The 288358-nt window shown below is 45.3% G+C and overlaps 1 protein-coding gene and 1 non-coding gene across 2 annotated transcripts; both read left to right on the forward strand.

The window, feature by feature from the left end:
* The first annotated feature begins 22609 nt into the window (after nucleotides 1–22609).
* Nucleotides 22610–211209, forward strand: KLHL4 (kelch like family member 4). Its single transcript, XM_029067345.1, has 11 exons — nucleotides 22610–22725; nucleotides 166548–166721; nucleotides 170254–170390; nucleotides 175042–175238; nucleotides 181747–181959; nucleotides 184574–184760; nucleotides 191731–191955; nucleotides 197372–197534; nucleotides 201179–201391; nucleotides 203995–204166; nucleotides 209607–211209. Exons 2-11 carry the CDS (start codon nucleotides 166579–166581, stop codon nucleotides 209664–209666), a joined length of 1710 nt encoding a protein of 569 aa, XP_028923178.1. The 5' UTR covers nucleotides 22610–22725; nucleotides 166548–166578; the 3' UTR covers nucleotides 209667–211209.
* Nucleotides 211210–240286: 29077 nt separating this feature from the next.
* On the forward strand, nucleotides 240287–240424 carry LOC114813026. The gene has a single exon (XR_003760637.1). It is a non-coding gene; the product is annotated as a small nucleolar RNA SNORA7 (small nucleolar RNA).
* Nucleotides 240425–288358: the final 47934 nt, after the last annotated feature.

Raw genomic sequence — 288358 nt, forward strand, 5'->3', positions numbered from 1 at the left:
TTGTTTGGACGACAAACGCACCTTGCTATGGCTTATTGGCTGTGCTCTTTGTTAATAATAAGAAGAAAAATAACAGTGGTATTTAAGTGCTTCCTGTGTCAAACCCTGTTCTAAGCTCTGGGGTAGATACAAGCTAATCAGTTTGAACACAGTCCCTGTCCCCCAGGGAGCTCCCAGTCTCAATCCCCATTTTACAGAGGGGGAAGTGAGGCACAGAGAAGTGAAGCGACTTGGCCGAGGTCACACAGACAAGGGGGCAGAGGCGGGATTGGAACCTAGGTCCTTCTGACTCCCGGGATTGTGCTCCAGCCACTAGGCCACACTTCTTCCCTAAGAAGCCTGTTTTTGTGCTCTTGCCTGCTTTTCACAAAAAAGTGGAAAGATTCTCCACACCCTGAGACACCGTCGGCATCATACTAAGAGATAGATTAGGGAAGGGGGGTGAGGGCACAGTGGCCCATCTGCGTGGAGCTGCTGTTTGGTGACCCGAGACTGTATTTGCTCTCCTTTGCCGGCTACCTAGCAGTGTTTGCTTCCAGACACAGTTGGGGGACTTTGCAAACGAGTGTGGATGGCTCAGTGCAGACCACCACCACTGGGAATCGGTGTTGTCTGATGGAAAGGGCTCAGGCCCGGGACTCAGAGGACGTGGATTCCAATCCCGGCTCTGCCACCTGCCTGCTTTATGACCTCGGACAAGTCACTTAACTTCTCTGTGCCTCTGTTTCCTTGTCTGTAAATTGGGAATTCAATACATGTTCCCGCTCTGACTTAGACTGTGAGCCCCATGGGGATTGGGGGAGGCTGACGATCTGGTATCTAACCCAGCACTTAGCACTTAGAGGAGCCGCGGGGCTCGGTGGAAAGAGCCCGGGCTTGGGAGTCGGAGCTCATGGGTTCGAATCCCAGCTCTGCCACTTGTCAGCTGTGTGACTGTGGGCGAGTCACTTCAATTCTCTGTGCCTCAGTTCCCTCATCTGTAAAATGGGGATTAACTGTAAGCCTCAAGTGGGACAACCTGATTACCCTGAAATAATAATGTTGGTATATGGTGAGCGCTTACTATGTGCGGAGCACTGTTCTAAACGCTGGGGGAGATACAGCGCCATCAGATTGCCCCACGTGAGGCTCACAGCCTTCATCCCCATTTTACAGATGAGGGAACCGAGGCACAGAGAAGTGAAGTGACTCGCCCACAGTCGCACAGCTGACAAGTGGCAGCGTCGGGATTCAAACCCATGACCTCTGACTCCCAAGCCCATGCTCTTTCCATTGAGCCACGCTGCTTCCCCTACATCAATAGACTTTTCAATAAATGGAGTCAATCAATCGTATTTATTGAGTGCTTACTATGTTTAGGACACTATACCAAGAGCTTGGGAGAATTCAGTATCAAAGAACTAGCCCTGCCCACAACGAAAAATTGCCCTCCTGAATTGCCACAGTGAGGACACAGCGTGATTCTGCCCAATGGGGAGTGTGAGTGTGTTGAAGCAGCGTGGCTTAGTGGAAAGAACACAGGCTTGGGTGTCAGAGGTCATGAGTTCTTATCCCAGCTCCTCCACTTGTCAGCTGTGTGACCTTGGGCAAGTCACAACTTCTCCGTGCCTCAGTTTCCTCATCGGTAAAATGGGGATGAAGACTGTGAGCCCTACTTGGGATGACCTGATTACCTTGTATCTACTCCAACTCTTAGAACAGTGCTTGGCACACAGTAAGCACTTAAATACCAACATTACCTCTAAAATAATCATAATAATAATCAGGGTACTTGTTAAGCACTTACTAGGTAATAATAATAATAATAGTATTTGTTAAGCACTTACTATGTGCAGAGCACTGTTCTAAGCACTGGGCTAGATACAGGGTCATCAGGTTGTGCCACGTGAGGCTCACAGTTAATCCCCATTTCACAGATGAGGTAACAGGCACAGAGAAGTGAAGTGACTCGCCCAGTCACACAGCTGACAAGTGGCAGAGCCGGGAGTCGAACCCATGACCTCTGCCTCTGAAGCCCAGGCTCTTTCCACTGAGCCATGCTGCCGAGCACTGTTCTGAACAATGGAGTACATGCAAGTCAATCAGTTTGGACACCATCCCCGACCCACCCGGGGGCTCACACTCTTAATCTCCATTTTTACGGAGGAGATAACTGAGGCCCAGAGAAGTGAAGCGACTCGCCCGAGGTCAGGCAGCAGACATGTGGCGGGGCTGGGATTAGAAACCAGGTCCTTCTGACTTCCAGGCCCGTGCTCCGTCCACTTTAAGGCACACTGCTTCTCTATTCATTCAATAGTATTTATTGAGCGCTTACTATGTGCAGAGCACTGTACTAAGCGCCTGGAACGTACGAATCGGCAACAGATAAAGACAGTCCCTGCCCATTGATGGGCTTACAGTCTAATCGGGGCAAAGCGCACGGCTACCGACTCAGTTGCAGTGCGTTCACCCAAGTGTTAATGTTGGTATTTGTTAAGCGCTTACTATGTGCCGAGCACCGTTCTAAGCGCTGGGGTGGACATAGGGGAATCAGGTTGTCCCACGTGGGGCTCACGGTCTTCATCCCCATTTTACAGATGAGGGAACTGAGGCCCAGAGAAGTTAAGTGACTCGCCCACAGTCACACAGCCGACAAGGGGCAGAGCTGGGATTCCAACTCATGAGCCCTGACTCCAAAGCCCGTGCTCTTTCCACTGAGCCACGCTGCTTCTCCAGTGTTTAGAAGAGTGCTCTGCACACGCTGAATGCTCAATAAATACCAATGCCTGACTGATTCCCTGCTGCAGCTCTGACCCGAATGCCAGGCTGGAAATGCCAAATCAAGGCTGAAATGCCTTTTTTTTTTTTTTCCAATGTGTCATGCTCTCCAAGGGATAACCACTGTACTAATCAGACTCCCAGTTAAATTAATGTTTAATGTTAATGTTGGTATTTGTTAAGCGCTTACTATGGGCCGAGCACTGTTCTAAGCGCTGGGGTAGACATAGGGGAATCAGGTTGTCCCACGTGGGGCTCACGGTCTTCATCCCCATTTTACAGATGAGGGAACTGAGGCCCAGAGAAGTGAAGTGACTCGCCCACAGTCACACAGCCGACAAGTGGCAGAGCTGGGATTCCAACTCATGAGCCCTGACTCCAAAGCCCGTGCTCTTTCCACTGAGCCCCGCTTAAATCAACACCTCAGAGCCACTGTGCCCTTTGGAAAAACCCGTTCTTCTTCCCAGAGCCGGGCCTCCTCTGGACCAGGAAATTCCCCGCAGAGCCTTCCACCGGAGTAGCAGCCATCATCTATCGCCGCCGTCCTTCGTTATGATTAGAGTTCTAATTACCGTGCAAAATAAACGCGCAAGCTGGGAGACTGAAGATATTCTGCAATGGAGGGTGCAGTGAGAGATGGGAAAGAGAGGTTGCAGGCTCGTGCTCTTCTTCCGAGCTGTGTTAATGCCCCAATGAATAGATCTTTCTTAAAAGAGGATCAATTTTGGAAATCATTTTCTCTGTAGGAAAATGTTTTAGCACACTCTAGTGGCATCGTCCGATATTTATCACATCACGTCCGAAAGAAAACATACCTAACGACGCCTCTGGAAGCTTCAAATGAACGACAGTAATAAACCAGCATTCCCGAGAAAGTGACTGTGGAATACGTGCTCCTGATGTTCAACTCCGGCCCCTTACCTGATGATTTGTTAAATCTTCGCTAATCATGGCCGCATGATATCAGCCCTGTAATTGCAATCGGCTGTAATTGTGGTATTTAAGTGCTTAGAATTCATTCAGTAGGATTTCTTGAGTGCTCACTAGGTGCAGAGCGCTGTACTAAGCGCTTGGAATGGACAAATCGGCAACAGATGGAGTCCCTACCCAGGCTCACAGTCTGAGCGGGGATGAGTCGGGTACTATTCGAAGCACCGGGGCAGAGACACGATATTCTGGACGCAGTCTTCATCCCAACAAGGCTCACCATCTAATTAGGGGAGACAGCGTGGCTCAATGGAAAGAGCCCGGGCTTGGGAGTCAGAGGTCATGGGTTCGAATACCAACTCCGCCACTTGTCAGCTGTGTGACTCTGGGCAAGTCACTTAACTTCTCTGGGCCTCAGTAACCTCCTCTGTAAAATGGGGATTGAGACTGCGAGCCCCACGTGGGACAGGGACCGCGTCCAACCCGATCTGCTTGTATCCACCCCAGCGCTTAGTACAGTGCCTGGCACATGGTTAAGCGCTTAACAAATGCCATAATTATTATTATTATTAAATCCCCGTTTTACAGCTGAGGCACAGAGAAATCAAGTGACTTACGCAGCAGACAACCGGCAGAGCCAGGATCAGAAACCTTGTCCTCGGACTTCGAGGCCCATGTTTTTTCCTTTAGGCCACACTGCTTCTTGGATGTGCTTTAATTTGGGAGAGATCTTATCCATATGTTCCTGGGAGGGCTTTGTTCTCAGCTGAAACATTCCAGAGCTTGCTAAGATTGTCCAACTGAACGAAGCCAGTGCATATGGGAGTTTGGATCCTAGAAAAGCGATGCCGGAGGAGTATGAGCATATTCAGACTTAATAATAATAATAATGTTGGTATTTGTTAAGCGCTTACTATGTGCCGAGCACCGTTCTAAGCGCTGGGGTAGACATAGGGGAATCAGGTTGTCCCACGTGGGGCTCACAGTCTTAATCCCCATTTTACAGATGAGGGAACTGAGGCACGGAGAAGTGAAGTGACTCGCCCACAGTCACACAGCCGACAAGTGGCAGAGCTGGGATTCGAACTCATGAGCCCTGACTCCAAAGCCCGTGCTCTTTCCACTGAGCCACGCTGCTTGACTTGGTGATCGTGTAGTTGAGGCTTCAGGAGATTGACCCTTGGAAACACCTGGGAATACAGAGCCCGAAACTGTTGCTCCCCACTCTTCCAACTCTCATGCCAAGAGTGGTTGGAACAGGATCCCACCTTTACTATTACTACTAATAATAAATAAATACAAAATTGTGGTATTTGTTAAACGCTTACTATTTGCAAAGCACTGTTCTAAGCGCTGGGGGATACAAGGTGATCAGGTTGTCCCACGTGGGGCTCACACTTTTAATCCCCATTTTACAGATGAGATAACTGAGGCCTAGAGAAATTGAGTTGCCCAATGCCACACAGCTGGCAAGTGGCAGAGCCGGGATTAGAACCTGTGACCTCTGACTCCCAAGCCCACGCTCTTTCCACTGAGCCACGCTGCTTCTCTACTAATAATAATGTTGGTATTTGTTAAGGGCTTACTATGTGCAGAGCACTGTTCTAAGCGCCGGGGTAGATACAGGGGAATCAGGTTGTCCCACATGAGGCTCACAGTTAATCCCCATTTTCCAGATGAGGTAACTGAGGCACAGAGAAATGAAGTGACTTGCCCACAGTCACCCAGCTGACAAGTGGCAGAGCTGTGATAGTAATAATAATAATTCCAGTATTCAGTTAAGTCCCCTCTCAGGGTCGCACCTGGAGAGTTTCCAGTACTCTAAAGTCTCGCCTATGGGAGGGAGAGTCAAGAAGAGGCCCACCCATTCCTAGCTTGGCCAGTGGCTAGTGAGTGGCAAGCAATCTGGTACAATCAAAACTCACGCATGCTGGTAGCAGCAGAATGGGAGAGGGTCAAGGGAGGAGACTCAAGTTTACTGCACGGAAGGAGACAGCGGTAGATCGCTTTCGTATTTTCATCAAGAAACTCTACGGATATACTCCCAGAACCACTGCAGATGGAAGTGGGCCGTGCTGGAAGAGATGTGACCATGGTGTCGCTATGGGTCAGAGACAACTCAGCAGCACAAGACATTTAAGTACTTACTATGTGCCAGGCACTGTACTAAGCGCCGGGACGAGTACAAGCAAATTGGGTCGGACACAGTTCCTGTCCCACAGGGGGCTCACAGTCTCAATCCTCATTTTGTAGATGAAGTAACTGAGGCCCACATGACTTCTCCAGGGTCACCCAGCAGACAAGTGGTGGAGCTGGGGTTGGAACCCACGACCTTCTGATTCCCAGTCCATGCTCTATCCACTACAGCACAGTGCTTCTTGCAGCAACTCACAGCAACCGCGACTATTAAGGGCTAACGATGGGCCATGTGCTGTACTAAATGTGCGGGGAGACAAAAGAATATAAAATCAGACAGTCACCGTCTGCCGGAGTGCTCACATTGTAAGGGGGAGAGAGAACAGGGATTTCAACCCACTTCAATGAGGAAACTGAAAACCAAGGAGGTTAAATGACTTGCACAAGGTCATACAGCCAACTGGTAGGAGGGCCCAGATTAGATTTCAGATTCCCTGACTCCCAGGGCCTTGATTTGTCAACTGGGTCAACCGCTTCCTACTGAGTCATGTTGCTTCTGTGTGGAGACGGAGTCCCAATCTAGTCTTCGGTGGAATGGGAAGCCTCCTTTAAATGTACCTCAAAACATGGAGGGGTATAAATTCGGATCCCGTTTACAACTGAGGTGAGCAGTTTGTCATACTTACGTCCAGATACCTACCGGAGATTTTTAGTGCATCCAATTGAAGTGGACAGTACTAGGTGTTAGATGTAAGGTATTTTTCTGTAATATTATCCTACTCTATTATCCTGATTCATTTTTTTAGGGGCTATCAGTTGCACCTTTTCTTTCTTCTGCCCCCACTATTGGTAAATACTCTGCATATACTCATCCGCACCATTACATTATACGTCCCTTGAGGACAAGGACATGTATCTTGCATCTATTGCACTCTCCCAAGTACTTGGTTCCTTACCCGAGTAGACCCGCAATAGTGTGATTTACTTGCTAAAATTCTCCCAGTGTTTTGTCATTTTCAACTTTATAATCAATGGTATTTATTGAGCACTTTCTGTGTGCAGAGCTGTTCTAAGCTCTTGGGAGAACACAGAACAACAGAGTTCTTAGAAATGGTCCCGGTCCACTAGGACTTCACGGTCCAGGGGAAAATACAAACAGTAAAATAAGTATAATCCCATTAGGGCTTCTTGCCCCACAAAAAGCAGCCCTGAAAATAGTACACAACCCTGCTCATGTAGACCCTTTTCTTGTCAGATGTTCAGTGGTAGAATTTCCCTGCGGACACTGAGGCTGATGGAGTAGATGAGTTGGCATAGACTACTAAATCACAGGAGAGTTGTACCGATATTTAGATTTCAAAAAGGAATTCAGTTCAAGCATCGCCCTGAGCTTTGATTTATAATCGGGATAGCAGCATGGCCTAGTGGAAAGAGCGTGGTCGTGGAAATCTCAGGAGCTGGGTTCTAATCCCAATGCTGTTTCTGCTCGGCTGGGTGACCTTGGGCAAGTCACTTAACTTCTCTGCTCCTCAGTTCCCTCTGGTGCAAAATGAGGAATCCGTACATGTTCTGCCTCTTACTTTAGACTGTGAGCCCTATGTGGGATCTGATCATCTTTTACCTACCTGCATGCAGTACAGTGCTTAATAATAATAATAATAGTAATGTTGGTATTTGTTAAGCGCTTACTACTTGCAGAGCACTGTTCTAAGCGCTGGGGGAGATACAGGGTAATCAGGTTGTCCCATGTGAGTCTTAATCCCCATTTTACAGATGGGGTCACTGAGGCACAGAGAAGTGAATTGACTTGCCCACAGTCACACAGCTGACAAGTGGCAGGCCCGGGATTCAAACCCATGACCTCTGACTCCCAAGCCCGGGCTCTTTCCACTGAGCCACGCTGCTTGGGCCTGGGTCTCAGAAGGTCATGGGTTCTAATCCAGTCTCCGCCACATGTCTGCTGTGTGACCTCGGGCAAATCACCTCACTTCTCCGTGCCTCAGTTACCTCATCTGTAAAATGGGTTTGAGACTGAGCCCCACGTGAGACAGGGACTGTGTCCAACTCAATTTGCTTGTATTCACCCCAGAGCTTAGTACAGTACTTGGCACATAGTAAGCACTAAACAAATACTATTTTTATTTATGATTATCATTATTATTATCATGCATTTATTCAGGGCCAGGTTCACCAAGGGAAGGGAAGAGTTGTTGGGTTCCAAAAAGTGTTACTCCTTTCCTCCTCAGGAAACCGAAAATAGCTGTCGCTCTCACAAGGACAAATGCGTCTAGTGGAGGAATGGAGGTAGAAAGATTCCATTGCCATAAAAATGGACTCTCACTCTCCGAGGCCCGGAACAGATTACAATCATATGTCTTTTTAGAGATTACACAGTCTTTCACAGCACCCCCATATGAAGCCAAGACAAACAGGCGACAAAGCGTCCGCGAGGAGACCCAACTGTCAAGCTTGCTGGAGGCGGTTAATAAATGTGAAATACCAGCAATAATAATGTTGTGTTCAATTTTATGCCTGGCAAAAGTACTAAATCAGAAATAAGCACTGTACATGAGGCAGAAAGTGATTGTCCTGAAGCTACTTGGATGCTACAAGATGGGAGGAGGGGGAGGGGGGAGAGCAGAACCGGGTCTAAAGCCAATGAATATACTGCAAGGAAGTGGATCTCCAAGAAACCTAAGGATTTTCTTAACAAAGTGTGGTTTCCCTTTGCCCTCAGCCCAGTGTTTGTGCAAAACAGGAGAGGAGAAAACTTTACATCTACACCCTGGGTCCTGCCCATCAGGAAGCGGGAGATTGGACATTTCCTGTTTTCTCAGGGCGCTCTAAAGCCGAGCAGAGGACAGACCCATGGAAGCACACACACCAAGGGAGTCCACATGCAGCTCTGTAGCGGATTTGCACTCACACATATTTCACACAAACCCTGAGGGAGAAACACGCAAGGGAATGCACGGCCTCCCTCTCACACAGGAGGAAAGGTGCACTGGGCGTCAGCTGTTTCCACCATCTTAGACCCAGTGGGAGGTGCTCACACACTCTAGAGCCAAATTCACAACAGCAGCAACACCCACAGCGCTGTCCAATTAGGCAGATTCATTCGTTCAGTCGGATTTATTGAGTGCTTACTGTGTGCTGAGCACTGTACTGAGCGCTTGTGGAAGTCTCAGACAAGTGGGGCTCACACCTGCATCATCCCTGATAGCAAATTTGTTGTGGTATTTAGCATGGTTAGCATGAGAAGCAATGATAGATGCAAGATACAGGTCCTTGCCCTCAAGGAACTTATAATTTAATGGTGTGGATGAGTATACGTAAAGTATTTACAGATAGTGGGGCCAGGAGGAAGAAAAGGTACAACTGATAGCCCCTAAAAAATCCAGAGGTATTAAGTAATAATAATAATGTTCGTATTTAAGCGCTTACTTTGTGCAGAGCACTGTTCTAAGCGCTGGGGGAGATACAGGGTCATCAGGTTGTCCCACGTGAGGCTCACAGTTTTAATCCCCATTTTCCAAATGAGGAAACTGAGGCCCAGAGAAGTGAAGTGACTTGCCCACAGTCACACAGCGGACAGGTTGCAGAGCTGGGATTCGAACCCGTGACCTCTGACTCCCAAGCTCATGCTCAGTCTACTGAGCCACGCTGTTTCTCTAGGAAAAAAGATACTTTTAAAGTAGGATGGTGTAACAGGTGAAAAAATAAATACCTTACATCTAACACCTAGTACTGTTCACTTGACCAATTGATAGCTCATTCCAGAAGCAGTGTGATCTAGTTCATTCATTCAGTAGTATTTATTGAGCGCTTACTATGTGCAGAGCACTGTACTAAGCGCTTGGACAATTCAGTAACGGATAGAGACAGTCCCTGCCCTTTGACGGGTTTACAGTCTAATCTAGTGGATAGAGCATGGCCCTGGGAGTTAAAAAGGATCTGGGTTCTAATCTCAGGGACTTTGGGCAAGTCACTTTACTTCTCTGTGCCTCGGTGACCTCAACTGCGAAACAGGGAGTAGGACTGTGAGCCGCTTGTGGGAGGTGGACTGTGACCAACATGATTAGCCCTTCTCAGCTCACTAGTCACTAATGTTGGTACTTGTTTGCATTTGTTAAGCGCTTACTACGTGCCGAGCACTGTTCTAAGCGCTGGGGTAGATACAGGGTAATCGGGTCGTCCCACGTGAGGCTCACAGTTAATCCCCATTTTACAGATGAGGTAACTGAGGCCCAGAGAAGTGAAGTGACTTGCCCACAGTCACACAACTGACAAGTGGCAGAGCCGGGAGTCGAACCCGTGACCTCTGACTACGAAGCCCAGGCTCTTCCCACTAAGCCACGCTGCTTCCCCACTAAGGGACGATCCAGAAACACATTCCGCATTTCTCTGGACATTCCACGTGCCTTTGTGGGTCTGAAATGCCTGCTTTCTCTCATCAGAGGAAGCAAAACACATCCAGAGCCTTGTGCTATTACACTGCCTTTCTAGGGTACTGATGCCCCGCTACGATAAGACATTGTCTCTGGTCTTAATAAAAGCCCCAAAGGGCCACTCACTTCCCTTAGAATACTAGCCCTCCCCAAAACTTTCAAAATTACAATTTAGAAACTAAGGGGAGGTTTGTGTGTGCATGTAGGCGGAGAAGGATTTGTGCTTTGTGCCACAGGTGTTTAAGGCAAATGATTATTCAGCTTTTACTCAGTTAATTAAATTCCCCTCCTGCCCCAATCCTGCTTCTTTAGCACATTCCAGTGCAAAAACAATTTGATGGTACTGTTTTATCACTCCCACCTCTTCTCCCAAACAGAAGGGGGAAAGTGTTTGCCTGAAAAAGGAAGGAACATCAGCACTTTGCTAGTGGGTGATATGAGAGACAGAGAGTGGAAAAAAAAAAAAAAAGAGAAAGATAGAAAAAGAAAAAATGAGCCCACACAGTTTGGAGACTTATTCCTGCTGTATCTTCACCTATTTTGTCTCTGGAATCAGAATCCTTCCATCTACCAGAGCTCAGGGATCCCCTGTTTTTCAGACTATTGCTCAACGATGGTAAAAATTTCCTTCAGAGAGTTCACAGAGACTCACTTCAAATCATTTTTGAACTTACAAGTGATTTAAATTACAAAGTTAGGGATTTGTCTCAAGTATCCAATAACAATCAGTGTTATTTTGGGTCAGATCAATGATCCTTCTGCCCAGCCTCCATGACCATAGCAACGGCACGCTTGCAACAAATTCCAAATGAACACTGCTTTAACACCTTGCGGCTCTGAAGCCATTATGCATTAATACCCACCTAAAATGAACTCCTCTCCTATCCGTGACAACTTGTGTCCCCCTAGTTTTGTGTTGTTGTTGTTGTTGTTATTTGTTAAGCGCTTACCGTGTGCACAGCACTGTTCTAAGCGCTGGGGTAGATACAGGGTACAGAACAGGTATAGCTTAGTAGCTAGAGCATGGACCTGGGAGTCAAAAGGACCTAGGTTCTAATCCCTGTTCTGCCACCTGCCTGCTATTTCACCTTGGGCAAGACACAATTTCTCCCCACCTCAGTTACCTCATCTGTAAAATTGGGATTGATACTGCGAGCCCCATGTGGGACATAGGTTAGCTCCAATCTGATTATCTTCTATCTACCCGGGTGCTTACGACAGTGCCCGGCACACTGTGCTTAACAGATACCATTAAAAAAAGGTTAATAACGTTTCGGAATCCCAAGCCCTTTGCCAGTATAGATCTCTGTACCCATTTGCTAGTTCATTCATTCAATAGCATTTATTGAGCGCTTACTATGTGCAGAGCCTGTACTAAGCGCTTGGAATGTGCAATTCGGCAACAGATAGAGACAATCCCTGCCCAGTGATGGGCTCACAGTCTAAATGGGGTAGACATATAGCAAAGCAAAACGGAACAATACTAAAACAAGACATCATCAAGATAAGTAGAATCAAGGAGATATACACCTTATTCACAAAATGAGTAGGGTAATAAATAATATATACAAATGAGCACAATGCTGAGGATACGGGAAGGGGGAGCAGAGGGAAAGGGGGCATCAGTCTGGGAAGGCCTCCTGGAGCAGGTGAGCTCGGTAGGGCTTTGAAGAGGGGAAGAGAGTTAGTTTGGCGAATGTGAGGAGGAAGGGCATTCCAGGAGAGCTGGAGGACATGGGCCAGGGGTGGACGGCGGGATAGGCATGAGCGGGGGGGACAGTGAGGAGTTGAGTGGCAGAGGAGCGGAGGGTGCGGGGTGGGCAGTAGAAAGAGAGAAGGGAGGTGAGGTAGGAGGGGGTAAGGGGATGGAGAGCTTTGAAGCCAAGAGTGATGAGTTTTTGTTTCGTGCGGAGGTCGATAGGCAACCACTGGAGGTTTTAAGGAGGGCAGTGACATGCCCAGAGCGTTTCTGGAGGAAGATGATCCGGGCAGCGGAATGAAGAACAGACTTGAGTGGGGAGAGACAGGAGGAAGGGAGATCAGAGAGAAGGCTGACAATAACCCAGTCGGGATATTATGAGAGCTCGCACCAGCATAATAGCCATCTGGATGGAGAGGAAAGGGCAGTTCTTGGCGATAGTGTAAAGGTGAGACCGGCAAGTGTTGGTGACGGATTGGATGTGTGGGGTGAATGAGAGAGCTGAGTCAAGGATGACACCAAGGTTGCGGGCCTGTGAGACGGAAAGGATGGTGGTGCCATCCACGGTGACAGGCAAGTCAGGGAGAGGACAGGGTTTGGGAGGGAAGATAAGGAGCTCAGTTTGCTAATGGAATGTTGCCAGAATAATTGGCACTCTACATCACTGCTGGGTAAAAAGGCGATTCCTTGGTAGACTTAATCCTCCTGAACTTTAGGCTTTCAGTGCTTTAGTCTTCTTCCCCTAGTTCTGAGGACGTGGGTTTGTGAAGAAAAATTCTATGCCTGCCCTGTCCCTAACAGATTATTTCCTAGTCACTTAACTTCTCTGTGTCTCAGTTACCTAATCTGTAAAATGGGGATTAAGAGTGAGAGCCCCATGTAGGACAGGGTGTGTTGTCCAACCCGATTACCTTGCATCTACCCCAGCACTTAGAACAGTGCCTGGCAAATAGTAAGTGATTAACAAATAAATTATTATTATTATTAGCAGCTTCCACTTCTGCCCCACTCACCCTTTATCTTTCTGAAGGACCTGAATCTTTTCAAACTTTCTCAGCAGAAGCTGCTTCAACTCTCTGACCATTTGAGTTGCCTTTCTCTGAATCCTCTCTGATTCTAAGATCAACCCCTCTAAGATGAGGCCATCAGAGTGGTGCATTATATTCCTGAGAGAGGGATGGAGATTTTATTTATTCATCTATGGGTGTCAGTGGCAAAAGGATATGATCTGCACTTCTTCTATCTTGATGGACAGCAGATATTCTGTCTGTGCTATCCTGATATATGCAGATGCTAATTGTTAGCACCATTCAGGCAGGGGAGATGAGGTAGCCACTTAACAGTCATAATCGTAATCATAATTGTGTTATTACTAAAGCACTCGGCGTTGAGCACTGTTCTAAGCATTGGGAAAAATACAAGATAATCTGGTCAGACACAGTTCTTCTCCACAGAGAGTTTACGATCTCAATAGGAGGGAGAACAGGTATTGAATCCCCATTTTATAGATGAGGTAAATGGCACAGAGAAATTAAGTGACTTGTCCAAGGTGACCCAGCAGGCATGAGTGGATCCGGGATTAGAACTCAGACCCCCTGACTCCCAGGCCCATGCTCTTTCCACTAGGCCACGTTTCTTCTACTGGAAAGGAACTAGCATGGGAGGCAGAGGATGCGGGTTCTAATCCCCGATCCTCTACTTGACTGCTGTGTGACCTTGGCCCACTCACTTAACTTCTCCACAGTCTGCTAATCAAGTAACAGATCTTATTCAGAACAACTTTAGTTTCCATTTCCACATTACAAAAAGCAACTCCAAAATCCATTCTCCTGAAGATGAAGAGAGGGGAATAATAAAAAAATAAGTACAAAGCACGTCCTATCCCTTATTTTTTAATTGTATGGTAATTCCAATTCTTCAGTTTACTAATACCCATTTCCTTATCTTTTTAATTATGTTTCAAATCTTTTAGTGTGTCCTATCTATAACTAAATTATTAATTTTAGCATTTGGTTTTGCCAAGAATATTTTTACAAAGTCTTATGTCTGTTTCACACTATGGAGATATTTGATTAGAAGAATGATCTAGTCATCTCAATTCTCTCCCCCCGCCCCAGCCCCCAATTTCAGTTCTAAGCAAGCATAAGCAAAATACAGGCAGAAAAAAGGTCATAAGCAGCTGCCTGAGATGGGGAGTCCCTGACTTTGGGGATGAGACCTTTCAGGTTTGGGGTTTTTAGAATTCTAAGATGAGGGCTAAAATCCAGTTAATCACTAGGAAAATAATCATATTTATTGAGCATTTACTGTGTGCAGAACACTGTTATAAGTTCTTGGGAAAGTAAAATATAACTATATAGCAGACACATTCCCTGCCCACAATGAGCTTACAGTTTTGTGTATATATATAATACAAAATTTACAGGACTGGTACTAAATTAAATGAAAAATAAATTCTGGCCAAATTTACATATTTTAATGAGTAAAAATTAACGTGAAATTTTAATGCCATTCCACTTCATTCAACATATGTTTTTCACAGGAATTATTTTTTTCCCCAAGAGGAAGTAAAAACACTTTATCTTATTAATATTACTCCATTTCTTATCGAAACCATTTTATCTCCACAAACCTTACATTTCTTCCCTGCCTTAATATCCACCATTGCTATTTGAAATGTGAAATTATCCCTCACGTTGCTCATTCCCATTAATTTAGTGTGTTCATAGTTCAGCTGAATTTGGGGGAAATTCATTGTAGAAACCATATTAAAATCAATCCTTTTCGATCTAAGTTAAAAAACAAAATATCTCTTGCATCAGTCGACCGAGTAAGCCAGCAGAGGGAAATGTTGAGTTATAAAACGGTGCTTACAGCAACACCAATCAAATGTCAGGGGTCTATGACTTCGGTGGGCATCAGATGTATAAAAGCGGACAGAGATTTATTCAGCGAAACCCTAAATCTCAGCTATCTGGCGTGCATACAACATATTAGATTGATTCTGGAAAAAAGGTAACTCATACAACTGCATTTCCTTGCACTGCATCTTTTATTTTCCTATTTGCGGACCCACTAGTCAGCATTGAACTAAATATCCAGATAATGCCCCTGACATTAGCCCGCCCCAGTTACCCAAGAGGAACGCAAAACTGAGACCTGAAGTCAAGGCTTAGAGATTCCTCTGGCTTAGGCTCTCTTGCAAGTGCGCGGTCTGGAAATGGAGAGGGGACGGTCCATTTAAGTGCTTACTGTGTGTCAGGCACTATACTGTCTCGAGAAGCAGGGTGGCTTAGTGGAAAAAGTACGGGCTTGGGAGTCAGAGGTCGTGGGTTCTAATCCCTGTTCTGCCATTTGCCAGCTGTACTCCAAGTCACTTAACTTCTCTGTGCCTCATTTCCCTCATCAGTAAAATGGGGATTAAGACTGTGAGCCCCACGTGGGACAACCTGAATACCTTGTATCAACCCCAGCACTTGGGACAGTGCTTGACACATTAGCGCTTAACAAATACCATAATTATTATCATTATTACAGAGTGCTGGGGTAGATACAGGTTAATCAGGTTGGACCTAGTCCTTGCCCACAAAGGGCTCATAGTCCAAACCCCCATTTTACAGATGAGGAAACAGGCACGGAGAATTTAAACCGTTACCTGAAGGTCATGCAGCAAAGTGGCAGAGCTGCGATTAGATCCTTCTGATTTTCAGATTCATGCTCTAGCCACTAGGCAACACCGTTTGTCCCTCCTGAAACCTTTCTACATTCTATCCGACACTTCAGTTGATAGACAACTGGTTAAACCTTGTACAGGACTTTGAAACTCAGATTAAAGCAGTGGTGTACAGCATTTGAGACTTTGACAAGATACATAATGGTTGGTGATATCCAGAGGAAAGTCAAATCTCTGTAAGTAAGCAAACAATTTCTGGGAGAAGCAAGACCCTTAACTTATCTGAAGTAGTAATACCTCTCTGGCCTGTCAATGGAGAAATTATTTTAGCCATTAAAAAGACTTCATGAACTCAAAATGCATTGTTGGCTTTAGGCCGTTTAGCTCTTTCCTCTGCAGATCTTCTCTCCCTGAATTCCTCCAGTTCTGATTTTTCCTCTTACCCACAGCATGTACCTCACGTCCTAATTGAGTCCGTTACCCTTACCTTGATTTTCAGAAACCAGGTTGGCTTTCTGTAAAGTGCCATATACCTAGTGGTCTCCCGGTGCTTAGAACTATGAAGAATGGATCCTATGGACAAATTCTTTGTCACACAGGATTAGGGAGAATCTGATGGATAACTTAATACGTTATACCCAATTTAGCAAACAAATGCATTTTTAGGAAATCTGATGCATCTTGGGCCTTGGATAATCTACATTTTAATCCACACTACATCATTCAGATTTAGAAATGGATTAGAACTATCAATCTATTTACTGAGAGCTTGGGGTGGGCAGAGCACTGTACTGAGTGTTTTGGGGGAGTACAACGTAAAAGAGTCGGTAGAGTTGCCAAGCACGAGCTTATAGTCTAAAAGATATCTTTAAACACAGCAGGAAGCACCTCATTTATGTGCTTCCAAATGCTTAAAACTTGCCCTTTCCCACTTCTATGTCATCCTGGTTTTCTTTCACTTACGATGTCTTTCTTTTCTAGGGACCCCAAGGATTCTCTAATCAAAATCAATCAAGCAATGGTATTTTTTTAAGCCCTTTCCTTGTGCAGAACACTGTACTGAGGGCTTTGGAGACTACAACATAATTAGCAGTCACGTTCCCTGCCCACAGTGAGTTTACTGTTTAAAGAAATAAGGAGAATCCCTTGCTCAAGTCCATAGAGGACAGCAGAAGAAATTCCCTCTCCACAGCTATAGAACTTCTTAAATCAAATTAGTACAGCTTCCCGCTTTCGAGGAAATTTTCAAGGACTCTACTTGGTGGTATGTAAGAAAGGAATGTCTGCCACGGGGACCACGCGTGAGTTATTTCTGCCATTAGCCAGAACCCAACCATTCTCTTGTTATTTTTCCCTCCTGTTTTTTTTTTTATAGTCCAGAAATCACTCTAATTCTTCCCAACACAGTGATACTCTTTCAGCATGGCCCCAGGTAAGTTAGAGAAGCAGTGTGGCCTAGTTTTTAAAAACCTGGGCCTGGAAGTCAGAAGGACAAGAGTTTTAATCCCCGCTCAACCACCTGTCTGCTGTAGGACCTTGGGCAAATCACTTCATTTCTCTGTGCTTCATCTATAAAATGGAGATTAAAACTCGGAACTCGATGTGGGACAGGGACTGTGTCCAACCTCATTCACTGGTATCTTCCCCAGCACTTGGTACAGTGCCTAGCACATAGTAAGCACTTAAACGCCATTTAAAAAAAAAGTATGGTTTTTGCCAACACACCAGGCCAGGGAAGGGATGTGGGGTGGGGCAAGAGGGTGAGGACTGGATCAAAGGAGAAGAAGAGGAGACACAAAGCCGAACAACACAGATTAGCAGCATCTGAACCCACACAACATAGCCACCGTGCCCTGAGATTTGGACGCTCACAGAAGGCAGGGCAACTCCCCATTTTTCTTCAAAACAAAACACCACCACCTCAAATCACAAGACCGACTTTGGGTTTCAAGACTGGAAGGAAGTTAAAAAAAAGTAGCCACAGATCTAAATTACTAAACAGGCTGAAAGGCGTCTATGGTTAATACAGCATGAGAAAGACTTGACAGCATACATCTAAATAAAAGAAAACCACAATCTGAGAAAGGATGCCGATCGAAACAATAAGCTCACTTCAGCACACCGCAATCTAGCCTCTCTATCGCCTTTTCAATCCTGAGGACAGTGGCCTTGGTGGATGCTGAACTCAAGCCCATCAAATGCTGACACAACCACGGAGGTTCGGAAGCAGCCACGGAGAAGCGGAGAGCCTACCTGAGGGATGCAGGTTCTTGCTGGAAGGCGGAGTCCCCCTCTCAGATGAACCCAGGGCTCTGGATTGGATGTTGCTACCTCGGAGCGGAAGCTGGCGGAGGTCCCAGAAACTTCTGTACCTTCCTTCTGTCATCCATCACGCGGGAGGATGTTCCAGAAGGTATCTCAGGTGCTCACCTCATTCTCATCCTAATAACAACAACGATAATTGTGGTATTTGTTAAGCACTTAACATGTGCCAGACACTGTACTAAGCACTGGGGTAGATACAACATAAGCAGGTTGGACACAGTGCCTGTCCCACATAAGGGCGCACAGTCTTAATCTCCATTTTACAGATAACTGAAGCATAGAGACGTTAAGTGACTTGCCTCCGTGAACTCATCTGGAAAAGAGGGATTAATTATCTTTTCTTCCTCCATGTTAGACTAGGAGTTCTAAATGGTAGAGGGATGGGGTGCGATGTGATTCTCCTATTTCTATCCCACTGCTTGGCACAAAGTAAGCACTTCAAAATTGCTTGGGGAAGCAGCGTGACCTAATGGAAAAAACATGGACCCGGAACCAAGAGGATCAGGGTTCTAATTCCGCTGGGTGATCTTGGGCAAGTCATTTAATTTCTCTGTGCCACAGCTACCTCTTCGGCAAGATGAGGATTAATACTGGGAACCCCACATGGGACATGGACTATGTCCCATGTGAAGCAGCATGGCTCAGTGGAAAGAGCACGGGCTTGGGAGTCAGAGGTTATGAGTTCGAATCCCAGCTCAGCCACTTGTCAGCTGTGTGACTGTGGGCGAGTCAGTTAACTTCTCTGTGCCTCAGTTACCTCATCTGTAAAATGGGGATTAACTGTGAGCCTCACGTGGGACGACCTGATTACCCTGTATCTACTCCGGCGCTTAGAACAGTGCTCGGCACATAGTAATCGCTTAACAAATACCAACATTATTATTATTATGTCCAATGTGATTACTTAACCTATTGCTCAATACAGTGTCTGGCACATAGTAAACACTTAAATACTATTATTCGTTCATTCAAATGTATCTATTAAGCACTTACTGTGTGCACAGCACTGTGCTAAATACTTGGGAAAGTACAATACAACAATCAACAGTGACATTCCCTGTCCACAATGAACTAAAAAAAAAAAAAGACTATTATTGCTGACCAATTCCTTAGTATTTGACGAAGACAACCATTATTTGTAGCTTCAGAATAGAAGACATCGAATATGGATGGGGAAATCAATCAATGGTATTTATTGAGTGCTTACTGTGTGCAGAAAACTGGACTAAACACTTAGGAGAGTACAACAGAGCTGGTGGACACGTTCCCTGTCCCCTAATGAGCTAACAGTCTAGCACTGGCAAAATTAATCAATGTAAGCAGCCAATATGTCTATAGAAAGACAAGTGAAATTCTTTGTGCCCTAAAGGTTGAAGGTGGAGGCCTGAATTACCGGATTGAAATTACTCCTTGAAATTCTGAGTATCAATAGCACTGCAACCAAAAGAAGAATATTTTAGTGGAGACAAAAAGCACCGTACAATAACTCTATGATTGCATATTTTGGCAGGCTGTGCAAATCAATTCAATGGACTTTCATCGTCGTCTCTATTTTAAATTATCGCAAATGGAATAATGAGAATAGGAAGGATCTTGAACACTCTTTAGACTTAATCAACCAATCAGTAGTATCTATTGAGCATTTGGGTGAAGATCTTTCCACGTGGGAAAGTACGAACGGAATACAGTGACATGACTCCCTCCCCTCAAGGAGATGTCCTGCTTCCATTGACTTTTTTTTTTCCTTTTAAGGTTACATATATTTCTTTTAAGGACAATGTATAATCTCACCTTGCTCATTTCTGCTCCTGCCCCACATATCTGTTATTTAATTCACAATTGATAAAACAATTGAAATGCAATATTTGGGTTGAAAATTGAAATATTCCTGCATTATATTGGAAGATATAACACAAACAAGCTAAAAATCAATAGGTTATCTTCTCGCCCTGATAAAATAAGGCTATGAAAGTAAGGGCCACAAGGTGCCGTATAATATTGACTAAACAGTCTCTTAAGATAAATTGGCAAGACTTAAAAATAATTCTTGGTGCTTCAGTGGTGAAATTCCCCATCGATCCCTGAAGCATTTTTTGAGTAGAAGCATTTCATGGCCTAAAGTGGAATGTGCCAAGATAGCTTTAAGCTAAGATGCATGTTTCTACTATTGCAAAACCTTCAATATGCACAAGGACTATTTCTAGAATCCAGTCAGTCAGTCACTGTACTGTATGTACTGAGAAATTGCTATGTGCAGAGCAAGCAACTGGGAAATATAAGGCAACAGAATTAGTAAACAAAAGTCCTACCCACAAGGACCCTACAGTCTAACAATTTTAATGGGTTTCTTGTAAAGTGGAAAATGTATTCCCTTACTTGATTTCTTTCTTTCTCCCACTCCTAAATATCCCTGCTCTAACAGAACTAAATGGAAAAATGGAGCAGTTCCAAAATGACACGAAATTAACCTTGGAAAAATCCATGTTTGATTTCCCCCTCAAATTATCTAATGGAATTAAAATCTTAGACAAAATTCATATTAGCCTAATTTGCCATGTGGCACCTACCAAAATAGAGTTCAGTCGATGACCTTCACCCTGGGTCATAAAAGGGACTCTAAAAAATCTTTTGCGGTGTTGGAGACCACAGGTGACAAAAGCACTTGATTACACTGAAGTTTAAGGTGTCAGATAGGCCCTGGCTTCTAATCCGGGCTCCACCACTTCTCTGATCTGAGAACTTGGGCAAGTCACTTCACTTCTCTGGGCTTCAGTTACCTCACCTGTAAAATGGGGATTAAGACTGATGAGCCCCATGTGGGACAAGGACTGCGTCCAACCTGATTATCTTGTATCTAATGGGGTGCTGAGAACACTGGTTGGCACACTAAGTATTTAAATGCCATGAGAAGGTGCTCTGAGGTAGAGGATGACCTCAATTCTAGAGGTTTTGATTTAAGACAATGTTTAACAATATCTGTGATACCTGGACTAAATTCAGTCGTATTTATTGAATGCTTACTGTGTGCAAAGTACTGTACTAGGTGTTTAGTACTGGACTAAATGTTGATTTCAGCTCTGCAACACTAGACTGCTTTATGGCATAAAATAAGTGGTGGGAGAAAGGGGTATGGAGGAGCTACAGGGATGGGAAAACTGTTTAAAACATTGGGGGGGGGAGGCAACATTGGAGGGGAGAATATTTAAAGGAAGAAGGACATAGGAGGCTACGTGACTGCCTAGAGCTACAAAAGCAAGACACAGTACAGTAAGGCCTAGGGGAAGGAGCACGGGCCTGGGAGTAAGAGGACCTGAGTTCTAATTCTGACTCTGCCCTTTGCTGCTGTGTGACCTTGAGCACTTCTCTAGGCCTCCGATTCCTCATCTGTAAAATGGGGAATACCTGTTTTCTCTCCCCTTTAGCCTGTGCACCCCACACGGGACAGTTACCAGGTCTATCTGATCGATATCCACCACACTGGCTAACACACGGTCGCTGCACAGATAACAAGAACTTAATAAATGCCACGTCTTTGTTTTTGTTAATGAAATAGAAGTTGGCTGCCCTACTGTGGAATCCCTCAGGTTCAATTTAAGGACTTAATGAAGCTGTATCGCTCAATTACAAGTGAGTGAGAGAACATTGCGAGTGGAGGAAATAAGAGTGTTTGCTGGCATGGAGAATGTGCAAAAAGAATGAGTAAAATAATTACATTAGAAGAGGAAGAAATGTACAAAGGAGTAAGTGGGAGAGCAGGGGGAGTACGGGAAACGGGTGGGGCAGGGGCGAGGGATTGGGGCTACCGACTCTATTATAATGCCCAGGCCCAAGCATTTAGTACAGTGTTCCGAACAACAATAAGTACTTAGTAACTACCACTGACTGAAGTGGGGGAAACTGGGCCAGGATTGCGAGGGAGGTCTGATTAGCTCCAAAGTGACATTCATTTATTGTTGTGGCTATTAGGAATAATGATAATGATATGTAAGGGTTTATTTTATGTTAAACACTGCTCTAAGCGCTGGGGTAGATACAAGGTAATCAGGTTGTCCCACGTGGAGCTCACAATCTTAGTCCCCATTTTCTAGATAAGGAAATCGAGGCCGCTGACTTCAGTGACTTGCCCAAAGCCTCACAGAAGACACAGTGTAGTGCGGGGATTAGAACCCAGATCTTCTGACTGTCAGGCCCGAGCTAATTCCACTAGGCCATATTGATTTTCTACTAAGGGCTGGGGATGGCTTTTTTGTTTCGTAGAGGAGTGACACTACTTAAAATGTCGGAGGAAGACTATTTTTGGACCAACTCTCGAATTCATTGTGTTTAAGATGGGAAAGTTTCTATATTCCAAACGTTGCAATTTGGGCAGAGTGCACATGATTTAATTTGGGTGGGACCCCTGACGTTCAAAAAGTAGAAAGCAAAGACCTCAGGAAATGATTCTTGGCTTCAGAAATGTTTAAGGTGGGTGCCTAGGGGAATCAAACGGAAAACATCAAGCAGGAATTTCCCTTCAGGAAGGAATTTTTTTTTTTTTTTAGGCAAAATGCAAATATTTGCTCGAGGACAAGCCACAGAGGAGAGGAAGCAGGTTAGCAAGTTCTCTGAAATATCCTGTCCCTGGAAAGTGACAGAAAACACATGTTTATTGGTAGTGCTAAAAGAAAGTAGATTTCTTTCTCCCCCCTTGCAGAAAGAACTTCTGGCTGTTCAGGCCACATATTTGACCATTATCTTCTTTCACTCAAAACACCTTTAAGGTAAGAGAAAATATTCGCTTCACTTCAATATTTTAACTCAGTCCTAAGTCCGTTTCTTCCCGAAATTCCTTGAACAGCTATGAGGCAAAAATGGAATCCTACCATTCACCCAAAATGCTGTCTTCTCTTGGGCTTGGAGTAAATCGAAGTTGTTGGTTTTAGATATTTCCATAAGGTAATTGAAATGAAGATAATTGGGGATAATGAAATGCCAAAAAATCAAATAAATGAACGTGTTGTATTGTTTTTCAAGCAATCTCTGGAATTAAGGCAATCTGGTTTGAGTAATATTAAATATGATTCAGGTGTTTTAATTAAGATGGCATTTTAATTAATTTGGAGGTTCCTCAGGACTTAAATGCTTAAAGTTGATAGCAAATAAATGAAATTTAGGCTGTTTTTAATCATCTTTAGTTCATTATCTATACCCTCATTTTCTTTGTTAAAGTGAAGACCCCTTGACTTTCAGAGCTGAATTTCATATCCCTCATTTTCTGTATTAAAATGCGGACCCCTTAGCTGTTAGAGTTGAATTACATATAGCGTTTGAAATTTCATACTTAATTTGAATTGTTTCTTGTATATGTTGATGTGCCTTAGAAATCTAGTTTTTGGTATTTTGTATTCTCCATTCTCAAGTTGGTAGAAAAAAAAATCAAAGCTTTATTTCTAATACCTTTTTTTGAAGGGTATTTTTTTCTTCTCTCACCCCCAAGCCCCCTTGAAATGACTAAATCCTAATGGGTTTGATTATTTCAAGAAGGTATTTGCACTGGAAAAAAAAAAGTCCTTTAGCTTTTCCACAACCAATGAAGCATGTATCATTATGCTCATGATCAAGATCATTATTGTCATTATCACCATTACTATCATCCTTCTACCCATTCCATCCTCTAGCCTGTAAGCTCATTATGGGCAGGGAACTTGTCTGCTAATTCTGTTGTACTGTCCTTTCCCAACGCTTAGTACAGTGCTCAGTGCTCTGCAATCATTCATTCAATCGTATTTAAGAATGATTATGGCATCTGCTAAGCAGTTTACTATGTGCCGGGCACTGTACTAAGCATTTTCTGTACGCACATTGGGAGAGTACGACATAACAATTAACAGACACAATGAACACTCATATACCATTAAGAGAGCTGTGTCCCCTTTCCTGAATGCAGGAAGACAGTTTGAGGATCGCACCCAACTTTGTGGTGGGATACAGTGTCGGGCAGGATACTGTTTAAAACGAATGGAGCTGAAACAACCCTGGGTTCTGTGATGACTAGGAAGTGGGAAACAGGAAGAGAAAGAAGATGTCCACACTTAAGGCAACAGCACACCGAGAGCTGAAGCAAAGTCAAAAATAAATGCAAAGGAAGACAGATGACAATAAGGGTCATCCAGTCCTCACTCCAGGCAAAGCTCAAAAAGGGGTCAGAAGTGAACTGAACAAAAACTGCGGATTTGCCTCCGAGAACGTCACAGTTTAAAGGGGAAAGGGCTAAAATGACAAGTTTCGATGGGCGTTAAACTGGAACAAGTACCAAAGAAGAAAGTAAGGGCCTACAATTTCTACTTTCAATTATCAAACACTTTTACCCGTGACTACTTTTAATTTTTTTAATGGTGTTTGTTAAGTGCCGTGTGTCATACACTGTACTGAGTACTGGGGTAGATATAAATTAATCCGATTGGATACAGTTCAGTGGGGCTCACAGTCTTAATCTCCATTTTGACAGATGAGGTATCTGAAGCCCAGAGACTAATAACAGTAACTGTGGTATTTGTTAAGCATTTACTATGTGCAGGGCACTGTATTAAGTGCCAGTGTAGATACAAGATAATCTACCCCACATGGGGCTCACAGTCTTAATGCCCATTTTACAGATGGAGAACCTGAGGCACAGAGAAGTTAAGGGATTTAACCAAGGTCATGCAGCAGAATATGGTGGAATAGGGATTAGAATCCAGGTCCTCTGACTGTCAGGCCCATCTTCTTTCCACTAAGACACTCTGCTTCCTACTTAAATCACCCATGATTACAATCCAGTGCATTAACATCCCCAAAGCTCACTCTGTAGCACAGAACAGTGCTAATTTTATAACTGATAACAAAACAGTTGTCAAAGAGCAGAGTAGAATCCTATTTCATTTGGAGGCAATTACTAATAACAACAATAATTATGGTATTTGTTAAGAACTATATGCCAAGCACTTCTATGCGCTGGCATGGATACAGGTTAATCAGGTTGTCCCACATGGGGCTCACACTTTTAATCCCCATTTTACAGATGAGGTAACTGAGGCAGAGAGAAGTGGAGTGACTTGCCCAAAGTTACACAGCAGACAAGTGGCAGAGACAGGATTGGAACCCACATCCTCTGACTCCCAAACCCGTGCTCTTTCCACTAGGCCAGGCTGCTTCTCCTATAAACCAGGAGTCAAATTATAATAGCTATTTAAGACTTATGGTGTTCGGCACGCTAAACAAATAATCCTCAAAAGCCTATAGCCTTTCTAAAAGAGTCATTAACTACTAAGCAAACCTGAAACTCTGCCAGAGAATTAGGCAGATAGCCATGAGATGAGAGAATTACTACATTGAAATATGTAAACTTTTTTCACTGTCATTCATTCAATAGTATTTGAGTGTTTACTGTGTGCAAAGCACTGTACTAAGCACTGTCAGATAGAAAAGGTCCGTGTCAACCTTAACTCATAGGCTTATTGTGAGAAGCACTTACAGCCCTGTGCCAATTATGCTCTGAATGGGGCAGAACCATTTTTCTTTTTTAATATCATTTCCAAAGGTATCCAATTACACCCACTCGAATCACGAACTCTCATCTATTTGCACCAGCGTATCTTGGATTGCCAAGGAAAGGCCAACTTGCAAAGTGGGTGGAAAAAAAATGTTCTGAGGTCATGAGAATCCAGACAGCACAATTTTCTACTTGCCTGAAGCGTTGAGACTCTGGAATTCAGAATCCAACCATTGACACTTTGAAAGAATACATATCTCTCTGTTTTTCCCTGAACTACATCAGCTGGGTCAGGGAAATGAAAGGAATCATTTATCAGTCAATCATATTTATTGAGTGCTTACTGTGAGCAGAGCACTGTTGTAATTGCTTGGGAAAATATGATACAATAATCAACAGATATATTCCCTGCCCACAGTGAGTTTACATTCTACAGTGGGGAAGACATCAATAGAAATTAATTACAGATTTGTACCTAAGTGTTGTGGTAATAATGACAATAATGGTATTTGTAAAGCATTTACTATGTGCCAAGCACTGTTCTACAGTAGGGATTTGGACCCACCAATTAATCTTATAGATTATCAAGTCCCTTGAAGGCAGGGATTAAACCTCATGACACCATGTCTCAATTCAATTGTATTTATTGAGTGCTTACTATGTGCAAGGTACTGCACTAAGCACTTGGGAGAGTACAATACAACAAACAGGCACATTCCCTGCTCATAGTGAGCTTACAGTTAAGAGGGAGGAGACAGACATCGGAAAAAATAAAATTACAGATATGCACTGAAGTGCTGTGGTGCCGGGATCGGGGGTGGGGGGGAACAGCAAAAGGAGCAAGTCAGAGCGATAAGGCTATGAACGGGGGTGGGGAGGAGAAAAATCATTGTGAGATTTGAGGAAGGAGGCTGTTCCAGGCCAGAGGAAGGATGTGGACTAGGGGCGAGTGGCGAGACAGGAGAGATCGAGGCACAGAGAGAAGGTAAGCACTAGAGGAGTGAAGTGCGTAAACTGGGTTGTAAAATAAAAGAAGTGAGATGAGGTAGGAAGGAGCAAGGTGGTGGAGTGCTTTAAAGCCAATGGTGAGGAGTTTTTGTTTGAGGTGGAGGTTGATGGGCAAACACTGGAGTTTCTTGAGGAGTGGGGTGACACGTGCTAAATGTTATTGTAGAAAAATGATCCAGAACACCCAGCCTGGGGCCGTGTGCGCAGCTCTGTTAGGACTTTTAATTCTGATTGGAAATTTTCACGTGCAACCATTCATTAAGACTTTGGATTTGCTTGAAATCAAAAAATGGATCTGCCAGGTGGTAGGCTAAAAATACTTGCTAGGAGGTAAGCCAGTTATAGCATTGCTGGGTCAAGGCCTCTCCAAAAGATAGGACTTTAACAGCAATAATGATAAGGCTACTGATAGCTTTTTTTAAATGATATTTGCTAAGGGTTTATAAAGTGTCAAGTACTGTTCTAAGCACTGGGGCAGATAAAAAGATAATCAAGTCAAACATAGTCCCTATCCCACTTGGGGCTCACAGTCTAAATAGGAGGGAGAACACTCTCTCTCTCCTGTCTCGCCACTGACCCCAAGCCCACATCCTTCCTCTGGCCTGGAACAGCCTCCTTCCTCAAATCTCACAATTATTTTTCTCCTCCCCACCCTCGTTCATAGCCTTATGGCTCTGACTTACTCCCTTTGCTGTTCCCCCCTACCCCCGATCCCGGCACCACAGCACTTAAGTGCATATCTGTAATTTTATTTTTTCTGATGTCTGTCTCCTCCCTCTTAACTGTAAGCTCATTGTGAGCAGGGAATGTGCCTGTTGGTTGTATTGTACTCTCCCAATTGCTTAGTACAGTACTTATTATAAAGTGTTTAATACTGGGGTAACCCCAACATTTTTCAATTCTAACATCTTCCAAAACCTTAAGCTAGAACGTAATCATCCATTTTTTAAGCCTACTTCTGAACTTTGTACTCTTTTGTTTAGGAACAACTGGTAATTGGGTATTTTGTTATCGCACCAAGGATTAAGGACTGATTGCAATGAAACCTCCAATCAGAGTCTATTTGAACTGATCTAAAAAGTGAAGGGGGGGTGATTGGAAAGCAAGGTAATCCCTTTATTCTGATACGTTTTAACCATAAAAGATTCAAAAAGGAAAAAGAGTTCCTGGAATTAGTTAAGCAAGTGAGATTTTGTTCCAGGCTTCACAGAAAGGGCTGTTCACTTCCTTAAAGGAGACAGTCGCATACAGAGTCTGCACAGGAACTAACAGTCAATTGGTACAGTGTTAGTTCATTCATTCGTTCGTTCATATTTATTGAGCCCTGTGTGCAGACCACTGTACTAAGTGCTTGGAGAGTACAATGTAACTGCCAGCTAGTCTGACCATACCAGGCATCTCTGGAAAAATCGAGCCTTGAAACAAACAACTTCACACCTCGCCACAGTCTATATTGAGATCTCCGGTAGGAAACTCCCATTTCTCTTTGTCAGAGGCATAGGAAATGCCAATCAATCCATGCTGTTTATTAAGCACTTACTATGTGCAGAGCACTGTAATAAGTACTTGGGAGAGTTGAATTGGAAGACACGATCCCTGCCCGCAAGGAATTTCCAAGGAAGAATTAACTAGAAGAAATTCTCAATAAATACCACTCTACAGAGGAATACAAAGTATTCCCCAAAGAGATCTCACCCTTCTCTTTCTATGTGATTAAAAAGATTTATGTCAATAAAGCAGGATGTGCAAAGTTGACACTACCTTGCTATCGCAAAGTGCCTATGAAAGCAAGTTCTGCTACTTTCTCTAACGGTGGGGTCTTCTAATGTGGAAGGACAACCAAATGTTTTGGGGGTGTCCACACATCTGCTTCAGTGGTGTCAAAGATGGGAATTTTGAATCTTTTCCAGAAGTAACCCTTGCAGCTTATTTCATTATATGCGAATCACTTCACATTTTTAAGCTATAAAGAGCACAGGATGCCACTAACTCCCCCCAACAACCCCCCTCCCAAAAAACAAACCCCACACCCATGTGATTTAACAAAAACTTGGAAACATTCTCAGCTTTTCATGTTTTGCTCTAAGAGTATTTTCAAGAGATGAAACCACATGGGGTTCCATCTGGTTGAAGGTCTGAAATAGTCTATCTTGGATTCTAATTAATCCAAGGAATCTAAATTGGCACTTCCCCAAGTGACTCTCATATAAAAGAAACAAATGGTGGCTAATTTTAGTAGCAACCAATGGTTACATGGACCAATCAAATGATGATAATAATAATAGAATTTGTTAAGTGCTCATCATGTGCCAAGTGCTGTAGTCACCTCTGGGGTATGCACAAGATAATCAGGTCAGAGTCCCTATCCCACTGTAAGCTCGTTTTGGGCAGGAAATGTATCTGTATATTGTTGTATTAGGGAGAGAGTCGAGGGCGGAGAATCAAGTTTACTGCGTGGAAGGAGGAAATGGTAAACAACTTCCATATTTTTACTAAGAAAATTCTATGGATCCTCTCCATGTTGCCAAATTGTACATTCCAAGCACTTAGTACAGTGCTCTGCACATAGGAAGCTCTCAATAAATGTGACTGAATGGATGAATATCAGAACGATTGCAGGTGGAGGTGGGGCATTCTAGGAGAGAGATGTCCATGGTGTTGCTACGGGTAGGAGATGACAGCATAAGGACAAAACCAAGAGAGGAAATGTTTGGAAACAAGATCCGCTCCAGAGGTGAGGTGGACTTTTATTATTCTGAGCATCTTCTCTAAAACGGCTGACCTCCTAGCAACCTGTCCAAATAGAAACGGCTCTCTAACTAGATTGGCCCACAGCAGCAAATGGTGCAAAACGTTCAGAAGAGGAGAAGTGCTGGTTGAGGAAAAAACATATGAGTTAGCAATCCTTTCCAGCTTTGAGTTTTGAAACGGGTTCATATATTAAAAAAAAAATCAAATCACCAAAAAGAAAGAATCAGCAACTTTCTTTCCTTTCTGTTTTTGAGACAAAAGGTCACTGGAAACATGAAGACTTAGAAAAACAACGTGGGGTTTACCAAGCCAAAATGAAAATGTTTCAGATCTGTGAATGGCGCGTTAAACAAAGATATACTGACACAGGGTCTGTGGTTCAGAATGACCTTTTTAAGTGTCTGTCCCCTGAAATAACAAAGCAATTTGCAGAAGAACAATGGCTGCCCAGGAGAGTTATTGACAGTGGAAACCAAATAGTATCATGAGATTTTCCAGACTGGGGAGCAGTGTTATCTAATGATAGGTTTTCTCACCATTCTTCCAGAGAGGAAACTCCATTCACCTCGATGAGGAGGAGGAGGAAGTAAGAAACAGCAAATCTCAAAGAAAAAAAAAAGAAGGGGGTGGCATTTCAAGCTTCGGGTTGCGATTGAGGGGAGATGACTGAAATATCAAAGTTAGCCATTGATTTGAATTCCTCTTTAAGTAGTGCAATTACTTGATCAACTCGATTATAAGTCATGAATGCACTTGGTTGCCTTTTCCTTTCTAACCAAATCTAATAGCCTCTAGACTGTAAACCTGTGCTGGGTAGGGAACATGTTTACCAACTCTGTTTTATGAACTCTCCCAAGTGCTTAGTACAGTAAGCACTCAGTACTAATGACAGATAATCGATAATAGTAGCGATGGCATTATTTGGGTGCCCATTGAGGGCACTGTAATAATAATAATGTTGGTATTTGTTAAGCGCTTACTATGTGCCGAGCACTGTTCTAAGCGCTGGGGTAGACACAAGGGAATCAGGATGTCCCACGTGGGGCTCACAGTCAATCCCCATTTTACAGATGAGGTAACTGAGGCACCGAGAAGTTAAGTGACTTGCCCAAAGTCACACAGCTGACAGACAGCCGAGCCGGGTTTAAAAAAAAATATGGAACGCTTCACGAATTTGCGTGTCATCCTGTACTGAGCACTTGGTAAAATACACCCAACACACACCAAAAAAAAAAAAAAAAAGACCTCACACTCTGAGATCTGGCCAAATGGAAGATGGTACACAGATAAATAAGACTTATTGGTCATTCCATAATTTAGTTCCAGTTAATAGCTTCATTTTACAAATGAAGAAATTGAGGCCCAGTTGAGCGACTTGTCCCATCACACCAGGTCAGTGACAAAGCTGGGGCTACAGTCCAAGTTAGAAATGCTGTTCTAATCTCCTTAGCACACTCGAAACTCATGGTTGATATAGCTTTCAAAGCATCTTTTACACTAACAAAAAATGGGTCACCCAGTGGCTTAATGCTGCCTTGGATTACTTAAAAATTGTACCCCTTAAAAGGGAGAAAGTGATAAGAACAGCTCTGGATTGTATCTAAAGATATTTTTATTTACCTGTAATCTCAAAATAAGGCATCTAAAACCACTATTATTTAGCATATAAAATCAATTGCTCTCTGCCTTCAGGGAACCTTTTGGCTAGGTGGTCATTTTCTTATTGGGTTATAAAGATATTTTATTGCCCTTATTGCCTGTTTTCCTTCCTGCTTCTTCACTGAACAAAGAGGCATATCTTGATTTCAATAACAGTTTTCTTTTTTTTTCCCTTTTCCTGAGGCAGTTTTGCTGCTTGCTGGGTCTAAGATATCACATTTTCTATATCCTCCTTTAAGACATGGCACATCAAAAACTAAACATGACAAGGGTCAGTCACTGTATGTGTACAATGAAGTTGGGACTCTGGGTCTTGTATTGGCCTTTTCAGAGTCTCTCTCATCTCCACACCCTCTCACTGTGAGTAGCATGGACTCATGCAAAGACCCCAGGGCTGGGAGGCAGAGGCCCTAGGTTCTAATCCTGGCTCTACTTGCCTGCTGTGTGACGTTGTACAAGTCACAACTTCTCTGTGTTTGTTTTCTCAACTGTAAAGTGAGGGCTCAGTGCCTGTTTTCCTTCCTGCTTAGACTGAGTCTCTATCTGACCTGATCAGCTTGTATCTACCCTAGCACTTAGAACAAGGCTTGAAACACAATGAATGCTTAATGATAATATATAACATATATATTAATGTTATATATTAATATAATAATATAACATTAATATAATGTTATATTATTAATATATTAACATATATTGCAGTGCTCTGCACATAAGCACTCAGTTTTGACAGTGATATATATATATATATATATATATATATATATATATGCCCTTTATATTTGAATGCAAATGCATGCAGCATTACTATAGACTATACATGGCCAGTGTATGAAATAGTGTATATAATAATAATAATAATGTTGGTATTTGTTAAGCGCTTACTATGTGCAGAGCACTGTTCTAAGCGCTGGGGTAGACACAGGGGAATCAGGCTGTCCCACGTGGGGCTCACAGTCTTCATCCTCATTTTACAGATGAGGTAACTGAGGCCCAGAGAAGTTAAGTGACTTGCCCACAGTCACACAGCTGACAGGTGGCAGAGCTGGGATTTGAACTCATGAGCTCTGACTCCAAAGCCCAGGCTCTTTCCACTGAGCCACGCTGCTTCTCAATGTGAATATATCTATTCACATGCATAAAAATACATATTCATTCATTTTTATTTATCAAGCACTTATCGTGTGCAGAACACTGTACTAAGTGCTTGGAAAGTACAATTCAGCAAAGAGAGACGATCCTCGTACATACATGTATGGTATATAAAAATACAGTGGACAAGCATCAGATTCTGTCACCAGGCTCTGGACCGGATCTAGAGGCGGACCCAAAGCCTGAGGATTTCTGATTTGGGAACAGCAAAACAAGGAGACTGTTTTTAACCAGATGTTCAGTGTGGTAGACATGAACTACGCATATGGCTCTGTAAACGTTAGGTATTTGATATTCACCCCACCCTCAACCCCACAGCACTTAGAGAACTATCTTTAAATCATATATTATAAATTACGTATTTCTATGAATGTGTCTCCCCCTCTAGACTGCAAGCTCACTGTGGGCAGGGAACATGCCTAACTCTTTTGTATTGTACTCTTCCAAGCACTTAGTAAAAGAGCTCTGCACATAGTGAGCACTCAAATACCATTGATTCATTGAGTGATATACACTGACTGGTGGGGAATCATCCTGAAGAAGTCGATCATGGACTAGAGAAGCAGCATGGCCTAGAGGATAGAGTCTGGGCCTGGGATTCAGAAGGTCATAGGTTCTAATCCCAGCTCATCCACTTGTCTATGTGACGGGTTGGGCCAGTGACTTCACTTCTCTATGCCTCAGTTGCCTCATCTGGAAAATGGGGGTTGAGACTGTTAGCCCCCTGTGGGACAGGGACTATGTTCAAACTAATTTGCTTGTCTCTACTCCAGCATTTAATAAGCACTTAAATACCATAATTATTATTATAGAAGCATCGGCCTCAGCAGCTCAGGAAGAAGCATGTACTGAACACTTTAAGTCTGGCTACCTGCTCCATTTCACACACACACACACACACGCCTTGACAAATCAATGCTTACTGTCATCTTCATATTAGTTTGAATTACAAAAGTAGCATAGCCTAGTGCATAAAGCATAATAATTTTGGATTTGTTAAGCGCTTACTATGTGCCGAGCACTGTCCTAAGCGCTGGGGTAGACAGAGGGGAATCAGGTTATCCCACGTGGAGCTCACAGTCTTAATCCCCATTTTACAGATGAGGTAACTGAGGCACCGAAAAGTTAAGTGACTTGCCCACGGTCACACAGCTGACAAGTGGCCGAGCCGCGATTCGAACCCATGAGCTCTGACTCCAAAGCCCGTTTTCTTTCCACTGAGCCACGCTGCTTCTCTGAGCATGGGAGTGGGGGTCTAAAGGTCCTAGTTCTAAACCCTTATCTGCTTTGTGATCTGGGGCAAGTCACCTAACTTCTCTGTGCCTCAGTTTACTCATCTGTAAAAGGGGATTAAGACTGTGAGCTCGTGTGGGACGTGGATCGTGTCCAACCGATTACCTTGTATCTACCCCAGGGCTTAGAACAGTGCCTGGCCCATAGTAAGGATTTAGCAAATACCATAAAAATGGGAAAAAAAACCCCCTCATTTCAATTAAAAATGGATGGCATCTATTCCGTTGCATAATGAGAAGCTGGAAGATTTTTATATTTCAAATAGCAGTTTCAAAGAAAATGTGAAATGGCTCCGTTTGAGAGATTAGATTTATCTGAGCTACTGGCCTGCTCCAGTGATGCTCCATCTAAGTGTTTGAGGGGCAAGGTCAAACTGAAGAGTAGCCAGTCTAGCCCTCTATGTCTAACCCTTGATGGGTTCCTAGGCTTTATTTGAAGGGGTCACTAAATACAAGTTGAATTAGGAAGAAAATTACCATTTTTGAAAACTTGGTCCTCTTGAAAGCCATTCTGCAGCATCAATTGTACTTCCCAAGTTTACAAAGGCATTTTGGGTCAGGTCATGCAGGAACAACACTACTGGGTGGATTAAATTGCAGGAGAAGCAGCATGGCCTAGTGGATAGAGCATGGGCAAGGGAATCAGGCGGAACTGGGTTTTAGTCCTGGCTCTGCCAATTCTCTGCTATATGACCTTGGGCAAGTCACTTCTCTGTGCATTAGTTGCCTCATCTATCAAATGGGCTGGGAGCCCCATGTGGGACAGGGACTCTGTCCAGCCTGATTAGCTTGTTTCCATCCCAGTACTTAACTGACACATGGCTTAATAAATAACATCGTTATTATTAGCTCTGTTTATGTCATATCTATTTATTTGGTTAATGAGATATACATCCCCTTGATTCTATTTATTGCTATTGTTCTTGTCTGCATGTCTCACTCGATTAGACTGTAAGCCCATCAGTAGGAAGGGATTATCTCTATCTGTTGCTGAATTGTACATGCCAAGCACTTAGTACAGTGCTCTGCACATAGTAAGCGCTCAATAAATACTATTGGATGAATAAATGTCATATATATGGTGGATTTTAAACAGTAGATGACATTTATTGAGAACTTACTGTGGGCAGAGCATTTGGGAAAACACTGTACAGTCGAGTTGGTAGACAGTGCATACCCACAAGGAGTTTATAGGGTACAGGGAAATTATACACATACTAAGGGGGAATTGAATCATTTTGTGATTCTGATTGGATTTCATTATTACAGTATTTATTAAGCCTTCACCATTTGCCTGATGCTAAGTGCTTGGATAGATTCTTTCTGCAGAAATGCTCTGGGCCTGTCACTTCCCTCCTTAAAATCCTCCAGTGGTTGCCTATCAACCTCCGCACAAAACAAAAACTTCTCACTCTGGGCTTCAAGGCTCACCTTTCATCACCTTTCCCCCTCCTACCTCTTCTCCCTTCTCTCTGCTCCTCTGCTGCCCACCTCCTCACCGTCCCCCATTCTCGCCTATCCCGCCTTCGACCCCTGGCCCATGCCCTCCTGCTGTCCCGGAATGTCCTCCCTCCTCACCTCTGCCAAACTAACTCTCCTCCCCTCTTCAAAGCCCTACTGAGAAGCTCACCTCCTCCAAGAGGCCTTCCCACACTGAGCTTCCTCTTTTCCCTCTGCTGCCTCTCTGCCCCCCTTCTCCTCCTCTCAGCTAAGTCCTCTTTCCCCCCTTTCCCTCTGCTCCTCCCCCTCTCCTTTCCCCTCCCCTCAGCACTGTGCTCATTTGTATATATTTTTATTACCCTATTTATTTTGTTAATGAGGTATACATCCCCTTGATTCTATTTATTGCGATTAAGTTGTCTTGTCTTGTCCATCTGTCTCCCTCGATTAGACTGTAAGCCCATCAATGGGCAGGGATTGTCTCTATCTGTTACCAAATTGTACATTCCAAGTGCTTAGTACAGTGCTCTGCACATAGTAAGCGCTCAATAAATACTATTGAATGAATTGAATGATATGGATGGATGCAAGAAAATCAGATCCTCTTTCCTCACAAAACTCACAGTCTAAGACACTGTAAATGATTAACTTTTGCTGCTTAATTAAGCAGCATATTAAGAATTAAGAGAAATTTAATTAAGAGAATTAAGGGAAAGAGAATTAAGATACACCGATTTAGTTGTAGGCTTAATCGTTTTAGGGGGGTGGATATCTGACTGGCTGGGATCATAAGTTGTCCCAGATGAGAAAATTATTCTCTGGGCTTTAAGGTTAACCTCTCAGGGAGGGCATCAGAATACCATTTTGTACCCTAGAAAAAAATAGCCAAATTATGCAGCTCTCTCAACCAAAAGATTTGGTCTAGTGTGTGACAGTTCTTAGAGTGAAATTTCTTGGGCCTTTCCTCCCTGAAGCCGAACCAAATTTCTGCGGATGAGTCTGGAGTGATAGAAAACACCACCACACATCTAAAACAGAATCGGAAGTAGAGAATTGGTGAAGCCGTGTCTACCTGGCCTATTAGAGTGATCCCTTATGGATGCTGCAATGCGTTTAGACTTCCACCCGTATTCAAATTCAGCTGTCATTCTAATAGTGTTTGTTCAGAATCTGAGTCCCTGAACCACTTTAAGTGTGCAGATGGGCCTCATTTGGGCATGGTGCCCTCTTGATTACTTCTCTTGTCATTATGGAGGGGTTGACAAGAGAGCCTTCAGGAGTTATTCTAGGTGAGGCAGCAGAAGCCAGATTTGGTCTGAAGTCATATACATCCGTAACACACCTTTCAGGATACAGACTCTTCAGGGAGACATTGCAAATCCACTGATGGTAGAAAATGGAGAGTTTCTTTTTCATGTAGTCTGCTAAGTGCTTAGCGATAGCAGTAATAGAGTTGAAACATTTATTGAGCATTCAGTGGGTGCAATTCACTGTACTAAGTTCTTCACGAGTACAAAACCAGCAAGTAACCCATTGCCACCCCACAAAGAGCTCTAATGGAGTGTATGTTTGTGCGTATGTTGGGGCGGGGGAAAGAACAGCACAGCTTAGGGTACCCTTAGATTTTCAAATACCACTGATGGGTGATTAACTTATTCAAGGCATTTCAGCACCGCTTGCAATTTGATGAATTGTAAAACTTCAGAGGATCATAAGTGTGTTTTAGTACCACAGTTCTTTCTTGTGTCCTTTATCGTGATTGTGTAAAATATTCTAGATGTAGAATGCCTTTTGGGAGTCCCTAAAAACCACCTACAACGAATTCTTTCTACACCGGAGCCATACCTTAAACTGTGAAATGATGTTCCTGTGGCTGTCAAGATGTAGTGTAAGGATTTGCTTATTTCCCTAGTCAAGAATGAATACAAATAAGTTGGAAACACATAGAAAAGCTATTATCCTCAAAGTGGTATGTTAAAGGGTGAAAGGCTTAGGGATGTGTGAATCATAAAAGAGATAATATTGAATTTGATGAGGGGAAAAATGGAGCGATTGTTGTTGATCAGAGATGTGAACAAATATGTTCCAGGAAATATTCCAACTAAGAAAACTATCATGAAAAATCCTATTGCTAAATTATAGACACAAAAAAATTGCTGTGAAGGATTCTGGGAATTAGATGATCTGTCAAGACGGATCTGGAAGCTCAAGTAATTGACAAGATAAATCATTTGTGTGCAGAACAGGAAACAAAAGGAATGTGAGAAAAATGAATCAAAACAGTAGTCATAAAGATAATACTAAGAGCAGAGGAAAGCTATTAGCAAAAGGAATGAAGAGACTTAAAAAGGGATGAGACCAGTTACGGATTGCAGTGACTAACATAATAAATATTAATTTTACCAATATCCAAGGCAAACCAAATTATCCAGAATTAGGCAATTCATTCATTCAATAGTATTTATTGAGCGCTTACTATGTGCAGAGCACTGTACTAAGCGCTTGGGATGAACAAGTCGGCAACAGATAGAGACGGTCCCTGCCGTTTGACGGGCTTACGGTCTAATCGGGGGAGACGGACAGACAAGAACGATGGCACTAAACAGCGTCAAGGGGAAGAACATCTCGTAAAAACCGATGGCGACTAAATAGAATCGAGGCGGTGTACAATTCATTAACAAAATAAAAAGGGTAACGAAAATATATACAGTCGAGCGGACGAGTACAGTGCTGTGGGGATGGGAAGAGAGAGGTGGAGGAACAGAGGGAAAAGGGGAAAATGAGGCTTTAGCTGCGGAGAGGTAAAGGGGGGATGGCAGAGGGAGTAGAGGGGGAAGAGGAGCTCAGTCTGGGAAGGCCTCTTGGAGGAGGTGATTTTTAAGTAAGGTTTTGAAGAGGGAAAGAGAATCAGTTTGGCGGAGGTGAGGAGGGAGGGCGTTCCAGGACCGCGGGAGGACGTGACCCAGGGGTCGACGGCGGGATAGGCGAGACCGAGGGACGGCGAGGAGGTGGGCGGCGGAGGAGCGGAGCGTGCGGGGTGGGCGGTAGAAAGAGAGAAGGGAGGAGAGGTAGGAAGGGGCGAGGTGACGGAGAGCCTCGAAGCCTAGAGTGAGGAGTTTTTGTTTGGAGCGGAGGTCGACAGGCAACCACTGGAGTTGTTTAAGAAGGGGAGTGACATGCCCAGATCGTTTCTGCGGGAAGATGAGCCGGGCGGCGGAGTGAAGAATAGACCGGAGCGGGGCGAGAGAGGAGGAAGGGAGGTCAGAGAGAAGGCCGACACAGTAGTCTAGCCGGGATATAACGAGAGCCCGTAGCAGTAAGGTAGCCGTCTGGGTGGAGAGGAAAGGGCGGATCTTGGCGATATCGTAGAGGTGAAACCGGCAGGTCTCGGTAACGGATAGGATGTGTGGGGTGAACGAGAGGGACGAGTTGAGGATGACACCGAGATTGCGGGCCCGAGGGACGGGAAGGATGGTCGTGCCATCCACGGTGATAGAGAAGTCTGGGAGAGGACCGGGTTTGGGAGGGAGGATGAGGAGCTCAGTCTTGCTCATGTTGAGTTTTAGGTGGCGGGCCGACAATGAGAGGTAATGAGAGGCAATGAGAAGTAGCGTGACCTAGTGGAAATAACTCAAGCCTGGGAGTCAGAAGATCTGGGTTTTAATCCTGTCTCTGCCACTTCTGCGTGACCTTGGGCAAGTCACTTAAATTCACTATTCCTCAGTTACTTCATCTATAAACTGGGAATCACAACTGTGAGCCCCATGTGGGACATGGACTGTGTCCAACCTGATTAACTTGCATCTATCCCACCACTTAGTATGTTGCTTGGCAAATAGTAAGTACATAAATGCCCTAAAAAATCATTATTCACTTTTATCTTTTCCTGATACAATAGAGGAAATGGAATATTTAATCAGTGGACAAAGCTGTTCTGGATCAATCATTCTGACCTTAATGATTACCCTTTCTTCTACAGGGCATTAATTATCTGGAGAGATATCTCCCGATTTTAATCTTATACTTCAAGCTCAAATTACTGTGATTAAAATGGTTAAATTGCAGTGAAACTTGCAATTTCTCAGCTGTAAAGTTTTATGCAAATATTCTCAGATGAACATCCTTATTTGCATAGTTTCTCTGTCTCAAAGTATGGATAGATTCATATGGCAAAAACATCAATTCAGTTACTCAAGTTCTCTCTGCCTAGAACACCCTCTTCCACTTTAGTTTCCAAAGAACATAATATATATTTGTCCATGCACACACACACACACACACACACACACAATTTATCTTACCACATGAGGGATGGAAACTGTTCAAACAGTTTTTTAGCTAAATTGAAGCCTATAATAAATTACAATTAATAGTTATGAAATAATGTTAGCTAGGTTGGACTTTCTACCGATAAAGAAAGCTCGTTTGAGCTGCTGATGGGTATGAATTGAAAATAGAAATATATTATTCAACTTCCTAGAAGCTGCGGTGAATGCATATTTGTGTGCTTTTGATTTATCATATATAATAATAATAATAATAATGTTGGTATTTGTTAAGCGCTTACTATGTGCCGAGCACTGTTCTAAGCGCTAGGGTAGACATAGGGGAATCAGGTTGTCCCACATGGGGCTCACAGTCTTAATCCCCATTTTACAGATGAGGTAACTGAGGCCCAGAGAAGTTAAGTGACTCGCCCACAGTCACACAGCTGACAAGTGGCCGAGCCGGGATTCGAACTCATGACCTCTGACTCCAAAGCCCGTGCTCTTTCCACTGAGCCACGCTGCTTCTCTATATAGAATACTGACTTTATCAAAGCAAATATGGCTCTGTCATCTGGCTTCTTTGGAATATTCAAAGGTGTGCTTTGAATATTCCTTTAAAAAAAACCCAACAACAAAACCTCTATAAGATAGCTCATGCATGGAATACATTCGGGAATAATCACCTGTCTCCTCCTCCCTCTTTTTTTTTTTTATTTAAACACAATCCTCCCCACTGCCCCCCTCCCCCCAAAAATGGCCTTATTCTCTCCACCTGAGTATTATCTTCAGTAGCTTCCTAATCTAGAACTCTGATCTATAAAATACAGTTTGGTATAAAGTACTTCTCTCATCCCTTTTAACTTGTAATGTCCCATTTTCAGTTTATTATTGGAACAGAGAAATGCCTTTAGCTGACTCCTAACAAATAGTAGTCATAACCAATATACCTCCAGATTTCTCTCCAAGGTGATGACCAACCAAGGTGACTTTTCTGAAACCTAGCAGATCCTAGCTAAAACAATCTACAAGGATATAGGCACTGCCCGATTGCATAAACTCGTACAGAGCTCAGCTTCATTCAGTATTACCACCTCATCATAAGGTGATATACCTGGAGTTAAAGATTCCAAGAAAATATTCCAAGAAAAATAGTCTTAAAAAAAGAAAGGCAACTCTCTGTGGTCAGGAAATGTGTCTATCAACTGTTTTATTTTACTTTGCTGTAGGGTCTCTGCACACAATATGCACTCAATAAATTCTAACGACTGATCAATATTCCCAAGGAGGGGAGCAGGGGGAGGGGGACCGGAGGAAACAAAAGCTTTCAGGTAAAACATTTCCCAGGATGACTGTTGCATTTTCAATAGAAATTACATGGAGCATAAAATAAATCCCCCTCAACAGTCTCGTTTTTCAGAGTCACACACACCACAGTCATCTGACAGTTTTTCAATTTGATTGAATGGAAAACAGCTTGGAGTCACTTTTCACGTGGCATTCAGCATGGTCCCGGGTCACAGTGTTTCCTTAAAATAATTTTCTTTCTTTGTGGGAGTGGGGAAATCAGGAAACTCTCTAATGGAGAGGAGGAGGGGCAGGGGTGAGAATGGAATGAAACTCCTTTCTCATTTCATGTGCTAAAATCTGGCTTCCATTCCCATTTTTCCTTCTGTTTATCCTCATAAATCAATTCTAAACTTTCATTTAGCAAAATGTCACTCTTTTAAATTCAGTTTCTACATGTCAAACTAAGTTGTTTTAAAAAAATAAACAGGAATGAGAAAGACAATTCTCTCCCTAGCTTAATTTAAATGTTCAAAATTTATTTTACATTCTGTAGAATTTAAGAGAAAGAAACCGGCAAACAGAACAAAAACGTGCACACCATGAATAAAACAGTTCCTGCCGTTAATGTCGCACTCCATATGTTTGTTTAGCCCTTTCCTTCAGTACATGATTTTGCTGGTATTTAAGAGAAGCGGCATAGAGTAGTGAAAAGAGCACAGGTCTGGCAGTCGAAAGGTCATGGGTTCTAATCTTGGCTCCACCACATGCCTACTGAGTGACCTTGGGCAAGTCACTTCACTGCTCCGGGCCTCAGTTACCTCATCTGTAAAACGGGGATTGAGACGGTGAGCCCCATACGAGACAGGGACTGTGTCCAACCTGATCTGTTTGTATCCACCCCAGTATTTAGTACAGTGCCTGGCACGTAGTTAAGCATTAAACACCATAATAATTTATTATTATTTTAGTCACAAATTATTCATTGATATTGTGATACTGATCAAGTGTTCTTCTATGACTAAAAAATTAGGACTTTTTTGGTTTATTAAAAAATAAGAGGTTACTGAATTCCAAAGTGTGATGCTATAAATCAAGTCATTTTCTTGTTTCATATACCTTTTAATGATAATCTCTTGCAATGTGAATGGTGCGTTACTAAACAAGGGGGAGGATACAAGCTGTAATGTTGGCCACAGACCATGTGCTAGGTGGAGCTCAGAGTCTTAATCCCCATTTTACAAACGATGAAGCTGAAGCAAAGAGAAGTGAAGCGACTTGCCTAAGGTCACAGAGCAGACAAGTGGCAGAGTCAGGCTGAGAACCCAGATCCTCTGACTCCCAGGTCCACTAGGCCATTCTGCTTCAATACAAACATGTTGAACCCTTTGACAATCAATCAGTGGCTTCTATGGAGGGTGTTCAGACATGGCCTTGTCCTCTAGAGGCTTCTAATCTAGTGTGTGCAGGGGGTGGGGGGTGGGGAAAGGAGGGGCTTAGTGTTTAAGCATTAAGGTTTGTGGGTTATATTTGGCTTCCAGCCCCACTCCACTCTGCTGCGCAATCATTTTTCTAAAAAAATATTCTATGTACATCTCTAATGGTTGCCTATCCATCTCTGCCTCAAACAGAAACTCCATCCCAATCACTTTAAGGCATTCAATCAGCTCTGCCCCTCCTACCTAACCTCATTTCTCTCCTGCTACAACCCAGCCCCCACACAACGCTCTTCTAGCACCAACCTACTTACTGTACCAATTTCACCTCTCTCACGTTCAACCTCCTACCCGTGTCTCTGCTCTTGCTTGAAACTCTCTCGCCCTTCATATCCAGATTCCTGCTCTCCCCATCTTCAAAGCAACATCTCTTCCACGAAGCCTTCCCTGACTAACGTCTTTATCCTCTTTGCATCCTCCCTTCTACACTGCCAAACCACTTCCAGTCCTAACGCCTAGCACTTTGCTATTCAGCCCAACTCCATAGAAGCAGCATAGCCTAGTGTATAGACCTGAGCCTGGAAGTCCAAAGGACCTGAGTTCTAATCCCTGCTCTGCTATTTGTCTGTGATCTGACCTTGGGCAAGTCAGTTCCCCTCTCTGGGTCTCACTTATCTCATCCGCAAAATGGGGATTTAGACTGTGAGCTCTGTGTGGGACAGGGACTGTGTCCAGCCTGATGATCCTGTATTTACCCCAATGCTTAGAACAGTGCCTGACACATAGTAAGTGTTTCACAAATACCATAAAAAATTAGAACTTATGTACTTAATATATTTGGCTGCTTTCCCACTCTGTAGTTCATTTGATGTGTGCCTCTCTCACTAGATCGTAAGCTATTAGAAAGCAGGAATGGGGGCTATCAACGCTATAGTATTGCACTGTCTCAGATGGTTAGTTCAATATTTGCATTCATTAAGCACTCAATAAAATGTTTAGGGGGTAAATAGCTAATTGGATAGTCGACACAGGGGGAAGGCAGGGGAAATTTCCCCATTCCCACCAAGAAAGAAAATTATTTTAAGGAAGCATGGTGACCCAGGGACAGTGTTAGTCAGCAAAGGCTTCTTGGAGGAGATGGGATGGTTTGCAGAGTCAATCACACTCTCTCATTCCCATTCATCAGCTCTCTTCTGGGGCACAGAGTGCCGCTAAGATGACTATTGGATGACCGACTTTCGTTGACAGACTGATTAAAGGACACTCAAAAGCCTAGATTGAAGAGGTTGAAGATTCATTCACCCTCATGCTTTTCAAGTGAGTGATTCATAAATAACCCTTATAATTAAATCTGCAATCCACCATGGAATACAAGAGAGCAATACCAAGAAAAAACGATTTTCAGTAATTGAGATTAAAAGCCACCCAGGAATGAAATCACAGAGTCTGATTCACAAAAGTTAAATATTCCCTTAAGTCCAATCTGCATTTTATGAGAACATCGCCAGCCCATTCCAGCCTTTTGAAGTATTAGGAAATAAGACAAATGGATAGGAAAATCTAAGCATGACTGGGAAAATGGTTCATTAATCACTTGTGTACCTGCCCCTTATTTCATAGTAGTGATTTGTGATAAATGCTACATTTCACCTGGGCAGATTTAGCTCTTTCTAATGACTCCTTTGATATGATCTTGCTTACATCCCATGAGGACTGCCTGCGATTCAAGATCCACCTGATAGACTGTGAGCCCACTGGGTCAGGATTGCCTCTATTTGTTGCCGAACTGTATTTTCCAAGCGCTCAGTAAAGTGCTCTGCACATAGTAAGTGCTCAATAAATAGAATCGAATGAATTCAAGTGCATAAGAGACATAGAAGGGAGAGGGAGCCATGGAAAAGAGGGCTTAGGCGGGGAAGGCCTCTTGGAGGAGTTATGACCTTAATAATATTTTGAAGATAGGGAGAACGGTGGTCTGGTGTATAGGGAGTGGGGAGAATTCCAGGCTAGAAGGAGGAGGTGGAAAAGGGGTTGATGGCAAAAGAGATGAGATCTGGGAACCTGGCACCAGAGGAATGGAGTGTGCGGGCTGAGCTGTAGTAGATGATCAGTGAGGTGATTTAGGAAGGATCGAGCTGATTGAGTGCTGTCAAGCTGTTGGTAAGCATTGTCTGTGGATAGAGATGGGTGGATGGGCGGCCAGTGGAGGTTCTTGAGGAGTGGGAAGACTTGGACTGAACAATTTTTTAGAAAAAGATTCATAAGCAGAGTAAAGCATCAGGCAAGCAGCATTACCCTGCATATGTAATTATCTCATACTACACTTTTTTTCTAATTAAAATTCAAGGTCATATTTGCATACTGTAATTTTTATTGCAGGTAGATATGATGGAGATTAAATTTTTATACAATTGTCCCCACACTGACTGGCTTGCTTATCAAATATTTATCATCAATTAATATTTATTAAATGCCCACTGGGAGTTAGTCTCTGGATGATCTCACAGTGCTAATTACTACAGTCTTGGTAATACAGTGCAGTCTTTGGATCTTTCATCTTTTCGATTTCAACCACCCTAATAAATGAGATCTTGGCCTCCTCATGGCCCATAAGATGAATTCCTGAGGAGATAAGTTCCTAATGAGTGGAAAAAGACAAGGAAAAGTCAGCTTTATCTGTGCATCTCTTGCTTTTCTATCTTGAAGCAGCATGGCATAATGGATAGAGTACGGGCCGGGGACTCGGAAGGTCGTGGGTTTCAATCCCGGCTCTGCCATTTGGCTGCTGGGTGACCTTGGGCAAGTCACGTCACTTCTCTGGGCTTCAGTTACCTCATCTGTAAAAATGAGACTGGGGGCCCCATATGGGACAGAGATTGTGTCCAACCCGATTTGCTTGTATCCACTCCAGCACTTAGTAAGCCTTAACAAATACCATCATTATCGTTATTATCATTCGTTATCTTCGGAGACCCAAGATGGCTCTTCCTGGACCAGGGGTAATTCCCCTGCCGTACTGATTCCCATCCGGCTGTTCTGTGGTCAGCTGTTAACTTCTCCTCTCTTGGCCTCCCTACCTCCAAGGTTCTGTTTTGGCACCAACTTCTCACAACTAGATACTAAGGCTTAGGGGTAAAGAAGTAGAATGGAAGAATCCATGGACCTTAGGCCACTGAATGAACCTCCCCATAGACAATAATAATAATAATTGTGATATTTAAGGTCTTACTATATTCCAGACATCATACTAAGCGTTGGGGTGCATACAAGCAAATCGGGTTGGACACACTCCCTGTCCCTCATGGGACTCACAGTCTTAATCCCCATTTTATGGATGAGGGAACTGAGGCACAGAGAAGCGAAGTGGCTTACTCAAGGTCACACCGCAGACAAGGGGGGGGGAGGCGGGATTAGAACCAGGTCCTTCTGACTTCCAGGCCCGTGCTTTATCCACTAGGCAATACTATTTCTCCACTGACCCTGACCATACTGCCACTTTGACACGGAAAAGGATGCTTGTTAGAGGATGGATCATCTTCAATTTCATCCAGAGAGTAGACGTAAAGAAGTGATTTCTCTGGAAACGTTCACTCTGAACACAGTGAACGTCCACCACCTCAAGCATTGCATTATAACTGTTAGTCAGAGGCTATGTAAGTGTTATAGCTCAATGCTCCCTGTTTCAATGGCGAAAACAAACATCTCCCAATATAGCAGAAAAGCCCACCAAAAAGGCAAATCCAGTATGCAAAAGGACTACATATTTTATTCTCTTCTGAGATGAGTTTTTCCAGTTAAGGCTTGCTAAGGAGCACTACATTACTGAACAGGGATTAACCACACTGCTTGACTGAACTGTCCCAGCAAGAAGTCACCCTCATAAAGTTGCCACCAAAAAAAAAAAAAAGAAATCAAGCTATCCACCCAAATCTACCAAATTTCTACATGGTTTCTTTAAGAGAACTTCAACATCAGATTTCTCACAGATTGCCAAACTCCATCCTCAAGACAGTAAGCTCATCGTGGACAGGGAATGTTCCTTTAAACTCTGTTATATTGTGCTCTTCCAAGTGCTTAGTACTGTGCTTTGCACGCATTGAGTGTTCAGTAAATACATCTGACTGATCAAATAGACCACAATAGATATGGAAAGCACTTCATCAGTAAAAAAACCTGAAAGTATGATAGGGAATTCAGTACAATCAAAACAGTAGTTCAGGACCTTGGATAAGTCAATAGTTCTTTAATGAATCTGATCTTTGAAGCAATCCAAAAAAGAAAAAAAATCATAAGGCAAGTAATTCATTCATCAGCTAGAAAACTATCTTGTTGAAACACACAAAATGCTCTGATATGTCTAAGATGGGATAAGCCTTAACTGAGAGTAAGAGTTTATGGTTACATGCAATGATTCATTTATCTATTTCATTCTACCACATTTGGGCCACTATCTGTTTTAACCTCGTTTTTCCTCCCGCTTCCACGTTTTGTACACAACTTACGTCTTCCTACCTTCGCCCGCTAGAATGTAATTGCTTGGGAGAGTATGATAACAGAGAGGTGGTAGACATGTTCCCTGCCCACAATGAGCCTACAGTCTAGAGGATGGAGTTTGAGGGAGTTTGAAATAGTGTGAGAAATCTGCTTTACTTCTGGTTTACTACCTCAGATACTTAGTACAGTGCTTTTGTACCCATTAGGAGCTTAATGAGACACAGCATGGCCTAGTGGAAAGAACACAGGCCTGGGAGTCAGAGGACCTGGGTTCAAATTCTGAGCTCTGCCGCATACTTGCTGGGTGATCTTGGGCCAGTCATTTAACTTCTTTATGCCTCTGATTCCCTTGTCTGCAAAAATGGGGATGAATATCTGTTCTACCTGCTACTTAGACTTTTTAATCCATGTAGGACCTGATCATCTTAGATCTCCCTCAGTTTACTACAGTGTTTTGCACACAGAAATACACAATTATTAATTAGTTCCATTGATTCATCGATTGCTTCTATACTTGAGAGATGATGTTCATCTTTAGGTAATGCAGAATAGTTTATTTATTTAGAGAGAGAGTATGTACCATCTGGAACTTTTTGGGAGTCAACAAATAAGAGGCCCTAAAGCTATTGACTTCCAATTTCTCAATGCTGGTCTCCGACACCAAGGCTAGCCCAGGGTGGGACAACGTTTTTAACAAAGAAAATCTCTATTTCCCTCATCCTACTCTAATAGTCTCTGTGGTCGTTATCGTTTACTAGACACAGCACTGTGATAGATAAAAGATAATTGAATTGAGCTCAATTCCTCTCCCACCAGGACTCAGACTTTTAGAGGTTGGGAGAGTAGAACCTTTATTTGACAGAAAAGGAAACTAAAGCAGAAGGAGCTTCAGTGACTTGTCTGAGGCCACACAGCAGGCCGGTGACAGAGCAGGGAGTGAATTCCAGGTTGCCTGGCTTCCAGTCCCTCTCTGTTTCCACTAGGTCACCTGTATTTCCTCCTCAGTTCCTCCTTCTGTTGACTTTGGACTTTATTTGCGCATTCCTCTGCTTTACACTTTTCCCACTGACTGAACTGTGTTTTGTGGAGTTCGTTCAGGAAAAAAAAAAAAAACAACCCAGCACACACAGTACTAAATGGGGAAAAAAAAGGCCCATAAACAGAACCATCCCTCTGCAACCATGTTCAGTTTTGACAACTAGATATTACCATGAGTAAACTTTTCTGAAGTTCCCACAGTGGACCAGCATAGTTTTTTTCTGACATAATGTTGATCAGATTTCTAGTAACAAAACACTATTTCATTCTGAAGCATTTCACTTTATGAGAAAAGTGAGAGACAACTAGATGCACCAAAAAAACCTCGAACTAGTCCAGGGTTCTCTCTTCTCTTTCCGAATCATGTATCCACTAGTGATTTGCATTTCCCATGAGTCAGTGCTAGCGGTGACTTTCTTCTAAATCCACTTTGAAGCCCCAAACCTTTGGACAGAAAAACTGGGTTCCATGACAGGTTTGGCACCTTTGGCTCTACCAAAAGGTTATTCGGGAAAAATTCTTCGAGACAATATGTCAAACTGGTGGTTTTAATAGCTACTGATTGATCTGTCTCCGTTTGAATTTCTAGGCCGTCCGATCTTCCGAGTGGGGGGCAGTGTCGGGGAAGAGGGAGGTGGGGTTTTCTCTGAAGATTGGGAGGACAGAACCAAGTCAAACGTAATAATAATAATTTTGGTGTTTGTGAAGCGCTTACTATGTGCCAAGCACTGTTCTAAGGACTGGAGTAGATACAAGGTAATCAGGTTGGGCACAGTCCCTGTCCTACCTAAGGTTCACTATCTTAATCCCCATTTTATAGAGGAAGTAACTGAGTGCAAAGAAGTCAAGTGACTTGCCCAAGGTCACGCAGCAGACAAGTGGCGGAGCCAGGATTAGAACCCAGGTCCTCTTACTCCCAAGCTTGTGATCTTGCCACTAGGCTATGCTGCTTCTCAAACATGAGCTTGTTTTCCTCCGCTGTCCTGGTACCTTTGCCCAGGTGGGTTAGAAGGGGCGATCCGCTGCAGCTTCAGCCCTACTGCTCTGCCTCGGGGAGCACAGACAAATCAGAAGAGTCCAGCACTTAGTACAGTGGGTGGCACCTAGTAAGCGCTTAATAAAGAAATTATTATTCATGCTGCCTGAGGGCCTTCTCCCCACAGGGTGGGTGGAAGAGACAAAATGAAAAGTCTCTTTTTGATTTCATTAAAAAAAGACAAAAATGCAGCATGGCCTAGTGGAGACAGACCATGGGCCTGGGAGTCAGAAGAACCTGGATATAATATCAGCTCGGCCACATGCCTGCTGTGTGACCTTGGGCAAGTCACTTCATTTCTCTGGGCCTCAGTTCATGTGTAAAATGGGGATAAAGACTGTGAGCACCATGCGGGACATCCCCATTTTAGAGGCCGCAACTGAGGCCCAGAGAAGTGAAGTCACTTGCCCAAGGTCTCCCAGCAGCCAAGTGGCAGAGCCGGAATTAGAACCAGTTTGAGAGCCTTCTGACTCCCAGGACTGGGCTCCATAGCTCTAAAACAAGGTCCACATCTCCTTGGGAGATGATTTTGCTTATTTACATGATGTAGCCCTCAACTGCCCAGTACGGTTCCATCTGGCAGCCAGAAAGCACTCTTTGCTGGCTACAACAAATGCACTCTGGGGTGGGAATTTATGGGCCAAGAAGAAGAACCCGACTATGCTGACTCTCGCTCCAGGCCCGATCCTGCATGATATTATGGGTCACGATTCCTGGCAGCTCAGCAGAGGGTTCTGCTGACACTGAAATAGAATTTAGCTATCATTTCCCAGAAAGCAAGCTGATGTCAAAATAGACCACTTCCCTCCCTGGAGATAAGCTTGCAGTTACTTTGGATCCAGGGCAGTGTATGGACTGGAGGTTTCCAAATCACCAAGGGCAGCTTTCTTACCTTTTTCTGCTCACAGAAAAAGGTAAATTGCTGCTCACAGACTAGTTGTGGGTTTTTGGCTTATTCTCCCCCGAGGCCATTACTGTGGACCTTTCTGGGATTTGAACGTGGCTGGCTGTCACCCCTATTTTCCATCCTACACCAAACATTTAGTTTCCACGTAAAAATCACCATCCTCTAGCTCAGAGAGGTTCAAAGATAAAAAGAAGATGCGAGAACCAATTTCTAAGGGCCAGAAAGACAAAAATCTCATACAGATTCACATGACAGACTGTGAGCCCAGTGTCGGGAAGGGATTGTCTCCATCTGTTGCCAAATTGTACTTTCCAAGTGCTTAGTACAGTGCTCTGCACACAGTAAGGGCTCAATAAATATGACTGAATGGGTGAATACTACTAATAATGTTGGTATTTGTTAAGCGCTTACTAGGTGCAGAGCACTGTTTTAAGCGCTGGGGTAGATACAGGGTCATCAGGTTGTCCCATGTGGGGCTCACAGTCTTCATCCCCATTTTACAGATGAGGGAACTGAGGCCCAGAGAACTTAAGTGACTTGCCCACAGTCACACAACTGCCAAGTGACGGAGCGAAGATACGAACCCGTGACCTCCTATTCCCAAGCTCATGCTCTTTCCACTGAGCCACGCTGCTTCTCTTAATAACCAGTGTAGAAGCCACGGCTTACTCATTTTTTTCTTCTTTTTTGACAGTATTTGTTAAGCACTTACTATGTGGCAGGTGCTGTTCTAAGTGCTGGGATCAATACAGATTAATCAGGTTGGACACGGACCCTATCCCAAAGGGGGCTCACACTCTCAATCCCCATTTTTACAGTTGAGGGAACTGAGGCACAGATAAGTGAAGTCACTTGCCCAAGGTTTCAGAGCAGACAAGTTGCAGAGTCAGGCTTAGAATCTATTTTCTTCTAATGCGATGGCCACGCTCTATCCACTTGGCTAGGCTGCTGCTGATTATGTCGGGTTCTTGGATTGCAGTTGGTTGCAAGATAGGGGTACACGGCTTCCCTAAAACACTGGCCAGCCCAACCCTTGGTTGCCCAACATTCAGCTTGCCCCCCCAGTCCCCTCCAAGGAAACAAGGGCAAGTGAAATTGTCTCCAAAACCCTTCTTGCCGACGGCTTCCCTGAACCCTCGATCATCCCGGGTTGCAGAGAGGGGTAGAAGGGCAGTGTCGTCTAAGTTCATCACCGGAAGACAGGCAGTCGCTCGGATATTCACGACGAGTAATCCTGGAGGAGATAATTACGAAGCCCAGTGGGGTGAGCAGATTCTCCTGCACGCAAAATTCGTGCTGTGGCTCAGGCTACACAATCAAATCCTCCTCCCTGGTATTCCAACAATCCAACAACTCCCAAGATTGCCGAAAGGGACGGCAGACACACCTAATCACATGCAATCCGGGCCCATTTCAGGTTTGGAATTTCCTTTCTAAGACATGAAAAGTTCTCCCATTTCAGGGTTCTATCTGTCGCCGCTCTAATAATAATAATAATGTTGGTATTTGTTAAGCGCTTACTATGTGCCGAGCACTGTTCTAAGCGCTGGGGTAGACATAGGGGAATCAGGTTGTCCCACGTGGGGCTCACGGTCTTAATCCCCATTTTACAGATGAGGGAACTGAGGCACAGAGAAGTTAAGTGACTTGGCCACAGTCACACAGCCGACAAGTGGCAGAGCTGGGATTCGAACTCATGAGCCCTGACTCCAAAGCCCGTGCTCTTTCCACTGAGCCACGTAATGACACGCTACTTTCAGGCACCCATTGAAAAATGTTTCATCTCTTTCCTTTGGGATCTATCTAAAGAAGGATTTTTCCTTCAGTCGGAACGAAACGTCTCAACTTCTCCAGTTGAGCAGTCGTAATTGTCGGGTGGGCCTTTAGGATTCGGATGGAATGATTCACTTCAAACCTAAGGGCTTTCCCTCCTCCCACAGTTGTAACGGTACTGCAAGCCTAAATAACGATGAAGCTGGAGAAGTAATGTAGTTTAGTGAAGATAACACAAGGCAGAAACTCAGGAGACCTGGGTTCTAATTCCACCTCCACCACTCGCCTATTGTATGACCATAATATTGATAGTGATTGTGGTACTTGTTGAGCGCTTATGTGCCAAGCACTGTACTGAGCACTGGGGTGGATACAAGCAAATGAGATTGGGCACGGTCCCTGTCCCACATGGGGCTCACAGTCTCAATCCCCATTTTACAGATGAGGTAACCGAGGCCCAGAGAAGTGCCTTGCCCAAGGTCACACAGCAGACAAGTGGCGGGGCAGAAATAATAATGATAATAATAATGTTGGTATTTGTTAAGCGCTTACTCTGTGCAGAGCACTGTTCTAAGCGCTGGGGTAGACACAGGCGAATCCGGTTGTCCCGCGTGGGGCTCACAGTCTTCATCCCCATTTTACAGATGAGGTAACTGAGGCACGGAGAAGTGAAGTGACTTGCCCAAAGTCACACGGCTGACAAGTGGCAGACCCGGGATTCGAGCCCATGACCTCTGACTCCCAAGCCCGTGCTCCTTCCACTGAGCCACGCTGCAGTGCTCAATTAAAACCCATGACCTCCTGACTCCCAGGCTTGTGCTCTATCCACTATATCGTGCTGCTTCTCTAGGCAAATCACTTAACTTCTCTGGGCCTAACTTGCCTCGTCTGTAAGATGGGTATTAAATACATGGTCTCCCTCCCCTTTACACTGGCAGTCTCATGTGGGACAGGGACTGTGTCTCATCTGATTATCTTTAATCTACCCCATCACTTGGCATCGTAAGTGCTTAAAATACCACCATTATTATGTAGAGGGTCATCGTTCTCGGACAGCCAAAAGGGAAAAACAAGGAAAGGACCTTGGGTCTGGAAGTCAGGAGACCTGGGATCTAGTCCCAGCTTTAGCATTTCTTCACTGTGCGATCCTGAGTATGTTGTTATTTCATTCAATAGTATTTATTGAGCACTTACTATATGCAGAGCACTGTATGAAGCGCTTGGAATGTACAATTCAACCTCCCTGGGCCGCATCTGCAAAATGGAGATAAAATAGCTCCGATCTCTCCCTCTTGTACTGAGAGAGCTGTGAGGGCCAGGGACTGTTACTGATCTGAATATCAAGTCTATGCCCTTAACACCGTAGTCATCATCATCTTAATTACTGTTGGTATTTGTTAAGCGCTTACTATGTGCAGAGCACAGTTCTAAGCACTGGGGTAGACACAGGGTCATCAGGTTGTCCCACGTGAGACTCACAGTTAATCCCCATTTTACAGATGAGGTAACTGAGGCACAGAGAAGTTAGGTGACTCGCCCACAGTCCCCCAGCTGACAAGTGGCAGAGCCGAGATTCAAACCAATGACCTCTGACTCCCAAGCCCGGACTCTTTCCACTGAGCCACGCCGCTTCTAATAATAATGTTGGTATTTAAGCGCTTAGTATGTGCAGAGCACTGTTCTAAGCTCAGGGGTAGATACAGAGTCATCAGGTTGTCCCACGTGAGGCTCACACAGTCTTCATCCCCATTTGACAGACAAGGTAACTGAGGCACAGAGTAGTTAAGTGGCTTGCCCACAGTCGCACAGCTGCCAAGTGGCAGAGCAGGGATTCGAACCCATCACCTCTGACTCCCCAGCCCACGCTCTTGCCACTGAGCTATGCTGCTTTTCTATGTACACTAGCATCTTGCAGAATGTAATCAAATACCGCAAAATATTACGCGCCTCAAGGACAGGGATCATTTCTACTAACTCCATTGAATTCCACTTAGCACTTAACCCAGTGGTCTGCACCAAGTAAGCACTCAGATACAAAATAATGGGTGACGGGAAGCGTGAAGTCCCCCCATATGACCACACGTTACATGGATATTTCATCACCTTTTGTGAAGAAACGGGGCCAGAGACATTTCAAGAAGTGCTCAGTAAACATGATGGATTGACTGACATCAGAGCCTGCCTGAGGCTTGTCCACCTAGGGAGGTGGAGGAGAGAGATGGTCACATGGCATAGACGTCCTGCATAGTGTAACGATAATAATAATGTTGGTATTTGTTAAGTGCTTCCTATGTGCCGAGCACTGTTCTAAGCACTGGGGTAGATACAGGGCAATCAGGTTGTCCCACATGAGGTTCAGTCTTAATCCCCATTTAATAGATGAGGTAACTGAGGCACGGAGAAGTCAAGCGACTTGCCCAACGTCACACTGCTGACAGGTGGCAGAGTCGGCATTAGAACCCATGACCTCTGACTCCTAAGGCCGTGCTCTTTCCACTGAGCCACGCTGCTTCTACTTCTGTAAAGGTCTTACAGATTAAATAGGAATGGAAAATAGTGGAGGAAAACAGGTGTGACGACCCATCAAACTGACATTTTGGGTTTGCTTAGACCCTCATACCCACTGTTGCATAAACTGGAATATCACAGTCGTCCCGAAGGGAGGGAACGGCTGTGCTTTTTGGCCCACGTGTGGCTCTCCGGGGGATTTAAGAAACCCCCAGGTCTCCTAGGCCACGAGTTGTATGTTCTTGCAAGCCTCACATGGAAGAAAACTGGCACTGAAACATTGCCCCTTACACTCCCACAGTGCAGACACTTGCATAAGCTCTTTCTTCCACCCTATAGTGACCGATCTGTTGACCGAACAACCTGAGCCTCAACAGGCCCATGTTGCTGGACAACATTCCCTAATTCCCTAACGGGATACCAGCCAAAACACGGGATGAAAACACGCATCAGACGGAGCTGGCGTTACCTTAAACGCATCAGTTCCTCCAGATTGAGGACAACTTGACCCGGTATTTTTATTTCACGGTTACTGATTCTAGTAAGTGGAGCTCCGACAGAGAGACGAAAGGGATTTCAACAATAGGGGTTCCATTCCTATCTCTGCCACTTGCCTGCTGTGTGATCTTAGGTGTGCCACAGATTTTTGGAGCCTCAGTTTCCACATCTGTAAAAGGGGGAAGAAATACCTTCCCCCCTTAAGGTTGTAAGTCCCGTGTGGGACAGGAACTGTCCCCCCATATCTACCCTAGCAAATAGCCCATAGAAAGTGATTAATACTCTCCCATTATTAATAATAATGGCAATAATGGTATTTGCTAAGCACATATGTTCCAAGCACCGTTCTAATAGCCAGGGTAGATACAAGATAATCAGGTCAGACAGTCCAAGTCCCGCAATACATCAGTGATTAATAATACAAAGATTTCTAATTATTAATAACAAAACAGATGCTGGAACAATAGCACATTCTCTAACTTCAAGTAATTCAAAAAACTTAGTGGTGGGGGGGGGGTCAATGTTTTGTGGTAGAGAATCGGGGATTATCAGAGAACAAATAGCATTTGGGAGGTGCAGACTGGAACAGATCCAACCCAAGCTTGGCTGTAACATGAATTCTTAGCATTCTCCCAATAGTTCCTTTAATCCTTCTGAAAGTTTCAATGGAATGCCAACAAATCTGGAAGTTTAGGAGATGGCTGTCAATGGGATTACCTTGGATATATTTCCAGTCTTTATTGGAAGCTGGTTTAAATTTATCTTTATAGTTGAAATTCAGATGAAACCCTACATGCAAATGGTCATCGATCAGCAATTTCTGACCCTTTTTACCCACAGACACTGATGCAGAATAAATTGATAAAGAGAAGAATTTTCCCAGATGAAGAATTTCCATTTAAAAATCTGTTTCCCTCCTTCCTCAGCCAATAAATGATCTGGCCACCGTTCTGCTAAACCTCTGTCTATGAACAACTGTTTCAGGTTCTCAGAGCTTCCCAGGTATTGCAGGTGTGACATGGGTGTCCAATCATTCAGTGGTATTTTTTAAACCCCTGAGTACAAAATGCTGTGTACGTCTTCATGAGGAACACCAGTTCTTTCACCTCTAGGAGCTTCCAGTCCAATGGTCCATGTCATATGATGAATGACTCTCACTGAACAAGTTACTGCAGATAGAAAAACTTCACACTGGAAGACTAAGCCCCCTTTTGGGAGATAATGGTGCCTTTTCTCCTCCAATCAAAATGTTCTTTGCTTTCATGGTTCAGTTTCCCACTGGAAAAAAGGGAGATAACTTTCTCCACTCTATTTCTCCATCACCAGAAGTACACAGGTATTCATCTCCCCCACCCGCAATAAAACATACATATCTTTATACCTCATGCCTTCTCCCATCCCTAATTTCATGTCTGACTTCCCCACAAGCTCCTAAATGGTATGGATATCTCCCACTGGTCCTGTACTCTCGCATGCATTAGTTCAATGTGTGGCACACAGTAAACACTCGGTAAATACGAATGATTGAAGACAAGTATGGACCATGCTTCAGTCACTGGAGTGAGGCTACCTATTTTTTTAATGGCATTTTTAAGTGTTTTACTATGTTCCAGGCACTGTGTTGAGGGCTCTAGTAGATACGAGTTAATCAGGTTGGACACAGACCCTATCCCTCATAATAATAATTATGGTTTTTGTTAAACACTTATCAAGCACTGTTCTTGGCACAAAGCACTCAGGGAGCTCACAGTCTTAATCCTTCTTTTATAGACGAGACAGATGAGGTAAGTGAAGCAGGGAGAAGTGAAGTCACTTGCCCGAGGTCACCCAGCAAGCAAGTGGCCCAGCTGGGATTAGAACCCGGGTCCTTCTGACTCCCAGGTCCATGCTCTATCCAGTAGGCTGTGCTACTTGATGGACTAAGCCAACCCCTTGCTGTCCCACCTCATTTTCCCCCTACAGGAATCAGAGCAAGAGCCCCTGCTTGACTACACGTACATCTCCCTAGCCTTCAAACGCCCCAATTGCTGATTCTCAATATTGTGCTGTTCATAATTCCTCAGCATCTCACTGGGATAAGACCATCTACAGTTCTTTTTTTTTTTTTTAGCATTGTACTCGGTGACGGCATATCTGATAGAGTTGGAATCGGTTATTGCTATCATTAAGTGGGATAAACTAGGAAAATGGCAAACAAACATAGCTTACAGCTAAGCAGCGTAGTGTGAAGAAAAAAAAGTTTCTCATGTCTTTTAAAAGAAATAATGCGAAAAGGTTTGCCTCAGATGGTGAAAAATGTACACCTTCTATTTAGGTCAACTCTCTGTTAACTGCCTCTTGTTACTGGAGAGATTCGTTTATCTTCTCAACTTTCCTAGCTGTCTCAATCTAGCACTTTGTTAATGTACATCTTGTGGCTTCTGATAAATGAAGTTAAGCAATGTTAATTCCATCTTCACGTGGGAGAGAGGACCTGTCTTTATTTCTTTCCTTCCTTGAGTCCGACCTTTCCTTCCTAAACTGGGGATGTTTCCACAATATACAGAGGTTTGTTGCAGGTAAGTCGATCAAACAGTTTATTGAGCACTTTCTGTGTGTAAAGAACAGTGAAGTGATAAGTCACTCATTTCCACATGGGTTCTCCAGATTTGCCACAGTTGCACACTCATTAAGCAGTCAATAAGACCGCTGATTGATTATATCTTTTCTCCTCTTATCGCTAGTCAAACAGTAGGTTTGAATGCCTACTGAGAACAGGACACAGTACTAAACACTCAGTGTTATCCGCCAACAGTTCTCAGTCCCTTCGAATTCCACAAGTTGGATTTAGGCCCAGATTTTTCCCAGTTGAAAGGGAAAGGGGGCTGCAAGAAAATGTATTCCAAAGTGTCAGCAAATGTGCTCTAAAAAAAAAATGAAATCTTGAAAATCTGATCTAAGGTCGATACCGCTCCGGGTATAAATCTTAACTAGGGAGAGATCTAGGGCTGTTTGGATAGGATTTGATGGTAGGCACCAGGCATACAAAAGCAGGGACCTCAGTGCTTTATCTTGCTGCCACAGTGAATTAAGACAACAGATAAAGATGAAGGGGGAAGATGAAAACAGTGCATCCATAAAGCTATTGACAAGAATAGCACTATCAGTTAGTGGAAATCAATGTTAAATAACAAGCCAAAGCCGGCAGTTTCAAAACAAAACCCTCCCTCCTCAACCTCAGAGAGCACAAGCAGACACAGGGTAGAGAATGGGCTGTGATGCCAGTTTGCTAGCTGCTATTGGCAAAGGTTTTGAGCCTTGAGCATTCTGTTCATTTTAGTCATTACATGGAAGGTCTCTGCCACCTCGGCCCCGGGGGTGGTTCACTGTTGTTGGAGGTTGGTGATTCGGCGCTTAGTACAGTGCTTAACAAATATTTTATCATCTGCTTTGACTCTGGAGATCCGAGTGGAGTGGGGTTGAATAGTCTCGGAAGGCCCTTGGTTACGGAGGTGGGATCTGGAGACTGGAAATAATGATAACAATAATAATACTGGCATTTGTTGAGCACTTACTATGTGCCAAGCACTGTTCTAAGTGCCTTAGGTAGATACAAGGTCATCAGGGTGTCCCACGTGGGGCTCACAGACTTAATCCGCATTTTACAGATGAGGTAACTGAGGCACAGAGAAGTGATTTGCCCAAGGTCACCCAGCTGATAAATGGCAGAGCCGGGATTAGAACCCATGACTCGGACTCCCAATACTGTGCTCTTTCCAATAAGCCGTGCTGCTTCTCAATCTAGCAATGCCTACATGCCTGTGGGTGGTTGTAGGCGAAGACAAAGGATGTGTCTGTTATGTTATTTTGTACTCTACCAAGTGCTCAGAACACTGTTTTGCACAAAGTCACTGTTCAAATACGACTGATTGATTAAGGAAAGGTGGGAGATGGGCAGGAGAGGTGAGAGAGGATGGAGAGAGGAGAAAGAGAAGAAGGGCAGGGGGGAAGGAAAAGAAGAAAGCAGACAGAGACAGCGACAGAAGGCAGAGACAGCGACAGAAGGCAGAGACAGCGACAGAAGGCAGAGACAGCGACAGAAGGCAGAGACAGAGACAGAAGGCAGAGACAGAGACAGAAGGCAGAGACAGAGACAGAAGGCAGAGACAGAGACAGAAGGCAGAGACAGAGAGGACGAGCAGAGGAGAGAGACAGAGAGAGGGGATATAGAATTGTATGTTTGGAGAGAGAGAGAAAAGGAGAGAAGCCTGCGATCCACTCTTTCACACAAAAATACAAGTAAAATGGCTCATTCCACTGACCTCTTCTGTCTGTCAGTTTATCATATAATTCTGTAGAGATCCCACTGAGATAAAGAAATCATAACCTACACTTTTTTTTTTAAACAATGCATGTTTGATAAGACCTTCTTGTAAATGTAAAATTAGAGACACGAACTGCTTATGGGTGAACTTGCAGGAAAAAATGAAATAGAAAGATCTTATCAGACATTGGAGTAGCTAGCTCTAGTTAGAGAAAGGCTTGGAAAGCAATAATATTGGGGACAAATCAAAACCACCTGGAAATATCTATCATACCACTCGGGGACAATCAATAACATTTATTGAGCACCTATCTTTCACAGACCCCCCAGGCTAAGTGTTGGCAGAATACAATTCGAGTATAAAACTCATCCCCCACCTCAAGGATCTTATAATTCAATAATAATGATGGTATTTGTTAAGGGCTTACTATGCGCTAAGCACCGTTCTAAGTGCTGGGATAAATAAGGTCATCAGGTTGCCCCACGTGGGGCTCACAGCCTTAATCCCCATTTTACAGATGAGGTAAAGGAGGCACAGAGAAGTTAACACAAAGTCACACAGGGGACAAGTGGTGGAGCTGGGATTAGAACCCACGACTTCTGACTCCCAAGCCCATGCTCTTTCCACTAAGAAGGAGATACATAATGATTTACAGAAAGGAAGTTAAAGAGAATTGGAGAGATTGTCAGATGACTCTTACGTATAATATATAGATATAAGCGGATTGGACACGGTCCCTGCCCAACATGGGGTTCAACCAATCAGTGGTGCTTACTGCGTGCAGAGCACTGAACAGAGCACAATATGACAGAGTCGGTGGGTTAATTCCTTGCCCAGAGTTCACATAATCTATTTTATTCTCATTTTACCAGTGTGGAAACAGGTCCAGAGAAATGGCTTCTCCCAGGTCACACGATAAGTAGGACGGTGGTGGAACTGGAATTAAAAAGACCTCCATCTTCTGCCCAACACCATGTTCTTTCCACCAGCTAAATGAACAACCTCTTGGTTTCAACCTGACTGTGAGGTGAAGTAGTAATAATATTATTGTTACATTCTGACTTAGGCAAGTGGAAGAGGTCAAAAGCATGAATGACACATTCCTGATGCACAGGGAGCTAAGACTTCAATGGGGGATTCAGTCATTTACAACTTGAGTAATCAAAATGAATAATTGACTGTAAAGTTGAATATTTAAATAAGTGCAGAAATGGGTGTACATCAAATATATGCACGGTGGAAGTGGCTAGAGGGTTTGGGTGGTTTGAGGTGTTGGATCTTCCCCTCTGGAATATAAAAGAAGTGGACAGGGATCGTGTCCATTTATTGTTGCATTGTACTCTTACCAGCACTTAGTGTTGTGCACACAGTATGTGCTCAGTAAATAGGATAAACTGACACTCTCCTGAGCACTTAATTCAATGCTCTGGCCGTGGAAGTGCTCAATAAACACCGATTAATAGTGCTAGGTAAAATTACAAGCAAAGGACACATTCCCAGAAAACAGTAAGAGAAATTAATGGCCTTGATGATATATGCAATTTCCGCTGGACAATATCTCCCTTTAGGACGATGGGAGCATTTCAGTCCTGATAACACCCTTCTTAGACCTTTCTGTTGGAGCTTCTCATGCACTTCTCCAAAGCAGTCTTTATAGTTCCTTCAACTGCAGCTCATTCTGGGCAGGGAACTTCTCTAGCGTTGTCATATTGTACCCTCCCAGTGGATTAGAAAGCACCGATAATAATAATAATCATAATGGTATTCATTCAATAGTATTTATTGAGCGCTTACTATGTGCAGAGCACTGTACTAAGTGCTTGGAATGAACAAGTCGGCAACAGATAGAGACAGTCCCTGCCGTTTGACGGACTTACGGTCTAATCGGGGGAGATGGACAGATGAGAACGATGGCAATAAATAGAGTCAAGGGGAAGAACATCTCGTAAAAACAATGGCAACTAATGGTATTGTTAAATGCTTACGGAGAAGCAGCATGGTTTAGTGGACAGAGCATGGACTTGAGAGTCAGAGGACGTGGGTTCTCCTCCCAGCTCCACCACTAGCCTGCTGTGTGACCTTGGGCAAGGCACTTAACTTCTCTGTGCTTCACTTGTAAAATGGGGATTAAGGCTGACGATGGGACAACCTGATTACCGTATATCAACCCCAGTGCTTGGCACATAGTAAGCACTTAAATAACGTTGTTATTATTATTGTGCCAAGCGCTGGGATAGATACAGGGTTATCAGGTTTTCACACGTGAAGCTCACACATTTAACAGATGAGGTAACTGAGGCACAGAGAAGTTAAGTGACTTGCCCAAAGTCACACAGCTGTCTAGTGGTGGAGCTGGTATATAGAATCACTGATGGATTGCTTGATTTACAGGTGATTCATTCCATAGCCCTCACTCTCTCCCTAGCGCACATGCCAGGATACATTTTTGACCTTACAGGGGCATAGTGATTTATAGACCACAGCTCATTTTATGAGATCATAATGCCTCCACACAGACATTTTTCACTACAAATGAAAGCATATTTACTATTTTATGTTAATTCTTGTCAGAGACATTCCGCATCCTCCTGGGGTTTCGGTAATTAAGATACCCGTCGTTTCATCTTTCAAAAATGCAATCTATTCATCTCACTTTCCCGTGGCCTCCTATGAACTGTATTTTGTGTTTCAAAGTTGGTCAGGAAAAAGGGTTGCTATCATTCAGCTTAAAAAGCAATCCCTCTCTATTTCTCTCACCCCTTTTCTCTCTCTCCCCCCCCAAAATTTGCAACCTTTCACAGGCCATGTAGGGAATTGGCCTCTGGCCCAAGCTGGAGCCAGCCCTGGGACAGTTGTCCGTGAGACCTCTGAGTCCAGCCCAATTTATTGTGGTTACAGTGGCTGTTGAGACATCCTTCCTATATGCATCCTGTTAGGTGGAAGAATAACACATTCTCGCAGATCAGTAGCTTCCTGAACAGCAGAGGGGATAACAAGAACTTGGATAAACAGGAAAAGAAGAAACTAAACTCCCTGGGGGTTTCAACTCAGCTACCGTTAGTGACCTCGTGTAGTTCTTAGGAGGGACCCCGTTCTGGGTTTTTCCCATAATCTAGTCATTGCTTGTCACAGGCAGTCAATTGTACTGATCCTTTTCCAACCATCTGGAAGACTACGATATATGTACTGGGGCTGTCAAGGAGGGGTTGATCAGGCACATGCTCTCTCAAGTGCACAAGTACACAGATCTGTGTACAGAGAAGCAGCGTGGCTCAGTGGAAAGAGCCCGGGCTTGGGAATCAGAGGTCATGGGTTTGAATCCCAGCTCTGCCACATAGCAGCTGTGTGACTGTGGGCAAGTCACTTCACTTCTCTGTCCCTCAGTTACCTCATCTATAAATGGGGATTAAGACTGTGAGCCTCATGTGGGACAACCTGATTACCCTGAATCTATCCCAGCGCTTAGAAGAGTGCTCTGCACATACTAAGTGCTTAACAAATACCAACATTATTATTATTATCTGTGATGCAAGAGGGGAACAGCACACACATCCCCTCTCACACACTTGCCCCACACAATGAAGGTACATTACCTGGTTTCTATTATCTGGAAAATGAAAAAAAAAACCCAAAAACAGCCAACAACGTGTCGTTGCTGAGCCAGTTAGTCGAGGCATATGACCAGGACAGAATTCTAAGATTGACTGTCAGGCAGATGTGCAACAGGTTAGCTCACAGTTGGATACGGTTATTCATTGGTTCTGTAACAAGGCGTCCAGTTTTCAGTTGGGTCTGTCCTCTCAGTGGTACCGATTACACTGATCACCTTTAATATCCAATACATTTATTTCAGACTACCCATCTCCCTTTCCTGCAGGTTCTACCAAAATTCTGCTTAGAAGAATGCCCATGTTCTCAGGACACTGGAGAGAGAGAGGGTGAGAAGGAAGGATCCCCTCCCCACTGACAATACACTGTAGGGTCCACAGTTTGCCACAATATACTCCTGATGATGTACTTCCCCTGCTGAATTACAAGCTCCACAAGAGTAGGAATAATATCTAATAAGTCTCTAATGATGGTATTTGCTAAGTGTGCCAGGCCCTGAACTTAAAACTGGAGTGGATTCAAGCAAATCGAGTTGGACACGATCCCTGTCCCATGTGGGGCTTACAGTCTCAAACTCCATCTTACAGATGAGGTAACAGACCCAGAGAAGTGAAGTCACATGCCCAAGGTCACACAGCACACTAGTGGTGAAGTCAGGATTAGAACCCATGACCTCCTGACTCCAGGCCTATGTTCTAGCCACTAGGCCATGTTCCTTTCTTCCAAGTATTGCCTCAAGCTCCTGGTCCAATGCACTGTACAGAGTGACTGCTCAATAAATACTGATTGATTAACTGATGTCATGACATTTCATCATGTTTCTGGTAGAATACAGAAACGTGAATCTGTTACGGGAAGGACAGAAAAGCGATATCGGGTCCACAGGAGTGCTTCTGGTAACTGAGGACTCCTCTCTATAATTCTCCTGAGGGGTTAATAGTCTGACTTTAGCCCGATCAAAGAATTGTATTTATTAATTGCTTTCTGGGGACAGAGCACTGTACAGAGTGCTGGGGAGGGTACGATAGAATAGGTAGTCTTGATCCCTGCCCATAAGGAGCTAACAGTCTAAATGGGGAAACGGACATTAAAAGAGGGAGAACGACAAAGTGTAAGGGTAGTTACGTAAGTGCTGTGGGCAGGCCCAAATACATGAATGAAACAGAAGGGAGACAAATAGGGGAAATGATAATAATGGTGGTATCTGTTAAGAGCTTACTATGTGTCAGGCACTGTTCTATGGGCCGGGGTAGATAGAAGTTAATCAGGTTAGATACAGCCCATATCCCACATGGGGCCTTAATCTCCATTTTACAGATGAGTTGACTGAGTCAAGAGAAGTGAAATGACTTGCTCGAGGACACGTAGCAGACAAGACACGTAGAGGCAGGGGACTGTCTCTGTCACCGATTTGTACATTCCAAGTGCTTAGTACAGTGCTCTGCACATAGTAAGCACTCAGTAAATACTATTGAATGAACAAGTGGTGGAGATAGGTCTAGAATTCAGAACCTCCTGATTCCCAGGCCTGTGCTCTACCCACTATGCCACAGGAAACGTGATTTTAGGAGGGCTTTGAAAGTTGCAAAAGTGGTGCTCTGTGTTGGTTATGAAGGGAGAGGGAGTTCCAGGCCAGAGGGACGTGGTGGGTAAGGGATCAGCAGTAAAAGAAATGAGTTTGAGGTACAAGGAGGTCGGTGTTAGAGGACTGAGGTGTGAGGGTTGGGTTGTAGTATTAAGTGCCTTAAAAGCTGATAAGGAGTTTGATGTGGAGATAAATAAGCACTCATTGGAGGTTTTTGAGGAGTGGGGAAATGTGAACTGAATTTAAAAAAATAAAATAAAAAAGCATAGGAGCCGGGCAGCAGAGTGAAGTTTGGACTGGTGAGGGGAAACAGAAGGCAGGGAGGTCAACAAGGGGTTGATACAGTAGTCAAGCTGGGATATTATAATAACAATATTTAAGTGCTTAGTATGTTCCATGGACTGTATTAAGTGCTGGGACTAGGATCAGCTTGGGAGTAGGATGGATGGAAAGGAACCAATGTGTGAGTGTGTGTGTTGAGGTGGGGGGTGGCAGGAAGCAACAGGAAATTCCATCACGTGCTCCAGTGCCAGTTTGGACAGGAATCATCATTGTGGTATTTAAGTGCTTACTATGTGCCAAGCATAGTAAACCCTGGGATAGAGACAAGATAATCCAGACACAGTTCCTGTCCCACATGGGACTCCCAGTCTAAATGGAGGGAGAATAGGTATTGCAGTCTCATTTTGGGGGCAAGGAAATTGGGTCACAGATGTTACCTGAATCACCACAGTTCCCCAGTAGTCAAGCGGTGGAGCTAGGATTAGAATCCAGGTCTCCCGACACCTAGTCCTGGGGTCTATCCACCAGTCTATGCCGGGAGCATATGGGCCTGTTATTTGTGGGCTTGAGTCTGCTGAGGGGAAGGGAAGATAAGTGGGAGGAAAGGAGGGAAGAATCACAGAGAGTAACAAGGGAAAAACCATGAGTCAAGATGGGACAAAAACAAGCCTCATCCTTGATCCTACATGAATCCCAGGGTACATTCCTTCTCAGCTTCTATCTCCCACTTCTCTGAAGACCTTTCAGGAATGGAGGAGGCCCAGGGGCTGCTAGGTAAGGGGCCAGGGCAGGGGTCACAGGGTAGGAAGAAAGATGCCCGGGCTATGGGGAGGCAGGGGACCACAAGAAATTCCATCAGGTGCCCCCCAAAAATAGCATCCATCAGCTATAGATCAGAAATCTGTGGGTCTAGAGTAATTCATTTATTCCTAACAAAAGCCATGAGTAAGCCCTAATGAAGACTATATTTATGGACTTTTTTAAAAAAATCAAAACACGATAGGCTTTAATAATGATAACAATAATAATGCCGGTATTTGTTAAGCACTTACTATGTTCAGAACACTGTTCTAAGTGCTCGGGTAGAAACAAGGTCATCAGGTTGTCCCATGTGAGGCTCACAGTCTTAATCCCCATTTTACAGATGAGGTAACTGAGACACAGAGAAGTTAAGTGACTTGCCCACAGTCACACAGCTGACAAGTGGCAGATCTGGAATTCGAACCCATGACCTATGACTCCCAAGCCCGGGCTCTTTCCACCGAGCCATGCTGCTTTAATTTCTCACTGCCTGCACGGCTTGAAAAATATGTTAGCCTTCACTCCACAATGAGAAACAATAGTGATGAATAGGTCATTAGAAGAAACTACTCATATAGGACACTTCATAAAAGTGAAGCAGCAGCATGATTTAGCAACTAGAACAAAGACCTGGATTCTAATTCCAGCTCCACCACTTGTCTGATGTTTGCCCTTAGGCAAGTCACTTCACTTCCGTGCCTCCATTACTTAACCTATAAAATGGGGATTCAGATTGTGAGGCCAGAATGGGACCTGATTACCTAATAACCCCAATGCTTTAAACAGTCCCTGGCACACTCTTACCAAATATCATGGAACAAATAAGTCATATTTTCACTAGAACCAACCATTGATATCCTGGAGATATTGCAACCATGGCCTTTTCAAATATTTCAACCAGTAATATAGACAAAACAGTATTTTAAAAAGCATAAGGCTCTCTCTCTGGCTTAAGTCTTTAGGATAGGAAATATTTTTATGCGGGAAATTTTTAGAATTCCAGTGAACCCAAATGTTGCCCAAATCAACTTTATTTAGCACTTACTTTGTGCAGAGCACTATACTAACCACTCACCCCAAAACTCATTATAAGCAGGGAATATGCCTGCTAATTCTGTTGTACTCTCTCAACTGCTTACTTCAGTGCTCTGCCCAGAATAAGCACTCACTAAATGCTATTAATTGATCTCTTCCCTATAAATTCCTTCTTTCTCTTTAAAGGCCCAAAGAATCCAGGTTAAAGAAAGCTGGTCTTAAAGAGGCCCAGAACCACATCACACATCTTGGTTCTTGTGTGTATTTTTTGATTAATCATTTCTTCCTCAAGAAAGCCTTCAGTGGGTAGAATATAACACAGTTTCCAAAGTTATCATTTGACTTCAGCAGCATTTCATTCCACAACTGTTCACTGCTGGATCCTCTCAAGCTTCCACTTGTAAATATAATATGAAATGCATAGAGGCCAAGCTTAAAGTCTTCTCTTGACTACTGATGACCCTTCAAACCTTTTCATAGACTTCCTGGAAAGAGAGTGGAATGTTACATACCAAAAAGCCTTTTGTACTTCCCACACCTTCAGAGGAGCTGAAAAACAATTTAAAATAAAGAGCACACTGAATCCTTACCTTGTTTCCTCTGCTCTCACCTTCGATCTTCTCTTCCCTGCTTCCTTCCTGGTGAGATCTGACCCTTCTAGCTAAGCACATGCAGCTGTTCCACATTTCCTCGATAGGAAAGACTCAAGTGCACTCACCTGGGTGAGATCAGCAATGGCCCCAGAGAACTGACTTTCTCTGGAGGACTCATGACCCCCTCCCCCGGCCAGAGCCTCCACGATAATAAATGCTGCCCCATCTTGCGACGAATGGATGTCCTCTCCCTAAAAGAACCAAGCCTCGGAGGTTTAGCTGTGGGTTCTAATTTTACATTAATCAGATGGGAATATGGAGGGAGGGCTTTACCTTTGGTTGCTATGGTGATTTGCACTGCCCTCTCTCAGGTGGATGTGCAGTAAACAAGACTAGATGACAGGATTTTGTTTTTTCTCCTTAAAATGAAACAACACATAAAAAAGAAAAGACCCATTATTCTTCCTTGGTGTGCATTTCTGAGGGTCAGTGGTGGAAGCTCCAATCAAGGAGCTCCTCAGAATGAGAACAAAAGAGGAGAGATATCCACTCATTCTCCCTATATATTCAACATCCCCCACCGCCACATAATAATAATAATTATGGTGTTGGTTAAGAGCTTACTATGTACCGAACACTGTTGTAAGCACTGGGGGAGATACAAGGTAATCGGGTTGTCCCACCAGGGGCTCACAGTCTTAATCCCCATTTTTACAGATGAGGTCACTGAGGCACAGAGAAATTAAGTGACTTGCCCAAAGTCACACAGCTGAAAAGTGGCAGAGCCAGTATTAGAACCCACGACCTCCGACTCCCAAGCCCACGCTCTTTCCGCTAAGCCATGCCGCTCCCTTAACCCCTGAGACTTGCTTGGAGAAATCTGGTGCTACGAATTTCTTTGGGGAAGGGTCTAGATTTTACATTTTGGCTGACCAAGAAGACATCCAGTAGCTTGTCTCTCTCCCGGTGTAGTCTGCAAACTCCTTGTGGTAGGGATTCACAGGCTTGGGAGTCAGAGATCCTGGGTTCTATTCCTGGCTCCGCCACTTGTCAGCTGTGCGACTTTGGAAAAGTCGCTTAACTTCTCTGTGCCTCAGTTACCTCATCTGCATAATGGGGATTAAGACTGTGAGCCCCATGTGGGTCAACCTACTAACCTTGTTATCTATCCCGGCGCTTAGAACAGTGCTTGGCACATAGTAAGCACTTAACAAATGCCATCCTCATTATTATTACCGACTCTATCATATTGTACTTTTCCAAGCACATTAGACAGAGCTTGGCAAAGAGTAAGCTCTCAATAAATATAAACCCGTCGATTAGACTGTAAGCCCGTCAGAGGGCAAGGACTGTCTCTATCTCTATCAAGAGAAGCAGCGTGGCTCAGTGGAAAGAGCACGGGCTTTGGAGTCAGAGGTCATGGGTTCGAATCCCGGCTCGGCCATTTGTCAGCTGTGTGACTTTGGGCAAGTCACTTAACTTCTCGGTGCCTCAGTTACCTCATCTGTAAAATGGGGATGAAGACCGTGAGCCCCACGTGGGACAACCTGATTCCCCTGTGTCTACCCCAGCGCTTAGAACAGTGCTCGGCACATAGTAAGCGCTTAACAAATACCAACATTATTATTATCTGGTGCCGATTTGTACATTCCAAGCGCTTAGTACAGTGCTCGGCACATAGTAAGCGCTCAATAAATACTATTGAATGAATGAATAAATACCACTGACTGATTAAGACATAGCATAGGAACTGTGGTGGATGACGTCCTCTCCTAATAATAACCCATTGAACCAACAGGGAAAGACAATTTCCTGGAGAGCAGGGAACTGGTCTATCAATTCTGTTATATATTGCACTCTCCCAAATGCTTAGTACAGTGCTTTGTACATGGTAAGCACTCAATAAATGTGACTTATTGAAAAAAGACCATTGTAAAAAGATTTTAGCAACTTCCTTGGGCTTTGCACCCTCCATTTCTGTGGCTCTGTTGGCAGGGGAGAAGCAGCGTGGCCTAAGAGAGAGCTCGCTGGCCTTGGAGTCAGAGGCCCTAGGTTCTAATCCTGACCTCCACTTTTCTGCTGTGTGACCTTGGGCAAGTCTCTTAACTTCTCTGGCCCTCAGTTTCCTCATCTGTAAAATGGGGATTCAATACTTGCTCTCCCCCCTACTTAGAATTACACAGAGACTGTGTCCGATCTGATAAACTTAGATCCATGCCAGTGTTTGGAAAAGTGTTTGACGCAGAGTAAGCGCTTAGACAATACTATGGTGATAATCAACCTGTATTTACCGAGTGCTTACTATTAGTAGAATACTGTACTGTACAGAGAAGCAGCGTGGCTCAGTGGAAAGAGCACGGGCTCTGGAGTCAGAGGTCATGGGTTCGCATCCCAGCTCTGCCACTTGTCAGCTGTGTGACTGTGGGCAAGTCACTTAACTTCTCTGGGCCTCAGTTCCCTCATCTGTAAAATGGGGATTAAGACTGTGAGCCCCACGTGGGACAACCTGATTCCCTTGTGTCTACCCCAGCGCTTAGAACAGTGCTCTGCACATAGTAAGCGCTTAACAAATACCAACATAATTATTATTACTAAGGGCTTGGGACAGTACAATACAACAAAATAAGCCAACATCTTCCCTGCCCATATAAACTGATAAGCTAAGACGGAGTCAGCAGCCATTGAATTGACTGCTTTATGAAAGCCGGCCCCACGGTTAGGGGCAGAGTTCCTGGTGGTTTTTGAGAGTGCGACTGATGTAGCAAATAAACTATGGCTTCTCTGTAGATACACTGATTTTTCCTGTGAGGTGTCACCTTCGGCTGTCAGTACGGCTTAGCCGGAGAATCTTTCAGTGTACCTCTTGGATAATTTTAATGTAGCAGGGATCTAAATTCACTCCAAATAAATTAGTGCCTTACTGCCTAAAGATTCCTTTAAAACATGGAAGGTAAAAAATAACCCAGGGAATATAATGAGGTTATTCCTAGTTATATCCAGAACGGGATAATGAGATGCCAGGTTGTTTTTTAAAGGCCAATGCAGGCTAAGGTACCACTGCCCTTATAGCTGTCTTGGTGACCAGGAGAAATCCAGGGAAGAGGAGAGGTAGGCAGAGGTGGATATGAGGCTCAATAATACCACGATTATTTCGTTAGAAATGGAACCCCATAATAATAACGATACCCATTATATTATTGAGGAATTTATTAATCATTTACTAAGTCCCAAGCCCTGGAGAAGATACAAGAGAATCAGGTTGGACACGGTCCCTGACCACAGTGGGCACGTCTGGAAGGCAAGTAGACATTTTTTCCGCTTAGAGAGAAGTTATATGAGGTTAAGTGACAAGCTCAAGGTCACCCAGCATTCCAGAAGGACATGAGTTCTAATCCAACTCCACCAATTGTTGTGTGACCTTGGGTAAGTCAGTTCACTTCTCTGCATCTCAGTTGCCTCATCTGTAAAATGGCATTAAGTCTGTGAGCCCTACATAGGAAATGAATGGTGTCGAATCTGATCAGCCTGTGTCTACCTCAGTGCTTAGTAGAGTACCTGGCACGGTGTAAGAGCTTAACCAATAACCCCCCCCCCCAAAAAAAAATCTGTGATTAGAATGCGGGTTTCTTATTCTCAGGCCTGTGTTCTATCTGCTACACCTCACTGTATCTAATGGAAAGAGCATGCCCAAAATATTCATCAGTTGATCAATGGCATTTACTGAGCACCTACTGCATGTAGAACACTGTAAATACAACAGTCTTCGGACTTACTTACAGTCTGTTTCTAAAAAGCCATTCTGATTTGGCATAGTAGATAAATCGCAGGCCTGAGAGTCAGAAGGTCATGGGTTCTAATCCCAGCTCTGCCACTTGTCTGCTGTGTGACCTTGGCAAGTAACTTCACTTCTCTGGGCCTCAGTTACCTCACCTGTAAAATGGGGATCAAATCTGTAAGACCAACGTAAGACAGGGACTGTGTCCATTGTGATTTGCTTATATCTACCCCAGAACTTAAAACAGTGCCTGGCACTTAGTAAGCGCTTAACAAATACTGTATTTATTATTATCATTATTATTATTTTGACTCTGGTGTCCAAGCCTTTCTGTTAGAGGCTCTCCCAACTTGGTCCTTACTCGAGGTTGCTCTGCTCCCTGGAAGGATAGACATCCAGGTGGGGAAAGGTAGAAACAGTTTTCAGCCATCTACTCCTGGACCCCCTAACCTCTGAGGAGCTGAGAGGAGGGTGCTGGACAGAAAGTGCCCTCAGCAATTTGTGATTGAAAAGAAGAGAGCAGGGAGGAGAGCAGTGGGCTTGAAACTTTCACCAGGTTCTGTTCCTATTACTGAATGGCTGACAGCTGGTGGTGAAGCCCTGGAGCCATTTTGAGATTAAGCCCGTGGCCCACCAGAGCCCTGATTTAGAAAGCAGACTTCAGCAGGCTTGGGTCAGACACCAGGGACAGAGTAAACCCAAATCCCCCTCAAAATGGAAATCATGAATAATTCAGAGAAAGACCAATCCATTTGCCTTAATAAAGGTTAAAAAAATGAGCCCCAGATGTTCATATATTATTTACATTCGCCCATATTTCAACTGTGTTAAACCCCTCTGGAATCATTCAATTAATAAGGTACATTATCCCCCTTATGTTCTTATAAAGGAGAAACGCACAGAATCAATCCAATTTCATAAACAGTTTTCTGAAAGTTTGGTTTCCTACTGAATCCTAGTCTTATCAAAATTAGCAGTGTCTCATGTGCTAATCTTGTTTTCATCTCAAAGTACACAAAGTAATCACTCAATAAATCATTTTGGGCAGAAAATGTGTGGGTTTAGAATGTACTCTCCTAAGTCCTTAGTACACTGCTTTGCACACAATAAGCACTCAATAAATACAATCCTGTGGCCTTGGGCAAGGCACATCTACTCTGTGCCCCAGTTTCCTCATCTGTAAAATGGGGTTTGAATATTGCTCTCTCTTCCCCCCTTAGACTGTTTGCCTTATGTAGGAGAGTGATTATGCAGCATGGTCTAATGGATAGAGCCTGGGCCTGGGAGTCAGAAGGTCCTGGGTTCTAATCTGTCTCCACCACTTGTCTGTTTTATGACCCAGGGCAACTCACTTCACTTTGCTGGCCCTCAGTTACCTCATCTGTGAAATGGAAATTTAAACTATGAGCCCCATGTGGGACAGGGACTGTATCCAACCTGATTAACTTACATCTTCCCTAGTGCTCAGAAGAGTGCTTGACACATTGTAAGGATTTAACAACTACCACTATTATTATAATTATTACACAGTGATTCACCTGTAGTACACATTTAAATGGGATGACGATGATGATGATAATAATAATGATAATAATATCCCTAGATTTTGCAGCCCACTCAATCTATTTCAACCAGATACCCGCAGGGAGTCAGAGGCAGCGGGAGACATAAATTTTAATCAAGGAGATGGAGGGGCGGGGGTTCTGTTTTTTTCCTGGCTGGTATAGCCCTTCTTTTTAATTTTTAGCAAAGGCAGGTGGCCCTGAGATTGAGGCAACTTTTATAGTCAGATAAGAACTGGATAACAAAGAAATGCCTTCTAGGGCACAGACTGCATCTCACGCTTTTAAACACAGTGGCCAGAGATCTAGCTTTATATATCTAGTTTTATGAGAAGCAGCGTGGCTCAGTGGAAAAAGCCCAGATTTGGGAGTCATAGGTCATGGGTTCGAATCCCGGCTCTGCCGCCGGTCAGCTGTGTGACTGTGGGCAAGTCACTTCACTTCTCTGGGCCTCAGTTACCTCATCTGTAAAATGGGAATTAACTGTGAACCTCACGTGGGACAGCCTGATTACCCTGGATCTCCCCCAGCGCTTAGAACAGTGCTCTGCACACAGTAAGCGCTTGACAAATACCAACATTATTAGACCAGACTGTCTGGTTTCCGCCCAGTCTGGTCCATGACCGCTAATGATATTGTACTGGACAGAGTTCTACCTTATGTTTTGCTTTTCAGCTCGCACCCTCCCTGTGCTCTGGCTCCTGCTGTCAAGTTTGGTGTCTCAGAAGCATCACCCATGTTTAGAGCCCACGTGGCATTTATGAGATGATTGCCTAAGGCTACATACTTGTAACATGTGACATCAAGTGCATCTCCATGGTCGGTTTTTTCACGAGCCCTCAGTGTTCACCCTCCTTCTAAATATTCCCCAAGCATCCAGTGCCACCTTATGCTCACTAAGGAGCTCAATAATCCTGTTGCTACTGATGGATTTACCTACTTAAAAAGAGGTTTTACCTACTTAAACTGAGGTTATACTTGTTACCACTCTCTTCTATTTGTACACTAGAAAGTTATAAAAAAAACCCCTCAAATTTTTAAGGATTAAGAATGAACATTGCTTCTAATCTAAGAGCTAAAAAGGGCATTGTCTGTCTGTCTCCCCCGATTAGAATGTAAGCCCCCCAAATGGCAGGGACTGTCTCTATCTGTTACTGATCTGTACATTCCAAGCGCTTAGTACAGTGCTCTGCACATAGTAAGGGCTCAATAAATACTATTGAATGAAATAAATACTATTGAATGAAAACTGAATTCTTGCAGAGCAACAGAAATGTAAGTGGACTGCTTGTTTTTATAAGATTTTTGTTTGTTTTAGAGAGAGATGTTTCATTGTCCCCAGGACTCGGGAAACCTGGATTCTATTTTCTGCTCTGTGAGCAAGTCACTTAACTTCTCTGTGCCTCAGTTTCTTCATCTGTAAAATGGGGAATAAATACCCTTTCTCCTTTTGCCTTAGTCTGCGAGCCCCAGGTGGGAATGGAATTATCTTGTATCTGCCCCAAATTTAGCACAGTTTTTATAATGGTATTTATTAAGTGCTTACTATATGTGCCAGGCCCTGTTTTAAGTTCTGGGGTAGATACAAGGTAATCTGGCTGAACGCAGTCCCTATCCCACGTGGGGCTCACGGTCTTAATCCCCATTTTACAAATGAAGTAACTGAAGCACAGAGAAGTGAAGTGGCTTGCCTAAAGTCACACAGTAGATAAGTGGCAGAGCCTGGACTAGAACCCAGTTCCTTCTGACTCCCAGGCTCATGCTCTATCCACTAGGCCACACTGTTTCCCTTGACATACAGTTCTTGACATACAGAAAGCTAATACCACTCATTAATTTATTACTAGCACTGTTAATAACATTGCTATTATTTTATTACGAATATATTGACCAGGTTTAGAGACCTGGAAAACTGGGGCAGAAAGCAGTTATGAGATTTGCCTTTTGGAATCAGGCACGTCATTTTTAGTTAAAATGAGTCTTCCAAGTGTTTAATTCTGGGTCTCTCTACTAAATTATTTTTTCTTCCCTTTAAAAAACAAGGACCATCAATAATATTAAAAAAAAATACTGCATTTTACTAAGTTGCCATAGCTATACCACAGACTAACAAATTCCTCAACCATAAACCACTGTCCCACTGAATGAAGATACAGTTTCTGCAACTGCATTCCAGATAAAGTCATTAAGAAATAGATGTCTAGAGTGATTTATGATTGAGAGATTATCTGCAGAGGCCTGGTAGTTGATTTAACAGAATGTTCGGATCAGAGTTGACTAGACCAAGAGTACAATGCTCTACTGTACTCTCTCTGCTCAGTACAGTGCAAAAAACAGCACGGCGTAATGGGTAGAGCACGGGCCTGAGAGTCAGGAAATCATGGGTTCTAATCCCGGCTCCGTCACTTGTTTGCTGCCTGATCTTGGGCAACTCACTAAACTTCTCTGGGCCTCAGTTACCTCATAGTAACCCGCCCACCCCCGAGTCAAAAGCAGGATGTTTGTCCGTCCTCACAGAAGCTTTTTCAGGTGACAGAAAAGCTTCCCAGGGGGTGTGAGTGTTCTGCTTAAAACAGAACACTTGGTCTCTCAGCACAGAGAGGGTGTCTTTTCTGTGAAAAATAATGATCACAGTGGCATTTTTAAGCACTTATTGAACCAAGCACTATATTAAGCAGCGCGGCTCAGTGGAAAAAGCCCGGGCTTGGAGAGTCAGGAGGTCAGGGGTTCGAATCCCGGCTCTGCCACTCGTCGGCTGTGTGACTGAGGGCAAGTCACTTCACTTCTCTGGGCCTCAGTGACCTCATCTGTCACATGGGGATTAACTGTGAGCCTCACGTGGGACAACCCGATTACCCTGTATCTCCCCCAGTGCTTAGAACAGTGCTCGGCACAGAGTAAGCACTTAACAAATACCAACATTATTATTATTAGAACAAGGACCTGGATTCTAATCCCAGCTCCACCACTTGTCTGATGTTTGCCCTTAGGCAAGTCACTTCACTTCGTGCCTCCATTACTTAACCTGTAAAATGGGGATTCAGATTGTGAATTGTCTGCCCGTCTCCCCCAGTTAGACTGTAAGCCCATCAGTGGGAGGGAACTGTCTCTATCTGTTGCCGATTTGTACATTCCAAGTGCTTAGTACAATGCTCTGCACACAGTAAGCGCTCAATAAATACTATTGAATGAATGAATTAATTAATTAATTAAGCACTAGGGTAAGTAGAGGCTAATTCAGACCAGACGCAACCTCAGTTCTACACGGAGGTCCCGGTCTAACAGGGAAGGAGAAGCCCCATTTTACAGGTGAGGAATCTGAGGCACAAAAAGCAGTGGCAGAGCCGGGATTCGAACCCCTGACCTCCTGACTCTCCTAGCCCGGGCTCTTTCCACTGAGCAGCGCTGCTTAATATAGTGCTTGGTTCAATAAGTGCTTAAAAATGCCACTGTGATCATTAGAGAAGCAGCGTGGCTCAGTGGAAAGAGCACGGGCTTTGGAGTCAGAGGTCATGAGTTCGAACCCCAGCTCTGCCACTTGTCAGCTGTGTGACTGTGGGCAAATCACTTCACTTCTCTGGGCCTCAGTTACCTCATCTGTAAAATGGGGATTAAGACTGTGAGCCCCATGTGGGACAACCTGATTCCCCTATGTCTACCCCAGCGCTTAGAACAGTGCTCTGCACATAGTAAGCACTTAACAAATACCAACATTATTATTATTATTATTATTAAAAAAAATAAGTGACTTGCCAAAGGGCACAAAGCAGGCCCAGGTCCTCTGACTTCCAACGTAAGCTATTTCAACTAAGCCACGCTGTTTTTAAAAGGGGAAGTGATTCTTATTTCTGCCGCTCTTTAGAGTGAATCTGTAAATCTGTCTTCCTTTAGGAACTCAGAGCTCATTCTATTCGAAAACAGTGGCCTACTATTTTCACCCTGAACTGAATTTCAGGATGTTTCATTTACCGACTACAATTATCCTTACTTCCTCTAACTTCTACCGATAGCCGTTTCCTCACAAATCATATTGCTTGTATGATGGGGCCAGAAAACAAATAGGGCAGGTTTCGCTCCTCCGAAGACTACCCAGTGATAGATTTCCAATCGTCACTACGTGATTTGCCTTTCACTCTCTTAGACACCTTTCACCTCCCTCTGGATCATGTTTGATATACTGTGAAATTTATTTTCATTTTTTCAATGTCTACAAATGTGAGAGATTCAAAGAGATTGCAGTTCATACATTTCCTATTAGATATTCAAGATAACATCCCTGCTACTATCAAAGGCCACTTTCAAATTCCAGAGACTTTATAAAAAAGTAATCACTTTATTGTGATATCACCCTCTGGTATCAGAGTTTGGTATCAGAGGAATATAGAGGAGGAAGGACCTTCTTAGAGATGTTATCCCAGGGTGGTTCCTAGATAAAGCTGAATTCAAGGATGACATGAAGCCATTCCAGGGCAATTTTTGATTTTATTTTTTATATGGCATTTTGTTAAGCACTTACTATGTGCCAGGCACTGTACGAAGCGCTGGTGCAGATAAAAGATAATCAGGTTGGACAAAATCCCTGTCTCAAATGGGGCTCAGTCTTCATCCCCATTCTACCGATGAGGTAACCGAGGCACAGAGTAGTAAAATGATTTGCCCAAGGTCACACAGCAGATGTGGCAGAGTGAGAATTAGAACTCAGATCATCTTGACTCCCAAACCTGTGCTCTATCCTGTAGGTGATATTGCTCCTCTGCAGTTCATAGAAGAGACGGATATGATGTGATCTTGGTGGGGTGTTTCAACTTTATCCTGGGTTCTCCATTTTCCATAATAATAATAATAATAATAGTAATGTTGGTATCTGTTAAGCGCTTACTATGAGCAGAGCAGTGTTCTAAGTGCTGGGGCAGATACAGGGTAATCAGGTTGTCCCACGTGAGGCTCTCAGTCTTAATCCCCATTTTATAGATGAGGTAACTGAGGCACAGAGAAGTTAAGTGCCTTGCCCACAGTCACACAGCTGACAAGTGGCAGAGGTGGGATCCTTCAACTAATATCTACTTATTTCACGCTTCCTGGAAGCAGCAAGTAGTCTCTTTTATTACCTTTTTAGGGATGGCATATCAATGCTTTTCTCTTGCCTTGCACAACACCAATACTTCCTTTGATTCAGCAGTACCACACAGTTTTGGATTATTTTGGAAAGCTCAGATGGAAGAAAAATTGCTTTAGAGAGATTACATACGTCTCTCTTGATCATGTAATAATAATGTTGGTATTTGTTAAGCGCTTACTATGTGCAGAGCACTGTTCTAAGTGCTGGGGTAGATACAGGGTCATCAGGTTGTCCCACGTGAGGCTCACAGTTAATCCCCATTTTACAGATGAGGGAACTGAGGCACAGAGAAGTGAAGTGACTTGCCCACAGTCACACAGCTGACAAGTGGCAGAGCTGGGAGTCGAACTCATGACCTCTGACTCCAAAGCCCAGGCTCTTTTCCACCAAGCCACGCTGCTTAGTGAAGTGACTTGCCCACAGTCACACAGCTGACGAGCGGCAGAGCCGGGATTCGAACCCATGACCTCTGACTTCCAAGCCCGTGCTCTTTCCACTGAGCCACGCTGCTTCTCTGTTCTTCTTGATCTCAATTCATGATGGTTTTGAGCACTTATCGTATGAAGAACATTGTACTGAACACTTGGGAGACCACAGTAAAATAGAGTTGGTAGACACAGCCGGCTGCTAGTGGGTGAGACAGACATTAAAATAAATTGCACATAGGAGAAGGAACTGGGGACAAAAATACATCCAGCGCTTAGAACAGTGCTTGGCACATAGTAAGCGCTTTAACGAATGCCATCATTATTAGATGTAAATGCTGTGGGGGACGGGGTGTACAGCAAACCTCAGAGTCCTTGAGGGGTAAGGATCGTAAGCCCTTGAGAAGCTTACGATATAACACAATTTAAAATGTGTGACAAATAGCAGGAAAGAAAGAATGGAAAGTTGGTTATATGGGTGAGTAAATGGTTCAATAGGATACTATCAGGCGGTATTTTTTGAGCACTGCTCTGTGAGGGACACTGTACTAAGCACTTGGTAACATACGATGGAATTAGAAGCGGCACGGCTTAGTAGATGGAGAACAGGCCTGGAAGTCAGAAGGTCATGGGTTCTAATCCTTGAGCAAGTCACTTCACTTCAGTTACCTCATCTAGAAAATGGGGATTGAGACTGTGAGCCCCACATGGGGCAGGGGCTGTGTCCAATTTGATTTGCTTGTATTCAACCCAGGGCTTAGTATTGTGCCAGGCACATAATAAGCACTTAACAGTACCATTATTATTATTATCATTATGGATAAGCAGCCACAGTTCCTGCCCCCAAGGAGTTTACAAGTAAATGGACACGATTAAAAATGCCCAAACTATTGGGGGGATTTCATGTACCGAGAGGCGAATGGCAAAATCTTTGGGGCAGACCAGGAACAGGAGGGGGGTGATTCTCATGCCGTCTTGAAGGCAGGACAGGTGCACATCTGTTCAGGCCCCGAGAGTTCCACCCCGAGACCTATCTGTGCTCTGCTGACCTTCCAAGTTCCCAGGAATTGTAATGTTAGTAGATTGATGATCAGTTGCATAAAATATTCATTCTGGGAAATAGTTTTACACCACCTACAGCTGTAATAAAAAAGAGAGCTATTTCAAGAGTGAGATTATTAGAAAGAGAGATGATTATATTACCGGAACAGGCCTAATGAGTGAGGATTAGGAAGTATTCCCAAGACTACGTAAAAATCAACATAATTTGTTTGAGTTGTTCCGTTCCTAAGTGCCGGCTGGCTTTAAGTAAGCTTGTATCAACAGATGAACTACTGCTATAGTTTAAAGAAAGAACTTGATGCAGTCATTTTTTTTTAAAAAAAAGATCTAAACATATATAATCCAGGAATTTTTATGGTATTAGCTAAGTGCTTACTTTTTGCCTACTTAGAATGCGAGTCCATGTGGGATCTGAGGATCTTGTATCTACCCCAGTGCTTAGTACAGTGTTTTGTTCACAGTAAGGGCTTCTCAAATAACAGAATTATTACTATTCTTATTGGAAATGAAGGGTACAAGGTTGAGGAAGAGGCCCTGCTTTCTGATTTCAGGTGAATGTGTAGGTTCTGGGGGAACCAGTGATCTCTGCTGAGGCCTCTGGTTAAGTCTGTGCTTATTTCTTAAATACCAAATTCTCATCCGGTCCTCATTGCTGAGTTTTATCACTGGTTTTTTTCCTGTTGACATCGAGAATGAGCACTGGGGCAGATCTTTTTGCCAGATAGCACCCCTGTGAATTTGAAAATGGCTTCAGCAGGGAAAATAAAAGCCACTCATACCCTGTAATTGAACTTTTGTTGATATTTCAAAAATTGTGGCGCCACCAGGAACGGGAACTATGATTCTTTGTTGTGATTATCACTGTTGAAGACAAGAAGCTGAGCAATATGTAGCGGTGAAGAGAAAGCACAATTTGAATATCTATCGGTTTGCATAGCCCTGCTGTTGGTCTGGTGGAAAGAGCATGGTGTGGGACTTGATAGCCCTGTTATTGGTAAAGTGCTCACTAAGTGCCAGGCACTGTGATAAGTGCTGGGGTAGAAATAAGACAAGCTGCTCAGAAACAGCCCCTATCCTTGAGCGGCTCACAGTCCAAGGGAGAGGGAGAACAGACTTGTAAATCCCCATTTTACAGAGCAGCATGCCTAGTGGCTAGAGCCCGGGCCTGGGAGTCAGAAAGACCTAGGTTCTAATCCCAGTTCCTCCACTTATCTGCTGTGTGATCTTGGGCAAGTAACTTTGCTTCTCTGTGTCTCAGTTTCCTCAACTGTAAAATGGGGATTAAGACTCTGAGCACCATGTGGGACATAGACTGTATCCAACCTGATTATCATATCTCTACCACAGCACTTAGTACAGTGCTGGGCACACAGTAAGCACTAAATGAATACCTTTTTTTTAAGAGAGACAAGAAGGTGCAGGGAAGTGAAGTCACATGCCTAAGGTCTTAAAACAGGCCAACGACAGAGCTGAGATCAGAACCAAGGTCTCCTAACTTCCAGGTCTGGCCACTTTCCACTTAGACCACACTGCTTCCCAAATGAGAAAGTTTAGCCAAAAAAGGAACAGCTCTAGACATTGATCAGGCCAATGGAAGATCTGGGAACTAGAAACCAGTTTTCTCGACTCCCAGATCCAAGGACTTTCCATTAGGCCATGCCACCTCCCTGATAAGGAAATTTGGGGTTTTTTAATATATAAAAAATGTAACCACTTCTCTGAGCCTTTCATTTTTAATGAATAGGAAGGTTATGAATTAGAAAAATAAACACACAAGTGGAATATGCCAGAACTGTATTGGCTGGATCCATTTTCACTGGGGAAAAAAAAAGAGGAGGCTTTTCTAGCTCATTTATTTTTTAGTCTAAAAAAAGATCGATGAGAGTTTGTAAATTGTTCAGGCTATTGACAAGTCTAAATTGTAGGGGCTGAGGCCAAAGGTTGACAATTCTCATTGCACTTTGGCTGTATTCACTCTTCTGACAAGTTTTGTGTCAAAGTCTCTGACGGATATGTTTTCCTGAAACAATGAATCAATCCAAGACCTCAGGTGGAAAATGTCCACCAGCTATTTCTCAGGTTCTACCTCGTTACTTCATGGGCAGGGAATGTGTCTATTATAATGTTATATCATACTCTCCCATGGGCATAGTACAGTGCTCTGCACACAGTAGAAGCGCTCAGTAAATACGATTGAGTGATTCATTCTCCATCACCAGTCCTTGGTGCTAGGAGTTAGAATACACTCTTATGCCTCTCAATCTAGACTCCTACTGCATAATAAATAAGCCTGACTCTAGACTATAAGCTCGTTATGGGCAGGAAATGTGTCTGCTAATTCTGTTGTATTCTTCCAAGTGCTTAGTACAGTGCTCTGCACATAGTGAGAACTCATTAAATACCAGTGATTGGTTGATTGATTGATTGAAGTGCAAACCATGTGTCAAGCACTATACTATTCCATTCCATTGATTCAAGAATTGATTCAAGAAGATTAGATTGATTAGAGAAGCAGCGTGGCTCAGTGGAAAGAGCCCGGGCTTGGGAGTCAGAGGTCATGGGTTCGAATACTGGGTCTGCCACTTGGCAGCCGTGTGGCTGTGGGCAAGTCACTTTACTTCTCTGTGCCTCAGTTACCTCATCTGTAACATGGGGATTAACTGTGAGCCTCACATGGGACAACCCGATCACCCTGTATCTACCCCAGTGCTTAGAACAGTGTTCCGCACATAGTAAGCGCTTAACAAATACCAACATTATTCAATCGTATACTAAGCTCTGGGTAAAGTCGAGATAATCAGGCCCCACATGGTGCTCGCATTCTAAGTAGGAGAGAGAACAGATAGTTTTGCAGATGAGAGAACTGAGATACGGAGAAGTGCAGTGACCTGCCCAAGATCACATAGCAGACAAGTGATGCATCCAAGATTAGAATCCAGGTCCTAGACTTCCAGGCCTGTGCTCTTTCCACTAGTCCACAGTTTTTCTCAGGGAAGATGGTTCACAGGCTAGGGGAAAGATATTTTTACAATAGGATGGAAACATCACTTCAGTCCTGCTTTGTGTTGCTCAGTTCTTTCCCTTTGGATTCAAGAGTAGTCCGCACCAAACCATCCGGCATTTGACTAGTCTTCCCCTGTCCAATATGGACATAGAAAAGCAAGTCAAGAAGTAGGGCCTCTATTGAAGGCCATTTAGTGGGGACAGGTGGGTGGATAGAAAGGTCACTATTTACAGCTCCTGGAGAACAAAGCCCATCAGCCGACCTGGAGGTCTGTCTGATTACTAGACTTTGTGGTTGGGCCAGGATGGCGGATTGGGAAACTCTGAGAAATTTGGTTTAGACTCAGGTTTAGAAGCAGCACGGCCTAGTTGAAAAAAGCATGGGTTTGGGAGTCAGAAGACCTGGGTTCTGAACCTGGCTCTGCCACTTGCCTGTTTATGCAGTAATTGTGAGAGTGTGCCCTCAACCCACGCATCCAATCCGTCAACAGCGCCTGCCGGTCTCACCTTGACAATATCGCCAAGATCCGCCCTTTCCTCTCCATCCAAAGGGCTATCGTGCTGGCTCAAGCTCTCATAATATCCCGGCTGGATTATTGTGTCAGCCTTCTCTCTGATCTCCCTTCCTCCTGTCTCTCCAAATTCCAGTCTATTCTTCATTCTGCTGCGGGGATCATCTTCCTACAGAAACGCTCTGGGCATGTCACTCCCCTCCTTAAAAACCTCCAGTGGTTGCCTATCAACCTCTGCACAAAACAAAAACTCCTCACTCTTGGCTTCAAGGCTCTCCATCCCCTTGCCCCCTCCTACCTCAACCCCCTTCTCTCTTTCTACTGCCCACCCCGCACGCTCCGCTCCTCTGCCGCCCACCTCCTCACCGTTCCCCGTTCTCCCCCATCCCGCCGTCGACCCCTGGGCCACATCCTCCGGCTGTCCCAGAACGCCCTCCCTCCTCACCTCTGCCAAACTCACTCTCTTCCCCTCTTCAAAGCCCTACTGAGAGCTCACCTCCTCCAAGAGGCTTTCCCAGACTGAGCTTCCCCTTTTCCCTCTGCTCCCTCTACTCCCCTGCTGCTCCCCCTCTGCCCTCTGCTCCTACCCCTTCTCCCCTAGCTAAGCCTTTTCCCCCCCTTTCCCTCTGCTCCTCCCCCTCCATTCCCCTCCCCTCAGCACTCTGCTCATTTGTATTTATTTTTTATTACCCTATTCATTTTGTCAATGAGATTTACATCCCCTTGATTCTATTCATCGTGATAATGTCTTGTTTTTGTTTCGTTCTGTTTTGCTCTGCTGTCTGTCTCCCCCGATTAGACTGTGAGCCCGTCATTGGGCAGGGATTGTCTCTATCTGTTGCCGATCTGTACATTCCAAGCTCTTTGTACAGTGCTCTGCACATAGTAAGCACTCAATAGATATTATTGAATGAATGAATGAATGCCTTCTCCTAAGTGCTTAGTACAGTATTCTAAATGACTCTGGAGAGGTGGGGAAGTCTATCCTGAACCAAACTGTGACCTGACCTAACATTCCCAGGTAGAGTGGAAGTTCCCTGTGGGAAGGGCTTGCATTATAAGCATTCTCTCATCCTTTCCCAGAATTGCATTTAGCACATAGCAAGTGCTTAACAAATACCAAAAGTATAATTATATTGCTTACCCTCCAGGTTGTAAGCTTGTTATGGGCAGGAAACCTATCGGCAAATTCTGTTGTTCTGGGCTCTCTCGCTCTCTTTTTTATTTAAAGGTATTTTTTAAGAATTTACTATGTGCCGGGTGCTGTGCTAAGCACCGGGGGAGATACAGACTAATAAGGTCGGACACATTCTATGTCCTACGTGACGCTCACAGTCTTAATTCCCATTTTATAGGTGAGGGAGGGAACTGAGGCACAGAGGAGTAAAGTGACTTGCCCAAGGTCACACAGCCAACCAGTGGCAGAGCTGGGATTAGAATCAAGGTCCTTCTGATTCCCTGTCCTGTGCTCTAACCGCTAGGTAAAGCTACTTCGCCAGTGTGCTCGGTATATAGTGAGAGCTCAATAAATACCATAGATGGATCAATTATCCTGGTCTCTCCCAAGACCTGAGAGTTTCCAGTTAGGGCTGAAAAGGCCCCAAAGGACACTTTGTGGCCTGTGAGGTTTCTGAAGTCAGCCTCCCCTACTTTTAATCATTCAGTCGGTCAGTCAATCATATTTATTTATTGATTGATTGAGGATTGACTCTCCATAAACCAGTGAGTGCCCCTGAGGGCCCCTGTTCTCCTTGACATCGAAGTCCGACACTGAAGAGAATTCGGTTAAAGAGTTAGCTGATATCCTTACTGATAAACCCCCAGCTGCACGCCCAGTGCTGCCACATGTCTGCTGTGAGACCTTGGGCAAGTCACTTCACTTCTCTCCACCTCAGTCATCTCATCTGTAAAATGGGGATTGAGACTTTGAACCCCATGTGGGGCAAGGACTGTGTCCTACCCAATTTGCTTTTCTCCTCCCTAGCACTTAGAACATAGTAAGCACTTGACAAATACCGTAATAATTATCATTATTATTGTTCTCAGGGCACTGGGAGCGGGGGGCCGTAGGGGGTGACAGGCTTTGGGTGAAGAGCTCTCCTCAAGGGGAGAGGGTGATCCTCTGCCTCGCTGAGGCCCAGATGTCATCATCTTCCTTCTACCTGCTCTGCACAACATTCCAAGTGCTTAGTACAGTGCTCTGCACATAGTAAGCGCTCAGTAAATACTATTGAATGAATAAGTGCTCAATAAATATGAATGAATGAATATCCTTGACTTGCTCCCTTTATTCATTTCCCCCTCCCATCCCACAGCACTTCTATTAATGTGGGTCTCCCCATCTAAACTGTACGCTCGTTGTGGGGAGGGAACGTGTCCATTATATTGTAATATAGTACTCTCTCAAGTGCTTAGTACAGTGCTCTGCACACAATAAGCACTTAATAAATACGGCTGGCTGATCATCTCAGCCACCAAGGTACACAGTGTTGTAGGCCAAGAGCCCAACATTCAGCTAGCCCCATCCCTAGTGCAGATTGGAGATGGCACCTACCATTTTCCTGGCCTCCATCAGCCTCGGCTCCCACTGCTGAGTTCCGCAGCTTGGAATTGGGATCTGTTTTTCCAGAGACCTGGGAGGGAACACCACCGTTTTGGAGTGAGAGAGTCGGGATTTCGGAGAAACACTCTAGGTTCCGTGAGTTTCTGCAAAGAAACACAGCCTAGTGAAAAATGAGGGGCCTTGATTCAAATCCCAGCCCGGGCACTTGCCTTTTAAATGACCTTGGACAAGTCATTTAACTTCTCTTTACAACAATTTCCTCATCTGTGAAATAGGAATTGATTATATGTTCTCCTTCCAAATGACTCTCCCCCCCTTCAAAGCCTTATTGAAGTCACATCTTCTCCAAGAGGCCTTCCCAGACTAAGTCCCACTTGTCCTCATCTCCCACTCCCTTCTGTGTCACCCTGACTTGTTCGCTTTGTTCTTCCCCACACCTTCCACCCCCACAGCTCTTAGGTACCTATCTGTAATGTATGTATTTGTATTGATGACTGTCACCCCCACCTCTAGATTCTAAGCTCGTTGTAGACAGTGAATGTCACCGTTTTCTGTTGTATTGTACCTTTCCGAGCACTTAGTACAGCGCTCTGCACCCAGTAAGTGCTCAAAAAATACGAGTGAATGAATGAAATTAGACAGTGAGCCTCATATGGAACAAGGGCTGTGTCTGATCTGATTGCATTTTATCTATCCCAGTGCAAAGTATAGTGCTTGGCACATAATCAGCACTGAACAAATGCCACAGTTATTACGTGGCCTCTTGATGCCCCGTGTCCTGTTCTGTCATATAGGCAACGGTCATCTTTTGATAAGAATGTTGGTATTTGTTAAGCGCTTACTATGTGCAGGGCACTGTTCTAAGTGCTGGGGTAGACACAAGGGAATCAGGTTGTCCCACGTGGGGCTCACAGTCTTAATCCCCATTTTACAGATGAGGTAACTGAGGCACAGAGAAGTTAAGTGACTTGCCCACAGTCACACAGCGGCCAAGTGGCAAAGCTGGGATTCGAACCCATGACCTCTGACTCCAAAGCCCGTGCTCTTTCCACTGAGCCACGTTGCTTCTCTAGTGGGCTTTTATACTTCTTCTGGGTGGGCTTGGAGTGTCCCGTGTTTTTCACTGCTGGCACCAAACCAAGCTACCGATCACATTGGTGTTTGGGATCATGTTAAACCCCCTGCCCCCCTCCCCCACATCCCCAACAGTGAAATGCAATTGGTAGTTAGTTCATTACACACTGGGTTCGGATTAGTTGTCAAATTGGAGTCACCTTCATTCCCTCTGACCCAAACCAGCCATGGACCTTTGTAGAAATAATATTTATTAGCCTTAATAAGAGCACATCTCCTCCAAGAGGCCTTCCCCAAATAAGCCCTCGTTTCCTCTTCGCCCGCTCCCTTCTGCGTTGCTCTTGCCCTTGGATTTGTACTCTTTATTCTATTTTTTCCTCAGCCCCACAGTACTTATGTCCATATCTGATTTCTTTATATTAATGTCGGTATTCCTCTCGACTGTAAGCTTGTGATGGGCAGGGAAGGTGTCTACCACCTCTGCTATTCTGTACACTCCTAAATGCTTTAGAAAACGGTGTTCTGCACATAGTAAACGCTTAATAAATACGACTGCCTGACTGAGAACTCATTTCCCCCCAGCCCCTGAGCTGTCAGTCTCCTTGGCTCTCCAAATTCATTCAATAGTATTTATTGAGCGCTTACTATGTGCAGAGCACTGTACTAAGCGCTTGGAATGAACAAGTCGGCAACAGATGACTGTGGCAACACTCCCTGGTCGTGCCATTTTCTTTTCCTTAGGGAAGTAGCATTTTACTTTTTAATGATGTGCTGTGCTTTCAAATCATAGCTCCTCCAGGAAGCCTTCCCAAACCCAGCTCAAGTCCTCCCTCCCTGTTTTTCCTCCAAATTGCTTCTCATGACTTCATCCCACCTTCAAAGCAGTTAAGTATCCCCTCCCCCTCCCCCAAAGGACTGTTTGTTGTTAGATTGTGCTCTCCCAAACGCTTATTACAGCGTCCTGCATACTGTAAGCGCACAATGAATACAATCGACTGACTTGGGAAGAGTTCCTCATTCTCCACTGCATCCCTTACCTGTGATTGATTTTAACGTCCGTCTCCTCTGTTAGGTTGTAAGCTCCTTGAGGATAGGGACTGTGCCTTCCAAAGGTACTCTCCTAAGTGCTTAGTACAATGCTCTGCACACAGAAAGAGTTCAATGAATATCACTGATTGAGTGATTGCTCTGCATGTTCAATGCCACTATCGAAGAGACAAAATGGAACTTAGTATGAATTTTCCAAGCCTCACTGATGTCCTTAAGGCGAATAGAATAAGATGCTTTTGAAGTGTCCCCAAAAAGGATCGGGTAAGCCCTCTTCCATTCATTCATTCAAGCATTCATTCATTCATCCATTCAATTGTATTTATTGAACAGTTACTGTGTGCACAGCTCTGACCTAAATGCACAAAATAACAATAAACTGATGTATTTTCTTCCCACAAGGTGTTTAAATTCTAGAGGCACACAGTCCCTGTCCCATATGGGGCTCCCAGTCTCAATCCCCATTTTCCAGATGAGGGCACTGAGGCCCAGAGAAGTGAAGTGACTTCCTCAAAGTCACACAGCAGACAAGTGATAAAGCTGGGATTCGACCCTTCTGCCTCCCAGGCCCATGCTCAATCCACTACGCCATGCATTCACTTAAAACCTGCATCTTCATGTTTGACTATGACCTTCGTGGAGAATTTCATAGTTCTTTTTCAAAAAAGAAAGTTCTCCACCAGTGCTGGGTTATCCGAGCACCTTGTGATGTAGTGGGTATTCATTTCTTTCTAAATGGCTCTTTTCTGTTAAAAATAGGATTAATTCATTTTCCTGATGAAATAATAAGATTGAAGGTTAATGAGATTTTAAGTCGCTTTTCCCCCGGCTTGATAGATGAACAGAGAGATGCGAGATTACTGAGAGACTTGCAGGCAGCGAGAAACACTTCAAGGTTACTAAAAGGGCATGGTTAATCCAAAATGTGCTCTCTAAAGCAGCTTTTCTGAGCAGGTCCAAGTTTGGCTGTCTCGCTTCCTTCCTACTATGACATTGGTGGCATTACTCAAGGTGAGAGGATTATTTCCTTTTCCCGTCCCTTTGGAACTGTCAGCCTTCTTTCAAAATTAAACAAAATGTAATCGATCGATGAATAGTATGTACTGAGCACCATAAAGGAACTCGAGAGGAACAGCAAATTAATTCATTCAATTGTATTGATTGAGCACATACTCTGTGCAGAGCACTGTGCTAAGTGCAACAAGTAGAGACAATCCTTACCCAATGGGCTCACAGTCTAGAAGGAGGGAGACAGGCAACAGAACAAAGCAAACCAAGTGGACGGTCATCAATAGCATCAGTGTAAATAAACAGAATTATAGATATATACACATCATTAATAAGGTAAATAGAATAATTTCCTTGGCTTCAACGCTCTCCATCACCTGGCTCCCTGGAACGCCCTCCCTCCTCACATCTGCCAAACTCTCTTCCCCTCTTCCAAGCCCTACTGAGAGCTCACCTCCTCCAGGAGGCCTTCCCACACTGAGCCCTCCCTTTCCCTCTGCTCCTCCTCCCCTCCCCATTCCCCCTACTCCCTCCCTCTGCTCTTCCCCTTCCCCTTCCCTCAGCAGTAATAATGATAATAACGTTGGTATTTGTTAAGTGCTTACTATGTGCAGAGCACTGTTCTAAGCGCTGGGGTAGATACAGGGTCATCAGTTTGTCCCACGTCAGGCTCACAATCCTAATCCTCATTTTACAGAGGAGGTAACTGAGGCACAGAGAAGTGAAGTGACTTGCCCACAGTCACACAGCGGCCAAGTGGCAAATCTGGGTTTCGAACCTATGACCTCTGACTCCCAAGCCCGGGCTCTTTCCACTGAGCCACGCTGCTTCTGTATATTTGTATACATTATTTATTACTCTATTTTGTTAACGATGTGCATATATCTATGATTCTATTTATCTTGATATTGACGCCAGACTACTCGTTTTGTTCTGTTTTGTTGTCTGCCACCCCCCGTTTAGACTGTGAGCCCGTTGTTGGGCAGGGATTGCCTCTATCTGTTGCCGAATTGTACATTCCAAGCGCTTAATATAGTGCTCTGCACCCAGTAAGCTTGCGATAAATACGATTGAATGAATGAATGATAAATATGCACATATCTACACAAGTACTGTGGGGCGGCGGGGGCGTAGAGCAAAGGGAAGGAGTCGGGGTGATGGAGAGGGGAGGAGGAGCAGAGGAAAAAGGAGGGCTCAGCCTGGGAAGGCCTCCTGGAGGAGGTGAGCTTTCAGTAGGGCTACGAAGGGGGGAAGTGTGCCAGTTTGGCAGATGTGAGGAGGGAAGGCATTCCAGGCCAGAGGTAGGATGTGGGCCAGGGGTCGACGTGAGGCACAGTGAGGAAAGGAGCAAATGAGAGATGTGATATTCGTTCTGCCTCTGTTTTATCTGGGGGGAGGGAAGAAGGGGGGACGAATAGCGTTGATTAATGTTGCCAGAGAACATTGAGTGAGTTGTGCTGTGGACCGATAAAGTGCTCTGCAAACAGTAAGTGTTCAATAAATATCGTTGACTGATTAACTGATTGACATAAGAAGCAGTGTGGCCTAGTGGAAAGAGCATGGGCCTGGGAGTCAGAATGTCATAGGTTATAATTCTTGCTGCTCAGCTACATAATAATAATGGTAATTGTTAAACGCTTATTATTTGCAGTCGCTTAACTTCTCTGTGCCTCAGTCACCTCATCTGCAAAATGGAGGTCAAGAGTATGAGTCCCATGTGGGTCAGGGACTGTGTCCAATCTGATTACCCGGTATCTACCCCAGTGCTTAGAACAGTGCTTCACGCGTAGTACGTGCAAAACAAATAATAACGGTGTTTGTTAAGCGCTTACTCTGTGTCAAGCACTGTACGAAGCACCGGGTTGGATACAAAATCATCGAGTCCCACATGGAGCTCACAAGTCTAAGGAGGAGGGAGAACAGGTATTGACTCCCCCATTTTACAGATGAGGGCACAGAGTGACATGACAAGATCACACAGCAGACAAGTGGCGGAGCCGGGATTAGGACCCAGCTGCTCTGACTCCCAGACCCATGCTCTTTCCACTAGACCACACTGCTCCCAATCTCTTGCTCAAACCCTTCCTCCTCGCCGAAACTATGCTTCCCTCTTCCAATCCACTAACCTTCTGCTGCCCCCAATATTTAAGGCCCTCCTGGAAACTCACTTCTTACATGACGCCTTCCCTGATAGTTTTTCTTTCTTTTCCTCAGAGCACATCTTTCCATCTAACATCTAGCACTTACGCACTCACCACCACCTAAAGGATTAAAGGATTTTTTTCCACTCTTTATCCTCATATCTGTAAATTATTCTATGTCTATCTTCCCATTAGATGGTAACAATAATTCAATCAATTACTGAGTCCTTACCACGTGCCGAGAACTGTACTAAATACCGGGGAGACTACAGTATAACAGAGTTGGTAGACAAATTTCCTGCCCATAAAGAGCTTACAGTCTAGAAGGGGAGACAGACAATAATATGTCTGTCTTCCCACTAGACTGTAACAGTCTATCAATCAATCCCATTTATTGAGTCCTAACCAGTGCAGAAAACCATACTGAACACTTGGGAGAGTGCAACATAACAGAGTTGGTAGACACAGACACGTTCCCTGCCCACAAGGAGCTTACAGGGTAGACGGGGAGACAGGCAATAATATCAAAAAATAAATTATGGATAGGGACATAAGTCCTGTGGGGCCATGCTGAGTAACTTTCTTGAGTGAATTGGGTCTTTAACTGTGATTGTATTCTCCCAAGCACTCAGCACATTGCTGTGCACTTATTAAGTGCTCAGTGGATACCATTGATGGGGGGGCAGGGGCATTTATCATGAGCCTCTGCTTTAGGCCCACCCCCACCCCCTCGAGAGACGGAGCAGCTCAGAAAGGGGCAAGTAGTCAGCTGGGGGACTCCCGGAGGGACAGGACGGAGGCTGATCTGATTTCTTTTTCTCCTAATGGCATTTGTTAAGCACTTACTACGTACCAGGCAATAATAAAAATTACAGTAATAATTAGAATAACTGTGGTATTTGTTAAGTGCTTACTATGGGGGAAGCAGCGTGGCTCAGTGGAAAGAGCCCCGGCTTGGGCGTCAGAGGTCATGGGTTCGTATCCCGGCTCCGCCGCTTGCCAGCTGTGTGACTGTGGGCGAGTCACTGAACTTCTCTGTGCCTCAGTTCCCTCATCGGTAAAACGGGGATGAAGACTGTGAGCTTCGTGTAGGACAATCTGATTCCCCTGTGTCTACCCCAGCGCTTAGAACAGTGCTCTGCACATAGTAAGCGCTTAACAAATACCAACATTATCATTATTATTACTGTGTGTCAAGTAATGTACTTCACACCGGGGTAGGTACAAAATCATCAAGCTAATCGGGTTGGACAGAGTCCCTGTCCCACATGAGGCTCTCAGTCTTAATCCCCGTTCTACAGATGAAGTAACTGAGGCCAGAGAAATGATTTGCCCTAAATCACACGGCAGACAAGTGGCGGAACTGGGATTAGAACTCGGGTCCTTCTAATTCCCCGGCTCGTGTTCTATCCATTAGATCGTGGGTGAATAAGGATATCAAATAGACAAATGCACGCACTTTAGAATGCCGGTCACCCTTTGGCAAAACGGGGAACCACAGAAATATATTACCCCGTCAAAGGGCAGGGACCGTCTCTATCTGTTGCCGATTTGTACATTCCAAGCGCTGAGTACAGTGCTCTGCACATAGTAAGCGCTCAATAAATACTATTGAATGAACGATTGAATTACCCAGGGATTTGCAATGATCCTTTGCGGAAATCCACAGACTCTAGAGTGGATCAACTGCAGGACCCCTGAACCCCTCCCTCACTCCAAAGCCATTCTGTTCCCCTAACAGGTCCCAGAAAACCTGAGCACCACTTCTAAGTCTCGAGACTTGGCAGGAGAAGCCAAGAAGGAGGAAGGCCCTGCGGGCAGAAAACAGAGTGAGGATAGGGTGATGCTCTGGGCTAAATCAGTGGCAGAAGGGGAACCAACTGGCTGAAATCCAGAGAATCCGGAATGAAATCGCCTTCCTGGGTGTTCGTTATTACAGCTTTCCTTACAGAAATGCTGACTAGGCCTCAGAATTCCTCTTCCCTCTAATATAGGTCAGGATCCTTAGGAAACTAACGTACAAAATTCAATGCCAGAGATGAATATTCTCTCACATCAAACACACCACCTGCAAACATTAGAGTGGTAAGCCCTGTAATAATAATGATAGTATTTGTTAAATGCTTACTATGTGCCAGACACTGCTCTAAATGCTGGGGTAGATACAAGGTTTTCAGCTTGTCCCACGTGGGCCTCGCAGACTTAATCCCCATTTTACAGATGAGGAAACTGAGGCACAGAGAAGTTAAGTGACTCGCCCAAAGTCACACAGCTGATAAGTGGCGGAGCCGGGATTAGAACCCAAACCTCTGACTCCCAAGCCCGGGCTCTTGCCACTAGGTCATGCTGCTTCTCGGGTAAAGCCTGGGAAGGAGGAACGAATTCAGAACCAGAGATAGAATGCCTGGCATGGAAAATAAGTGATTAGGCAGGCCACTGTCCAGCAAAATTAAGAAAAAAATGGTTTTTAATTTAGTGGCTCGACTCTCTGAAAAACAGCAAGAATGCTGGAATAAACAACCTGGCAGAAGACAAATTTGTTCCTAAAGATGTAGCTCTCCTTACCGAGAAGTGGGGGTTTTGTTCTACACATATTAGTGAAAGACAGATAAATTTTGAAGGCCAGAGACACGGATGAGTTATGGGTTCTCTTAAGATGGGAAAAAAGACATTAATCACCGTTTTAGGATGCAAATCCTATTTATGCTTTAGAAAAATCTCATATTTTTAGATTAGAAGTCATATTAGGCTGCAAAGCAAATTTGTAACAGCTAAAATTGTTACAAAACACTCAGTTTGGAGTACCGAGGAGTAGGCAAAAACTTATTCTCATTTCTCACCTGCTATGACCCTGTGGGATTTTCCATTCTCTCTTCCCAACTCCCCGTTTGGGCAACAGAGCCACAGTTTTGGGTTAGCGACTGGTTGTCCGGTAAACTGAGGCAGGCCATCTCCTGTCACTGCTTCTCATGCAAGGCTTCCAGTGCTGCAAGGGGCGGGAGTCAGCGTGCCTGGGTCTAGGCCCAGCTCTGCCACTGTTCTTTTGGGTGACCTTGGGCAAGTCACTAAAACTCTCTGGGCCTCAACTGTAAATTGGGGATAGAATCATAGTTCTCCCTCCCTCTTAGTCCCCGTCCCACACTGGGGGTTGCGTGTGTGTGTGTCTAGTCTGATTATCTCACTTCCATCCCAATGCTTAACGCAGCGTATCAAGATCGTACCTAAATTACCTCACTAAAAGTAGGCAGTCAATTAAATGGTCTGCTTTGTCTCCAGATGCTGTTTTCTGGCAGATTCTCTTCCCCTCTGACTTGAAATATCAGAGAAGAAAATAGTATCTGCCGGCTTTTATAAAGATCTCCAAACAGGGACTGTTTGGTTTAGCTGCTGACCCGTTAGACGAGCAATTCAATAAGGGGAATTCATCCAGCTGGGACCCACAACATCTTAGGAAATTTCCCTGGGAAAAAGGAATGTAAGACAAGAGAAGGCTTCCCTACATCGTTTGAGCTTCTGGGAATATTGAGACTAGTGTACGGAAAGCGCTAAATACAGCGCTCTGCACACAGGGAGCGCTCAGTAAATACGATGGAACGAATGAAAAAACTAGGTACAGAAGGTATCCCCGTTTAGACTGTGAACCCGTCATTGGGCAGGGATTGTCTCTGTTGGCGAATTGTACAGTCCAAGCGCTTAGTACAGTGTTCTGCGCATAGTAACCACTCAATAAATACTAATGGATGAATAAATGAAAGAAGATAGAAAAGAAAAGCGGCATGACCTAGTGGATAGACCTCGGGCCTGGGAGTCAGAAGGACCTGGATTCTGATCCCAACTCCGCCATTTATCTGCTTTGTAATCTTGGACAAGATCTTCACTTCTCGGTACCTCAGTTACCTCATCTGTAAAATGGGGATTAAAAGGGTGAGGCCTACGTGGGACAGGGACTGTGTCCAACCTGATTAACTTGTACCTACCCAAGCACTTAGTACAGTGCCTGGCACAGAGTAAGTGTTTAGCAGATACCGTTAAAAAAAAAAAAAGAATACTGGATCGAGGAACCGCCATTAGCTCTGTTCTTTCAAATCCTACCTCCTGCTAGATTGTTAACTTGTTGAGGGTGGAGATCAGGTCTGTCTTATTCCATTTTTGTACTCCCCGAAGGACTTAATGTGGTGTTCCACGCACAGCAAGTGCTCAATAACCACCCTGCAGAAATACGTGGGCAGGGACTGTATCCAGCCCTTTCTGCTTCTACCCACCCCAGCGTTTAGTACAATGCCTGGCACATAGTGAGAACTTCATAAATACCATAATTATCACAGTTATTGTTCTTCCAGGCTGTGGATTTTCCCCACGTGTTTTGGCTAAGACGCTACTAGGGAATTAGAGATGTTCCAGAGGAAATGGGATGTCAAAAGGAAGATTTGGGTGCTGGCTCTCCTCTTTTTTCTCCTCCCCACTTCACATACAGTGCGTGGCGGGTAGTAAGCGCTTAACAAATACCATGATTATTATCATTATTATTATTATTCTTCCAAGTCTCGTGTCCACCCTCACAGATCACTTTTATACCTACTGATTTCCACGCTCTACTCTCAAAGCACTTCTTTCCCATTATATTCTATGCCTGCCTTCTCCCTTACACTGTAAGCTTCTTGAGGGCAGGGATCATGTTCTCCACCTTAATTGTATTCTCTTAAGTGCTTAGTACAGTGCTCTGTACCCAGTAGGCCCTCAGTAATCACTATTAATCCATTAATCAATCTATTATCAACTAATCGATCGATCTCATTTATTGAGCAGCTACTATACGCACAGAGCTGTAGTACGTGGGAGTTTCCAACAGAGTTATAATAATCGTGTCCTCAAGGCGCGTACAATCCAGTAGGGGAAAGGGACATTGAAATAATTCACAGATAGGAAGGAAAAATGGATATATAAATCCGTTACTGCTTAGCTAACAGACTGAGATATCTATGGAACTAGAATATAAATTATTTTAAAACAAATCTCCAAAATGCCTTCCGATAGTTGCAAAACAAAACCAATTCAGAATCAACCGTTCCTGGATTCAAGGGTTTCAAATATCCAACATGTCACTTTGAACTTAAATATTAGCATACCTTACTTTCTTTTTCTTGCTCAGATCAGCTGCCCTAGTTAACTTGAAATACATTCCGGTGCTGGAGCATTTCATTTAAGTCAGAACTACAGATCCCTAAGAGTCATGATTCATTTTTTTTTTAAATGTCTGAAATGCATAGAATGTTTTTAGACATGTCTGAAAAAAAGACAGAATGTGCTGCATCAACAGTGACATTTCCTGGGAGAAATTTGCCTTCATAGTTATTCCTGGGGCGTGCTTGGCATTTCCAAACTCCGCCAGGTCGATAAGTACATTTTGTTGGGAAAAGTACAGCAGTGGTTACTTGTGTGAACCTATTGGTCAGATACTCTTCCGGAAATATAAAATGCTTCGTTAAAGATTTGGTTTTTAAAATAGCATACGTGAAATAGTTCTGTCTCTAAAATTGTTTCTTTTTTCACTTTTTCCCTTATCATTATGCTCTCAGAACAGTCAGTTTTCTGTTGACCAGACCAAAGGGCAAACGTTTCTCAGGAAGTAAACAATAAGGCTTTGAATTTGAGAATAGCACTTTTATTTTCCCAAAGCACTTTCACATTACTTATTTTGTCCCTACAACAACCCTCGGAGATGAAGAGTCGGGTTTTGTCCTTATCCCAATTTCCCAATTTTCCAGATGAGGAAACAGAGGTCCGGAGAGGTTAAGCGACTCGCCCAAGGTCACACAAGGTGACTCCTATTCCTATATCGGTCTGACTTGACCACATGGCCCCTCAAAAATGATACTGCTCATTTTTGGATAGCTTCGATAAATTAAATTATTTTCATGATGGAAAAAGTCATAGATTGATAGATCATTAAATATAGGTACAATTGTTAAGAACTGAATCAAAGGTACCCTGTGGGGTTATAAAATCCTGAGGCATTTTAGAGAGAAACACCTTTAAATATGCTAAGTACTCCCCGCTTCTGAGGGGGATGTTGGAATCAGAAAAAACAGCAGTCACCAAAGACTCTGCCTGGCACAGAGAGTGCTGGTTACTTGGAAGTTTGAGGAATTTTCCTTTTTTTAATGGTCTTTATTAAGCGCTTACTATGTGCCAGGCACTGTACTAAGCACTGGAGTAGATAAAAGCTATTGTTTTTGTCTGTCTCCCCCGATTAGACTGTAAGCCCATCAAAGGGCAGGGACTGCCTCTGTTACCGATTTGTACATTCCAAGCGCTTAGTACAGTGCTCTGCACATAGTAAGCGCTCCATAAATACTATTGAATGAATGAATGAATGAATGAATAAAAGCTAGTCAGTTTGAGCACAGTCCATGTCCTACATGGGAGCACAGTGAGGTAACTGAGGCACAGAGAAGTTGAGTGATTTGCCCAAAGTCACACAGTCGACAAGTGGGGGAGCTGGAATTAGAACCCAAGTCCTTCTGACTCCCAGACCCATGTTCTATCCACTGGGCCACGCTGCTTCACGATTCTTTTGAGGGTAACGCTGGCCTCTGGAAGGGCCAAGGAAGGGATGGGCAATAAACATTACAGAACTCTAGGTGGTAAAGACTAATTACTTGATGTCACTTTGCCAGGAATGGAATCGGATAATGTTTCTCTCTCAATTCACACCTCGCGGGGGGAATGATAGTTATTATGAGCCATCTTAAATCACAATCTAGAAAAATATGACTTCAGGTGGCAAAGTGTAAGGTCAGAGAGGTGTTGCAGAACCTAAAATTTCCAGTAAACCATTTCATGTCATCCAGGCAGCACTTAAAATAGGAATAAATCTGAGTTTCCAATGGAAACTAGTTTGCTCGCTAGATAGGGACGGTTTTTATAGGCTTTCGGGTGAAACCTTAATGAGCCAACCTTAATGAGCCACTGCAATTCTTAATGGGACTCTAGAGATGGGTTTCAAAATTTTTTTCTAACATGGAGTTTGGAGGTTATTTGCAGTTTTATCACTTTTGGGACAGGATTATACTTGAGGTGTAACAGGTTACGTTAAGCTCTTTGTGGACAGGGAACACGTCTACCAATGAAATGTGTCTACCACTTCTATTGTATCGTGCCCTCTCACGCACTTAGTACACTTCTCTGCACACAGTGAATGCTCAATAAATACCACTGATTTATTGGACTCTATGGTATTGTACTATTCCAGGGCTCTGCATATAAGATGCACTCAATAACTCGATTAGACCGTAAGCCCGTCAAATGGCAGGGACTGTCTCTATCTGTTGCCGACTTGTTCATTCCAAGCGCTTAGTACAGTACTCTGCACATAGTAAGCGTTCAATGAATACTATTGAATGAATGAATGAATGAATGAATCCCGGCTCTGCCACTTGTCAGCTGTGTGACTGTGGGCAAGTCACTCAACTTCTCTGTGCCTCAGTTACCTCATCTGTAAAATGGGGATTAACTGTGAGTCTCACGTGGGACAAACTGATTAGCCTGTATCTCCCCCAGCGCTTAGAACGGTGCTCTGTACATAATAAGCACTTAACAAAAATACCACTGATTGATTCTCGAAAGTAAAAATATATTTGCCCTCCCACCACTTAAGGTCATTCCACTTAACCTTTGGTGACATTCTAATAATTGGATTTTCTCAAGTGGTGATAAGGCTAGAGAAGTAGAGTGGATCAGTGGAAAGAGCCCGGGCTTGGGAATCGGAGGCCATGGGTGAAAATCCCGGCTCTGCCACTTGTCAGCTGTGTGCCTGTGGGCAAGTCACTTAACTTCTCTGTGCCTCAGTTCCCTCATCTGTAAAATGGCGATCAAGACTGTGAGCCCCATGTGGAACAACCTGATCACCTTGTATCCCCACAGAGCTTAGAATAGTGCTCTGCACATAGTAAGCGCTTAAATACCAACATTATTATTATTATTATAAGCAGAGCCTGTGAAAAATGGACTTGGGTCTGGTTTAATAATAATTACGGTATTCATTAAGCACTTACTCTGTGCCAGACACTGTCCTAAGTGCTTGGGTGGATAGAAGCAAGTAGGGTAGGACAGAGTCTGTGTCCAACGTGGACGTTCATGATCTCAATCCCCATTTTGTAGACGAGGGACCTGAGGTACAGAGTGAAGTGATTTGCCCAAGGTCGCACAGCAGATGAGTGGTGAGAATCCATGAGCTCCTGATTCCCAGGCCTGTGCTCTATTCATTACGCCATGCGATTTCTCTGGTTTAAGTTTCCGGGGGGTGAAGGGGACAGGTCCCCCCAAGGCGGCTAAAACATAGCCAAGATGCACCAGACTTAAAACCTATTAGGAACTCAGGGTGCACCCCAGCGTGAAGACTTGACACCATTCTTGGAGGAGGGGCAAGAGGTGTGGTCTTGTGAGACGTGAAAGAGGAGCGAGTTCTTGGCCGAAGGGAGGATGTGACCAAGGGGTCGGCGGCGAGGCAGGCGAGATCGAGCTACAGTGAGCACGTTGGTGTTGTATTGGTGGTGATCCCCGCTCCGCCGCCCGTCAGCTGTGTGACTTCGGACGAGCCACTTAACTTCTCTGGGCCTCAGTTACCTCATCAGTAAAATGGGGATTAAGACTATGAGCCCAACATGGGACAACCTGATTACTCTGTATCTACGCCAGAGCTTAGAACAGTGTTTGGCACCTAGTAAGTGCTTAACAAATATCATAATAACAATTATCATTATATTAATAAATTAAATAAAGGAAGAAGTCATGTAGGTTGGATTGTAGCGGGATATCAGTGTAGTAAAGTAGGAGGGGGTTAGTTGGTTGAGTCCCTTAAATCCCACGGTGAGGAATTTCTGTTGGATGCAGAGGTGGATGGGCAGCTGGGGGAGGTTATCCAGGCATGGGGAGATGGATTCTGAATACTCTTTCTAGGAAAATGATCTGGGCCGCAGAGTAAAGCATGGACTGGACTGGACTGGGGAGAGATGGGAGGCAGGGAGGTCAGTGGGAAAGCTGATGCAGTAGTCAAGGTAGGAAATAAAACCTTAGATCACTCACTCTTTTCTTCTCTCTTCCTCTCACCTTCTTCTCTTTCTCTCTTCTGTCCTCTCTCTCTATATATTATATTATATTATCTCAGTACAATTGCAGTAATATATTATATATATATATATATATTATACTGAGATCATTTCACGATGGTGTAGTGGGTAGAGCACGAGCCTGGGTCATGGGTTCTAAGGCTGGATCCACCACTTGTCTACTGTGTGACCCTGGGCAAGTCACTTCACTTCTCTGTGCCTCGTTTAACTTATCAGAAAAATGGGAATTGAGACTTTGAGCTCCACATGGGACAGGGAAAGTATCCAACTCAATTTGCTGGTATCCACCCCAGTGCTTAGTACAGTACCTAGAGCATAGTAAGTGCTTAACAAACACCATCACTATTATTATTATGATCAGTGACATCTGAAGACAGCTAACGGAGCCCGGGCTTGGGAGTCAGAGGTCATGGGTTCGAATCCCAACTCTCCCATTTGGCAGCTGTGCAACTCTGGGCGAGTCACTTCACTTCTCTGTGCCTCAGTGACCTCATCTGTAAAATGGGGATTAACTGTGAGCCTCACGTGGGACGACCTGATGACCCTGTATCTACCCCAGGGCTTAGAACAGTGTTCTGCACATAGTAAGCGCTTAACAAATACCAACATTATTATTATACCCCTTGTCTCGCAAGATCATCCCTGTACTTTAAAAGAGAACAAATCTCAAAATCCTAGCATATGCATTTTCTATTTCATGATTAAACAATGGACCCAAACGCATTCATGAAAATTTATCACTGGTGCGCTGTGTGACCTCGGGCACGTCAGTTAGCTTCGATGTGCCTCAGTTACCTCATCTGTAGAATGGGATTAAGACTGTGAGCCCAAGTGGGACGGGGACTCTGTCTGATTAACTTGTATCCACCCCAGTGTTTAGTACAGTGCCTGGTACGTAGTAAGCGCTTAACAAACACCATAATTATTATTATCATCAAGAGCGACTATGCTCAACCTGATCACTGTCTCTCTGCAAAGGTTCACACACTGTGATAAGTGTTGGCATTTGTTAAGCGCTTACTAGGTGCCGAGCACCGTTCTAAGCGCTGGGAGAGATACAGGGTAATCACGGTTAATCCCCATTTTACAGATGAGGTAACTGAAGCACAGAGAAGTGAAGTGAGTCTCCCACAGTCACACAGCTGCCAAGTGGCAGAGCCGGGAGTCAAACTCATGACCTCTGACCCCGAAGCCCAGGCTCTTTCCACTGAGCCACGCTGCGATTTATTTTCACAACACCTAGAGTCGAAAGAACTAGTCACACCAAATCCTGTTGATAAATTTCTTTCTTGGATGCTGACCTTTAAGGGACTGTGAGGTAGTGGATGGATGCTGGGTTGTAACCAATGATTTAGCTCATGAACCTACAGTGTAAGTATTTCTCTGATTGATCTTCTGCTCAAGTGTGGGTTATCACTAAAATATTAGTGAGGTTTCAGCCATATTAGCTCTTAAGATAAAGGAACAAAATCACACCTGAAATGATACTTTTTTTTTCAACTTTTGACTATACAGTGCCTAAATTGGTTCACTTAAAAATCAAGTTTAACCCATTCCTGAGTTATGCAAGTTTATTATCATCATTACTAGTAATAATACTAGTACTATAATAATGTTGATGATAATTCAGATAATACCACAACCATGCCTGATACGTATTTTATTCTAGTTCCCTGCTGCATTGATGCATTTATACATACATATGTATATAAATGCGTATGCATATATGTATACAATTGAATTAAATATTGAATTCAATTGTATAATTCAGTATTTATTCAATGATTCAATGGTCACGTTCATGCCACTACATGTTATCATCATCAGTGACATTTCTTATCATCATTGTTACGGTATTAGCTAAGCACATACTATGTAATAATAACAATAATGGTGCTTCATTCATTCATTCAATTGTATTTATTGAGTGCTTACTGTGTGCAGAGCACTGTACTAAGCCCTTGGAAAAATTCTTAAGTGCTTGCTATCTGTCAGGCACTGTACTAAGCGCTGTGGTCATTAGAGAAGCAGCGTGGCTTCGTGGAAAGACCCCGGGCTGGGGAGTCAGAGGTCGTGGGTTCTACTCCCGGCTCTGCCACTTGTCAGCTGTGTGACTTTGGGCGAGTCACTTAACATCTCTGTGCCTCCGTCATCTCATCTGTAAAATGGGGATTAAGACTGTGAACCCCACGTGGGACGACCTGATTCCCCTGCGTCTACCCCAGCGCTTAGAACAGTGCTTGGCACATAGTAAGCGCTTAACAAATACCATCATTATTATTATTACAAGCAAATTGGGTTAGACACAGTCCCTGTCCCACATGGGGCTCACAGTCTCAATCTCCCTTTTACAGATGAGGGAACCGAGGCACAGGGAAGTGAAGGTCTTGCCCAAGGTCACAGAGCCGATAAGTGGCGGAGCTGGGATTAGAACCCACGACCTTCTGACTCCCAGGCCCGTGCTCTATCCGCTACGCCATGCTGCTTCTCTATGTGTCAAGCACTGTTCTAAGCACTGGGGTAGGTACAAGTTAATCTGGTCAGATATAGTTCCCTGTTGCATGTGGGGCTCACAGCTGATATTTAATCCCCATTAATACTTCTCCTAAGGCACGGAATAGCTAAGTCATGCAGTCAATCATATTTATTGAATGCTTACTGTGTGCAGAGCACTGTTCTGAGAGCTGGGGAGAATAGAATACGACATAACACATAGGGGAAGCAGCGGGGCTCAGTGGAAAGAGCCGGGGCTCTGGAGTCAGAGGTCTTGGGTTTGAATCCCGGCTCTGCCACTTGTCAGCTGTGTGACTGTGGGCGAGTCACTTCACTTCTCTGTGCCTCAGTTACCTCATCTGTCAAATGGGGATTAACTGTGAGCCTCGCGTGGGACAAACCTGATTACCCTGGATCTACCTCAGCGCTTAGAACAGTGCTTGGCACAGAGTAAGCGCTTAACAAATACCAACATTATTATAACAGACAAGGTCCCTGCCCACAGTGAGCTTACCGTCTAGAGGGATGTCTTGCCCAAGGTCATATAGGAAACAATTGGCAGAGCCAGGATTAGAACCCAGGTCCTTTCCTCTTTCCTCTAGGCCGTGCTGCTTCTCATAGGGTCACAGGCTTTACCTGTCCATCTTGGGAATTTCCCGAGGAGGTTCTTTACAAGATACAGCTGATTACTGCCACTGAGACCCCCGTTGACTTTGGGCTTCAATAAACTGGATAATTCCCTCAACTCCCGGCTTTATCCATTTATCGTTGCCTAATGGATAGAGCACTGGACTGGGAGTTTGGAGAACCTGGGTTCCAATCCTGCATCAGCCACTTGTCTGCTGTGTGACCCAGGCAAGTCACTTAACTTCTCTGGGCCTCAGAGAGAGCCCGGGCTTTGGAGTCAAGATCATGGGTTCGAATCCCGGCTCTGCCACTTGTCAGCTATGTGACTGTGGGCGAGTCCTTTAACGCCTCAGTTACCTCATCTGTAAAATGGGGATTAAGACTGTGAGCCCCACGTGGGACAACCTGATTCCCCTGCGTCTACCCCAGCGCTCTGCACATAGTAAGCGTTTAACAAATACCAACATTATTATTATTATTATTATTATTATTACCTCATCTGTAAAACCGGCATTAAGACGGTGACCCCTATGTGGGACAGGGACTTTGTCCAACCCGATTATTACGTGCCTGGCACATAATAAGGGCTAAAGCATTACCATAGTTATTGTAATTAAATAGTTATTTAGCAGTGACACGCCCCTTTGAATTCTATTTACAGATTGTTCAGAACTCTTGCCTCCTGTGATGTTTGAGCCTTAGCCATCACGGGGGCAATCGGGATTTCCTCACTATCATTTCACATAGATAAATTTCGGGAGAAAGGAGAGCAATAATTGATTTCCTAAAGAACTTCTGAAATGTGGTGTTGGAGACGGCTTTTGCAAATACCATAGACTGCTTGAAAATCAAACTAATGGATTTTGGAGCAAATTAAACCAAAGTGGTCTATAGAAGGCCAAATGACTTGACTTAGATTTGCATATTTTGGACACATAATCAGGAGGACTAATTCTCTGGAGAAGACACTAATGCTAGGAAAAGTTCAGGGAAAACGTGGAAGAGGCAGACCGGCAGCTAGAGGGATAGAGACCAAACAACGATAACGGAAGAACCGTTAGAAAGGTTGCAGATTATGGCAGAGGACAAGACCTTCTGAAGAAAATATATCCGTGGCGTCGCTGTGAATCGGAAGCGACACGACGGCATTTAAAAATGATAATAACCACTCAGAGATGTAAAAGTTTGGAAAGGTTAAGGAAATTTAGAATCGGTAGCTTTTCTCCCCAACTTGAAATTAGGTTCACATCAGCTACCGGGGAATTGGAAATGCCTTGGTGTTACTAGGATTTAACATTGATCGAAACCATTCTCTAGGTTGTTTAGAAATTCGTGGTGGTCACCCATAGACAGAGAGACTTTAATTCAGTTTAATTAACCATGATACAATCTCTGGAGCTCAGGATTAATGACTGTATTTTCCCCACTCTGCTCTCTCCACTTTCCCTGTCCTGCTTCTGCAATGCCGAGCGAGGGAAAGGAAGAAAAATGCAAATCCGCACGTTTGTAATGGTACGGATGCAAATACAGAGATCCCCGGTTACCACACTCTCATTTTAGCGTCAGCTCGAATGGAAAGAACATGGGAACGAGGGGCGGGAGGCTCGAGTTCTAGTCCCAGCTCTTGTCTTAGTTGTAACCTCGGGCAAATGACTTTTCCTCACTCGATTCCCTAAATGGGGATGAGATCCCTGCTGTCTCTACCTCCTAGATCTGATTTATCTCTGCTCAGCACTGTAGATGTTCAGAACAGATCTTACCCCGTCTTTGCTATTTATCCAGTTGAACATCTGGATATTGGAACTTTGATATTCTCCCGGGCCCAACCCCACAACATTTATGAACACATCTTTAAATTACATACGATAAAAGAAATAGCATGGCGCTAGCGGATAGAGTATGGGCCTGGGAGTCGGAAGGTCATGGGTTCTAATCCCAGCTCCGCCACTAGTCTGCTGCGTGACCTTGGGAAAGTCTCTTATCTTCTCCGTGCCTCAGTTACCTGATTGGTAAAATAATAATAATGTTCGTATTTGTTAAGTGCTTCCTATGTGCAGAGCACTGTTCTAAGCACTAGGGTAGATACAGGGTAATCAGGTTGTTTCACGTGAGGCTCACAGTCTTCATCCCCATTTTACAGTGGGGATGGAGACTGGGAGCCCCATGTGGGACAGGGACTCTGTCCCGACCGATTTGCTTGTATCCACCCCAGTGCTTCGTACAGTTCCTAGCACACAGTAAGCGTTTAACGAATACCACAGTAATAACGATAACAATTATTTTTATTGTTTTATCAATAATAAATTATTCATTCATATTAATGTCTGTCTCCCCCTCTAGACCGTAAGCTCATTATATGGACATAGAACGGGTCTGTTAACTCTGCTGTATTGTTTTCTCACAAGCACTTAGTACGGCGCTCTGCACATTCTAAGTGCTCAGTAAATACCATTAATTAATCGATTGGGTGATCCAGTCGGCATTAGCCGAGGGTGTGGTTGGGGCAGCAGCGGTGAGTTGGGGCTTGAAATATCGAGGTCACAGTGAAGGGAGATGTTTATATTGTTTATATAAGGTGGGAAGGCTTAGATATTTTATTTCATCACTAATTACAGACTGATTTAAGGAAAACCGGTTACAAGACCCCCCCACCCCCCCAGCTAAATCATTCTGGGTTAGTCCAGGTGGGAAGACTATAATATTATGCTATCCTGTTGTCATCTTTCCACCAAAGTAGCGAATGGTAAAAGGTGTATGATTTTTCATTAAAGTCGCCATTTCAGATGGGATCAATATTTGCATTTTTATACCAGTCATTCACTTCACGGCCCGCTGTGTGGGCAGAGCATGAAGGAAACAATGTGAATAATTCACAAACTGGGAACCAGCTTTCTCTGGCAAAACACTGACCCTTTTGGCCTCAGGAGTAGGATGTCAAATGCTAAGAGTATTTGAGAAAATATAGGAAAATAGCAGTAACCCCTTTTAGGGCCTGTGAAAAGGCTCAAGGAAGGTGAGGGATTAACGACCTTCCTTGTAGAGTGAATTTTAAATTATTCATTCACCTTAAGGCGTATTTGGAACAATCCCTCCCCCATCCCACACAGAGCAAGTTGAATAGAATGCAGGTATGTTAGAAGACATAGATGCCCTCATTATTGTCTGGGGAGATGGGGAAAGAGAGGTACACAGATAGACACGCACACACACACACACACACACACACACAATTACACAATAATGATAATAATTATGAAATTTGTTAAGCGCTTATTATGTGCCAAGCACTCTTCTCAGCCCTGGGTTAGATACAAGAAGCAGCATGGCTCAGTGGAAAGAGCATGGGCTTTGGAGTCAGGGCTCATGAGTTCGAATCCCAGCTCTGCCACTTGTCAGCTGTGTGACTGTGGGCAAGTCACTTAACTTCTCTGTGCCTCAGTTCCCTCATCTGTAAAATGGGGATTAAGACTGTGAGCCCCACGTGGGACAACCTGATTCCCCTATGTCTACCCCAGCGCTTAGAACAGTGCTCGGCACATAGTAAGCGCTTAACAAATGCCAACATTATTATTATTATTACAAGGTAATCAGTTTGGCTCACGTGGGGCTCACCGTCTTAATCCCCATTTTCCAGATGAGGGAACTGAGGAACAGAGAAGTTTAGTGGCTTGCCCAAGGTCACACGGCAGACAGGTGGCAGAGCCGGGGTTAGAACCCACGTCCTCTGACTCCCAAGCCCGTACGTTTGCCGCTAAGCCACGCTGCTTCTCGCACACAAACACACAAGCACACCTTCTTTAAAATTATTCACAGAGATATAGTACTTCCCAAGACGAGGAAACGAGTGAAAAGTTCTTAACTTGTTTCCAACCGATAATTTTCTATCAGCCTTTAGTAAAGTCGTTTTTGGAATCACCGAAAAATTAAATTCATGGATTTTATTATAATTTATAATTCAGCAGGAGATCTTAGAGCTCCTTTAGGGTATGGAGCAGGAGTCTTCTCTTGGGAATTCTCAGGCGTTTAGTACAAACTTTTGCCCTCAAAATTTGCTCAGCAGTCAATCGTATTTGTTGAGCACTTACTACTACTACTACTAATTTTGGTATTTGTTAAGCGTTTACTATGTGCCGAGCACTGTTCTAAGCACTGGGGTAGATACAGGGTAATCAGGCTGTCCCACGTAAGGCTTACAGTTTTCATCCCCATCTTACAGATGAGGGAACTGAGGCACAGAGAAGTCAAGTGATTTGCCCGAAGTCACACTGCTGACAGGTGGTGGAGCCGGGCTTAGAACCCATGACCCGACTCCTAAGCCCGGGCTCTTTCCACTGAGCCACGCTGCTTCTCTACTGTGAACAAGGCACCGGACTGAGCATTTGAGACACTACAATAGAACAGAAGCATTGTTCTGCCCACACCAAGCATACACTCTAGAGGGGGAGACAGACATTAATGGAAATAAATAAATTATAGATTTGAATATACGTGCCGTGGGGCTGGGTATGAGTATACCTAAAGGGAGCAAGTCAGGGTGACGCAGATGGGAGTGGGAGAAGAGGAAAGAAGGACTGAGTCAGGGAAGGCCTTCTGGGGGAGATTGTGCCTTCGATAAGACTTTGAAATGAGGAAATGAGGAGGGAGGCCATTCCAGATCAGAGGCAGGATGTGGGCGAGGGGTCGGTGGCCACATAGATGAGATGGAACGGCTGGGCCCCCGCCCTGCCCCTCCAACCCACGCCAACCTCAGAAATGGAAGAAGGGGAAATCAGGTGGGAATATATACTACCGATTGATCTACCGTGTGAGGATTTGTCAAAAACGCAAATTCAATACTTTACAGGCCCTTATTACATTCAGAATGCTTGCATGGAGGAGACTTTGCAAAGTCTCATTTCAAGAATTTTACAGTTGCATATTAAGATCCCGAGGCATGACAGGATGGCATGACAGACCATCACCCTCCCCGCCTTCAAAGTCTTATCGAAGGCACATCTCCCCCAAAAGGCCTTCCCTGACTCAGTCCTTCTTCCCTCTCCTCCCACTCCCTTCTGCGTCACCCTGACTTGCTCCCTTTAGTTATACCCTTGCCCAGTCCAGTCCCATAGCACGTAAATGCACATCTATAATTTACTTCCATTAATGTCTGTCTCCCAAAGTCACACAGCTGCCGAGTGCCGGAGTCAGGATTAGAACCCACGACCTCTGACTCCCAAGCCCATGCTCTTTCCACTAAGCCACGCTGTTTCTCTAATATAAGATAGGCTAGAATTTGGAATGCCAGTGAGAAGGCTGATTAAGTATTACCATTAATCAGTCGATCGACGGTATTTATGAGCATATACCACGTGCAGAGGACTGTACTAAGCTTTACTACTTCTACTTGTCTTCCTCCTCCTCCTCCTTCTACACAAGGCCTATAGAAGCAAAGCGCACTCTTGCATACATGATCCAGATTGATGTTTGGGGTGATCCTGATTGCCCGGATAACTGCATGTCGATCGAGGTATCATTCATATAAAATATTTTCTGTCTTTACTAGACCGTTATCTTGAAGCCCCAGATTTCATTTTGGATGAACTGGTTAGGAAAAAGAAAATTAAAAAAAAAAAAAAACTCTCGAAACTCAGCTCCCCCATCTAGCAGACCAAAGGGCACATTAAAGAAAAAAACAAAACAAAGACTGTAAGCTCATTTTGGGCAGGGAATATTTCTACCAACCGTGCTATGCGTACACTCCCAGGTGTGCTTAACACAACGCTCTGCACATGGTGAGGGCTCAATAAATACATTTGATTGGTTGCTTGATTGATTGGGGAAAAAAAAGCCCCCCAACACCTTCCTCTGTTGACAAACTAGACTGCTCTTGTGTCAGCCCAGGCAAATCTAGTAAGAATGGTGGAAGATTATCAGCCCTCAGAAAATCTAAATTCATATTATTTTCCTCAGTTTCTCATCTTTGTTATTTAGGCCCCTGAGAGAGAGAATAATCGATCAGTCGATCAGCCAGTGGTATTTATTGGTTGCTTACTGGGTGCAAGGCACTGTATTAAGCACTTGGGAGAGTACAAAACTATAATAGAGTTGGTAGTCATGATTCCTGCCCTCAAGATGAGGAGAAAAACACTAAAATAAAAAAAGGGGAAAGGACAGAGTTGTGTCCATAAGCTATGAGGATGGTTCTAGGGCTGGGGTGAATATCAAAGCGGTTAGAAAATACGAGTCCAGGTGTTTAGGTGACAAAGAAAGAAAAGTAGGGTGGAGGGATGAGAGGTTAGACAGTGAAGTCTTCCTCGAGGAGATATAATTTTAATAGAGTTTTTTATGGGGAGAGCGCACGATAAGAAGGAAGGTTTTAGAGGAACAAATATGTGAGCTGGGTTGTAGTCCAGGAGAGAGAGGAGAGGGGTCCGGTCCAGATGAGGAGAGGGGCCAGTCCAGGAGAGGAGAAGGGTCAGTCCAACCCAGAGGGGGTGAATCCAAGAGAGGAGAGGGGTCAGTCCAGGAGAGCTAGAGGAGAGAATTCAGTCCAGGAGAGAGAGGAGAGGGGTCAGTGCAGGGGAGAGAGAATTGGGGTCAGTTCAGGAGAGAGAAGAGAGTGTTCAGGCTAGGAGAGAGAGGCCAGGGGTCAGTCAAGGAGAGAGGAAAGGGGTCAGTCAAGGGAGAAAGGAGTGGGCTCAGTCCAGGAGAGAGTATTGGGGTCAATTCCAGGTGAGAGAGGAGAGGGGTCAGTCTAATAATGTTGGTATTTGTTAAGCGTTTACTATGTGCAGAGCACTGTTCTAAGCGCTGGAGTAGATACAGGGTAATCAGGTTGTCCCACGTGAGGCTCACAGTTAATCCCCATTTTACAGATGAGGCACAGAGAAGGGAAGTGACTTGCCCACAGTCACACAGCTGCCAAGTGGCAGAGCGGGCATTTGAACCCATGACCTCTGACTCCCAAGCCCGGGCTCTCTCCACCGAGCCACGCTGCTAGTCTAGGTGAGAGGATTGGGGTCAATTCCCAGAGAGAGAGGAGGGGGTCAGTCAGTTCAGGAGAGAGAGGGGAGAGGGACGCTCATTCGATAGTATTTATTGAGCGCTTACTATGTGCAGAGCACTCTGTGCAGAGACGCTCATATGCAAACCCGTATCAGCCCAGGCCAATCCTGCTGGTGGAAAAGAACACCTGGGATCTGGGGTCGTGGGATCCCGTGTGGGACGGACAGTCAGTTGTAAAGTGATTCACATGGGAAAAAGAAATTAACATGAGGTCTGGAGGAAACCGCTTAACTGAGAGCAGAGATTTAAAGAAAATAGTAGGAGAAGACACCCTGCTTTCACCTTGTCTCCGAATGTGGTGCAAGAGGCGGGGAAGATGTTAAGGGGGAAGGCGAACGCGCTTTAAAGGGAAAGAACAGTAGGAAATGGGTGCAGTTTTCCTTCGAGGGAATGCTCTTCCCGCGGATCCACTGTCAGTCCGCAGGGATCCTGCCCTGCTATGGGGCCGCCCGGTGCTAATACCTGAACCATCTCCCGGCTACCTCACGTTCGAAGGCGTCTGTGGGCAGGAAATCTTTTTTTTAAGGAATTTTTAACTGCTTACTATGTATCAAAGCACCGGGGTGGGTGCTAGTTAATCAGGTAGGACCTAGCTCCTGTCCCAAAAGGGGCTCACGGTCTAAGTAGGTAGGAGCCCAGCCATTCCATTCCATTTTAATAATAACAATAATAATAATAATGGCATTTGTTAAGTGCTTACTGTGTGCCAGGCACTGTACTAAATGCTCGGGTGGATACAAGCAATTCGGGTTGGAAACAGTCCCTGTCCCACGTGGGGTCAAAGTCTCAATCTCCATTTTACGGATGAGGTCACTGAGGCCTAGAGAAGCAGAGCAGCTTGACCAAGGTCACACAGCAGACAAGTGGTGCATCGGGATTAGAATCCACATCCTCCGACTCCCAAGCCCGTGTCCTTTCCACTATGCCACGCCGCTTGGAAATGAGAATAATGACATTTTTTAAGCGCTTACTATGTGCCAAGCACTATTCTAAGCGCTGAAAGCGACGCAGGGAAAAGTTGTGATGTGGCCAAGGTCACACTTTAACCGATTGGCAGAGGGGGGATTAGAATCCAGGTCCTTCGACTCCCAGGCCTGTGCTCTTTCCTAAAGGAGGCGTCGAGGGAGCGGGTTCTAGTCCAGGGGAGAGAGGAGAGGAGGTCACTCAGGCATTCAATCGTAATTATAAATAACGTTGGTATTTGTTAAGCGCTTACTATGTGCAGAGCACCGTTCTAAGCGCCGGGGTTGACACAGAGGAATCAGGTCGTCCCACGTGGGGCTCGCAGTCTTAATCCCCATTTTACAGATGAGGTAACTGAGGCACAGAGAAGCGAAGTGACTTGCCCACAGTCACCCAGCTGACAAGCGGCAGAGCCGGGATGATTATCGAGCGCTTACTGGGTGCAGAGCGCCGTGCTAAGCGCTCGGGAAAGTACAACACGGCAATGACGAGAGACCATCTCGGACCAGGAGAGAAGAGGAGTCAGTCCAGGGGGGGAGAGGAGATAAATCGGGGAAGCGGGTGGCTTAGTGGAAAGAGCCCGAGCTTGGGAGGCAGAGGTCCCGGGTTCTAATCCCGGGTCCGCCACTCGTCAGCCGTGTGAGTTTGGGTAAGTCACTTAACTTCTCTGTGCCTCAGTAACGTTATCTGTAAAATGGGAATTAAAAGTAGGAGCCCCAAGTAGGACAACCCGATAACCTTGTATCTGACCCAGAGGTCATATAGTAGGCGCTTAAATGCCATTATTATTATGATGTCAGTCCCGGGGCGGGGAAGGGGATCAGTCCAGGAGAGAGAAGAGAGGGGTCAGTCGACGAGAGAGAGAGAAGATAAGTCAGTTGAGGGGAGGGGAGGGAAGTGAGGGGAGAGGTGGAAAGAGGGAGAGAGGTCAGAGAGAGAGAGAGAGAGAGAGAGAGGGAGGGGGAGACAAAGAGAGACACAGAGAGACACAGAGAGGGAGAGGGAGACAGAAAGGGAGAGAAGGAGGAGGAGGAGGAGGAGGAGGAGGAGGAGGGCCAGAAAGGGGAGGCAGAGTGAAAGGGGGGTCAGAGGCAGGAGAGAGGAGAAGGATCGCGAGGGCGGCCGGGCGGCCAGAGCCCAGACAACTGCAGTGAAAGAGACAGACGGAGACAGAGACAGACAGACGGACAGAGAGAGGTCCCCATTCCGAAGCACCCTGGGCGGGCCGGCCTCCTGCACCGGGCGGGTCCTGTACCCGGGGGGCGGGGGGAGTCCTGCACCGGGGGGGGGTCCTGCACCGGCTGCTCCTGAACCAGGGGGTCCTGCACCGGCTGGTCCGGCCGTGGTTGGTCCCGCACCTGCGGGGTCCTGCACCGGGGGGGATCCTGCACCGGGGAGGTCCTGCACCGGAAGGGTCCTGCACCGGGGGGGATCCTGCAGCGGCTGGTCCTGCACCGGGGACGTCCTGCAGAGGCTGATCCTGCAGCGGCAGACTGTGCGGGGCCCCGGCGCGGGGGCGGGGGCGGGGGCGGGGACAGCCCCGCCGGTCCCTCTCTGAGCTCCCTCCCCCACCCCCCTCGAGCCCCCCGCCCCTCCAGCCCGGGCCGGCTCTACCGAGCCTTGCCCAACATCTATCTGCCGCTCGGCCCAGCTCATCCCCATCTCCCCTCCTCCTCCCGTCCCCCCCGTGCTTCTCCTCCTCCTCCTGTCCCCCGGTCCCCCCAGTGCTCACCTCCTCCTCCTGTCCCCTTGTCCCCCCTTCCTCCTCCTCCTGTCCCAACTGTCCCCCCGTGGTCTCCTCCTCCCGTCCCGTCCCCCCATCCTTCTCTCCTCCTCCCGTCCCCCCGTCCCCCATCCTCCTCTCCTCCCCCTGTCCCCCCGTCCTTCTCCTCCTCCTGTCCCAACTGTCCTCCCCCGTGCTCTCCTCCTCCCGTCCCCCTGTCCCCCCATCCTTCTCTCCTCCTCCTGTCCCCCCCGTGCTCACCTCCTCCTCCTGTCCCCTTGTCCCCCCTTCCTTCTCCTCTTCCTCCTGTCCCCCCCGTCCTTCTCCTCCTCCTGTCCCAACTGTCCTCCCCCGTGCTCTCCTCCTCCCGTCCCCCTGTCCCCCCATCCTTCTCTCCTCCTCCTGTCCCCCCCGTGCTCACCTCCTCCTCCTGTCCCCTTGTCCCCCCTTCCTTCTCCTCTTCCTCCTGTCCCCCCGTCCTTCCCCCGACCCCCCGTCCCGGTCCCGACCCTCCCGGGGCCGCCCCCTCCCCCGTCCCCCCCCCCTCCCCGGTGGCCTGTGTGGGGGAGGAGGGGTCAGCGGGTCCCCAGCCCCCCCGGGCTCCTGCCCCCCCCGGCCCCCTCCCCCCCAGCCCGCGGGGGGTGCGGGGCGGAGCGGTGCGGGGCGGAGATGCCGGTGTCGGGGGGGAAGAAGGAGTTTGCGGTGAAGCAGATGGTCCGGCTGCGCTGGCGGTGGTTCGGCCCCGCCTGGCCGGGGGCTCCGGGGGCTCCGGGGGCTCCGGGGGGGGGCGGGGGCCCCGGGGGGTCCCGGGCCGGAGGGGGCGGGGGGTCCGGGGGTCCCCGGGCGGCCGAAGGGCCCGGCGCGGGACGGGCCCGGCCCCCGCAAGCCCGCCTCCATCCTCCGCCCCCCGGCCCCCGGCTCGCCCCCCGGCTCCCCCCCGGGGTCCCTCCCGGGGTCCCCCCCGGGGTCCCCCCCGGGGTCCCCCCCGCGGCCGCCCGGGCCCCGGGCCCCGCCCCCGGAGGCCGAGAGCCGCGGGGCCCCGCACCCGCCCGCTCCACCCGCGCGGGACCGGCCCCAGGACTCGGCGGACAGGTAGGTAGGGGCTGGACTCACCCGCTCCAATTCTCCCCCCCCCCGCCCCCATCCCGTGCAGCCCCGCAACTCTGACACTACAATCCCCCCTGGCCCCGACCCCGCACTCTCGCCCTCGCGCCCCCGCAGCCCTGGTGCTTAGAGCTCGGCTCCCCCAGGACCCCGCATCCCCAGCCCCTCCACCTCTGCTCCCGCAGGACGTCGCACTCCAGGCCCTCCACCTCTGCTCCCCCGGGATCCCGCCCCCCTGATGCTGCCAGCCTGGCTCCCCCGGGCTCCCGCCCCGCACCGGGGAGCCCACCCGGGACCCCCCACCGTAGCTGGCGGCCGGCCCCGCTGCACCTCGCGGACCCCCGAGCTGGGGGTGGAGGTGGGGATACCCCGAGCCGGCCCGCCACCCCGGCCTCTGATCAGGCCCGAAGCAGCGTGGCTCGCTGGAAAGAGCACGGGCTTTGGAGTCAGGGCTCATGAGGTCGCATCCCAGCTCTGCCCCTTGTCGGCTGCGTGACTGTGGGCGAGTCACTTCACTTCTCCGTGCCTCGGTTCCCTCATCTGTAAAATGGGGATGAAGACCGTGAGCCCCACGTGGGACAACCCGATTCCCCTATGTCTACCCCAGCGCTTAGAACAGTGCTTGGCACATAGTAAGCGCTTAACGAATACCAACATCATTATTATCATTAACTGCCCCATCTCTCTGCCGACTGACCTTGCCACCGGGCGAGGAACACGAAACCCCTCCGATTCCCCTCCCTAAACCTTCCCTTGCCTCCCAACTCTAGGCCCGGCCCGAGTCCCAACTCCCCTTCCTCACACCTCAGCTCCTAAAGTTGGCATCTCTGGACCTACCGACCGCTGCCCCGCGCTCCCCGCTCGCGTGCCAGGGGACCCTGGCTCTCTGCCTCGGTTTCTCTAATCCCACCCCCCACGTCGCCACCCTCTCCCGCTCCTCTCGGAAACGACGGTTGCCCTCTGCTCGCACTGTGACCCCGCTGCCCTCTCTCCCACCTTCTATTTCTTTTCGCCATCTCCCGCCCGAACGGCCTAACCTTCCCGATACGGACAACTGCGAGAGACGTGCTTCGAGTCGTACGGACCTTTAAGCGCTACGATGACAGAGGGTCCTCAAAAAGGAACGTGTGAGAACCGGAAGATCTTCCGGTCGGAGAATGCCATCTACCCGTTCGATCGGTCGATCGGTCATTTATATCGAGCGCCTACTGAAGGCGGAACACCGGACTGAGTGTTGGGGAGAGTACGGGCTAAGCACGTCCCTTGCCCGCGAGGAGCTCTCTGTCTAGATGAGGAGGGTAAAGAAAATAACGTGAATAAATCACAGCTGTGGATTTAAAAGTACCGAGGGCCGAGGGAGGGGGCGGATTAAGGGTGCGAATCCAAGTGCAAGACCGAGGAAGAAGGAGAGGAGGAAATGAAGGGTTAATCGGGGACTGGCTCTTGGAGGAGATGTGCTTTTCTCTGTTTTACCCGTTATCTCCAAAGGTTAGCTTGGGGCGCAGGGAAAGGTCTTGCACAGAGCGGAGCGACTTACGCTTCTGGAAGCATTTAGTCTCCCCGGGCACACCCCTAGAATCTCAATGTAGGAAAAGTGAAATATAAATGTCCTATTCCGGGGTCCCGACCGGGGTCCCCGGTGGAGTCCGGGGGATTTTTCGAACAGGGCCGGTGTATTGCACGCACGGTTGAAAAGCTCGACCCTCCCGGCCCCACCCGTAGCTCTCGCCGAAAGATGTGTTGCTCTGTTGATGTTCCGCGGTGTTCAGTGCTCAAAGTGTCGGGTTTGGAAAATCGAGACTCTGTGATGAATGAATCGAAGGGGGGGGGAAGGGTTCGCCCCTTGGGAATGGCGGCGTCCAAAAACAGGAGACGATCGGACGAGCAGCGTCTATGCTGTCTAGATTCGGAATAGCGTCTAAATCGGCGGAGAAAGAAAGCGGCATGCGCAACTTGGGGCCGAATGAAAAATCACCTAGGCGTTAAATCGTATCGCTGATGTGTGATGTCTGGGAAGTGAGTCGAAGCCCAGTGCTACTGTTCAATTTCTCAGAAACCTCCAGCCAGAAGCATGGAAGTGACACATGGCTTAAAAAAAAAAAAAATCAAACACAAGACAGTACCTTTCGCTATCGCTTCGACGGATAGGACCACGTCCCCCCTGCCAGTTGAAGTCTAATGGGCGTATCCAAATATCCATCCCTGTGGTTCTGGATCTCACCTATTTCCTCCAAACACGGAGTTCAGTGGGAGGAGTTCATCTGCCTCTGCTTTCTAAACACACAGTTGTCTCAGCCGCATTAAGAGCTTTCTATTTATTGCCATGCTCCCAACACGCAGAGACCTCCTTGAGTTCATTCATTCATTCAATCGCATTTATCGCGCACTTACTGTGTGCAGAGCACTATGCTAAGCGATTGGAACATACGAGGCTTACAGTCTAGAAGAGTCACCGTCAACGCCGAGGAGCGGCACGGCCAAGGGGAAAGAGCAGGGGCCTGGGAATCAGCGGTCCTGGGTTCTGTCATTTACCTGCTGTGGCACCTCGGGTATGCCATTTTTCACTTCTCCGTGCCTCGGTTTCCTCGTCTGCAAATGGGGGTTTCAGTACCTGTTCTCCCGCCTACTCGGGCTATGAGCACCATGTGGGACAGGGACTACGTCTGATCTGATTAACTTGTATCTCCCCCAGCACTTAGCGCAGCGCTTGACACTAAGTGCTTACCAAATATCGCCATTATTATCATTGAAAAATAAATGAATTATGGTATTTGTTAAGTGCTTACTGTGTGCCAGGCATCGTGCTGAGTGCTGGGGAGGATACAAACTAATCGGGTTGGACGCAGTCCCTATCCCATGTGGGCTCACAAGCAGCGTGGCTCAGTGGAAGGGGCCTGGGCTTCGGAGTCAGAGGTCATGGCTTCGACTCCCGGCTCTGCCACTTGACAGCTGTGCGACTGTCACTTAACTTCTCTGTGCCTCAGTTCCCTCATCTGTCGAATGGGGATTAAGACTGTGAGCCTCACGTGGGACAACCGGATTACCCTGTATCTACCCCAGCGCTTAGAACAGTGCTCGGCCCGTTGTAAGCCCTTAACAAAGACCCACATCATTATTATTTTACAGATGAGGTGACTGAGGCACAGAGAAGTGAAGTCACTTGCTCAAGGTCACAGAGCAGATGAATGGCGGAGTCGGAATTAGAACCCAGGACTTTCCGACTCCTGGGCCCATAATCTATCCACTACGCCATGCTGTTTCTCATACACCGTGCTTCTTCTCGTCATCACCGTGAGAATCTCTGAAAAGGAGTCGATATGGCCAAATAAATTGGGAAATCTCATATGGGCCTGAAATCTTGCGGTTTTCCGCCTGTCCACATTTTGTTTCTTGGGGTTTGGGTCACGGTTCCTGAAGGTGAAACATGGATGGATTAGGAATGTGATGAGTACGGTTTCATGAGAGACAGAATCTAGCTTTTCTTTAAAAAAAAAAAAAAAAGATTGTCCCAATCCCAAATCCAAAAATGCCAGGGGACAGGAAAGGTGAGCAGAAGTCCATTAGATTCCCCCTCAGGGGAGCCTCCATAGATTTCCCCTTTCCGCCCCCACTTTCTCCCGCATTGGAGAAATGCGGGACAGAGTAGTGGATAGAGCGAGGAGTTGGGAGTCAGAAGGTCATGGGTTCTAATTCCACCTCTGCCACTTGTCTGCTGTGTGACCTTGGGCAAGTCACTTCGCTTCTCTCTGCCTCAGTTATCTCACCTGTAAAATGGGGGTTAAGAACACGAGCCCCCTACGGGACAGGGACTGCGTCCAACTCGATTTGCTTGTATCCACCCCAGGGCTTACTACAGTGCCTAGCTCACAGTAAGCGCTTAACAAATGCCATCACCATCATCTTCAAATGGCCTTGGGCTTTCTCTCCTTGGGGACTGCCCTCTCGGCCAGATCCACTGTGATTGATTTATTGGTTTCTATTAATCTCTGTCTCTTCCTCTAGGCTGCAAGTTCCTTGTGGGCAGGGAATGTGTCGACCAACTCTTTTCATTCGTATTTATTGAGTGCTTACTGTGTGCGAGGCACCGTACTAAGTGCTTGGGAGAGTACCATCTAACGATAAACGGACACGACGAGCGAATGTGCTCACCAACTCTCTTGTACTATACTCTCCCAAGCATTTACCACAGTTCTCTTCACGCAGTAAGATTTCAATAAATACCACTGATTGATTGATCGATGGGCGAGGGACAGGGCCGGCTTCAGACAGGGAGCCGGGAAGCAGGGCCCTCTGCCCAGGTGGGGCGGCGGGAGGGTCTGCATGAACGAGGGCCTCGGAGGGTGATGTGAAGTAATTAGGGAGGGAGAGAGGTTCCCCGGAAGAAACAATCTAGCTTTGGGGATTTGGAAGGGCTTGGGTGAACCTATGTATGATGTGATTATGTGACGCTGCGTGGTCAGCTTGCGGGGTCACGTACCGGTGGGAGCGAGTGGTGGAACGGGATGGCCTAGTAGATACAGCAGAGACCTGCAAGTTATAAAGACCCGGATTCTAATCCCGGCTCCGTCACTTGCCCACTGTGTGACCTCGGACAAGTCACCTAACTTCTCTGTGCCTCAGTTCTCTCATCTGTAAAATGAGGATTAAGGCTAGGAGCCCTCTGTGGGACTGGGATTGTGTCCGATTTGCTTGTATCCACTCCAGTACTTAGTACAGGGCCTGGAACATAGCGCTTAACAAATACCACCATCCTCCTCCTCAACATCGTCGTCTCAAGGCGGCCGAGTGTCCTCAGTCTGCCTCGGCGGTGGGTCACTGGCTGGGCAGTGGCGGCCAGCATGTTCTCAGTTTGGCCTTAGGCCAGGCCCACCTCAGGGATCCTCTGGACATAAGCAGGGCCTTCCCTTGGATGAGCAGGCAGGTGGGAGACTTGTGGGTGGGCCACGCTCCCAAGCCTAGCGCCCGTGTGGCGGGAAGAGCCTGGGAATCCAGGGACATTTGAAGTTCTCTCAGAGCTGCTCCCAGGAAACTCGAGTGATTGCGCACTCAATAAATACAAACGACTGACTGATCCATCGGTTGTCCCTGCATTCATTCATTCAATAGTATGCATTGAGCGCTTACTATGTGCAGAGCACTGTACTAAGCGCTTGGAATGTACAATTCCACAACAGATAGACAATCCCTGCAAGAACCTGGGGAGCTACCCCAAGCAATCTCTAAACCTTCGCCACATTCCACCATTCCCACAAATGGTATTTTTTTTTAATGGTATTTGTTAACGGCTATGTGCCAGACACTGTACTAAGAACCGGGGCGGATACGATCTAATCAATTTGGACACAGTCCCTGTCCCAAGGGGGGCTCTCGATCTTATTCCCCATTTTACGGATAAGGTAACTGAGGCAAAGAGAAGTGAAGTGACTTGCCCAAGGTCACACAGCAGACAAGAGGAAAAGTGGGGATAGGAATCCAGGTCCTTCTGATTCCCAGGACTGTACTCTATCCATTAGGCCACGTTGCGTAGGGACGGGCAGAACTCCTAGGGGAGATGGGTACAGAGAAGCAGTGTGGCTCAGTGGAAAGAGCACGGGCTTTGGAGTCAGAGATCATGAGTTCGAATCCCAGCTCTGCCACTTGTCAGCTGTGTGACTGTGGGCAAGTCACTTCACTTCTCGGAGCCTCAGTTCCCTCATCTGTAAAATGGGGATTAAGACGGTGAGCCCCACGTGGGACAACCTGATTCCCCTGTGTCTACCCCAAGGCTTAGAACAGTGCTCGGCACATAGTAAGTGCTTAACAAATACCAACATTATTATTATAATTATTATTACTAAAATACAGTACACCCCTGCAGGGGAATTGACAGAATGAACACTTTCATTATTGAAAAGTTTGCTGTGAGTTGCTTTTGGTATTCCAATATTAACTTCCCATAGGTATGTTATTTTAAATTTTACATGGAAAACATATGCTTGTGTGTAGTGCTTTTGTAAACAGGAGTTCGGATTAATTTCACACCCAGAGCAGGCACAGCAACCTAAGGGTTTTTTTCCAAAAAAAAACCACGTCAAATGCTTCTAGTCTTATCCACCCAGGAATATGATGCCCTTATCATCAATAGTATTCATTGAACTCCAACTGTGAGTGGTGAGTAGTGTAGGGCTCTGGATCCTTGTGGGAAAATTCAGTGGTATCAGATGTAATCCCTGCCCTAAAGCAGTGCATACGCTAATGGAGAAGCCAAGAAGATGTAAGATGAGAAAAACGCAATGGGAAAGAAAAGTGATTAAGAGGAGCTATGAATAATAAATACAAGTAAATAAATCAACAACAAATCCATAGATACATTCCTTAGAGTGCTGAGGAGACCGATGAGAAGGTGAAAAGGAGGAGGTTAAGCAGGGGATAGTTCCGCGAGGAAGTGGTGGGGCTTTCGAGGACGGGAGGGTCAAGGCGGAGAGAGGCAGAGGAGGATAAGGGCAGGGATTAGCCCTCTTTATTGCTGTATTGTACTTTCCAAGCACTTAGTACAGTCCTCTGCACAGAGTGAGCGCTCACTGAAAACGATTGAATGAATGAATGAAAGGATAAGATCCAGCATCACCCTATGTTGGATTTTCACGGTCCTACCTGCCTGGATTTTGCCTTTCCTACCCTGCCCCTCTTCCTCTTCTCAGGGCCTCACCGATGAATCGTCGTCTGGGACTTGTCTGCGTGACTTATACGACTGAATGAATGAATGCCAAGTGTGAGTGCGGTCTTCACCCACGTTAGTCGGCTCTACCACTGGAGCCCTGGTCTCCTGGATCCCTGAGTGATGCCCTTTTCCCTGAAACAATCGCAGGGCTGTCATTTCAAGGACAAACACACGCACACAGAATACTGCAGAAAACCAGCAGTCACTTAGTAGCTGTAGCTGTGCCATATTAAACCATGATGGGCTGCCCCATCCCAGGTTCCAGATCTGCCCATTTACCCCCACAGAACACGTCAAAGATTCCCAACCGATCGGCAGGTTTTCTGGGGAACAGGCTCAGCCCCACCCTGACCACGACACACTGTATCTCTCAAATGATAAAACATGCTGACGTGTCCGTTTTTCTGATGTGGAAGTGAGATTTTGGGCAAGTCACTTCACTTCTCTGTGCCTCAGTTCCCTCATCTGTAAAATGGGGATTAAGACGGTGAGCCCCACGTGGGACAACCTGATTCCCCTATGTCTACCCCAGCGCTTAGAACAGTGCTCGGCACATAGTAAGCGCTTAATACCATTATTATTATTATTATTATTTTCTGCAAGAGGAACAATCCACTTTAAAATAAAAACCCCCTAAGAATCAGGGGACTGAATTGCCGCATCCCATCAATCAATCTATGGCATTTATTGAGCGTTTGGTATGTGCGACACACTATATTGAGCGCCTGGGAGGATTTAATCCAACAGAATTAGCGGCTACGTTCCCTGCCCGTAACAAGTTTACAGTCTGCTGGGAGGTTAATTTTCATTTCACTGCCTATTGTGTCTAAACGAGACGTCATTCCTGATGGAAAGGAGGTTGGAACTGGGAGTCGGGAGAACCAATTCTGAATGTGGTCTGCTTGGGTGACCTTGGGCAAGTCATTTAACCTTTCTGGGCTTTAGAATTTCTCATCTGCCAATGTCCAGTAGGGTTAAGATCCCGGCTCGCTCTTCTTTTTCAATTGGGATCCCTGGGTGGGTCAGTTTCTGGGCCAATCTGATTGTCTTGCACACACTCTAGTGCTTAGCACAGAGTTTGGCACAGAGCAAGCATTTATTACAATAATGATCCGTTCTTATTGTTATTATGGCAGCCTGTTTTTTCCAGAGAAAATGACCCAGAATCCAGAAGGTAAATGAAACATGGGTCTCACTGCCAACACCATTGTGCAAGCTGAGCCTATCTCCATTTTACAGATGAAGGGGCTGAAGCACAGAGCTTTGAATCGACTTTTCCAAGATGACAACCGGGACAGGGACAGAGGTGTGGCAGTGTAGTCTATCATTCAGACCTCGGACCTGAGTTCTAACCCCAGATCTGCCACTTGCCCGCTGTGTGACCTTGGGCAAGTTACTTCACTTCTTTGGGCTTCAGTTACCTCATCTGTACCATGAGGGTTAAGACAGTGAGCCCCGTGTAGCTCACAGAGAGTGGGTCCAACCTGATTAGCTTGGATTTACCCCAGGGTTAAGAACAGAGCGTGGCACATATTAAATGCTTAATACCATTAAAAAAACCCAACTGGGATTAGAATGCTGTTCTCCTAATTTCCAGCCCCTATCTCTTTCCACTAGGCCAAGCTGCCTGCCTACTGATATTCCCTGATCTCTTAGCACAGGGAGAGTAATGGACGTGCCACATTTCCACAGTTCCAGAACCCAGAATCCGATGATTAGACCCTCTCTTCAGGAGCTCTCTTCAGGAGCTACTGACAAGTAGTTTGGACTCATTTTCAAGTCTGGTGCTGCCCTTCAGCAATCGCTGGCTAAGTAGGTCAAGGTAAACCCTGCAGAAAAAAATCATTAGGCTTCCTGATCCCCTCCGTGACACTACGGGACCTGAATCACTCAGCCTGTTCACGCCAGTCCCCTCAGAGGATGTGAGAGCTGGTGTCTCCTTGAATTAGTTGTGTCTCCTCAAACTGCTGAGCTGCAGAAGGGCTGGGTCGCATCCTCCCTCTGGCCTGGAACCATCTCCCTCTTCGTATCGCTTTTTCTAACTCAAAAAAGAAATCACATCTCCTCCAAGACGTTTTCCTTGACTAACCTCTTTCTCCTACCCTATCGGCCCTCCTTTTGCCATCACCAATCACTTGAGTCTGGACCCGTTACACACTTTGTAATTTCCCCCTGGCCCTGTAACACTTGTGTACTTGTGTAAGCTCCTTGTGGGCACGGATTGTGCCTACCAGTTAATTATTGAGAAGCAGCGTGGCTCAGTGGAAAGAACCCGGGCTTGGGAGTCAGAGGTCATGGGTTCAATCCCGGCTCTGCCATTTGTCAGCTGTGTGACTGTGGGCAAGTAACTTGATTTTTCTGGGCCTCAGTTATCTCCTCTTTAAAAATGGAGATTAAGAGTGTGAGCCCCATGTGGGTCAGGGATGGTGTCCAACCTGATCCACTTGCATATACTCCACTGTTCTACCCCAGGAAACAGGGAAAAGTGTCAGTCTGAGTGGGGAGGAATACGATGAGGGAAGTTGGGCTGATGGTTTAGAACTCGGCTGGCTCTGCCTGGAGCCGTGAGGAGTCAGAGGATTCTTCCCTCCCTGCATTAATGGGAAGCTGCTCGGACTGTTGCTTCTGCTGAATTTACTTTGGTTTTCCTTTGTTGCATATTGGCTTTCAGTTGCTCAATCCCCTCTTTCCTTACCTAGCTGATAATAATAATAATAATGTTGGTATTTGGTAAGCGCTTACTATGTGCCAAGCACTGTTCTAAGCACTGGGGTAGACACAGGGGAATCAGATTGTCCCACGTGGGGCTCACAGTCTTAATCCCCATTTTACAGATGAGGGAACTGAGGCACAGAGAAGTTAAGTGACTTGCTCACAGTCGCACAGCTGACGAGTGGCAGAGCCGGGATGTGAACCCACGACCTCTGACTCCAAAGCCCGGGCTCTTTCCACTGAGCCACGCTGCTTCTCCAGTAGCTGATGTCCTACTACAACCCAGGCAACCCACTTACCCTTCTAACATCATCATCTCACTGTACCTCGATTTCATCTATCACACTGCCAACCCCTTACCCACATCTTTCCTCTAACCTGGAACTTCCTTCCCCTCCACAGATGATAGACCACCCATCTTCACATCTTCAAAGCCTTATTGAAATCACATCTCAAAGAGGCCTGCCCTAATCCCTCATTTCCCCTACCTCTCTTTAATCAGCTTCTCTCCCCATCTTGCTGTGAATGAGTTTCCAGATCATCAATTTACCATGTCGTTTTTTACGTGTTTTTTTTTCCCAAGATAGCATGACATGGAAATTAATCAGATTAATAAAGGACAAGACAGTTTTAGTATCCTCATGGTGATTACAATTGATTTTTGATTCAAGGATATCATTCCTTAATTGCCCTACATTGGAGAAGAGAAGGGTACTCCCTCAGACTGAAAAATTAGAGACAAGAACGCTGCAGAAAAGCTTCCAGATTTCTTTGGTCAGAGAGTCATCAGTCAAACTTGCGTTTATTTTAACCCTTGATCGCATCAGGTTGTGCAGAGTGCCTAGGTTCATTAGTTGAAAGTGGATCTTGGCAGGCTGACACGCCAGCCAGATGATTTGAGGAACTGGGATCTGACTGACATGAGAAGATTGTGTGTGCATGAAAACGGAGACTTGATTTCATAATGGGACAAACACTTGTACTAGGCTCTGAGGTAGATACAGACAGATAATTGCTCTGCCCCACATGAAAACCTTATTAAAGGCACATCTCCTCCGGGAAGACATCCTTGACTGAGCCCTCCTGTCCTCTTCTCCCACTCCCTTCTGCACCATTCTTACTTGCTTCTTCAGTCATCCTCCCTCCCTTCCCCACAACACATATTTATCTGTATATTTCCGCAATTCATCTATTTATATCAATATCTCCCCCTCTAGACCATGAGCTCCTTGTGGGGAGGAAATGTGTCTGATGTTATATTGTAATGATAATGGTGGTTGTTAAGCGCTTACTATGTGCAAATCACTGTTTTAAGTGCTGGGGGAAACAAGATGATCAGGTTGTCCCCCAGTTTTAATCCCCATTTTACAGATGAGGTAACTGAGGCAATGAGAAGTGAAATGACTTGCCCAGAGTCACACAGCTGGCAAGCGGTGGAGTCGGGATTAGAACCCATGACCTCTGACTCCCAAGCCCGGGCTCTTTCCACTGAGCCATGCTGCTTCTCTGTATTCTATTGTACTCTCCCAAGTGCTCAGTACAGTGCTTTGCACACAGTAAGTGCTTGATAAATGCAATTAATAATGCAAGACATTCAGTTCAGACACAGTCCCTGCCCCAACTGGAGCTCCCAATCTAAGAGGAAGGGAGAGGAGGTAAAGAAACCCCATTTTAGAAATCGAGGTACAGGGAATTTAAGTAACTTAACGAAGATCACAGAGCAGGTGAGTGTGCAGCCTGGATCAGGATACAAGTATCCTGATTCCCAGTCTTGTGCTGTTTTCACTAAGCTCTGCTGACCAGTCAAGTGTAGAAGCAAGTGTAGAAGTGGGCAAACCTCCACACAAAACAAAAACTTCTCACTCTAGGCTTCAAGGCTGTTCATCCCCTTGCCCCCTCCTACCTCTCCTCCCTTCTCTCTTTCTACCGCCCACCCCGCAAGCTCCGCTCCTCCGCCGCCCACCTCCTCGCCGTCCCCCGTTCTCGCCTGTCCCGCCGTCGACCCCCGGGCCACGTCCTCCCGCGGTCCTGGACTCCTCTCCCTCCTCACCTCCGCCAAACTCTGTTCCCCTCTTCAAAGCCCTACTGAGAGCTCATCTCTTCCAAGAGGCCTTCCCAGACTGAGCTTCCCCTTTTCCCTCTGATCCTTCTGCTGCCTCTCTGCCCCCCTTCACCTCCCCTCGGTTAAGCCCTCTTTCCCCCCCTTTCCCCTCTGCTCCTCCTCCTCTCCCTTCTCCTCCCCTCAGCACTGTGCTCATCTGCTCATTTGTATATATTTTTATTACCCTATTTATTTTGTTAACGAGATGTACATCTCCTTGATTCTATTTATTGCTATTGTTTTTGGAGTAGGGCTCTCCAAGCAGGAAATGCTCAATACATGCCACTGTTTGATTTAATTGATCATCAGTGGTATTTAACGAGCACATGGTGAGGGCAAAACACAGTACCAACAGGACATTTGATCACCAGGGATTGATGGGGATCAAATACCTGTTCTTCCTCTGCCTTAGACTGGGAGCTCCATGTGGGACAGGAACTGGGTCCAACCTGATTAACTTGTATCTACCCTAGCCTTACACAGTGATGGACACATTTTAAGAGCTTAACAAATGCTATAATTATTAAATGTTAAACTCCAGGAACTTACAATCTAATGAGTTTGTCAGACAGGCATAGGTGCAGTCAGGGCAGATAGAAGCAGAGAAGTTCACCGTGGGCAAGGAGTGTGTCTACCAGCTGTTGCAAGCCCTCCCCCCATTCCATACCAACTAGGACTTTCCTGGACTGGGGGAGCCTCAGTGACGCATAGAGTCCAAACACCACCCTCTGATCACCAAGGTTACTGTGGAAAGTTTTTTACTTAGCTTTACCAGCATGCAAGGGAGAGTGACACATACACACTCACTCCACCAAGGGTCCGATACCACTCTTCGGTCAAAGGAGCCCATTCTGCCGACGTGTCTTCTTTCAAATGCTGCTGTCCTACTGCTTCTTGCCCTGTGTTCATCCCAAATACCCCCGCTTCCAAAAGACTGCCTTTTATCTGCCTTAGGCATCGCAGCTGTGGCTCTCCTTAGCAGTCATTGATTAGTCCAGACCTTTTACCGGATAGAACGGGGAGAGAAAACCACATCTCCCTCCATGCTCCACCCCCACAGGCCAGCAATCACCTGCCTCGAGTAAAGCCTGGCAGTCTGTTCCTTGTTGTTTACGGGAGCGCGGGCTTGGGAGTCACAGGTCACAGGTTCTACTCCCGGCTTCCCCGCTAGTCAGCTGTGTGACCTTGGGCAAGTCACTTCACTTCTCTGTGCCTCAGTTGCCTCATCTGTAAAATGGGGATTAAAAAACTGTGAGCCCCACATGGGACAACCTGATCACCTTGTATCCCCCAGCGCTTAGAACAGTGCTTGGCACATAGTAAGCGCTTAACAAATACCACAATTTAGGAAGCTGGTTGTGGGCTCACCACACCAACTCAGTCATATCGTCCTCTCCCACGTCCTCCGTGCAGTGCTCGGCACATAGTAAGCGTTGGACAAGTCACTTCACTTTTTGGTGCCTCAGTTACCCCAGTTGTAAAATGGGGATTAAGGCTGCGAGCCCCATTTGGGAGATGGACTACGTCCAACCTCATTAGCTTGTATCTACAACAGTGCTTAGTGTAGTGGCTGGCCCACAGTAAGCACTTAAAAAATACCATAAACACTACCGGTGTTTAGGGAAGCAGCGTGGCTCAGTGGAAAGGACCCGGGCTTTGGAGTCAGAGGTCACGGGTTCACATCCCGGCTCTGCCACTCGTCAACTGTGCGACTGTGAGCAAGTCACTTAACTTCTCTGTGCCTCAGTTCCCTCATCTGTAAAATGGGGATGAAGACTGTGAGCCTCATGTGGGACAATCTGATTCCCCTGTATCTCCCCCAGCGCTTAGAACAGTGCTCTGCCCATAGAAAGCGCTTAACAAATACCATCATGATCATTATTATTAGCGGCGATAAATGTATGCCTGGTCTTGTCTCATGCCGTCGAGTCATTTCCGACCCTTAGCGACTCCGTGGAAACATCTCTCCCAGAATGTCCCATCTCCATCTGCGATCGTTTTGGTAGTGCATCCGGAGAAGTTTTTTAGTAAAAATACGAAAGTGGTTTACCATGGCTTCTTCTGCACAGTAAGCTTGAATCTCCATCCTTGTCTCTCTCCCTTGCCGCTGCTGCCCAACACGGGAGTTTCGACTTGCAGCGGTTTGCCTTCCACTCTCTATCCACCGCCCAAAGTAGGAATGGAAGGGGTCGGTCCCTTCTTGACTCTCCTTCCCATAGCTGAGACTGGTAGAGTACTGAAAACTCTCTGGATGCGATCCTGAGAGGGGAATAATAATGTTAGTATTTGGTAAGCTCTTACTATGTGCCGAGCACTGTTCTAAGCGCTGGGGTAGACACAGGGGAATCAGGTTGTCCCACGTGGGGCTCACCGTCTTCATCCCCATTTTACAGATGAGGTCACTGAGGCCCAGAGAAGTGAAGTGACTTGGCCACAGTCACACAGCTGACAAGGGGCAGAGTCGGGATGTATATATACATATAAATATATCATATATCAATATTTGCATATCAGTGGTAGTGTTCATGGGATTTCTTGAGTACATTGAGCTGGATATATACATAAGAAGGAAATTGGGTTGGACGCAGTTCCTTTCCCATACAGATGAGGTAACTGAGGCACCAGAAAGGGAAGTGACTTGTCCAAGGTCACGCAGCGGACATGTGGAGGAGCCGGCATTAGAACCCAGGTCCTCTTGACGCTCAAGCCCATGCTCTATCCACTAGGCCGTGCTATCCATGCAAATGTGAAATGCCTACATTTCTATATTCACGGTTCCCCGCTCTTGTATCGCGGGTGGATCCAACCTATTAAATCAGCATATTCATTAAGCACGTAGTGGTAGGAGAACTAATTTGAGCCCGCTGGGTCAAAAGAGCAAGAGGCCAATTTCCTGCACATGTGAAGTTTACGCTGTAGTGAGGGAGGCGGACATAATGATAATGTTGGTATTTGTTAAGCACTTACTATGTGCAGAGCACTGTTCTAAGCGCTGGGGGAGATACAGGGTAGTCAGGTTGTCCCACGTGAGGCTCACAGTTCATCCCCATTTTACAGATGAAGTAACTGAGGCACAGAGAAGTGAAGTGACTTGCCCACAGTCACACAGCTGACAAGTGGCAGAGCCGGGAGTCGAACCCATGACCTCTGACCCGAAGCCCGGGCTCTTTCCACTGAGCCACGCTGCTTCCCTACGTAAAAGTACATAAAAGTACTTACTGTGTGCCACACGCTGGGGTAAGCAATGAGGTAGATATAAGATAATCAGAGAGGACACAGTTCCCATCCTAGTGTCAGAGGTAGGTAAGGCAGGTGTCTTATCTTCATCCAGCCCATCAATCCGTCATATTTATTGAGTGCTCGGGAGAGTACTTCGGGATCAGAGGTCATGGGTTCGACTCCTGGCTCTGCCACTTGTCCGCTGTGTGACTGTGGGCAAGTCTCTTCACTTCTCTGTGCCTCAGTTCCCTCCTCTATAAAATGGGGATTATCTGTGAGCCTCACCCGGGACAAACTGATTACCCAGTATCTGCCCCAGCGCTTAGAACAGTGCTCTGCACATAGTAAGCGCTTAACAAATACCGACAATACTTCACTTCGCAGATGAGGAAGGTGAGGCACAAGAAGGTTAAATGACTTGCCCAAGGACTCCCAGCAGGCAAGAGGCAGAGCTGGGAGTAGAATTCTAGTTCTCTTCGCTTTCCGTTATACCCCACTGCCTTTATGTCTCTGATTGATTCTCTGGGAACCCTCTGGAATGGCGTTCATAAAGAGAGCTTTTAGCATCCATCGACCTTCAACCTTGGATTTCATAAGAAGCAGGGTGGCTCAGTGGAAAGAGCGCGGACTTGGGAGTCAGAGGTCAAGGGTTTTAATCCCGGCTCCTCCACTTCTCTGCTGTGTGACTTTGGGCAAGTCACTTCACTTCTCTGGGCCTCAGTTGCCTCATCTGTAAAACTGGGATGAAGACTGTGAGCCCCACGTGGGACAACCTGATTACCTTGTATCTACTCCAGCGCTTAGAACAGTGCTTGGCACCTAGTAAGCGCTTAACAAATACCATCATCATTGTTGTTATTATTATAAACCTCACTGGCAGGAAGTTGCTTCCTGAGAACTTTCAAATCCCTTCTCCCTCTTCATCTCAGTTCCAAGGAAGCACAGTTGCTTTGTCATGATTATGTTTGTTATTATTATTACCATCATCACCGTTAGGTTGTTTGTAATGTGCTTACTATTTGTTAAGAGCTCTTCTAAATGGTGGGATAGTTACAAGTTCACCAGAATGGACAAGAGTCCCTATCCCACATAGGGTTCCTAGTCTAAGTAGGAGAGAGAACAGGTATAGAATCCTCATTTTACAGATGAGGAAACTGAGGCACAGAGAAGGGAAGTGACAAGTTCAAGGTCACACAGCAGATAACTGGCAGAGGTGGGTTTAGAACGCTGCCTCGTCACCTCATCTATAAAATGGGCATTAACAACAACAATAATACTAATATTTTTGGTATTTGTTAGAGAAGCAGCATGGCTCAGTGGAAAGAGCCTGGGCTTGGGAGCCAGAGGTCATGGGTTCGAATCCCTGCTCTACCACCTGTCAGTTGTGTGACCGTGGGCAAGTCACTTAATCCTCATTTTACAGATGAGGTAACTGAGGCACAGAGAAGTTAACTGTGAGCCTCACGTGGGACAATCTGATGACCCGGTATCTACCCCAGCACTTAGAACAGTGCTCGGCACATAGTAAGCGCTTAACGAATACCAACATTATCATTATTATTATTCAGCACTTAACTATGTGCCAAGCACTGTGCTAAGAATGGTAATCAGGTTGTCCCACGTGGGGCTCACAGTCTTAATCTCCATTTTCCAGATGAAGTAACTGAGGCACAGAGAGGTCAAGTGACTTGCCCCAAGTCACACAGCTGGTAAGCGGCGGATCCGGGATGGATTAAGACTGTGAGCCCCATGCGGGACAAGTACTGTGTCCAAACTGATCACCTAGTATCTGCCCCAACATTTAGGACAGTGTCTGGCACATAGTAAGCACTGAAGAAATATCATTTTTAAAAAAAGCAAACAGAAAAAAAAAACTTCCAATGGCTGCACCTCTCCCTCTACATCAAACAAAAATGGGAGGATCAGAGTTGACTCCGTTCTGATGGTCCTGTGGCAACTTTCCCCCGGTTTTCAGTTTCTTTTATGCCTGGTCCAGGCAGCTCAGAGTGCATTATTTTGAATGATTGTTTGTTGAAGTTAATTATGTGTTTAAAAATCATGTTGGAATGCATACCCTCGCACTGCAAATTAGTCGTCTGGAACAAGGCAATGATGATCCTCTGCTTTTTTTTTTTAGAACTTATAGCATTGAGATAAATCAACACAAGCCACAAAATAGCTCTCAGTTTGCAAGGGACATACATGATAATTGACTGATTTTGAAATTGCATCTGCGATGCGCTCGGGACCTAATGGGCTATTAGGATTATTTTATGGTTTGAACCGATCGCTTCCAAATATTTACAAACGCTTTCTTTCTCCTTGTGATCGCTGCAAATCTATGAGTCTCCAAAATTGTCCCTGAAATCATAAATAAGGCGTATATGTGGGGGAGGAGTCGTGCAACTTGGTGGGTAGAATCGTAAGCTAATAAAACCTGGTTATTGAATGTGTACTCCAGTGAGAAGAAGATATTGATTTCAAAGAACTTTGTCTTCCTGAAATACCATTTTAACTTCAAACATCCTCTGGAACTACTTAAATACAGATAATTCCTTCCCTGCATGAATGGGGAAGGAAATTTTGTGTTCTTTGTGTTTGTTCCAGGAAAAGCATTCAGGCAACACATGCCGTTTCTGGTGGCATCTTGGTTTTCATGAGTATTGAGTTCTCTGGCATTAATAAAATAAGGCTTAGACGTCACGATGGGCAGCTCTAGTCCCTTAAGAGAAGCAGCCTGGCCCAGTAGAAAGGGCACGGGCCTGAGACGCAGAAGAACCTGGGTTCTAATCCTGGTTCTCCCACTTGTCTGCTGTGTGATCTTGAGCAAGTCACTTAACTTCTCTGTGCCTCGTGCATCTGTTCCCGCATCTCTATAATGGGGATGAAAAACTGTGTGCCCCAAGTGGGACATGGACTGTGTCCAACTGGATTAGTGTATATCGATCCCAGAGCTTAGAACCGTTCTTGGCACATACTAAGCACATAAATGATTAAAAAAAGCAAAAAAAAAAAGGCTTTTGGGAACAGGGACTAGTTGGGTGGGGTGATAATAATGATAATAATTTTAATGGTATTCAGGTGCTTACTATGCACCGAGCTCTGTATTAAACAATGGGATAAATAAGAAATAATTTAAGTAAGAGGGAGAATAGGTATCGAATCCTTATTTTGAAGATGAGGGAACTGAGGCCCAGGGAAGGGAAGTGACTTGATTAGACTGTAAGCCCGTCAAACGGCAGGGACCGTCTCTATCTGTTGCCGACTTGTTCATCCCAAGCGCTTAGTCCAGTGCTCTGCACATAGTAAGCGCTCAATAAATACTATTGAATGAAAGGTCTCAAAGCACGCAAGTGGCAGAGCTGAGATCAGAATCTAGGTCCTCTGACTCCCAGGCCTTTACTCTTTTCACTAGGCCGTACTACTTCTCCCTTCTCAACGTCTCACTTCTCCACGTTAGGGGTAGTGGCTCCTATTCTTTCGTGAAGGATTGGGAGAGAGAGGTTGCCAGTGTGGTTTTCAACCTTCTCTGTACCCTTTGTTTCGGGGGCTAATTTGGGCCCTCTCCTGCTGATTTTCCTGTGACTAAATGACTCTCCTACTTTGGCAGGTAGGGGCAAATCCTTCTAAAGCAAGGAGCCTTGAAAAGTTACCCCAGTTCCTTTTTCCCTAAGGACTTCAAAAGATGCATTGCCTTTGCGTGATCTCTGTGAATTGGAAAAGTAGCATAGTGAAACATCCTATGAACCGCTCTTTGTTACGTCATTTTAGGCAATATTTAGGAATTAAATGACTACTGAACCCTAACAGAGGGGAATTTTACTTTCCATAGTACAAATAATAAATAATAATAATGTTGGTATTTGTTAAGCGCTTACTATGTGCAGAGCATTGTTCTAAGCGCTGGTGTAGATACAGGGTAATCGGGTCGTCCCACGTGAGACTCACAGTTAATCCCCATTTTACAGATGAGGGAACTGAGGCACAGAGAAGTTAATGATAATAATGTTGGTATTTGTTGAGCGCTTACTATGTGCAGAGCACTGTTCTAAGTGCTGGGGGAGATACAGGGTAATCGGGTCGTCCCACATGAGGCTCACAGTTAATCCCCATTTTACAGATGAGGGAACTGAGGCACAGAGAAGTTAATGAAAATAATGTTGGTATTTGTTGAGCGCTTACTATGTGCAGAGCACTGTTCTAAGTGCTGGGGGAGATACAGGGTAATCGGGTTGTCCCACATGAGGCTCACAGTTAATCCCCATTTTACAGATGAGGGAACTGAGGCACAGAGAAGTTAATGATAATAATGTTGGTATTTGTTGAGTGCTTACTATGTGCAGAGCACTGTTCTAAGCGCTGGGGTAGATACAGGGTAATCAGGTCGTCCCACGTGAGGCTCACAGTTAATCCCCATTTTACAGATGAGGGAACTGAGGCACAGAGAAGTGAAGTGACTTGCCCACAGTCACACACCTGCCAAGTGGCAGAGCCGGGAGTCGAATCCATGACTTCCGACTCCAAAGCCCAGGCTCTTTCCACAGAGCCAAGCTGCTTCCCTGATAGAATAATCAGAATCAGAAATAATCACTCTTCATGATGATCTATTTGATTATCTAATGGATTTTTATCTCCTCATTTCCACAATGTCCACTCTAGACAGTAAGCTCCTTGTCGACAAGAGATGTGTCTGCCAATTCTGTTATATTTAATTCTCCAAGTCATTTAGTGCAGTTCACCGCACAGAGTAAGTTCTCAATATATACCACTGATTGTCTTTGAACTATTTTCTCATTCTATTTTTGACAACAGAGGGACACTTAGATTTGGGGTGCTGGTTCCTGGTTTTTTGGGTTTTTTTTACTGTTGTTTGTTTCTTTGTTTGTTACGGTGCATGTTAAGGGCTTAATATGCTCCAGGCACTGTATTAAATGCTGGGGTAGATACAAACTGATGAGGTTGGACACAACCCATGTCCCAGATGGGGCTCACAGTCTTAATCACCATGATGAGATGAGGAAACTGAGGCACGGTGGTGTGAAGTGACTAGCCCAAGGTCACACAGAAGACAAGTGGCAGAGCCGGGATTAGAACCCAGCTATTGCACAGTTTTAAAACTTTGCCAACTCTTTTTCCCATAACTTGACTTGATTCATTTCCAACTCTCTTCCCATAACTTGCCTTTATTCTTTTTCAATTCCTATAGCAAGTCCCCAGATGAACCTAGCTAACACCTATGCGGCATCCAAGAAAAGGTCAAGCTTTGAGAAGCTGTGTCCTGCCCCAGAGTAATGGCGGTTCGCGTTAATGACGAAATGCTCCAGCGAGTCTTGACAGGTTCAATATCGTTCTACATCGCCTTTAGAATTTACTCAGTTCAATTCCCGAAAATTCTCGATGTGTAGGTATTGCTTATTGCGAACTCAATCACGAGCATTCTTGCGAGACTGAGGAACAACTCATTCGGGATATTGTTTTAGATTTTCATTTCTGTCACATAAGCTCACCTGTCAACCATACCCTACTCTTGCTTCTCCCGCTTCTGATCTCCTACTCACTGAGATCTCTGGCCTGGAACTCCTCCCCACCTTCCATCCATCAATCCTCACCCTTGCTCACCTTTCAAGCCCTTCTAAAATCCCACCTTCTCCAGAATTTTTTTCCCAATTAATTCCCAACCTGAAAACTTTCAACTCAACTGTCACCTCTAGCACTCATTCATAAATGTCTTCAACAATTCGGCCTGACTCTATCTTTATCTTTATGTATCTATATCTATGTATATCTATATCTGGACATCTACAATCTTATCTGTATCTGTCCAATTCCCTCTATATGTAGATAATAACAATAATAACAATAGTAACTGTGGTGTTTAACAAATACCAAACACGATGTGTCAGGCATTGTATAAGCGCTAGGGTGGATTCAAGGAAATCAGGTTGGACACAGTTCCTGACCCATGTGGGGCTCACAGTCTCAATCCCCATTTTACTGATGTGATAACTGAGGCACAGAGAAGTGAAGTGAGTTGTCCAAGGTCACATAGCTGGGGTTAGAACCCCTGACCTCCCGACTCAAAGGCTCAAGCTCTGTCCACTACACCATGCGTACAGATGCAATCGTACATTCAATTATTAATTCTGATAACATTATTGGCAAAAACTATTCTCTGTTTCCCCCATTGAGAACGTGAGTACCGTGTGGATAGGGAACACATCTTCCACGTCAAACAGAAGCTCCTCATTAGCTTTAAAACAACCACCTTGCCCCCTCTCACTTTACCACTCTGATTTCCTACTACAATCCAGCCGACACATTTGGCTCCTCTAATGCACTGTATTTCAGTCTCGTCTATCTCGCTGCCGACCTCTCGCCCACATCCTGCCTCTGGCCTGGAATGCCCTTCCTCTTCATATTTAAGAGGCTTTCACTCTCCCTGCCTTCAACGTCTTATTAAAATCATATCTCCTCCAAGAGGCTTTCCCTGACTAAGCTTTCATTTCCTCTTTTCCTATTTCCTTCTGCATTGTCCTTGCACTTTGATTAGCAACTCTTATACACCCCTCCCTCAGCCCCACACTATATATATATATGTTCTATTTATTCTATTCTTGATGCTATTAATTGCTATTGTTCTTGTCTGTCAGTCTCCCCTGATTAGACTATAAGCCCGTCAAAGGGCAGGGACCGTCTCTATCTGTTACCGATTTGTACATTCCAAGCGCTTAGTACAGTGCTCTGCACATAGTAAGTGCTCAATAAATATTATTGAATGAATGAATTGAATATTATATATATACACACACACATATATGTATATACATATATGTACATATACATATATATATACATATATGTGTGTGTGTATATATGTATGCATATATATACATATATCCATAATTTATTTTTATTAATGTCAGTCTTCCCCTCTAGACTGTAAGCTCCTTGTGGGCAGGGAACATGTCAACTGACTATGTTATATTCTCTAAAGCATTTACAGTGCTCCGCTCACACAGTAAGCACTCAATAAATATATTTAATTGTCCTAAGTGCTAGGGTAGATACAAGGTAATCAGATTGGATGTAGTCACTGTCCCACAAGAGGCTCCCAGCCTAAATAGATGTAGAGTTCATGATCCTCTACCCCTTTTACTAAATGCTACCTATGTACAAAGCACAGTACTAAGCACTGGAGTAGATATAATAATGTTGGTATTTGTTAAGCGCTTACTACGTGCAGAGCACTGTTCTAAGCGCTGGGGTAGACACAGGGGAATCAGGTTGTCCCACGTGGGGCTCACAGTCTTCATCCCCATTTTACAGATGAGGGAACTGAGGCCCAGAGAAGTGAAGTGACTTGCCCACAGTCACACAGCTGACAAGTGATAGAGCTGGGATTTGAACTCATGACCTCTGACTCCAAAGCCCAGTCTCTTTCCACTGAGCCACGCTGCTTCTTAGATTAGATATAAGATATAATCTAATCAGTTTGGACACAATCCCTGTCCTACATAGGACTCACAGTCTTACTCCCCATTTTACAGTTGAGGTAACTGAGATACAGAGAAGTTAAATGATTTGTCCAAGGTTACCCAGCAGACAAGTGGCAGAGCTGAAATTAGAACCCAGCTCCTCTAACTCCCAGGATCCTTGCCCTTAAGGAGCTTACACCGATCTGAACTGCTTTAACCTCATTTTTCATTTCATTTCCTAATTCATGGTGCAGTCACCTCATGGATTCAGGCACCAGAACGTGTCTGACTGATTAATAGTTGATCAGTATAGCCCACCCCACAGTGCTCTGCACACAGTAAGCACTCAATAGATACCCTTGATTGATCGATCCATTAGCATCCAAACCCCAGCTGCGATCAAGCAATCCTTCTTCCTTTCGACTCCCAATTTCCACTACCAAACTGTACATGTTTATTCTCCATTCCATCCCCATTATAAATGAGAACTGGAGTCTGATGCGCCTTCTAGCTCCAAACCGACGTGTGAACCTCAAAACCAAACACAACTCAAAGTGTGGAAGAGGAACTATTCTGAGATGTTTCGTATGGTTTCGGTTGCTAGGGAAACCTGCTCCTTTACTGTATGTGTTTGGAGCAGCTGCTCATTTGAAGTTGGAGTCTAGTTATAATTATAGATTGCAGGACACAAAAAAGGTATAAATTCAGAGAAAATGCCCTTTCTCTATATGCAAACACACTGGAGAGTCAGGAGTCAATGTATGCGTATTAATCCAGGTTTTACTTTTTCTTCAGTAAATAGGAAATGCACCCAATCTGAAAGAAGGATGGCTTTATACCAAGATGTAAAGTAATATTCATGTGAGGAAGATAGAATTATGAGGTCCCAACTCAGCATCCCCTGTCAATCAATTGTGTAGACCACGGTACTAAATGCTTGGGAGAGTGCAATATAACAGAATTAGCGGACAACTTCCCTGCCCATAACGAGCTTACAATCTAGAGGGGGAGAGAAACATGACTATGAATAAGCATTTTAAAATATTCAATTTAAAGATATGTACATATAAATGCTACGGGGTTGAGGCTGGGGCAAATGTGAAATGTCTCAAGGTCACAGATCCAGGTGCACGGATGATACAGAAGGGAGAGAGAGAGCCAGGGAAAAGAGGATTTAATTGGGAAGGATTCTTGAGGAGATGTGACCTTAATTCTCTGAAGGTAGAGAGAGTGGTGGCCTGGTATATATGGAGGGGCGAGGGAATTCCAGCATAGTTGGAAGGATGTCGGAAAGGTGCCGGCGGCGACATAGATGAGATCGGGGTACAGTGATTAAGCTGGTGATAGAAGACTGTAGTTGTGAGGGCTGGGCTGTAGATTGGTGAGATGGATAGGATGGGGTGAGTTGATTCATTGTTTTAAAAGCCAATGGGAAGGAGTTTCTTTTGGATGCGGAGGTGGATGGGCAACCTTTGAACGTTCTTGAGGATTGGGGAGATGTAGACCGAATGTTTTTATTGAAAAATGATCCCTGCATCAGGGTGAAGTATGGACTGGGATGGGGTGAGACCAAAGGCAGGGAGCTCAGCAAAGAGGCAGATGCAGTTAGTAGTCAAGATGGGATAGGATAAGTGCTTGGGCCACCATGGTAGCAGTTAGGTTGGAGAGGAAAGGGTACATTTTAGCAATGTTGTAAAGGTAGAACCCACAGGATTTGGTGACAGATTGAATATGTGGGTGAAATGAGAGGTATGAGTCAAAGACAACATCGAGGTTATGGGCTTGTGAGATAGGGAGGATGGTGATGTTGACAACTGCGATGGAGAAGACAGAAGGAGACAGGGCTTGGGTGGGAAGATGAGGAGTTCACTTTTGGATATGTTCAGTTCGAGGTGTCAACAGTACATCCAGATAGGGATGTCCTGAAGGTAGGAGGAAATGTGAGATTGCAGGGAAGGAGAGAGGTCAGGGCCGGAGATGCAGATTTTGGAACCGTCTGCCTAGAGATGGTAATTGAGACCATGGGAGCAAATGAGTTCTCCAAGGGAGTGGGAGTAGATGGAAAATAGAAAGGAGCCTAGAACTGAGCCTTGAGGGACTCCCGCTGCCAGAGGCGGGAGGCAGAGGAGGAGCCCCCACAAGGGACCAAGAAGGGGCGATCGGAGAGATAGGAGGAGAACAAAGAGACGACAGTGTCAGTGAATCCAAAGTTGGAGAAAATTTCAAGGAGAAGGGGGTCATCTACAGTATCGAAGGCAGCTGAGAGGCCTAGGAGGATTAGGATAGAGTAGATGCCTTCAGATTTGGTGAGAAGAAAGTCTTTGGTTACCTTAGAGAGGGCTGTTTCCCTGAAGTGAAGGGAGTGGAATCCTGAGGGGAGGAGGAGAGGAAGTGGAGTTGGGAGGTGTAAACAACTCGATCTAGAAGCTTGGAGATAAGTGGAAGAAGGGAGATGGGGCGGTAACAGGGAAGCAGTGTTGTTCAGTGGAAAGAGCCTGGGCTTCGGAGTCAGAGGCCATGGGTTCCACTCCCGGCTCTGCCACTTGTCAGCTGTGTGACTGTGGGCAAGTCACTTAACTTCTCTGTGCCTCAGTTTCCTCATCTGTAAAATGGGGATTAAGACTGTGAGCCCCATGTGGGACAACCTGATTACCCTGTGTCTACCCCAGGGCTTAGAACAGTGCACACAGTAAGTGCTTAACAAATACCAACATTATTATTATTATTATTACTTAGACAGTGCATCCTATGTGGGACAGGGATTGTGTCTGGCTGGATCAACCTGCATCTATCCTTGTGTTTAGAACAGTGCTTGACACCGAAAAAGTGCTTAGCAAATTAATAATAATAATAATAGTTCACTAATTATTCAGATTCTTCCAACAAGATAGGTTTCCATGGATGCTAGGCCCTAAGGAAATCTCAACCTGTTATTTAGAACCTAAATCTCAAGAGACTACATGTCTTCAGGTAAACCTTGATCTATTTAATCAGATATTTATAGCCAGGGCTGGTTTATCTCCACAGGAAAGGTCATTTTAAAATTCCATTCCTCAATTTGTGCTATTTCCATTCATGTATTAGCAATTTATAAGAGAACTTTGGTGAAATTTTTGGGGTGTTTTCCTGATAATCAAATCAGTCATTGTTGGTTCTGTGAAAGAAAAAATAACTTATTCATTTATGGAAGCCCATCTTCCAATCTCGGAAGACATGAACAGAGGAAAATCTAGTTATTTTTAGAAAAGATTTATATCTTTCTCAAGTGATAACAATAAAGACTATTACAATATTACTATTAATGGTAATGATTTTGGCATTTATTAAGTCCTTTCTATGTGATAGACTGCTGTTCTAAGCGCTTGGGAAAGAAATGAATAATCAGACCCAACACAAGCCTTGTCCCTCATGGGGTTCACAGTCTAAGATGTTGGGGAGAGAAGGCATCTTCTCCCCATTTTACAGCTGCGGCTCAGAGAGGTTAAGGGACTTGCCTTCCCTGACTAAGCCCTCATTTCCTCTTCTCCCACTCCCTTGTCTATAGTCATTATCATTTCTTTTGTTTATATTAATGTCTGTCTCCCCTTCTAGTCCATAAACTCACTGTGGGCAGGAAATGTATCTACCAGCCGTTAAAGAGTCCCATTGTATTCTCCCAGGTGCTTAGCACTGCACTCTGAACACAGTAAGGACTCAAATATTATCGATTGATTGATTGACTGTTTGCCTAGAGCACGTTGGGGAAAATCTAGTATGAAAATCCAAGACTCCTGACATCCAATCTCTTGTTCTCTCCACTAGTCTATGCCATCTACTTAGGCTGGAGAGGAGGATTCCTGGGCTCACTGTGGCCGTGTCTCCCGCCCCATAGACAGCTGGCAGATGAGAATAAGATATGTGATTATCCCCCTCTAGACTGTAAGCTTGTTGTGGGCAGGGAATGCCAGTTATATTGTTGTGCTGTACTCTGCCAAGCACTTAGTACAGTGCTCTGCACACAGTTAGTGCTCAGTAGTCGTGGCTGATTGATTCATCTGTGAGCTCACCTTCCCATTGGCCTTTAGCCAACTCTCTGTCTCCTGACAGTTAACTGTTCTGTTCCTCTTTAAAGCCCTCCTAAAATCACATCTTCGAAAGGGCTTCATTTCCCCTATATGCCCTCCCTTCTGCATTACCAATGCACTCAGTCTGTAACTCTTAAACACTTTGATTTTCACCCCACACAGTACTTATTAATGTATCCGTTTGTGGTTTATTTTAATGTCTGTCTCCCCTTCTAGACTGTAAGTTCCTGGGGGGCAGGGATCATGCCTATCAATGCTACTGTACTCTCCTTAGTGCTTAGTACAGTATTCTGCCCACAATAAATGCCACTGATTGATTGATATTGCTCATCTCCTACTACAACTCAGCAGGCACACCTCACTCCAACATCAGCGTACTCACTGTGCCTCAATCTCATCTCTCACACCATCCTTCCTAGCTCACATCCTCTCTCTGGCCTGGAACTCCCGAGAAGCTGTGTCACTTAGTGGAAAAAACACTGACTTGGGAGTCAGAGGTCACGGCTTCTAATCCCAGCGCCAGCACTTGTTAGCTGTGTGACTTTGGGCAAGTCGCTTAACTTCCCCGTGCCTCCGTTATCTCATCTGTAAAATGGGGATTAAGCCCGTGAGCCCCATGTGGGACAACCTGATTACCTTGTATCTACCCCAGTGCTTAGAACAGTGCTTGGCACATAGTAAGTGCTTAACAAATGCCAGCATGATGATGATGATCCAACAGATTACCATTCTTCCCACCTTTAAAACCTTCCTAAAAATCACAGCTGTTCTTTTCTGTAATGTACTTTAGTTTCTGTTTCCCTCACTTGATGGTAAGCTCCTCGCGGGCGGGGATTGTGTTTACCAGTTCTATTGTACTTTCCTAAAACCTTAGTGCAGGGCTCTGCACGTGGTAGGTGCCCAATAAATATCATAGTCTCCACTCTATTCTGCTGGCATTGTGAAGGCCTGGATGCCCTTTCTGGAAGTGGTGAGCTTGGGCTCCATGTAGTCCTTCAAACAATAAGCTTGGCAAAATAAACACCGTTCATCCATGGTCAGATAGAATCTTACCCTAACAAAATATGGTGAAAAGTACATCTCACACCAATCTTCCACAAACGATCTGGGGTGGAACTGTTGCAAAGGAGCTATGCCAAGAATTAGGTGAGCAAGTCATTTTTACTTCTCTGTGCCTCAGTACTCTCATCTGTAAAATGGGGACTGAATCTGTGAGCTCTGCTTGGGACAGGGACTGTGTCAGACCCGATTTGCTTGTACCTATCCCAGTCCTTAGTAGAGTGTCTGGCACATAGTAAGCATTTAAAAAAATACCATAATTATTACCATTATTACTTCCCAAATCTCACATGGCTGTATTTTAAGCAATCACTAACCCAAGCAAGTTCACGGCAAATTGGCAATGCACTTTTTACCAGTATAGCAAACGCAACCCATTTTCCTACTCCTCTCGTCTGTCCTCTGAGAGCGGAGGACAATAGACAATTGTTACAATCACCAAAAGGTGCAGCTTTGAAGCTTGCAAGGCAGACTCTTCAGAAGAATAAATTGTTTTTCCTCATCCATGTGGTGCCTGGATCCCAATTCTTCTTCCTGTATTCAATTTGCTCAGCTTGCCAAGTGTCAAATGTTTTATTAAGCGGATGGGAATCTAGACACATTCTGCCTGGATGGTGAACTCACTTCAGGGACAAATTAATCTGTGAGAACATTACAGTTTAGCTGCAAGTAATGCTGCTAACCAACTAGAAATACCCATTTCATCTCCATTATAGGAAGCGGTTGTCCCCGGTGTGAAGTTGCTAGTTATTCCCTCTGCTCCCCAACCAAGAGCTTCTGGGCCATTCAATGGCACCCACTCTTATTTATTGGGCTGCGGGTTGGCTTTATTGCTTCGCTGGGGAAAAAAGAACTAAGTCAGAGTCACTGAAAACCCACAAGGGGCCAAGAAACAATTATGGATGCATTTGATCTTAACTTGCTCTCACAGTTAATTTTTTAATGAGAAATGTGTAGCTGATAATTAGTCTAGTCAATATTCCTGCTTTAGTCGGCACAGTCCTAGATTCTGGAAGACTGTTTTGGACCATTTTTCATAAAATAAAATACAGGTGTCCATTCCAAACTGCTCAATAGCTGTGGGTTGCCTTCTGGAATGTTAAAACAACTTAAAGGAGACAGGGGACCTGGGCTCTGATCCTTACTCTTCTACTTGCATGCTGTGGGGCCTTGGGGAAGTCATTTAACTTCTCTGGGCCTCAGCTTCCTCATCTGTAAAATCGAGATTTAAAACCTGTTCTCCATTCTACTTAGACTGTTAGCTGTGTATGATCTAATTACTTGTATTTACCCAGCTCTCAGTATAGTGACTGGCACATAATAAATGTATTATACCACTATTATGATTTTCCTAACTCCCTTTCCTTCCCAAGTCCTCAGTCACTGAGGGATAAGGCCAAGGCCTGAACAATAAATAATATTATTTGATCACATAGATGCTGAGCACTGTTATAAACCACTTTGGAGAGTACAATAACATATGTAGGGATGATGCCGGCCCTCCAAGAGCTTTCATTCTAGCAGGGAAGACAGACAGAACAAAATATGGGTGGGAGGAAGAAAAGATGGAAATAGGGATGAGTAAACATTTAAATAATTGGCTAAGTCCACTAATACGTGCAAAAGGACTATGGGTGGGTATAAGTGCATTAAAGACAGACTCGGTGCAAGATTGCTGAGGTGGAAGCCGGGAGGATAATAATGAAAATTATAATTGACAATAATAATGATAAGGGTATCTGTTAAGCACTTGCTATATGTGCCAAACCCACAACAGATTTAAAAAGAAAATCAGATCCAACACAGTCTCTGTCCCACGTGGGGCTCACAATGTAGGATGAGATTGGAGAGGAGAAGGCCCTGGGATGGATAGAAGTTTATCTGCTTGGACACAGTCCCTGTCAACACTGTCCCACACTAGAATCATTGTTTAAATCAGATGAAGAACAGTGTTTAATCCCCATTTTACAGATAAGTAAACTGAGGCACAATAATCTTGGGGTCCAAAAGATTACAGAAGGCTTTTGAAAATGAGAAGAGATGTTGTCTGGCTAGTCAATCAATCAATCAATTGTATTTATTGAGTACTTACCGTGTGCAGAGCACTATACTGAGCGGCTGGGAGAATTCAATATAACAGAATTGGCAGACAATTCCTGCCCACAATGAGTTTACAGGCTTTGAAAGGGGAGGGAGTTCTAGGCAGGAGCAAGGGGTTAGGGTTGAGAGAGACGAGAATACGACAAAAGTGATCAGCTTGGCTTGAGAGGAACAAAGTATATGTACCGAGTGATGTAGGAAGAGACGGTGGACACGTAAGAGGGAGACTATTGTTATTTTTGAAAAACAAACAATTATGTGGCCAGCCAGTGATAGAGGACAGAACGACATGGCCTAGCAGATGGAGAAGCCACACGGCTTGGTGGATAGATCACAGACCTGGGAGTCAGAAGGGTAATCCTGGATCGGCCACTTGTCTGCTGTGTGAGCTTGGGTTAGTCACTTCATTTTCTGTGCCTCAGTTGCCTCATCTATAAAATGCGGATTAAAACTGTGAGTGCCATGTGGGATAGGGCTGGGTTCAACCTGATTAACTTGTATCTATCTCAGCGCTTAGTACCACAAAAAGCAGCAGTCAATTGGTATTCCATTTGGTAAACTGCAGGAGGCATACAGCCCAAGTCTCGGTATGGACAGGGAATATGTCTGCTAATTCTGTTGTACTGTAATCTTCCAAGGGTTCAGTACAGTACTTTGCACATAGTAAGCACTCAAAAAATATGATTGATTGATTGACTGACCAGACCTGGAATTCTGAAGAATTATAACACCCAAGACTAGAGGGTGGTGAGGAATAGTGGAAGAGTCATGAAGGTGGGAGGGTTGGGGGGTTTATGAGGGCTGGAAAATTTCTTAGGAATATTTTGAGTCCTAAATCCTGGCCAGCCAGCAGGAAGAGGGCCTCTTTTAGGTAAAGGAAAGCCCCAAATGTTCACTGCTGTAATGAATTAGTTCTTAGTTGCCAGCTAGCATCTTTGACTTCTCGAGAGATATCACTTTGGAATTACCTAGGAGCCGTATTCATATAATAATAATAATAATGAAGATAATAATACTTAGAATTTGTAGAACACTTTTTATTTTCCACAATTTTGTCCTCACAAGGAGGGTGGGGGTAGGTATTATCACCCTCACTTGGCAGATTAGAAAACTGAGGCCCAGTGAGGTTAAGTGACAACTTGAGTTTCCACAGTACACTGGTGGTGGAAATGGAAGCCAGAAACCAAGTTCTCATACGCTGTCCTGTGCTCTTTCCACCAAAGCACAGGGATTACAAACAATGAGCAATCCCCTTTAGGTGGTTCGCAAACAGGATGTAGAAGTCAAAGACAAGGTCCCCGCTCTCTGATGGACTTGAGACTTGGGAAGACAAGCAGACACAGACGGACAAAGATAAGAATAGGCAAAAGACCATGAGAATAGACACAAGTGGGAAAAAAACAGAACTATACTAGTACTTGAAAAATACACATGAAATAAAGAAACGGATATGTACAAGAGAGTTAAGGAGGCTATTGTGGAGGCATGACTAGAAAGGAAGTGGGCTATTAGAGCAGACCTCTTGGAGGAGGTATCTTTGTTGAAAGGATTTGTGAGTGAAGAGAGGGAGGGATATGCCTGCATTTGCATTTTTTCCTCAGCAGTAATTTGGTCTTGCACTCTATGCTTAAGTACAAAATTGCAAGACATCAGTTTCTCTGCCTCATTCCTTAGAGTAGATCTGGGATAATAAAGCTATTTATAGTTCCCATTAATGGAGTAAAGATTAGCCATTAGAACCGAGGGTCGACGGTCAGAAAACCAGAACTCCTCTGATCTGTCACTAACATGCTCTGTGACTGCGGTGGATCTCAACTAATAATTCCTCCGGCCTTAACTCATAGCATGGGAGAAGGAGACTGCCTGGGAGAGTGCAGATTAATGGTCAGGGTGAGAGAGGAGCTTTGTTGAGTCAGGGATGAGCTGGAGTCTAGGAGGACAAAGCCACAGCAATCACGTCATTGTCCTGTGAGGTTTAGGAAAGAGTTATTACTATTATTGCCGTATTTGATAAGCATTTATGTGTCGAGCACCGTTCTAAGCCCTGGGATACATAGAAGTTAATCAGGTTAGACACAGTCCCCGTCCCACATTGGAATCACCGTTTAAGTCGGATGAAGGACAAGTGTTTAATCCCCATTTTCCAGATAAGTATACTGAGGCACAGATAATCGATGTGACTTGCCCAAGGTCACACAGTGGAGCGGAAATTAGAACCCAGATCTTTTGACTCCCAGGCCCTTTCCACTATCCCCTGCTGCTTCAAGAGTTGACGGAGTCACCCATTCAGAGCAGTGGATGACCAAGCCAAGGGATTCCCTGTTTTCCGAGCTGTTTTTTTTTCCATTTTCTCTGTGGAATATTTACAAAGGATTGAAAAACAAAATAGTCTGCTATCTTTTCCCTTGGCAAAGGGAAGTGAAAAAAATAGAGTTCTGTTTTTTGAAGATGGTTCCAAACAGAACATTGAAGACTCATGAAAAGCAAATAGGATTCATTTTCTTTGACAGAGTGGAAATTCCTCGTGGGCAGGGATTATCTTATTTACTACCAGACTTCCTGTAGCACAGCAGCCAGTGGTGCTCAATAAATATTACTACTATTACTATGACTATTCTCCTGTAAATTTTTTTCTCCCTCACACTGAGAAGAACTGATAGAGAAGGAGTGTGGCCTAGTGGAAAGAGCACAGGCCTGAGAGGCAGCGGACCTGGTGGATCTAATCCCAACTCTACCATTTGTCTGCTGTGTGACCTTCGGCAAATCACTTCACCTCTCTTTGCCTCAGTTACTTCATCTGGAAAACGGAGATTAAGACTGTGAGCCCCTCATGGGGCATAGACTGACTGAGTCCAACCTGGTTAGCTTGGATGATGTTGATAATGGTATTTGTTAAGCACTGTCTATGTGCCAAGCACTGTACTAAGTGCTTGGGTAGATATAAGGTAAGCAGGTTGCCCCACTTGGGGCTCAGAGTCTTGGTCCCAGTTTTACAGATGAGGGAACGAGGCACAGAGAAGTTAAGTGATTTGCCCAAAGTCACACAGCAGACAAGTGGCGGAGTCGGGATTAGAACCCACATCCTCTGACTCCCAAGCCCGGGCTCTTTCCACTAAGTCACATTGTTTCTCTTGTCGTATCTACCCCAGTGCTCAGTACGGTGCCTGGTACATAGTAAGAACTTAAAAAATACCAATCGAAAACAAATGAACTAACAAATAAAAACTGTGGAGGAGTGAATTTCCCCCTCCTCCCAAGAGAAGTGATAGCAAAATACTCAGCGGCGAACCTGAACAAGCAGATTTTTGCCCTAAAACACTTCCTTCCCCTCTAGATGTGAGCTTGTGTGGGCAGGGAACGTAAGCCAATTCAGTTGTATTACGCTCTCCCAAGTGCTTAGAACAGTGCTCTGCGTATATTAAGCATTCAATACATGTGATTGATTGCTTGATTGACTGATTGATTCCTTCTCAGGATTTGCACTGTCTTCTACGTCTTCTGTTCTGCTACCGAGCACCCTGAAGCTCAGCCCACCTATGAGGGGAGGCGGTTGGAGGCGGAACCACCAACACAGCCAGACCGCTTCACTAGACTGTGAACTCCTACAGGGCAATCAAACAATCGGTGGTATTTACTGAGCAGTCCCTGCACTAAGCCCTGTAGTGAGAACAAGACAAAACTGGAAGAATATAGATGATTCTTGCCCACAGAATGCTTACGGACTAGAGGGGAGAGCGGGTCTCCACACTCTAGGTGCTCAGTAAATAGTATTGATGATAATAGTAATAATAATGATGGCATTTGTTAAGTGCTTACTATGTGCCAAGCACTGTTCTAAGAGCTGGGGTAGATACAGGGTAATCAGGTTGTCCCACGTGAGGTTCACAGGTTTAATCCCCATTTTACAGATGGGATAACCGAGGCCCAGAGAAGTTAAGTGACCCGTAGTCACACGGCTGATAAGTGGCAGAACCGGGATTAGAACCCATGGTCTCTGACTCCCTAGTGCGTGCTCTTTTCATTCATTCAATAGTATTTATTGAGCGCTTACCATGTGCAGAGCACTGTACTAAGTGCTTGGAATGGACAAATCGGTAACAGATAGAGACGGTCCCTGCCCTTCACTAAGCTACGCTGCTTCTCTAACTGCTTCTGCTTTACTGATGTAAAGGTAGTCAGGCTGTGCCATCTTCCTGTCTCATCCCTCTCTGCTTCAAACACGGATACATCACACCGTGGTTGTGAAAAGCCTGGACAGTAAATGAATTAAATCAAAACATATGATTTAGTTAAGACAGGACAGGACATTTACTGGAGCCTAAAGAATAAAAATGTTCCTATTCCAAGTAGGCTCGACCGGTCTTTCTTGTTTATAATCAACTGCTGTTTCATTATCTTTGTGAGGCAGAGACTAATTCCCAACTGCTGCTCCTTATTGCTGTTACACCCAGCTCCGGTCTAAACATTCTCCCTGAAAGGCGAACATTTGCTGTGTTCTCGGACAAAGTCATATTTTCATAACCGGAGAAGCAGCGTGGCTCAGTGGAAAGAGCCCGGGCTTGGAAGTCAGAGGTCATGGGTTCGAATGCCGGCTCCGCCACTTGTCAGCTGTGTGACTGTGGGCAAGTCACTTCACTTCTCTGAGCCTCAGTTCCCTCATCCGTAAAACGGGGATTAAAAGCGTGAGCCCCACGTGGGACGATACGAACATCCTGTATCTCCCCCAGCGCTTAGAACAGTGCTCTGCACATAGTAAGCGCTTAAATACCAACATTATTATCACTGCGTTTCCTCACCAGTTCTTTCTCATGAACATTTGTTCAATATCATTCCCTATCCCTACCTAGTTGGATGGAGTTTATGTAACAGATGAGGTAGCTGAAGCCCACAGAGGTTAAGTGACATACCCAAGGTCATACAGCAGGTACGTGGTGGAGTTAGAATTCGAACTCAGGTCCTCTGACTCCCAGGCCCAAACTCTCTCCACTAGGCCTCGCCGCTTCACACTTTCTGTGTCACCACAGGGCTAGCATACTCACACACACCCCCTCTCCAAAGCCTTTCCATCTCTTGGCCGTGCAACTAAACAGCTGGAGCCCGGCAGCTAGAATAGTTGATGATGCGCGGCTCGCTTCAAAGAAAGCTGCGGAGGAGAATCTTTCTCTTATGGCTTTCTGCCCTTTAGCTGAAGGGAATTGGACCCGGTGTTTCTGAGCACCTCTCATAATGTCGTGCTGCCCGCTGAGGGGAGACAGCAGGGAAAACAAGTGGGGCTTGGGGAAGGTGGACCGTCGCCGCCTTCTGGGAAATGACTAGGGCCTGGTGTATCCGCACTGCTTTCTGGAAAATGCTTGGGACACGGTATACCCACACTGCCTCTGGGAAATTACTGAATAATGGGGTATTTGCTTTTTTTATTATTATTAAGTGCCGTCGAGTTGTTTCTGATTCATAATGACTCCCTGGATAGACTTTCTTCAGAACGTCTCTTCCTCTGCCTAATCCGCAAACTTTCTAATGTTTCTTCCATTATCGTTGTTACGGTCTCTAATAATGATGTTGGTATTTGTTAAGCGCTTACTATGTGCAGAGCACTGTTCTAAGCGCTGGGGGAGATACGCGGTGTTTTACCCCACGTGAGGCTCACAGTCTTCCTCCCCATTTTACGGATGAGGGAACTGAGGCACAGAGAAGTGAAGTGACTTGCCCACAGTCACACAGCGGACAAGTGGCAGAGCCGGGAGTCGAACCCATGACCTCTGACTCCCAAGGCCGGGCGCTTTCCCCTGAGCCACACTGGTCTCTAGCCATCTAGCTGCCCGTCTGCCTCTTCGACATTCTCCCTGGACGTTTCCTAGCATCCCAGCTCTGCCACTTGTCAGCTGTGTGACTCTGGGCAAGTCATTTAGCTTCTCTGTGCCTCAGTTACCTCATCTGTAAAATGGGGATTAACTGTGAGCCTCACGTGGGACAACCTGATTACTCTGTATCTCCCCCAGCGCTTAGAACAGTGCTCTTCACATAGTAAGCGCTTAACAAATACAAATACCAACCATTAAGGTCTTCTCCAGAGAATCAGTCCTCCTGATTAGGTGTCCAAAATATGCTAATCTAAGTCGAGTCATTTGGCCTTCCAAAGACCACTTGGGTTTAATTTGTACAACCTACTGGGAAATGTTGACATCAGGGAAACAACACTGATATGGTGAGTGTGTACACTTCTTTCACTCATTCAATAGTATTTATTGAGCGCTTACTATGTGCAGAGCACTGTACTAAGCGCTTGGAATGTACAATTCGGCAAGAGATAGAGACAATCCCTGCCTAGTGACGGGCTCACGGTCTAATCGGGGGAGACAGATGGCAGAGCAAAATTGTCTTCAGTGAAAAGACATGGACATGGTAAATGTGTACACCTGCTCTCTTCTGGCAAAGTGATGAGGGCAAAACAAGTGTGTGCACACACTGCTGTCTGGGAAAGTGATGTTGAACTATCCTCTACCTTAGCAAGGGCATATTTTAATTGCTCTGCACACAGTAAGCGCTCAGTAAATACAATTGAATGAATTAGTTTCAATTAATTAAGTCTCCTGGGTTTGACTAATTTTTCCACTTTTTGGAAACTCCCCAGTGACCCTTACCGAGCATATGTTTACAAGTTTTAAAAATATGAATTATAATTGCTTGCTGGAAATCCCAGGGCTCTCCCTCTCTCTGAAAATGTTTCTATGTTGCTCTAACCAGTTAAAGTTCATTTGTAATTTGTCTCAATCGATAAATAAGCATATTTATTGAGCACTTACTGTGGGCTGAGAACTGTACTAAGCGCTTGGTGACTAGAACTACATAACAGAGTTGATGGACACATTTCATGCTCACAATGCGCTTGTCTCAACATACATACAACCAAATGTGCACATAATAATAATAATAATGTTGCTATTAAGTGCTTACTATGTGCAGAGCACTGTTCTAAGCGCTGGGGGAGATACAGGGTAATCAGGATGTCCCACGTGAAGCTCACAGACTTCATCCCCATTTTACAGATGAGGTCACTGAGACACCGAGAAGTGAAGTGACTTGTCCACCGTCACACAGCTGACAAGTGGCAGAGCCAGGATACGAACCCATGACCTCTGACTCCCAAGCCCGGGCTCTTTCCACTGAGCCACGCTGCTTCAATCTCTCTTTCTCCTCCCCCATCCCAACCTCTTTTTCTCTCTCAAATAAGGCAATATACATATTTATGTAGTGACAGTTTTACAATTAGTGATTTATTCTGATATCTCATTTAGGAACATTCATTCTACTACCTATTTGATCCTTGTTCTTCTTCCTACTCCCACTGTTTGCAAATAATTTCATATATCAGGTTTCCCTCATTGCATAAGAAGTTTCTTGAGGGCATAGTATGTAATGAGGGAAACCTGATATATGAAATTATATATCAAGCAGCATGGCCTAGTGGAAAGTGATAGGGCCTAGGAGTCAGAGGATTTGGGTTCTAATCCCAGCTCTGTCAGTTGTTTGCTGTAAAACCTTGGGCAAGCCACTTAACTTCCGTATCTCAGTTTCCCCCACTGCAAAATGGAGATTCAATCCTGTTTCCTCCTAGACTGTGAGACCTTTGTAGGACAGGGACTATGTCCAACCTCATAAACTGATATCTACCTCATCACTTAGAACAGTGCTCGACACATAGAAAGCACCCCACTAATGCTACAAAAAAATTTAAATAAAAAAAAAAGACCGGCTTCACTCTCTTTGGGAAATATTCCCCAAAGAACTGCTTTGCTCCTGGGAGGTTGGGAAAGACTTTTTCTCCATTCTGGAAAGGTGTCCAAAAAGACTCAAGAATTGAAGTCTTTTCATGCACAGTTCTAAATCTAATGGTCGTATTCGTTAAAGCGTTTCTTGTGTGTCAAGCACTGGGTTAAGCACCGTGGAAGAGGCAAAATAATCAATCAATGTTATTTACCGAGTGATTACCATGTGCAGAGCACTGTACTAAGTGCTCAGGAGAGTACAATACAACTGAGTTTGTAGGCATGTCCCCTGCCCAGAGCGAGCTTACATTCTAGAGGGGATAATCAAGTCAAAGTCTACCCTTTCTCCGGGGTCTTTGGACCCTGGATCCCCACACTTACATTTGTTAAATGCCAATTACATGTCAAGATTTGTACTAAGCACTGGGTAGATCCTACATAAGCAGGCTAGACAGAGGCCCTATCCCACATGGGGCGCAATAATAATGATGGTATTTGTCAAGTGCTTACTATGTGCCAAGCACACACAACCAACGAGAACCAGTGGATTTGGAAAAATGACTACGATTATGGGTCTCCTCTAATGTGACACTCTCAAAATACTGCACCATCCTGCTCTGCCACGGTGTCTGTTGGATGGAAAATTGTGAGGACTGAAAATCATCTGTCTGGATCGAAAGTGACCTGGCGTCATAAGGAATGGTTTATTCCTGAGCTAGGCACCGGTCAAGGCCCTCATGCTGAAGGGTGAACTTCTCTTCAGCAGGGTTTGCCGGGAATGAAACCCAGGAGTGGGTCTATTTCACAACGAATATGTCGCTTACATCTCAAATATAAGCGAAATTTCCATGACTCAGCACCACATTTAAGAATATGTGATGTGATATTAATACCTTCGGGAGTCAAAACAATTTATAAAGGAAAGAAATGCAGAAATATATACCACCCAAATTTTTTTTTTCCTATCAGCAGAAAATTATACTCAGAGTTTCTGAAAATATTATTTCCTAGGGTGTTTATGAGGAAGTGGGGATGGGAGACAAGAGAAAAGAATAATTCTCAGCATAATTGAAGTGTTCAACTGATTAATGGTAATAAGGGAATTTGAAATTGAGTTTACAGTTGGCAAGTTTTTACATTAACTCCATTAAATTCTCTTTTGGAGTGTTCAAGAAAATGGACAGGTTGAGAAAGAACAATGAAAGTATGAGCAAGGGCTGAGTGAAAAGGAGTAAAATGGATTGATCTGGACTTTTGTCCACGCAACTTTTAATGTGTAGCAGAGAAACACAATTAATGTTGGTATTTTGTTAAGCGCTTACTATGTGCAGAGCACTGTTCTAAGCGCTGGGGTAGACATAGGGGAATCAGGTTGTCCCACGTGGGGCTCACAGTCTTAATCCCCATTTTGCAGATGAGGGAACTGAGGCGCAGAGAAGTGAAGTGACTTGCCCACAGTCACCCAGCTGACAAGTGGCAGAGCTGGGATTCGAACACATGACCTCTGACTCCAAAGCCCGTGCTCTTTCCACTGAGCCACGCTGCTTCTCTATTATCAGAGACAAACCATATGATAGTGGAAAGAGCCCGGGCTTGGGAGTCAGAGGTCATGGGTTTGAATCCCGGCTCTGCCACTTGTCAGCTGTGTGACTTTGGGCAATCACTAAACTTCTTTGTGCCTCAGTTACCTCATCTGTAAAATGGGGATTAACTGTGAGCCTCACGTGGGACAACCTGATTACCCTGTATCTATCCCAGCACTTAGAACAGTGCTCTGCACATAGTAAGTGCTTAACAAATACCAATATTATTATTATATGATGCATCGATGGAACAGTCTTTTTTTCCCCAAACTGGGCACACATGAGCCTAACTTCAGGGCCTGAATATGCCCTATTGGCATGCAATTTCACTGCCTTTATTTATTTATTGCTATTAAGTTGTCTTGTTTTTGTCCGGGATTAAGTCTGTCTCCCGGGATTAGACTGTGAGCCCGTCAACGGGCAGGGATTGTCTCTATCTGTTGCCAAACTGTATATTCCAAGCGCTTAGTACAGTGCTCTGTGCATAGTAAGCGCTCAATAAATGCTATTGAATGAATGAATGAATGAATGCCTTAGGAGACTCTGAAGGTGTGTCTTTAACTCTTTCCCATTTGACTTCTGTGCACCCCAAATATGTCTCACCCCTTCCCCTCTCTCTACTGTTATATAGATTTGTTAGAGAAGCAAGAAGAACACAGGCCTGAGATTCAGAAGAACCTGGGTTCTAATCCCAGCTCTGCCACATGTCTGCTGTGTGACCTTGGGCAAGTCACTTCACTTCTCTGAGTCTTAGTTACTTAGTAAAAAGGGGATGAGTATGAGCCCTACGTGGGACCAGGGGCTGTGTCCAACCTCATTAACTTGTATCTTCCCCAGAGCTTAGAACAGTGCTTGACCTATAGTAAGCACCTCACAAGTACCATAATTACTATTATTATTGGTTGAGTGTTGGGTTAAAAATTTCCCGAAGCTGTCGTAACCCACTGTAGCTTCTCACACAAATTCGGTTGCTAGCTTCTCACACAAATTCGGTTGCTTTGGTGATGTATCGCTTCCTGAAACTCAACTGGCCCGAAAGGGAAAATATTAGACTTAATTTTTTTAATCTTTTAATTCAGACATTTTTCCTCTGAAATCTTGTGCTTCTGAGTTAATTCCGGCCATTATTCCTGTTCTCCTGAGCCCCATCTGAGAGAGGGACTATAACTGTATTGTACCTACTCCAGTGCTTACCACAACATAAATTTTTAACAAATACCATTGCTCTTGTTATTATTATGGAAGTGTAGTCAGATTAAAGCAAAACACACAATACTGTATCAAACACAAGAAATCATTGACTAGCTTGAGGAAAAAATTATGAAAACCTTGGACACAGGAAGAATCATGGCCACCCAACTGTGAGGAGTATCTACTCTCAGCGTGGCTCAGTGGAAAGAGTATGGGCTTTGGAGTCAGAGGTCATGAGTTTGAATCCCAGCTCTGCCACTTGTCAGCTGTGTGACTGTGGGAAAGTCACTTAACTTCTCTGGGCTTCAGTTACCCCATCTGTAAAATGGGGATTAAGACTGTGAGCCCCATGTGGGACAACCTGATTTCCCCGTGTCTCCCCCAGCGCTTAGAACAGTGCTCTGCACATAGTAAGCACTTAACAAATACCAACATTATTATTACGCTCATCCTTTGGCACTGGTATGACAAGAAAGGAGCCCCAGAAATTTCTGCATTTTGGGAGGAACCTCTCCTCAAAGGTGGGGATCCTTAGCGACCCACAATTATGCCAATCATGTGGGAGCAGTTCTTCAGGGTTTTCATGAAACTCTTCCTCTCCTTAACGAAGCAGGAAGTCCATGCCATTTAAAAACATGATAAATATGAATCTATGATAAATATAAAAAATTCAGTGTTTATGTTAAGACCTGGGAGAAATTCAAATCACATATGGGGTTCACAGTTTAAAAGGGCAGCCAGACAAGGATCTTGTTCCCCAGATGAGGGAATCAGGGCCCAGAGAGGTTAAGTAACTTGCCCAAGGTCACACAGCCAGCCAGCGGCAGAGTCAGGATTAGAACCCAAAGCTTCCTGACTGACCATCTCATTCCATTTCTTTCAGGCCACTCTGATATCTTGCAAGCCCCCAAGGCAGGCAAAATGGGGTTGAGCTTACCTAAGATTTAGGAGATTCCAGAATGAAAGCTGCATGTTTATTCTAAAATGAATGACAATACTAACCTTTCAGCCACCACTGCTTTGACTGTGACCGCCTATCTAAGAATCAAATAGTGAATTGTACCACTTCCCTTATTCAGTCTGGGAACTCAGAGTACCACATTCAAGTAGTTTTAAAAATGAAAAAAAGAGTCTTGCCTCTAATTTTTGCTTAAAGATTAAACAGGAGACATACAACTGAACCCAGTAGAGGTTTAGCAGAATCTAAGCCAAGACCCAGACCCTTTTTGGCTTGTGTCTCCTGAAACTCTGGTCCAAGCAATCTCATAAAATCCATAAAAGGCAAATGAAATTGCTCTCCTGATCCCCTCAGGGAGTTCTCTGTTTCAATTTAAATAGCATATATTCCTGGTTATTAAGGAGTTGACACTCTATAGAAATCGAACGGCTCCTTTGCTTGGTTAGCTATTTCGGACTTACCCTCTTTCCCCTTTCCAGTCTCCATCTGCTCTTGCCGGACTGTCTTATTTCTGAACTGAAATGAATCAAAGAATTTCTGTTTCAGCTCCCCTCAAAAACAAACCAAAAAAGTGTATTTTAAACATCCATTCTGTTCCTCTGTTACCAAAGGACAGGGGAAAGAACCCCTCCAAATTTTCTAGCATTTCACTCTGACAATTCTACTTCTTGAGGCAAAGGCTAAACTAAGAGCCAATAAGGCAGATTGAAAAGCAGCAGGGACATATCTCTTGTACTGACCTCAGCCAGACCTTGTAACTCCAGGACACGTCAGAAACATATACCACAAACTATGGCTTCTCACACCTGAAAAAAAAGGAACCCTTGCTTATGATCTGTTTGCGGCAGTTTATTATTTGCATTCTGATGTTTGGGGTAGCTTACAGTGAGGTTTTGAGGAAAACTGTGAAAAAATGTTTGATTATGAGAATCCACCCAGCTTGCAATCTTTTTTGGAAGCATAGAGTGGTGGCTTCAATGATAAATCGAGATTGACCACCAGCTCGGCTAATTGTTTTAGGTTTAGTAGCTTAGTCAAACACTTATAAACCAAAAGCCAATAGGGCAGATTGAAAAGCAGTGGGGATATATCTCTTGTACTGACCTCAGCCAGATCTTGTAACCCCAGGACACTTCAGAAACATACACTGCAAAATGCACTTTCCCACACCATCAAAAAAAACAAAACCAAAACTTGCTTCTGATCTATTTGCAGCAGTTCGTTATTTGCATTCTGGTGCCTTTGGGGGCTTATGGTGAGGTTTTGAGCCAAACCCTGAGAACATGTTTAATTATGAATATCCACCCAAGCTACAATCCTCTTTGGAAGCACAGAATTGTGACTTCAATGATAAATCAGCATTGACAGTCAGTCAAGATTACTGCTATAGGTTCAGTGACTTAGTCAAACTCTTATAAGCTTCTTAAATGATCATAACCAAATATAATAGTAATAATAACAATGTTGGTGTTTGTTAAATGCTTCTATAAGCAGAGCTCTCTTCTAAGCACTGGGGTAGATATCGGGTAATCAGGTTGTCTCACGTGGGGCTCACTGTCTTAATCCCCATTTTACAGATGAGGTAACTGAGTCACTGAGAAGTCAAGTGACTTGCCCAGAGTCACACAGCTGACAGTGGTGGAGCCGGGATTAGAATCCAAAACCTCTGACTCCTAAATCCGGGCTCTTTCCACTGGGCCATGCTGCTTTTCTACATATGATTTGACATAAGTAGAGTTGAGTCATTCCTAGGAATGAAACTTCTCAAAGTTGAGCCTCGTTGTCATGTATAAAACTAGCAATTACTTATTAATATGGAATTGATTTTCCAAAGTTATTATGTGATAAACACAATCGGATGGGACACAGTCTTTGCCCCACCCAGGACTCCCAGTCTAAGAAGTAGGAAGACTCAGACTCTTATCTCCATTTTATACATAAGGAAAATGACACCGAGAATTAAGTGTCTGGTGTATGCAAAACCCTGCACTGAGAACTGGGAAAAAATCCATGGGTAGCAATCTAAGCTTAAAATCATTCTCCTGTTGGCAAAGATGTCCTTGTTTAATTTTTTCTATCTGAATTCAGTACTACTACAATGTGGCATTATGATTCTCATTTTCATCCAGTAAAATCAATTTAATTTGGTGCCATATGAGGGTGTGTGCCTGTGTGTGTGCCTGTTTCTACAAAAGGCAAACAGACCAAAGGCTTCAGCTTTCCTATTAAAACTTGGATGTAAGCAAGTATTTTAAACCAATTTCAAAGATGAGAAATGGAGGCTCAGAGAGTTAAGTAACTTGCCCAAGGGCACACCATGGATCTCTGGCAGAGCTGAGACTAGAACCCAGGTGTGCAGACTCCCAGGCTAATACTCTTTCCACTAGACCATGCTGCCTCGTTTATTCTTTGGAAGAGGCAGGGTTCGATTTTTAGTATTTACTTTTTCACTCAAAAAAATCCCCCCAAAACAATAGTTACATGAGAGTGAGGAGACCAAGGCTTGACCTTGAATCGTATCATTAACCTGGACCCATCATTCTTCGTCACATAAGATTAGCTCCCATTGTTTCAGCGGCATAGAATTCAGAATAGGTTCTTGGTGATGGAGTGATTGATGATAATGGACTCTCCCATCAGGAATGATTTAAGAAACTCAGTCCTGAAACTTCAGGAATGAGAATGGGAGATTGCAGTCAGCCAAAACTTCCAGTTCTCTCCCTTAATCGAAGGGTAATGGGCTCTGTTCTGTCAGTCGCCAGTGATATTGATTGAGTACTTACCGTGTACAGAGGACTGTACTAAGTCCTTGGGAGGGTGTAATACACGTGTTCCCTACCCACAGGCAGTTCAGAGTCTAGAGGGAGAAAATCCTCCTTCGTCTTGAGCTTTTTCTTGACTCTGAAGTTGGAGTTGGTGATGAATTTCGTGGGGAAAGAAGAAGCAGTGATACTTAATGGAAAGAGCACAGACCTGGGAGTCAGAAAACCTGGGTTCTAATCCCAGCTCCACCACCTGCCTGCTTGTAACCTTGGGGAAATCACTTAAGTTCTCTATGCCTCAGTTTTCTCAACTGTAAAATGGGGATTCTATACTTGTTCTCCTTCCTACTTTTACTGTGAGCCCTTTTCATTCATTCATTCATTCATTCATTCATTCATTCATTCATTCATTCATTCATTCATTCATTCATTCGTACTTATTGAGCACTGACTATGTGCAGAGCATTCTACTAAACGCTAGGAATGTGCAATTTGGTAACAGATAGAGACAATCCCTGCCCATTAACAGGCTTACAGTCTAATCGGGGGAGACGGACAAAAACAATAGCAATAAATAGAATCAAGGGGATGTACATCTCATTAACTGTGTTCAACCTGATGTATCAATCCCAGCATTTAGTATAGGGTTTGTTGCAGAGTAAACACTTAATTACCCTTAAAACAAATGCTGCTTACTGTTCTTGGAAAATGGAGGTCTGCCCCTTATGATGCCAACAGAAGTCTTTATATGAGAAAGTTGATGCTTTAGCTAATTGCTCAAGTTGTGAGCACTTTGAAAGTTTTGTGAGGAGAAACGTTTGGCTTAGTGTAAGAGCACAGGACTGAGATTTAAGAGACCTAGGCTCTAGTCCCCAAACTGTCACTTGCCTGATGTTCAGCCTGATTTAAGTAACAATCTCTCTAAACCTCAGTTTCCTAATCTGTAAAAAGGGGTTTAAATGTCAATTTTTCCTCCCTCTTAGGCTGTGAGCTTGTGTCTGACAGGAGCCCTGTGCTTTCTGATTACCTTATATTTACACCAGTGTTTAGTACAGTGCTTGTTATATATTAGGCACTTAAGTGGGACAATTATTATTGGTGTAGTGGATAGAGCAAAGTCATGGGTTCTAATCCCACCTCTACCACTTGTCTTCTGTGTGACCTTGGGCAAGTCAATTCACTTCTCTGTGCCTCAGTGACCTCATCTGTAAAATGGGGATTGAGACTGTGAGCTCCACGGGGGACAGAGAGAGTGTCCAACCCAACTTGCTTGTATCCACCCCAGCACTTAGAACAGTGCCTGACATATAGTATGTGCTTAACGAATACCATCTTTATTATTATGATGATGTATTTTTCCCAGTGCTTAGTACAATGTTTTGTAAGCAGTAGGCACTTAATAATTTTGACTATAACTGCTACTGGAAATTCTTTTCTGTTAGAACAACAGAAGAGGTTTCTGAATACCAGATTAAAGAAAGGAATCCTAGTCACATATCATACCTGACACATTTCTTTCGGCTCAACAGGAGCTGTTTAATTGAAAAATTACTGAAAATGAAAACCACAGATGAATACGGCACTTTTCTCTACCTGACTGAACAGTACTGACAGAATAAGACTGATGTGTTTATTTAATTGGTTAACGTGTTATTTCAAATCTCGTTTCCACCAACCGTCATTGAGAGAAGAAGCAAAAATGAGCACAGAAGATGAAATATTAAATGCAATTACAAATGATTTTCAGGTCTCTCGATAAAAGTATTTTGATCCTGGCGATAGTACCATCTCATCTAGCTAATGAGAACAGAATTCCACATAGACATGATCCTAAATCTAGCTGATGACATGAAAAACTTATGCATCTAGTCCTTACCAGACTCTTAATACGTATCCGGATGAGGAGGTTTCCGGAGAGAATCGTTGTTTTCTTCTTCTTTTTTAATTTCATGGCCCTCATAGAGCCTCCATATAGCTTACACTCTTGTGGAGGAACTTACACAAGTGAAGCTCACAATCTTGTGCTTATTTTTATTATTTTACTATTATTACTATTAGTAGAGAAGCAGCATGGTCTCGTGGATAGAGCATCACCCTGGGAGTTAGAAGGACCTGGGTTCTAACCCTGACTTGTTATTTGTCTGCTGGGTGATGGTGGGCAAGTCACTTCACTTCTCTGTCCCTAAGACAGGATTAGAACTCAGGTCCTCTGACTCTCAAGCCTGGGCTCTTTTCACTAGGTCACACTGCTTCCCTGGGGACCAAATCCCGTAGGTTGGACAGAGGGAGGAATAGGGGACTGGGTCTTGGGTAAGGGGATTCTGAGGGGGTCTGATGCTCAGTCTGGGAAGGCTTCCTGGAGGAGATGAGCTCTCAGAAGGGCTTTGAAAGGGGGAAGAGAGCTAATTTGGTGGATATGAGGAGGGAGGGCATTCCAGGCCAGAGGTAGGATGTGGGCCAGGGATCGACGGCCGGACAGGCGAGAACGAGGCACAGTGAGGATATTCGTGGCAGAGGAGTGGAGTGTGAGCGCTGGGCTGTAGAAAGAGAGAAGGGACTTGAGGTAGGAGGGGGCAAGGTGATGGACAGCTTTGAAGCCAATAGTGAGGAGTTTTGCTTCATTTGAAGTTTGATAGGCAACCACTGGAGATTTTTTTTTGGGGGGGGGTGACATGCCCAGGGAGTTTCTGTAGTGCCCTGTACCCCTGTACCCCATAGGTGCCATGGCAATTCAAGGAATGAAACATAATCCCCAACCCTTACACTTCAGGGCAGTGAAATACAAAATATCCAATTAGCCACAGGGTTCCCACAAGCCGTCTCCTGTATTTACCCATCCGCTCCTTTTTCTGGCTTATACCCCAGCCCGCCCTCTCTGCTCTCCTCCTGCCTTTTCTTCTCATCTTCCCTTCTGGCTCTTCTTCCTCTGAAGAACTTCTGACCTCTTCAAGTGGCTTGGAACAGAAGCTGGATGGGCAGGAACTATCCTTTTCACATTTACTGTCTAAAAACGTAGACCAAGGTGCTTCCCCGACGCCCAACCCCCGACCCCCCCCATGGAGGCCTACCAGAGGCAGGCTGGGTATTTTTAACCGAGACTGATTCCTATCTTTTCCACGGGGGAAGAAAACGATTCACACAACAATCTGGAATGTCTCTGCCTTTGTTCCCGAAGGAAGTGAATCCCTCTTGAATATACATCAGGCCACTCGGCAGAAGGTCAGGGTTTGATCTCTTACAATCGGTGTTTTCCACACTGAGTTTTATTTTAGAAATAACATGCCAGTGGAGATAAGAAGCTAGCATGAAGGGAGTCGAGATAGATGTCTTCACCACTTGTGACCTTGGGCATGTGGCTTAATTTCTCTGGGCCTCAGTGACTTCATCTGTAAAATGAGGTTTGGGACTCTGAGTCCCATGTGGGACATGGGTTGGGTCCAACCTGTTTACCCCATTGCTTAGAACAGTGTCTGGCATATAGTAATCACTTAAAAAATACCATCAAATAATGTCCAGTATAATCTTGCAGCAGTTACAAAGTCATGGTCACGTTATTTCTTAAGCCATTACTATGTGCTAAGCAAATGGGTTAGAGAGGCCATCAGACTAGATATAGTCCCTTGTCGGAGGGTGAGATCCAACTTTGGAGAGCCAGTATCGTAGCTTCATTTTATTGTTGAGAAAACTGAGGCGCAGGGCAGTTAAATGATTGTCCAAGTTCACAAGTGGTGGAGACATCTATCTCGACTCCCTTAGGATTAGAACCCAGATCCTCTGACTCCAGGCACATTCTCTTTCCACTAAGCCATGCAACCCTGCTCCTTGTAAGGCTGTGGTGGATAGGCAGTGTACCTCGCCTAGGGAACGTGATCACAGCCCTTGCAAATAAATATTTGGGAGACGATATTTATTATTAATCATCATCATTATCATCACTGTCCCCACCTTCAAAGCCTCAATGAAGATACATCTCTTCCAAGTGGCCTCCCCACTTAAGATCGTAGTCTCTCTTTTCCCGCTCTCTTTTGCGTCACCCCTGAACTTGGATCTGCACCTTTCACTCACTCTTCCTTCAACCCCACAGAACTTATATACATATCTGTAATTTATTCATTTATATTAACGTTTGTATACCCATTTAGACTGCAAGCTCACTGTGGAGAAGGCATGTATCAGCCAACTCTGTTAAACTGTACTCTCCCAAGTTTAGTGTTCTGCACACAGTAAGTGCTCAATAGATACAATCGAGTAATTCATTGATTGATTAATAATAGTGGTATTTATTAAGCACTTAATATATACCAAGCTCTGTACTGAGTGCTGAGTTAGGTACAAGATTATCAGGTTCCACATGGGGTTCACAGTCAAAGTAGGAGGGAGAACAGGTATTGAATCCCCTTTTTGCAAAAGAGGGAACTGAGGCAAAGAGAAGTTAAGGGACTTGCCCGAGGTCACAAGCAGATAAGTTGCGGAGCTAGTATTAGAACCCAGGTCCTCTGACTCCCAGGCCCATGCTCTCTCCACCAGGCCACGCTGTTTGAGTAGAATTATTTCCATTATATATTAATTGGATTATATTATATAATTATTATATACATATGAAGAAAATGCAGAAAGATGCGATGTAATGGAGTAATGGCCAGTTATCACCCATGGCCTTTGCTGAAGGGAGTCAAGGCTGTGGTTCTGTTCAATTCCCAAAGAGAGCTCTTGAGGTAACAAACCCCTTTATAATTGTTTCAAATAGTACAATTAATCAGCTACAGTAGAGCAAGAATTTTAGTACCTTTGGGATGCAAAATGTTAAATCCACTTTCTTTTAGAAGTAGGATTTGGAGGGAAAAAGAGCAAAATCTCCTACCTCATTGGATACTGTAAAACTGTGAATAATAAGTGGAGACACGGTCAGGTAGGATGGGGGTGTGCATGTAAGAGAGACTTTTCATCTTTAAAAAAATAGGTCAGAAAAAAATGAGTCATAAATTATGAACCACACCCAAAATTCTAAATTCCTTGAATTATTTCGATGAGCATTTAAGATGTTTGAGAGGCAGCAAGGCACAACATTTAATCCAAGAAACAGAAGATAGCTTTATGGACATTCTACGGCAAATGTGAAGACGCTAAATTGATTGCTCCTCTCCCTTTGGGGTTTAACCCATCAATAATAGAAAGATGTTTCCAATGCTTAACTGTGATTTCTCAAGTGGGAGTTACATTATGTTCATTTCAAGACTTTATTTGTCCTCTTTTCTTGCAGACCAGTATTCTTTCAAAACTCTAAAAAGTATCTTTGTGAAGGAAGATAATTGGTCAGAATTCTTGCAGTGGGATTTGTCAGGTGCTTACTAAATGTCATTCGCTTTTCTCAGCCCTGTGGTAGATTCAAGTTAATCAGGCTGGATACAGTCTCACATGAGGCTCACAGTCAATTAAAATGGAGAACAGGCACTGAATCCCCATTTTTTGTTGTTGGGGAAACTGAGGTATGGAGAAGTTAAGTGACTTGGCCAAGGTCCCACAGCAGACAAGTGGTGGAGCTGGAATTAGAACCTTGGTCATCTGGCTCTCAGGCCCATGCTTTATCCCCAAAGTCATGCTTCTTCCCAAGAGACTTGGTGGTCTGTTTTAAACTTTAATTAATTAATTCATTTATTCATTCATTCATTCTTTCTTTCAATCATATTTTTTGAGTGCTTACTATGTGAGGAGCACTGGACTAAGCACTTGGGAGAGTACAATATAACAATAAACAGACACAATCCCTGCCCACAACGAGCTTACAGCACGGCTCAGTGGAAAGAGCCCGAGCTTGAGAGTCAGAGGTCATGGGTTCGAATCCCGGCTCTGCCACTTGTCAGCTGTGTGACTGTGGGCGAGTCACTTCACTTCTCTGTGCCTCAGTTACCTCATCTGCAAAATGGGGATTAACTGTGAGCCTCATGTGGGACAACCAGATTACCCTGTATCTACCCCAGCGCTTAGAACAGTGCTCTGCACATAGTAAGCGCTTAACAAATACCAACATTATCATTAAAGAGAGCATACTAGCCCCTTAAACATCATTATGCGAGGGGGTGTCATTTTTGTGACAATTTTGGTGACAATTCCAGTCAACCGTATTAGAGCAATTAACGTTTTCTACCAAAAACCATCCAGAACAAGAAGTCTCATGCATCCCTTACCCCACAGTGGAAATGACTAGTCTCCAGCTCGTACTGAAAAGAAACCTAGAGGCATAGAGTTAACAGTCTGAACCGTAGGGAATTCTGTTTCCTTTTCAAACAGAGGATCGGGTCTCTGGAATACCTTGGAAAATAATTCTCTTCAGCCAGACCCTGCCCCTTGTCTGGTGGTGGTCTCCAGAGCAAAAGACATCTGACTCATTTTCCAAAGATCTTTCATCTATTTTTTTTGGGTGGTGGTGTGGTGTTGGGAAGAGCGTACTATGTATCAAAAACTGTTCTAAGCACTGAGATAGGTACAAGTCAATTAGGTCGGACATAATAATAGTGTTGGTATTTGTTAAGCGCTTACTATGTGCCGAGCACTGTTCTAAGCGCTGGGGGAGATACAGGGTGATCAGGTCGTCCCATGTGAGGCTCACAGTTAATCCCCATTTTACAGATGAGGTAACTGAGGCACAGAGAAGTGAAGTGACTTGCCCACAGTCACACAGCTGACAAGTGGCAGAGCTGGGAGTCGAACCCATGACCTATGACTCCGAGGCCCAGGCTCTTTCCACTGAGCCACGCTGCCCCTCTGGGGCTCACATTCTAAGTGGGAGGGAGAGGAGGTATTTGATCCCCATTTTACAGCTGAGGAAACTGCGACACAAAGAAGTCAAGTGACTTGCCCAAGGTTACACAGCAAAGAATTGACCGATCGGAATTTGAACCCAGGTCCTCTTTCTCCCAGGCCTGTGCTCTTTCCACTACATCAAGCTGCTTCTTTATTTGGCTCCACCAATTAGTGATGCTGCAGGGTCAAAAGTAAACACATCTTCCTTTGTTACACAGAAGCAAATAGGTCATTGTGATTTGTGGGAGCCTTTGATATCATGAAATATGCCAATCCTGAAGTTCGTAAAGAGAAATGGAAAGGGAAAGGTAATGGGTTTAAAGTTCAGCTACGTTTTCCCTCTGGATCCATTCTCTTCATTTAATGGTGAGCTCTCTCAGCTATGAACTATATCAAAATGACTATCTCTGGGTTCTTCTTCTCTTAGTACATTTCTTCAGATATTTAAAAGTATTTGAATGAACACTATTATTGCTCAGTGGTCAACTGGACCATCTAAAGTCTGCTCCTCTATAGCATTTATATTTTTATCTTGGTCCTGTATCACTTCCTCTCACAAGTAATTTATTTTAATGCTTGAGTCACCTTCTAGAATATCGTTGAGGGCAAGGATCAAGCCTTCTAATTCACTGGACTCTCTTCCAACTGCTCTGTCCACAGTAAACATCTAAAGAATATTATCTATTGACTGATGTTTCAATGCACTGGTTTCTTCAGTTCAAGCTCAACGTTATGTTTCTAATCCTAATGTTAAGGACGACCCAGGTTTTTGTTGACAACATCACCAGGGTCAGAACGATCCTTAACCACAGCTGCATTTGAGAAGCACCCTTGAAATGTGAATTCAATATTTAGATTACTTTGGAAGGGCTGAAATGCTGCTATTTGTCTTGGATGTTTGCTTACATTAATTTATCTTTTCTCTTATTTATCCCCCACCTACCACCCCAGAGTTCTGTGCTTAACTCCCACTTACATGCATAATAATGATAATGATGATGATCAATTATTAAGCATTAACTATGGGCCAAACTGTTTTCTAAAAGCTAGGGATGATACAAGATTATCCAGTTAGTCCCAGTACCTCGCCCACATGAGCCTCCCAGTCTAAAAAGAAAAGAATCTTCTAGATTGTGAGCCCGTTGTTGGCAGGGATTGTCTCTGTTGCTGAATTGTACTTTCCAAGCGCCTAGTACGGTGTTCCGCACACAGTAAGTGCTCGGTAAATACCATTGAACGAATGGACGAATGAAGGAAAAACTGAAAAGCCGCAAGGTGTAGTGGAAAGCGCATGGGCCTGGGAGTCAGAGGGCCTGGGTTCGAATCCCAGATCCACCACGTCTGCTGGCTGACCTCGGGCAACATATCTAAAACTGAGCACGTCTAAAACTGAGCTCCTTATCTTCCCTCCCAAACCCTGTCCTCTCCCTGATTTCCCTGTCACTGAGGATGACACGACCATCCTTCCCGTCTGACAGGCCCGCAAACTTGGTGTCATCCTTGACTCAGCTCTCTCATTCACCCCACACATCCAATCCGTCACCAACACCGGCCGGTCTCACCTTCACAATATCGCCAAGATCCGCCCTTTCCTCTCCATCCAAAGGGCTATCGTGCTGGTACAAGCTCTCATAATATCCTGGCTGGATTATTGTGTCGGCCTCGTCTCCTGTCTCTCCCCATTCCAGTCTATTCTTCATTCTGCTGCCCGGATCATCTTCCTAGAGAAATGCTCTGGGCATGTCACTCCCCTCCTCAAAAACCTCCAGTGTTTGCCTATAAACCTCCGCATGAAACAAAAACTCCTCACTCTTGGCTTCGAGGCTCTCCATCACCTTGCCCCCTCCTTCCTCACCTCCCTTCTCTCCTTCTCCAGCCCACCCCGTACGCTCCGCTCCTCTGCCGCTCACCTCCTCGCCGTCCCCCATTCACGCCTATCCCACCGTCGACCCCTGGCCCGCATCCTACCGCTGTCCTGTACTCCCCTCCCTCCTCACGTCCACCAAACTAATCTCTTCCCCTCTTCAAAGCCCTACTGAGAGCTCACCTCCTCCAAGAGGAGGTAAATCGTTAAATTCTTCGAGGTTGAGGAACGGATCAAGTGCCTCTACTGCTCTCCCAAGCACTGTGTTCTACGTTCTGCACACAATAGTCACCAACGAAGAAGAGAAGTAACATGACCTAGTGGAAAGAGCATGGGCCTGGGAGACAGAAAACCTGAGTCCTAACCCCACTCCACCCCTTGTCTTCTATGTAACATTGGGCAAATCAATTCTCTGTGTCTCAGTTACCTCATCTGTAAAATGGGGATGGAGATGATGATTCCTACGGAGGATGAGGACAGTGTATAACTCAATTATCTTATTATGGAATTATTATTATGACATTTGCTATGAGTTTAGTACGTGCCCGCTGCTGTTCTAAGCACTCAGGTAAAATGATGGCATTTGTTAAGCGCTTACAGCGTGGCTCAGTGGAAAGAGCACGGGCTCTGGAGTCAGAGGTCATGGGTTCGAATCCCGGCTCTGCCACTCGTCAGCTGTGTGACTGTGGGCAAGTCACTTAACTTCTCTGGGCCTCAGTTACCTCATCTGTAAAATGGGGATTAAGACTGTGAGCCCCACGTGGGACGACCTGATTCCCCTGTGTCTACCCCAGCGCTTAGAACCATGCTCTGCACATAGTAAGCGCTTAACAAGTACCAACATTATTATTATTACTATGTGCAAAGCACTGTTCTAAGTGCTGGAGAGGATACAAGGTGATCAGGTTGTCCCACGTGGGGCCCACAGTCTTCATCCCCATTTTCCAGGTGAGGTAACTGAGGCCCAGAGAAGTTAAGTGACTTGCCCACAGTCACACAGCTGACAAGCGACTGAGCCGGGATTTGAACCCATGACCTCTGACTCCCAAGCCCGGGCTCTTTCCACTGAGCCACTCAGGTAGACACAAGCAAATCTGGTTGGCAGCCCCTGTCCCATATGGGGCTCACAGTCTCAATCCCCATTTTACAGATGAGCTAACTGAAGCCCAGAGAAGCAAAGGGACTTGGCCAAGGTCACCCACCAGACAAGTAGTGGAGAGGGGATTAGAACTCATGACCTCCTGATTCCCAGGCCCGTGCTCTATCCACTATGTCACGCTGCTCCTCTTAACAACTTATATTATCGGGTATCCACCCCGGCAGTGTCTGCTCATTATGGCCAGGGAATGCATCTGGTTACTGTTGTATCGTACTCTTCCAAGCGCTTAGTACAGTACTCTGCACCCAGTAAGCACCCACTAAATACGACTGAACAGTGAATGGCACATAGTAAGTGCGTAACAACCGCCTCAGACAATGAACTGAAAAAAATGTACGGATCGATTCTGCCCTACTGCTGAAATCCGTTGCTGCGTCTCGACAATACGACGATTTGTATCCGGTCTCACGGCCTCTCCCTGTCTTCCAGCTCATCCACAGGTAGCTGCTCCCCTCAGGGAATGAACAGCAACGGCTCCGATGAGTTCTTTCACTCCATCAACCACGCGGAACAGACGTTCCGCAAGATGGAGAGCTACCTCCAGCAGAAACAGCTCTGTGATGTGCTCCTCATTGCCGGAGACCACAAAATCCCAGCCCACAGGTAACGGACAGATTTCTGCAGCCTCAGCCACCCAGGGGAGCCCACTTCCTCATCCGATATCAACCAGTCATCGACAGTGTTGACTGAGTGCTTACTCTATGCTGAGCACTCTACTAAGCACTTGGGAGAGTCCGGGGGATTAGTAGACACGCTCCCCGCTCACAAGGAGTTTCAAGTCATTCATTCATTCGAGTAGTATTTATTGAGCGCTTACTATGTGCAGAGCACTGTACTGAGCGCTTGGAATGGACAATTCGCTAACAGATAGAGACAATCCCCGCCCAACGACGGGCTCACAGTCTAAACGGGGGAGATCTGGTGGGGGAGATGGACCGTTAAGGTTCAGGTAAGAGAGGTAGCGTAGCCTACTGGAAGGAGCACTGGGCTCTAACCTTGGCACCGCCTCATGCCTGTTGTATGATCTTGGGCAAGTCGTTTAACTTATCTGGACCTCTTTTTCCTCTTCTGAAAAATGGAGATTCAATACCCGTTGTCCTTCCTACTCCCAGTGTGACCCCCGTGTGGGAACTGATGATCTTGTGTCTATCCCAGTGCTTAATAGAGTGCTTGGCACACCGCATATGCTTAACCAACACCACAGTTATCATTATTATTTTAGGAGGGAGGTGAAAAAGATGATCCCTGTATTTCCTTCTCTGCCTCCGCAGCTGGAAAAAGGGGTGAAAGGAATTTTGCTAACCTTAAGTTACCTACCTTCTCCCAGTCTGTTCTCGTCCATCCGTTTTTCCATTCATAGTCGTAATTTTATGCAGCCACCCCTTACAGGTATCGACTCAGAACAAATCAGTTCTGAGTTAGAGAAGCGGCATGGCTCAGTGGAAAGAGCATGGGCTTGGGAGTCAGAGGTCATGAGTTTGAATCCCGCCTCTGCCACTTGTCAGCTGTGTGACTGTGGGCAAGTCACTTCATTTCTCTGTGCCTCAGTTCCCTCATCTGTAAGATGGGGATTAACTGTGAGCCTCACGTGGGACAACTCGATTACCGTGTATCTACCCCAGCGCTTAGAACGGTGCTCTGCACATAGTAAGAGCTTAACAAATACCAACATTATTATTATTATCAGTCAATTAATCAATGGTATTTGTTGAGCACTAACTGGGTGCAGAGCACTGTACTAAACACTAAAACGGGAAGCAGCATGGAGTAGTGAACAGAACACGGGCCTGGGAGTCAGAAGGTCATGAGTTCTAATCCTGGCTCCTCCACCTGTCTGCTCTGTGGCCTTGGGCAAGCCACTTCACTTTTCTGGACCTCAGTTACCTCATCTGTAAAATGGAGAATAAGACTGTGAGCCCTAGGCGGAACAGGGGCTATGTCCAACCCAATTTGCTTGTATCCACCCCGGTGCTTAGAACAGTGCCTGGCATGTAGTAAGTGCTTAACAAATACCATAATTATCATTATTGGAAGAATATGATAGAATAAGTAGAGATGCGTTCTGCCCTCAAGGAGCTTATGACCATGTGTCTCGAACGAATCAGACCAATATTCACCCAGGAGTCCTACCTTTTCTTTAAAAGTCAATTATGTACCACCCACTGTTGAATCGATCCAAGCCCACCTTGAACGTTCTGATATTCTCCGTCTGCCCGGCTTCCTGTGGCTCTGAATTCTAGAGCTCGTCGCCCACTGGGTGAAGGAATGTTTTATTTATTTATTAACCAACTCCTGGTTCAGGGCACGGACCCTTGTTTGTTTGTGATTTGTAACTGCAGAAATACTATTTTAGAGCTAATTGTTCTGTTGCCTCAGACAGTCTTCTGTCTGACCCCCAGTGTAACTGCATCACTTGCTTGGCCAATAAAACATTAGCTCTTTCCCAAATAGGTCTTTTTAAATTGTATCTGTTAGTTTACTATGTGCCAGACACTGTACTATAATCAGGTTATACATTATAATAGTACAATTTAATCAGGTTGAACACAGTCCATGTCTTACATGGAACTCACAGTCTTAATTCCCATTGTACACATGAGGTAACTCAGTGAATTTATAGAGAGGTTAAGTGATTTGCCCAAGATTTCACAGCAGACAAACAACAGAGATGGTACAGAGCACTGGTTCTTCTGACTTCGAGCCCCACGCTTTAAACCCTAGGTGAAGGCTGCTTCTCATGTTAATTAATTATGGTATTTGTTAAGCGCTTACTATGTGACAAGCACTGTTCTAAGCTCTGGGATAGATACAAGATAATAAGGTTGTTCCATGTGGGGCTGACAGTCTTAATCCCCATTTTACAGATGAGATAACCCAGGCACAGAGAAGATCACTGGCTTGCCCAAGGCCACACAGCAGACAAGTGGCAGATCTGGGATTAGAACCCACATCATCTGACTCCCAAGCCCATGTGCTTCCACTAAGCCAAGCTGCTTCTCTGAGCAGTGTTCAAATTAAGTGTTCAAACTTAATTCCCCGAGCGGCCGGTGGGTTCTCACAATGGCCTGATCCAAAGTATGCATCCATAGGGGACCTGAAAATAATAATGACAATAGCAACATTTAAGCGTTTACAATGTGCTGAGCGCTGTCCTCGGGCCTTGGGTTACCAGATAAATGAGTCGAACACAGAGTCTGTCCCCTAAGGGGATCACAGTCTAAGTAGGAGGGAGTACAAATATTTAATCCCATTTTACAGATGTGGAAGTTGAAACCCAGAGAAGCTAAGTGACTTGACCATGGTCACATAGTGAAGGACCTGGGACTAGAACTCGAGTCTTCTTACTCAAAAGCCGATGCTCTTTCACTCGGTGGTGTTCTTAGAGCATAAGGCCAACTGCGTGTATATATGTGTGTGCATGAGTACGTATGTGTGTGCATATGCAGTTTCACTCACACACTCACACAAATAGACATATACTAACGCACGGTTGTTTATACACACACACATAGATATTTACTGCTATATGATTTCCATCCCCAAATTCATTTCACACAGCACCTTGATTGATAGTATCTTGACGTTGTGGGAATTCAACCTCTGATCACTCAGGATTATCCGGCTCGCCACTGGATAGGCTGCCATTCATTCAGTCATATTTATTAAGCGCTTACTGTGTGCAGAGCACTGTACTAAGCGCTTGGAATGTACAATTGGGCAACAGACAGAGACAGTCCCTGCCCAGCAACGGGCTCACAGTCTAAATGGGGGAGACGGCAAAGCAAAACCGAGCAAAACAAAACAACTAGTCTGGCGTAGAGATAAAATCTGCGAGGCCAACTCTGGCAGATCAGAATCCCTACGGAGTGGCCAAGGCTGACCTCTAAGGGTCCTCACCTAGAGAAGCTTGTGCACAACTAACGAAACCAAACAGAACCAGAAGATGCTGTGAAGGAAAATGAGCTCGCTTAACGTCCTTTTTAACTTCAGCGCTCCGGCCCTGTGCAGTGCAAGACTCAGATCTAAGGCCTCAACCTCTCACCACAGACCCGCACGGGAGGGGATGAAGGCCGCGTATGTCCCGGGAATTCCAGACTAACCGCCGCTCTCCCGAAACCCCTCTTCATTCGTTAAGGCTGGTTCTCAGCGCCGTGTCCGACTACTTTGCCGCGATGTTCACCAATGACGTGCGTGAGGCCAAACAAAAAGAGATCAAGATGGAAGGTGTGGACCCTGACGCTCTCAAGGCACTGGTGCACTATGCCTATACAGGTAAGAGGGCTTTGCATGATGATTCTCCAGAGACAGGTGATCGCATATCAGATGGGCAAATGCCCTGTCTGTATTAATCAATCGATCAATGGTACTTACTGAGCGCTTACCATTTGCCGGATTGTTGTCCCAAGTTCTTCAGAGAGTAGAATTTCCTGAAAGAGAGGAAGGAATACCAACTAAAATCATCTTCTGAGCAGGTCGTGTGGAGAGATTCAAATGAAATATACTGCCATTTCCCAGTCCATTCTGTAAGCTGGCTGTGGGCAGGGAATTCATCTGTTATACTGTTACGTTGTACTCTCCCAAATGCTTAGAACATGGCTCTGCATACATTAAGCTCTCAATAAATAGGACTGACTGATAGTTTCTTTAAATATATACAATTACACTGGGGGTTAAGTCATCACAAATATAATGGAATGTACTGAGGGCTTGTGCTGTAGGTAAGTGCTGGGGTGGACATGAGATAGTCAGATCGGACCCAGGTCCTGATGCACAAGGGATGAAGATGACTAAACCCTCTTCTCCTTTTCTGATTCACCCTGAATAGCCCCTTTCATGCATCACCACTCCCAACCCCACAACACTTATGCATAGATCTCTCATTTATTATTCATTTACTTATTTATTTTTCATTTTATCTATCTATCTATTCATTTTATTCATTCATTCATTCATTCATTTATTCATCCATCCATCTATATCTATCTATCTATCTATCTATCATCTATCTATCTATCTATCTATCTATCTATCTATCTATATCTATCTATATCTATCTACCTATCTATCCATCTATCTATCTATCTATCTATCTATCTATCCATCTATCTATCTATATCTACTTATTTTATTCATTCATTCCTTCATTTATTCATCCATCCATCTTTATCTATCTATCTATCTAATCTATCTATCTATCTATCTATCTATCTATCTATCTATCTATCTATCTACCAATCTGTCTGTCTATCTATTTGTTTATTTGTTCATACCAATATCTGTCTCCCCCTCTAGACTGTAAGCTCACTGTGGGCAGGTAAAGCGTCTGTTTATTGTTATACTGTATTCACCCAAGCGGTTAGTACAGTGCTTTGCCAGCAGTAAGTGCTCAATAAATACAACTGAATGAATGAATTGATTAATTAATCCTCAGAGGCAGCGTGAGCAGGTATTTTATCCCTGCTTTACATGTGAGGAAACCGAGGCCCAGAGAGGTTATCACTTGACCAAAGTCTCACAGCAGGCCAAAGTCAGACCTACTTTGGCTATACTTCCTGCAGCCGAATTGTATATTCCAAGCTCTTAGTACAGTGCTCTGCACGTAGTAAGTGCTCAATAAATACGATGGAATGAATGAAGGAAGGAAGGAAGGAGCTGAAATAGAACACAGCTGACGGAACAGTTCTAACTACTGCAAGTTGCTCTCAAGGGGGCTCTTCCTTCCTGTTTTCACATGTAAATATTTCAACATGCCTGGCCCTTGATCGTAATCGGCATCACCCCAAGAATCTGGAACTTGTTGAGTTTATAAGAAAAAAAAAGGAAGAGATGAAGTCAAGCAGTTTCCTGACGTGTACCTTAAGCTCCAGCCCTCTCAAGGGAATGTTCAGCTGTCCACCCCAAATTCTTTCAGATACCCCTCAGTCCTGGCCAATCAAGCAGTCATCTATTTATTGAGCAGCTACCATGTGCAGAACACTGAACTAAATCCTGGGGAGATAGAATTACAATAGAATTATAGGCATAATCCCTGTCCTCATAGAGTTTACAATCTAGTGACCACCCAATTTGTGCCATCCTACTCCCATCCCACTGAGGCCTCAAAATGATTTCTTTCTTTATTTAAGTTTAGTTTTCTTATGTCCCTGGGCAAATTTCAAATTCTGTGGGTACTGGATCTGTGCCTCGGGCTTCAGTGACAGATGTTAGAAGTCCATTTTTCATCTTTCTCCATGGCCTCTAGAGATGATGTGGCAGGCCTTTACCCCTTTGAAGTCAGGGAGAAGAAATTACTCATTAAAGAACTCCAAAATGGATCAGAAGCATGAAACAGCAGTGCCTTTAGAAGCAATTTCTTCTCCTCGCAGAGCCTCAGGGGATCTCCCAGGTGGAATGGGTTCCTTAGAGAGTGGATGTTAGGGTCTTGTTCTGAAAAAAATTAAACATTAACCAACATTCACATGCTACATTAGGGTGTTTCATTGAATGGGCAAGACGATCTTTTCCTTCCAAATATAGTGTTCTGTGCCTGTGCAATTTTTCCCCAAAGTAGGCATTGCTTACTTCCCTGGTGGGCTTCGATGTAAAACCGTGTGGCTACTCGTTCACATTTTAATTCATTTGTCATTAGGGCTAAAAAGCCTCTCATGGGAACCCTCAATGGAAGTTTTTATATTTCCCTGAATCAGAGCTCATGGAGAAATGAATGGTGACTGTTTGATTTATAGATTCTATTGTGATTCCCGTTTAGGTCTAAATTAAGGTGTGTCCTGGTCGATAAGGAGTATTCTAGAAATGAGAAGAGGGAGGGGTGAGGGTGACAAGGGTGGATGGATTAGATCCCGAGTGGGCCAGTGATTCCAGCCAGCTCTGGCTCTGAACTTCCCATCATCCTTCATTTCCAATTCTCTCATTTCTGACTCCCTTGATCATGTCTTTTCTTGGTCGGCAGCATCTCTTCCTTCTTAATCGATACAATTTATCAAGCACCGTACTAAGCACGTGCTTAGTAATGATAATTAATAATTATCACGGTATGTTTACTCTGCATCAAACCTTGTACTGAATGCTAGGGTAGATGGCGATAACCAGTTCCGAAGCCCTCCCTGTCACACAGGGGACTCACATTCCAAGTAGGAGGGGGAACGGGTATTGGATCCCCATTTCACAGATGAGGAGATCGAGGGGCAGATAAGTTAAGTGATTTTCTCCAGGTCCCACTGCAGGCAAGTGGGAGAACCTGGATTAGAACTCGGATCCTCTGACTCCCAAGTCCTTCTTCTAGTACGGCAAAGTTAAAAGATACAAAGTCAGAAGGACATCGGTTCTAATCAATCCCTGTTCTGCCGCATGTCTGCTGCGTGACCTTGGGCAAGTTACTACTTTGGGCCTCAGTTATCTCATCTGTAAAATGGGGTTTAAGACCTTGAGCCCCATGTGAGGCATGTACTGTGTTTAACCTGATTAGCCTTTATCTACCCCAGTGTTTAGTACAATGCCTGGCACATAATAAGTGCTTAGCAAATACCATTAAAAATATATATATATATACAGTCCCTGCTCAAAAGGAGCTTATCCTTCTGAAAAGCCTCTTCTTCCTCATGGCACTTCCTGATTGGGTCTCCAAATTTCCTGGTCATGGCATTCCTGAAGCCACATCAACACTTTCACTTTTTCATCTGTTCATTCATTATTATTTTTCTGTGGTATTTATTAAGCACTTATTACATGCCAGGCACTGTACTAAACTCGGGGATAGATATAAAGTAATCGGATTGGACAGAGTCCATCTCCCAAATGCAGTTTACAGTCTTAATCCCCATTTTACAGATGAGATAACTGAGGCACCAAAGAGTTAACTGACTCGTCCAAGCTCACACAGCATACAAATGGTGAAGTCAGGATTAGAACCCATGTCCTTCTGATCCCAAGACTGCGCTCTAGCCACTAGGACATGATGCTTCCTGACTGATCATTATCCATCTACGTTTATATAATTTGCCTCTCTGGCTGATCGCGTGGTCCTTGAAGGGCCGAATTACAAGGGAAGGCTAGGAATCTCTCAATTTGGCCACCATTTGGTGACTCCGGATCTCTTCTACTAGCTCCGCTTATTTATGCACTGGATAGAGCATTGCTCTGGGATTCAGGAGAGCCACTTTCCAGCTTCGGGTCTGCCTGGACCTGGTCAACGTGGGCAAAGCATACTCGTGCTTTGCAGTGTGCCGCACCTCTACTCGTGCCCCAGGGGAAACATGACGCACCAGACGAGAGGTCCCAGTTGTCACTGCACAAACCACTCGCACTAGAATCAAATCCTCTATGAAGCCGTCAGTCTGAAAGTCTCAGTCGGTCAATCGATTGTATTGATTGAGCACTTACGGTGTGCAGAGTACTGTACTGAGCGCTTGGGAGGGTTCAGTATGACAATGTCACAGACATATTCTCTGCCCACACGAGCTTACATTCTCGAGGGGAAGACAGATATTAATAGAAATGAATAAATTACAGATATGTACAAAGGTGCTGTGGGAGTGGGAGGGGGATGGATAAAGGGAGCAAGTCAGGGTGACATGGAAGAGAGTAGAGGAAAAGGAAAGGAGGGCTTAGTCCATGGATTGTGTCCAACCCAATTTGCTCGTATCCACCCCAGCGTTTAGTTCAGTGCCCGGCACATAGTAAGCGCTTAACAAATACCAGTATTATCATTATTAACATTACAGGAGACTCTCTCATCACCTTTCCCGGCACACGGAGCTCTGCTCACAATAACACTGGGCCAGAAAACATCCAGTAACAACCCAGGATTTGGGAGGCTGCCCAGGAATCAGCCCTTAGTACAGCAAGCTCCCAGTGAATAGCTCTGGTTGATTGAGAGGGAGAAAGCTAATCAAGACACTCACACTTTCCGTTGTCCACTCCACAGGGATCTTAGAGTTGAAAGAAGATACGATCGAGAGCTTGCTGGCTGTGGCTTGCCTCCTGCAGCTGTCTCAAGTCATAGAAGTTTGCTGCAACTTTCTCATGAAGCAACTGCATCCCTCCAACTGCTTAGGAATCCGCTCGTTTGCCGATGCCCAGGGTTGCCTGGAACTTCTGAGAGTGGCCCACACGTACACGATGGTAATGGTGGGAAGAATAATGATGGCATTTGTTAAACGCTTCTTGTGTGCCCAGCACTGTACTGAGTAGTGGGGATGATACACGGTAATCAGGGTTGGACACATCCCTGTCTCACATGGGGCTCACAATCCTAATCTCCATTTTAAAGATGAGGTGCCTGAGGACCGGAGAAGTTAAGTGACTCGCCCACAGTCGCACAGCAGACAAGTGGTGGAGCGGGGATTAGAACCCATGACCTTCTCACTCCCAGGCCCGTGCTCTATCCACTACGTCATGCTCTCTAGGAGCTGCGATCCGAGTCTCTGCTAGGGAGGGTGAAGCAGCGTGCGGTTCCCTCTCCAGTTTGGGAGCAATGGTATTTATTGAGCGCCTTCTGAATACAATTCACTGTACTAAGCACTTGGGGGAGCTTGATAGACTTACAAGACACCCTCCCTGCCCTCGAGGACTTGCATTCTAATGGGAACATAGTCACAGGTTGTGGAGGCAGAATGAATAAAACAAATGACATGGGAGCATCATCATTGGTGAAAGGCTTCCACTGCAAGTGGTTCTTAATTTGAAGAGAGAGTTTCAACCACACCCTCACTGGGTTCCCATGATTTATTCGATCATATTTTCTGTGTTTATTAAGTTCTGACTATGTGCGGAGCACTTTACTAAGCGCTTAGAGAGTACAATAAACAATGAACCGACACATACACTGCCCACAGCTTACAGTTTAGAGGGGGAGAGAGACATTACTTTAAATAAGTAAATTCTAGATACGTGCATAAGTTTATTTGGGGCTGACAACGGGGACGAATAAAGGGAGCAGGTCAGGGAGAGGCAGAAGGGAGTGGGAAAAGAGGAAAGGGGAGCTAAAAGTACCAGGACAGGAGTAGTTGCCGACTTGTTCATTCCAAGCGCTTAGTACAGTGCTCTGCACATAGTAAGCGCTCAATAAATACTATTGAATGAATAAATACTATTGAATGAATAGTTGAAAGCCTGCCGTTAGTGGCAAGATGGTGGGAACGAATTCCTGTCTGTCTTGCAGCAGGGCTGAAAAAAAGGCAATTTTGCAAGAATTGAAATTCAGCCTACCCCCTGGAATGATGCTATTTCCACCACTGGCTTGTAGACTCTAATGATGTGACTGGAGAGCGATGAACTGGAAAACCTTTGGACGCATTTTAAAAGAGAAGCAAAGGCTGCCGTGAGGACTTGCTCGCACCATGTTCAGGAATAAATCAAATGATAAATGGAAATTCCAAAGCCTGAAGGTCATCTGGGGTCTCGGGTTGCAGTTTACATTTGACCTGAAGTCTCATCCAATTTTGTAGATTGGATTTCAAATCAGGAAAATCTGAAAGATTAGCGTTGGAGAAGAATTGGTCCCTGCACATTCTCAATGCTATGGCTAGTGCTAGAAAAGTAGTGATAACAACAGAATGTATCTTGGGCTTATTATGTGCTAAGCATTGGGGTAGATCAAATTAGTCAGATGGGAATTTTTCCAACCTGGAGCTCCCAACTGGAGCTTGCAACTGGAGATTAGTTGAACGTGTTATTTTACCCCCATTTCGCAGATGAGAAAACAAAGGCCCAGAGAAGTTAAGTGACTTGTCCAAGGTCACTCAACAGGAGTGGAGCAGAGCTGGATTTAAAACTCGGTCTCCTGACTCCCAACCCTGTGCTTTTCCCACTACGCCATGCTTCCCCCCATTTCACCCAACGAAACCTCCTTCACAGAGAAACAAACAGAAAGCGGGGTGAAACGACGACTGTTCAGAGAGGATCTTCAGCAGGACAACAAAACTGAGTCGTGTCTCAAACTCTGATTCTTCCCACATTTACAGAGGAAGTTCTAGAGACCCCGACGCTGTGAGAAGGATAGGAAGCTGGTTGAGACATCGAGCGGTTGGCAGATATTTCAGTAGAAATAAGACTAGTCGGCCTTTTTTTTTCCCTTTAGACCAGGAAAAAAAAGGAATTTAAAAATAAATAGCTAAAGCCAAACATGAATGAAAATGCAGATATGATAGGAATAGAGATTTTTACTTGGAACCCACAAGCGAAAAAACAGGAAGTCGGCAGATAAATGCCAAAGCATTTTAAATCTTAATGTTTGCTCAACCCAGCTTTGTGCAGTTCAGGCTGCGGAATCTAAAACTGCCAATTTTTAAAACCCAAAATGCCCCTTAATTTTCCTTTGCCCTTGGTTTTAATGAGAAAGTTTCAAAACTAGAGTGAACGGAGTGTACTTCTCTAAAGCTGGCAGACTAAACTTCAACCCGCTGCTGAAGACAACACTATTGCATGTAGAATGTCACTATTTTGATGGGTATTTTAACATTCTCACTCAAGCCAGCTATTTATACCAATTTGTCCCACATGGAGATGGCTTATAATCTAAAGAAACGGCAGTTAAATAGTTCAAAGGTTAATCCCACCACAAAAGCCAAACACTGAGAACTTCCTGTGAAATTATTTCAGTTCTAGAAGCAAAGTATTAACAGTTTCCTGCCTGGTATCTTAGTCCTGCAGACAAAACCTGTTCTGATAAACAGCTTGAGTTATTTTTGAAGCCCCCAAGTGGACTTGCCTTCCTTTTCCTATTCTGCGGTGGAAACTGTGTCGAAAGCCGGATGTGCACTAAAACACAAGGCTGTTGTCTTGTCTAAACAGTCCCAACCCAGACCTGGTATTTTATATCTACTGTTACAATGTGCTCTTAGTAGGATCCATGAAAATACGCCGTTAGGCAAAAGAGTGCTAAAGGAAGTCTAGTTCTCCACAGGAAATAATGGAAAGGGCATTATTGCCTTCCCAATATCCAAAAAAAATATGAAAAGGATATATATTCAAAAAAGTGGCAGAAATGAGAAGCAGCATAGCCTAGTGGACCTCTGAGTCAGAAGGACCTGGGTTCTAATCCCAGCTCTGCCTCTTGTCTTCTGTGAGAGCGTGGCCAAGTCACTTAATTTTTCTGTGCCTTGAGGTACCTCTTTTGTAAATTGGGGATTAAGACTGCGAGCCCCACGTGGGACCGGGGTTGGGTTCAAAGTGAATTGCTTGCATCTGCCCAAGAGTTTAGGACAGTTCCTAACACATAGTAAGTGCATAACAAACACGATAAAAAAAAAGAAATGATAGTGACTCTAGGTGAGGGATCTAATAGTGTAAGTGAACACCTACAGTACAATAATTTGAATTAGATGGTTTTTATGAATGCTAAAATGCTTTATTTTCTCTGCGTTATCCTTCCCATCACTCAATCAACCATACGTGTTCATTGAGCATTTACTGTGTACGGAGCACGGCACTAAGCGCTTGGGAGAGTACAATATAACAATATAATAGAATTAGTAGACATATTCCCTGCCCACAACAAGCTTACAGTCTAGTGGGAGAGGACCAGAGTTTGGCAAATCATTTCCTGTGTCTGCCTTGCGAACAGGCATGAGCAGTTTCCCTTCTCCCCTAAGTCTCCGTCCGGTCACCTCCTCCTCACAACTGGGGACAACAAATCAAGTCAACCACCGTTTTCTCGCCCAGAACCTGTTGTACACCTGGGCACAAAACACTGCATCCGCTCTGGGTATGTGGCTGTGAATACATTTGGGTGGTGGGATAGGCTGTGTCCCCCAGGCCTGCTCAGGGCTTACAAAGCCAGGTAGAATTAGCCACCAGGAGTCACAGGCCCAAAATGGAGGAAGTCTTCTGGTTCCCAGAATCAGTGCGTGTCTCCTAGTAGAAAGAGCATGGGCTTAGGAGTCGGGAGACCTTATTCTAATCATGTCTCTGCCACTGGCCTGCTCCGTGACCTTGAAAAAGTCACTTAACTTCTCTGTACCTGTTTTCTCATTTGTAACATGGGGATTCAACACCTGTTCTCCCTCCTGTGAGCTCCATGGGACAGGGGCTCTGTCTGACCTGATTATGTTTATATAATAATAATACTAATGTTGGCATTTAAGAGCTTACTCTATGCCAAGCACTGTTCTAGATACAAGGTAATCAGGTTGTCCCACGTGAGGCTCACAGTCTTCATCCCCATTTGACAGATGAGGTAACTGAGGGTCAGAGAAATTGTGACTTGCCCAAAGTCACACAACAGACAAGTGGTGGAGCTGGGATTAGAACCCACCACCTCTGACTCCCAAGATCGGGCTCTTGCCACTAAGCCATGCCGCTTCTCTTCCCCAGTGCTTAAAAGAATAGTGCTTCGCACACAGTAAGTTCATTCATTCATTCATTCATTCATTCATTCATTCATTCATTCATTCATTCGTATTTATTGAGTGCTTACTGTATGCAGAGCACTGTACTAAGCGCTTGGAATGTACAATTCGGCAACAGATAGAGACAATCCCTGCCCAGTGAAAGGCTTAGAGTCTCGATTCTATTTATTGCTACTGTTCTCGTCTGTCCGTCTCCCCCGATTAGACTGGAAGCCCATCAAAGGGCAGGGACCGTCTCTATCTGTTACCGATTTGTACATTCCAAGCGCTTAGTACAGTGCTCTGCACATAGTAAGCGCTCAATAAATATTATTGAATGAAATGAATGAATGAATAAAAGAGGGAGACGTACAGCAAAACAAAGCAAGAAGGCATCAATAACATCAAGATAAATAGAATCTTAGAAATATACATATCATCAATAGAGTAATAAATAATATATACTAATATACGTAAATGTTGTGGGGAAGGGTAGGGGGTAGAGCAGAGGGAGGGAGTCGGGGGAATGGGGAGGGGAGGAGGGGCAGAGGGAAAGGGAGGGCTCAGTCTGGGAAGGCCTCTTGGAGGACGAGAACTCTCAGTAGGGGTTTGAAGAGGGGAAGAGAGTTAGTTTGGCAGAGGAGAGGAGGGAGGGCGTTCCGGGACAGCGGGAGGACGTGGGCCAGGGGTCGACGGCGGGATGGGCACGAATGGAGGACGGTGAGGAGGTGAGCGGCAGAGGAGCGGAGCGTGCGGGGTGGGCTGGAGAAGGAGAGAAGGGAGGTGAGGTAGGAGGGGGCAAGGGGATGGAGAGCTTTGAAGCCAAGAGTGAGGAGTTTTTGCTTCATGCGAAGGTTGATAGGCAACCACTGGAGGTTTTTGAGGAGGGGAATGACATGCCCAGAGCATTTCCGTAAAAGATGATCTGGGCAGCAGAGTGAAGTATAGACTGGAGCGGGGAGAGACGGGAGGATGGGAGATCAGAGGGGAGGCAGATGCCATAATCTCGTCGGGACATTATGAGAGCTTGTACCAGCAAGGTAGCAGTTTGGATGGAGAGGAAAGGGCGGATCTCGGCGATGCTGTGAAGGGGAGACCGGCAGGTTTTGGTGACGGAAAAGTAAGTAAGCTGCTTAAGTTAAGTAAGTGCTTAATAAATGCCACTGTTGTATTTATTATCGACATCATTATTTATTGAATCCCTACTGAGAGCAATGCACTGTGATGACCTGGCCAGTTCTAACAAAACAGTTGCTCTGTTTACATGTGAGCACTCCGTATCTCTGAGCCCTGCCAGGACTTCCACTTGCATTTTCCTTTTCAAAAATATTTCACAACCTAGTTTTTGGCCTCTTCAGACCCTCCCTACTGGAAAAAAACCCCCAAAAAACATTACTATCATCTGCACCTGGGAATTGGATTGGACAGGTTAAATAAATAAAAATTTTCTTAAGGTAGCAAAGTGTCAAAAAACCAAAATACTGATAAGCCATAATCTAGCTTCTGGGAAGTGGAGTCAAAGTGGTTTTGACTCACACCGGGAGATTACTGACACATAGGTGAAGTGAAGTCATTATTTAGACAGATAATTATCAGACTGGCTTAGATTTGTGAAAGGATCTACTGTAGTCTTAACTGTTGTTTATAATGCTATACTACAGATTGTTAGAAATAACAGTACAGGATACACATATATATTTGTATATAACATGTCTACCAACTCTGTTGCCTGCTACTTTCCCAGGCACTTAGTACAGAGCTCTGGAGATAGTAAACACTCAATAAATACCACAGATTGATTAATTGAATACCCTTCCCTGTGGTATGTAGGAACAAACTCTGTCCTCATTCATTCTACAACATGATAAGCAGCGTGGCTCAGTGGAAAGAGCCCGGGCTTGGGAGTCAGAGGTCATGGGTTCTAAACTCGGCTCCGCCGCTTGCCAGCTGTGTGACTTTGATCAAGTCACTTCACTTCTCTGTGCCTCAGTTACTTCATCTGTAAAATGGGGATTAAAACTGTGAGCCCCACGTGGGACAACCTGATCACCTTGTATCCCCCCAGCGCTTAGAACTGTGCTTTGCACATAGTAAGTGCTTAACAAATACCATCATTATTGTTATTATTGTTATTATTATGATAATGGGTGATGCTTTAACTTCCCTGGATTCAAAATAAGAGCTGAACGAATCCTCACCATTTAAGGGGGGATATAATTCAGGTTTTGAAATGGTTCGCTGGGTTGTATTTGGATGAGAAGGGCAAAAAAAAATACGAAATTTCATTCTCTTTTCTTTCCTAGGAACACTTCATAGAGGTAATAAAGAACCAAGAATTCCTCTTACTCCCAGCTAATGAAATCTCCAAGCTACTGTCTAGTGATGACCTCAATGTTCCAGATGAAGAAACTATATTCCAGGCTCTAATGCTATGGGTGAGGCATGCCTTGCAAGAAAGACAACGAGATCTCAGCATGCTGCTCTCTTACATCAGGCTGCCATTACTCCCACCGCAGGTGAGGAATCCAACCTCAGTCACATTAGTTGTCCGGAGAGAAATAACTGGGAATGAAAATTTGGAAGGCTTCGCTCCACCGACCTGCCAATTTCTGATTTCGGGCAGTAAGGATTACTCCAGCTCTTCATTGGAGCCAAATTTCACTTCCTTCCCTCTCCCTTGCCGTTTTTTTTTGGCCAGAGCTGCTAACAAGGGGAACAGATGAACTAATTTGAATTTCAGGCTCCCTCCCCTCAACTTTTGGTTAACATAAGGAACAGGAAAATGACCCAAAGGCAGGGTCAAAAAGAGGAAATGTTGGAATCCTGGACAGCACAAATATTGGAAGACTAAACCTTTTGTCAGTGGGTAGACTCGAGTTCCAGCAAGAAAATAATTCCACTGATTTCTGAGAATCTAGAGAAGATTGCAGGACAGAAGATATTTCCACCTTCCTGATAAGATGCACCACACCAGAGTTGGAATGGTGTTCAGTTATGTCTACCAAAGAAAAAATGGTGCCAGGCTCGGTTATGACCCATGACATCCAGTAAGGATCGCAATTGAGAAGCTGTGTTGCCCAGTGGGTGGAACACAGGCCCGGGAGTCAGAATGATGTTCATTCATTCATTCGATAGCATTTATTGAGCACTTACTATGTGCAGAGCACTGTACTGAGCGCTTGGAATGTACAAATTGGTAACAGATAGAGACAGTCCCTGCCCTTTGACGGGCTTACAGTCTAATCGGGGGAGATGGACAGACAAAAACAATGGCAATGAATAGAATCAAAGGGATGAACATCTCATTAAAACAACTGCAAATAAATAGAATCGAGGGGATGTACATCTCATTAACAAAATAAATAGGGTAATGAAAATATATACAGTTGAGCGGACAAGTACAGTGCTGAGGGGAAGGGAAGGGAGAGGGGGAGGAGCAGAGGGAAAGGGAAATGATGTGCGTTCTAATCCCTGCTCCACCATTTGTCTGCTGGGTGACTAGGGGAAGTCCCTTCACTCATCTGGGCCTCAGCTCCCTCATCTGTAAAATGGGGATTAAAACTGTGCGTCCCAGGTGGGACAAGGATTGTGTCCAACCTGATTAGCTTGTATCAACCCCAGCACTTAGTACAGTGCCTGGATAAATGCTTGGATTAATGGGATAGCTGTTTGGATGGAGAGGAAGGGATGGTTTTTCGCTATGTCGTGAAGGTTGAGCTGACAGGTCAAGGTCGAGAAGAGGAAGGTTCCCATTAAAAATGATTAGTGGAAAATCAAGACAGTTAGGCAGTGGAGAGCCGTACCAAAAAGATTTGCCGTTATTGAAAATCACATCTGGCTCCTGTTCGCGTGAGGGAAAAATAACATTCATTGGAAATCAACGGATGCTTATGAAAATAGGCAGGGATTTCTTGATTCTCAATCTCGTTCAGCTCAGCAAGATGATTTGGTGAAACCCGATATCTGAGCTCGTCTGGCTGCTACTGAGTACTGCCTGTCGAATGCCACAGCTAAAACCTCTCAGCAAAAAGGAACTGTTAATAAGTGTGGAAATGATAAGGTCTAAATAGAAAAAGAACCTTTGACAAGAGAAAAAGTTTAAGTCCAATGGTGGTGATGCTTAAGCATTTTGTTCAGTGCTCTGCCCACTGTAAGCACTCAGTAAATACCACTGTTTGATTGCAGACAGTGGACTTAAACAAGACTCGCTAGCAATAGAACCCTGATGCTCATCTGGATTCTTGGGTAGGAGACAAGGAGGGACTGGAAAGTGCCTAAAAGGGATATTTGGAAGGGAGTGGGCGAGGCAATAAAGCTCACAAACCCGCACAATTCACTAGTTTGTTTTCTACAAACCATGGAAGGGTCAGGATTCGATTTTAAATTTGGCTATGGATGGGTGGCCTGGCCACTTTTCCATGAATACTTAAATCTGAAATAATAATAATGATAATGATAATAAATAATTGTGGTATTTGTTAAGCACTTACTATGTTCCAGCCACTGTATTAAGTGCTGGGGGACATACAAGCAAATCGGGGTGGACACAGTCTCTGTCCCACATGGGACTCACAAATCTTAATCCCCATTTTACAGATGAGGTGACTGAGGCCCAGAGAAGTCAAGTGACTTGCCCAAGGTCACAGAGAAACGATGGAGCCGGAATTAGAACCCATGACCTTCTGACTCCTAGGCCCTCGCTCTCTCCACTATGCCATGCTGTTTCACTATGCCGTGCGGCTTCACAGTTTCATGCTGCTTACCAGTTTCCTTCCAATAATAGTAATAATACTGATGGCATTTGTTAAGTGCTTACTATGTGCAAAGCACTGTTCTAAGAGCTGGGGAGGATACAAGGTTAACAGGTTGTCCCACGTGGGGCTCACAGTCTTCATCCCCATTTTCCAGTTGAGGGAACTGAGGCACAGAGAAGTGAGATGATTTGCCCAAAGTCATACAGCTGACAAGAGGTGGAGCTGGGATTTGAACCCATGACCTCTGAGTCCCCAGCCCGAGCTCTTTCCAGTGAACCACACTGCTTAACAAATACCGATAACCATTTTCTTGGTCGATGGGGCAGCGCGGTGGTAGACAATTTCCATATATTCATCACTTGACTTTACATTGCAGTTATTAGCTGACCTTGAAAATAGTTCCATGTTTGTGGATGACCTGGAATGTCAAAAACTTCTGATGGAGGCCATGAAGTACCATCTCTTACCAGAAAGACGATCGATGATGCAGAGTCCACGGACCAAGCCCAGGAAGTCCACGGTGGGGGCTCTGTATGCTGTGGGGGGCATGGACGCCACAAAAGGTCAGTGGGAAAATTCAGATGTCTTCCGCTGCTGTTTCACACAAATACCTAATCCCTAATTCTTTGTTCCATCGGAAACACAGGACTTTGGGAGCGGGAAAGCCTAACCACTTCGGATAGAGTATTTCTGTGGAGGATTTTGTTGAAGATGGAGCTTTGTCTAAATTGCTTTGAATGGGGAGGATGAGACTGGCGATTCGGATCTGGGCTTCTTCTGAGTCCCGTGTAAAATCCCACAATCTCCGGGAGCGAGCCTAGACGCCACCGATGTTCTCCAGTTGCCAGATAGGCAACTTTCCATTTTGGCATCCACCCTCCTGTGTCACTTTACTTCTCTGTACCTCAGTTACCTCATCTGTAAAATGGGGATTGAGACCGTGAGCCCCTCCTGGATCAGGGATTGTGTCCAACCCGATTTTTTTGTATCTACTCCAGCACTGAGTACAGTGCCTGGCACAAAGTAAGCTCTTAACAAATATCACAATTATTTTCATTATTATTATTATATCCAAGTCAGAAAATAGGAAGCAGCGTGGCTCAGTGGAAAGAGCTCGGGCTGGGGAGTCAGAAGTCATGGGTTCGAATCCCCGCTCTGCCACTTGTCAGCTGTGTGACTGTGGGCAAGTCACTTCACTTCTCTCTGCCTCAGTTACCTCATCTGGAAAATGGGGATGACGACTGTGAGCCTCCCGTGGGACAACCTGATAACCCCGTATCTCCCCCAGCGTTTAGAACAGTGCTCTGCACATAGTAAGCGCTTAAGAAATACCAACATTAAATATCAGGTTTGAATGCCTTATTAGAGTTTACCAGTGAACAGGGCCCTAGATATGAGTCTTCTGGGGAGAAAAGTCTTTCTGATTTCCTCAAATCAATATCTTTTTTTGGCCAAACTGAGATCTACTTCCAGGATCACTTTGAGTAGATGGACTATTTCCCATCTCTCTCTGATGACTTAATTATTAAAACATCAGCGAGAAATTTAAGGTGAAATCCAAAGTATTTGAAAATACGCCAATATTCAAAGGAGATATTCAAAGAGCTTTTTTGACAAGCTAAATTTCAAGCATAGTAAAAAAAAACTTGTTTACATGACAGGACTTTAAAAGTTACTTAAAGTTGTAGCAATAAACTGTCATTACAAATCTTCTAAATTGCAAAACAAAGATGCCTTTTAATTTTTTGGACATCAATAGGTAGATATGGAATTTCAGACTTTAGAATATATTCTCTGCCCCACAGAGAATATATTCTCCGTCTTAATCCCCATTTTATAGATAAGGTAAATGAGGCATAGAGAAGGTCAGACGATAGACAAGTGATGGGGCCAAGATTAGAACCCAGGTCCTCTGACTTCAAGGTTAGGGCTCTTTCCGTTAGATCACGGTGCTTCTCCACTAGTAGAAGTAGTAATTCTCACTACTAATGCCACCTTGAGATGTGGGAGTGGGAGGGGGGGATTTAGTTCAACAGGAACCAGTCATTTAAAAGTCATTTTTCACAGTCTACAACAATTTCCTTAGCTTATTAGGAATGCTGCATAAAGTGCCAGGCGATGCTTCTTGGAAAGAAGCCTTTTTAAAAACAGACTTGAGTCAAAGTTCTCTATGAAACGCGTTCCTCTTTCATATATGTCAGTGGAAATTGGAGTAGTTCATAAGAAACATGCAAATTCATCATTTCCGAAGAACCCGACTTCACACCCAGAGAATGTAAGTTTGCAAATGCAATTATTCCAAAACTCTGCAGGGCGACTTCACAGAATTCTTGTTCTTTGGAAAATAACAAGTGCAATCATTTCCTACAATTAGTTTGAAGTTTACAGCTCTGCCATTTCACAGCACTGAGCTAAATAGAGTGAGTAGTTACAGCTTTTCTGACCGTTTCATATTCAATGTTTGGTGTTGTGTGGTATAAATTAGGAAATGCCAGCTGGTAAATAATAATTTTAGCTTAATATAGTCAGTATAAATTAGGAAATGCCAGCTTTTCAAGTCTTGCTTTATGGACAAGAGGTAATTGGCCAATCAATAGGAGTTCATTCATTAATTCAGTCATGTCTATGGAGAGCTTACTGTGTGCAGAGCAGCATAAAAGAGAGACAATTCAGGAATAAAGAGAGACAAACCCTGTCCACAACATGCTCACAGTTTAGAAGGGGGGAGTCAGACATCAAAATAAGTAAACAGGCATCGATAGCATCAATATAAATACATAGAATTATAGATATATACACATCAAAACAAGTAAATGGGCATTCATGTAAATAAATAGAATTATAGATATGTACATATAGACACAAGTGCGGAGGAGTAGAGCAAAGGGAGTGAGTGAGTCGGGGCGATGGGGAGGGGAGGAGAGGAGGAGCTGAGGAAAAGGGGGGCTTAGCCTGTCTGAGAATTTACTGAGTGTTTACTCTGTTCAAAACACTGTATTACGCGACTGCAAATTTGTAGTCATGATCCCTGCTCTCAAGGCACTTACAGTCTAGTGGGGGAGACAGACATTATCATTGATTACAGGTAGGAGGACATCATATTTATCAGAAGGATTCATTGGCTGGTTTCAGAAGTCGCCACATTTGCTGCCTCCTCTTCTCCCCCGTTTAGACCGTGAGCCCGTCGTTGGGCAGGGATTGTCTCTATCTGTTGCCGAATTGTACATTCCAAGCGCTTAGTACAGTGCTCTGCATATAGTAAGCGCTCAATAAATGCGATTGAATGAATGAATGGAAGGACGAGTCGGGATGGCTTTTGCTCTAACGAATGGGTGAGGCTTCAGGGGTCTCCACTGCCCTGGTGAAACTGCAGTAATGAGTCTAGAACTCCGCAGGTGTTATTTTCCCAAGACTCCCGGTGGGGAAAGAATTTTAGAAGGCTTACTGGTCAACCTGCATATCTGAACATTTATCTTCTCATTCTGGAGTTCCCTACTGTGCCTGGTTTATGTTCTTTTATAAAAAACAAAGAAAAATGGAAAAGAACTTTTCCATGAGCATGGGTACTTCCTTTTTCTTTCTCTTTTAATGGCATTTGTTAAGGGCTTGCAGTGCCAAGCACTGTAGTGAGCGAGCACTGAGGTAGGTATAAGCTAATCACATTGGACACGGCCCACACAGGGCTCACAGTCTTAATCTCCATTTTACAGATGAAGTAACTGAGACCCAGAGAAGTTACGTGACTTGCCCAAGGTCACACAGCAGACTTGCGATGGAGCCAGAATTGGAACCCATGACCTTCTGAATCCCAGGCCTGTGCTCTATCCTTTAGACCTTACTACTTCCTAGTCTCTTTAAACTTATCTAAAAAAAAAAAAGGACATGCTTTTCAACTTTCACCTTTTGATGTTTAGGAAGTACAGTATTTCCTCAGTTTCCAGTTTCCCCTCTGAATCACCCACTCTGCTCCAAATGAGGGATTAAAAATAGCCACCATCCGCATTAATACAGGCCTGGAGGGAAAGGGACACTTGATCCAAATGCATGGGAAGTTTATGAAGTACAGTTAGGATTTTAAAGGGAGAAAAGTTCACAATATAGGGGACGAAAAATGAAGACCGGGAAATGCTGGTCATACTTCCTAATAATCAAAGGGTATTTGCTAAGAGCTTTCCGTGCCAAGCATTGTACTAAGCACTGGGACACGTTACCTGTCCAACATGGGTCTTTGGAATCTTTTAAGGAGAAGATGAAGTGAAGTTGGACACAGATACCCTCCAAACGTCAGGACTGGGTTCTTCGTTGATGGGCAGAGAAAAAGGGCACAAGCAAAATCTCAGATTCAATGTGGAGGCGAGAGAGAAACTGTTGTTGGTTTTAAGGCAGTGAGTCCTGAAATAAGAGTAAAGTAATATTAGTGGTAGTGGAATAGTAGTAATCCACTTGGCTTAGTGGATAGAGCATGGGCCTGGGAGTCAGAAGGACCTGGGTTCTAATTCTGGCTCTGCCACATATCTGCTGTTTGACCTTGGGCGAGTCATTTCACTTCCTCTGCGCTTCATTTACTTCATCTGTAAAATGGGGATTAAGGCTGTGAGCCCCTAGGAGACACAGGCTGTGTCTAACCTGAACCACTCGTATCTACCCCAGCACTTAACACAGTGTCTGCCATATAGTAAACACTTAATAAATACCGTTTAGCGAATCAGGCCTGTTCTAAATGCTTGGTTAGAGCAAAACCACCGATTCCCTGTCCTCAAGGCTCATACAGTTTAGGAAGGAAGGCTACAGTTTATTGAGCACTCCTCTCTGACTGGGGCTGAACCTCAAAGTCACATTTTGACTCCTGTTAATAATAATAATGATAATGACATTTGCTAAGCACTTATTATGTGCTGAGCACTGTTCTAAGCACTGGGGAAGATACAAGGGTCATCAGGTTGTCCCACGTGGGGCTCACAGCCTTACTTCGCATTTTACAGATGAGGGAACTGAGGCACAGAGAAGTCAAGTGACTTGCCCAAAGTCACACAGCTGACAAGTGCCGGAGCCGGGATTAGAACCCACGACCTCTGACCCCCAAGCCCGGGCTCCCGCCACTGAGCCACGCTGCTTCTCTGCCTAGAAACGATCTCGTCGTTTCGGAGTCTGTCCTGGAGAAACATCACCTTCCCTCGTTCGCTAAGATCAGGAAAACTCTCGTCATCACAGTCGTTCTTAATATCCTGAAGCCTATAAAGGGAAAGAGAAGCTACCTGAAATCTGCTTTACCTTGTAATAATCCCAGTGCTCTGCCTGGTGCCTGTTAAGTCATGATTTTAGCCTAATAAATACCATTGCTCCAGCATCTGCCGCTCTAAATCATTTTCCTGGCTATCCCGGAGCCTTAGAATGGTTGGGATCCCCTTTCCATTTTATCTGTTGGCAGTGGATACGGCTCCTTCCAACTTTGGGGACTCAAAGCGTGCTGATAATTGCCAATCGAAGGCCTGGTTGGCCTGGCTCCGCTTCCAACTCAATTAGCAGATTGTCTTCTCCACAAACCCTCCTTAGACCTTAGGCAGAAAATCAATTTCGCTTTTTCGTCGGGCTGCCTCTCTGAGCTTGTGAATGAAAACTTTGGCTTGGCTCAGGGCTCAAGCTCCAGGACTGAATTACAATCCCCGTCTTCCTTCCTCTGTGGTTGCTTAGCCCTTTTCCCTGCTGGGCTACATCAGCAATTCAGAGCAGTTGCAGCCCCTAGGGACTGACTGACAGGAACCATAAGACTCATAAGAGCAGATTTAGGGTAAGAGGGAGGAAATAGGTGTCCAGGTAAGGTAAGAAAAGCAGTAAGGAACCTTTATATGCAAGGCTCTTAATCATTACCTTTGTAAAGCTGGCAATGGGAGAGACCCAAGTACAGTTTTAGCAGAGATGACCACGAGACTGTTGGCTCTCCAAGGACAGGAAGCAGATCTATTTGTCTGCTGTGTGACCTTGGGCGACTCACTTTACCTCTCTGTGCCCCAGTTACCTCATCTGTAAAATGGGGATTGAAACCGTGAGCCCCACATGGCCCAGGGACTGTGTCCAACCTGATCTGCTTGTCTCTACCCCAGCACTTAATACAGTGCCTGGCAAATACCAAGTGCTTAACAAATACCATACTTATTACTTTTATTATTATTATTATCATCTACTACTTCTCTGGTACTCTCCCAAACACTCAGTATCAACCAATCAATCAATCAAGGATATTTATTGGGCACTTGCTATGTAGAGAAGCAGCGTGGCTCAATGGAAAGAGCCCGGGCTTGGGAGTCAGAGGTCATGGGTTCGAGTCCCGGCTCTGCCACTTGTCAGCTGTGTGACTGTGGGCAAGTCACTTCACTTCTCTGTGCCTCAGTTACCTCATCTGGAAAATGGGGATTGAAACTGTGAGCCCCACATGGCCCAGGGACTGTGTCCAACCTGATTTGCTTGTCTCTACCCCAGCACTTAAAACAGTGCCTGGCAAATACTAAGTGCTTAACAAATACCATAATAATTATTGTTATCTACTACTTATCTGGTACTCTCCCAAACAGTCAGTATCAATCAATCAATCAATCAATCAATCAAGGATATTTATTGGGCACTTGCTATGTAGAGAAGCAGCGTGGCTCAATGGAAAGAGTCCGGGTTTGGGAATGAGTGGTCGTGGGTTCGACTCCCGGCTCTGCCACTTGTCAGCTGTGTGACCGTGGGCCAGTCGCTTCACTTCTCTGTGCCTCAGTTACCTCATCTGTAAAATGGGGATTAACTGTGAGCCTCATGTGACCCTGTATCTACCCCAGAGCTTAGAACTGCTCTCTGCACATAGTAAGCGCTTAACAAATACCAACATTATTGTTATTATTATTAGAGATCACTGTACTAAGCACTTGGAAGAGTACAAAAGAGTCAGCGGACACCTTCCCTGCCCACGACGACTTTTCAGACTAGAAGAATGGAATTTTATTTTAATGTCTATCTTCCCCCCTAAACTGTACCGACCGTAGTGTACCATACTCTCCTGAGCGCTCAATGCAGCGCTCTGCACACAGTAAGTGCTCAATGAATATGACTGACTGACTGTGGACCTGGTGCGGAAGGGCAGGGGGTGTTGGCCCGACAAGTGAGAGTGAAGTTTGGGATGCAGGGAACGGTTCCAAGCAGATGGGCCTTGAAGCGAGAAAGACCTGGGTTCTAATCCCAGCTCCATCCATTGTCTGCTGTGTCACCTGAGGCAAGTCACTTCACCTCTCTGTGTTTCAGTTACCTCATCTGTAAAATGGGCATTAAGACTGTGAGCCTTGTGGGTAACCAACTCGATTACCTTGTATCTACTCCAATGCATAGTACAGTGTTTGGCACATAGTAAGTGCTTTGTAAAAACAACAGTTACGATTACTATTGTTGTGATGATCACTGCCCTGTTAACAGTCATTCATTCGTTCAGTAGTATTTATTGAGCGCTTACTATGTGCAGAGCACTGTACTAAGCGCTCGGAATGGACAATTCATTAACAGGCACCACCACGCTAGAGAAATACGACCTGAGGACGAACAGCTGGCTCCAGGTGGGGGCTCTGAGCGGGCGGCGGCTGCAGTTCGGCGTGGCCGTCATCGACAACAAGCTGTACATCGTGGGAGGCAGAGACGGCCTGAAGACCTCCAACACCGTGGAATGTTTCAGCCCCGGAACCAAAGTCTGGTCGGTCATGCCTCCCATGTCCACCCACCGGCATGGCTTGGGTAAGGCTAGCATCCTCCATTTGCCCTGGAAATTTTATGTAGCCACTCCCTCCTACTTCCCATCAGGAAGACACTGTTCTCCCCATTTTCAAGTCTCTTCTGAAAGACCACCTCCTCCAGGAAGCCTCCCGTGATGAATCTCTCGTCCCTTCGCTCTATTCCCCCCCCCCCCCCCCCGGAATTGCCACGGAAGCGCTTCAGTGCCGAAAAACATTCGGTTATTCCCTCTCTCCCATGGCACCTCATCCTTATTGCTTCCTCCTATTTTTTAAGTGTCTGTCGCCACTGCTCCATTGCAAATTCCTCACGGGCAGGGGTCATGTGTTCTATTAATTCTAATGTAGTCTCCCAAGTGCGTAGGACAGTGCTCTGTGTGGAATAGGTGCTCAATAGACATTACTGATTGTTTGATTGAGACACGGCATAACATGTTTACAACTTTTTCAGCCTCCCTGCTCTTGCTCACACCGTTGCCCCAACCTGGAACTCCTCACAATCCCACCGAGCCTAGTTCTTCCCACTTTCAAAGCCTTCCTGAAATTCTGCGTCTTTCAACAAGCCTTCTCTGATTAACTCCCCCTCACCCAAGGTGGATAAACCCATCGGCAACCTCTGAGCCCCATGAGAGACAGTACAGTGCTTACCTCTCAGTGAGCAATTAAAAAATACCACAATTATTATTATCATTATTATATTTTTTCAGTTGCACACTCGATTATTCATTTTGATAACTCGGAATGTTTTTTTTTTTTTTGACTGCTATCCTCATTAGAACAGAGGCTCCTTGTGGGCAAGAAACAGGTCACTTCTTTGTTTTGTACTTCCCCAGCATTTGGAATAATGCCATGACCCCGGTGGGTGCTCAATAAATGTTATTACTAGTGCAGCTCAGAGCTCCTCTAAGATGAGCAGCGAAGGGAGGTAAGTAGCGAACGGGATTTTAGAGAAGCAGCGTGGCTCAGTGGAAAGAGCATGGGCTTTGGAGTCAGAGATCATGAGTTCGAATCCCAGCTCTGCCACTTGTCAGCTGTGTGACTGTGGGCAAGTCACTTCACTTCTCTGTGTCTCAGTTCCCTCATCTGTAAAATGGGGATTAAGACTGTGAGCCTCACGTGGGACAACCTGATTCCCCCGTGACTACCCCAGCGCTTAGAACAGTGCTCTGCACATAGTAAGCGCTTAACAAATACCAACATTATTATTTTAGAAACTCGGATGGCAGAACCTAGTCTTCTTCCTTCCCCTGTGGCAATTTCCCACTCCCCCCTGACGCCCAACCGATCAGCCAGTGCAAGTCCTGGGACGGGGGCCTGAAATGACCACTTCATATTGGTATTTGTTAAGCGCTTACTATGTGCAGAGCACCGTTCTAAGCGCTGGGGTAGATACAGAGGCAATCAGGTTGTCCCACGTGAGGCTCGCAGTCTTCACCCCCATTTTACAGATGAGGTAACTGAGGCATTGAGAAGTGAGGTGACTTGCCCAAAGTCACACAGCTGACAGGTGGCGGAGCCGGGATTAGAACCCGTGACCTCTGACTCCTAAGCCCGTGCTCTTTCCACTGAGCCGCGCTGCTTCTCACTGAAGCGCTTAAGTTAGAGGCAGTAGAGGAAACCACTCCCTCACTCTCTCCGCCACCAATCAATCAGTTGATCAACCAGTCAACCATATTTACGGAGAACTTACTGTGGGCAGACCACTGTCCTGAGGGCTTGGGAGAACACAATAGAACAGAGTCGCTCGCCACCTTCCCTACCCTCAGCTGTCTTGCAGTGGAGAGGGGGATACAGACAGTCAGTCATACGTATTGAGCGCTTACTGTGTGCAGAGCACTGTACTAAGAGCTTGGGAGAGTACAACGTAACAGTAAGCAGACCCATTCCTGGCCCAAACGAGCTTACAGTCTAGAGAGGGAGATAGACGTTAACATGAATAAATAAATTCACAGATATGTACATAAATGCCGGAGGGCTGGAGGCTGTCGGGCACGGGAATGATTAAAGGGAGCAAGTCAGGGCAAAGCGTGGTTTGGTGGAAAGAGCCCGGGCTTGGGAGTCAGAGGTCATGGGTCCTAATCCCGGCTCTGCCACTTATAATAATAATAATGTTGGTATTTGTTAAGCGCTTACTCTGTGCAGAGCACTGTTCTAAGCGCTGGGGGAGATACAGGGTGTCCCATGTGAGGCTCACAGTCTTCATCCCCATTTGACAGATGAGGTCACTGAGGCCCAGAGAAGCGACTTGCCCACAGTCACACAACTGACAAGTGGCAGCTGCGGGATTCGAACCCATGACCTTTTATCAGCTGTGTGACTTTGGGCAAGTCACTTCACTTCTCTGAGCCTCAGTGACCTCATCTGTAAAATGGGGATGAAGACTGTAAGCCCCACGTGGGACAACCTGATTAGCTTGGATCTACCCCAGCGCTTAGAACAGCGCTTGGCACCTAGTAAGCGCTTACCAAATACCATCACTGTTATCCTTCTAGACCGTGAGTCCATTGTGCGCCGGGATTGTCTCTATTTGTTGCTGGATTGAACTTTCCAAGCACTCGCTATAGTGCTCTGCACACAGTAAGCGCTCCATAAATAGGATTGAATGAATGAGAAAGGTAAAAGGATAAAGAGAGGGGAGAATGGCAAGACAACAACAGAGAGAAGAGACTAGGTGAGGAACAATGAAGAGGGACTGTGGGTAGGAAGAGAGAAGGAGGAGGCGTTAGGAAGTCGGGGGAACTGAGAGGAAAACAGAAATAGGAAGATTTGGGAAATGACAGATGAGGGAGGGAGCTGAGAACAGACACACAAAAGAGTGTGGAATGAATGAGAGAGAAGCAGAACAGGGAAGAAAGACAGGTGGCGAGAAACAGAAATCCCTCGGAGGGGAATTGCAGACAAACGTCAAGTTAGTCAATCACATTACAACGGCAGAATCAGAGACTAAATCTGTTCAGGAAAAACACTGCAAGAACTGGGGAAATTTAAAAAAATATATATAATGAAAAAACTCAAAAAATGATTCAGCTGAAGAAAGCTTTTTTTCACCTAGTCTCCCAGATAAACTGTCTGCCTCTACCAGATTTCCGACACGGTGGAGTGACAGACACAGCCACGGTGAATATTCTAAGGGGAACTGGGGCAGCAAGGAAATTTTCTTTATCCTATCCTCGAGGGAGGTGATAGTGGTTGAGGATTCGTCAGCAGACTCTAGCTAAGAGGCAGAAGACGGGAAATCATAAGGACAAATGGACAGATTCACAATACAGAGAAAAGAGCCAGGGAGGAATCCATTCTCGGGATCGGGACGTAGCTGGACCTAGAGCCCGGGGGTTATGATCCAGCCCGACAAACTGGTGATCTGGAAGAGAAGCAGCGTGGCTTAGCGGAAAGACCCCGGGCTTGGGAGTCAGAGGTCGCGAGTTCTAAGCCCGTCTCTGCCACTTATCTGCTGTATGATCTTGGGCAAGTCATTTAACTTCTCTGTGCCTCACTTACCTCATCTGTAAAAATGGGGATGAAAAAATGTGAGCTTCACGTGGGACAGTCTGATTATCCTGTATCTACCCCAGCGCTTAGAACAGTGCTCAGCACGTAGTAAGTGCTTAACAAATATAATAATAAAAATAATAATAATAATAATAATAATAATAAGGAACTGGAGAACCCTGTGAGAATTAAAACAGGAAGAATCGCCAATCCCAGAATGCTGGGATCCTGCGTCTGTTTAGGAATGTTAGGCCCGGAAAAGCCATCAGATGGCTTTAATCCCATCCTTCCAAACCGGACTGCCCCCCCCCCCCCAAGCCATAACAACAACAACAACAACAACATCAACAACAAAACAAAACAAATAAATAAACTGGTATTTGATAATCATTTACTATGTGTCAAGGACTGTGCTAAGCATTGGAGGGAGTGGATACAGGTTAATCATGTCAGACAGAGTCCCTGTTCCAAGTAGTGTGGCCTAGGGGACAGACCACAGGCCTGGAAGTCAGAAGGACCTGGGTTCTAGTCCCTGTTCCACTAGTTGTCTGCTGGGTGACCTTGGGCAAGTCACTGCACATCTCTGTGCTTCAGTTACCTCATCTTCAAATTGGAGATTACGACTGTGAGCCCCATAAGGGACAGGGACGGTGTCCAATCCAATTTGCTTGAATCCACCCCAGCACTTAGTACGCTGCCTGACACGTAGTAAGAACTTAACAAATATCGCAATTAGTATTTATTACTGTTATCATTATTATTATTACATTGTGGGAGCAGCATGGCTTAGTGGAAAGAGCACAAGCTTGGGAATCAGAGGTCGCGAGGTTCTAATCCAAGTTCTGCCACTTATCGGCTGTGTGACTATGGGCAAGTCACTTACCTTCTCTGAGCCTCAGTTACTTCATCTGCAAAGTGGGATTTAGACTGTGAGCCCCACGTGGGACAACCTGATTAATAATAATAATAATAATAATAATGTTGGTATTTGTTAGGTGCTTACTACGTGCCAAGCACTGTTTTAAGCGCCGTGGTAGATACGAGGTAATCAGGTTGTCCCACATAGGGCTCACAGTCTTCATCCCCTTTATTTTTATTTTTTTACAAATGAGGTAATTGAGGCACAGAGAAGTTAAGTGACTTGCCCAAGGTCACAGAACTGACAAGCAGCGGAGCCGAGATTAGAACCCATGTCCTCTGACTCCCAAGCCTGGCCTCTTTCCACCGAGCCACGCTGCTTCTCACTACCCCAGCGCTTAGAACAGTGCTTGGCACATAGTAAGCGCTTAACCAATACCATCCTCCTCCTCCTCATCATCATTCTAAGTAGAGGGAGGACAGGTTACACCTTGGACCCATTTTACAAGTTAACCCATTTTAAAGAGGAGGAAACTAAGGCCCAGAGAAGTTAGGTGACTTGCCTGAAGTCACACAGCAGGCCAGCATTAGAGTTAGGAATAGCACCCTCTACACTGTAAGCTCGTTGTGGGCAGGGGATGTTTCTGTTTATCACGTTGTACTATCCCAAGTGTTTAGTACAGTGCTCTGCACACAGTAAGTACCCAATAAATCGAATGACTAAATGATCGAACCCAGGTCCTCTGGCTAACGGGCTTGTGCCCTTTCCACTAGCCCCCCCACCCTTTTACCAAACCCCGCCTCCCAGTTTTAACCATCTCTAAGGATTCGACCACCTGCCTCCTCTGAGTCTTCTGTGCCACATTTTGGCCAACTCAGAATTCGCCCTTGAGTCTTTGGCCGGGCCTATAAGCTTTTTACTCTGTGAGCCCATTTCCTCCCTGTAGTTTGATAAATGAGAACAATAAATCCATCTGTTATTCAAAAGAACTGTTTGCTTCAAGAATGATACGGCGTTCATGCCTAACAGTATATCTCTTTCCGGTTCGGTGGATACGGTCATCGCCAACTAGGAGTAGCCATGCTTGAAGGACCCATGTACGCCGTTGGCGGCCATGACGGATGGAGTTACCTCAACACCGTCGAGCGGTGGGACCCCCAGGCCCGACAGTGGAATTACGTGGCCAGCATGTCAACTCCCAGAAGCACAGTGGGTGTCGCGGCTTTGAACAGCAAGTAAGCCAAATGGGGGACCAAAGTCCACCCGGCCCTCCCGGGACATGGGACGTACGCTCTTGTGAAATCCCGCATCGAGAAAAGCTCACTCCAATAGCATTTCCTAGTTCCAACACCCGGTGTACGCTCATGAGTGAGTTCTTCCGCAATGTAATGCCCGGAGCCCCAAATGGATCGCGTTGTTAGACTCCCTGATTCTTGAATGGAAATCTGGGCAAAACACATATGGAAAACCCACAGAGTGGCCAAACTGAGTAAACTCCTGCCTCCGGCCTGAAATGCTCCTCCCCCTCTCCCGTCCCATCCCCTCAGCAGTGTAGTCGTCCCGTCTCCCTCGACTAGTCTGTAAGCCCGTCAAAGGGCAGTGACTGTCTCTATCTGTTACCGATTTGTCCATTCCAAGCGCTCAGTACAGTGCTCTGCACCTAGTAAGTGCTCAATAAATACTATTGAATGAATGAATGCCCTCCCTTTTCATATCCAAGAGACAATTACTCTCCCCCTCTGCAAAGCCTTAATGAAGGAACATCTCTTCCAAGAGACCTTCCCTGACTAAGCCCTCTTTTCCTTTTCTTCCGCTCCCTTTTCAATAGTATTTATTGAGCACTTTATGCCTCAGTCACCTCATCCGTAAAATGGGGATGAGGACTGTGAGCCCCATGTGGGACAACCTGATTACCCTTTATCTACCCCAGCGCTTAGAACAGTGCTCTGTACATAGTAAGCCCCTTGTCAGCTATGTGACTGTGGGCAAGTCACTTCACTTCTCTGTGCCTCAGTTCTCTCATCTGTAAAATGGGGATGAAGACTGTGAGCCTCACGTGGGACAACCTCATTCCCCTGTATCTACCCCGACACTTAGAACAGTGCTCTGCACATAGTACGTGCTTAACAAATTCCAACATCATTATTATTAAGCACTTAACAAATACCAACATTCTTATTCTTATTATTATTATTATTCTCCCAGGTGCTTAGTACAGGGCTCTGCACAAATCGTGCACTCAATACATCCAGTTGATTGAGGCAGTACGCACTCAATAAATCCAATTAATTTTCTTGAGCTGCGCAAGGTTGAGAGTTCTGAATTGTTGCCCAGGATAGTTTTAATTTTCCTTGTGTAGTAACAAATGTAACTTTCAAATATAATCGTTGATGAAGAAAACTGAGAGGTTAAATCAGCTCAAAACATTTTGGAAAAAAGAAAATTATTCACTGGGTTTAGAAAACGTCCAGTACAGTCATCCTGTGCAATGAAATTCAGTATATGGTATTTTCTGCCATATATTGGTGGTTTCCATGGCTTTTCACCTTGCGATTTTCCCGGAGCAGTTACTAGCTCCAAGCCATCACTCGCCAAAGACAAACATGCTGTATAGATTTTCTTCCCCCTCGGTATTGGACATGATTTTAAATTCACTGAGGGAAGGAAACCCAGTGGATAGAGCACAGGCCTGGGAGACACAAGGACCTGGGTGTTAATCCCAGCTCAGCCACCTGTCTGCTGTGTGACCTTGGGCAAGTCACTCAATTCTCTGTGCCTCAGTTACCTCATCTGTAAAACGGGAATCAAGACTGTGTCCAGCCTGATTAATCTGCATCTACCCCAGTGCTTAGTACAGTGCCAGGTACAGAGTAAGCCTTAACAGATACCGTAAAAAGCCTGATATTTTTCTATAACACCACCCTTTTCCTCTCAATACCTCATTCTTCCAATAACGCATATCGAGTTTGAAAAGCAACAAGTCCAAGGGCAAATTGGCTGCAAGTTTAAGTTTGTACCATCTTCCACAGTATCAAGCAGGAAATGTGCTATCACTGTGACTCCATCCCATCCTAGGGTGAGAGGGACCAATAGGTCGGCTGACTTTGGTAGCAATCACTCAAGGTTATCTACGGACCACTTTGGGCAGAGCAACGCACTAAACGTTTGGGAGATTGCAATACAGTAGTGTCGTTAAACAGAATTCTTCCCATGAAGAAGCTTACAATCTAGCGGGAGGATCTCCCAGTCTAGTGCAAAATAAATTATAGCTATTTAATAACAATAATAATAATAATGTTGGTATTTGGTAAGCGCTCACTATGTGCCGAGTAGCGTTCTAAGCGCTGGGCGAGGTACCGCGTCATCAGGTTGTCCCTCGTGAGGCTCACAGTCTTCATCCCCATTTTACAGATGAGGTAACTGGGGCACAGAGAATAATAATAATGTTGGTATTTGTTAAGCGCTTCCTATGTGCCGAGCACCGTTCTAAGTGCTGGGGGAGATACAGCGTCATCGGGTTGCCCCTCGTGAGGTTCACGGTCTTCATCCCCATTTTACAGATGAGGTAACTGAGGCACAGAGAAGTGAAGTGACTTGTCCCCATTCACACAGCTGACAAGTGGCAGAACAGGGATTCGAAGCCTTGACCTCTGACTGCCAAGCCCGGGCTCTTTCCACTGAGCCACGCTGCTTCGCGTGATAAAATAGTCACCCTTCCGTTAAGGACCATTCTGGGATCATCATTGGAACTGATTTTGCATCTTGTTGGCTGTTGGTGGCTTTGCATTTTGCCAATCGTTACTGTGGAATCAATTCACAGAAAGAGTCCTTGATGAAAGATTGTATATTTCAGGGTCTGCCTGATGTTCTCTAAACAAAATCTGAGATTAAAAAAAAGAAATTGTTCCAAGTTGCCTCGGCACAGTGCTATTGAAAATGATATTTCACAGATGCAATGTTGCTATTCAGTCCAAATCTCCTGGAAAAGATTAGTGACGACCGCCCTGCCTGTCACCTTAGGATCAGGGCGTGTTTAATCAATCAGTCAGTCGATCTATCTTACTCATCGAGTGTTTCTGGGTGCAGAGCATTCATTCATTCATTCATTCATTCATTCAATAGTATTTTTTGAGCGCTTACTATGTGCAGAGCATGGACTAAGCGCTTGGAATGGACAAGTCGGCAACAGATAGAGACAGTCCCTGCCGTTCGACGGGCTTACGGTCTAATCGGGGGAGACGACGAGAACGATGGCAATAAATAGAGTCGAGGGGAAGAACATCTCATAAAAACAATGGCACATAAATAGAATCAGGGTGATGTACATCTCATTAAACAAAATAAATAGGGTGATGAAGATATATACGGTTGAGAGCAATGTACTAAGTGCTTGGGAGAGTATAATATAGCAGAGCTGGTAGACGCATTTCCTTCCCACAAGGAGGTGGAGCTTATCGAAGCTGCGTGGCTAAGTGGAAAAAGCCCGGGCTTGGGAGTCAGAGGTCATGGGTTCAAATCCCTGCTCCGCCGCTTGTCAGCTGTGTGACTGTGGGCAAGTCACCAACTTCCCCGTGCCTCAGTTACCTCGTCTGTAAAATTGGGATTAAGGCTGCCAGCCCCAACTTGATCACCTTGTATCCTCCCCAGTGCTTAGAACAGTGCTTTGCACATAGTAAGCACTTGACAAATGCCATCATTATTATTATTATTATAAGGATGTTGGAACAGACTACAATGCCGCCTCCCTCCTCTTCCTCCTGCTTTCCTCTCCTCCTCCCCTTCCTTTCCCCTCCTCCTTCTCCCTTCTCCTCCTCTCCCTCCTCCTCCTCCTCCACGTGGCGGTTGCGGTCCGGAGGCTGACGGGCCTCTGTCCCCACAGGTTGTACGCCGTCGGCGGGCGCGACGGAAGCTCCTGCCTGAAGTCGATGGAATGCTTCGACCCTCACACCAACAAGTGGAGCACGTGTGCCGCCATGTCCAAGCGGCGAGGAGGGGTGGGAGTGGCCACCTACAATGGATTTTTATACGCCGTGGGGGGACACGACGCCCCAGCGTCCAACCACTGCTCCCGGCTGTCGGACTGCGTGGAGAGGTGAGGACCCGCTTCCCCTCGATTGGCTTGGGGGTCCCTTTGATGCCCACTTGGGAGCGTTGGGGAAGTGGCGATTGAGCGGGAATGTGTCTGTTTACCGTATCAGACTCACCCAAGCACTTAGTTCAGTGCTGTGCACACGGGAAGCACTCGAGAAATACGACTGAATGAAAGAATGAATGAACGAGCGCAGAATCTTATGGACGCTGGACCGCCGACCGTCTTTGCAGTGGGTGACTCCGGTCCCCCGATCTCTCCTTCGAAATGCTGCCGGTGGACATACAAGTAGGGGGTCTTCCCAGACAGCCTGGACGGTGCTCAGTTCAACTGGGATCCTAACGATATTGACGGTGGTCTGGATTTACTGCTCATTTTGTGCTAAGCATGATGTGCTGAGCTCCTTATGGGATGAGCACTGGGGTCAGACACTAGTTTACCAGATTAGATCCAATCCCTCTCCTACTTGGGGCTCACGGTTTCAGAGTGAAGGGAGAACAGGTATTCTCTCCCCATTTGACAGAGGAGGAAACTGAGTTCCAGAAAGGTTAAGTGACTCGCCTAAGGTCACACAGCGGGGAAGTGTCAGAACCACAGGTGTGGCATGGCCTGGTGGAAAGAACGCAGGCCTGGGAGTCGGAGAATTTGGGTTCTAATCACAGCTCTATCACGCTGTCTGCTGTGTGATCTTGGGAAAATCACTTAACTTTATTGTGCCTCAGTTACCTCATCTGTAGAAGGAGGATTGAAACTGTAAACCTCACGTGGGACAGGGACAGTTTTCAATCTGATTAACTGTGTCTACCCCAGCGTTTAGTAGAGTGCCTGGCACACAGCAAGAACTTAATAAATACCATAAAAAGGAACCATCAAAATGAAGATTGGATGATGAGTCTCCCGATTATTTTGTTGACCAGACCACCAAACTACCAGGAGCACTTTGAGCTCCTCACAGGGGAGTGGGACATCAAGTAATTTATAGGCAAAGAGGGAGAAGTGCTTAATTAACATAGCAAGCAGAATGGGATGAGTTCAAAAGAGAAGCAGAGTGACTTAGTGGAAAGAGCACCAGCTTGGGAGTCAGAGGGTGTGGGTTCTTATCCCAGCCCCTCCACATATCTGCTGTGTGACTGTGAGCTAGCCACTGAACTTCTCTGTGCCTCAGTTACCTCACCTGTAAAATGGGGATGAAGACTTTGAGCCACAAGTGGGACAACCTGATTACCTTGTATCTACCCCAGCACTTAGAACAGTGCTTGGTACACAGTAAGTGCTTAACAAATACCATAATAATAATAATCATTATTATTATCATCTTTATTAAAAGTACCAATTGAAGCAGTCGGCCAGACACTCTCCCCTCCTTCAAAACCTTACTGAAGGCCCCTCTCCTCCAAGAGGCCTTCCCAGACTAAGCCCCACTTTTTCTCATCTCCCACTCCCTTCTGCGGCACCCTGACTTACTCCCTTTGTTCTTCCCCCTCTCTCCCCACCCCACAGCACTTAAGCACTATATCTGTAATTTTTTTTTATTCATATTGATGTCTCTTTATTTGTAATGATGTCTGTCTCCCCCCTTTCTAGACTGTGAGCTCACTGTGGGCAGGGAATGTCACTGTTTGTTGTTGTGTTGTACTTTCCCAAGCGCTTAGTACAGTGCTCTGCACACTTGAATTGCTTGCATGAATGAATGAAAGGAATCAGAGCAACCGAAAGTAGCCTTTCTTTCGGGGACACCTGCCTTACCTTACTATGTACGTCGACTTAGAATGTCAGTGTGGTTACCACCGGAGAGGTCTTTAAAATCTCTTTCATGTATATATTCAGATTACTAAGAAACAGAACAAAACAAACAAATAAATGAAAAAACAACAACAAGTGTACAAATTCTTCCTCCCCGGCACTCCTCGGTAACCACTGTGTAAGCCACTTATCTTCTCTGTGCCTCGGTTACCTAATCGGTAAAACGGGGATTTAGACTGTGAGCCCCACGTGGGACAACCTCATTACCTCGCATCTCCCCCGGTACTTAGAACAGTGTTTGGTGCCTAGTAAACACTTAACAAATGCCATAATTCCTCCCCTCCCCATCGCCCCGATTCCATCCCTCTTCTCCACAGCACTTGGGTTTATATATATATACGTACATATTTATTATTCTATTTATTTTGTTAATGGGGCATATGTATCTATAATTCTATATATTTATATTGATGCCTGTCTACTTGTTTTGTTGTCTGGCTCCCCCTTCTAGACTGTGAGCTGTTGGGTAGGGATTATCTCTGTTGCCGAATTGTACTTTCTTAGTACGGTGCTCTGCACACAGTAAGCGCTCAATAGATACGTTTAAATGAATGAATGGGTAATGATAATGATGATGATTATTATTAATCACTGGGTGATCCAGGGATGGATAAATTTGGGAGGAGAAAGGTGTCACCTCACCTGGAGAGGACGGCGTGACTTCCAATGGTCTCGGCCTGCCCTCTCCTGGTCACACTAAGGCCCCGGCAAGGGAGGCATTTGAAGGATGTATTTAGGATCCTAAATATTGAAGAGTCAATCGTCTGAATTATGGTCACCTTCTTTTTTTCCGTGGCTTCCAGGTATGACCCGAAAACCGACACCTGGACGACCGTGGCCCCGCTGAGAATCCCCCGCGATGCCGTGGGCGTCTGCCAGCTCGGAGACAGGCTGTACGCAGTCGGAGGATACGATGGGCAGTCCTATTTGAACACCGTCGAGTCGTACGATGCGCAGAATAATGAATGGACAGAGGTAATGAGACCCCGGACATTGTTGATATGCATATCATCAGCATCATCAACATAACGACAATAGTAATGACGATTACTTTAAATGCTTACTGGGTGCCAGGCACTGTACTAAATGCTGGGGTAGGTGCAAAAATAATCGTAATGGACCGGAAACAACCCGTATCCCAAATGGGGTTTACGGTCTCAATCCCCATTCTATAGATGAGGTAAGTGAGGCACAGAAAAGTTACGTGATTTTTCCCAAGGTCACACAGCAGACCTGTGATGGAGTTGTGATTAGAACCCAGATCCTCTGACTCCCAGGCCTACGCTACACTCAGGGGTAGATGCAAGATAATCAGATCCTCTCCCAAGTGCTGAGCGCAGGGCTTTGCACACAGTCAGCGCTCAATAAATACAGTTGAATAAATGAATAGGTGAAGGTCCCATATGGGGCTCACAGTTTCAATAGGAGGGAAAATAGGTTTGGAATCTTTATTTTGCAGATGAGGGAACTGATGCACAGAGAAGTTAAATGACTCAAGATCACACAGCAGACAAGTGGCTGAGTGGGATTAGAACCCAGGTCCTCTGACTCCTACGTCTGTGCTCTTTCCACTAGCCACGCTCTTTCTCATGTATAACAATAATAATAATGTGGGTATTTGTTAAGCGCTTACTATGTGCCGAGCACTGTTCTAAGCGCTGGGGTAGATACAGGGTAATCAGGTTGCCCCACGTGAGGCTCACGGTCTTTATCCCCATATACTGACTACCCCATCTGTGAATATGTTTCTTTCTGTCTCCCCTGCTCTTTGAGAGCAGGGATCCTGTCTACTTACTGCACTGAACTCTTCCAAGAACTTACTGCAAGACTCAATGCAGAGTACACGCTCTATACATCCCCTTGAATTATTGTTACTACGGTATTTATCAAGTGCAAATGTTGGGCCAAGGTCACCAAGCAGTGGGGAGACCCATGATCTAATTCACCTCGGGCCCCTGCCCCACCCAGTCCTCACAATTAGGAGAGGGGAGATCCAGAAAATCGGAATAAAGCTACAAAAGGAGCAAATTTGGAATTTCACTATCTAAAACGAGCAGCTTTAAAAGTAGGCTAAACATAGCTGGGGTGCGTTTAGTAAAGAAAAGAGGTCTCAGGTTCCTGATGGCTCCAGAAACACAGTCCTTGACACAGGAACTACCCTGCATTCTGAAGTTTTTTGGGTTTTGTTTCTTTAACGGTATTGATTAAGCACTTACTACGTGCCAGGCACTGCTAAGTGCTGGGGTAGACACAGCAAATCGGGTTGGACACAGTCCCTGTCTTTGGCTCAAAGTCTTAATCCTCCTGGATTGATCAGTGCCTGTACTGAGAGCTTACTCTGTGCAGAACAATCAAATGACACTGAACGACTGATAGACTGCTCGGCACCTGGGAAGCAGTCAATAAATACCAATAAATTGATCGATTGATTAGGTAGGGTCTGAGGTTTCCCCAGGGGGATTTGGTGGGCAGGCATTTATCTTTATCTTGGAGAAGCAGCGTGGCTCAGTGGAAAGAGCCTGGGTTTGGGAGTCAGAGGTGATGGGTTCAAAGCCCGGCTCTGCCACCTGTCAGCTGCGTGACTGTGGGCAAGTCACTGAACCTCTCTGTGCCTCAGTGACCTCATCTGTAAAATGGGGATTAACTGTGAGCCTCACGTGGGACAACCTGCTTACCCTCTATCTCCCCCAGCGCTTAGAACAGTGCTCTGCACTTAGTAAGCACTTAACAAATACCAACATTATCATTATTACTTATCATTGTATTGTACTTTCCCACACATTTAGTACAGTGCTCTGCACACAGTAAGCACTTAATAAATATGATTGAATGAAGGAATGAATTTGGGGTGCTGAAGATTAACACCCTAAAACTGCCCTGCGAGGATTCCCTACCCTCAGGATCTCCTACAATCAGTGCTCAATGTGCTCAAGGACTCCTCCGGGGGGATTTTGTCCCATCGTGCTGTCCGGGGCTACCACCTAGGACTCTTTACAGGATGATTCTCTCCCCACAGGGGCGACTAGGGCCTGTGCCCCAGAACTATCGTAGGTGTATCCTTACTCTGTGAGGAGGTTTAGGGCCATGTGTAACTGGGTGACCTAGTGGCTAGAGTATGGACCTGGGAGTCAGAAGGCCCCGAGTTCTAATCCTGCCTCTGCCACTTGTCTGCGGTGTGACCTCGGACAAGTCACGCCTCGCTTCTCTGTGCTTCAGTTACCTCATCTGCAAAATGGGGATTAAGACTGTGAGCCCCATCTGGGACTTGGACTGTGGCCAACCCGATCAGCTTGTATCTACACCAGAGCTTAGAACAGTGCCTGGCACATAGTAAGTGCTTAGTAATAATAATAATTTTGGTATTTGTTAAGCACTTACTATGTGCCGAGTACCGTTCTAAGCGCTGCGGTAGAGACAGAGTAATCAGATTGTCCCACGTGGGGCTCACAGTCTTCATCTGCCCCTGTCCTCTCCCCCTCCCTTCCTCCCGCCTCCGGGATGTCTCCACCTGGATGTCGGCCCGCCACCTAAAACTCGACATGAGCGAGACCGAGCTCCTCATCTTCCCTCCCGAGCCCGGTCCTCTCCCGGACTTCCCTATCACCGTGGACGGCGCGACCGTCCTTCCCGTCTCTCGGGCCCGCCATCTCGGTGTCGTCCTCGACTCGTCCCTCTCGTTCACCCCACGCGTCCTATCCGTTACCGAGACCTGCCGGTCTCACCTCTATGATATCGCCGAGATCCGCCCTCTCCTCTCCACCCAGACGGCTACCTTACCGCTACGGGCTCTCGTTATATCCCGGCTAGACTACCGTGTCGGCCTGCTCTCCGATCTCCCTTCCTCCTCTCTCGCCCCGCTCCTGTCTATTCTTCACTCCGCCGCCCGGCTCATCTTTCCGCAGAAACGATCCGGGCCTGTCACTCCCCTTCTTAAACACCTCCGGTGGTTGCCTATCGACCTCCGCTCCAAACAAAAACTCCTCAATCTAGGCTTCGAGGCTCTACGTCACCTCACCCCTTCCTACCTCTCCTCCCTTCTCTCTTTCCACCGCCCGCCCCGCACGCTCCGCTCCTCCGCCGCCCACCTCCTCGCCGTCCCTCGGTCTGGCCCGTCCCGCCGTCGACCCCCGGGCCGCGTCCTCCCGCGGTCCCGGAACGCCCTCCCTCCTCGCCTCCGCCGAACCGATTCTCTTCCCCTCTTCAAAACCCTACTTAAAACTCACCTCCTCCGAGAGGCCTTCCCAGACCGAGCTCCTCTTCTCCCTCTACTCCCTCTACCACCCCCCTTCACTTCTCCGCAGCTTAACCCTCTTTTCCCCCCACTTCCCTCTGCTCCTCCCCCTCTCCCTTCCCATCCCCTCAGCACCGTACTCGTCCGCTCAACTGTATATATTTTCATTACCCTATTTATTCTGTTAATGAGATGCACATCGCCTCGATTCTATTTAGTCGCCATCGGTTTTTACGAGATGTCCTTCCCCTCGACTCTATCGCCATCGTTCTCGTCTGTCCGTCTCCCCCGATCAGACCGTGAGCCCGTCAAACGGCAGGGACTGTCTCTATCTGTTGCCGACTTGTTCATTCCCAGCGCTTAGTACAGTGCTCTGCACATAGCAAGCGCTCAATAAATACTATTGAATGAATGAATCTCCATTTTACAGATTAGGTAACTGAGGCACCGAGAAGTTAAGTGATTTGCCCCATGTCATACAGCTGACAAGTGGTGGAGCCGGGATTAGAACCCACAACCTCTGACTCCTCAGTCCGTGCTCTTTCCACTGAGCCACGCTGCTTCTCTGAACTTAACAACAGCTCACTTTCCACTGAGCTTAACAAATGCTACAGTTAATATTATCCATCTAGACTGTAAGCTCGCTTTAGGTAGAGAATGTGTCTGATTATTATTGAATTGTACTCTCCCAAGTGCTTAGTACGTTGTTCTGCAGATACTAAATGCTCAATAAATGCGATTGAATGAATAAATGAATGTGGGCAAGGGATCGTAAATGAGATAGAAAACTTCAAGGAACAATGAGTAGGTTGGCATTAGAGGAGTTAAGTAAGCATTTTGGGTTGTGATAGGTGAATCTGTGAGGTAAGGTGATAATAATGTTGGTATTTGTTAAGCGCTTACTATATGCCAGGCACTGTTCTAAGCGCGGGGGTAGATACGAGGTAATCAGGTTGTCCCCCGTGAGGCTCACAGTCTTCATCCCCCTTTTACAGAGGAGGTCACCGAGGCACCGGTAGGAGGGGAAAGGCTGATTGAATGCTTTAAAGCCCATGGGAAGGAGTTTGACGGAGATGTGGATGGACAACCACTGGAAGTTCTTGAGGAGTGGGGAGATATGGACTGAATCTCTGAAAATGATCCAGAGAGCAGACTAAAATAAGGACTGGAGTAGAGAAAGACCATCCCAAGTGCTCAGTAACACAGCGTGCAGAGAGAAGCAGCGTGGCTCAGTGGAAAGAGCACGGGATGGGGAGTCAGAAGTCATGGGTTCGAATCCCAGCTCTGCCACTTGTCAGCTGTGTGACTGTGGGCAAGTCACTCAACTTCTCTGTGCCTCAGTTACCTCATCTGTAAAATGGGGATTAAGACTGTGAGCCTCATGTGGGACAACCTAATTTACCTGTATCTACCCCAGCGCTTAGAACAGTGCTCTGCACATAGTAAGCGCTTAATAAATACCAAAAAAAAAAATAAATAAATAAATAAAACAGTAAGTGCTCAATAAATATGATTGGTTAATGGACTGCCTGAGATAGGGTGGCCAGTGAGGAGGCAGGTAGAGTAGTAAATATGGGATCGGATTAGTGCTTGGATCAGCATAGTAGCAGTTTGGATACAGGAGGAAGGGTGGTTTTTAGGGATGTTGTGAAGACAGAATCCACAGGATCTGGTGACAGACTGAATACGTGGGTTGAAATGATAATTATGGCATCTGTTAAGTGCTTACTATGTTGCCAGGCATTGTTCTAGGCGCCGGGGTGGATACAAGCAAATGGGGTTGGACCCAGTCCCTGTCCCACGTGGAGCTCACATTCAAAATTCCCATTTTACAGATGAGGGAAGTGAAGCACGGAGCAGGGAAATGACTTGCCCAGGATCACACAACGGACAAATGACTGAGCCAGGATTAAGAGAGCCAGATGAGTTGAGGATGAGACCAAGGTTACTGGTTTGTGAGACAGACCTTGAGGGTACAAAAGGCCCCCCCAAGGAGACCTGGAGTGTTAGTTAACACACTGCTGCCCATCCAATGAAAGCCTCTGGTACTGACAACAAAATCCGCTCCCCACAAAAAGTGGGGTCTTTCAGACCTCGTGGATCCACGTGGAAGAGACAGCCTCCCAACAATCACCTCACACTGTTTACCATGTCCTTAATCAATACAACCTTTTCCCCCAACAGGAAGTCCCTGTCAACATCGGAAGGGCTGGAGCTTGTGTCGTCGTGGTCAAGTTGCCGTGACCGAGGCACAAAAACCCCGGACCGACCTTTCCGTGAAGCGGTGGAAGAGAAAGGGGAGAGGTGGAGGCCTGGCCGGAAATGGAGCGTGGATGTCGTTCTTTTTAGCAGCTGAGAGAAATGTTCGGATAGAAACCCCCGTTTGGGTGAACTAGAAAGCCGAATTTGTCCGCCTTCTCTAAAAGAAGCATTTTGAAGATTTCCATTGCATACAATCTTTAGGTGGGACCGAGGGTTTACCAGTTAAGGCATAGGAAGATACGAATGTTTTCAACCAGGCACCGAGGACACGTTTTAAGAGTTTTTCGTAAGAAGCAATAAGGGCCGGGAAGAGTGGGCAGCAGATACACCCGGAAACACACAGTCAGTCATCCCAAATTTGTGATGGTTTTAACTGAAATTAATTAGGACCTCTAAATGAACAAATAAAAAAATAGCTGAACTAAACTGGGCTTCAGTCCATCCAAGAAAACCAGTGGGGTGGAAGCTGAACTAGCTTCCAAATGTGGGAATATCATATTATTTCAGGAAATTACTCCTCTTCTATTATGACCCTGTTATGAAATCACAGTGACATGTGGAGCACTGTAATTTCTGAATCCACCATTTTTCAATTAAGAGGTTTTGACATTTTGACATAACAAGCTGCCCTCCCTGCCCCCCGCCCCCAATTTTTTTTTTTCTTTTGTTTTCACAGTTTGGGTGGTTTTATCCTGAAAAACATGTTGAGTTCTGGAATTTCAATACATTTTACATTAAAGTCTCCGTTGCATAGGACAGTTTCCCGATCTTCTGATCTTCCCAGTCTTGGATTTCTAAACCTCATATCTACTGAGGGAAGAAAGGTCTCCACCAGAGACCATCTAAAGAAACTGGTGACCACCTTTAACAATTACTGTGCTGATGACGGTGTTTCACAGTTGATTACAGGCACTATTTTCTTTCATCCCTCTGGCCGGACACCCTGAGCATATCGTAGCTTCAGCTTAAGCAGGATGAAGAATCCCCATCACTGGGAAGATGTTCATGTAAATTCAGCCATTAAGCACAACGAATGCAAGAGGAAATACAGTATTTATCATATTGATACAAACTGTGATTTTAGCTTGAGAGCCAACTGCTCTCCACAGCCGCCGACATCTTTGCCAAAAACTCTCGTCCGCTCAGTTCTTCGAGAACCCGAGGACTGCGTGCCATTTGAAGCCTCGCGTTACAGAAAATCGGTGCCGTCCCGTCTAGCGCTCCGATGCCATGCGCCTCGGAGGAGCCTTTTCTCCACAGACACGTTCCCCCAAACCCAGAATGGTCTGGCCTCGTCGGACGAGCTTTCCTTGATTCTCTGGCAGCGGTCTGGCCGAAATGTGGAAGGAAGACTCACCCTGGGGAAGACCTGAATGGCTTCTATCACCATCAGCCACCATGCTAACCTGCCTTTGGAAGTCAGAGGATTGACAGTGAAAATCCCTTTTCCACAAGGTTGAAGCAGCATGGTCTAATGGATAGAGCATGGACCCGGGAATCAGAAGGACCTGGGTTCTTATCCCAGCGCGCCACTTCTCTGCTGTGCGACCTTGAGCAAGTCACTTCACTTCTCTGTGTCTCAGTTACCTCATCTGTAAAATGGGGATTAAGACTGTGAGCCCCACGTGGGACAGAGACTGTCTCTCACCTGATTAGCTTGCACCTACCCCAGTGCTTAGAACAGTGCTTGACACAAAGCAAGCGCTTAACAAATGCCATGATTATCATTATTATCAAAGATCCCTGGGCCCTCTGCAGTACTCCATGCTCCCAAGACTTATCAACAATGCTCCTTCTGGGGCCCAATCACCCAGAAGTATTTTTTCGTTCACCTCCAGTGTCGTACGAGTACTCAAAAGGATGCTGGGAATGTTTGCAAAATGTTCAGTAAATGTGATCGTGACATTGGCTGGGGCTCTTTTCGTCTTGCACTCTGTCAAGAAATTATTCCGGGTGAGATGGAGAGAGGAGGAACTTTATGAGTACAGGATGTAAAATAATCTAGAAACGGAATATCATGTCTTCAGGACTGCCATCCACCACTTGAACAGCATGTGGGGAACCGGTGGGTGGGAAATTTGTGAGAAATCTACAGAGATATGTATAAATGAAATACCTTAAAGACTTTGAACAGCGCCAAGCAGTTGACAAGAAAATTATGTTTATGATAAGGTGTGTGGAATTAAAAACATTTTACTTCCTCTGCTACGACACTTGTCTGATTTTAAAATGATGTAAAAGTGTCTTTTTAATTGGATATCCTATTGTAGGTGTTCATTTTCCCTTAATGTGGGTTGTCTCTTGATCAAAGAATAATAATAATAATAATCATAAAAAGTTGTTCCTTTTTCAAAAGGCTGTCTGATGGGCATGACAGAATTACTCAGTGAAGTTGGATCACTGGGCGGGGAGGGAGACCCTAATCCCAGCTCTGCTATGTGTGTGATCTTGGGCAAATCAACCTATCCGGACCTCAGTTCCCTCATCACAAAGATGGGGGTAAGATCCTCCTCCTCCTTTCCCTTCGATTGTAAGTGTCACAAGAATCCCATGTGTCTGATATGATACAACTCAAATTATACTCCAGCACTCAGTACAGTGCTTACCAAACACCACCATTATAGAGAAGCAGCGTGGCTCAGTGGAAAGAGCCCGGGCTTAGGAGTCAGAGGTCAAGGGTTCGAATCCCGGCTCCACCACTTGTCAGCTGTGTGACTTTGGGCAAGTCACTTCACTTATCTGGGCCTCAGTTACCTCATCTGTAAAAGGGGGATGAAGACTGTGAGTCCCATGAGGGACAGCCTGATCACCTTGTATCCCCCCAGCGCTTAGAACAGTGCTTTGCACATAGTAAGCGCTTAACAAATACCGACATTATTATTATTACAGTGCTGGACACCTAGTAAGCGGTAAGCTCCTCCTCTAGACTGTAAGCTCTTTGCGGACAGGGGACGTGTCTTCCAAATCTACTATACTGTCCTCTCCCAAGGGAGGGAGGTGAACAATATTGGAGGTGAACAAAAAAATATTTCCGTGAGATTGGACCCCGGAAGGAGCATTTGCTTATAAGTATGGTGCTCTACACATAATAAGCGCTCAATAAATACGATCGATTTGAAAAAAAACACATCGTTATTACCCTCGAAACAGTGGATCAGTCCTAACGGCACTTAAGAAAAACATTACCACATGTGATGTTGAGGGAGTTTTTCTGCCTCACCTTGGGATGTATTTCTCACAGTCCCGACCCCCATTCTAGCCCCTCTTCCTGCTTTCATCTGTTAGTTCTGACTGACACGTCCAAAAGTCCATTCAGACTGTAGTTGTAAGCCGGGGTGTAAACTACAGCTTTTTCTCTTCTCAGGGTGCAGGGGGGAAGGGATAGGTTTTCTAGGGAGGTGAGAGGCTGTGCCGCCTGTTGGAAAGAGTCGTGGACCTGGGAGTCCCTAGGCTTAGCCCTGTCCCTCTAAACTGTAAACTCCTTCTCCCATCTAGGCTGTAAGCTTGCTGTGGGCAGGGAATGCCTCTGTTATCTTGTACCCTCCCGAGCACTTAGTACACAGAAAACGCTCAACCAATACCACTGACTGTCCTTGGCTTGCTGGATCACCTCAGGCAAACTTCTTCACCTCTCCAAGCCTCAATTTCCTCATCTAGAAAGCAGAGATATCAGCACTATCAGTTGATCCTATTTAGTGAGCGCTCACTGGGTGCAGAGCACCATACCAAGTGCTTGGGAGGGGACGGATTGGCAGCACGACACAGCTCAATCAGCTCTGTGGCACCTACGTGTCCTCATTCTTCTCCCACGACCCCATCCACACACTTCATTCTTCCTAAGCCCACCTCCTCCTGGATCTCTCCCGGTTGTTTTGCTACTGACCTTGTGCTCACATCCATTCATTCATTCGATCGTATTTATTGAGCGCTTACTGTGTGCAGAGCACTGAATTAAGTGCTTGGAAAGTACAAAACGGCAGTAGATAGCGACAATCCCTACCCAATAATGGGTTCGCACCCTCTTGGCTGTCTAAAACTCTCTCCCCCTTCGCATCTGGCAGACCGCTGCTCTCCCCAACTTCCAAGACCTTCTGACATTATTCATTCATTCAGTAGTATTTATTGAGCACTTACTATGTGAAGGGTACTGTACTAAGCGCTTGGAATGGACAAATCGGCAACAGAGACATTATAGCTGCCTCAGGATGCCTTCAATAGGAGACACGGCTTGGCCTAGCGGATAGAACTCAGGCCTGGGAGTCCGAAGGACCTGCGTCGTCTCCCCAGTTCTGCAGCTTTTCTTTCGGGTGACCTTGGGCAAGACACTTAACTTCTCTATGACTCGGTTACTTCATCTCTAAATGGAGATTAAGACCGTGAGCCCCACGTGGGGCTTGGACTGTGTCCAAACTGATTAGCTTGTCTCTACCTTAGAGCTTAGAACAATGCCTGGCACACAGGAAGAAGCAGAGAAGCGGCGTGGCTCAGTGGAAGGAGCACGGGCTTGGCAGTCAGAGGTCATGGGTTCTAATCCCGGCTCTGCCGCTTGTCAGCTGTGTGACTTTGGGCCAGTCACTTCACTTCTCTGGGCCTCAGTTACCTCATCAGTAAAATGGGGATTAACCGTGAGTCTCATGTGGGACAAGTGATTACCCTGTATCTACCCCAGTGCTTAGAACAGTGCTTTGCCCATAGTAAGCGCTTAACAGATACCAACATTATTATTAAGCACTTAACAAATATCATAAGAAATTTTTTTTAAAAAACACATAATAATAATAATAATGGCACTGATGGTGGTAATAATTCCCATGATAGATAGAAGAAAATCACTCCAGACACAGTCTCTCTCCCAAATGGGGCACATACATAGTCTGTCAGTAGAACAGATATTGAATCTTCGTTTTACATATGAGGAAATGGAGGCACAGATAATTTATGTGACTCGCTCAAGGTCTTACTTGACAGGCAAGTGACGGAGCTGGGATTACAGGGTAGGTTCTCCCACTTCCAGGCTCTTTCCACTAGACCAAGCTCATTTCCCCACCCTAATTCACCCTCAATTCTCTCTTTGAGGACTTTTCAGAACACGCATCCTTGAACACTAACCCTCTCCAAGTCCCACATATCATCTAGATGCATACATATCTCTTATAGCGTGGCTCAGTGGAAAGAGCCTGGGCTTGGAAGCTGACACTTGTCAGCTGGGTGACCGCGGGCAAGTCACTTAACTTATTTGTGCCTCAGTTACCTCATCTGTAAAATGGGCCTCACGTGGTACCACCTCATTACCCTGTATCTTCCCCAGTGCTTAGAACAGTGCTCTGCACGTAGTGAGTGCTTAACAAATAGCAACATTATTATTATTTCTTTGTCTCTCCCTACTTGTAATTTATTTTAGTGTCTGTCTTCCCTACCAGACTGTAAGCTCCTTGAGGGCAGGGTTTTTGTTTACTAACTCCATTTTACTTTCTCACCTGTTCGTTTCAGTGATCTGTACATACTACTGCCTGCTCATGTGGTGCTCAGAAAAGGAGCCTGACTGAGATGTGACGGGCCTGAGAAAACTCCCTGTGTGTGAGAAAGGGAGTTGGAATTCTGTGCGGTTTAGGGGTCTATCTGGGAAACACGAAGCTCCCAGCAAGATAGCAGAACAGCCTCCCTGAAGCGCTTCCGTGACGTTGTTGGTGGAATTTGGATGTCTGGGATGAAACGATCTAGAACGGAATCGCTTTCATATAAAGGTTTTCCCTTGTTCTTGCAAAGCTTGGCTTTGAGCCAGGACCTCGTCACTCCCATCTGACAGCCAGGCTTAGGCTGCTGACAAATGATTTCTGGTTCTTTTTGTTTGTTTTTGTTTAGTCTTTAGTCTGAAGTTTGGGGCTTTTGCCTCAGAATCACAAGGGCAGGGATGAGCTGCCTGCTTGATCCGGCATGCCCTGCTCAGGGTGGGCAACAAGAATTATTTGTTGTCGTCATTCAGCAGCTAAAGGACACCAAAAGCCAACGTATGAAAATTTGGGAGGGCGATACTAACACGGGGGTGAGAAGGAAAGAGTGGGAAATGAAGAAGGGAAGAGGAAGAGAAAGGAGAGAGGAGAAAAAGGAGAGGGACGGAGAGAGGAGAGAAAAAAGAGGGAGAGGAGAGGTGGGGATGGGTAGCTCACCTAGGCTGCTACAGCTCACTATCAATCATTCGTATTTATTGAGCGTTTACTGTGTGCAGAGCACTGTACTAAGTATTTGGGAGAGTACAGTCCAATAGAGTTGGTAGAGTTGATTGAGAAGCAGCATGGCTTAGTGGAAAGAGCACCGGCTGAGCAGTCAGAGGTGATGGGTTCAAACCCCTGCTCTACCACCTACCAGCTGTGTGACTTTGGACAAGTCACTTGACTTCTCTGTGTCTCAGTTACCTCATCTGTAAAATCAGGATTAAGGCTGAGAGCCTCACGTGGGCAACCTGATTACCTTGTAGATACCCAGTGCTTAGAACAGTGCTTGGCATATAGTAAGAGCTAGATAAATACCTTCATCACTATTATTATTATTAGACCTGTTCCCTGCCCAAAGGAGCTTACAGTCTAGAGGGAATGTCTGTTAAAGTCATATAATCCAAACACGATGGAAGAGGATACGGTAAAGGGAGAGGGGAAGGTGAGAGAAAGGGAAGAGGGAGAGAAGGGGGGCTGGCCAAGGAAGAACAAGAAAAAGCCCACTGAAATTCAAATCATCCTGACCCTTCTAGCCTTCAGACAAGTCCCAAATCTCCAATTTAATGGAGTTTATTCAATAATATTTATCGAGTGCTTACTGTGGGCAATGCGCTGTTCTGAGTGCTTGGAACAGTACAATATAACAATTAACAGACACATTCCCTGCTCACAACGGGCTTACAGTCTTTCACTGGGGGAGGAAAGAGAGCCAGAACGCTAAAAGCCAGTGGCCGACCATTTAGCCGAGAGAAAGTATCCAGAAAGGAAAACTGGAAGGGAAATTTAAACAGCAAAAGACAGAATCAGGGAAACACGAATGATTCCCGTTCTGAGTGACACAGCGCTTCTCATCTTAGTTCCGGGGTACAGAAAGGAGTTCTTTCTCTTTTCCTTATAAAGTGGGATCTTTCCCCTATGACCCAGTGGTATTTTCTGATTGCCTTCACCTTCTCCAGCACCCCCAGACTCAATGGGAAAGGGCGTCAGTCTATTCCCTGTCCCCCAGTGCTGCATCCCTCATTGTCTTTTCATGCATTCAATTGTACTTATTGAGCGCTTATTGTGTGCAGAGCACTGTACTAAGCTCTTGGCCGAGTACAGTACAACAATAAACAGACATCTTCGATGCCCACAAGGAGAAGTCCACGTCACCTCTCTCTTCCTGCCACTATAACTAGGAGCCGCCGTCATCTATCATTCCCACGACTCCAGCTTCGCTTTTCGGAGCGACTCGACGTCTCTCTCAGCTTTCTTCCCTGCTTCTCTTCTCCTCTAACGATCTTGGGAGATTTCAACAACAAAAGTGGATGTTAACTGATTTGCCCAGAGTCACACAGCGGGCCAGGGGCAGACCTGGGACTAGAACCCAGGGCTCCTGATTTCCAGTACCAGGTTCCTTCTAGCAGGCTATGCTGTCTCCTGTCTCCTTTACTTTAGGGTCTGCCTGTCTCCACCGCTAAGAAATAAGCTCCTCGTGGGCAGGGATCATGTCTACTAAGTCTACTGTACTCTCACGAGCGTCTCGTACAGTACTCGATTACCACTGACCGATTAACTGCCCCGATCAGACTTTCTGGGGCCCCTTTTTTAATTTCTATTTGTAATGGTGTGTGTTAAATGCTGTGTGCCATATTCCAAGCACTGGGGTAGATACGAGATAATCAGGTTAGACACAGTCCCTGTCCCAGGTGGGGCTCACAGCCTTTACCCCCATTTACCGATGAGGAGACCGAGGCCCAGAGAAGTGAAGTCGCTCGCCTAAGGTCACACAGAAGACCGGGGGGGTGGAGCCGGCATCAGAACCCAGGTCCTTAGGACTCCCGGGCCCCGGCTGCATCCACCGGACCACGCCGCTTCAGGGATTAGAATCCACAACCTGAAGGGAAAGGAGAGGAGGGCTCCCTGTTGACAGTAGGCTTCTTATGGGCAGGGGACACATCTAAAAACTCTGTCATATAGAATATGGGAATAAAGGAAAGAGTGGGAAATGAAGAAGGGGAGAGGAAGGGAGAGGAGAGAGGAGAAAAAGGAGAGGGACAGAGAGAGGAGAGAAAAAAGAGAAAGAGGGAGAGGCGGGGATGGGTAGCTCACCTAGGCTACCTCCCAAGCGCTTAGTACGGTGTGGCTCAGTGGCAAGAGCCCGGGCTTTGGAGTCCGAGGTCATGGGTTCGAATCCCGGCTCGGCCACCTGTCAGCCGTGGGACTGTGGGCGAGTCACTTCACTTCTCCGGGCCTCAGTGACCTCATCTGGAAAATGGGGATGAAGACCGTGCGCCCCACGTGGGACGACCTGATCCCCCTGTGTCTCCCCCGGCGCTTAGAACAGTGCTCTGCGCATAGTAAGCGCTTAACAAATACCAACGGTATTATTATTCCCATTACAGCGCTCCGCACACGGTAAGTATTCGACAAATGTGATCGACTGAGGGCGGCCCGTGATCAACGGGCGACCGATGACCAGCGAAGAGGCGGAGAAGACGCAGATTGCTCCGGGGGGAGAACTGTGGATCTTCGGTGGCCAAATCCGGTTTTTGGGGGGCGGGGGGGGGATGACCTGCCCTCTTTCTGTCTTTCACGGGAGGATCTGCCCAGGAGATGGCGATAAGCGACCGTCTTTCGGGGATTTCCACTAGGCCTCCAGACTCTCTCTTGGCCCAACAATTTCCCTCTGCACGTGTAAGGCCGGCGAATGCCCTTTGCACACACTCCACTTGGCCCCTTCTGGCCCGGGGGACTCACAGCTCCCTCACGGTTTCCTTCCAGGCCCCTCACCTGCCCACCCAGGCCCTCTCCCTCTTGCCCCCACGGAGGATCGGCTCAGAGGGGAGCCGGGAGAGGCCGGGGCCGCACACGTCTCCCTTCCATCTCCCGAAACCGGTGGGAAGCCGGGAGCATGTGGGGAGCGGGGATCATGTCTCCCAAATCTAGTGTGCTCTCCCAGACTGTGGGCAAGTCACTTAACTTCTCTGGGCCTCAGTTCCCTCCTCTGTAAAACGGGGGTTAAGACTGTGAGCCCCACGTGGGACGACCTGATTCCCCTGTGTCTACCCCAGCGCTCAGAACGGTGCTCGGCACATAGTAAGCGCTTAACAAATAACATTATCATTATTATTATTATTAATACTGGGAACCCCCTCTAGTTGCCTGTGGACGGGGCCCAGGCCTCCCAACTCCGTTGGATCCTACTCGGGGAAGCAGCGTGGCTCGGTGGAAAGAGCCCGGGCTTCGGAGTCGGGGGTCATGGCTTCGACTCCCGGCTCCGCCGCTTGGCAGCTGTGTGACTGTGGGCCAGTCACTTCACTTCTCTGGGCCTCAGTTGCCTCATCTGTAAAATGGGGATTAACCGGGAGCCTCACGTGGGACAACCCGATTCCCCTGCATCTACCCCAGCGCTCAGAACAGTGCTCTTCCCTAGTAAGCGCTCAACGAACACCAACATCATTACTCTGCGCAGCACTTAGGACGGTGCTCCGCACACAGTGAGAACTCAATAAATTTGACCGATCGGTGGATCTGCGTACCGAACCCTCTCAATACATACCACTGATGGATTGATAGATTGATTGCTGGGACCTCCCCTTCTTACACAGCCTGAGGGTTTGTTTGGAACCCCGTGGTTATATTCTATAAGTCTATTCTATATATTAGGCTCTCTCTCTATATTCTAGAGAAGCAGCGTGGCTTTGTGGCAAGGGCACAGGCTCGGGAGTCAGAGGTTGTGGATTCTAATCCCAGCCCTGCCACTTATCAGCCGTGTGACTTTGGGCAGCTTGGGCCTCATTGATCTCATCTGTCAAATGGGGATTAAGCCTGTGAGCCCCATGGGGGACAACCTGTTTACCTTGTATCAACCCCAGTGCTTAGAACGGTGTTTGGCACATAGTAAGCCCTTAACAAAATACCCTTATGTGACCCAGATGAACACTGCAAACACCCCCACACACACGGCCGTTCATCCATCTGGCAAGTTTGATTCTAACAGTGAGAATCAAAGGTCAAATTCTTATCTCTAATTGAGATTTGATGGCTCAGGGTTATTAATAATGATAATAATTGTTAAGCACTTACTATGCTTCAGGAATTGTTCTAAGCACTGCCGTGGATACCAGCAGATTGGGTCGGACACGGTCCTTGTCCCTTTGGGGCTCAAGGTTTCAATCTCCATTTTACAGATGAAGTAGCTGAGGCGCAGAGAAGTGATCATACAGCACACAGGTCACACAGCAGACAAGTGACAGAGCCGGGATCAGAACCCGTGACCTTCTGCCTCCCAGGCCTGTGTTCTATCCACTACGCCTTGCTAGTTTATCCTGTACCTCTCCCAGATTGCTGCTGACAGATGGCATTGATAATGTTATTAAGCCCTTACAATGTGCCAAGCACTGTGACACCTGCTGAGGTGGATAAAATCTAATCAGATCTTACCCAGGCACTGTACCAGACGGGGCTCACAATCTAATAATAATGTTGGTGTTTGTTAAGTGCTTACTCTGTGCAGAGCACTGTTCTAAGCGCTGGAGGAGATCCGGGGTCATCAGGTCGTCCCACGTGGGGCTCACAGTCTTAATCCCCATTTTACAGATGAGGGAACTGAGGCACAGACAAGTGAAGTGACTTGCCCACAGTCACACAGCTGACAAGCGGTGGAGTTGGGATTCGAACCCATGACCTCTGACTCCCAAGCCCAGGCTCTTTCCACCGAGCCACGCTGCTTCTCGCAACCCCACAGAATTTACGTACTTATCTTTAAATTATATCATTTAGTCATGTATTCAATTAATATCGGTCTCCTCCTCGAGAATGTAAGGTGGCTATGAGCAGGGAGCATGTCTGCTAATTCTGTAGAAGCGGCGTGGCTCAGTGGAAAGAGCCCGGGCTTGGGAGCCAGAGGTCATGGGTTTGAATCCTGGCTCTGCCACTTGTCAGCTATGTGACTGTGGGCAAGTCACTTCACTTCTCTGGGCCTCAGTTACCTCATCTGTAAAATGGGGATTAACCGTGAGCCTCACGTGGGACAACCCGATTATCCTGTATCTACTCCAGCGCTTAGGACAGTGCTCAGCACATGGTAAGCACTTAACAAATACCAACATTATTATAGAAGCGGCGTGGCTCAGTGGAAAGAGCCCGGGCTTGGGAGCCAGAGGTCATGGGTTCACATCCCGACTCCGCCACTGGTCAGCTGTGTGACTGTGGTCAAGTCACTTCACTTCTCTGTGCTTCAGTTACCTCACCGGTAAAATGGGGATGAAGACTAGGAGCCTCATGTGGGACAACCTGATTCCCCTGTGTCTACCCCAGCGCTTAGAACAGTGCTTGGCACATAGTAAGCGCTCAACAAATACCCTAATTATTATTATTACAAGCAAATTGGGTTGGACACAGTCCCTGTCCCACATGGGGCTCACAGTCTCAATCTCCCTTTTACAGATGAGGGAATAATAATGTTGGTATTTGTTAAGCGCTTACTATGTGCCGAGCACTGTTCTAAGCGCTGGGGTAGACATAGGGGAATCGGGTTGTCCCACGTGGGGCTCACAGTCTTAATCCCTATTTTACAGATGAGGGAACTGAGGCCCGGAGAAGTGAAGTGACTCGCCCACAGTCACACGGCCGACGAGTGGCAGAGCTGGGATTCGAACTCATGAGCCCTGACTCCAAAGCCCGTGCTCTTTCCACCGAGCCACGCTGCTTCTCACCGAATAAGCGCTTAACCAATACCAACATTATTCATTATTATTAGTGTTGTGCTCTCTCAAGTGCTCAGTACAGTGCTCAGCCATAGTAAGTGCACAATAATTACCACTGATTGTGATCGTAGGACATCCCCCTCTGCTATCACCTTTGCAAAAACAACTCCAGCACACGTCCTGCTGGTAGGAGGACGTACTTTTTTCCCTCTTCCCCATTGGTGTCCGTGAAATGCACACCCAGAAAGGTCAGGGGCCCGGCCGTCTTTCCGCGGACGAATTCAAGGATACAACTTCATTGTCACGAACACTGTCTCTAAGCTGGACAGACAGTCTCTTCCTTCCTACGACACGTCTTCTGACTCTCAAAAAAGTCTGATTTCTGTAACACCAAACACCGAAGCGTTCGAAAAATCACGGGGCATCAGCAAAATCATAAGAGTCCATTTCATAACGTTGCCCAACGTAAGGCCGTACCTGCCCTGACTCTAATCTCGACCCCGGAGCGTTCACATTTAGGCAGTGTCTACTGAAATTGCTTATGTCAACTCAGAAAATGCGATCTCTAGCTCTGCAGAAAATTGGAGCGACGGTAAACCAAACACCGGTCATTTTTTCTTCATTTATTCAAATAAAGGTTAGCGACTCCGACGTGAAACGTAACTTTCTGAATATTTGGGAGACAAAGGGGTGACTCTAGGGCCTAGAAATAGGAGCCTACCTGAACAATAGGGTAGAGAGTTTTCCACCGACAAAGTGGAATTTCATTTGCTTACTTCTGGGGACTATCAGAATTCAGATTGCAGTTCTAAATGGCTCCGACTGCAAAATCCAGCAGCTGAGTCCTGGACTAAGTTAATGGGTTCCAGGAGATCGCGTGCTCTTTGAGGACAAGGACCGCATACGTGCTTAGAAGCAGCGTGGCTCGGTGGAAAGAGCCCGGGCTTGAGAGTCAGAGGTCATGGGTTCGAATCTTGGGTCTACCGCTTAATAATAATAATAATAATAATAATGTTGGTATTTGTTAAGCGCTTACTATGTGCCGAGCACTGTTCTAAGCGCTGGGGTAGACACAGGGGAATCAGGTTGTCCCACGTGGGGCTCACAGTCTTAATCCCCATTTTACAGATGAGGTAACTGAGGCACCGAGAAGTTAAGTGACTTGCCCAAAGTCACACAGCTGACAAGTGGTAGAGCCGGGGTTCGAACCCATGACCTCTGACTCCAAAGCCCGTGCTCTTTCCAGTGAGCCATGCTGCTTCTCAACTGTGTGACTGTGGACAAGTCGCTTCACTTCTCTGTGCCTCAGTTACCTCATCTGGAAAATGGGGATTAAGACTGTGAGCCTCACGTGGGACAACCTGATTCCCCTGTATCTACCCCAGTGCTTAGAACAGTGCTCTGCACAGAGTAAGTGCTTACCAAATACCAACATTATTATTATCGTTATTAGTAGAGTGCTTTGTGAACAGTACATGTCCAGTGAACTCTCCTGATGGAGGGGATCATTTCAGATGCGTAGGTCTTGGGAGTTTTCCCCATATTGCCCTATTTGTTTCCCAGATACCTCTTAATAATAATAATAATAATAATATTAATGTTGGTATTTATTAAGCGCTTACTATGTGCAGAGCACTGTTCTAAGTGCTGGGGGAGATATAGGGTCATCAGATTGGTCCACATGAGGCTCACAGTCTTAATCTCCATTTTACAGCTGAGGGAACTGAGGCACAGAGAAGTTAGGTGACTCGCCCACAGTCACACAGCTGACGAGTGGCAGAGCCGGGAGTCGAACCCATGACCTCTGACTCCCAAGCCCGGGCTCTTTCCACTGAGCCACGCTGTTTCTCTTGGAATGAGATGTGGCAATCCTAACTAATCCTCCTACAAGCTTCATATTGATGGAATCATAATAAAACGGATAATAATAACAATGGTAATAGTAGCCATAATGATGACCTACATATTAAGCACTTATTATGAACACTTATTACTCTTAACCAGTCAGAGGACTTGAGTTCTAATCCTAGCTCTGCCACCTCTCGTGTGACCTTGGTCAAGTCACTTAGCTTCTCTATGCCTCAGTTACCTCATCTGTAAAATGGAGATTAAGACCGTGAGCCCCATGCGGGATATGGATTGTGTCCAACCTGATTAATTTATATCTACCCCAGTGTTTAGTACAGTGCCTGGGACAAAGCGCTTAACAAATACCACGGCAGTTGCTGTTGTTATTATTACTATTATTTTGTGCCAAGAAACGGGATACATACAAGATACTCCCTGTCCTACAAGAAGGTGGGAAAGCATGTATTTAATTTCTATCTTCGGATGAGGAAACTGAGGCACTGAGATGTTATTTTCCTACGATCACACAGCAAGCAAGTGTTGGAGTCGGGTCTGAAACCTACGTTTCCTGGCTGTTGGGTCCCGAGCTCTTTCCACGAGGCCACACTGCCCTCATACTCCTAACCCAGAGTAGACGGATATTCTCCCATGACATCGTGTGTCTAATCACTAACTTTTAAATCCAATATTTTTTAGCCCTCTGATCACTTTGGAAATCTTTCAAGTAAGAGTATCTCTAAATGGCAAAGAGAGTGTGACGTCACTGATAAAAATCACTAAAAGATCAGTGACATCAAACTGGAAGCATCACCGATTTCTTCCACGTGTTGACTTCCTCCTAAAATAGATCGATTAGTGTCCACAAACAGCATTATAAAAACTAGTTTGAGTTAGAGAAGCAGCGTGGCTCAGTGGAAAGAGCCCAGGCTTGGGAGTCAGAGGTCATGGGTTCGAATCCCAGCTCCGCCGCTTGCCAGCTGTGTGACTTTGGGCAAGTCGCTTCACTTCTCTGTGCCTCAGTTACCTCATCTGTAAAACGGGGATTAAAACTGTGAGCCCCACGTGGGACGACCTGATCACCTTGTATCTCCCCAGCGCTTAGAACAGTGCTTTGCACATAGTAAGCGCTTAACAAATACCAAATACCAAATAATGTGGCCCAGTTCTGCAAGAATCAGTACAGTTCTGCATTACCCCCCCCCCCCCCCCCCCCCGCGCCCATTACGCTGTGGGGCTACACGGTGTGGATTTAATTGATTTCCTTTTCCTCTACAAGTTTAAGAAAATTAGGTTAGGGAGAACTGGGTGTTGTTGATTTTACAATTCTTGCTTATTTACCGGACTCTATGCTCTATTTACTGAAAAAGAAATTCTAGAAACAAATCCGTCGACTCCGTTTTTCTGAGGCTTTGAAGTTGTTTGTCGGAAAAGATACTGCTACAATAAAAGTTAATGACAAGAAGATGTTAAGCAGGATGTGCTGCCTTCGATAGGGCTTTTACACTGTCCTATTTCCTCCTTCCACTTTCTGAATTAAATTGAATAATTAGAGCAAATATTCTAGCAGAAATTCAACCTCAGAAGACAAGGAGAAGCTTTTATTGGTTTGATATTATGTGAAGAGAAATGGCCCAACATTGTTCTTGTCTTTTTGGATGTGATAAATGAGCACAGAAGTGTCACTTAATACATCCAACATTATAAAGCAGAGGACTGCGGAAGATTGTGGGAGAAAGGAATCAAATATTTCCATGTGGAATAGTGAGGACAATTTGCCGTTCCCTGGAAGGAACTGAAGTTTTAAAAGATCTATAGACGTGCAGTACATACACACACGTACACACACACACTTTTGTCTAAGAATCAACGTGATTTAGGAGAAAAAAAGTATGGCCTAGGTTAAAGAGCACAGAACTGGTTGTCAGGAGACCTGGGTTCTAAACCTGGCGCTGCTACATAATAATAATGTTGGTATTTGTTAAGCGCTTACTATGTGCAGAGCACTGTTCTAAGCGCTGGGGGAGATACAGGGTGATCAGGTTGTCCCACGTGAGGCTCACAGTTTTAATCCCCATTTTGCAGATGAGGTAACTGAGACACAGAGAAGCGAAATGACTTGCCTGCAGTCACACAGCTGACAATAATAAAAATGGTATTGGTTAAGCGCTTACCATGTGCAGAGCACTGTTCTAAGCGCTGGGGTAGATACAGGGTGATCAGGTTGTCCCACGTGAGGCTCACAGTCTTCATCCCCATTTGACAGATGAGTAACTGAGGCACAGAGAAGTGAAGTGACCTGCCCACAGTCACACAGCCGACAAGTGGTAGAGCGGGGATTCGAACCCATGACCTCTGACTCTCAAGCCCGGGCTCTTTCCACTGAGCCACGAAGGCTACGTACTTGCTGGGTGACCCTCAGGCAAATCTCTGAACTTCTTTGGGCCTCGGTTTCCTCATTTTTAAAAATGCTTGCTCAACACCTGCTCAACGCCCTCCCACTTAGAGCCCCATGTGGGACGTTGACTCAATCTCATCTGACGGTATTGTCCCCGTCCTACTTCTTGGCACATATTAACTGCTTAGCAAATATTACTTTTGAAATTGGCCATACTCCTGAAGAGTTCATGGGAGCATCATAAGATTCAACCAGGGATGTAATTTGAGGCTCTCTGGGCAGCAAGAACAATCGAAGAGGGCAGCTTATTGAAATTCATTTGGAGGCTGTTTTCTTCTTCGACCAGGATATTTTTTTTTTTCCATGAAAAGGACTCTGTGGACCGCATTGTACCCTACACGGCTTTTTCACATGAGGGCCTTCAACTTCCTAACAAACAAAGTTTCATCAATCCAACGACAACAAAGAGGGAAGGAAGACCATAACATCGGCTCCGGCGTGCTCGAACGCCAGCGATTCCTGCAGACCGAGGTGGTCTCGAGAACGCGGCTTGGTTACGGTGCAGTGACACTAGCACATTTATTGAAGTTGATTTAGCAAGGGAAGCCGCTAATAAAGAAAGACATTTCTTTCCGTGTGAGAAACTGCTCGGAGAATGGCAACATAATACAGCCAGCCTGCTTCGCTGGGGTCACAAGAGTCTGCTTAAAGCCAGGAGATGCTCAAAAATTTATCAACAGCCATAGGTTTCCTTCAATTTGATTAAATAAAATGAATCCTCTAAAGAAAGCAGGAAAAGAGCACTAAATTGAGAAAGTTTTCTCTTTTTTCAAAAAACAATGCCGGTTAGCCGGTCTCTGGCAGTGTACGACTGAATGAACGAATAAATGAATGAATGAAGTTTGCCTGAAACCTCTGTCAGGTAAGCCGACAGTCCATAGTATTAATTAAGCAGTGTGTGTGTGTGTGTGTGTGTTTGTGTGTTGTGTGTGTGCGTGTTGTGTGTGTGTGTGTGTGTGTGTGTGTGTGTACACGGGACTGAACAGAACACTTGGGAGAGTTCAACAGAGTGAATTCTTCTAATGGTGACTCTTGAACAGACATGGAAACAGATAGTGACATCATTTCACCTAAACCCAACTTCTCTGCAGTTCAGGCAGGAGGGTGGGAAGGCAACAGAATCGTTTATAGTGAAGGTAATGAATTCTCTTATTTCCTCCACAGTTTTGCAGAACTTAGACGCTCCTTGACCCAGAGGTCCTTGAAAGCCCACCAAGCCCAGCTCTCTGTCTCCGAGCAGGTGGATGATTCCACTGTTCCGGACAGATGCGGAATTTTGCATCCCATTCCTGCTTCGTCTTCCTGTGCTAACAGTCTTTTCCAATTAGGTGTCATGGACACCTCAGATGATCATGTCCTTTACCTAGGCAAGGCTGGACCAGCCCACTGGGATTCTGAGAAATTCTCGGGCCAGGAACGACAAGGTCCCATTTTAGCACTGTACACTTGACAGAGCACACGGCAACATAATTAGCAAACTAATTAGCAGAATTAGTAACTCTGGGCCTCAGTTCCCTCATCTGTAAAATGGGGATTAACTGTGAGCCTCACGTGGGACAACCTGATGACCCTGTATCTCCCCCAGCGCTTAGAACAGTGCTCTGTACATAGTAAGCGCTTAACAAATACCAACATTATTAAACATGTTACCTGCCCATAACAAGCTTACGGTCTACAGACAAGTTTAAACTTTTCTCTCTCCATCCTCCTGTCTCCCCCACACGATGATCCTTAGCAGTGCCTCGGTTGATCTTTGACGTCTCCCGGGGCACCTGGAGACTGCAGTAAGAAGATCCAGGGGCTTCTGAAGGCAGTTGTGGAAAATAGTGATTTTTTTTTTTTATGAACTGATGAGGGAGAATGAGGTGAATTCAATACACTTTTATTCCCTAAAATCCGTTTGCAAGCCTCATATTCTTGAGCAGAAGCAAATTTAATCCAAACACTAAACCTCCATCTTTAGGATAAGGGAAAATTACAGGGAACTGTTTAAATTTTGATGTTAGATCTACCTCTCTTTTCTTGATTTTCATTTAAAATTATCACCATAGTGACTGTGCTTCAGATGGAACAGGTACCAAGAAGAGAAACTAATTGCTTTAAGGCATACATTTATACAGTAAACAGAAGCAGAACACAAGTAGTTAGGGAATACAGAGGAAAAGTACACAATGCTCTGAAGTGTTCGGGAATAATGTTATTGGTTCAATTTATTTTTTAGTCGAAAATATAAATTCATGATTTGTGCTGTTGTTGGTTTAATGTTCCCTTAAATAAATAGTAAAAAGAAAGATCCGGCATTATACCTTCCATACTTATTTACATAGCAAGGGATTCATTGCTCATGATTTAGAAAGTGGGAAAAATTACACGTTTTATTTGGTACATTAAGAAACTGAGTCATTCCGAGAGAGAAAAAAAATTTCTGCCACGGTTAAAAATCTATTCTCAGAAATACAGCTCAGTTGCACTCCTTATTAAAGGGTGTGGCTGTCTCCCCCAGTGTCTGTCTCCCCCTCTAGACTTAAAGCTTTTGTGGGTAGGGAAAGCGTCTACCAACTCTGTCGCACTGTACCCTCCCAAGCATCTAGTACAGTGATCTGCAAACAGTAAGAGCTCAATAAATAACAAAGATGGTCGATGAAGAGAGCCAGTTTTGCCACCCACTCTCTCTGGCTAAAGGGTTTTGCTCAGCTTGTCACTGGGGTTGGTACCAGTGAGGACTGGGAGGTCATGGGTTCTGATCCCAGCTCCACCACGTGTCTGCTGTGTGACCTCGGGCAAGTCACTTCACTTCTCTGTACCTGAGTCACTTCATCTGTCAAACGGGGATTAAAAGTTTGAGCCCCACATTGGAAAACCCTGTATCTACCCCAACGATTAGAACGGTGCTTGGCACATAGTAAGTGCTTAACAAATGCCATAATTATCATCATTATTATTATTATTCTCTGTACCTCAGTTACCTCCTCTGTAAAATGGGGATTGATAATGTGAGCCCCGAATGGGACTTGGGACTGTGTCCAACTCGATTTGCTTGTACCCACTCCAGCGCTTAGTACAGTGCCTAGTACATAGTAAGTGCTCCCACTTCAGGTGAGAGGTAGCGAAGAGAAGATAAAACCACAGCTTGCTCCAAGTCAGGCCCATTTAATTCATTCATTCAATAATATTTATTGAGCGCTTACTACGTGCAGAGCACTGTACTAAGCGCTTGAAATGGACAAATCGGCAACAGATAGAGACAGTCCCTGCCCTTTGACGGGCTTACAATTTAATCTCACTCCCTCCTGGAAGGGCTCAGCGGACGACCCCCATGCCGGGCAAAGAGCCAACCGAGGACAGAGCAGTCCACGAACGAGCGGTCTACGTACTGTACGCGGGCCGCTTACCCAGGTGGGGTTTTAACACATCCTTTCCTTTGCATAAACCCACCCCTGCTTGACCCAAGCGGCTTCCCCGGCCTCCCGACAATGCTCCTCCGGGAACAAAACCCCTCATTGGTCCCCAAGCTGCCCGTCAGGTTCCGGGGCCTCTCGCTGGCGGTCGAGCACGAAGTTGGCATCCCTTATTCTCCAATGGTCTCCATCCATCACCCCTGGTCCTTTCTCCGACGGTTTCTCTATCTCCGCCATCTTAGAGCCATGGGGCCTGGCGGGAGGTGAAACCCTCTCTCTGCAACTGTGGGGCCACCTTGGATGGCGGCGGGGGACGGCAAGGCAGCTTGAATCTCCCTCCCCTCACCTCTGTGGAGCTCAACCCAGACTATGATTTGGGGCCAAGAAGGGGAAGGAAAAATGAGGACGGTGCTCCATGTTAGAAGTGGCCTGGGGATAGCCTGAGCCATCAACATGGGCATGTGGGTTAGAGAAGATGGCGCTTACTTCTCTGCCCCAGAGCACAGACCTGAGGAGGGGAAGGGGAACAGTAAACACTTGACAATTACCACATTTGTTATTACCACGGCTACTAGAGTATAATTAAGTTTTTTTTTTTAAAAAAATGTATTATGGGAACATGAGCTACATTCATCACTGACTCAATAGAAATTCATAAGTTGGAAGGGTAGATAGTGAGTTTGAAGGTACGCCATTCCTGACGTGAGTCGGTCACGTTTCCCCACTCCTCGAGAGAAGCAGCGTGGCTCAGTGGAAAGAGCACGGGCTTTGGAGTCAGAGGTCATGAGTTCGAATCCCAGCTCTGCCACTTGTCAGCTGTGTGACTGTGGGCAAGTCACTTCACTTCCTCTGTGCCTCAGCTACCTCATCTGTAAAATGGGGATTAACTGTGAGCCTCACGTGGGACAACCTGATTACTCTGTTTCTACCCCAGCGCTTAGAACAGTGCTCGGCACATAGTAAGCGCTTAACAAATACCAACATTGTTATTATTATTAAAATGGGGATTAAGACTGTGAGCCCCACGTGGGACATCCTGATTCCCCTGTGTCTACCCCAGCGCTTAGAACAGTGCTCGGCACATAGTGAGCGCTTAACAGATACCAACATTATTATTATTGAGAACCTCCAGTGGTTGCCCAACCACCTCCGAATGGAACAGAAACTCCTCACCATCTGCTTTAAAGCTCTCAATCAGCTTATCCCCTCTTGCCTCACTTGGCTGCTCTCTTACTAAAACCCAGCCCCTCCCGACTGTAAGCTCGCGGTGAGCGGGGAATGAATCTACAACTCCGCTATATTGTACTCTCCAAAGAGCTTAGTGCGGTGTTCTGCACACAGTGAGGGCTCAATAAATTGACAGATTGACTCAGTATCGATTCATCCCTCACCATCACGTCTCCCACGAGCAGAGTTCTTTTACATCTTTTCCCTTCACTGCTGTTTTAATGTATTATATAATAATGATGATGGTGGTATTTGTTAAGCGCTTACTATGTGCAGAGCACTGTCTGAGCGCTGGGGTAGATACAGGGCAATCAGGTTGTCCCACGTGAGGCTTCATCCCCATTTTACAGATGAGGGAACTGAGGCCCAGAGAAGTTATGTGACTTGCCCACAGTCACACAGCTAAGTGGCAGAGCTGGGATTCGAACTCATGACCTCTGACTCCCAAGCCCAGGCTGGTTTTCCACTGAGCCACGCTGCTTCCCTATGGCCTTGGCCATCTTTGACACCAAATCAGAACCCTGGGACATTTCCGTGGTCAAAATTGTTCCTTCAACTTTTCCCTCCATTCACAGTCCAACCACACCCTGTCATTTTATCCCGTTCTTCCCCCGCTGCCTAGGTAAACCTGCAAAAGCAGAAGCATAAAGTCCTGCTAGGTGGAGCGCAGTGCGGCAGAGACCGAGTAGCAACCAGTGCTTGGCACACAGTGAGCGCTTAACGAAGACCATCATCACAATCACGCTTCAACCGATGCCAGGCGCGATGTCCGACGATTCTTCCGACATCAGTGTACTTGTACCAATGTGCAGATAATAATAACGTTGGTATTTGTTAAGCGCTTACTACGTGCCGAGCACTGTTCTAAGCGCTGGGGGAGATACAGGGTCATCAGGTTGTCCCACGTGAGGCTCACAGTTAATCCCCATTTTCCAGATGAGGTAACTGAGGCACAGAGAAGTGAAGTGACTTGCCCACAGTCCCACAGCTGACGGGTGGCAGAGCCGGGAGTCGCACCCATGACCCCTGACTACGAAGCCCAGGCTCTTTCCACTGAGCCACGCTGCTTCCCATGGGATCAGTGGATCAGTTTCCCCATTTGTCAACCGGGGATTCCATACCTTTTCTCCCTCCTACTTAGATTGTGAACCCTACTGGGACAGCGACGATGTCCAGTCTGATGATCCTGCATCTACCTCAGTGCTGGGCACATAGTGAACACTTAACAAATGCCATCACTGATATCATGATTAATCGCAACCGGCTCTGTGCCCTCAGAACTTCTCCAACCGCTTAGGAACGTACCGGAGAACAGCATTCACTTCGGAACACCAGTCGTGTCTGCAAAACAAATCACCCTGGCACCTCAGCAATTCCTTTTGGCAATCTATGCTTCAAACTGACACTGCAGAGAAGCAAACTGAATGATAGATGCCGTGCAGTTATATTTGGAGAAGCAGCATGTCCTAGTGGCTAGAGCCCAGGCCCGGGAGTCAGAAGGACCCGAGTTCTAATCCTGGCCCCGCTGTTTGTCTGCTGTGTGACCCTGAGCAAGTCGCTTAACTTCTCTGTGCCTCAGTTACCTCATCTGTAAAATAGGGATTAAGTCTGTGAGCCCCAGGCGGGACAGGTTCTCTGTCCAACCCGATTAGCTTGTATCCAACCCAGTGCTTAGTGACTGATACATATTGGCCTCTTAACAAGCACCGTAATTATTATTATTATTGGTAGTAGAAAGTGCTCAATAAATACCACAGATTGATTGATTGCCCTTGCCTATGCCACGCATGCTCATTCTGCCCTATCACAGCAGGTCTGCAAGTGGCACGGGAGGGGAAGGAACAATATTTCACACACTCTGGGCCTCTGGCAGAGGGCCAAAAGTAGCCTAAGGGCCTGGGGGCAAAGAGTGCTCCATCGGCTTATGAAATGATATTCTCACAAAAAACCTAAATCTCTGTTGCCACCTCCCTACCATTCCTTCAAACCCAACTGCTCTTCTCGGTCAGGCCAGACAACCTCTAGGGCAATAATAATAATAATAATTATAAAGATGACAAGAAGAAGAATGATAGTATCTTAAGTGCTTACTATGTAGCAAGTACTGTGATATGTGCTGGGAGATATGTAAAAGATAATAAGGCCCGACCGAGTCCCCGACCCCTATGGGGCTGCCAGTATATGTAAGAGGGAGAACAATTACTGAATTGCCATTTTGAATATGAGGAAACTAAGGCAGGGAGAAGTGAAGTGACTTGCCTGAGGTGACACAGCAGGCAAGTGGCAGAGCTGGGATTTGAGCCCAGGTCTTGTCATTTACAGGCCCAGATGCTTTCTACTACTCCAATTCCTAGTAATAATAAGTATGCTATTTGTTAAGCGCTTACTATGTGCCAAGCACAGTTCTAAGCACTGGGGTAGATACAAGATCATCAGGTTGTCCCACGTGGGGCTCACGGTCTTAATCCCCATTTTACAGATGAGGTCACTGAGGCACAGAGAAGTGAAGTGGCTTGCCCGAGGTCACACAGCGGACAAGTGATGGATCCAGGATTAGCACTCACATCCTCTGACTCCCAAGTCCAGGCTCTTTCCACAGACCCTGAAGGCTTCGAGATACAATTCAGACCTTGGAAAGACTAGAACCCTCGATCTTAGGCATTTAACCTCTTGTCCTGCGAACTTCTTCAAACACCAGGGTGACAATTCCCCTGTTTTCCTTCAGTGGATTATGTTTTGTCTCTGGTGGAAAGTGCTGGTTTTGGCTAAAGCGGTTTCAGAGATCGATACACCAAGCCTCCAATTGGCTCTAAATCTTCCCTAGATCTTCCGGCATTTCCCCATGGGTCCCCCTCCTGCCTCTCAACCTTACATCCTCCTCCCCGGCACTCCTCGTTTCCCAAATCGCTAGAGCCCTCGGCCTGCCATAAACCCTTGGAAGTCTATGCGAAATGCACATTTCAATGACAATCTGACAAGAAAAGAGGCAGGAAATGAGCAGAGTTCTATTATTTGCTCTCTTTTGAGTCCTAGGCAGGTATTAATTTTTCAGGCTGAGGCAAAGAACATTTATAAATACTAAAATGGGAAACTTGCAAAATACAGGCCTGGTTTTAACGAACAGGTCTGCTTCCACCGTACGGAATTACAAGTCTCATAACTTGGTCGTCCCTTTAGAACCCGGGATTTTCTCGGCAAGTCAAACTAACGGGCGTATTTCCGTTCTTCTACATCAAAATCAGCCTCGGAGAATTTGAACAACACATAATCCATTTTGATTGTTATCTTTCTTGTATCTGCCGTATATTATGCACAGGTAATTCTTTGTGTTTATTCAACTAGCTTGTCTTCCTCAAATGCTTGAGAGCCTCCCCAGACTGCCAGATCAGTTCCTCTTTCAAGAAGTATAATGCATAACCGTAATTTCGCTTTCCTGGCATCTTGTCATAAACTCAAAATGTCTAGGTGAGAGCGAGACCTTTCCCTACAGCTACTGTAAAAATCATATTGTCACTGCCTTGAAATGCTAAATTCTTGTGGGATAATGCCACCACCTTATTCTCTTGAAATCTTTTTTTGCGATTTCTCCCCAGTTAGGTCAAGTCCTTTTAGGGGACTACTGTAATTACACCTTGGGAATCTGTAGGTCAAAGGTCTCCACTTCATTCCGTCATCACAGACTAGATGACGACGAATAGAAGCAGCATGGCCTAGTGGACAGAGCACAGGCCTGGAGTCAGAAGGACACGGGTTCTAATCCTGGCTCAGCCACTTGTCTGCTGTATTGCCTTGGACGAGTCACTTCACTTCTCTGAGTCTCGGTCACCTCATCTGTAAAATGGGGATTAAGAATGCGAGTCTCATGTTGAAAATGGACTGTGTCCAACCTGATTCACTTCTATCTACCCCAGGTGATAGTTGTTACTGGTTCGAATCCCAGCTCTGCCAGTTTCCTGCTGTGGGACATTGGGGAAGTCACATAACTTCTCTCATTCTCAGTTCTCTCGTTTGTAAAAAGGAAATTAAGGCTGTGAGCCCCATGAGGGACAGCGACCGTGTCCGACTTGATTAGCATGTACCTACCCCAGTGCTTAGAACAGTGTTTGACACACAGTAAGTGCTTAACGAATACCACCAACCCAAAATTCTATTACTACCCCTATTACTAGTAGAGTCACAGGAAGACAATCATCCATCTCACCGTTAACCTAGTTCATCCATCGCACCGAATGGGCTGCCAACGTCTGAAAGTTGCCGCGCCTGAAAGGCGCTGAAAAGAGTTACTCTGCAAAAAGAAATCAACAATCCCAAGTCCTCCCCGATTTCCCGAGGGGGAAACTTGGTGACATGTTGGAAGTGTTCCTAAGTGCCCTCACACATGATTGATGCAGTGCAGTGTGACAGATCAGATGAAATGTCTCCAAAGGGAAATAACAGCAAAATGCAGCTTCCCGCAAACAGCCTTTCTGCAGAATATTGTTAATAGATGCCGCTCCGTATGGAAAGATACAGGTGGGAAAGTCTTTCTTCGCTGGCAGCCGTAGTGATAATTAGAAAACAGAATTTAATAACCTGCAGAGCGGGCCTGGGGTTCCATATTAAGGCCTTCTTTGTTCTCAAGAGGAGTGCTGAGCTCCTGTCAGCTCTTTTTCTTTTTAACTCTCTTTTTCTGCACTTTGCCAGGGCCAAAACACTTCTCCTGCACTGAATTGTTTTGCCAGCAAGTTGAAGAGTCTACTGTCTACCGTAGGTGCTCGACTCCTTACTTTTGGCTTTACACAAGACCGTGAGCTCACTGTGGGCAGGGAATGCATCTGTTTATTGGTATACCGTACCCTTCCAAGTGCTTAGTCCAGTGCTCTGCACAAGATAAGTGCTAAATAAATATGATAGAATGAATAAAGCAATGAGCCTGCCCCATCCTACTTCAACTCGCTGATCTCGAGAAGCAGCGTGGCTCAGTGGAAAGAGCACGGGCTTTGGAGTCAGGGCTCATGAGTTCGAATCCCAGCTCTGCCACTTGTCGGCTGTGTGACTGTGGGCGAGTCACTTAACTTCTCTGTGCCTCAGTTCCCTCATCTGTAAAATGGGGATTAAGACTGTGAGCCCCACGTGGGACAACCTGATTCCCCTATGTCTACCCCAGCACTTAGAACAGTGCTCGGCACATAGTAAGCGCTTAACAAATACCAACATTATTATCTCCTGTTACAGCCTACCCCGCACACTCGACTCCTTTAACGCCAGTTCACTTACTGAACTCCAGTCTCATCTATCCGTGATGATCCCCTCCCGACATCCTCCTCCCAAGCTGGAACTACCTCCCGCACCTGATGAGCCGGACCACTAATCTCTCCATCTCCGAAACATTATTAACGGCACATCTCCTCCAAGAAGCGTTCCCTGATGAAACCCTCTTCTCCCCAGCTCTCTCTCCCTTTTCTCAGGTAGGGACTTGGATCTGTGACCTTTGGACAATTGATATTCACCCCTTTACTCACCCCGCAGCACTTGCGCACATATCTTTAGATTATAAAGTACTTATTTATTCATCTTAATGGCCATCTCCCCCTGTAGAAGATAAGCTCGTTATGGGCAGGGATTGTGTCGGATATGTCTGTTCTATTATACCGTGGCCAAGCTATTTTGTACTGCGCCCTGCACATTATAAGTGCTCAATAAATACCACTGATTGGCTGATTATTGTTTGGACATTAGCAAACTGGAAAACCAAACCAATGACAGAGCTAGTGACAGGTCGAAGATCTTCCTGCTATAAGATCCTCCAGAGTGGCCCGAAAGAAGATTCCCATGGCTGGTAATATCGCTGACCTTTCTAAACCTTCAAGTAACTTTGGTGTCGGTCAGCCCGAGGTCACTCTGGTTAGTTTCTTTAGGCTGATCACGTCCCCAGTGAACTTCAGTTCCTCAAGGAACCATGTTGGTTCGTTTCTTTAGACCTCCAGAGTGGGGGGGCCACTATTTCTCCCTGGGGAACGTCCCTCCCCTACCCCCACTCTGGCTCTCTACAGTGCTCTATACATAGTAGGATCTCAATAAATCCCACTGGTTGATTGATTGATTGGAGGTCTGATCTGATTTGAAGTCACCCCAGAAAAGGAAAGGTTACCAAAAAGGCTTTGGATTACTATTATCTCACCCCTCCCATGATTTCCTCTTTCAGGACTGATGCCATGTTGGGTGACCTGGAAAATAATGATAATAATAATATCTGTTAAGTGCGTAGAATGTGTCACATACAATACTAAGCACCAAGGTAGTTGCATGATAATCAGGTCAGAAAAAATCCTTGTACCGCATGGGGATCACAGACTAGAGTAGAAGGGACAGCGGGTACTGAATCCCCGCTCTACAGATCAGCAAACTGAGGGACAGAAAAATTAAGTGACTTGCCAAATGTCACACAGCAGGCAAGAGGAAGAACTGAAATTCAAACCCAGGTCCTCTGTGATGTGGACTTGAGCTCTTTCCGCCAGACCGAGCTGTTTCTCTAAAAGTGGTGTGGGGTGGGCGATGGAGGTTTGGACGTGTCACGACCAGTTATTGGGTGGGAGCTGGGAGCTGGGAGACGTGTTGGGTTACAAGGGTTGGACGGTCGGCCAGGGCCAGAGGCTGGAGTGAGGTGAAGAGGGAGAAATAAGGTAGGGATCAAGGACTGGGGCGAGACTGGAGAACCAGAACATTGGCTTTCTCCTTGGACACACAGGAGGTTTGCTGTCAACATCTGAAGCCTGGCCAGGCTGTGGACTTCCAAGGTGTGGACTACCATTGTATTCATTCATTTATTCGATCGTATTTATTGAGCGCTTACTGTGTGCAGAGCTCTGTACTAAGTGTTTGGAAAGCACAATTTGGCAACAGATAGAGACCATCGCTACCCAACAAATGGGCTCAAAGTCTAGAAGGACTGGGCTGGTTGCCCCAAAAGGCTGAGATGGGCCAACTCCTGCTGAGAGGACCCTCGTCCTACTCCGAGGGGCCAAGCTTAATGGCTGCTGCGGATACTCCTGTCCCAGGTGGAACAGTGCTTAGCACATAGTAAGTGCCCAATAAATGCCAATGGAATGGCTACCGTGGTTGCTCGGAGGATCCCTTGGCCGCCAGAGGTGAGATTGGGTGAACAGGCTTGGGGAACAGTGCGCAAGCACATTTTTCTCTCTCTCTGTCTTTCTCTCCTCCCCGCTGCCCCTCTATTAGACCCAGAATCACCCTGGACTTTCAGTCTCCTGACTCTACCACTTGTCTGCTGTGTAGCCTTGGGCAAGTCACGTCACTTCTCTGTGCCTCAGTTACCTCATCTGCCCAGTGGGGATTGAGACTGTGAGCCCCACGTGGGACAGGGTCTTTGTCCAACCTGATTTGCTTGTATCCACTCCAGTGCTTAGTACAGTGCCTGGAACATAGTAAGCGCTTAACAAATACCACAGTCATCATTACTCTCCCTCCCCGTTCCTGTCTCATTTTCACATTCGTTGAACTCAGCGAATATAAAGAGCCGAGGAGACTGGAGGGAGACAAAGCAGGAAGGAAGGGTCAGCTCCACCCCTGCCAGAACCCATAAAGATATTCATCACCAAAGTCCAAGTCAACATCCTTGAGTCAGAGTGGATAGAGCACTGGCCTGGACCGGGAGTCGGGAGTTCTCTGCCTCTGCCATTTGCCTGCTGTGTGATCTTGGGCAAATCACTTGACTTCTCTGCGCCTCAGTTACCTCATCTGTAAAATTGAGATTGCGACTGTGGAGCTCCACATGGGACAGGGACTGTATCCAGCCTGATTTTCTTCTATCCATCCCAGTGCTTAGTACAATAATAATAATAATAATAATGTTGGTATTTGTTAAGCGCTTACTATGTGCAGAGCACTGTTCTAAGCGCTGGGGTAGACACAGGGGAATCAGGATGTCCCACGTGGGGCTCACGGTCTTAATCCCCATTTTAATAATAACAACAATGTTGGTATTTGTTAAGCGCTTACTATGTGCAGAGCACTGTTCTAAGCGCTGGGGTAGATACAGAGTAATCAGGTTGTCCCACGTGAGGCTCACAGTCTTCATCCCCATTTTACAGATGAGGTAACTGAGGCACAGAGAAGTTAAGTGACTTGCCCACAGTCACACAGCTGACAGTGGTAGAGCTGGGATTCGAACTCATGACCGCTGACTCCAAAGCCCGTGCTCTTTCCACTGAGCCACGCAATAGCTGACACATAGTAAGCGCTTAACAAATACCAATATCATTATTAATAGTGAGTCCTCACTTTGCTATCATTTCTTAGTTACTGGGGGTCCACGTGCAAATCCTGCCCGTTTTTCAAGCCTGACACATATTTTACTAGGAACCGACTCCTTAGACCACTGAAACAAACGTGGACAAATGAAAGAAATAACGAGTTTCCAGTATGCCATCTTTTCCTCTTTCCCCTGTTTGCCTGAGGCCAAACGCGGCATGGTAAACTGACTTCACAAATTATTTCCATTCCATTTCAGTAAATGCTGCCTCCCAAAGAAATCATTCCATCCATTCTGTTTCCGGCAGGACCGCGGTTGGTGGATTCTTTGAGGTTCTCATTCTCTGATCCTCAAGGTTCTCACCACTGCTCGACAGCACGTTTCTTCTCCCTTGGCCCAGATCCAAAGTGTCCAAATCGCAAATTAGAGCTACTCAAAGCTGGTAGAGACAAGAGTGCAGCGGGTGTGGAGATACATCTCAAAGTGAAAGCAACGACAATTTCTCAGGCTCGTTTACTGGCAACACTGTGGGGCTCCACATGCTGTGAAGCTCAGATTTGCCTAGAATGTGATGTTCCACAATGAAATATGACAACTTACATGAAAAATCAAATGCAAACCGGATAAAGCTCCACTCCTCTAATACCAACCTACTCTCTGTACCTCGCTCTCGCCTACCCCACCACCAATCCCTTGCCCTGATTCTTCCTCAGGCCCGGAGCTCCCTCCCCATTTCATATCCGGCAGCCCACCGCTCTCCTCATCTTCAAAACTCTCCTGAAATCACATCTCCTCCAAGAGGCCTTCCCCCATTAAGCCCTTTATTTCCCTTAAGCGCCTTCCCCTCTGCATCGACTATGCGGTTGGCTGCGTACACCAGCCCAACAGTACTTATGTAAATATTCTCCTGCTCTACCATTCTTCTACTCCACTACGAGTGCTTGGGAGAGCACCGTGGGTAGGGAATGTTTCTATCAATTCTGTTATATTGTACTTTCCCAAGCGATTAGTGCAGCACTTAGTAGATGCTCAATAAATACAACTGATCAACTGGAGCATAACAGAATCGGCAGACGTCCCCTGCCCACAGGGAGGCTGCCCACGGGGAGCTTGCACATCTCCGCCGACCCCACGTGAAGGGAGGACCGATCCTTAAAACATCCTTATATCATGCTACATCTAGATAAATGCATGATATAGGTAAAATGCTCACAGATTACCCCCTTGATTCTATTTATTGCTATTGTTCTTGTCTGTCCATCTCCTCCGATTAGTCCGTGAGCCCGTCCAAGGGCAGGGACTGTCCCTATCTGTTACCGATTTGTACATTCCAAGTGCTTAGTACAGTACTCTGCACGTAGTAAGCGCTCAATAATTACTATTGAAAAATCTGCATTCTATTCACAGTGTCTTATTAAAATATGAGTTATGAGAGAAACAACTATTCCCGTTTCGTTTTGGTCTTGTCCTCAGTGTGGGCAGCGACTGTGTCTGTTAGGTTGTCAAATCGTACACTTCCAGCTCCTCTCAACGTCGCACCTGGAGAATTTCCAGTCCTCTGCTAGTCTCGGCTATGGGAGGGAGAGTCAAGCAGAGGCCTACCCATTCCATTCCTAGCTTGGGCGGTCGCTAGCGAGTGGAAGGCCATCTGCTACAAGTCAAAACTGACCCACGCTGGGCAGCAGCGGCGAGGGATAGAGTCGAGGGCGGAGACTCGGGTTTACTACGTGGAAGCAGGCATTGGTAAAACATTTCTGGATTTTTACTACGAAACTGTTATGGATCCACTTCCAGAACGATTGCAGATGGAGAGCGGGGCACTCTGGGAGACACATGTCCGTAGTGTCTCTATGGGTCAGAAATGACTCAACGGCATAAGACGAGACACTTCCAAAGTGCTTAGTTCAGGGCTCTGCACACAGTAAGCGCTCAAGACATTCGATTGACCGACTGACTGAATGGATGCCCTTCAGTGTTGTGCTGTGAGCCCGGAGAACAGTAATTCCAGGTCCGTCCTGATTGCACCCTTTTAATCTTTTGAAACATCCATCTCAGCCCTGCTCCATCTCGGCCTCGGTCTCTCCAGCCGGCAGGGACATTCCAAGCGCTCGGTACAGTGCTCTGCACATAGTAAGCGCTCAATAAATACTATGGAATGAATGAATGAATATTTTCAGCCTATCAACACAGATGTTGACTGGTGATTAGCTGCCCTCTTGCATACCTTTCCCCCCTTACTCGTGCCTTTCCTCGGACCTACACACCGCGTTCTAGGCGTGAGTGAATCGGGGTTGAGTTACGGGTAATTCTGACGATTCCTTCCTTGGCTTTCCTCACCCTTTCGGATGGTACCCGGCATCGCGTGAATATGTATTTCAGAATGCGTTTAAAGGCTGTGCCGCTGCGGATCCGGAAATATGAAGCCTCCGCATCTGCTCGCAGCTGTGAAAACCTTTACAAAATCTTAAAATTAAATATTCCATTACATCTCACGTTTCAATTTAAATATCATGTGATTAGGAGGTGAATTCACTAAGGTTACTTCAAATTCACTAAGGTTACTTCACTTTAAATGCATTTATGCTTGGAAAATGCATTTCAGATGGTGAAATTCACTCTCATCTGTGCTAACACAGATGTCAAAACTCAGTCTGAAAACGGCCCATTCCCGATGTGCTGGACATTCACCACGGACAATCTCTATGTCACTCTGGGCCGAGAACTCTGCCCGTGAACTGACTGTCTTTAAATGGGCTTTATACTCTCTGATGGCCGGTGAAAAATTCAACCCAGAAATTTGGGGTTGAATTGCTTCGAAGCCTTTTGAAATCACATCTTCTCCAGGAGGCCTTCTCCGATTAATCGATCTCCTCACCTGATATATTCCTTAATTTCCATTCAGATTTTCCACATCACCTAAGGCTTTGAGTATTCACTTCAAGCAGAGCATTTAAGTACATTTTCATTCATTTATTCAATCATATTTATTGAGTCCTTACTTTGTGCAAAGCACTGTATGAGCACTTGGGAGAGTACTACGGAACAACAAGCAGTCATATTCTCTTCCCACGGTGAGATAGTCTAGAGGGGGAGACGGACACTGATGTACACAAATAAACCAATAAATAAATAAGTAAATAAACAAACCAATTTCAGATATAGACATATGTGCTGTGGACATGGGGGGAGGGATGAACGAAGGGAGCAAGTCAGGGCAATATAGAAGGGACTGGGAGAAGAGGAGAGGAGGGCTTCATCAGGGAAGGCTTCTTGGAGGAGATGTGCCTTCAATTAGACTTTTAATTGGGGAAGAACATATTATGCACTCCAATTTCCTTTTACCTTCAACTGATATTAATGTCTATTTCCCAGTCAGTCTGAATGCTTCTCGAGGACAGGATTATATCTCTCAATCCTAGTATACGCTCCAACGCTTAGTACAGAGACCTGTAGGGCAGGTGCTCCATAAATACTATTGGTTGGTTTTCTAACCCTATCATTTGTTCTCTGCGGGATAGATTTAGGCCTTACTCTTTATTTCCCCCCCAATGAAGGCCTGACAGTTTGAAAAAGAAACTGTCCCAGCTGCAATGCTTGATCATTTCACAACCAATAAAAGTAATAATTGCGATATCTGTTAAGTACTTACTCTATGGCAAGAACTGTACGGCAGAGATATGGTAATCAGGTCCCACGGGGGGCTACAGTCTAAGTAGGAAGGAGAACAGGTATTGAAACCCCATTTTGCAGTTGAGAGAATCGAGGCATAGAGAAGTTAAGTGACTTGTCCAAGGACACACACCAACTAACACGATGGAGAGGCATTAGAAAACAGGTCCTCTGACTTCTAGACCCACGCTCATCCCACTTGTTCGTGTTGCTTCCCTAGGAAGGAGTCTGCACCCTAGGGAGTTCCCGATGATCTTAGTAATAACTGCGGGATTCATTATCACTAATGATAATACTAATAGTGATACTTATAGTACTAATACTTCTGGTGGTATTTATTACATGATTACTATGATCCGAGGGTAGATACAAGTTGAGCAGTTTAGTCATAATCTTGTCCCACATCAGGTTCATAGTATAAGTAAGAGGGAAACTCCATCTAACAAATCAGGCAAATGAGACTCAGAGAGGGAAAGTGAATGCCCAGAGTCACACAGCGGGCTTGCGGCAAGATGACTACTGGAGAGGTTTCCATGGCACTCCCTAGCTTGATGCCGAGGATAACCGGGGCATTACAAAGTTCTGCAGTCCATCCGATCCCCAACCCACCCAGATAACCCCTACTCTCCTGTACCTCTGACTACCTGACCTCTCCCCAAAAACCCTTCCTAGAGAGATCCTTCCTTCGCTCTTCCCTTCCGGGGTGATCTCCAGCGCAATCCACACTCTCGGAAGCATCCGCCTCCTCCGGGGCCCCGGGAGATCAGTTGAATCTCGCACATCTGCTCTTATTTCCCGCATCAGTCAATTAACTGCATTAATCCCCAAAGACCTCTGGGGCAGACAGAGTTGTTGAGTTTGTTTTTGAGTGTATTTTACTGCTCATTAAAGAGGACATTAAAATTTAGTAGTCTCATTACCAAGATATAATTGGATTTATTCAAATTAAATTCTGCAGAACGCCACACTAATGGACCCATCCTGACTCTAAAATCCGGGGAGCCGGGGTTAGCTGCCACAAGGCGGATCCGGAGAGACATCGGAGTACATGGAGGAAGCTGTGGGATAAGGGGGGAGTGCACGTATCGGGGTGCAACAGTGAGCCCTGCGTTCAGCAGTGGATGGTAGCTCCCTGCCCCTCGCAGGGTGGGCAGAATGCTGAGGTAATGGACACCACCCTTGGTGAGGGAGAAAGGCTACCGTGTGGCTTTTTAGCGAACAACTCCAGCGCCTCGCACATCACGTGCTTCCGCGAAGCACAAACTGGACAGCAGGTTGAAAAGAAATTAAAATTAGGTAATGGCTCCCACCTGTTTCTTAATAGGGCTGGCCCTGCCAGCCTCGCTTTTAAATCCACGGTAATCAGTCGTTTCCGACGCAATTCAGACCAGCGGGGACGTAAATGGAATCCTGAGCTTGTGTGGGCAAAGCAACGACTCGGTGGCATCGGCTCTTTGTGGTGGGTCTCCTGATTGGCCCGTGAGCCTGTATGATCGGCAGCTTCTGCCTCAGTGTCCCGGAAGCCCAGGGCTCCTCCCGGTCCCCCTGCTGCGGGGATTTCGGGTCGCCGGGCGGTGGAGCCCTGAAGACAGCGGAGCCAGAAGAGGGGCTGGGATCAAGGTGGTCCTAGGTCTGAACGGTATAAGACAACGTGCTGAACTTGGGCAGGCTCAGAGTCAGTTCTACAGGGCAGTGAATGCATTCAACCACGTTTTAAATCCGTCACCAAATCCTCATCGTTCTACAGAACGGTGTTACTAAAATTGGCCCTTTCCTCTCCTTCCAAACTGCTTCTACGATGATTCAGGCACTTATCCTATCCTGCCTTGACTACTGCATGAGCCTCCTTGCTGACCGCCCTGTCTCTCGAATCTCCCCACTCCAGTCCGTACTTTACACAGCTGCCCGGGTCATTTTTCTAAAAATTCGCTTTATACCCATTCCTCGGGAACCTCTAGTCTTTGTTCATCCAACTCAGCATCGAACAAACTCCTTACCATGGGCATTAAAGAATTCAATCATCTCTCCCGCTCATACCTTACCTTACAGGTTTCCTACAACCCAGCAATCTGTGCCTTGATCTCATCTATCTGGTCTCCATCCCCTCACCCACATGCTGACTCCGGCCTGGAGCTCCCCTCCACCTCTGACAGACGATCACTCTCCCTTCCTTCAAAGCCTTATTGAAAGCACACCTCCTCCAAGAGGCCTTCCCCGACTAAGCCCTCGTTTCCCCTCCTCCTACTCCCATACGTTTGTCCTTGAACTTGGATTTGTACCCGTCATTGACCCTACTTCAGCCCCACAGGACTTATGTCCATATCCATAATTTATTTTCACGTCTGTCTCCCCCTCTAGACTTCAAGCTCCTTCTGGGCCGAAAATATGTCTTCCAACTCTAGTCTATTGTACTCTACCAAGTGCTTAGTCAAGTGCTCTGCACACGGTAAGCACTCGATAAACCCGTTTGCTTGGTTGGTTGAGGGATCAATAAACCAGCAGGTCTGGTTACAAAGAGACACACTGTCATTTCAGTGGAAGCGAAGAAGGAATCAGCTGTGGGAACTAGACAAGCACCAGCCTGGTCCATCTAATAATAATGATAATGATGATGGTATTTGTTAAGCACTCACTCTGTGTTAAGCACTGTTCTAACCGCTGGGCTGATCAGGTTGGACACAGTCCCTGACCCATATGGGTCTCACGGTCTTAATCCCCATTTTACAGATGAGGTAACCGAGGCGCAGAGAAGTTACGTGACTCCCCCAAGGTCACGGAGCAGACAGGTGGCGGAGCCAGGTTTAGAACCCGGGTCTTTCTAAATTGTTTTTTCCCTGTCCAGCTTTCGGGTCCTTATATTGTCGCTGGAAACACCATAGAATTGACATTGTGTATTTTTATGGCAATTTTTCAACCCATGTATACGTTGAGTGGATGTCTCTCTGCCCTGTCTCCCCTAATAGATTGCAAGTCTCTTGAACAGTGAGACGGTGTCTCTTCTTTACCCCAAAGACTTGGCAAACGGGCTGTATCTTCCGTGGGTTCTCAAAGAATCCCCGCTCACGGCTGACTGGTAGGCCAACCAAGGGTGATGCCCCTCTGACAACCTAATCATCCGAACGGCACCTCATCCCAGCCAGAATCACAGAGCTCATTAACAAGCAGCGACGGCACAATTTGACGCCGGAAGCACTGACTGTGGTTTGTGATCTCATCAATATTCAGAGATTTGTTAAATCCTCCTCTTGATTTAAGATAATGTTTCCCCTAAGAATGATTAATTTAAAAAGGCAAACACGGAGGGCTTTCTTTTGCTCTTTTCCTCCTCTGGCTTCCAGCAGCTAAGTAGCATGACGATAGCCACCCGCAGTTCTTTTTAAGGACTATTTTTCCAGCCTGAGGGTTCTAGAAAAAAAGGCTGAAATCAGCATTTGGTCAATCAATTAATCAATGAATCCATTAGACTGTAGAGTCCTTGAGGCCAGGAAATAAGTGTTTCGCCGCTGCTACATCTGGGAGTCAGAAAGACCTCGGTTCTAATCCCGGCTCCGCCACATGTCTGCTCTGTGACCTTGGACAGGTCACTTCATTTCTCTGTGCCTCAATTCCCTCATCTGTAAAATGAGGAATAAGACTATGAGCCCCATGTGGGACAGGGATTCTGTCCCGAACCGATTTTGTTTATATCCACCCCAGCACTTAGTACGGCGCCTGACATATAGCTTTACAAGTACCCCAATTTTTATTTATTTAGATCCTCCCAAGGGCTAAGTACTGTCCACAGTGGACACTCAAGGAATAGGATTGATCGATTGATGTGGTAAAAAAAAGTCACCCTGGCGAGTTACAGCGCCCGGAAAAATGAACAGTTTGTGGAATTTCCCTTTGTGTTCCGAATGAGCTCAGAACTGTGACTCTCTTCAGTGATACCTTCCGCCGGGATATACCGATTCTGACTGGGAAGAGATTCCATTAACTGGAGTCTTTGGATAGCATTAAGAAGGCCATTTTAATGACCAAATTAAAATGTAGGATGATTCCAAATGATTCATTCATTCAGTGGTACCAATTGAGTGCTTACTATGTGCAGAGCACTGTACTAAGCACTTGGAATGTACAATTCGGGAACAGATAGAGACCATCCCTGCCCACTGATGGGCTCACAGTCTAAAAGGGGGAGACAGACAGCAAAGCAAAACTGAGCAAAACAAAAACAGGACAACATCTTCGAGGCAACATCATATTACAAATGATGTAATACTCCCCTCCCCTGTCCCTTCCCTCCAGGCCACCCTCCAATATACACCCTATTTTGGTGGTTAATATAGACACTGTCACTTGTCTGCTGCATGACCTTGAGCAAGTCACTTAACTTCTCTTTGCCTCAGTTACCTCATCTGCAAAATAATAATGATGTTGGCATTTGTTAAGCACTTACTATGTGCAGAGCACTGTTCTAAGCGCCGGGGTAGATACAGGGTAATCAGGTTGTCCCATGTGAGGCTCACAATCTTCAACCCCATTTTACAGATGAGGTAGCCGAGGCACAGAGAAGTCAAGCGACTTGCCTAAGGTTCATTCAATAGCATTTATTGAGCGCTTACTACGTGCAGAGCACTAAGGTCACTCAGCTGACGTGGCAGAGCCGGGATTCGAACCCCTGACCTCTGACTCCAAAGCCCGTGCTCTTTCCACTGAGCCACGCTGCTTCTCAAAATGAGGATTAAGACTGGGACCCCCGTGTGGGACCGGGACTGATTAGCTTGTATCTACTCCAGCGCTCAGTACGGTGCCTGGAACATAGTAAGTCCTTAAATACCACCATTATTATTAAACTTAGCAAATTTATTTGACCATTAAGCTCCTTGAGGGCAAGGGGCATGACTACTGAGTCTGCCGTGTTGTACTCCCTCAAGTGCTTAGTTCAGTGCTCTGCACAGTAAGCGCTTAATAAATACAATTAATTGGCACCAAGACTACATGCCCTAGTTGGGTGTGAATGTCCCGGAGGGTGCACACTCAGAAGATGGCATTTGACGTGGCTTAGTGGAAAGAGCCTGTACCTGGGGGTCAGAAGTCATGAGTTTTAATCTCGACTTTGCCGCTTGTCAGCCGTGTGACTTTGGGCAAGTCACTCAACTTCTCTGGGCTTCAGTTACCTCATCTGTAAAATGGGGATCAAAACTGTGAGCCTCAAGTGGGACAACCTGATAACCTGGTATCTATCCCAGAGCTTAGAACAGTGCCTGGCACATAGTAAGTGCTTAACAAACGTCATCATTATTGTTATTATTACAAGATAATCCGGTTGGCCACCCCTGTCCGACTTGGGGCTCACAGCCTAAATTGGAGGGAGGAGGATTTAATCCCTATCTTAAGGATGAGGTAACTGAAGCACGGAGAAGTCATTTGCCCATGGTCACACAACAGGCGAGTGGTTGAGGTGGGATGAGAACCCACATCTTCTGACGTCCGGGCCTGTGGTCTTTCCACTAGGTTAACTTGATTTCCTGAACATCCAATAAAAGTCCTCTGCACTCGGGTAGATGTCTCAAAATAGTGCTCTGCACCCAGTTAGCATCCAGTGCAGGACAGCCCATTTCTGGAAATGATTGCCCCACATATTCTGTACCTGCTTGAGCCAACAGGCTTTCACTCAATCATACTCTGGGTCATTTATAGCATTTAAACTGTTGTGAGAGCAGTTTAAAATTTCCCTAAATAACTACAGACTCTTCTTTCCATCCCTTTGCATCTCCCTTGTGCACGGAGAGAAATGCAATTTATTTCTTTCAAATAATACTCCCCAACATTCCCCACTCAGCTTCAAGCAGAACAGGATTTCATGTCATTTTATCCTCATGAGTTCCACCGGGGTAAAAGACAGCCAGGCAGCATCACCCTCTTGTTACAGAGAAGTTAAGTGATTTGGGACATTTTCACGTTTAATTATTCCTTCAGCTATTCCCGCCTCACACAGTCTGGCCAAGCCCTGTCATTCTACCCCGTTCTTCCCCGCTGCCCCGTTAAAGTGGCAAAAACATAAGCACAAAGTCCTGCTCGGTGGAGTGCAGTGAGGCAGGGGCTGAGTAGCCGAGTGGCATCACACCTTCACCCTGACGTTGGGTGCCAGTGGGTGTCCACCATCCTAGAGTGCATTGTGACGGGAGATTCAACGTGAATAAGTCGATGTGTGACGGGGAGATGAGGCAGGAATGGAAGGAGAAAGGGCAGGAATGATTGAAACCAAATTAAAGAGTGTGAGACAGGCTTCTTTGGGCTGATGAATTACATGGGAAGTAACTTCACATTTCTTGCCCACCCAGTTTTACTCTTTGGACAGGGAAGACTGGGGTGGATTCAATTCTCCAATTATTCTTCCAGTCTTTTTTATACCGACTATCCACAGTCTCTTTCATAAGTTTATTCAAATTCTTCTTCCTCCACATTCTTTAACAAATGTATCACCTGAGTGAGTGTCTGCGGTTTGGAACCCCCCTTCTATTCAGAGCTTGGGAGATTGCTCTTTAAATTATATCTATAAGCTATAGAAAAACTACCGGGAAAGAAAAATCTCTTTTTCTTTTTTCTAATAGGATGAAATTAGAAAATCAGAAATTAAAGGCGTCATTATCACCCTCAAGAACAAATGCACTATAGACTGAAGCCAGGCAAAACATGCACATTTATCTGAGGTACAGATTCAATACCTAGATTATCGAATAGCTCTGTTGAACTCTCTAGCATATTCTTCCTAGTCAGGGTGGGAAGAAACACGATTGACTAGGATGCCAGAACTTCAAGACAAAAATGAAAAAAACAAAACCAGTTGAATAAGAAAAAAAAAAGTTCCTTATTAAGATAAAACATCTGCTTTCTCTTCTCTCTCTTCTCTAGAGATTTTACTTTGATTTTGAAATTTAAGTATTATGTCTTGTATAGTCCCTCATAATATCCTGACTGGGCTACAAAATCAGCCTCCTTTCTGATCTCCCATCCTCCTATCTCTCCCTGCTTCAGTCTATACTTCATTCTGCTCCCTGGATTATCTTTCTGGAGAAACATTCTGGGCATGTCACTCCCCTCCTCAAAAATCTCCAGTGGTTGCCTTTAACCTTCGCATGAAGCAAAAACTCCTCACTACTGGCTTCAAAGGTCTCCATCACCTTGCCCCTTCCTACCTCACCTCCCTTCTCTCCTTCTACAGCCCAGTCCGCACACGCTGCTCCTCTGCCGCGAACATCCTCACGGTGCCTCGTTCTCACCTGTCCCGTCGTCAACCCCTGGCCCACGTCCCACCTCTGATCTGGAACGCCCTCCCGAAACTAACTCTCTTTCCCTCTTCAAAACCCTACTGAGAGCTCACCTCCTCCAGGAGACCTTCCCAGACTGAGGCCTCCCTTTCCCTCTGCTCCTCCTTCCCTCCCCATCACCCCTTCTTCCTCCCTCTTCTACCCTCTTCCCCTCCCCACAGCACTTGTATATATTTGTACGTATTTATTGCTCTATTCATTTTATTAATGCTGTGCATTTATCTATGGTTCTATTTGATGGTGGTGATGCCAGTCTACTTACTCTGTTTTGTTGTCTGTCTCCCCCTTCTAGACTGTGAGCCCGTTGTTGGGTAGACATTGTCTCTATCTGTTGCCGAATTGTACTTTCCAAGAGCTTAGTACAATGCTCTGCGCACAGTGAGTGCTCAATAAATACGATTGAATGAATGAATGAATTTTCAAAGTGAATTTCAAAAAAGAATCCAGATGAATGTAAATGTGACAAAAGATGTTGTCTTGTTTTTATGTTTTTATTATTTCTTCCTTCCTTATAGGTCTGATGACCATCCCCCAGCCCCTCCTTGAATCTTACATTGTGAACTCCTTGAGGGTCACAAACTGTATCTAATTTTCACACGGATATTTTTTCCCAGTGTTTAATGCAGTGCCCTGCACAAAGTATGTCCTTAAAAAATTTCATTACTACTAGGGCACAGGTGGTTGAGTACTTGAGTATCTGTATTCTGCTTAGAAAAGGACAATATTGAAAATGTGACATCAGGTGTCTAACTCAATGAAAAATCTGAGTAGCACTTGGAACATCTAAACTATTCCCAGAAACGAACGGAGGTATCTGAGTTGTTGCGTGATTCTGTCCTGCATTTGGAGGGCAATTTATTCATTCAGTAGTCTTTATTGAGCGTTTATGTGCAGAGCACTGTACTAACAGATACAGTCCCTGCCCTTTGACGGGCTTACAGTCTAATCGGGGGAGACAGGCAGACAAGAACAATGGCATGAAATTTCTTTCCAAAGTTTTAATTTGACTATTAAAGACTTTGCAGCTCTGACCCCTGCAGGCTTGAATAGAACAGCTGGGAACATGGCTGTGAAAACTGACCTTCAAGTCCCCAGCTTCTGGGACTTGTCCTTGCTTGCTTTAGGAACAAGGTGTCCCTGTCTTTTCCCAAGTATTTTGAGGAAGGAATGACTGAATGAAAAGGAGTGTCACCTGCTAATGGTCTAATGAGGAAACTCTAGAGATCCAGTTTCTAATTCCAGCTCTAAAATCATGCACAACTAAGTTCTGGAACATAGCTGGTCTAGCATGGAAACCAGGCTCACTTAAATACGCTGGATGGGAAATGCAAAGAGACAGATAGTAGGCCAGCCTTCCGTGACTAAGCCCTCATTTCCTCTTCTCCCATTCCCTTCTGCCTTGATCTTCCACCTGGATTTTCTCCCTTTATTCACCCCTCCCTCAGCTCCACACCACTTATGTATGTATCCATAATTTATTTCTATAAATGTCTGTCTCCTCTTCTAGACTGTAAGCTCACTGTGGGCAGTGAATGTGTCTGTTTATTGTCGTATCATTCTCTACCAAGCACTTAGTACAGACAGAAAGTGCTCAATAAATACGATTGAATGAATGAATGAATGACTGTACAACTGATTAAAACTGAATGAATGGCAGCAGGGTACCAGAAAGGGTAATTCTATTTCAGTAATCATTTTCAACGAGGATTTGGGGTTACTAACATTCACCTTTTTTTTTTTTTTTGATTGATATGTGACAGAGAGTATTTTACTCATGAAGGTTCAATGAAACCCATAGATCTGACTGAATTTCTGATACGTTTCTATACAACGATCAAAGAAAACACGACTGCAACTCAGTAAGGTTATAGGGTAACAGCGGAAGGGTTTCTAGTTAGACTGAGACGTTCGGTTAAAGGACAAATTGAGTCCGTAAGTTGAAAGAGGATGCAAAAATGCAAACAGATTGACAGGCTAAAGAAAAGTTACGCTAGTCAAAAGAAACTGAAGAGGACTCATTTGCATTTCGGCCAACGGTAATGGGGGGTTATGAGGTGTCGATGATGTTCCGCAAGTGACCTTTTTAAGTTTCCAGATAATGTACCTCAATTAATTGTCTATGGCATCGTAAAGAACCTCTCTCCCTGCAGCCTGGCTGGGAACAGCAATAAAATTATTTCTGCGCAGCTGAAGTGTGAAACGCACAACTGACCTTAGCATTTGGTGGTAGCTCACGGATGCTAATACAGACCAGCTACTGCCGTAAATTAGAGAGCAGTCAGTGGCACTCCAACCTTAGTGATGCCATCCTCAGAGACTTGGCAGATTTTTGACAAGTCACAGAAATGACCAGCCTTGGATCCTAGTTTCCTATCACCTGTGGAAACACCCACTGGAAAATGAAGACTGACCCGTGGTCCAACTACATCTGTGTGTATTGCCCTGTTGATTTGCGTGTTGAAACACGGGGCCATCGATCAGGTGACACAGAGCAGTGTACTAAGCGCTCGGGAGGGTACAGAACGATGGAGCTGGTAGGCACCACTCCTGCCAACAAGGAGTTTACAAGTCTAGTGGAACTGCTGGTCTAATTGGGTGAGCCTCCCTTTTATGCATACTTTGGACTCTAAGTGCTTAACAAATACCATAATTCTCAATTATTATTATGAATACTACAAGAAGACACTGCCAGAGAATCAATCCAAGCCCTCTTAAATACATGGAAACAGGTAGATGCCAGACGGGTGAGTTTTTAGGGGGGGTGAGGCGCTGGAAGAGAGTCTGTCATCAGCTGCTGTGGCTGATATTGGATAATCCATGGCACCGAGTGGACAGTACTGGCTCAGTGGAGTGATCACCTTGACCGCTGACCCTCACCTCCACCTGCTGTGGTCACTCAGCTCAGAATGAATTGTAAGCTCTAGACTGTAAGCTCGTTCATTGATTCATTCATTCAGTTGTATTTATTGACTGCTTATAGTATGTAGAACACCGTACTAAGCACTTGGAGGAGTCCAATATAACATAAACAGACACATTCCCTGCCCACAGTGAGCTTACAGTCTATAGGGACTGTTCACTGTGGGCAGGGTTTACGTCTACCAACTGCGTTATATTGTACTCTGCCAAGTGTTTAGTACAGTGCTCTGAACAGAGTACACACTCAATCAATACACCGGACACCCCTTGAGACTGGCCTCTACCCAAGATGGAGACTCCACCCTGGCTTGCCTTGGCACTCAGAACACAGACACCTGTGCAGGTTAAGACGTTTTCTCTTAGGAAATTCCCAGACCAAGACAAGCTGCTAGCTAGCGAGGCGAGCAATCTGGTATTTGAGATGTTCACTCTGTTTTTTCAAATTAATTCAAAGGAAAACAAAACTCCAGGGAAGATATTAACAATTCAGCACCCAATCCAGGTAGAATACTAATTCCCCTTGCCAAAGAGATAGAAGACGGTAGCTCTCCCGTAGCCCTCCCAGACATTAACGCACCAAAGGATCACATTGCAGGAACCCAGGCTCCAAATCCCTCCCAAAGTTCCTTTCGTGTGCTGTGTTTGATGGAGGAAAAGAGCATCTCAGCTCTGTGGCTGCCACGGTCAGTTCAGCAGGCCCAGAATGGTTGAGGACAAAACCAGGCTGAGAAAGGACAGGGTCAAGGCAGGTGGGGTGGGCCACTCATCTGAAAAGTTGGCATGAGAAAAGCCATAGCTTCCAAGAGCAAGGACTGACAGGAAGGGTCACTGATTACTTAAGCAAGGAAGCAGTGCATCCTAGTGAAAACAGCCTGGTCCCGGAAATCAGAGGACCTGGGTTCTAATGCCGGCTCTCCCACTTGCCCGCTGTGTGGCCATGGACAAGTCACTTTACTTCTCTTTGCCTCACTTTCCTTAACTGCAAAATGGGGATTCAGTGCCTGTTCTCCCGCCTACTTAGATCATGAGCCCACATGGGACAGGGACTGTGTCCGACATGATTGATTTGTTTTTACCCCAGTATTTAGAACAGTGTTTGACCCACGATAAGTACTAAACTAATATCAGGGAAAAAAAATCAGTAACCCAAATTGATCGATGTCTCCACCAAAAGAACTGAGGTAACTTATGAAATAACTCTGCTTCGTAAATATCGGTGGGTGACATTGGAAAATGGCCAATGAATGGGGGGAACCAATGCAGGTGTGGTAAATGACGTGTAAAATTGAGTAGAATGCTCTTTACTCTCTCCCTCTATTTATTGTCGGCCACTTTTCTCAGTGAGAAGAGAGGGTGACAGAACGTCTAGGGGAGTTTTCCATCCATCTGTGGCTTGTTTTCATTAAACAGTATAATTTTCTGTCAAAGGAATTTATGTTCAAGTCTGACATGCATTATACTATGTGTCTCCGAAGTAATAAAGATATTTTCTATCGTCCAACTTTCGGAGAACCGATGATTTTTTTTTTCTTTCTCTCTACTTTGCTTAACCCAAGTCTGCCCTTCAACTCCTCCCTAATGGAATTTTAAGTTCTTCGTCCATTAAGCACAAGTTTAGTGATTTCTCTCCCCAGATGTCTAACTGATTTGCCTAGAGAAAAATCTAGGACTTATGTCAGCTGAGAGACTCTGTATGAAAATAAAATTAGGAAAAATTTAAGCAGATCAAAGATGTTGAGCTAGCTGGTTAACACCAGCCTGTGGGATGCCTCACTCTGAAACATTTTTCGAAGGGGGAGAAAGACCCCTCGGAAACTCTTTGCTGCTTGCTCGACCAAACGTGAAGATCTGTGCCATGAAGTCTGACTGGCTTCATGGGGCCTGGATATATATATATATATGATTTAAGAAGAATGTTCCCAGTATTCCCACTGAGGAAAACAACTGCCCCCGAAGAAGCTGGGGATGTTGGAAAGAACATTAACACTGACTAGATTTGTAGATTTCTATTTAATCCATCAATTGATTTATGGAGGGTTTACTGCTTGCAGAGCACAGTGCTAAGCACTTGGGAGAGTGCAATGCAAGAGAATTGCTAGGCGTGATCTCTGCCCCCATGGAGCTTACATTTCTATGTTTATTTGAATGTTCAATTCTTTATTGCCCCCCTCCCTAGGTAGAAATCACTCTCCTCCCCACCTTACAGACAGAGCTTGTTCTGCAGTAATTTGGCCTCACGGGACCCTTGGAACCACCGAATCACAAGCCGAACGAGGAGGGAACTAACGCAGTCCTTCCGGTCAGAGGTTCTGGCCTCTAAACCTCTGGACCAAGCCTGAGAGTGACGATCTAGTCTATTCATTCAATCATCCAATCGTACTTATTGAATACTTAGTGTGTGCAGAGCGCTGTACTAAGCGCTTGGAAAGTACAATTCAGCAATTAAGAGGGACAATCCTCTTAACGGGCTTAACGGGGCAAACGTCTAGATTGTAAATTCTTTGTGGGCAGGGATCATATCTACAGACTCCATTATACGCTATTCTCCCAAACCCTTAATACAATGTTCTGCACACAGTAAGCACTCAGGACAGTCTATTGATTAATTGATTGATTTATCCCAGGCCCCCCCATTGCCCAAAGCCATTTCTAGATATGGTGAAGTCATTCATTCATTCACTCAATAGTATTTATTGAACGCTTCCTATGTTCAGAGCACTGTACTAAGTGCTTGGAATGTACAATTCAGCAACAGATAGAGACAATCCCTCCCTAATGATGGGCTTACAGTCTAATGGGGGGAAACAGATGGACAAAAACAAGACAACGTAATCACGATAAATAGAATCAAGGGAATGTACACCTCATTAACAAAATAAATAGGGTAATAAAAATATCTACAAATGAGCACAGTGCTGAGGGGAGGGGAAAGGAGAGGGGGAGGAGCAGAGGGAAAGGGGCTTAGCTGAGGGGAGGTGAAGGGGGAAGGGGGAGGGAGGAGAGGGCAGAGGGGGAGCAGAAAGGGAGCAGAGGGAAAGGGGAAACTCAGTCTGGGAAGGCCTCTTGGAGGAGGTGAGCTGAGGCGTACAGATACGTAAGATCCAGTAAGTTTGGAAGGATCCATTGAGTTTGAAGGGCAGGGGTGGGCCCCCATTAAAGCCACCACCAAGAACTTCTTTTGATCTTCGTTTGGCCTAAGCTGTAGGGGTCATTTTGAATCTTCTCTGTCAACATTTCCTTATCTAACTACACCTGGTTCATGAATCTCCCACCTCAATTCCCTTTTTCACACAATTCCCTCAACTGGTAATTCTCTCCCCATTCCCAAATCCATCAGATTACAGATCTATCCCAATGCAAAGCTCTCCTGGAAGCCTACTTCTTTTAACACAACTTCCCTGATTCATTTCACCGGCTTTAAAGCACTCAGTAACTTTGGCCCCTCCTACCTCACCTTGCTACTCTCCCACCACAACCCAGCCCACACACATCACCCTGCCAGTGCCAACCTACTCACCGTACCTCCATCTCGTCTCTCTGGCCGCCGACGTCTTTCCCAAATCCTGACTCTGGCCTGGAATGTCCTCCCACTTCCCGTCAAAGGGCAGGGACCGTCTCTATCTGTTACCGATTTGTACATTCCAAGCGCTTAGTACGGTGCTCTGCACAGAGTAAGCGCTCAATAAATACGATCGAATATCTGCGAGACAATTACTGTCCCACCATTCAGGGAAGCACTGAAGGCCCATCTCCTTCAAGAGGCCAACCCTGATTAAGCCCTCATTACCTTTTCTTCCACTCCCTTCTGCGTCGCTCTGACGAGCTCTCTCCCCCATCCGAGCCCTACAGCTCTTCTGTCCATAGCCCTCAATTATTGATTTATTTATATTAGTATCTTTCTCCCCTTCTAGACTGTAAGATGACTGTGGGCAGGGAATATGCCTGTTGTATTGTTGTTATACTGTATGCTTCCAAGTGGTTTGCCAAGTGCTATGCCTACAGTAAGCACTCCAAAAATACGCTTGACTGATCACGGAAGCAGTGTGGCCTACTGGAAAGAGCGCAGGACTGGGATTTAAAGGATCTGGGTTACAGTCCTGGCTCCATCACTTGGCTGGTTGCATGACCTGGGCAAATCACTTATCTGTACCTCAGTTGCTTCTCCTGAAATATGGGGATCCAATACCTCCTACTTAGACTGTGAGCCCCACGTGACACTAGGACTGTTTCCAACCTGTGTAACTTGTCTCTACCTCAGTACTTGACACATAGTAAGAATTTAAAAAAATACCATTAAAAGAAAATCATCATACAAACCCATCAGACTCTTCTCACACCTTGCACACGCTATCATTTATTTTGATTACTTTGTACCTACTTTTATGTCTACTCTACGAGAACATAATCTCTTCGGGCAGGGAATGCTCTTAATAATGTCGGTATTTGTTAAGCGCTTACTATGTGCCGAGCACTGTTCTAAGCGCTGGGGTAGACACAGGGGAATCAGGTTGTCCCACGTGGGGCTCCCAGTCTTCATCCCCATTTTACAGATGAGGTAACTGAGGCACCGAGAAGTGAAGTGACTTGCCCAAAGTCACACAGCTGACAAATGGCCGAGCCGAGATTTGAACCCATGACCTCTGACTCCAAAGCCCGTGCCCTTTCCACTGAGCCACGCTGCTTCTACTGGTTTGTGCTTTCGCATTCACTCATTCATTCATTCATTCAATAGTATTTAATGAACGCTTACTATGTGCAGAGCACTGTACTAAGCACTTGGAATGTACAATTCGGCAACAGATAGAGACCATCCCTGCCCAGTGACGGGCTCACGGTCTAAACGGGGGAGACAGACAACAAAGCAAAACAGAACAAAACAAAAACACTTAGCACAGTGGGTGATCCATAAATATTATAACATAAATATCTGTGGCTTAGTGGACAGAGCAGGGGCCTCGGAGTCAGAAGGTCATGGGTTCTATTCCCGCCTCCGCCACATGTCTGCTGCGTGACCTTGGGCAATTCACTTTACTTCTCTGGGCTTCGTTTACCTCATCTGTAAAGTGGGGATTAAGAGTGTGAGCCTCAAGTGGGACAGGGACTGTAATCAACCTGAATAACTTTTACTTATCCCAGTGTTTAGAACAGTGCTTGGCACAAAGTAAGTGTTTAACAAGTACCATAAGTATTAATATCATTAGTATTCGAAGTACTACTAACATCAGTGGTATCTATTAAGCACTTACTGAGTGCAGCGTACTGTACCAAGACACGCACCCTGCCCACAGCGAGCTTACTCCTATGGCTACTCCAGACCCACCAGTCTGCTGTGTGACCTTGGGCAAGTTAAGTAACTTTTCTGTGTCTCAGTTATTTCATCTGCAAAATGGGGATTAAATCTGTGAGCCCCATGTGGGACAGGGACTTTGTCCAATTTGATCTGCTTGTAACCACCCCAGTCCTTAGAACAGTCTCTGGCACACAGTAAGCACTTCAGAAATACCGCAATTTTAATTACTGTAAGTGCTCCTTCAGTGCTCGGCCACTTGTCAGCTGTTTGACTTTGGGCAAGTCACTTAACTTCTCGGTGCCTCAGTTACCTCATCTGTAAAATGGGGATGAAGACTGTGAGCCCCACGTGGGACAACCTGATTCCCCTTTGTCTACCCCAGCACATAGAACAGTGCTCGGCACATAGTAAGCGCTTAACAAATACCAACATTATTATTATTATTATTATCAGGGAATGTATCTGTTTATTGTTGTATCATTTGCTCTGCAGATAGTAAGCTCTCGATTTAATATTGAGTAATTAAATTGAATAATTGAGTAACTGAATATGATAAGCTCTTGATTGAAATACGATTGAAAAAATAGTAAGCGATTAGCAAATACCACCATTTAAATTTTACTCTTCTGTATTCTCCCAGGTGCTTAGTTCACTGCTCTGCAAAGAAAAAGGGCTCAGTACATTTTACTGATTGATCGATTACTTCTCTTTCAGCAAAAGAACACACCATCACAGATTTCAGCCAAATTGAACAATCTTCCATTGCGATTCACAAAGAGATTTTTGCACATGAAGTCCTCCCAAGGCTCCAGTATACACGGAGAGGCCACTGATTAGGTTAGGGCCTTGTCAGAGAAATTAGCAAGTGAGTTAGAAGAAACAGCAGTCACATCAGCCTTTGAGAGAAAGCCTCAGCTCATACACAGGACTGAACCAGAACTGCATCTAGTAGGCTACATTCGAGGAAACATCTTTTCTGAGCCACAGCAGGATTTATTAATCCATCAGTATCATTTATATGCACCGCCAAGGGCAGAACGCTGTACTAAGTCCCTGCTCTCAAGCAGCTTAAATTTATTAGGGGAGAATCCAGAGATAATTGAAAGCTCCTAATCAGCCCGAGAGGTGGGGCCTGAATTTTGTTGATGTGCATCCCTTTCTCAGCCCTATCACACTCTACGTGAGAAAAGCAAAATTTTATTGTGTCGACGTCCAAATAATATCTGGGAAGTAATGACAGGACATGACAGCGAAATGCTGAATTATTCAAAAATATTTCGTCTGTAGGAAATTTCTTCCCAGTCCGATTTGAAGCAGAGTGGAAAAGAGAGAGACGTGAGCAGAGATTTCCTCTGGGACTCAACTCTAAATCCGTTAAAAATATCCCATCTCAACTGTCTCTCTGACCTAGGGGAGGCAAGCCAACCCGCCAGCTGTCATCAGGCTAGATTTTTCTCAGGCTGTGTGTGGCCAGAAGAGAGGAACAGCTTCCCTCATGTTGATGTTAGGGCTCCCCTTGTCCTCTTTGAATCCCAGTGGTACCCAGCTGCCAATCAGCAAGGCTAGGTTTGGGAATCCCTGAGTTCCAATCCGGGATCCACCACTTGTCTGCCATGTGACCTGGGACAAGTCACTTCAGTTCTCTGGGCCTCAATTCCCTCATCTGTAAAATGGATTAAGGCCACGAGGCCCATGTGGGACATTGACTTTGGTCCAACCTGATTATCTCGCACCTTTCCCCAGAGCTAAGCTCAGTCCCTGCTACATAATAACGTTAGGTTTTGTTAAGCGCTTACTATGTGCCGAGCACGGTTCTAAGCTCTGAGGTAGATGGATACAGGGTAATCAGCTTGTCCCACGTGAGGCTCACAGTTAATCCCCATTTTACAGATGAGGTCACTGAGGCCCAGAGAAGTGAAGTGACTCGCCCGCAGTCACACAGCTGCCAGGTGGCAGAGCCGGGATTCAAACCCATGACCTCTGACTCCAAAGCCACGCTGGGTCTTTCCACCGAGCCACGCTGCTTCCCCTACAGTAAGCACTCAACAAATACCATTAAAAAAGAAAGTGCTTTTCACATGCTAAGCCCTGAGGTTGATGCAAGATCACCAGATCAGATCAGTTCTCTCTACCAGAGGAGGCTCAGAATCTTTGGGGTAGGGAGAGTTGGGATCTTACCCTCATGATATAGATGAGGAAACTGAGGTCCACCAGAGACGATAGATGGCCTGCCCCAGGTCACAGCCTGGCAGAGCTGGGACTAGAACTTGGACGTTGTACAGGCTTTTCTTTCGGGCATGCTGCCTGGCCAACTGCCTGGTGCTTTGTTGTGGGCTTCTCCCAGTAAATCCCATCGCTTTTCCTCACTGGAGAGGCCGGACGTGGAAACAGCTGCTCTCAGAATAGAGGAAGAATAATGATAATAATTATGGAAACTGCTAAGTGCTTATTACGTACCAGGCACCGTACTAAGCACCGGGGTGGACGCCATCGTCTGAGGTTGGACGAAGTCCCTGTCCCACATGGGGCTCACCGTCTCAATCCCCATTTTATAGAAGAAGAAACTGAGGCCCAGAGAGGTGTAGCAACCTGCCCAAAGTCACACAGCAGACAAGTGGCAGAGCTGGGATTAGAACCCATGACTTTCTGACTCCCAGGCCTGTGCTTTATCCGTTATGCCACAGAGGACCGTTGTTCCACGGCTGAGCGCGTGAAGATTGCTGATGGGTTGGATCGTGTGTGTTCTGCCATTTCTGCACACAGGGGAGGGGATGATTTCAAGTGGGACGGGGAAGGCTTGCGGCCTAGAGGAAAGATTACAGGTCTGGGAGTCAGAGGACCCGTATTCTAATCCACACTCTGCCACATGACCGCTGTGTGACATTGGACTCCTCTGTGCCTATTTCCTCAAGTGCAAAATAACCATTAGATATCTGTTCTGCCTCTTATTTTCTTTTATGGTATTTGTTAAGCACTTACCCCGTGCCAGGAGCTGTTCTAAGCGCTGGGATGGATATGAGTTAATCAGGTTGGACCGTCCCTGTCCCACATGGGGCTCAAAGTCCTAATCCCCATTTTACAAATGAGATAATGGAGGCACAGAGAACTGAAGCGATGTGCCCAAGGTTATGCGGCAGACAGGTAGCAGAGGCGGGGTTAGATCCCAGGTCCTTTTGACCCGCAAGCTCATGCTCTATCCACTAGGTCACACTGCTCCTCTTGCTTAGTTTTTGAGCTCTATATAATAATGTTGGTATTTGTTAAGCGCTTACTATGTGCAGAGCACCGTTCTAAGCCCTGGGGTAGACACAGGGGAATCAGGTCGTCCCACGTGGGGCTCACGGTCTTAATCCCCATTTTCCAGATGAGGGAACTGAGGCGCAGAGGAGTGAAGCGACTTGCCCACAGTCACACAGCTGACAAGTGGCAGAGCCGGGATTCGAACCCATGACCTCGGACTCCAAAGCCCGTGCTCTTTCCACTGAGCCACGCTGCTTCTCCATGGAACATGGACTGCGTCTGACCTGCCTATACCGCATTTACCCCGATGCTTAGTAGAGTGCTTGTTACATAGTAAGCCCTTAACAAAATAACGCAATTAATAATTGAATTGTTAATGGAATTTGTTAGCCCTTACTTTGTCAAGCACTGTCCTAAGCGCTAATTCATCAGGAGAGACACAGTCCCTGTCCCAGTCTATCATTCTAATTACCATTATTATCGTTAATAATAATAATTATTGGACTGGTCTTGTTAGTTAGCTCCGCTGGGCAACGGAAAGGTCTGGTGGAGTGGCCACAGAGGTCAGTGTCAGAGGTGGGACCAGTATAGAGAAGCAGCGTGGCTCAGTGGCAAGGAGCCTGGGCTTGGGAGTCAGAGGTCATGGGTTCGAAGCCCGGCTCTGTCACTTGTCAGCCGTGTGACTGTGGGCAAGTCACTTGACTTCTCTGCGCCTCAGTTCCCTCATCTGTAAAATGGGGATTAACCGCGAGCCTCACGTGGGACAACCCGATGACCCTGTATCTACCCCAGCGCTTAGAACAGGGCTCTGCACATAGTAAGCGCTTAACAAATACCAACATTATTATTATTATTATAAAGGAACCTTGATTCCCAACCTCTACATCTCTAACCATTAGGCCGCTCTTCCCTAGCCGGCCAGAGGGATCTGTGATTTTTAAACAGCCTGTTTGAGGAGTTTTGGTACTGCAATGTGAGGAATTCCATTGATTCAGGCACATGGCCCGATACTGCTTGGGCCAGGCACTTTCATGCTCAATTGGAAAGACAGAGGAAACCCGTGAGGATAAAATAGAAAACGCCGCTGCTTCCCTGTTTCATTCTGGAATATGCAGGGTTAAGCAACAATTTTCCTCATCTGTCAAAACGCTCATGGCAAGATGGAAACGCTTCCACCAGAAGGGATTAAAACTGGATTTTCAGCAGTGTGCTTTTTTCCTACAGAATAGAAAATATAAAAACTAGATAAAAATCACATTCGATCAGCGGATGGGACAAACTCCAGCACGCTAGTGGTCAGATCGCTGGAGGGGAAGCGGTGACCCGGTTTGGGCCATGCACAAAGTCAGTCAATCAAATCGGTGCTATTTACTGAGCGCTCACTCTGTGCAGAGCACTGCACTAAGCGCTTGGGTGAGCACCGTACAACAGAATTAGCAGACAGGTCCCCTGCCCATAACGAGAGAAGTCAACAGAGAGAAGTGCCGGAAAAGGGGACTGGAAATTGGGAGGACACTTTCCCACTTTAGTGGTTTAATAACATTTTGAGGGCGGCCGAACGAGCTCAGGTACAGGTATTCACTAGATGGCAGCATCAGCCAACGAATACATTCTTTAGAAACTAGATTTTGGAAAATAAAACCATTCTTCTAACTACTTTTTGCAAATCGTAATAGCCATATTAATGCATTTTCCTTCCGGGGATATTGCAAAATTATTTTCCTTGACATCTACATGAGAAGGTTTGATATTAATTTTTTTCATTTCCTCCCATCACTGTAACTTCTCCAAGAGGAGTGACTTCTCAAATTTTCCACTTTTTTTAATCGGCCTTTTTGAAATTGAAAAGAAAAAGAAAAACATAACAGATTTGTCTTTAAGGAATTACCTTCCCACGAGGGGTACGGATTGCCTGGATGCTGAGTTGAGTTTAATTTGTGAGGGTGGTGGTTGATCTCCTCCCTTCTAGACGGTGAGCCCCTTTGTGTGCGGGGATTGATGCTATTTGTTGCTGAATTGTACTTTCCAAGCACTTAGTACAGCGCTCTGCACACAGTAAGTGCTCAATAAATACGACTGAACGATTGAATGATCAGTCACTGAGCCCCGTCTATGAGGGATCGGGACCCGGAGCTAAGAGCAATCAGCCAGGCAATCAATGGTATTTATTGAGCACTTAGAGTGTGCTCAGGACTGTACTAATTGCTTGGGTTTACATCTGACTCTATTGGTTGTGATATCCCAGCGCTGCCACTTGTCAGCTGTGTGACTGTGGGCAAGTCACTTCACTTCTCTGTGCCTCAGTTCCCTCATCTGTAAAATGGGGATTAAGACTGTGAGCCTCCTGTGGGACAGTCTGATTACCCTGTATCTCCCCCAGCGCTCTGCACATAGTAAGTGCTTAACAAATACCAACATTATTATTATTATTATTATATCCTTGAGGAGGCCTGTGCAGGGAATGGTAATTCATCAGTTGGGCAGGTACGTTGTCTATCAACAGCTATATGTACTTTTCCAAGAGCTTAGACTGCTCACACAGTAAGCATTCAATAAATATGCTTGACATTGACAAACCAATCAATCGTTCATCCACTCATTCATGGCTATCCCAGGCTATTGAGACTGAATCCTTGCCTGCCAAATTCCCAACTAGACGGCCGACTCTATTCTCTAGGCATCTCCTTTAAATTGTAAACTCACTGTGAGCAAGGAATGTGTCACCAACTCTGTTATAACGCAGTCTCCCAAGAGCTTAGCACAGTGGTCTGAAGAAAGAAAGCACTCAATAAATATGGTTGATTGGACTAGCGTAGTCTAAGCGTTTATTACAGAGCTTTGCACACAATAAGCGCTCAATAAATTCGATTGAATTTAACTCAGTTAATGATTAAGACCGTGAGCCCTATGTGGGACAAAGATTATGCTCAACCTGGATTATTATGTACTTACCCCAGAGATTATACGGTTCCCGGCGTATAATTAGAGTTTAACAAATGCCATTTAAAAAGTGGAAGATTCCTGGGACTGAGAGACAGGATACAGGGTTTTGTTCCCAGTTCTACCACTTGCTTGCAGTGTAATGTGACCTCAGAGCAGTACCGTATCTTGGGCAAGTCACTTCATTTCTCTGTGCCTCAGTTACCTCATCTGTAAAATGGGGATTAAGACTGTGAGCCCCACGTGGGACAACCTGATCACCTTGTATCCCCCAGTGCTTAGGTCACTTGTATTAATTGAGCACTTACTGTGTGGAGAGCTCTGTACTAAACACTTGGGAGACTGTAGTATAACGATATATCAGAATTGGTAGATACTTTCCCTGCCCACAGTGGGTTTACAGTCTAGAGAGGGAGATGAACTTGGAATCCTTAATTTAGAAGCATAATTTTACATTTGAGAAAGGAGTATAATGTTAATTTTTTTAGGGAGGTGGAGGGGGCTTGATCCCTTTTAGATTAGGCTATAATTAGAAAAGATGACATCTTTCACTGCACTTCAGCTGGACCAGGCACTTGTCAAAGTGAATTAATCTTCAAAAAAAATTTACTTTTTTCTTGCAGTGATACATAAACTAAATACGCAATTTAATTTCTGATCATATTGAACACATTTGTTTTTCAAATGACTCAGCTATAAGGGTTTATCACAGACTGAAGTTTCACTTCATGGAAATCAAATAAAAAAAACTATTTGAAAAGAAAATGTACAATAAAGATTTCAGGATTCACACTAATATCATGAAGAAACCATCTCTGATAGACCAAACCTGATAACACTCATTTTTGAATCTAAATGTTTAATTCAAGGTAAAGTTCCCAGGTCTAATCCTGTGTCTCAGAGAATGAGATTTATTGTCTTTGTGCCACTAGATTAGTGAGCGCATCGTTTTCAATTCCAAAAGAGCTGAAATTATTGCCTGCGTATAAAATCATTAGTGATTTCACCCAAGGAAATAGAGTTTTCAAACTCACTAGGCCTCACTATTCAGAAACTCTCCATCTGGATCCCTCATTCCCTCTAGGCTGGAAGCTCACTGTAGGCAGAGAATGTGTCTGTTTATTGCTGTATTATACACTCCCAAGCACTTAGTAGAGTGGTCTGCGAAGCATGAACACTCCATAAATACAGTCAAATGAATGATTTTCCCTACTTGTCATATCCAACAAATCACTGCCCTTCCCCATTCAAAGTCCTCTTGAAACCACACCTCATTCATTTAATTCATTCAATCGCATTTAATGAGTGTTTACTGTGTGCAGAGAACTGTACTAGATGCTTGGAAAGTACAAGACAGCGATAGAGAGAGACGATCCCTGCCCACAACGAGCTCACCCCCTGGGGAGGGGTGAGGGGAAAGACGTCGATATAAGTAAACAGGCATCAATATAAATAAAATGATTTGGCTCTAACAAGCCAATCCAAATGACCTCCCCTAGAAGTACGTCGAAAAAACCCATCAGCCATCTCCAGCACTTATGTACTTATGCATACCCGTGATAGGCATTTATGCATATATGCTTAGTCAATTATTTCTTTTGATTAGTCTATTTATAAGCTGTTCTGCGTCTGCCTCTTCTGTTAGAATGTAAACACCCCGTGGCCAGGCAATGTGCCTCTTCTTCATTTTGTGCTATCTTAGGTGCTTAGTACAGTGCATTGCATCGAATGGGCACTCAGTAAATAACTCTTACTACTAGTGCATAATTTCAGTTCGGTCACTGCTGAGAAGCAGCGTGGCTCGGTGGAAAGAGCATGGGCTTTGGAGTCAGAGATCATGGGTTCGAATCCCGGCTCTGCCACTTGTCAGCTGTGTGACTTCGGGCAAGTCATTTCACTTCTCTGTGCCTCAGTTACCTCATCTGTAAAATGGGGATGAAGACTGTGAGCCCCACGTGGGACAACCTGATTCCCTCGTGTCTACCCCAACACTTAGAACAGTGCTCTGCACATAGTAAGCGCTTAACAAATACCAGTATCATCATCATCATCACTGCTTGGGTTACCCCTGGTGTCAAAATGTCATCTCATCTTCCTTCCCAGGGGTTCTCTCAGAACACCAGGACAAAAGCACTGAAATGGTACTTGTTAAGTGCTAAGTGCTAACTTAGAACAGTGCTGGGATAGAGTCGGGTTAATAAGGTGGGGCATAGTCTCAATCCCCATTTTACAGATGCTGTAACTGAAGCCCAGAGAAGTTTAGCAACTTGCCCAAGATGACACAGCAGAGGTGTGGCGGAGCTGGGACTAGAACCCTGGTCCTTCAGGAACACGAATGGTCCTCCCCTATTTCTCCGGTGGAAAATTTAGCTCCGTTTCCGATGATCAGACGTGGCTACCATGAGGGACAAGACCATTTTAAAAAATCCATTATGGCCATAATGATATTAACAGCTGAGGCCTCGGCATTAATAAGAAGAATCCGACGGGGGCATCTGACAGGAGTCTGCTCCCATACGAATGGTGACGGGTACTGAACATTTATTTCGCAATTCAGTGAGAGGCAATTTTCACTGTAGTGATTCTGTCACTGAATGAGGATTTATGGCCACCTAATTATTGTCACCACGTGTGGGGAGCGGAAAGGGTGGGCCCCGTTTACTTGTATCCTCTCTTGTAGACTGGACGGTCCTTGTGGGCTGTACTGTGCTTCGGGCTCTCACCTTATAAAAACTCTCACCCCTTTCCCCCTCCCCTCCTTAACTTCCATCTTCAACCTCTCATTCTATAGCGGCTTCTTCCCCTCTGCCTTCAAACACGCCCTCGTCTCCCCCATCCTAAAAAAATCCTCTCTTGACCCCACTGCCCATTCCAGTTAGCGCCCTATCTCCCCTCCTACCCTTCCTTTCCAAACTCCTAGAGCGAGTCGTCTACACTCGCTGCCTCCAGTTCTTCAACTCCAACTCTCTCCTGGATCCCCTCCAATCTGGCTTCCGTCCCTCCGCTCCACCAAAACTACCCTCTCAGGGATCACCAGTGACCTCCTTCTTGCCAAATCCAGTGGCTCCTACTCTATCCTAATCTTCCTCGCCCTCTCAGCTACTTGCAGAGCACTTTACTTGGAGGGAGTACAGGGCAACAGAATTAGCAGACACATTATCCTCTTACTGCATTACTGCTGCTGATTGATGAGTCCAGCTTCACCTTGATGCACCTCAGTGGTACATCAACCAGTCAATCGTATTTACTGAGTGCTTACTGTGTGCAGAGCGCTGTGCTAAGCTGTTGGAAGCAGCGCGGCTTAGTGGAAAGAGCACGGACTTGGGAGTCAGAGGTCGTGGACTGTAATACCCGCTCAGCTGAGACTGTGGGCAAGTCACTTAACTTCTCTGTGCCTCGGTTACCTCATCTATAAAATGGGGATTAAGACTGGGAGTCCTACGTGAGACAACCTGATTACGTTGTATCTACCCCAGCTCTTAGAACAGTGCTTGGCACATAGTAAGCGCTTAACAAATACCATCATCGTTATTATTATTACAATAGGACAAGGCTGGTAGACATGTTTCCCGGCCACACTGAAGTCATAGTCTAGAGAGGGGGAGACAGACATTAATGTAAATAAATAAATTATTTATATATATATATATATATATATATAAAAGTGCTGGGGGGCTGAGAGAGATTAATAGACGGAGAAAGTCTGGGCTACACAGAAGGGAGTGGGAAAGGGGAAATGAAGGTTTAGTTTCAGGAAAGGCCTCAAGGCAGGCCTCTTGGAAGAGAGCGTTGAAGGTGGGGAGAGTAATTGTTTGTCAGATATGAAGACAGAAGACTTTCCAGACCAGAGGCAGGATGTGGATAATAGGTCAGTGGTGAGGTAGAAGAGATTGAGGTACAGTGAATTGGCATTAGCGGAGTGAAGCCTGAGGCCCGGGTTGTAGTCGGAAATCAGGGAGGTAAATTAGGAGGGGGCAAGATGATTGAGTGCCTTAAAGCCGACGGTAAAGAGTTTCCGTTTGATGTGGTACTCTCTAAAAGAATGATGCCCTCCTCTTGGAATGACAATAAGTAATGTTAGAAATCAACCAATCAATGATATTTATTGAGCACATATACTGTTTAGAGCACTATACTAAATACTTTGGAGAGTACACTTGAAATGCAGTTGGGTTTTATGCATTCCTTCTGAGTAGGAGCTGTTGATAGGATATACTCTTGCCTTTTATTCAGACTTAGTTGTCATCAAAGCAATACCTCTGTTTAATCTCAAATTCCTTTAGCCTGTCATTTAAAGAAACTCAAACCTGAAGAATTCATATACGTATTCATAGAGTCATAAACGCAAAACTTTCCAAATTTCCCCAACCCTCGGTTTCCTGATTCAAAGTTGTTGATGAAATCTGACTACAGGAACAATAACGATACAAGACTTGTCACTGACGGTTTATAATTGAAGTATGTAAGAGGGCAACTGCTCAAACACATAAAGTTGGGAAACTGTGCGAATATTGACAGTTTAAATTAAAATAAAGTACGATTTTTCGAGCTCAAAATAATGATTCCACACTCCATAATTATCTGATGTCGGGGAATGGGGTGGTTACAAAGTAATTCATTTTTCAAATTGCATTTATTCAAACTACTCTCATTCCAAAAGAATCTGCAAAGACTTGAAATTGATCAAAATAAATAGTGACCACTTTTACTTTTCAATATTTTGGGCTTCTTGCTCACAAACACCCCTACCCTGACCTGTTTCCATAGCACCTCACCTGCGATTTAATAAGCTATTTCTTTCTGTCTCCTCGTATGGGACCCACCTCAAATGTGAAAAGAGCAATTTTATCTCTGAACATTTAACAGAGCTTGCAAGACAGACTGAAAATCACAGACTGTCACCACTCTCGTCAAATTCCTTCTGAATGTATACCTGTCCACGATCATCGCCTCTGCTCCTGTCCCACAGGCTATGGAATTTGGATGGACTGGGGGATGGATTAAATCAGACCCCCAGAGTCCCAAAATGATGGCAAGACCAAAGAATCCAGCATCATTCCCATTTAGCAACGCATGGTGTGCTTGGATGCAAATTAAAAGCCCAAATCATGGCCTAGTGGAAAGAGCACTGGCCTTGGTGTCAAAGGACTTGGGTTCTAATCCTGTCTTGCCACTTGCCTGCTGTGTGACTTGGGAAAAGTCACTTCATTCTCAATTCCCTCATCTGTAAAAATGCTGAGGGAATGCCTGTTCTCCTTCCACCTTAGTCTGGGAGCCCTAACAGGGACAGAAAATCAATCAATTGTATTTACTGAGCATTTGCTGAGTGTTTAGGAGATTACAATATAACAGAGTTGGTAGACACGTTCCCTGACCACAGTGAGCTCATGGGCTACAATGTGTGCAACCTGATTGTCTTGTATCTGTCCCAGAGAACAGTGCTTGGAAGACAGTAACAGTACAACGGATGCTGTTGTTATGAGAAGCAGCGTGGCTCAGTGGAAAGAGAACGGGTTTAGGAGTCAGAAATCATGGGTTCTAATCCTGACTCCACCACTTGTCAGCTGTATGACTTTGGTCCAGTCACTTAACTTCTCTGCGCCTCAGTTACCTCATCTAGAAAATGGGGAATCAAGACTGTGAGCCCCTTGTGGGACAACCTGATTACTTGATTACCTTGTATCCGGCCTCCAAAGCTTAGAACAGTGCTTGGCACACAGTAAGCGCTTAACCAAAGCCATCGTTATTATTATCAGGAGGAGCAGCGAGGCTTAGTGGAAAGAGCGCGGGCCTTGGGAGTCAGAGGTCGTGGGTTCTAATCCCAGCTCTGCCACTTATCAGCTGAGTGAGTTGGGGCAAGTCGGTTAACTTCTCTGTGCCTCGGTTACCTCATATGGAAAATGGGGATTAAGATTGCGGGACAACCTGATCACCCTGTATCTACTCCAGGGCTTGGAACAGTGCTGGGAACATAGGAAGCGCTTAACAAATGCTACTATCATTATTATTATTACTGCACAAGAAAAGGTTTACTTTTAAAGCGGTTGAGGGGCCGCTTTGGGGCAGAGTTCAGCTGGGATTACAGCGAGTTGGATTTATTTTGGTTTAATCTAATTTTCTCTCTTCCCAGAGAGAGGCAAGTGTGGTCATCATGGGTGGAGACCTGGCAGAGTGGCTTTCCCTAGTAGCTGCTGCCTGCCCTGCTCCGCCACCTGCTCTCCGGCTCCCAGAACCACCTGGCCATTTTTGAAAATTTTTTGATTTAATGGTATCTGTTAAGCGCTTACTCTGTGTCAGGCACTGGTCTAAAAGCTAATCTCTAAACATGCTAATCAGGTCGGACACAATCCCTGTCCATATGGGGCTCACAGTCTAAGGAAGAGAGAGAACAGGGGTCCTGGAGTCAGAGGCCCTGAGTTCTAATTCTAATTCTGCCACCAGTCTTCTGTGTGATTCTTGAGCAGGTCACTGAACCTCTCTGTGCCTCAGTTCTCTCAACTGCAAAATGGAGATTCAATACCAATTCTCCCTCTTAGACACTGAGGTCCTTGAGGGACCTGATTAACTTATATCCACCCCAGCACTTAATAGAGTGCTTGACACATAACACACACTTAACAAATACCACAATTATTATCATTAGCAGGTATTGAACCCCATTTTCCATTTGGGAAAACTGAGGCACCAATACTATCATGATTATCTTTAGCAAATATTGAACCCCGAGAAGCAGCGCAGCGCAGTGGAAAGAGCACAGACTTAGGAGTAAGAGGTCATGGGTGCTAATCCAGGCTCCGCCACCTGTCAGCTGTGCGACTTTGGGCAAGTCACTTTACTTCTCGGTGCCTAAGTTCCTTCATCTGTAAAATGGGGATGAAGACTGTGAGCCTCGCGTGGGACAACCTGATTACCCTGTACCTCCCCCAGGGCTTAGAACAGTCCTCGACACGTAGTAATTTTGTTAATGAAGTGTACATCCCCTTGATTCTATTTATCGTGATTAAGTTGTCTTGCTTTTGTCCGTCTGTCTCCCCCGATTAGACTGTGAGCCTGTCAATGGGCAGGGATTGTCTCTATCTGTTGCCCAATTGTACAGTCCAAGTGCTTACTACAGTGCTCTGCACATAGTAAGTGCTCAATAAATACTATTTAATGAACGAACCCCATTTTATAGTTGGGGAAATTGGGGAAAATGGGAAAACTCCATTTTATAGCTGGGGAATGAAACCCCATTTTATAGTTTATAATTGGGGAAAAGGTACAGGGAAGTTAAATGACTTGGCCAAGTTCACACAGTAGGATTGAGGCAGGGTGAGGGTAGAACCAGGTCCTCTGACCCTTAGGCTCATTCTTTTTCCACTAGTCCACGTTTCTCGGTCAGGAGTTGGGAATGTGCTGTGTGGAAGTGGAAGCAGAGGGGAGAGTTGAAAGGGGAGAGGGGAGAGTGGAAAGGGGAGAGGGGAGAGGGCAGAGGGCAGAACAGTTGCAGTCATCTAGTCATCACCTTTAATAATAATAATGTTGGTATTTGTTAAGCGCTTACTATGTGCCGAGCACTGTTCTAAGCGCTGGGGTAGACACAGGGGAATCAGGCTGTCCCACGTGGGGCTCACAGTCTTAATCCCCATTTTCCAGATGAGGTAACTGAGGCACCGAGAAGTGAAGTGACTTGCCCACAGTCACACAGCTGACAAGTGGCCGAGCCGGTATTCGAACCCATGACCTCTGACTCTCCAGCCCCACTTTCAAAGAGTGCTCACCTGTGGGACAGGAAGGAGGGAGCATGGTCCAGTGATAGAGCACGGGCCCGGCGGTCAGCTGGACCTGGGTTCTAATCCTGACTCCGCCACTTGTCTACTGTGTGACCTTGGGCAAGGCGCTTCACTTCTCTGTGCCTTAGTTATCTCATCTCTAAAATGAAGGGGAAGACTGAGCCTCATGTAGGACAGGGACTGAGTCCAACACGATTAGCTTGTATCTACCCCAGCGCTTAAACAGAGTACCTGACGCAGAGTAAGCGTTTAACAAATACCACAAAAAATAAAATCGACCAGTGGAATTAACTGAACATTTACTATGTGTGAAGCACTGGTCTACGAGGTTAGCGCTGCGAGAGGAGGACCGAGGGGTTCTTAATCTGAGATCTCCCGTAGAGACGTCTGGCCGTTTCCTTAGGTAGATCTCGGACTCTCATACCGCTGGAGTGACTGAAGAGCAAGATGAAAACACCCAACGCTCATCCGCACCTCCTTCGTACAGTCAGCAGCGGTAATAACTTGTTCTTTTCCATTAAAACATAATTGAAAACCTAGGACATTCTTTAGGAAGCGATTTCCATATAACAGCTAATGAAGGCCCGCCAATGGTACCAGGACTAAGCTGAAAGTAATACAGGGAAATGTAATGTCATCGCAGCATGGGTTTAATTAGTCAATTTTTAAACTAATTTTAAAGGCATTTTAGTGAATGGTTGTTTTAATAGCTCTAATGCGCTTCAGTTTAATGTATCGCTCTGTTGGAAGGGACCGATCATTTTTAGCATAAGAACAAAAAAAATAATGTGCAGAAATGTACTTAATGCTTTTTTAAATCATTTATCTGCTAGCACATTACTCCCTTGAATAAGTGCGCTGATTGTTTTGTTATACAACAAGAGTGAGAACTCTCAAGCATTCTGGACATGCCATTTGTCGTCTATTCAAATCCCTCGGCAACTTGATGACTGTACGGAGACCTGAAGCTTAAAACCACAATTTCTGATGCAAAAAAAAAAATAAAACTATCTCTTCATAAGTGTGTTTGGCATCAAAAGAACTCCAAAGACATAGTGACTGATTTAAGACCGTTGAGATGACAAGACCGGGTGGAGGAAATCAGTCAGGGAAATCCTCGCGGAAGAGGGCGGCTTTAAAGATGGGGCCGGTTGAATGGGAGGGAAACTGGGAAAAGGGAGGGGTGTGAGCAATAGGTCGGGAAAGGTAAACTGGGCCTCAGTTATCTCACCTGTAAAATGGGGATTAAGAGTGTGAGCCCCAACTTGTATTTACTTCAGTGTGGAGTACAGTACCTGGCACATAGAAGGAGCTTAACGAATACCATTAAATTAAAAAAAAAAAGGATTGTGAGAGTTGAGACTTACTGGAGACGTTGGTGAGTGCTGAGCGAAGGCAGTGAACAACAATTTGCAATGGGTTCAAGAAGGGCTGGTGGAGAGAAAGAGAAGACAGTGGATGTGCTTGGGAATGGGGAGAAGGGGCAATAATAGGAGGGTGTTAGTGGGATCCAGGGAAGACATTTTTAGTCTGGGAGAGTACAGTGGTCTGCATACAATTGACTGAAAGCTCCTTGAAGGCAGACACCATGCCTACTGACTCGATTGTACTTCCTCAAGTCCATCTCACAGTGCCCTCCCCAAAACAGACTGCAGGGAATTTGTCTACTAACTCTATCAATAATAATAATAATAGTACTCGTTAATCATTTACTATGTTCCAAGCATCTCCTATGAATCAACTCCTTATCTAGGCAGGGGCGTTTGTGCCCGCTGATGAAGCTTAGAGGTAGGCTATTTCATCAGGGTCACCCATAATGGAAAGATCAAGTCAAAACATCAGACACACTCGATTCACCTGTGCTGGGCAGCAGTGGCACGGGAAAGAATCAAAGGTGGATGATCAAGTGATCAGAATGTGGATCAAAGACGATGACAGAGACTTAAGGTTTTACTGCGCAGAAGAAGACAATGGTAAACCACTTCTGGATGTTTACCAAGAAAACTCCACGGACAAAGAACCACAGAGCCTCTAGGAACCGGAAACGACTCGACGCCAAGGAAGAAGAAGGTGTGCCAGGCTCTGTCCTAAGCGCTGGGGTAGAAACAAGTTAATGAGATTGGGCACCGTCCCGAACCCACATGGGGTTCACAGTCTTGATCCCCCTTTTACAGATGAGGTAACTGAGGCCCAGAGAAGTTATCTACTCTCCCAAATGCTACGGAAGATGCTCTGCGCCCAATAGGTGCTTAATAAATATCACTAATGGATCGATCGATGGGCTTTCTTTTACCCAGAAGCAGGCTTTGCGCTCGTAAGACAGTGGAATGGAACCCTGCAAGATGAGTCTTCTCGGACAAAATAGACATTCAAATACATCATACCTTGGCTGGGAAAAACTAGGAGTCATTTTTAACTGACCAGGGAAATAGACTTCAACTCGACAATGGAGGAGAAGTGCCAGATTCATTTTGTTTTAATAGGGAGATTTGGGCTAAGCTATGAAAAACGATTTTCCAAGGTTAAGCTGTATAAAGCAAAAGTTCACAACCAACCTGATGTTACATGTCAGTCTCTATTTTAAATGAATGGGAAACTTTAAATAAATGGAAAAAAGAAACAATCTTTAGTGTGCATAGAGTTGACAGCTGCCTAAAAAAGTTAATGCATTTTTATTAAGAAACTGTCATTTGGTCACAGTAATAGGAAACCATCAAGCAAAAGGAATAAAGAAATTGGCAAGGGAAACAATATACACTTTACCCTTCTTTTAGTCAATTCACAGGGAGTGTGGTTTCAGTTGATAAACAGGAGATAAATAAATCCATTTCCAATAGAGGCGACAATTGTTTGCTTAACCGAAAGCTAAATTTTCTCTCCTTGAGTCCCTTTTTATTCTATCAAACTTCAGTCTGACACTTGGAAACAAGATGATATTTATTTACCGGAAAATCTGGGTTATTCCCGATTCTCATAGAGCAGCGGCATTTCGATCCAACCTTTCGCTTGAAAGGTATTTAATTTCAGACATCTCAGCCTGTCTTCTGGCTTGCCTACCCCCCTTCACTCCACGGAAACCGCTCTCTCTAAGATCACCAATGATCTCCTTCTTGCCAATGGCCTCTACTCCGTCCTAATCCTCCTCGACCTCTCGGCTGCTGTAACACTGTCGACTTTCCCTTTCTCCTGGAATCATTTTCCAACCTTGGCTTCACTGACCCCGTCCTCTCCTTTTCTCCTCCAATCTCTCTGTCCTCTCCTTCTCAGTCTCTTCTGCGGGCTCCTCTTCTGCCTCCCACCCCCTAATTTTGGGAGCCCCCCAAGGCTCAGTTCTGAATCCCCTTCCTTCTATTCTCCATCTACACCCACTCCCTTGGAGACCTCATTCGTTCCCATGACTTCAACTTCCTTCTCTACTTCAGGACATCTCTACTTGGATGACCCGCCGACAACTTAAACTTCATATGTCCTAAACGGAAGCCCTTAACCTCCGACCCAAACTCCGTCCTCCCACTGACTTTCTCGTCACTGCAGACAGCCTGACTATCTTTCCTGTCTCAGTAACCCATCAACCTGACGTTATCCATGACTCACCACTCTCACTCAACCCACATATTCAATCTGTCACCAAATCCTTCGGATTCCACCTGCCCAGCATCACTCGAATCCGCCCTTTCTCCTCCATCCAAACAGTTACCACATAAATCCAAACACTTATCCTATCCTGCCTTGATTACCACTTTAGCTTCTTTGCTGACCTTCATGCCTGCTGTCTCTGCCCACTCCAGTCCATACATCACTCTGCTGCCTGGATTGTTTTTCTACACATCCACCGGGACCATGCTTCCCCACTCCTCAAGAACCTCCAGGGGTTGCTCATCCACCTCCGCATCAATCTGAAACTTCTTACCCATGGCTTTAACGCACTCCATCACCTGGCCCCCTTCTACCTTACCTCACTACTTTCCTACTCCGACTCAGCCTATATATTTTGCCTGTCTAATGTCAACCGACTCACTGTACCTCTCTCTCATCTTCCTCACTGTTGACCGCTCACCCGCAACCCGCCTTTGGCCTGGGACACCCTCCTTCTTCATAGCCAACAATCTGCCCACCTTCAAAACCTTATTAAAAGCAGCAGCGTAGCTCAGTGGAAAGAGCACGGGCTTTGGAGTCAGAGGTCATGAGTTCAAATCCCAGCTCTGCCACTTGTCAGCTGGGTGACTGTGGGCAAGTCACTTAACTTCTCTGTGCCTCACTTACCTCATCTGTGAAATGGGGATTAAGACTGTGAGCCCCACATGGGACAACCTGATTCCCCTGTGTCTACCCCAGCGCTTAGAACAGTGCTCTGCACATAGTAAGCGCTTAACAAATACCAACATTATTATTATTATTAAAAGCACATCTCCTCTTTCCTTACTAAGCCCTTCATAAACTTTCCCCCCGCTTTCCCTCTGCTCCTCCCCTTCTCCCTTCTCCTCCCCTCATTCCTGGCCTCCTCCGCTAGTTTGTATATATTTTTATTACCTTATTTATTTTGTTAATGAGATGAACATCTCTTTGATTCTATTCATTCCTATTGTTTTTGTCCATCCGTCTCCCCCGATTAGACTGTAAGCCCATCAGAGGGCAGGGACTGTCTCTATCTGTTGCCGAATTGTACATTTCAACCGCTTAGTACAGTGCTCTGCACATACTAAGTGCTCAATAAATACTATTGAATGAATGAATGAACTTACTCCTAGGTTCCGCAGGCTTCCCGTAGAGAAAAACAAACAACTAGCTAGTATCTCAGTCGTAAAAATATTGATTGTATTTGAAAACAATCATCACTCATTAGCTGGCTTTTCATTCCCAAGTAAATCACTTTTTTCCAGAGTTTTAATAACGGTGCAGAATTGATAGGGAAGATTGAAAAAGTACTAATTCTAAGCATCCGGGTGGGGTTCTCTGGAGATGGTTTATGGAATTCTAGTCACAGGAGAGAGTTAGAAAAGCAATGACTGGGGGGGTTCAAAGCACTCTCCTTGTCTAAGCTCACTGAGGGTGGTGGACTTGTCTACCAACTCTGTTGTACTGTACTTTCCCAAGTGCTTAGTGTTCTGCCCGAAGTAAGCACTCAATAAATACCACTGATGATAGGTAACAATAATTGTCGCATTAGTCATAAAAGCACATTTGGGCTATTCTGGCTGAAGAGTGCTAATGCTAATTTTGTCATGAAGTTCTTTCTCTGCTTTCCAAAGACCATATTTACCCATTTTGAGCTACATAGGTGATGTGTTTCATTCATCTCTTCATCCTTCCAATCTGAAGGCAGGAGAGTCTACTTCATATCCAAGAATCATTAATTATGAATAATTATTATTATTAATCGTTAACCATTGACATGAAAGACCAGTAGCCTTGAAATTCTTAGAACAAGAAATAATTTCTTCCAACTATCCCAAAAACATATTGATGGAAAACAAGAGTTGTCAGAGGAGAAAAATCAATTTATCAATGGTACTTTTTCATTCATTCGTATTTATTGAGCACTTACTATGTGTACAGCACTGTACTAAGTGCTTATTGAGAGCTTACTGTGTGCAGAGTACCGCACTAAGCACTTGGGAATATATATGATTAACTTGTATCTATCCCTTATCTATCTATCTATCTATCTATCTATCTATCTATCTATCTATCTATCTATCTACCTATCTATCCATCTATCTATCTATCTATTTATCTATCTATCATCTGTCTATCTATCTATCTATCTATCTATCCTTGTATCTATCACTTAGTACAGTGTCTGGCACATAATAAGTGCTTAACAAATACCATAAAAAAAAACCAAGAAAAAAAAGTCAGTAGATACACTCATGCTCACAAGGAGCTTACAGTCTACAGAGGAGATCAACATTAAATTAATGTGTGTATAGGGGAAATAGTATAAGGATATGTATGTAAAATCTGTGGAGATAATTTATGTGGCGGTTGAGTGAGTATTAATGGGATTAAGGGGTACACAGCCAAGTTCATAGATGACACAGTGGGGAGAGAGGGTAGGGGAAATGTAGGCTTAATCAGGGAAGAACTCTGGGTGGAAATCTGATTTTTAAAAAAGGTTTGGAAGGCGGGGAAAGTGATGGTCTGCCAGATATAAAGGGGGAGGGAGTTCCAGACCAGAATGAAGATATGAGCAAGATTTTGATGGTGGGGTAGACAAGATCGAGGTACAGAGATTAGGTTGGCATTGGAGGAGCAGAATGTGCAGATTGATTTATAGTGGGAGATCAGGGTGGTAAGGTATAAGAACAGCTGATTGAGTGCTTTAGTTTCCATTTGATGTGGCAATAGATGGGAAACCATTGAAGGTTTTTGATGAGTGGAAAGATATGGATTGAACATCTTTGAAGAAAAAATGGCCCTGGGCAGTGGAGTGAAGTATGGACTGGGGAATGGAGACGCAGGAGCCAGGGAGGACAGTGAGGAGACTGATGCAGGAGTCAAAGCAGGTATGTTAAGGGCTTCCAATCAGCGTGCTTGCAGTCTGGATGGAGAAGTAGAGGTGCATTCTAGGGATGTGTAAAGTAGAACCTACAGGATTTGGTGACAGACAATTGTGGGTTGAATGAGAGAGATGAGATGAGGATAATGCCAAGGTTATGGACCTGTGTGACAGGGAGGATAGTGGGATTGTCTAAAATGGTAGGGAATCCAGAGGTGGACAGGGTTAGTGATGATTCCTTATTTCAACAAAAAACAAAAAACAAAGAAAGCCAAGGGATATAATTCCTCTTTTAATAGAAAATACACTTTAAATATCAACATAAAAATGAGTCTAAGCTAAAATAGGGGATTGGTGGTAGTTAGGTGGGATGAATACTTTTTTTTTTTCCTTTGAACTCTCCACCATGACGAGTGTGGCCTATTGAAAAGAGCACAGGCCTGGGAGCCAGAAGGACCTGGTTTGCAATCATGTAGCTGCTGTGTGACCTTGGGTGAGCCACTTAACTGCTCTGTGCCCCATTCACCTCATCTGTAAAATGGGAATTAAGACTCTGAGCCCCATGTGGGACAAAGGACTCTGTCCAACTCGATTTGCTTCTATCCACCGCAACGCTTAGTACAGTGCCTGGCACATAGTGAAGGCTTAAAAATACCATACTCATTATTGTTATCTTTATCATTTTGTTTTCCTGTTCTCCGTTAAATACTCTTAGGTTAGTTGGTCTTAGCGCAGTTGATGAGCAGACTCATGAGTGGTTCAACATTTTAGATGGTTCAAATGTGCCTATATTTTATGAAAGCTTAAATAATTTGTTTCCCAAATGAAATTTACCAGAGGATTCTGCTTCATTAGAATTTCGCAATTAATATTTATAGGCAGCAGAGTTCACGTGGTAATAATATTAGCTGGCCCTCCTGAAGGCCAAGGCAATCTTTCAGATTGCACAAGGGAGTGTGGAGTAATTAAGAGGTTCCCGTCATTTCATTAAAGACCACAATCGACCACATTAAGGTGCAATTCCAGTCACTTTGCTAAAGGGAGAATATTACTCAAGTGTAGCTTGGGGAAAACTGAATTATTTGGGACACACCACTTTAAACATCTTGGAAAAAAAATTCAAACAACCCACCTGGCCCAAACGTTAGTTTGACATTTGCCTAAGAGTCTTCAACCGGGGCTGACGGTGAACTGCCCACGATTGCAGGACTGAATCCAATTTTTTTTTCTTTCCTGGCCAAATGGAGAGCTATATTAAAATTTTAAAAAATCAGAATTGTATATGCATCTCGGTTTCAATAGCGTTAAATCTACCAGGCAAAACCCAGAGTCGAGAAGTGATACCCCCATATTGGACTAATTTCATTTAAGCGAGGACATAGATGGGAGGAGGTTTAATCTCACGTAATTATTCAGCTGCTTGAACAGAAATAAAAATCCTCACCTTTCCCATCAAACATTCACAGAATTTAAACTAAAGACCAAAAGCTAGTAACTGCATTTTTGCAATTTGCCCCCTGGACCCTACCTTAGTTTGGAAAAGAAAAAGAAAATCACTTAGCTCCTTTCCCTTTCTCTCTCGATTGATGCTGCCAAGGTTTTGTTTCCTTTTTTTTAAAAAAAATCCATCCCATTATTAACTGAATGGATAATACAGTCCACACGTTCCCCCTAGCTGAGTCAGTTTAGAAAGACAGATGCTCTCTCCCAGCCCGCTTAAACTAGGAGCAACTCTGGTCATTTACTCCTTGAGTTTTGGATGGGTTTTGAAAGGTCCTTAAATGGAGCCATTTGTTACCACTCCATTATGATAGCGCCAGATGAGGACTGAGGAATCAGGCTTGGCTGGAGCTTCCTAAGAAATAAGGATGATAATGCCAGCGGTGTTCACTTCCAATAACCTGAAAGCAAAGGGACTCACTCCTGCGTTCAGTCCAAACTTCGGTTCTCCATTTTCTCTAACATTCTACCTCAGGAGCAGCACTGACGGAGTGCCTCTTGGGCAGATACTTGCTGTTCTAGGCACTTGGGAGCATAAAATGGAAAGAAAAAATGAACAGAGTCTGTGTCTTTGAAATGTTCCAATAGAATAATACTTTAGAAGTTAAAATATTCATCTGATGATCCTAATCAATCAATGGCATTTATTGAACGCTTACCATGCGCTGAGCACTGTTCTAAGCACCTGGAATAGCACAGTACAATAGAGTCGGTAGTCACAATTTCTACCCTCAGGGTCTACATTCTAATATTTGGCAATTAATGGTTTTTTTGCCACATGATAACAATAATGATAATGTTGGTATTTGTTAAGGGCTTACTATGTGCAGAGCACTGTTCTAAGCGCTGGGGTAGATACAGGGTCATCAGGTTGTCCCATATGAGGCTCACGGTCTTCATCCCCATTTTGCAGATGAGGTAACTGAGACACAGAGAAGTTCAGTGACTTGCCCACAGTCACACAGCTTACAAGTGGTAGATCCTGGATTTGAACCCATGATCTCTGTCTCCCAAGCCCGGGCTCTTTCCACTGAGCCACGCTGCTTCTCTGTAGAGATGTGAAGATGTGCTTCTTCACATATTTGCCTCATTTAATGAGGCTGAGCAGTGTTTTGGTTTGTGTTATAATGATGTAGCAAAGAAAAAGTTCTATTTTCCTTCAATAATGGAATGACTCCTACTCTTGCTAAAAATCTTTATCTGACCCATTACTATAAACTTTGATTTAGGAATACTTCTAAAGTAGCTATTGGAATAGAACAAAATTTTTGATTATAAATTCCTTCGGGTTTGTCATATTGATCAGGGAACAGGATGTTCACTGCTTTAATATTCACTTTGACTACAGTGCTCATTGAATCTAAATTTTTAGGTTTGATTTCTCCGTTCAATATTTTTTTGGGTTCCAAGTTATTAATTTCATTATTCTTAGACCCTTTTTCTTCTTCATCTAGTGAGCAGGGATGCTTGTGTTTTTGTATCTCTAACAACCTAATCCTAAACCAGACTATTTTAATTAATTAAACAGTTCTGGATCTCTAGATTGTAAACTAATTATGGGCAGGGAACATGTCTACCAAATCTGTTGTACTGTACTCTCCCAAGTGTTGAGCACAATGCTCTTGCAGTTTAGAGAGGGAGACTTGGAGAGATGGAGAGTATGGAAATCTTAACTCTATTTTAAAGGTGAGGAAACTGAGGCACGGATAATTTATTCATTCAGTCGTATTTATTGAGCTCTGACTGTGTGCAGAACAATGTACTAAGCACTTGGAAAGTTCAATACAGAACTGAAGAGACAATTTCTGCCCACAGTGGGCTTATATTCTGGGGGTGGGGGGAGACAGGCATCAATATAAGTAAATGGGCATCGATACAAATGAATAGAATTATAGATATATACATATATACATAAGTGCCGTGGGGCGAGGGGAGGGGGGTAAGAGCAAAGGGAGTGAGTCGAGATGACCCAGAAGGGAGAGGGAGCTGACGAAAAGGTGGGTTAGTCTGGGAAGGCCTCCTGGAGGACGTGCTTCAATTTGACAAAGGCCACACAGCAGGCCAGAAGCAGAGCGGGGACTAGAAAATGCCTCAGTATAAATTTCTATATTAAGCTTTGGTCTATGACAACAGAACACTTTAAACCCTTTCATTAAGGATTATTTTATTGTAATGAAAACTATGAAGGTGTAAAAACACAAAGGTTGTGAGTCCCGTGTGTGACAGGGATTGTGTCTAACCTGCTTATTTTACATTTACCTCTGTACTCAGTATATCTTTACTGTGGCACTCTCTTCTCTCCTACTTCTCCTTAGGCCTCTCATTCTCAATTGCTTGCTGGGGACCCTCCTCCGCCTGCCACCCCCTTACTGGGGGAGTGCCTCAGGGCTCAATTCTGGGTCTCCTTCTATTCTTCATCCACACCTTCTCCTTTGGAGAACTTGTTCGTTCGTATAATAATAGTAATAATACTAATGATGGCATTTGTTAAGCACTTACTATGTGCCAAGCACTGTTCTAAGCACTGGGGTAGATACAAGGTCATCAGGTTGCCCCACGTGGGGCTCACAGTCTTCTTCCCCATTTTACAGATGAGGTAACTGAGGCACAGAGAAGTTAAGTGACTTGCCCAAAGTCACAGAGCTGATAAGTATTTGTAAAACGCTTACTATGTGCAGAGCACTGTTCTAAGCTCTGGGGGAGATACAGGGTCATCAGGTCGTCCCACGTGAGGCTCACAGTTAATCCCCATTTTACAGATGAGGTAACTGAGGCACAGAGAAGTTAAGTGACTCGCCCACAGTCACACAGCTGACAAGTGGCAGAGCCGGGAGTCGAACCCATGACCTCTTACCCCGAAGCCCAGGCTCTTTCCACTGAGCCAGGATTAGAACCCACGACCTCTCACTCCCAAGCCCGGGCTCTTTCAGTTAAGCCACGTCACTTTGGCTACCATCTACATCTCCAGCCCCGATCTCTCCCTCTGTGCAGTCTCACATTTCCTGCTGCCTTAAAGACATTGCTTATAGGATGTTCTGTGGAACCCTTATGTGCAAATCAGAATTCCTCATCATCCAATCAAACAATCGATGCTATTTATTGAGTGATTACTGAGCGAACAGCACTGTACTGAGCACCCGGGAAAGTAAAATACAACCGAGTTGAAAGATGTGATCCCTGCACACAAGACGTTTACAGTCTACAGAGGGAGACGGACAGATTAGGAACACGGGAAATGGAGCAGAAGTGGAGTATAAGAATATTTACATAAATATTGTGGGTCTCGGGAGCGTCTAAACCTGATTAAGGGCCATAAAACCAAGGGAATAGTACACCCAGAAGGCAGTGCGTACATGGGTAATAGAAGGCTTAGTCTGGGGAGGCCTCTTGGAGGAGATGTGGTCTGGGGAGGGTTTCGAAGGTGGGGAGAGAGTTCTGGACTGTCAGATAAGCACTTAGTACAGTGCTCGGCAGTAAGTGCTAGGTAATACCATTGATTGATTGATATGAAGAGGGAAGGGATCCCAGGCCCAAGGGAGACCTTGGGCAAGAGGTTAGTGGTTAGCGGTGAGATAGTCAAGATGGCGATACAGAGAGATGGTTGGCACTAGAGGAGCAGAGTGTATGGGCTGGATTTTAGTAGGAGATCAGCAGGATTAGGTAAGAGGGAGAGAGCTGGTGAGTGTTTGAAAGTGGATGAGAGGGAGTTTCCATTTACTTGTAGAGGTGGTTGGATGGTGTGGGGGAATGGGGAGATAAGGAGTGAAAAGTTTTTCAGAAAAATTATCCGGGGCTCCTAGTGAGGCATGCACCGGAGAGAAGAGACACAAGAGGCATGAAGGTCAAGGAGGAGGCTGATGCGATAGTCGAGGCGGGATAGGATAAGTGTTTGGATCAGCATAACGGCAATTTGGATGAAGAGGAAAGGGCGGAATCCGGAGACTTTATGAAGGTAGAACTGAGAGGATTTTGTGAAAGACTGAATGTGTGGCTTGAATGGAAGAAGTGAGTCGAGGATAATGCGGAGGTTACAGGCTTGTGAGACAGGGAGGATGGTTGGGCAGCTATGTGACTTTGGGCAAGTCACTTCACTTCTCGGTGCCTCAGTTACCTCATCTGTAAAATGGGGATTAAGACTGTGAGCCCCACGTGGGACAACCTGATTCCCTTGTGTCTACCCCAGCGCTTAGAACAGTGCTCGGCACATAGTAAGCGCTTAACAAATACCAACATTATTACAGCGATTTAAGGAGAAGATAGCATTTGGGCTGTTTCGTGATAGGACTTTATAGGCCTCTCTCGAAGTCCGCTGCATGGTTGTTTCATTTAAAGGGAAGTTTTCTTCAGAAGATTTTTTCTGAAAGGAAGGTACATTCCATTGATAAAAAAGGAACCAGCCCGTTGCTAAGTCTTTAAACGAGATTTATGAGATGTCATAGTATCATACTGATTCTACTAACTGCACAGTACTAAGTGCATCTATAAATTTATTTGTTAAGTCATAGGATGCTCCAGGAATATATAAAGTAATTAAAAGCGGGACGCAACATGTGTTTCCCTTCATTTCAGTTGAAGAATAGATCGATCCAGTAGCCTGAACCTCGGCCACAGCCTAGCTCAATTAATCAATCGATCAATGGTATTTATCGAGCACATACTGTGTGCAGAGCACTGTACTAAAGTGCTTGGGAGACTACAGTACGACAGGGATGGTAGACAGGTTCCCTGCCCACAAGGAACCTTTGGGATAGAAGAGGAGATAAACGCTGATATAAATAAAATACAGATATGAATATAAGTGCTGTGGGACTGAAGGTGGGGTGAATAAAAAGTGCTTAAAAGGTATAGATCCGGGTGCATAGACAACTCAGAGGGGTCGAGGGAGTAGGGGAAAATAAAGGGGCTTGTTTGGGGAAGGTCTCTTGAAGATGTTATTTTAATAAGGCTTTGATGGTGGGGAGAATGAATGTCTGCTAGTTTTGGAGGGTGAAGGAGTTCCAGGCCAGAGGAAAGACATAGGCAAGGGGTTGGCAGTGAGATAGATGAGATGGAGGTTTGGTGAGTAGGTTGGTGTTGGTGAGTGAAGTGTGTGGACTGGGTTGTAGTAAGAAACCGGCTAAGCAATACCAATGATAATAATGGTGATGATGCTATTTGTTAAGGGCTTACTACGCGCCCGACACTGTACTCGGCACTGAGGTGGTTACGAGCAAATTGAATTGGACACAGTCCCTGTCCCATGTGGGACTCAAAGTCTCAATCCCCCTTTTACAGATGAGGTTACTGAGGCACAGAGAAGTGAAGTGACTGCCCAAGGTCACACAGCAGAAAAATGGTGAGGCTGGGATTTGAACACACGGCCTTCTGATTTCCAGGATCTGTCCACTATGCCAGGCTGCTAATCGACAGGATGAGGCTGGCTCACAAACAACAGCAAATTGACAAATAGACGCCAACATCCTCAACTTCTGCGTCACACTGTGTGAGCTAAAGAGATCTATGGGTTTCCAATCTCTCCTGAGGACCATTCCAGTAAATTGCCCCACCTAAATCGTCAATGGCTCCTTATATAACGGTGACCGTATTTGTTTTAATGGAGTTGACTTTGGCTAGTGATTTTGGGGAAAGTCCCTAATGTACAGCAGATGGCTTGCTACTACATTCATTCATTCATTCAATAGTATTTATTGGGCGCTTACTTTGTGCAGAGCACTGTACTAAGCACTTGGAATGTACAAATCGGTAACAGACACTGTCCCTGCCCTTTGATGGGCTTACAGTCTGATCAATAATAATGATAATAATGTTGGTATTTAAGCACCTACTAAGTGCAGAGCACTGTTCTAAGCGCTGGGGGAGATACAGGGTCATCAGGTTGTCCCACGTGGGGCTCCCGGTCTTCATCCCCATTTAACAGATGAGGTCACTGAGGCACAGAGAAGTGAAGTGACTTGCCCACAGTCACACAGCTGACAAGGGGCAGAGTGGGGATTCGAACCCATGACCTCTGACTCCCAAGCCCGGGCTCTTCCCACTGAGACACGCTGCCACCATGAATATGCATTCCAGTAGAGAAAGCTCTGTTGCTTTAAAACATATAAACCTAACATATACACACCCATCCTAACAATGAATTTAACCTCAGCTCTATCTTGGCTGGGAAAATTTCCTGCTTGATGGCACCTATGTGATGTTTTTTTAATAGTGTCTAAAACAATCTTAGCATCTATTATTGAGATGTGTGAAAGGGTAGAGATAAAATGAAAATCAATACACTTCACAGATCACTGGTGGAACTGGCTTTTTTAAAAATAGAATGTTTTTAGCTCCATTTGCGTCCTGGTCCTCTGCGTTGGAGTGTCAGAGGTCCATGAATATGCTCAGGAATTCCAAATGGCAGCTCTGGCGAAGTTGACAATAATAACAATAATAATGTTCGTATTTGTTAAACGCTTACTATGGGCAGAGCACTGTTCTAAGCGCTGGGGTAGATACAGGGTCATCAGGTTGTCCCACGTGAGGCTCAAAGTTAATCCCCATTTTACAGATGATGCAACTGAGGCCAAGAGAAGTTAAATGACTTGTCCACAGTCCCACAGCTGACAAGTGGCAGAGCCGGGATTCAAACTCATAACCTCTGACTCCCAAGCTCGTGCTCTTTCCACTGAGCCACACTGCTTCTCTATATATCGGATAGAAAAACTAGGAAACTGAGAGAACAGGAGCATTGTGGTCTAATGGGAAGAGCACAGGCCTGGGAGTCAAAGGACCTGGGTTCTAATCCATGCACTGCCACTTGTTACTTGTGTGATCTTGGGCAAGTTATTTCACTTCCCTATGCCTCAGTAACCTAATCTGTAAAATGAGGATTAAGATTGTGAGCCTCAAATGTCTACTCCATGCTTAGCACCTTGCCCAGCAAAAAGTAAGCGCATAACCATTACCACAAAAAAGCTCCGCAAAACAAAAAACAAAACATCATAATAATGTTGGTATTTGTTAAGCGCTTACTATGTGCCGAGCACTGTTCTAAGCGCTGGGGTAGATACAGGGTGATCGGGTTGTCCCACGTGGGGCTCACAGTCTTAATCCCCATTTTACAGATGAGGGAACTGAGGCCCAGAGAAGTGAAGTGACTTGCCCACAGTCACCCAGCTGACAAGTGGCCGAGCAGGGATGGAAATGGAAAAAGCATGGGCCCAGAAGCCAGAGGATTTGGGCTATAATACCAGCTCTGCGGCCTTGGGCAAGTGACTTAATTTCTATTTGCTTCAGTTTCCTTGACTGTAAAATGGGAATTCAATATTTATTCTGCCTCCTACTTATACCCTGTGGGACAGGGACTCTGTCCAACTTAACTTGTAACTACCTCAGCACTTCCCCTCTCATTATCGCAGCTGGAGAGTTTCCAGTCCTCTACCAGCCTCTGCAATGGGAGAGAGAGTCCAGTAGAAGCCTACCCTTTCCATTCCCAGTCTGACCAGTGGCTAGCGAGGGATCTCCTACAAGTCAAAACTCACTTTGCCGGGCGGCAGCGGCTTCGGAGAGAATAGAGGGTGGAGAGTCAAGTTGACGGCGCAGAAGGAGGCGATGGTAAACCACTTCCGTATTTTGACCAAGAACACTCTATGGATCCACTAGCAGAACGACTGCAGATGGAGATGGTGTGTTCTGGAAGAGATTCATTCAACAGTATTTACTGAGCCCTTACCATGTGCAGAGCACCGTATTAAGCGCTCGGAATGGACAAACCGGTAACAGATCGAGACGGTCCCTGCCCTTTGACGGGCTTACGGTTTAATCGGGGGAGATGTGTCCATGGAGTCGCTATGGGTCGGAAACGACTTGACAGCGTAAGACAAGACCTGGGCACTTAGAAGGATGCTTGGCATAGAGTAAGCGTTTTATCAATCGCCATAATAATAATAAAAAAAGGAGATATCAGAGGCTTTGGAGGTAGGGAGGCATGTTCCCTGATTGGCATTTTAAAGAGATCACTAGAGCTGAAGCGGGTACTCTCGTCTGGGTCTCCCCTCTTGTGCCTTGGCATATGCCACCCTGTGCCGCCGGGTGGTACAGGGTGGTTCTCTCCTTCAAATATACCTTTTCCTAGCCTTGACGTTTGCTCTCTTTCATGGGCTGGACACCATCCTGTATGGCTGTCACATTTCTTGGGAGTAGCTCGCAGGATGGGGGCGGGGGGACAAAGTGAATCAAATCCCTCTCCGAATGTATGCGCGGCTCGGTGGAACCGGGCTGAAGCTCTAATGCATCGGTGCCTTAACGTGAGTGATTACAAAGCACAGGAGGCATTAATTGAAGAGCAGGCATTTTCTCATTACCCTAACTAACCCGCAGAAGAAGCCGGTCCTAATTGATGCCATCCATCAAAGACACAGCGGGGAGGGGGAGGGCTAGGGTTCACACCTTTTGTCCTCAGGCCGTTGTGGA

This window comes from Ornithorhynchus anatinus, chromosome 6 (genome assembly GCF_004115215.2).
Source record: "Ornithorhynchus anatinus isolate Pmale09 chromosome 6, mOrnAna1.pri.v4, whole genome shotgun sequence".
Classification (NCBI taxonomy): domain Eukaryota; kingdom Metazoa; phylum Chordata; class Mammalia; order Monotremata; family Ornithorhynchidae; genus Ornithorhynchus; species Ornithorhynchus anatinus.

Coding starts and splice junctions, on each gene's coding strand:
- KLHL4 (XM_029067345.1), top strand. CDS start 166,579: ATGAACAGCAACGGCTCCGATGAGTTCTTTCACTCCATCAACCACGCG. Junction 181,960..184,573: donor TGCCATTACTCCCACCGCAG/GTGAGGAATCCA, acceptor TTTACATTGCAG/TTATTAGCTGACCTTGAAAA. Junction 201,392..203,994: donor CTGTCGGACTGCGTGGAGAG/GTGAGGACCCGC, acceptor CGTGGCTTCCAG/GTATGACCCGAAAACCGACA.